At 38.0% G+C, this 288,358-nt stretch overlaps 10 protein-coding genes across 18 annotated transcripts; 2 read left to right on the top strand and 8 right to left on the bottom strand.

Moving 5' to 3' along the window:
* Positions 1-51,343: 51,343 nt before the first annotated feature.
* Positions 51,344-61,987, bottom strand: LOC311088414 (UPF0524 protein C3orf70 homolog B). The gene is made up of 3 exons (XM_084122485.1): positions 61,617-61,987; positions 61,137-61,325; positions 51,344-52,074 (listed from the first exon to the last, which is right to left on the bottom strand). The coding sequence occupies exons 2-3, from the start codon at positions 61,318-61,320 to the stop codon at positions 51,485-51,487; spliced, it is 774 nt and encodes a 257-aa protein (XP_083978611.1). The 5' UTR covers positions 61,321-61,325; positions 61,617-61,987; the 3' UTR covers positions 51,344-51,484.
* Positions 61,988-65,691: 3,704 nt separating this feature from the next.
* On the bottom strand, positions 65,692-76,024 carry ehhadh (enoyl-CoA, hydratase/3-hydroxyacyl CoA dehydrogenase). Its single transcript, XM_084122484.1, has 7 exons — positions 75,676-76,024; positions 75,252-75,355; positions 74,926-75,095; positions 74,615-74,726; positions 71,887-71,991; positions 68,215-68,556; positions 65,692-67,031 (listed from the first exon to the last, which is right to left on the bottom strand). The coding sequence occupies exons 1-7, from the start codon at positions 75,747-75,749 to the stop codon at positions 65,779-65,781; spliced, it is 2,160 nt and encodes a 719-aa protein (XP_083978610.1). The 5' UTR covers positions 75,750-76,024; the 3' UTR covers positions 65,692-65,778.
* A 387-nt stretch (positions 76,025-76,411) lies between these two features.
* Positions 76,412-82,527, top strand: tmem41aa (transmembrane protein 41aa). The gene is made up of 5 exons (XM_084122483.1): positions 76,412-76,634; positions 80,323-80,473; positions 81,283-81,444; positions 81,546-81,684; positions 81,762-82,527. The coding sequence occupies exons 1-5, from the start codon at positions 76,462-76,464 to the stop codon at positions 81,980-81,982; spliced, it is 846 nt and encodes a 281-aa protein (XP_083978609.1). The 5' UTR covers positions 76,412-76,461; the 3' UTR covers positions 81,983-82,527.
* A 654-nt stretch (positions 82,528-83,181) lies between these two features.
* On the bottom strand, positions 83,182-154,200 carry igf2bp2a (insulin-like growth factor 2 mRNA binding protein 2a). Its single transcript, XM_084122482.1, has 16 exons — positions 153,775-154,200; positions 152,672-152,732; positions 121,452-121,500; positions 120,281-120,332; positions 112,612-112,675; positions 111,582-111,869; positions 110,099-110,233; positions 109,885-110,007; positions 106,304-106,439; positions 105,181-105,315; positions 101,467-101,535; positions 99,755-99,871; positions 98,716-98,790; positions 97,696-97,827; positions 89,360-89,473; positions 83,182-87,224 (listed from the first exon to the last, which is right to left on the bottom strand). The coding sequence occupies exons 1-16, from the start codon at positions 153,947-153,949 to the stop codon at positions 87,129-87,131; spliced, it is 1,821 nt and encodes a 606-aa protein (XP_083978608.1). The 5' UTR covers positions 153,950-154,200; the 3' UTR covers positions 83,182-87,128.
* Positions 154,201-155,719: 1,519 nt separating this feature from the next.
* On the bottom strand, positions 155,720-162,073 carry tra2b (transformer 2 beta homolog). 9 transcript variants are annotated; one of them, XM_084122136.1, is made up of 9 exons: positions 161,865-162,043; positions 160,839-161,098; positions 160,354-160,499; positions 157,693-157,861; positions 157,400-157,588; positions 156,908-157,023; positions 156,541-156,660; positions 156,228-156,304; positions 155,720-156,063 (listed from the first exon to the last, which is right to left on the bottom strand). In XM_084122136.1, the coding sequence occupies exons 4-9, from the start codon at positions 157,723-157,725 to the stop codon at positions 156,053-156,055; spliced, it is 546 nt and encodes a 181-aa protein (XP_083978262.1). In that variant the 5' UTR covers positions 157,726-157,861; positions 160,354-160,499; positions 160,839-161,098; positions 161,865-162,043; the 3' UTR covers positions 155,720-156,052. The 9 variants fall into 9 exon arrangements, with proteins under 9 accessions (XP_083978262.1, XP_083978264.1, XP_083978261.1 ...); XM_084122138.1 differs by having other exon boundaries at positions 156,550-156,660; XM_084122135.1 differs by having other exon boundaries at positions 160,839-162,073.
* Positions 162,074-163,670: 1,597 nt separating this feature from the next.
* On the bottom strand, positions 163,671-176,591 carry tspearb (thrombospondin-type laminin G domain and EAR repeats b). The gene is made up of 12 exons (XM_084123261.1): positions 176,419-176,591; positions 173,986-174,206; positions 173,621-173,847; positions 173,382-173,472; positions 173,129-173,285; positions 170,126-170,257; positions 169,460-169,692; positions 167,780-167,969; positions 167,009-167,241; positions 166,248-166,426; positions 166,051-166,152; positions 163,671-164,411 (listed from the first exon to the last, which is right to left on the bottom strand). The coding sequence occupies exons 1-12, from the start codon at positions 176,498-176,500 to the stop codon at positions 164,258-164,260; spliced, it is 2,001 nt and encodes a 666-aa protein (XP_083979387.1). The 5' UTR covers positions 176,501-176,591; the 3' UTR covers positions 163,671-164,257.
* An 11,963-nt stretch (positions 176,592-188,554) lies between these two features.
* sumo3b (small ubiquitin like modifier 3b) lies at positions 188,555-190,838 on the bottom strand. Its single transcript, XM_084121176.1, has 4 exons — positions 190,715-190,838; positions 189,931-190,059; positions 189,754-189,825; positions 188,555-189,441 (listed from the first exon to the last, which is right to left on the bottom strand). The coding sequence occupies exons 1-4, from the start codon at positions 190,733-190,735 to the stop codon at positions 189,379-189,381; spliced, it is 285 nt and encodes a 94-aa protein (XP_083977302.1). The 5' UTR covers positions 190,736-190,838; the 3' UTR covers positions 188,555-189,378.
* A 675-nt stretch (positions 190,839-191,513) lies between these two features.
* Positions 191,514-198,041, bottom strand: pttg1ipb (PTTG1 interacting protein b). The gene is made up of 7 exons (XM_084123403.1): positions 197,844-198,041; positions 197,076-197,128; positions 196,808-196,916; positions 195,440-195,542; positions 193,452-193,517; positions 192,196-192,242; positions 191,514-192,075 (listed from the first exon to the last, which is right to left on the bottom strand). The coding sequence occupies exons 1-7, from the start codon at positions 197,932-197,934 to the stop codon at positions 192,032-192,034; spliced, it is 513 nt and encodes a 170-aa protein (XP_083979529.1). The 5' UTR covers positions 197,935-198,041; the 3' UTR covers positions 191,514-192,031.
* A 2,174-nt stretch (positions 198,042-200,215) lies between these two features.
* myo10l3 (myosin X, like 3) lies at positions 200,216-279,702 on the bottom strand. Its single transcript, XM_084122786.1, has 40 exons — positions 279,381-279,702; positions 258,095-258,193; positions 250,862-251,020; positions 249,766-249,953; positions 248,368-248,502; positions 248,097-248,235; positions 247,908-247,992; positions 247,706-247,812; positions 247,084-247,213; positions 246,441-246,559; positions 244,598-244,744; positions 244,404-244,504; positions 242,573-242,639; positions 241,278-241,370; positions 240,893-240,961; positions 239,439-239,521; positions 232,898-233,006; positions 231,360-231,440; positions 227,653-227,777; positions 227,286-227,400; positions 219,948-220,054; positions 218,376-218,807; positions 218,214-218,247; positions 216,129-216,977; positions 213,231-213,354; positions 212,840-213,083; positions 212,584-212,679; positions 212,309-212,402; positions 212,172-212,227; positions 211,559-211,701; positions 210,464-210,658; positions 210,224-210,381; positions 208,690-208,813; positions 207,293-207,590; positions 206,296-206,503; positions 205,844-205,980; positions 205,513-205,633; positions 204,092-204,550; positions 202,839-203,030; positions 200,216-202,190 (listed from the first exon to the last, which is right to left on the bottom strand). The coding sequence occupies exons 1-40, from the start codon at positions 279,399-279,401 to the stop codon at positions 202,086-202,088; spliced, it is 6,348 nt and encodes a 2,115-aa protein (XP_083978912.1). The 5' UTR covers positions 279,402-279,702; the 3' UTR covers positions 200,216-202,085.
* Positions 262,575-263,530, top strand: LOC311088410 (gamma-crystallin M2-like). Its single transcript, XM_084122481.1, has 3 exons — positions 262,575-262,658; positions 262,771-263,013; positions 263,216-263,530. Exons 1-3 carry the CDS (start codon positions 262,653-262,655, stop codon positions 263,486-263,488), a joined length of 522 nt encoding a protein of 173 aa, XP_083978607.1. The 5' UTR covers positions 262,575-262,652; the 3' UTR covers positions 263,489-263,530.
* Positions 279,703-288,358: the final 8,656 nt, after the last annotated feature.

Genomic DNA, 288,358 nt, shown 5'->3' with positions numbered 1-288,358 from the left:
GTGTTGCTCTGAAGTTGATTCTGCTTTGAATTCTTTTGAAACTATAAAAAAAATTAAAAACCTGTCTAGAGAGATTTGACTATCATGCCTCAGTGAGTGGAAAATATGTGATGGACCCTGAGTGTTAATATAATTAAACCTTGGCTGTTACAGCTCAGCTCAGATATGCTCCAATTTCACAAGTCTAGTGAATATTAATGTTTTATTAGAGACTAAATCTAATATAATGATATTAGATTATTGTTTTTCCTCTAACCTAATGACATATGATTCCAATGTTACTGCCTTATCCTTCAAATACTATATTCCAGAACAAACAACATTCAGTATGCAGCTCTGCACATATCCAGGATATGATATGATATTATATCCTGAATTATGTTAGATAATTTCATACATCATAAACACTGTCTGCACACACTGGCTCAGTTATAAATTGTATATGAAAAGCTCAGACGGGTCACTGTCCCTGGATTTGTTGATTTGTTTTGGTAGATTATGTTGCAGTGGTTGCAGTGCAGTGCATACAATGGTTTTTGTTAGCAATACGTATTGTGCATCCCATTGGAATAACCTGATAGCTTTCTCTAAAATGAAATATAGCATTATCTATAATGCATTTCCCCTCTCACAAATTCCATTCTTTTAAAGGCAATGCTGGAAACACAGAGGCCAGAACTACAGTAGGTGTTCCATAATTGATTATTACTTTTAAAATGTGATCTTGCATAAATTAAAATGAAATGTTAAAATCTAACCTTCAAGAGAAAGTTCACCCAAAGATGAAACTTTTATATTTTACTCATGCTCATGATTTTCTAAACCTATCTGACTTTCATTCTTCTGCAGAATATAAAGATATTTTGATCGAAGTTAGTAAACCGAACAGTTTTGGGTACCATTAATTTTCATTGGATGAACAAAAAAAGCACTGAGAAATTTCTCAAAATATATTTTTTTATGTTCAGTTCATGTTTTGGGACAACATGAGGGTGAGAAAAGGCTGACCGAATTGTCATTTTCAGGTAAACTAACCCTGCAACAGATGAGAATGTCCGCTTTTGAATGCACATCACCTTTTGACAGATCCAAATAATGCTAAAATATTTGTTCAAAAAACATATATATTTTGCATTGTTGCAGAACCTCTTTCCCAGTCTGTCAGTCTCTGTTATGTTCCTGTAAAGCCCCTTCTTCAAAAAAGCGCAATGAGCTCTGATCGGTTGACTGGACCAGTGTGTTGTGATTGGTCAACCTTTTCGAGCATGTTTTGGAAATGTCACGCCCTTACCATAAGCGCAAGTTTCAAAACACCAACGCAACTCAGCCAGGCCTTGCCATTATTTTGTGTATGCCTTGTATATATCATGATATATTATGATGTATATCTTGTGAAGTATGCTGGCAGAAAACTCAAGACTACAATCGAGGCCTTACAGGGAGTTCAGAAACAGTGCACACTGATATAGAGAATAACTCCATTTGGAGTGCTTTGTAACTTTGCAGACCCTTTTCTTGCATAACCAGCAACATTACACACTAAAGAAAGTTGAAATTGTAAAAAAGTAAAATAGGACCCTTTTAATGATGAGGTTGCATTGCTCTCAACGAGATACCATTCTTAGATATAAATGAAAAGGAAACTGCAGTTTTATTTTATTACTGACACACCCTTTCATCTTGAAATATTACTAAATTCGTGCACTGGATTTAAGCTGACTAAAAAAAGGATAACTCAGGGTGCTTGACATCACAATGTTTCCTGATATACTGACTCGTCACAACACTGCAAAAGAGAAGATGTGACTTCAGCACTATAACATTCTCCCTTAAAGGGTAAACCTTTCTAATCTTGGATTTACCATCTACAGTATTCATTTTTTAATAGAGGTCAGTGATTTTGATAGGGAATGTTTTTCTCTGCCATTTCTTTAGAGACCCCATACAGATGTCTTTACACTGATTAAGTTATGAGTAATGTGTAGATGCTGGAAATACCACAGGGGTTTCCTTCGGCTGGTAGCCCAGATTTCAAAGATCAGCTCAGCTGCACAGTCAGAGGTGCGATAATGAGACCTCCTCCTGTAATATGTTTGTTAACGAGGGTACAATTGGCTTGCTGGCTGAGTGGGCTGATTTTCGGGCTTGCTCCTGTGGTGACCACTAGTGATGGTAATATAGCTTCCCACTAATAAGTAGTGGTCTGATGTTTGTCATAATTGCTCTATTTATGTAATACGAAAGTGTTTGAATCTCTTATTGGGTAATAGACTGTTGGCATACAAGGATTTTGTGAATTTAGCAAGCTTGAAATTGACCATTCGCTCACCCTCATGTTGTTCAAACCTGTATGAATTCTTCTACAGAGCACAACAGCAGATGTTTGGCAGTGTGTTCATGCATCCCTTTTCCATAAAATGAAAGTGAATGGAATGGTGAGTGAAATACAAGGTTTATGTGAGGAAAATTAAGTATCTCATTACCTGCGATAATACCTGACATGACACATGTATATTTGAATATTAAAGTCGACATGAAACGGAAGTTGCGGTAGTCTTTTCTTCCTTATAGTGACGTAGGCTATATCTGAGTGAAATGGCTTCTCGAATAAGAGCAAATGTAGAGCGGGACATGATTTTGTATGTTGGGAATTGATTGATTTGTTTGATTGTGGTTTGCTATAGAATATAGTCAGGGTAGAGCCATATTTAATTTTTGACAGGAATGAAAACAAGACTGTGAGAGATAGAATACAGTGCATTCAATGGATTGTACTGTTATTTAACAACAATCTGATTGTTTAGCTGATGAAACGTCTTTCCGGAAAAAAAAAAAATTAAGTAGACAAAACTTACATAAAACTGTTTTAACAGTTGTTAGTTGTGAAAATTACGTGATCTAGGACTTTTATACAGTGCGTGCCATTGTAAAGACTGTCCCAGCCAACATGACAATGTGGGTCCCAAATGGCTTTTATCTGGGGTATATGGGCATCATCTGGGCATGGGGACAGAGTGGGCACTTTAAAGGGCTGAATGTGGGACCCAGCTTGGTTAAAGTTGTGGGCCCCAGTTAGGTTGCCAATTATTGTTTATTTTTAGGGGCCCATATGGTTCACATTTGGGCTATATTAGGCTATATAATTACTCTTATCTATAATTCACATTATACCACCAACTCCGACAAATCACCAACTTCCTGCCTTCATTCTCCATGTAAGACAGAACTGACACCCATGAAGCCGGGGTTTTCAACTCTAAAACCTGACTGAATGAACCATGCAGTACAATATCCGATATATACACTTCACTTGTGCCAATATTTCCACTGTGAAACAAGTAATTTCATCTGCTGATTGAAGCAAATAGTATAGTTTAAGCAATAAATGGCAGGCCCTGGTGTCTCAATCCAGAGTAATCTGTTTCTAGTTTTTATGCAGATTCATTTAAAAGCACTGACAATGAAAGGGTAAAACAAAAATATAATGAACTTTTATATTTGTAAAATCAGTGTACCTACAGCATTCATTGAGTGTTTAAGGTAATAATGATGAAATCCCACATTCAAAGCCATTGCTTACAATCACACTATGTGTGTAAATAACACTCTATTCTTGGATAAACCAAGGTAAATTTGTATGTGTATGGCCCATTAACAGCAGATGGCATTCACTCACATGACTGCCCAGTGATCAGTCCCTGTCTAACCACTTCAGGGCAAAGTCACCTCCCTGCCCACATAGCTAGTAAAGTTAAATTTACTGAATAAAGTACAGCTTTGGAAGCTGTCAGGCCCAATGTTGCCAAGGAGATATAATAACTGGAGAATGCTATCATTTAGCATTCCCAAACATTCCTTTGGTAGCAACTATCCTGAGCCATGATGTGAAAGGCAGCAGACAAGTACAATTTAGTCTATTTTTAATCATTCTGTAATTATTAATATAATTTAGATTAATAATAATTCAAATTATTATTATAAATTATTATTATTATTAAACAATTCAACAAATGTAAGACTGGGGAGGGACATCGATGAATTAATAGAAATGATGGGTGAATTTATTACAAAATATTTACTTGGTTGTTTAGAGCTTTCCTGTGTTCTCCTGTGTTTCTTGAATATTGTGATTAAAGACTTATTCTAGTAATTCTACTGAGTTGTGTGATTTGTGGAACCAAGCGTGACAGAACACAAACCTTAAAGAAAAATAATGGACTTACCAGCTGTCCGCCTGCTCTGTATGGAGCAGGGGCAACGAAATCTCAAGGACTTCTTAGGCGTGCCTTACCAACTTCCCTGACCGCTCCCTGTATGTGTTTTTTCGGACAAGCATAAATTAGCTGTGTAAGGCACATCTGCCCGGTGATGGTCTTTAGGGACATTCACCTCATTAGTGGAGAGGTTGCTGATGAACAATGGGTCCACGTTCACCATGTCCTGAGGAGGACATCACCAGCCCCAAACCAGCCCCAAAAGCCAGCCAGTCACCTCCCACGCCTCTAACAGAAGAAACGTCTGAGCCCACCGCAGACGCGGTGCCTGAACCTGCCGCAATGCCAGCGACAGATCAGACTGAGGTGATCATCACCCAGGAGCCCGAGCCAGACAAAGTGTCTGACCAGTTGTGAGAGCCGGAAACATTGTCAGTACCAGTGGGTGTGCTAGTTGAGTACGAGGGAATGGAGGTAAGCCCCGCCCACAATCCGCCACTGAGGGTGAGCTACTGCTGGCCTTTGCAGGCTATTATGAGAAAATGGAAGAGGATATTTCCCTGGGTCTACCATCCCCACTGGTCCCACCCAGCTCCAAGTCACCTGTGTCTCCAAGGATCCTGCCCAGCCTCCATCTCTCACCTCCTCTGCCCATAACAGCCAGTTCCTCAGCCCCTTCTCCACTGGTTCTCTTCAGTCCCTCAGATCCTCTTCTGACTCCACTCTGCTGTGTGGATCTGCCTCGGGTCTCCCGGTCTCCAGCTCCGACTTTTTTTAAGAGGATCACCCGGCTTCGCCTCAGCCACCGAGCCCATCACTCCACCTCAGCTCGTCGACCTGTCAGCTCCACCTTGGCTCCTCCCTCCCTCGGCTGCACCTGGGACCATCGTCCTTACAGCTCCATTGGGCTCCCTCGTCCCTCCGGCTTCACCTTGGTCAGACGTTGCTCTGCCTGAGTTACGGACTTGCGGGCATTCAGCTGCACTTCGTCCCTCCACCCCTTTGGCTCTGTCGGGCTCCGCCTTCCCTCCAACTCCGCCTTGGTCCTCAGTCCCACTGGCTCCACCTCAGTCCTCTGATATCCTGGCTCCACCTCGGACATTCATCACTGCAACTCCGCCTTGGTCCTCAGTCCCACTGGCTCCACCTCAGTCCTCTGATATCCTGGCTCCACCTCGGACGTTCATCACTGCAACTCCGCCTTGGTCTCCAGATCCATCTGTGTCGTGTGGTCTCTATGGCTTTGTCTCTGCCTGGGTCTATACCTCCATTGGCTCCGGCTCTGTCTGTCGTCCCCCCTGGTTCTGCCTGCCTCCCCCATGGCTCTTTCCTCCCTCGACTCTGCCATGGGCCTTCATCCTGGCTATGCTCTGGTTTACCACCAGGCTCCTCCTGCTCTCGTTCTTCCCTGGCTCTTCTCACCATCATCGCCACCCTGGTTTCTCGCACCATAACCTCTTGTTTACTGCCATTTGTCAACCTCTCATCCTCCTCTAAAGTCCCCTCCCTCCCTTCTCAGTTGGAATCATTACAGCGCGAGGACGTGCCTTCCGGGAGGGGGAGCTACTGTAATGATTTCATTCTGTTTTGGTTTCGTTTTCAGTCTGTTCCCTGTGCTACTTTCCTGAGTTCTGTTTGCTAGTTGGTGTCTATGGTTTCGGATTGGATTTCATTCACCTGTTGTTTATTTGCCTTGTAATCTCTGTGTATTTATACCCTTAGGCCATGTCCACACTAATACATTTTCGTTTGAAAACGCATTTTCTTTTTCTCTCCATTTTTTGCCTTCCGTCCACACTGAGACAGCGTTTTTTTGAAAGCGCTGTTTTCGCGTTGTAGTGTGGACTGTCAAAATGGAGATATTTAAAAACGATGACGTAAGTTTAGTCATGTGACGCATATTGTACTAATGAATATTCATGTTTATACCATTTATTCACTGTTGAACCTCACAATAAGACCTGAATAGCACAAATTCACTTACACACAGTTGCTAAAATATGTTACTTTGCACTTGCACACTCTTAATATCACTGTCCTGCAAAGATGACAGAACATTTCCTCACATTTGCTGTCCTGCGACAATACATGAGAGCAGTTGCGTTTTAAACCAAACATATGGTGTGTCAGGGCAACCTGGACGCATCAGTGAATGAGATATTTTGCTAAATAAAATGATCCTGTCAGAAGAATTGCGCAATAACTTTATTATTTATTTTTCCATCTGTATCATCTCAGTGAGCTTTTGTGAGGTTTTACGCATGCACAGTAAGGTGAATTTAGCATTTTCCAAAAGTTTCTCATCCACACTGAAACGTCGGAAAACGCCTGAAAGCGCTAGTGTGGACGGAGAGCATTTTTAAACAAAAAAGGATTAAAAAAAATCCAGATTAATGTAGAGGTAGCTTTAGCTCCCTTTGTTTTTTGTTCTGTGTCCTCTTAGATTTACGTTTGATTATTCAAAAGAAAGTGAAAATATTATGTTTGTTTGTTTTGCTGGCAAAATAGTATGTGGGCTATACCAGCAGCAAAACAAACAAACATAATTATTTCCAAAAATCAAATCCTTTGACCAGCACATTAAGCACCTCACCAATAGACCAAACTGTAATTTGTACAGCTACCTTTTCACCTATGACCTTAGATCAAATTTGTTTATTTCTGGGTTATTCCCACATTTTGGTGGATTTTGGATTGAGCAGATTTGTTGAAAATAAAATGTAAAAATTTTAGGGCTGTCAAAAGATTAATTCGCGATTAATCGCATCCAAAATAAAAGTTTGTGTTTAAATAATATATGTGTGTGTACTGTGTATAATTATTTTGTATATATAAATACACACACATGCATGTATATATTTAAGAAATATTTGCATACATATACTGTATATATTTATATATAATTTATATTATATATAAATATAATTTTTTATATATAAATAACACATTTTTCTTAAATATATACATGCATGTGTGTGTATTTCTAGATACAAATTTAATTATACACAGTACACTCACATTATATTATTTAAACACAAACTTTTATTTTGGATGCGATTAATCGCGATTAATCTTTTGACAGCCCTAAAAAATGTATTATTTAAGTCTCATGATTCCAGTGTAGGGTTACTCAACATGAGCATCTTCTAACACTCATTTGCTGCTGCTCTTCAGATGCTGGAGAAATGTTTGAAGACATGACGTCCATTTTGCCGACAATGTTTTAACAATGTTTAAAACATTTCTGCTGTGACATTCAGATGGTAGGGTCAGATTTTGTGAAACAACATGAAAGCATGGATTAATCCTGCCTTGTATCAATAGTTCAGGCTGGTGCTGGTGGTGGTCTATTGGTGTGGGGAATATTTTCTTAGCACACTTTGGGTCCCGATGCAATTGAGCATCATTTAAATGCCACAGTATTGTTGCTGACCTTGTCCATTCCTTTATGACCACAGTGTACCCATCTTCTGATGGCTACTTCCAGCAGGAAAACGCACCATGTCACAAAGCTCAAATCATCTCAAACTGGTTTCTTGAACATGCCAATGAATTCACTATACTTAAATGGCCTCCACAGTCACCAGATCTCAATCCAGTAGAGCACCTGTGGTGGAGCAGGGGATTCCCATCTTGGATGTGCAACCTACAAATCTGCAGCAACTTGGTGATGCTATCATGTCAATATGGACCAATATCTCTGACAAATATTTCAAGCATCTTGTTGAATCTATGCCACAAAGAATTAAGGCAGTTCTGAAGGCAAACTGAGGTCCAACAATGAGTAGGCCGACATACCTAATAAAGTGATCAGGGTGTGTATATTTCCTTTGAAAGTGAACTACACTTTATTCTTTATAAAATTCTATATTAAAAATTGTTTTATTAAATTCTAATTTAGTAATTGACAGATCTGCAGGTAGTATAGTATGTAACTTTAATAAACAATCAAAGAGCCAGTAGCATCAATTGTAATTAAACAATGAAGTACACTGATTTAACATTCACACCAAGAATGTTAACTAACAAAACCAGTTTTAAAGTTTAAAAAGGTAACCTTTTGTCAACCTCCTTTCTTTTTTCTTTAGTCTGGGTATGCTGAGAAGAGATTGCTGTATTGTTGTTGCTGCGAAGACATCCAGCTTGCGACCATGTCATAAAATTATATCACTGGTGTGATGAAACATATTGACACATCTTAATTTCTGGAATATGTGCATCCCTGCGTGACCTTGTTTGATTTAATCTCACAAAACGGAGGTCATCTGTCTGGAAGAGTAGTAAAAGGCATAATGCTACAATAAGGCACACTAGCAGCTCAGCAATGTGTTTACAACAGTGTCCTCAAATGACCTCACAGTATAAACTTCCTGATCAACATGGACACCATGCAGCTACTATTCAATTATTATTTAACGATTTATTACATATAGAAATATTTATTTAATGATTTAATTTTGCGAAATTGTGCCCTCCATACAAGTGAGGGCAGGGCGAAAGCTTAAAAAAAAAGAGAGAAAAAAGTCCAGTTCACTCAAAATCACTTAAAAGCTATATCTAGCCTTTTAAGCTTCCCTAGAGTCTCTCTAAAGGAAAGCACCATTAGGTATAAGGCTGATATTAAGGGCACATATATTTAACATGACATGACTAAAAGCTGTTCTCCTCACATGATAGGGAAGGTTCTCTGTCTTCATCCTATGAATATGCTTCTATGTCACTGAAAGGAACAGACTCTGAAACTGTGCTCCAGGTGTGCTGTGCCTATGGACTAAAAATCAAAATAAGATCTAATCGCCCTATTTGCTACAGTTTGCTGCTCTCCCATATCCTATTTCACAGTTCAGTGAAATCCGCCGTGGCTCCAATTTCAACCTAGAGGATTACAGAGGGATATGCTTAAAAGTCCACATGTCTTCAGATCACACATTTATCTTAGCTGTGGGTCAAGAGATGTATTAAATTGCAGAATATGATATAGAACTAATAAAACATATAAAAAGTGTAAATGTTATAAAACTACCTCTTGTCATATCATCTGGTCTCGATTTGGTCTTAAAATTATTTATCATCATTAGACTCTCTGGGTTAACTTGCATAATGGAGAAGAGTTGGAGGGAATTGAAGTGCTTCTGTGCCGGCGGACCCTCTTAAAGGAAGGAAAAAAATTACTGGACCACAAATCTGCCCCCTCAGGAGAGCCACTGCTCAGCTAAAACTACCCGATGTAAGCAACATCAAAATTTTAAAATAAACACACATACTTAGACACATGTTTTTATCCAGGCAAATAGTATGTTATATTGTAGACACAATGCTGTTACTTTGTCTATTTTTGCTCCATGCACCAAAGGAAGCCACTGAAGAATTAGCCATTGCATCTCCAAACAATAAAGAATTGTTGATTCTTTACTGACCGAATTTGTTGAGTGAAGGATTCAATTACTCACTCATAAAGACAGTGGCTGCATCGGAAATCGCATACTTCCCTAATATATAGTGAAAAACAGTATGTGACAAAAGAAGTATGTCCGAATTCACAGTATATCTTTTTTTTTTTTTTTGATTTATTTATTTAAAAGGGACAACGCACATTAATCAACATGAGGACAAAGTCCAAAATGTAAATGTGCCAGATTTAGCCATACAGGCTAATTTTCATCTGCAGTCCCTAGCAGGTTGATGGTTAAGAGAACAATAAATATACTACAACAATACAATAAATACATATCAATAAGAAAGCCTTAGATAAAAATAAGTAAGAATAACACTACTATTCGCGATCTGGACAACTGGCAGGTTAATCAAAAAACAGAAAAAACAAAACAAAACAAAAACAAAACAAAACAAAGACAAGTATCATACACAGTAGACACAGATCAAAGTGTATAGACACACATTTAAATACATCAACAACATATATGCACACACAGAGACACCACTATAATGATGAATGCAAATATATTATTCTGTATTATGGCAGCATATTTGATTTGACAATAACCAATGTTTTATGGATTTGGAGAATGATTTAATAGATGTGTTGTTCCTTAGTTCTGTGGGTATGGTATTCCATGTATGAGCTGCTCGAAAAGAGAAAGCTGACTGTCCAAAACTACTTTTTCTACATGGTATTTTACAATCCCCTCTTGTAGACGCTCTAGTGGATGCGTTTAGATTTTGTTGGATGAATTTATTGAGCGGAGGGGGGGCCATACCATGAAAAATTGTATATACAAGTAAGATATCAGCTAACTTAATCATGTTTTCCCAATTTAACAGATCATATTTAATTAAAATTTTACAATGGTGATATGAATTTAACTTTTTATCCAACGTTTTCAAGGCTCGTTTATAAAGTATTTCAACTGGTCGTAATGTGGTTCGACCTGTCTGTGTCCAACTGGTAAGACAGTAATTCATATGTGATAAAATCATAGCATTAATGTATAACTTTGAGGCCTCTGTAGTTAAATTGCTTTTATCTACGCGTAAAAGAGTAGGCAAAAAGTACCCGGATGGCCTACTTCTTCCGGCGAGATTCTGAAGTGTGCATACAATGGACACTATACTATCCCATGAGGCCATGGAAAAGGATTTATGAACGGCAGTTAAGCAACGTAACTTATGCTGGTAGGTCACATGATAATAACAACAAGGCGAATGTAATATGTCTAGATTACATTAGAACATACTTTTTTAGCTGTCATGAAGTAATTACTCATGAGAGTATGCGATTTTGGACGCAGCCAGTCACTTGAATTATTCAAGGTTTTTGAACAAATAGTTTGAGTCAATGATTCAATGATTCACTTATAAACAGTAACTTGTCGCCACCTACTGTCGTACTGATGTAACCTATAGAAAGACTATTGTTAAGAAATTATAGTAATAATAGTAGTAATAATACTAATTGTTGTTATTGTTTTATTTAAATTTTTTGCACCTTATTTAAACCATCATTAAAGATGCTAACTAGAAGTATTGGATATTTTGTCAACCAAAAAGCAGATGCTTGTCTACTAGTCTGGTTAATTGTTCAGAAGTCAAAATTGATTAAATAGATATAGGGTTTAAGGTATAAATAGTGGTTCAATTTACCTAAACTCGCACAGCAATCTGTGAGGACTTATATTCTCAAACTATTGTTGTTGTGATCTCTTTTTCCCCCATTTCACCATCAGTCATTCACACTGTGAACAAACCATCATTTTTCACTGACCTGATATTCTAAGGCAATAAAAAAAAATGTAACCATACAAAATCTAGTCCCAGGGCATGATGTGGATAAAAGCTGCTCTTAATGCTGGGAATCTTAAAGAAGGATTAGAGCTGGTGTGGAGGTGCATTTGACAGATAAGAACATGTGGTCCCTCTCAGTGGGGAATACTGAAGTCATTTAGAATGAAAGGGCAAATAACGACCAGTACATTTTATAGTTAATTTTTTTTTTAATCACACGTAAAACACTAAGACAACAAGAGTAGTTGACCTAATAAAAAAAGACAATTTATTACGCATGGTTCTTTGCATCCAATTTCTTGTAAAGACATTACTTTGAAGTAAGGTAAGGTTGCAGTCTGATTGCATCGCCTCTCCTCTCTGAAAACACTTCTATTTTTCTGAATTCTGCAGATCAGTCATTATCTCACAGCCGATTACTTGGGCACATGCCTATTTAGTGATAATGGAGTTTGCTGAGAAGTAAACTTTGTGACAGTTATTGGTGCTCTCTAACCCAGCGACTGCATCCCAAACAGTTGCTCTCATTACTCAGTGAGCTTCTGCTTTGCCCATTATCCTCTTCAATACAAGAGTGGCTAAAAACTTCTTAGTCAAGTAATTCCCTCCAATTCAGCATCATCTCTGCACAAAGCAACACAGCAACTCAGTACTTTTGACTTTTGTCATTGTCATTTTTCCAAAAAAAAAAAAAAAAAAACTGAAACCATGCAGCCAACAGAAGATATAGGCTTAAAGACACCTAAAGTGTGACCCATTTTATTTTACGTTTACTTCTGTTGGGTCACCACATACAGTAAGCAAGGTAAACCCTGGGTACTCAAAACCTCTTGAGAATAAATGAGTTAGAGGAAATCCTTGAATGTGATGATTTCTGAGCTAAATACTGTTTGAATCACCTCCATGTTTGCCAGGGAATCCCAACAGGCAGCTGTGACTGGGCTAATGACAGCAATCAATGATTATACACATACACACACACATACACACTTATTCACAGTCTCAGGCATTATCCATCACCAAGGAAACAAAGTATCATGGGAAAGTCCTTGATTGTTGTCTGAAAATAAAGTTAATCAAAACTAATGGATCTATTATCATCATGGATAGACTGCAAGTGATGCTATTCTTTTTATGAAATGCAACATATTGCCAAGCTCTATCCTTCTGATAGCGTCTCTAATTATTTTCCCCAATAAATTTGAACTCAAACTGTTTTTTTGTTTGTTTTTTGTTTTTTTCATGAATTAAAGTCAGAAATCAGCACCACCTAAATGATGTAACCAGATGAAACCTAACAGTTATGCTGATGTCATTTTCAACTGCTCTTGTGTATGGTGTTACGATGAAGGATAAAGATGACAGGAGAGGCGAGAATCCAAATGAAAAAAACTGTTTAATGAACAAACAATTCACATTTTCAATTCACATTTATTTGTATAGTGCTTTTCACAATACATATTGTTTCAAAGCAGCTTTAAAGAAAATGCATATGTCTACATTACAATTTAGAGTGATCTGTCAGAGAACATAATACAGATCAAGAAGTTAGCTAACAATGTATTAATTTAGGGCAGAAACAACAAGCTCATTTAAGTCATTATTACAACTTGTGAACAATGATTACAATATATAGAAATTTAGCATTGGTGTATGTTGATTTGGAGTTGGCACCATCTCTTCACAGGTGTTTGGGCATCTTAAGTCTTCGTAAGGGGCTAAATCCAAACTGGAGTTGACGTATTCTAGTTACCTCAGGATGGGCATCTCAAAATAAAACAGAAAAGCAAATGGAAAATAGTTAGCATTGCTGCTGTTCATAACATTAAGCAAAGATAGGCTAATCAAGTGCATCTAATCTGATATAACTGGAGTACAAGGTAATGAGATGCATTATTTTAAACAAAATGAAAACAAAGGACTGGGAGAAACAGAACACTGGAACCATGAGGGTGATCCAACACATCCAACCATATCAAAACAGGCCAAAACAACAGCTGACAAAGAACAGGAGAAACACAAGGGCTATATATAGCTACACACAAGAGGCTAACAAGGAAACACGAAACACCTGTAGAAATAATCAAGGAACAAATCAAGGAGAAAAACTATGGGACATGAGACAGGAAGTGAAACAAAAGTCCAAAAACAAACACAGAGATCACGACATTTGCTGGAATGTTGAAATGCTTCCCACTGGGTGTCTGTAAAACATGAGCATTGAGGACTTATGGACATGTTTTAAGATGGCAGTGGTCATCTAAACCGCTTTAAAAATGCCTGAAGGATGAGATGATGACTCTGGTGCACATTGACATGACAACCACCACATTCAGCACTACATGAGACTAACGGCACATGGCTGAGCTGAAAAACAAGCCAAAAGTGCATAACATCAGCATGATGCTCAGGCCCTGTGTTTGTTAATTCACCATCATTATTTCAGCTGAGCTTTGTTTGATGTGCTTGAAACAGCTGCATTCCTGTTTCTTTCAGAATAACACTTCATCGCCTAATGTCAAAGTTACCATCAGCAGTTCGGCCCTGGTGCGATGAAAAGTGGAGAGTAGATGGAAAACTTACAGATGCAGGTGTCTGGGTTTGGATTTCACAAATTCCTCAATGGTTGTAATTGCAAACATGCATTGAAATAAGAAGACTGTTATTTGTTTCATCATTGAGCTTCTCCTAAAAACTGAAAGATTAAAAAGCGTTAAAGCCATACGGATGAAATTCATATATTCACTCACACTATTCTCTGCTGTGCTTTGACAAGGTTTCTATGCAGAATGTTATTCAAAACCTGAAAGGTACTTTTTCAGTATTCGTAATAACCTCTGATCTCAACAATAGATCAAGCTAGCCAGTGCAAGGTTATTTCCTTGTCACTGCACTTTGGGTTGAATGATGAATGGCTCTAGGATTTCTACATCCATTGAGATAATTCACCAGTACAATCATACAGGCAACTAAAGAGTGGTAAAATGAGCAGTGGCTACTTGCATTGCATGGAAGTATTTAACACATTTTATATTATATTAAAATATATTAACTTAATCATAAACAAATTTCACGATTTGTTTATGAATCTTTCTTTACACTCTCTCTTCACATTATATATTTGTTAAATGGCATATTTTTTATTAAGTACTAATGAAGGTGGATCACAGACATCAGCACTGATACCTCTATATATTTTTTTCAACTTCAGGGAAGTTATTACTAGTATAATGCATAAAGGCATTAAAAATCGTTTAACTTTTACTTTAAAGTTAAACTTTAAGCAAAGAATATTCACATAAACCCCATTATAATGAATATCGCATTTAGTGTTGCCTTGTGTGTTTACTGCTGTCTGTCAATCAGCTCTCTCTGGCGGTTTATTTTTATTTTGTGCATTATTTTCATGATAAAGTAATAATACAATTACTGGTAAAACATTGTATCTATATTTTTATGTGAGGTTTGATCCTCACAATAGTCAGTATCACGGATAATTTCTTGAGTAAACCTGCAATGTCCCTCCTTCTGATTTACATAAAAAAAATTAAAAAAAATCCAACAGTGATTCTAACTAACAATTTTTAGTTAACTTTACTTAATGTCTTAAATTAATTGTAAAAATCTAGTAATCTGTATTATTCACATGCTTTGTTTACTCAGAAAACCCAAGTAAAGATTAACTGATTGGTTTGAATTTGATTTTTGAGGCAGTTACATTCTTAATGGACTTTTCACTAATTTCCTCCACTTCTGCAGTTATTTTTCTCTGTTTGCATTCACTCATTTCCCAAAGTCATCTTGAATGTTGAATTGTCAATACAACTGAAAAATTTAAGAGAACATATAAATTGATGTTGATTTTCCTAAAATGTTATAATGTCACCATTATGGCGATTAGCTTTACCTTTGGTTGGGCACTTGGAACTTCATTTATTTTATTGTAATTCTCTTGATTGGTGCAGCGATGCAACAAGAAGTCAGTTAATTGGTTTCAAAGGAAGATAAGTAATATATGAAGACTTCAGATGCAAAAGCCTCTAAGTGCCATCTGAAATTTTCTTCTAAAATGAGTATTTTTATCAAGCTTGTAAGTTCAGTAATTTCACTTTAATGACAATTAATAGGTAATTTTCATTGCCATTAAAGTGAAATAAATGAACACAAACATACAAGCTTGATAAAAATGATCATTCTAGAATGAAATTTCAGATGGCACTTAGAGGCTTTTGCATCTGAAGTCTTCATATATATCAATCGGTTTGCATGCTTTTTTTAAGTAAGTCTAACTAATTCGATTTTACAGTGTGGACAGTCACTGTCATCTTTACCCTTTGCTTTTTTTTAAAACTGCTAGTTAGACATCTCTAGTTAATCATATTCCCATCAGTCTATTGGGGCCGTTCTTACCTGTCAGATTACATCCTGCCGTGATTCACAAATGACTGCAGATTCTACTCAAAGTGAAGGAAACCAAGCAGAGAGCTTACAAGTTCTGCATGCCTCAGCCCAGAAACACAATCACTTATCATAACAGCTGCAAGTATGCACAGCATGACCCCAGACTGCCTTGATTGGAACTTCCACAAGCCAAAGACCATGAGCATTCGCACATTAAATGTTATTCACAGAATGTCATTTTTACCAGCTGGATTCTGATCCTGACTGAAAAAGACCTGAGGCTAATCATCACTATGTGCCTGTATTGAGACACGTGCCCTTGGTTGCGGTGGTTTCCTGCAGTGGTTCTCAACTGGTGGTTTGCGACCCAAAAAATGACTGCACTTCAATTCAATTTTCACTTTATTGCTGGAATCTCTTCCAAAACATTTCTCGCATCCCATGCACAGTATTTACTGTCTCACATCAGTTCACATCAATACATATCCACACCAAGTAATAAAACACAATATAATAAACACCACTTGATACAAAAACAACATATAATTATGTAAATACACAACCAGCTGCAGTGCATTGATTTATTCCTTCTATTTTTTTTTTCCAGAACCCTGAGGCCTACTTAGACCCACAATTCTTGATTTATTAATTTTACAGACTGATGATTTCCATAATCTGTTTATTCTAGCATATGCTACTCTAAATCTTCTGTTTGATGAAAAAAAGTTGATAATGATATTCCTCATACAAAATATGAGAAGGGTCAGACATAATTTTACCTGTAAGGGGACAACTTTTATTTTTTCATATACAACTCATGAAAATTTGGCTCAAGCAATTGGCCCACAATCTTAGAGCAAACAGCAGATAGCAGCCACATGGACATATCCCATCCCATATTGCCTTGTTAATAATTTTTACATATTATTTGGCTTATGAAGTTAATAGTAATATGAATACATTAAATAAATTTAGTTATTTAATTCATTTAATTTAGTTGTTTTAGTATCACTGATATACTTTTATAGTTTTTTTATATATATATTTTGAATCTGTTTTTATTTTTGTATTTTCTGTTTTCAATTTAATTTTAAAAAATCATTTAAAAAAGTTATTATGTAGTGTTCTTGTAATTTGTTGTTATGGTTTTGTAAAATAGGTCTATGTACTGCTTTTAATTGTAGTTGTCTACAATTTTTATTTCAGTTTTAGACTTAATGAAAATAAAAACTGTTTTGCTTTGGTAAAAAGCTCAAATAAAATAAGGTTATTTTATTTCAGTTTGTTTTTGATGGTTTTAGATTTAGTTAACTATAACCCTACTTGATGCTTGACTTTAATAGTACTTGATTAACATCATGTTGTCTAAGCCTCGGCAATACAAACAAACATTAGGTGAAGGCTGCCATTCATTCATCAAGTGCTTTAAAATGTTTTGAAATCAGATGCATCTGCATACCTGACCAAAGACATATTTGTTAATACGTTTAATGAATCTTTTGTTATTAGAAAAGTCCCAAGGGAAATAGTGGTCTCTAGCTGTAGTGCTTCTCATAAAAAAACGTTGCCAGGGTGACGGCCAAGGCTAATCATATGCATCAGCACTAAAACTGCCTCTAAAAGCATCATTTAATTTTCTCCACATGGCCCTCATCTCCCAGGACATTTAACAGTATCTCGCCGATAAGCCCGAGCAAATCCGCAGTCAGTTTTGCATAAGTATATTTCTTTTATGTACCCAAACAGGGACGCTGTTAAGCTCCTTGCATTGCTGTCAGCTCCCGAGACATTTGACTTTGAAGTCAACATCAGTTTGGCTGACAATTATAGCATGCCATCAGATTCATTCAAAATAGTTTGGTTTGTTTACAGTTTCAATAACCTTAAGAATAAAATATGGACCATATGGAATTTGATATTGTAGATGAGGCTTCTTTCTCATTACACACTAAAAGACTTTCCTCAGAAATATCATTCCAACATTTTCTGCTTTCCTTAACCATCTAGACAGAATATCCGCACTTCTGTACCACCGCAGCACTGTACCATGACCCTACAGAAATTGTTTTCAATTAAATGTCTCTTTTTTATTGCCATTCATCCAAGCCCATGATTATTGTGCGTGTCTCTGATAAACAAAACAGCATCCAGCAGCAGCGTTGAAGATTAAATACTTAACTCTATTCATTTTTTCCCCTTGCCCTTCGGCATTAAAAATGCATCCAGTTTTTTTTTTTTTTTTTATAAAAGCTTATTACGCAAGACTCTAAATATACAGTTCAGGGACTGCTTGTTCTCTGTCTTCAGCATGTCCGCTGTGGCAACTGCAGTTTTTTTTTTTTTTTTTTCTTTAACAGGGACTTGAGTAGCTTTTAGTAGCTGAAATGACCCATCTGCTCTCTGCAGCCATCAACGTTGTTGGTCAAAAAGCATTCAGCTCTGCCTGGCCCTTCATGCAGAATAAAAGATCATTAAAATAATAATATCTGTGGATAAAGGGAAAACAGGCACATACTTCTGAACTCGTGCACATTTCAGTTTGTTGGAAAGCAGTAAAAAATACATTGTAAGAAAAAAAGCTATTGGTGGAATTAAATCTTTGAAATATACTCAAGTGTACAGTATCTCTGAATATCACAGAAGTAGCTAAATAGAACACCATTAAATGTAATCTCTGTATAGTTTCATGAGTTATGCTTGTAAAATATTATTTTCAATATACTGTATCTATTGCTATTGGATGCACTGACACTATTGGATGAGAACCGAACTTGAACGATGATGACACCATTGTTTTCTATAGAGCTGCTTTAAAGCTGATTCACCCGTTTCATAATTGACAAATTTTGCAACATTGACACTGTTATTGAACTTTGAATCAACATTGAACTGAATTGAGCTGAATAACGACACGGTTGTTTTCTGTAGAGTTGATTATAGCTGAATTCAACTCATTTCATAATTGATTAACTTTAAACAGTTATTGAACTGAACTGAACTGAACTGAATCAACACTGAACTGACTTCAGCTGCAAAATGACACCGTTGTCTTCTGTAGAGCTTTACAGCAGAATTTGTATTTGTCTCATGTTTGATGAAGTTTGCATCGTTATTTTCCTGTTTATTACTATGAAGTTGCAACAATCTGTAGGCTACTGTATAAAGTGCTATAGAAATAAAGGTGAATTGGCTTGATGTTATGGGTCAATGACATATAAGATAAAATAAAATAAAAATCTAGTTATGTGTGCTGAGATCTTAGAATTGTACTCTTTGTATTCATGTTGGTTTTATGTGGTTTTGGAAAAAATTGTATACCGTTTTCAAGAAGAGTTTTCATTTAATAACTAATGTCATGGTGTAGCCACAAAGTAAAAAAGGAATATTGTATTTCCCTAACAATTTAAGTGTAGACCTGTCACAATTATGTTCTGTCTTGTCTGCACCTGTTCTTGTTAATCCCTGATTAGTTAATCTTCCTCCACCTGTGTCTAGTTAGTTTCCTCCCTGTTCTGTTCAGTCCCTTGTCGGTTCTCGTTAATGTTAGATGTGGTTGTGTATGTCCTGCCTGAACTCATCAAGTAAAGTTTTTGTTTAACCCGGATCTTCGTCTTGTGCCTTCAACTACCACCATTACCAGACTGCTTAATCATCATTTAAAAAATAAATAAAAGTGGTTAAATATATTATACAGTAGTCTACAGATTGTTGCAGCTTCATAGTAATAAACAGGAAAATAACGATCAAATAGTAAAAAGTACAAATATTAGTATTTTCCACACTATAGATCCACACTGTCATGAGGGTCTTCAGACGTTCTCCCTATAACGTATTTTCCTGTATCATGTTTCTGCATGTTCTTTTTTCTTCATTATGATGTCAGGACAATTGTATCACCCTGACCCCCAAATTGAATTTAACTTATGAAATAAAAACGTGCAGATCACAGAAAACGTAGGCCTATATTTGATTAATTATATGTTTGAATTGCATTAATAGATCCGTTAATGCCACTTTATGCCATTTAGTTAAAGAACTGGCCACATGAGACATGGGCTGCACACTGCAGAAATACAGATCTACAAAAGACCAACAAAGATACAACTCCCATATATGCATCCCGCAGGTGACAAATAAAGATGAAAACGCAAATTTAACTGTTTTATAACACCCGTTTCAGGCCGTTAAGAACTTCGCTGTCAGTGTTGTGCATTCGCCATGGTTACTGCCAAAAAGTCATTATAGGAACACAACACGATGCCATGCTTGACTGATTGATATATGAGTAAAGCATTCAGTCACAGCAGGGCAGGGTTTAAGGGGTCTCTCTGTGCTGTCGGTCTTTTTCTTTCCTTAGTCTTTTTCAGAGCAGAATTGCCTCCAGTCACATCGCTTGCTGCCCTTGCCGTCCTATTAGATGAAAAGCTGCAGTAATTGCCTGTCATCACATACACAGCCCTTGACCAAATGTGACCGAAAAATAAAAGCCCTCCTCTCGTTGAAGCAGGGATCCATATTTTAGGAAGAAAAAAGCAAATGAGCGCTTCTGTTTCATTATTGTTATTTTGTTGAAAAACTATTTTAAGTATGTTTAAGTAAAATAAAAAAATATATATTTTATTATTAAATTATTCCAGTTCAAAGCAACAGTTCCCAACAGAACCCAGTTTTTTTTTTTTTATTATATCATGATTTACTCACCCTCACATTTTTCCAAACTTGTATACCTTTCTTACTGCTGTGGAGCTCAAAAGGATATAGTGGATGTGAATGTAAGTGACACATTGATGTTATGGTGTAATATTAACATGGGTCTAGATTCAGGGAATGCACAAAATGTATAACCTCAATGCAAACTGTTTGGAAACAGTCATTAATTTTTCAATTCCCTTTGGTGCCATTTGTAGAGCAGAAGCAACACAGCTCACCTTTAAACTCACCAGTGGTTTTGTTATGTAGTGTGTGATAAATGGCAATGTCAGGTACTGTAGTCACAGGAGGTTTATGTGACATAAAATAAAGCATGAAAATGCACTAACATCAGCCATGAATTGAAATATGTGTATGACCTTTGCATCATTAAGAGGCTTGAATGTGTAGTCTCTTCATTAAGCAAATGAGTGATTGTATGCTAATTACCAAGCAAAATCCAATTTAACATGGGGATCCGTCTCAATTTAATTGAGCTTGGAAAGACCCGGAGAGCAGCTGCGCTGTCATGTGTAATTCTATGCTCTTGTCACAGAGAGAAATGCAAATGCACAAATATTCTCACCCTTTGGATCTCTCTCTCTCTCTCTCTCTCTCTCTCTCTTTTTTTACTTCTTTCTATCTAAATGAGGATATACCATTGAACTATTTTCTGGAATCTAAAGCGAACATTTATAAAGTATGTCCCTATACATTATAAATAGATGCTGAAGCTGCAGCTGAAATTGGTCACTTGTTCACACATGTACTGTTTTCTAAATGGTGAATGGCACAGTGCACTATTTAGGGTATAAGGAACTATTCAGACAGTGTATATGCTTTTCATTTGGGCGAATGAAGTCTGGTTTCACGTTAGAGTCACGCGACGTGAACTGCCGCAGCGCACTCACAGTCTGCTCCGGTCAAGAGACACGATAACACAGAGCGGATCATGCAGGAGTCGGCGCAGACCACAAAACGTATCAGATCTTTTGAATTCTGCACAGAACGCTATATAGAAACAGTTAGAGATCAGGAGGAAACTGCGGCTTTACCAAGCTCAACAGCTTTGGGCGAGCTGTGATAGAAACTAAACGCTATTGGCATTTTAAAATGTATGGAGTCCTGTTCTATTGAAATTGCAATGCGTGTGATAGCTCTGTTATTAAGTTCTATGAGGTTGAGTGTTGGTAGACCTATAACTTTCGCAGCAATATTAAACACCTTTGTAAGTTTGGTCCGGTTTTTAACAGAAAGCATGCTAAAAAACAGACAGAACAATACAATACAATCAGGGTGGGAATTATGTAATTTTAGGGGCAAGGCCATTTGGCCTCCACCTTTTTTTTTTTTTTAGGGGCACCAAGGCCATATGACAGGGCACAAAGGCCATCATACAATTCGATGGTTTTCCCATTCAGATTGATAGCATAACATCCTAATTTGGAATAAGACATGGATTATGACTTTTTTAATAAAAAAAAAAACATTTTTTAATGAGAGAGAGAGAGAGCGCCATTACATCCAGAAGGTATACACCCTCACACAACAATAGAAACAACATAAATGCCAATAAAAGCATTCAGAAACACCACAAATGCCAATAAAAGCATTCAGAAACAACACAAATGCCAATAAAAGCATTCAGAAACAACACAAATGCCAATAAATTAATAATTTCCTGCATTGTCGAACGCTCTTCTTCATGTGTTTCAAATATGGACTATAATGTTCAGTAGAGCGCCCTCAGGCTGCTGGTATGAATTGAAAACACAGCACATCAGTATACAGCGCTCATAATGATTACATCGACGCATTTGGCTATAAATTCAATAAAATATTATTCCTGTCAATAGAAATATGATGTAAACTGAGAATATATCAATATTTCTCCAAATCTGCACACTTTTGAGCTAAAAGCCGTGAGGGACGTTGTTTTGTGAATCGCTTTCATGACAACAGCACAGGAGTTTTTTATGAATGGGAGCGTCTGACGCTCATAATTCATATTAAAGGTATCGACTCATTTTTGCATTTCATAACTCCTGACACAAATTAAGACATAACTGTCAATATAAATTTCTCAGAATACAATAGTGGTCAAATACTGAAACGTGAGTCTTATATCTTTTTAATGATGTAAGTTATAGTTTGTCAAGGTAATAACATTAAATCTTATAGTAACTTTGAACTATTAAAAAAAAAAACGCTTCAGCCGACGCCGTTACCTCTGGAACCTTGCATAGGGCCCTTTTCTGAAAAGGGCACTTATCTACTAGCAAATAGATTTTGATATTTTTAGGTCAAACCGTTCTTGTCTGTCAGTCATATAATGCAGGTCTATGGTCACGGTCTCAAAGAGCATCCACAGAGTCCAAATTAAAACAATTCCCCATCGTCCAAATTAAACAATTCCCCATCGTAAGTACACATTGATGGCCTAAGACACGAAACGAACGGTTTGTGTGAGAAAACGAACAGTATTTATATCGTTTTTACCTCTTGTAACACAGCGACGTCCAAGTGATCTGAGGGCGCCCGCGCTTCCTGCTGTGTGACGTGTGCGCAGACTGGTGCATAGATAGACATATAGATTTCGCCTTGGCTACGGCAGTTCATGAACGAATGCCGTAGCCAAGGCGAAATCTAGTGTATATATCTATGCACCAGTGTCGACAACAGAGTGTCGTTCTTCTGTTGGTGCTGACGTTACATGCTTCTTGCACTGCTGTTTTGATGCGTGAGATCATCAATGTGATTATGACACTGCACCTGCGCGAATCCACAAACTAATTGAAGTTCAGAGACTACTTGGGTGGAACTTGGACAGGGCCAGGGCACACAGGCCACTGTGGCCGTACGATGATTTTTTTTTCACGGGGCATGAAGGCCAAACTGTAGGGCAACGGCGGCCATGGCCGCGTGGCCGCGGTATAATTACCACCCTGAATACAATACAACACAATAGAATTAGCTGAACGATGCTTTGATAAAGTAGCAATAATAATCGAGGAGCAACGTTAAGTCCTTTGAGTTTTCAAATGACTGACATACTTTGGTGACTTCTTTTCTGAATGTCCATAATATGCTGATCAAAGGAAAGTGTGTTGTCCAGTGTTACTCCAAGATATTTGAAACTGTCCACTATTTCAACTGTTTGATTATGAATAACAATAGGATGCTGGGGTGAAGGGGGACTGACTATCAGCTCTTTTGTCTTGCTATTAAGATTCAGGTGGTTATCCTCACACCACTGGGCACAGTTCAGACAGTGGTATGAGAATCCATAATGGAGTTGTTATATTTGAGCAGGGCAAGAATGGCTGTGTCATCTGAATATTTTAAATATTTTATGCTGGATAATGGACTGATGTTGTCGTTTGTGTAAAGTGTATACAAAAAAGATTGATGATGAAAGCAGAAGATGTAATTGAGGCCATCCATACAACCTGCTGCCTGCTGCTAAGGAAATTGTGTATAAGATGAATCAGCCGAATGGAGATATTGAGGTGATACAACTTCTGAATCATCAGATGTCTTTGGATGGAATGAAAAGCAGAGCTGAAGTCCACAAAAAGTATCCAGGCAAAGTTGCCAGGGGAATCCAGGTGCTGAAGGAGGAGATGCAGCAAACAGGCAACCGCGTCCTCTGTGCCCCTTTTAGCCTTATAGGCAAATTGAAGGAGTTCCAGTTGTGGATTAACAGCTGGCAAGATGGTTTTCAGCAACAGCCTCTCCAGGCATTTCACAATTATAGATGTAAGAGCAACAGGTCGGTAGTGGTTAAGCTCCGTGGGCCGTGGGGTTTTGGGGACAGGGATTATAATGGACATTTTCCATATGGAAGGCAGTGGCAGTGAAATAAGCCTTACTGAAAAGTAAGTAAAAAATAGATGAGAGCTCCTGAGCGCAATTCTTCAGCACCTGTGCCGAGATGCCATTGGGACCCGGGGCCTTGCCCAGCTTACATCTTATGATACAAAGTATCACAAGTTACATAATCAGATTACTTTTTGCAAGTATTATGTAATGCATTACTTTTAAATTTACAAAAAAAATCTGAGTTATTTTTCAAATAAGTAATAAGAAAGTTACTTTGTTTTCCCATTTGTTAACTGACACCTTTCCTGTACCCAAATTCAGTTAAACATCACATATGTGTTTCTTTCTTTTTCTTTTTTCTTTTTTGCTGAAGTAAGACTGTTGAACTTTATTTCGATAGTCCACTTTAGACATTATTTTAACTATCAGTAACTTTGCAACTGATAGTAGACTGTCTGCTTAATATCTGGTAACACTTTATTTTGATGGTCCCACAACAGAAATTCTACTGACTATAATGAACTTGGCAACAACAAGTCAACTTATTCTACTAACCCGAACCCTAACACCTAACCATAACCTAACAGTCTACAACAGTCTACTAATACTCTAATGAGAGTTAATTGACATGTAGTTGCAAAGTTACTTATAGTTAGTAGAATGTCTAAAGTGGACCATCGAAATAAAGTGGAACCGAACTTTCTTCTCCTGTCTCATTTCAATTTTGGATGTAATGGGCCTTGACATTTGCCAAAACAACAACTTTTGATTTTTGTTATTAAAAACAAACAAGCAAGCCCATCCCATCTGAAAAGTAAAGCAAACGTATCATTATGCATACTTTCCATGAAAAGTAACGCAATTAGTTACTTTTTTAGGGATTAATGCAATATTGTAATGTATTACTTTTAAAAGTAACTTTCCCCAAAACAGTAAGAATCACACATACATATTTAACATTTAAGACAGGCAAAGAAGCAGGCTGGGAAGAGGATCCACGTGCAGGGTTAGATTTATAAAAGTCCGAACACAAAGTAACTGATGAAAACACGGAACAGGAGGGAACACACTAAACCAGGGAATGTCCATTCAACAACTGACAGAGATCAAGTGAAACAAAGGGCTATATATTGTTGTAAAGTTTTCTTTCATCGAAGCAGAGACCAGTGAGACAGTTGGGATCGCGTTCAACGGAAGTTATTCTTTATTGAGAACTCCGCTGTACGTTGCTGTAGAACTTCCAACATGATCTAACTCTAATACAGTATGCATTGTAGTTATATACATTCCAAGGGGGAGGGATTACATAGAGGTGGAGATTCTGAACAAAGCATGCAAATTAAGTATACAGGTTAAGGTAACACCCTAGACTGAGGGTCTGGCCCATCCTAATTCAATCAGCATAAGGCTCCAAGAGCCATTTGGGTCCGAAAACCATTTGCAGAACAAAAGGTGAGATTCTCAGTGAATCATTCGTGTGCTAATCCCATCAGTCTGACAATAAGGAGAGAACAGAAAATGCAACTTTGCTGAGATCTTAACCTTAAAAGATTAAAAGACCTCTTTACCATGATGTTATGTACAGAAGCATATTTGAAATATATTCTTAAATTTGTAACCCTTCAGTCCCCCATTTGAGAGTTCTTAAAAACTCTCACAAAAATACAAATTTATACACTTAAAAGTTCATTCTTGTAACTTGAAAAAGTTACAGGCACAAGCATGATCTGTGTTGTTCATCTGTAATTGCATGCTGACACAGAAACAAAACATGCAATTTAGGGTCCGTGAATTTTCTGCGTTGTGTATTTTTAATTTTCTTTTGTGATAGTTCGTTCAGCAGTGGGTCTGGTTGTCTTCTTGAGGTTGGGGCTTCATACGCAGATGAGACAGTCGTTGCATATGGATCTCGGAAAAGCCATCAAGTTTTATCTGCACACTGTAAGACAGAAAATAGAAAAACAGAGAGCAGTATTTCTTCAAAACACTACGGTTGTAGCAGTTTAAACACTATGGTTCTATCGTTTTCAGAGTCTACTGTTGTCGCTTCATTCTTTCCCTATTTCTTAATTTATTTGACACCTATGGACCAGTGAGGTAAGGATGGACTAAATCGGGAAAGGCCTATGAGGTAGTGTCTTCACCCTGGGTTCACCCCCGAAGCCTGTTGCGTTCAGTTCTTCCCAGGGCACCTCACTTGTTTGTGTCCTATTCTGTCCCTGTGTTGTGTACACACTGTAGAGTGTGTGAGAAAATTGGCACATTTCCATTCTCCAGTGAAACATCAGTCCTAGTAGACATCATTAACAGAGGATGGTTGTCTGACTGCAATATTCTGTGGCATAACATTTAAGGCTGTGAGTATACTGAATGTCCCCCAAACAAAGGCTGAGACAGTCACTTTCCTTTTGTTCTATTAAACAAAAATAAGTCTTTCATCTTTGTTGTAAGTTACTGGGGAAATTAAGCACTCACAGCCTAAATGGTTAACACCGTATCAAGTTGCCCCACGAGTTTAACGAGGAGGGGAGGGGCTGCTTCAGAATATCAAGCAGGCTTAGCAGAAGCTGATTAACCTTGTTAACTTCTTTAAAGTTATTTTTGTTTTTCCTACATTCTTTTCCAAAATGTCCGTGCTTGCCACAGTAAGAACAACTGGCTTCTCTAGGACTTTTGCGTTTCTTTGGCTTCTCTGAGTTGACCTTAACAGAAACTGCTGCAATTCTTACTCTCTCTTTGACATCAGAATCTCTTTCCCAAATAGCTAAACTGTCCAAGTTGTCTTCCAGGGTTCTCGTACACCATGTGATGTTTAAGTAATGCAACGCCTTTCTGTGTTCTGGCAAAAGACAATGAAACCATGTGCGAACCAAAGGGCCATTATCACCTAACACCTTCTCTGGCGTGTCTGCAATTCCACTGTACACTGCAGCTGACTGACAGAATCGTTCTGTGTACTCACAAACAGTTTCACCCTTCTTTTGCACACAATTAGTAATTTTCGACCAATCGATTTTGGGTCCTAAGATATTCTTTAGGATTTTCAAAACACCTTCTCTCAAATCGCCTTTACTGACATGTTGCAGTTCGGAAGTAACAGCAGACTCAAAACTGTTGAATTCAGATTCAGTTAGAATTTGTGATATCAGCTGTGTAACTTCTGCCAACGACATGTCATAAAGACGCATTTTACTGATCAATGCTTTCCTAAATTGAGAAAAATTTGTGCGTGCTGAGGGTAAACTCTGGGAGAGGTTATCTATATCCTTAGGACCTAAAGATGTTTTGGCAACAGTTTGTATTTGGACAACAGAAGAGTTGTGAGTAACACTTTCAGTTCCCTGAGATCTTCTCCTAGCCCCACAAACCTGCACTGAATCTACAGGCTCATCAGTTACTGATTGGACGGCTACATCTGTTTCAAAGAAAGTTTTTAAGTCAGGATAATTGTTATCAGGCTGACTAACTTCTTCCACATCAGTTTTTTCTGCATCTTTGTTGCGGTTTACTTTCTTAGTCACAGAAGATAATCTAGTACGGAGCTTGATCTGTTTCTCTAGCTCTGAGTTGCGCTTAGACTGTTCTGTAGCTAGTGTTAAACCAAATTATCTGTGACAACAGATAATACCTTTCACATTGTTCTTGCGAATACTTTCTCCTAGTACCTTCTTACAATCTTCAACTGACCATACTTTGTCTGGATCAGTGCCAAATTTCTTTGTTAAATTCAATCTGACTGGCTCAGTCACGATGGAGTCCATGTGCTCTGATAACAAAGACTTGAATTCACTATCTGTCCAAAAAGGTGTAATCTGTCTAGTACTTTTCCTAAACATTTTGTGAATTTCTGTTACCACAAACAAACACTAAAAAAAATTTCTCTCTACTGTCTTACAAACAGAGGGTACAATCTTATTAGCACATGACGCTAAATTTCTCTAGCTTACAGATAGGTCTTCTCTAGCAAGAGCATACACACAATATTAACATGTAACTGTTAATCTTCCCTGCCAACAACAGGGGATAAATTTCATCTCTAAAAGAAAAACTTTTTTTAGAGGCTTATCTTTAGTTAACCAAACTCTACATCTGTTTGTTAACTTCTTCTCTGAACGGCGCAGAGTAAAAACAAATTTGTACTGGTCTGCATTGGTTCTTTGAATGGAGTGAAACTCACCGAATCGTTGGTTGTACAGAAAAATTTCGTCTGGAACTCAGTCAGCTTTGTTGAGATCTTTGGGCTTGAAGTTTCAAGATTCAGTCTGGAACACAGTCAGGCATTGAGATCTTTTTGGAGCTTGAAGTTTTCAATCTGGAGGAAGCTGGAAAGATTCAGTCTGGCAATCTTTGTCAGATCTTTTGTTGAGCTTGAAGTTTCAAGATTCAGTTCTTTGAGCTTAAAATTCTTTGAGTTTCCTTTGTCTCCATCCGGGTCACGGCACCATCTGTTGTAAAGTTTTCTTTCATCGAAGCAGAGACCAGTGAGACAGTTGGGATCGCGTTCAATGGAAGTTATTCTTTATTGAGAACTCCGCTGTACGTTGCTGTAGAACTTCCAACATGATCTAACTCTAATACAGTATGCATTGTAGTTATATACATTCCAAGGGGGAGGGATTACATAGAGGTGGAGATTCTGAACAAAGCATGCAAATTAAGTATACAGGTTAAGGTAACACCCTAGACTGAGGGTCTGGCCCATCCTAATTCAATCAGCATAAGGCTCCAAGAGCCATTTGGGTCCGAAAGCCATTTGCAGAACAAAAGGTGAGATTCTCAGTGAATCATTCGTGTGCTAATCCCATCAGTCTGACAATAAGGAGAGAACAGAAAATGCAACTTTGCTGAGATCTTAACCTTAAAAGATTCTTTACCATGATGTTATGTACAGAAGCATATTTGAAATATATTCTTAAATTTGTAACCAGGGACGTCGTAAGGCCTATTTTAGGGGGGCTGAATAATTATCATTATTATCTAAATGATAATAAGAACAACAATAACAGTTTGATTTATCAATAACCATATCCTCATTCATATTTATCTCACGCATTCACCGTGAGACACACGCAATTGACACTTTTCACACGCTCTCATGCCACACATCCATTTTCTCACGCACAGAAAAATCGCGAAGCAAAGAGACACGGAGACCAACAGACTAGACAGAGCAGGTTACTTTATGATATAAAAGAATCTCAACTCTCAGATTCTGTAAATTTTATTACGAAATTCAAACAATAAATACCGTTTTGGCGTTTGTAAATTTTACGTGACAGATCCCATAGCGCATATGACCCGATCATCTCTACTAGCTAAGAGTAAAAAAACACGAACACTGTTGAAAGATACAGTAACGTTAGTAGGCTACAACTTACCTAAATGTATATTCCTCATACATAATAGCCTATCGATCATATCAGTGTTTTTCATCAGCGTGAAGAGGTCAATAACACAGCTGGAGAACATGCACATTTACCTCAGGAAAGCCATACGTTAGTTGTCGAGAAAACAAGAGCTAGTATTTTGCTAAATACGTGTTCTATAATACTTATTATATTTTTACTTAAATCATTAAATAAAGTTGTTATTATAATAAAAAAACGCATTATATTTAATTTGAGTTATTTTTAACCTTAATACTACCAGTTGATAGGGCTCTCTGTATGTTTACAGCATTAGGTGAGTTGTTTTTTTCTTGAGAAAAATGAATGCCTATCTTGAGTAGCCTACCTAATATTTATCCAAATGAGTCAATATTAAATCAAATCACAATAATTGAATTGAATTGAAATAATAAAAAAAGCGTAGCTTACCAGAAATTGTACATGCACCATAAAATTGACATATAATTTTACACTTATGTTATTCTAAGCCTGCATGAAATGGGCACTTTTTGTGACAGCAACCCTATCATTTTTGATCAAAGATGTGGCTTAACTTCAGAATTTGAATTAATATCAGTATTCTTATGATTGCTCTGAACATTTCTGACTAAGTTCAACAAACATTAAATGACTTATTCATAAACTTAAAAAAAATTATTAATAAAAATCTAGGTGTGACAGGGTTAAGACTATAGGGTAACAGGGTTGAAGATGGTAACGGGGTTAAAGAGACAAATACAGCTAAACATATACATAGTTGTTTTTTATTCAAACTCACTGTAAGATTTTCTATAAACGCAAGTTACAAATACCCTGGGGGCTAAGCCCCCCCTTTCTTCCAATCCTAGTGACGTCCCTGTTTGTAACCCTTCAATATACACACACAGGCAGACAAGCTTAACAAGATATCAAGGGGGCGAGGCTAATAAGGAACACCTGGGGAGACTAATCAACGTTAAACCTACAGAGAAATGCAAAACATGGAGCAAGACAGGAAATAACATAAAAGTCCAGGAACATACAAGACGGGAACACAGGTTAGAATCATAACAACATAATTCTTTAGTAATCTGCTCCTGTTGTAATCATAATTTGTGTGAAAAGGATTTTTCCATCTGTCCTCAAATGGAGGTTTTGTCTACTTTATCTAACTTCTGGAGACAAAATTGTCCCAAAAGTATAACTTAGTAAACGCACACACACGCACATGCACTACAAGAGACAGATAAATAGAGCAAAAAGCCATCTGCCTGACCATTTAGAAGGGATGCGACTTGGTTGAATCTCAACAAATCTCACAAGATGGAGAATATCATCAAAAGAACATGCAGAGATGAGAGCCCATCTGCTTCAGTCTCACAGCTCCAGAAATGGCCTCTCCTGCCAGCTATCTCTCTCTCTCTCTCTCTCTCTCTCTCTCTCTCTCTCTCTCTCTCTGTAGCCTTTAGCTGTTCTTCATTGAGCTCATTATACAATGTATCATCAGAAAAGACGCTGATAGACTCAACTCACAAAGGTGTTGAACAGGTGAGGTGCTGAAACACTCTTATAGCTAAGAAACACATTGGAAATATTCTTTCTAAGTGTGTGTGTGTCTTTATCGAGTGTGAGGCTTTCATGGCAGTGTGCCTGGGGCAGAGGGGAGCAGGTGTAACAATTTTTGTTGAATGCTTCCTGAATGAAGCTAAAACAGACTGGCTTTTCATATACAACATGAAAAGATTGTATCAAGCTATAGAAACAAAATGTGTTACATAATGTGTTATATAAGTATACAGAGGCCTTACAAACAATACAAATTGTTCTTATACCACATTGAACAAACGTTCCATTAGAAGCACTTTGGGGATATTTCTAAGTCCAGCGCACAAGCTTTTCCCATTGATTAGCTGAGAAGGGCTCATAAAAGACTAAAGATCATGAACCAAATGCTTCCAAGTGTGGTTAAAAGGATGCTGCAGGGTTTAGCCATGGAAGGTCATGCTCGTCATTCATTTCTGTCGTTTACCTGTATCCAGGTCAGTGTCAGCATTGATTTGTCAGGAAAAAACAAACAAACAGAATGTTCCTCTTTATGCCACCACTGCTCACCCACTGTGAAACTGAGAGCTTTGGGTTCACTTCTTTGTTCACTTTTGTGAAAATGTCCTTTCTGCAGCACAACAGCCCTCTTAGATGTCTTCATGCTGCTTCATTGGTCTGCTCTCCTCCCCATGGGTCTCATTTGGGGAAGCTGCCTGCAATTGGAAAGATGTGTGCAACAGAACCGTTTGATAGGGTTGAACTAGCAGGGATCCAGTGGTCCTCTGGGCTTTCATCTGCCAAATAACATCCGGCCCACAATACTTTAACAACCAGCGTGAGCCTTTATTTCCTCTCACACTTGCATGTAAAACTGCTGTTCTGAGCTTTGGTGACTTTTAATGACTTAAGAATCTCAGTAGCACCCAAAACACCAGATGTCTGCTATTTTTGTGATGTGTCTGCCAAGTGAATATTGGGTCTCATCGAATTTAGCATGAACAAATTCTGTTTTTATTAGTTTAAAACTTTATTTCTGAATGTCCAAGTATATATCAATTTAATGCACTTTTGTTAACCCAGGCACGTCTGATTTTGTTGATCCTGGAACAACATTCCTGTCTGAAAATTTAATCATAACCATATCTCTACCCCTAAACCTAACCCTACCCATAAGTTATCCCTAGAATCAGAGGGAAACGATAGGTGAATAACACTGATATAGTGATATAAACCTTAACTTGACGTAAACTGTAAACTTCAAATTTAATTCGCTGTCGTTCAACTCCCCTAAAGAACTATGAAATATGTTCTCTCTGGACACACAGTTAGAGCAAGCAAAACATGTTTTATTCCCTAAATTACTGACTGAATTAAGGTTATGCTGAAACAGATGTCCATGCAGATGTCAAGCTGAAGTTTGAACAAATTATATGAATTATGTGTGCCAATAAAAGGACGTTTTATAGCATATCTTGAATGGGCATTTTGTGTTTCAATAAACACATAAAAAATCCCAATTCATTCATTTACAGCTCATATCTAGTGCGTACTGTGGATGTGCAAAAGCCATTTTTAGCTAAGCCCCATTTTGAACAGATTAAGAGAGGAGAGAAATCTCTCTTTCTTTAAAGATGAAGTGTGTAATTTTGGAGGTGTTAGAATTGTTTTTCCTATCTTAATATGCATAAGTAAGTCAGCTGTAGGTTGACATCCCCAAACATTGCTGTGTTTGTTTGAGCATCAGTCCGAACTTTGTATCTTTGTATTAACCGAGTGCAACAATGCTCACCCACTTTTTCAGTGTCCTTGGTTTCAGAAAGAATTCCTTTCTATCCATTTTTCCGATAGGGTTTTTTTTTTTTTAAAGTCTTGGTTAACAAGTTATAAGCCATGAACCAAACAAAGCTAAGGTAAATCACAACATTACAAACTTAGATTTGAAGCAAAAAAGCATTTGAAAATCTGACCAAAAACAAAGGTGCATCGCTGTGTACTCAACGGCTTTATTCAGAGAAAGAATGGCAAAATATCTGATTACTTAACTGAATTAAAAACAAAGGAGAAATAGCAAACTATTGATTTACAGATGTTAAGTGTAATCCAGAAACAACATATTTTAAGTTTTTGCAAAATATGCATGTGTATATACAGTATATATGCAAATATTTAAGTGTATTGGAAAACTGATTCTATGTCATTTACAGGGCATCATTGGAATTGGTGGCTGCTAAAGAGTTTTATTGACGTGATTTGCCTGTTTCGATTATTTGATGGATGGAGATGTCTTTGCAGAATCATGGGTAATGTAGTTTTTCACTATGAATTCTGCTATCAAAGATTATTTAAAAAATAAGTTGAAATAATGAATGGCTTCAACAAAAGTATATACCATCGATTAACAATATCATAGCTCACAGTAAGGCTGTCTTTAAAGGTTTATAATTTATAAGAAAAATCAATTCCCCCATGGAGAAAATGAATGGGATTTTTACTTCCGTAACCCGACTGTTGCACTCTAGTATGTGTTTGGAGGCAGATTATCTGTTTGACAGACCAATGGCAGACAGGAGGAGTCTTCAGGAAAGCGGTCTGGCACAGTTAATGGTGCAGAAATTGCACATTTCATTTAAAAAGAGTTCAAATTAATATTTTAAAAATGCTTCATGCTGGCATCTAAAAGATTTACAGTGTCCTAACATCTTCCTTATTACAACTTGACATGCAGTTTTGTTCTAGTAAGTCCTTCATACTGATATATCAATAAAAGAAAGGCAAAAATTTGAGAGAATCAAATAAAAACTCTTGAAAATCCATTTCCTTTTGAGTATGAGCTAAAAATCAGCCTCACTACAGCCTGACACGCAGTTTTGTTCGGTTAAAGTAATAACTCTCTCCTAAATCTCTCTGATCCTCCAGAGTCTAACCAGCACAGCGACATCCATCTGGAATCTGTGAAGCGCAAACAGTCGACACAACATCAGAATATCTCAGCGAGATTACAGTGATTATATTCAGAAATAGATCAGACTTTCTGATTGGTGATAATCTCCTGCTTCTGACATAGAATTTGATGATAAATGAGATTGTGTAACAATGTGTGAATAGCCAGTGATGGGGAGTTAAATTAGTAAATGCAAAGTTGAAGTATAACCCTAATACTACTTGGATGCTTACAGGGACTCATCAAATCATGCATTTAACAGTTTTTGCTGAAATTATGAAAAAAAAGATCAGTCAAGAATAGAAAATTATTAAAAATATTCAAATCAGGAATGCCAGAATCAGAAGGAGTTTTGGCATAAAAAAATGTCCGTCAAAACCAAACCATGTTGAATGATGTACACTAACCCGGCAAAGTTTTTCAATTTAACTGGCGTTTATTCTCCTTAGCATGCAGTGTGAAGTATTTCATTCAGGTCCCTGATCATTCCGATTCAATTCCAGTGAGTAAAGAACACATTTATACTCGCATGCATTATGTATTACGTACATTAGCGTTTCTGACAGACAGCATGTTGAAGCCCCTTAGGCAGCCATTTTCTCCCTCTTCTCGGAAAGCGATAACACATTAAAAACATCCGGTAGTGGGTTTTCAAATATATTTGAGTTGTACTTCAAATGTCTCACAGAAATGGATCATGCAGTTATATGCACCATTTGGGACGTTTTTGGGAGAATTTGACAAGAAACACTGCTTGATGTAGTGGATACTTTATCAACTGCATATTAAACAGTCTAATCACCAATTATATGAACATACACAGTAATGAAATACCATTTCAACAAGTTGATAATTTGATGAGGTAAATTTATCTATGTCATGCGATACCCCAAGGTTCAGCATTGTTAATTGACATTCCATTACTCAACATGCAAATTTAATGTCACTTCATATAAACTAAATGTTAAACTTTTAGGAGAAGGAGCGGATAACTTAACAGAGACTTAACAATTTTCTAGATCCAAGACAGTGGAAAAATGCAAGCAAGCAGTTTGGTCTTAATTAGATGTACTTCTACAGATCTGACACACAGCAAAATACCATGCTTAGACAACAGAACATAATGGAGAATGAATGTTGTTAAATACTGTGTGGAAAGACGGCATTTTTTAAGACCTAGTCAAACAACAAAGATAAGAGAAACCCTGACAAAAAGAGCTGAAAGGACACAAAAAAAGTTATGAAAGCAAATTCTTTAGCCTTTATCATTCCCTCCATTATTTAGGTTGTCCAAGCATCTTGTAACAAGAATTAAACATCTTTCACTCTCACATTTAACATTTTTAAGAAGCCTGTTTCTTTTTCCCCAAAGATTCTTCATTTTGAAAATTATGATAATTCATCTCTTCTCTTCTGTATTCAGCCCTCCACACTCACTCACACATAAACGTCATATATTCTCCCGTTTACTTTCTAAATGATTAGTTAGGTGGGCCGGGATTTGGGTGTGAAGGGAGCAGAGGGGAAATGTAGTGCCAAGCACTGTGTCATGAGTTTTATTGCACATCCATCTCATTAAATTCACTCAACTGACCTGCAACTTCAGCTATCTGTGCTGAAAACACACATCTTCTTTCCTCAAACAGGCTTTCCAAAACCTAACCAGATCTCTCTTCAGCATCAAACCCACAATTGCTGACAAACAAGAAACCATATGAAAATTTCAATAAGCAGTCAGGCTTATTTAGCATGCAAGCGATGTTCACCCAAGTGGTCCAACCTTCAAAGTGGCTGCTGATTATAAAAGAGAGAGATTTACATCAAATATGATAAATATTCAGACAACACCAAAGTGCTGAGTGATAGAGCTGAACTGCAGTCTGTTATTGGAGTATGAATTTCAAATATGCATGATGTACAGTGGTGGTCAAAAGTTTTGAATAATTAAGATTTGTTTCATGTTTATGAAAGAAGTCTCTCATGCTCACCAAGGCTGCATTTATTTGATCAAAAACAGCAAAAACTATAATATTGTGAAATATTATTCAAATTTAATATAACATTTTTCTATTTGAATACATTTTAGAATGCATTCCTGTGATGGTAAAGCTGAATTTTCAGAATCATTACTCCAGTCTTCAGTGTCACATGATTCTTCAGAAATCATTCTAATATGCTGATTTGATGCTCAAGAAACATTTATGATTATCAATGTTGAAAAATAGAAATTAATACTTTTATTCAACAAGGATGCATTAAATTGATTCAAGTGACAATGCAGACATTTATAATGTCACAAAAGATTTCTATTTTACATAAATGCTGTTCGTTTGATCTTTATATTCATCAAAGAATCCAGAAATTTTACAGTTTCCACAAAAAATATTAAGCAGCAAAAACTGTTTTCAACATTGATAATAATAAGAACCATTAATAATTGAGCACCAATAATAATTGATAATAATTAGAATGATTTCTGAAGGATCATGTGACTGAAGACTGGAGTAATGATGCTGAAAATTCAGCTCTGACATCACAGGAATAAATTACATTTTAAAATATATTAAAACAGAAAACAGTTATTCTAAATTGTAATAATATTTCACAATATTGCTCTTTTGATCAAATAAATGCAGCCTCGGTGAGAACAGATAAGCACATTTAAGGTGCCTGGACGAACATTTTGGGGTTCTTCACTTTGCCACACCGGCGTAACTGTCTGTAGATCCTCTAAGCACCATTTCAAAAGGGGCGGTTCTCTGAGGATCCACCCAGGTTTCCTGAGGAACTCTTATATGAAGCACTGTGTGGACCTGCTTTGGGTGCCATAACACTTTTCTCCTGCTTCTTCTTCTTATTGTTGTTGTTTAAGGTTTAAATGAATCTATAAAATATGGGTTACTGAATAAATGTAAGCCTATGTATATGGAATCAAACTTAAAGGGTTAGTTCACCCAAAAATGAAAATTCTGTCAGTAATTACTCACCCTCATGTTGTTCCAAGCCCGTAAGATTTTTGTTCATCTTCGGAACACAAATGAAGATATTTTTGATGAAATCTGAGAGCTGGCTCACTCCTTCATAGGCTGCTAGGTAATTTCATCTGCCGGCCCAGAAATTTAGTAAAGACCATGTTTAAAATAGTCCAAGTGACTACAGTGGCTCAACCTTAAGTTTATCAAATGACAAAAATACTTTTTGCGCGCAAAATAAAATAAAAAGTCTTTATTCAACTATTCATTTTCTTCTGTGTGGGCCTCTGACGTGAGTTCACGAGACGCATGCGAGAGAACTGAGAAGATAACACTCACGATCATTTGATGGGAAAGTGTGAAAGGTAAGCCATTCATTTTGCTGCACTGGTAAGGCACTTTTACGTTTTCTCGTTGGTTTCTCACGATTCGGACATCCAGGAAATGCACACTTTAGAACCATTTTAAACACTTCATCGAGACCCATCTGCATCATCTTCTCAGTTCTCGCGCATGCGCCGTGGCTCCCTCGTGAACTCACGTCAGAGGCCCATAAGAAGAAAATGAATAGTTAAATAAAGTTGTTATTTTTGTTTCTTTTGCGCACAAAAAGTATTCTCGTCGCTTGATAAACTTGAGGTTGAGCCACTGTAGTCACTTGGATTATTTTAACGATGTCTTTACTAACTTTTCTGGGCTGGCTTTTATGAAAGGATGCTGGCTTTTATGAAAGGGATCTTCCAGGAACCACTTAAAATATTTACAGATCTTACAATAACCCTTTTATAGAATTTGAGTTCCTTAAAATTCCCCCAAAGCACTTAAAGTTCTTATGGTAATGAAATGGTGACTTCAGAACCACAGAACTGAATACAAATTGCTTAAAGGATCCCATAAGTTCCTGTAAGAACCGCAACAACTGTCATTGGTTCCACTGGTCACCCTAGGGCACTTAAAATACATTTTGAAGTTCCGTGAGTATATCTGAGGCAACTTTAGTTTTACAAGTACAATGTACAGTCAAATGGTTTTACGCTTCAAATATCTAATTAGTGAGACTTCATCTAAATATGATCTGAGCAAATTTTGTTAAAAACTGGGCGTAACTCAAATTTGTTTAAAAAACAATTGCAGAATGACAAAACCAGGTGTGCTTAGGGTATGGTTACATGACAAATGGCTAATGACAAAAAGTTATTTCATTAAGTAATAGCATTATGAATAAACACGCCTTCCTGTCTGTATGGCATTCTTGCCATCAGTTTCAATGATGCATGCCATCATCCACTAAATGCAAATGGTGATGCTAGAGTGTTTGAGAGACCAAAACTGGCACTAGAAATATTGAGACTGAGTATAATCAGTCTTTTTATTGCCCTAGAAGAATAAAAAACTTTTTTATTGCCCTAGAGGGATATAAAACTAACAAAGATTATAGGAGCCTAACACATCTAAGCATCAGAGGTAATGGCTCCTTAATACATTAAAATGTTCAGAGGGCTGGCATGAGCTACTTGAGCTTCTGAACAGATGAACTTATGAACTGTTGTCTGTTTATAAAGTTATTATTCAGGGTCTAAGGAGACAGGCTGAGGCAGAAATGAGAGAGGAGAGATAGAGAGGTAGACAGTGATCATCCATCACTCACTTTCAGTGTTGATTAGGATTCTTCCTGAAACAGCGGGATTAACAGTGACGGTTCAAATAGGCTTGTGTCCGCTGACTCTGGAGCTTTGCAGATGTTTGACAGGATTCAAGAGAGCAATTTGTCTCTGTCCCATGGGATGGTTTACTGATTAGAGTTGGATTTACCAACGCTCAGAGAGAATAAAACAAATTTTCTGATGCAAAACGGCAAGGCAATGAGTCTGGACAGTTATGCTGCAATATATATATATATATATATATATATATATTTTTTTTTTTTTTTGTCATGCAATAGATATGCAAAATGTATAATAAATTATAGAATTATTTACACAATAATGATATTTCAATAAATATTTCATATATTTTACTATTATTTTTCACAGGTTTATAATAATTTTAAAATTATAATAATTTTATTTACTAGATACAAATAGATCTGTTTTTTTTTTTTTTAGGTATTTAACAGAAATGATGCCATTGTAATACCAAATTGTAAACACTAATAAGTCATGGTGCATTATTTATTTATTTATTTTTGTCATTTGCATGCAACATGTATGCAATTTTTTTAAATATTTTTTTTTCATACTTAAATATCTATTATACTGTATTGTACTATTTTGTTAAACAACAACAATAGTAAAAAAATAAAAAATAAAAAAAAAGCAACACCGAATATGGTTCAAATTTTTTTTCCATGGGCTTTATTTCTCATGTTTTCTGGAGGGAAAATGGTGAAAATTAAGAGTGGAGAGAACTGCTGAGATGCTGAAAAATGGTTGGACTAAAATAACTGCTCATTGTAAAAGCTCACAGAGCTTCACTGCTTTCTATTGATAAACCTTTCTCTGAAGAAAAAAAAAAACAACAAAAAAACCTTTTGCTGGCCTGTACATTGATAAAATGCTTGGCATTTAAGAACAACAGCATAGATTGAGCCCACATCAGACAATCTATAAAAACACACAAACCAAATCACCAAAACAAGTACTTAGCACATCTGTCATTAAACATAATCCAGCCACAATGGCCTTCCACTTATCATCACAAAGCCCATCAGTATTCACCGCCAGCGAGCATGCTGCTCTTTCTCATGATAATAGACTGGGGGTGGAGAGGTGATGAGAGGGGAAAACCGCCAGCGTGCCGTATTCCAGGTCAACGTGGCACACGTCCCTGTGATGTGGAAAACCATCTGCTGAGCCCCCATCTGCACAGTCTACAGCCCCATTTACATGGCACTTCATCAGCAGAGTTGTGTTTGCCAGCCCAGCCCTTCCCTCACGGTTTCCCCACTGCACTCGGCCATTCAAACACAAATGAGTCTGCCATATTCAACTCCCTCGAGAATTTGACGACGGCCGCCGGGTTTTGTTACCATTTCATTTCCATATATTGAATGGAGGAGAAAATTGCTCAGTTTTGGATATGAGAGGAAATGAGAGGGGGAGAGGGAGTCCAGATGTACTTGTGAAATAGGCTGCTCTACATTAGCATACTTTATGGCTGGCTCTACCTTTAACGGTTTGGTGTGCAGCTTCGAAGAGTATTTGCAACGTGTTTTTACGAATACATGAACTATAAGTATATGCACAGAATTGGGAAGACCTGAGGGTTGTTCCATAAAACAAGATTAGAATACAAGCCAGGCTTATATTGGTTAGTCAGACTTATTGTCGGTGGATTCTGTTTCATAAAGCAAACTTAAAATAGTTCAAACTCAGTTACCCTGGCAACTTATGCTGGGAAACTAGCCTGGTCTAGGGCAGGCTAACTGCCAGGCTAAGCCTCAGCTGTTACACAGATCCTCTAACACTGACCGACAAGAACACAATGATATTACCACTGACACTCTCTCATACCATTATTGGACTTTATTAACCACTATTAGTCCAAAAATAAATACACAGTATACAGAAAATCAACTTAAATAAGGCTACAATGATAAATTAGACAATATAGACCTATATATATATATATATATATATATATATATATATATATATAGGCCTAAATAATATATATACTACAGGTTTTCTTTTTTTACTGGCTGAATGTTTTGTGCCCAAGATTTAATTAGATTGTTTTAAAGATTTATGAATACATTTCTCTCTGGTTTTGTTTGGCAGCTGTAGTACATATTTATGATTATTAGAAGAACATTAGAACACAATATAAGCTTTGTAATGTGTAATGCAGTACGTGTATTTTATTAAAAATAAATAATTACAAAAGCACAGTATAAATTTTAACTGGTAAGATGAATCTGAGCTTAGTAATTGACAGTATATTAGCCTACATTTGATTTACCCCATTACAATAGTCCCTTTACAGTTATTGCTATCATAAAAATACACTTATAGGTTTAAAATTCTAAATAAGGCACATCTAATGTCCAAATAACAAATATTTTTGCATATATATATATATATATATAATGTACTTTATTGTGTCTTTCAATTCAAACACATTTAACACAATTATACAAATTGACAGTTCATCAATACATCATATTTTCCCCCAATAAATATTCCTTATTTTTCCTTCTACTTTTTTTCTTTTGTGATAATACCCACCAACACACATGATTAGAACAATAACCAAAAAGTACATAGTTAGACACTTTTACATATGATTTAAGGGGTAAAAGACAAAAAAATAAAAATAAATATGAATAAAAATTTAACATTCACATATTTATATCAAACTCTTATAATGACACATAATTCCTAATAGTTATTCAAGTAATATTATTTGAATATCAAATATTCAATATTAAATAAGTAAATAAATAAAATAACAAATAACTAGAAATAAAAGGGAGGGAGGGTTATATAAAAATGTAGTTAATGTACGCTAATATATATTCCTTTATTTTATGGAATATTCTTTGATTTTAGAGTTGCACATATCTTTTCAAAATGTATACATTTGCTCTTAATTTCATGTTATCCTCTCCATAATGTACTTTAGAAACTAAATCTACTCATTTAAAACTGGGGATTCTTGCTTTCTCCAAAAAAATTATTGCATTAAAAGCTGTAATTCTCAGCATTCTAAATAAGTATACATCATCTTTATTAAGTAGCATAGGTCCTATACCCAAAACTATATTTTGTATACTTTCTTAAAAAAAAAAATCTTCCCTGAATTAGGCTACTTCTGTTCACTGAAGTACTTCTGTTCGTTTACGGCAACTTATCCAACATCCTAAAGATAAATTATTATAATTAGAAGATATTTCTAGTGTTATAAAATATCGCATATTAATTTTCCAAGCAAAATGTATATTTCAGTCAGAATTATTGCGCTCCTATTTGGCGCGCATGCGCGCAGCAGCGCTTGTTCAATATGAAGATTAGCAGCAAAATGGATACATTTGCATGACTTTCTAACATTTACAGATGGAGAATATAACTGTAAAATGTAAGTTTTGCACTGAGGGGGGAAAAAAACATGTCACAAAGGCATAAAACAGCACAAAATATGATCCACGATCGATTTGATCCACGATCGACCTCTAGGGCTGCTTCAGAAACGCGTGCACATGCAATTATCTAGAATTGATAAACCTGGATCAAATTAGTGAGATTGCGTGAACTTCAATTACCTTTTATGGAACCACTTTAGCCCCAACTTATTTGTTAGGCTCATTCAAGTCCGGTTTTGGAGTTTAATCCCCGCTTTTCTAAGCGTCTTTTATGGAACAACCCTCTGGGATTGTCAGTGAAGTCAATAACAGCTTTATCTTAACAGTAAGGATTTGAGCCAAACACCAATTACACCTTGTTTAAAACCCTCTTAAATTAGAATTTTTTTTTTAAGAATTAAATAAAATTACAAATAAATGTTGGTTAGATAAGTGAACACAATGAAACCACACTGGTATGGCACACATTTAAAACATTTTTATTTTTTTAATTTTTAGGGCCCAAGCCCTGAAAGGGCGGAGGCCCTATTGTTTTCGTAAGGATTTTTTTTTTTTTTTTTTTTTTTTTTCATTATTTATTTTTTTTTTTTTGCCACTTTTGGGGCCCTTAACATGCTCAAAAACTCTTGAAACTTTGCACTCAGGTCAGAACCCGCGGCCATCAGGGCCGGACTGAAGCTCGTACCCGGGCGTGGCAGGGGGGCTCGACAGCGCCCCCTGGAATGGGGTCCGAAATCTTGGTCCATATATCAAACACGCTTGCATGTAATAATATGAAACTCAGTACACATATAGATCTCATCGGGCCGCACAACTTTCGTGCTCTAAGTTTTACAAAAGCCCAACAGGAAGTCGGTTATTATACGTTGTTTGGAAAACGCATACAATGGAATGTGAAATACTCCTCCTAGGGAATTCATCTGATCGCCGCCAAACTCGGTGTGAATGAAGTCAAGACATTGAGGATGAATTCTTGCGAACAGATTTTTGATATCTCGAACGGTTTGGCCGTGGCGAGGAAACGAATTTATGGCGAATAATGGGACACAGGAAGTGTGTTATAACTTCAGCATACATTATCTGATCTTGCTGAAACTTCAGCAGTGTATTCGTTGTAAGAGGCCGAACACAAGGATGTGACCTTTGTGAGTCAAAGTTATAGCGCCACCAACTGGCAACAGGAAGTGTGTCACTTTCAAAATGCTTTGAAATCACTTTCTTATTTTTACCCGATTTGCTTAAAACTTTATGTGTATAATGTAGACACACGGCAGATGTAGACCTGTGAAAGGATTATTGATATCTTAGATACTGTTGCCGTGGCAACGCATCAAACTTAAATATTCTTTTCGGATGCTTTTGAGACTCTTCACATGCTTGAAAATGCATGAAACTCGACAGACACATCACATTTATTATCCAGTAGACATGTGCAAAGTTTCAGAAACGGGCGTGGTGGAATGGCTCAGTAGCGCCACCTTTAGTCAAAAATGGGGGCTTAGTTTTTCCTAGAATCACAAAACTTGGTAGGTGTATTGTTCTCATCAAGCAGGACACCTTTCTAATTTACAGTCATAACCTCAGACCCACAGGAAGTCAGATATTTTGGTTTGAATGTGGATTTTCTGGAGAATTTTCTCTCTCTCTCTGTGTGTCTGTGTGTGTGTGGGGGGGGGGGGATTTGTCTATTCCATTTAATCTTTGTTTTTCAAGGTTTCAGGGGCTTTTGGTGCCCTTAACGTGCTCAAAAACTCTTGAAACTTTCCACACAGGTCAGAACCCACGGTCATCAGAGCCGGGCTGAAGCTGGTACCCGGGCGTGGCAGGGGGGCTCAACAGCGCCCCCTTGGACACGGTCTGAAAACTTGGTCCATATATCAAACACGCTTGCATGAATTAATATGAAACTCGGTACACATATAGATCTCATCGGGCCGAACAACTTCCGCACTCTAAGTTATTAGCTCCGCCCAACAGGAAGTCGGCTATTGTGGGTTGTTTGAAAAACGCATGCTGTGGAATTTAATGTACTCATCCTAGAGAATTCATCCAATCACCTCCAAATTCGGTCAGCATGAAGTCAAGACATTGAGGATGATAAATTCCGGACGGATTTTTAATATCTCGAACGGTTTGGCCGTGGCGAGGAAACAATGGCGAGAAAAGAGAAACACGAAGTAATATAACTTCTGCATACGTTAACTGATCTTGATGAAACTTCAGCAGTGTGTTCGTGGTAAGAGGCCGATCAGATGGATGTAACTATTGTGAGTCAAAGTTATAGCGCCACCAACTGGCATATATATATATATATATATATATATATATATATATATATATATATATATATATATAAATATAGCTGCGAGCAGCGATGGAGGGCCCAAGCCGGTGACACCGCCACCCCGGTGGCTTTAGTGTAACTAAAGGCACCAGGGTGGCGGTGCCACCGGCTTGGGCCCGCAATCGCTGCTCGCAGCTATATTTTTACTTTTGTGTTTAAATGTAGCTGAAAAGTCAATAATAGGTTGTGTAATTGGCAGGTTCCATTGTGACAAATCACTCCATATAGAGGGAACACAAAAAGTGTACGTGTTCAATTATCTTTTTTTCCTGGGCAGTAGCCTTCTAAACACATACTGCTCAAACTTTTGGAAAATATACAATCACAGCAACATACATGTATACGACTTTCTAAGTGTGACTACACCAAGTGAAGACTGCACAATGACAGTAAACACTACATATGTTCTCCTATAATGCAATATGTACTACGTGCAAGAGATGGTTTCTAGAAATAAAAGCATACTGAAAACATTTTGCCCCATATTTGAGCAGATAGACTGCGTATGTCTGCCTTGCCCAATATTTATCCTACTTTTAGCACTCTTTTTTGGGTATCATTTTGTTTAAGCATTTAGAACAATGACAATCTGAAAAGCTGCTATTGTGCTATTCTCTCATAGATTGAGTGGCTCATTTGTCACAAGTGCTTCACTAAAATGGAATAAAACACTTGTGCTATAATTTGTATATAGACTGATTACAGATTTTGTCAGGAAAAAACACTCATGAATATGAATTATTCATATTTTCATGAATAATTAATAAGCACTTCATAATAATGAGTATAAGTTACAAGTGAGAATAATAACCAAAATAATTTGCCCCATTTAAGAACCTTTGGGCATGAATGCCGATGCTTTAGCTGTTTATAAATAAATAAAATTTAGTTTTGAAAGGAATTATGTGTAGCCTAGTCTCATTTTTTATTTTTGTTTTAAAAAAAAAATTGCAGTATGTAAGTGCATTCAGTAAGTATTCTGAATGTTAAAACCGTTGGAGATAAAAGCATCAGTAAGATAGTTAGATGATCTTTCCTTTCACAGCCGGTTATCTAATGCTTCAGGGTCAGAAGTCTTCAGACTTCAATGAACAGAGAGACACTTCAAAACTATTACATTAATCAGATTCATAGTCTCATCTGACCGCTGAAATCATTTTCAAGAAGACACCGACACTATTATGAATGTATTCTTACCCGGGAGGGCTAATAACACACTCAGAACAATAAACATCTGTGCTACTGTCAATTCATAAGGTATAAATGAATTTGACCCTGCCTCATCAGCATTGGTTTTCCTTGAAAAATCTCTGTTTGTGCACGGTTAGTGTAGTGAATGTTTGAATAGACTGCGGACTGTGGAGTCAGGGCCATGTTGAAGAAAAACAACAACCCCCAAAAAAACAATCTTTGAGGAGAAGAGAAAAGCAATGAATATTTTACAGGGGGAGTGCAACTGAGGGCTCGGCGGGTGACTCAGAGACATTTATGGAGCTTATCAAACCCAGATCTCCCACAGAGGTCTGCATACGGAACACAGACTGTGGCAGCTGTTTATCAGGTGAACTATTGGTGAGTTCCCGATCTAGTAGTGGCTTGATTTACCTCAATCAGAGGGAAATTATTCCTGCAATGAAGGAGAGAAAAAAGATTGTCCTGAAAATAAGAATGTTCTGTGGGGGGTGGGGGGATGTTCTCTCTGCCCATGAGATTGCACATCATTCGGCACATGCGTTTGCGTGTGTGTGATTTCATTGAGCTGACTCAGTGTGTGTGTGCTCAGTCTGGTGTGGGCTTATGTATTAAAATATTCATAATTTTAGAGGAATATGTCATCTCTGAAAAGGACACATGCAAAGTGATGTTGGAAAACCAAAAGGATGAACCTGCCATTTGATGTTCTGATTTTTTTAAATTCTTTATGCAGCATGCATTTATAATGGGGGCAATAAATGTCAAATTATAATTAAGATTGCTTGTGTTTTCTCTGTGTAATTAAAAGGATAATTCACCCTCAAATGTAAATGTTTTCATTATTTACTCGCCTTCATGTCGTTTTAGACCTGAATGACTTTCTTTCCTACATGGAACACAAAAGGAAACGTTTTTAAGGTGCAAGAAGTGACTGGTGACTATATGCTTTTGTTGTATGGAAAAGAGCAGCATTAATATTCTTCAAAATATCTCCTTTTGTGTTCCACTGGAAAAAGGGGTTTGGAAAAATTAAAGGAACCGTATGTAAGAAATGTATTTCAATTAATCATAAAATGGCCCTGATATGTCACTATACATTAAGAAATCATGTTAATTTCAAATACTTATATCACTGACAACAGTAGTCTTAATATTGTCATTTAAAAGTGAAGTTGCAGCCCTCAACTGATGTTGATGTTGTCATGTTGTGTTTTGGCCTGATGCTCCACCCTCCACCTATCTACTAATCACGAAGTCAGTAGTGTTTCGGCATCCGGGTTGCCAGCTCTGCTCTTGTTACCACAGCTGCAGCTACAAACGTGTCGGATAAAAAATGTCTAACGTTACGAAGCCTAAAAGACCTCGTTATGAATCCGAAATACGCAAAACATCTCTCATGAAGCATAAACATAATTAACAGAAAAAAAAACGTACTGTGTAGGACTCGTCACTTGCCATTGGAAGCTCCTTGTAGGAGTCTACGTTCCTGCTGGATCCTGCAGCCTAACTGGCAACCTCGAGTCAGGGGGAAGGGGGGGGGGATACACCGCTCTACAGTAATTTGAAAGTGATTGCAGTACCAGTTTTGGCCACAATCTTACATACGGTTCCTTTAAGATAGAGTTTTCATTTTGGGGGATAACTGTGCCTTTAATGTCATTCTGTTTGCAACTATTACAGTACTTAAAGGAACTATTCGTTTATAAAAACAAAAGATGGTCAAACAAGGGCAGACATAGTAAGTGCTGTATTAAAATGCAGTGTAAGAGACAGTGTGCCAACAAATATGACACCACACAGAGAAGAAATCAATCAGTATCTACTGCAGGTGATGTTTGCATCCGGCCAGCCACTGAAGAATGACTAAAGCACATTGCATGCTCTGTTTTTGATATAGCAGCCTGCATGCAGTGCAGTATGACTGTTGCTTGTGAGGTTTTTGCATACCTACAAACCTGTTTCTGATGGTGACTTCGGAAAGAATTGTAAGAATTTGATAATTTGATAATATTAAGGCAAATATCACTATTATCACTCGTACTAATCTGTAACTCTAACCCTTTCTGTGACATTTTGCCAGCAAAAAAGGTCCATTCTCTATTATTAATAGTATAGCAATGTAAGAGGCATAGCTCACACAGAAGTCCCTTTGAAACCAAGCAGTTTTCTGTTGCTTAATGTGGTAAATTTGTGTGACCAGATTGAACCCGTTGCGAAATCTGCATTTGGAAATCTTTCGACTTCACCTGGTTCACATGGATTCCTATTGAAATGACTGGATTTTGCACATTAAAATTTGCTGAACAATGGTAAAATGCACCTTAAGTAATAACTTCAGCACATACCTCATCCTGTTTGTGATTTGAATATGAATGATTCCTCAAATGAAAAAAAATGTGTGCTATTACTTTTCACAATCACATTTAGAGGAAAATAACCACCCATCAATGCCTTAGCAACCAGCTCAACCAAATGTGCTTGATGCGCGAGAACAAACCAGGTTCTTGTTGAAGCTCAAACGTGCTACGTAACACAAGAATAAATCTCATTGGTTTTCGGAAGCTCAAATGTGCTGCGTAACACGCGAATGAACATCATTGGTTCTTGCCGAAGCTCAAATGTGCTGCGTAACACAAGAATGAATGTGGTTCTCGCACATCAAGCAAACATGCTTGAGCTTCCGTTTCCAACATGTGAATAAAAGCATAAATTTCCATCTGTTCATCATATAAAGTGATTGTGTCTCTTCAGAAAATTTGGACTAAACCATTAGTCCAATGGAATCCAACCATATGGATTAGTTTTATGATCTCTTTATGAACTTTTTGAAGCGTCAAAATTGCGTAGCTCTTAATGGAGGTTAAAAATCATATAAAAAAAGATCTTAATTTGTGTTACGAAGATGAGCGTAAGTCTTAGAGATTTGGAAAGATATGAGGGCGAGTAATATGAAAGAATTTTCATTTTTGGGTGAACTATCCCTTTAAGGATTTTTTTTTCATCATCCACTGATAGACTCAAATAGCACTTCATTTTAAGACAACATTTTTGGGGAAAGATATTTTTTTCAAGCAGGCTAAGCTGATTTGCTAGATGCACTAAAATATCATGACCTTTGCAAATTTCATCAGATTTGACATGTCCATTGTTTGATCTGACCTCAGGAAATACTGACCAATCAAACTGAGAGTGAACATAAACATAATCTCCTGACTCTGTTTAGACTATAGTTGAATGCAGTGTGCCATCTGGCTGGTATCTTAATCTGGGCACCTTTTTTATTTTATTATTATTATTTCATAAAGGCTGTATCCTAAAACAGAGAATGTGAATCTAAAGGTTTTCTGTGGATTTAAAGGACATTTTACATATAAAGGCTATGACATCTTAAAATGACTAAGGCAAAAGAAAAACATTTTAGGTGTGTAATCATGAAAATTACAATAATAAGACCTTAGAAAAAGCTTCTCAGTGAGTGAGCACCATAATATTAAAGATAATGACTCTAGAACTAGAAGAAACCTTTATATCAAAAGACACCTGCACCCTTTTGTTAGACCAAGAGAACTGACGGAAAGGATTTGACGCTCATGGCCATGATTGCTGGGAACATTTATGACTAATATCAATTATAATGGCAAGAATATAATTTGCACCCAATGTTCACAATGTGCCCTATTCATGTTCTGTGTATTGGAATAGGATTAACCGTGATGAAAATGCATTATGTCAGCACTGCAGAGGGCTTTGATTGGTCTTGCATAAGTCATTTGAAAAGCCAGTCATCGTCAGCACTTAGAGTTAGACTGTTAAATTATCAAATACCAACAAACCCTTTTCCTCTCCCAAACTATTAGGAATGGTGAACCTGATAAAGAAATGCCAATATGTCTTAATTGCACCTGCCACCTGTACAGTAGTTCCTCTGCTTGCATGGGGTGCTAACAACACCGTTTGATTTCAGGGAACACACATAATGGATAAATAAACGTTATACCTTGCCTGTTACTCTGCCCTTTTAGAAAAAACATGAACAATGACATCTAAAGCACTGACCTCTTCGATGATGGTTGTCGAGATGCCAGCTTCATCACTTCTATACTCTAAACTCATGAAAACAGCACTCCTTCAGTGAAAATGAAATATCCACAGAGAAGGGTCCAAGATGGCAGATATTTCACATTGAACTCCATATGCTGGTCAACTGGTTACAATCTGTTATAATGTGGTTAAACAGTTTTAAGAGCAGAGGTGTCATTTATTTGTTATTTTTCTTAAAGCTGCACTACAAAACATTGGCCTCTCTATCGCCATCAGTGGTGGAAAGAAAGTTGCAAGTTACTAAAAGAGTTATTAGGTGTGTTCGACTTGAAGCAGCGCTGTGCAGACCGACCGATGTATGACATCAAAGTGACGAAAGAGCGATTCGAAAGCATACAGAACCGCCTGCTCTCGAATCCCTCTCACAGTACGTTGAAGTTATACTCTGATTGGTCTGTGCAGTGCCGCTTCAAGTAGAACACACTATCTTTTTATGTTGGTGGTGAGTCAACACTGCTCTTCTGTGCAAATTAATCTGATGGTTTGAAGTTGCATGGTTGCATGTGATCACCATATCTTACTAGCTACACCACAATTTACTAATAGTAAAAAGAAAGTCCAAAAAGATGAAAATATGTCATTTGAGCAAGTAACATGTCTGCCACAACAGTAGCCCAACCATCTTTGCTTGGTTTACTGACATGACTTAAAAATGGAAGGACGAATGACATAAAAATATCCCACAAAAACCTGTCCACTCAAAAAAATAATCCATTTTGAATGAATTACCCCATGTTCCCCAATTCATTTTGAATGAATTGCTAAACTACAAAGTTATGTCATGATATAGATGGTGCAGGCTAATAGGTCCATATCTCAGTCTGCTTGCAATCACACCATTCTCTATAGGGCACAGCTGATTGGTTCCTGCTGTATCAGTAGCCAATGAGCTCAAGTGCTCAACCTTCAAATACTTGGTTAACATTTGCCTTAGCATTGCAAAGCGCTTTAAGAAACCCTCCAACTTCGCCAGCTCCACCTGTATAGATACGCTATGGTTAATTTGTACGCTATATTGTACAGCAACAGCATGTCCTACTTGCCTACAGCAGCGTGTCGTGTGTATGTATTGGCAGTAGCAAGTCCTGTTCTTGCTCTGCAGCAGCAGAAATACCCAGCAGCAGCAGCAGCAGCGTAGCACATCTATTCCGCCAAGACCAAATATATCAACATTGTCATACCCATTACCATGCCAACACTCAGAGAGTTGTCATGACAGAACTATAATTCACCATGGCTTAGTGAATTGGGGTAAGGCAAGAACCCAATTCTGGAAAGTGTTTTTTTTTATGTACTCACTCAATAATGGTATTTGGTTCATTATTTTTTTTAGTCTTTCGTAGTGCAGATTTAAAATCAAGAACTGAGCTGTTAAACTTCAAACATAGGATCATATGACAATGAGAACAGAAATATAGATTAGAGACGAATGTAAAGTGTAGCAAAGTCTTTATGGGTGTAGTATTTTCCTCTACATACAATATTTATTTTAACACAATTAGTTAATCTTGTCAGACAAAGAGAGAGAGAGATGTGAAAAGAACAGAAAAAGAAAATATGCAGTCTGGAAATATCACACAGTAGTTTCGATATTTTCAATAATCTCCACAATGGATTTGGAAGGGGACAGTAGGGTGCATTCATCCTGGTCCCATAGGCTTCCCGGACTAGAGTGTCCATCCATGCTAAGTTCGTCCTCTTCCTCAGACTCTTCCTCATAGGACTCCAGATAGTGACCTCCCAATGCATTGATTCCCGAGTCCTCAGAGCTGGAGGGCGAAGAGCAGTGGCCCATTTTTGGTCCTTTAACGGTCTCCTCAATTGTCTGCTTGTCTTCAGTGTGCTGTTTCTGTGCTACCAGACAAGCAGGGTTTATCTGAGGTGGGCTAAGAGGAGCCTCCGTGTGAACTGGGGGCCGCTGAACATAGCACATCTTGCCGTTGATGCGTTTGACAATGTAGTCATCGATAAACAGTTCGGCAATGTTGCAGTATTTCGGGGACTCGGGGCAAGGCGGTGGCAGGAAACAGGGGGAGATGCGGAGGAAGCGTTCAGTCAGAGAGATGGACAGATCAATGGTGTTGGTACAGTCAGATGGAGCGACCGGCACAGGTGTGCTGGGTAGCTGAGCCACATTGGTCATGGGTTGGTACACATATTTACCTGCACAGACAGAGTAAAAGGAGATCATTACCTGAATATCTATCAGAAAGCACATACTAATTTGTGTACTAAAATTGTATTACCTCAACAAGACTGAAGCAAGCAGTAAATTCAAACTAAGGCTTTGAGAATATTTAGCTAGCAAAACTTTAAGTGTAACTAAAACAAAAAAGGAGATATGCATTGCATTAAAACTCACAGGATGCTTCATTATGTATAATCTCTTGCAGTGCACTGCAGTATTAATGAAAGTCATCATCATTTACAAATACATTTATTTTTGTTTTCATTAAAGCATAATACATCAATATCTCACATGGAGACAGTTATCCAAAAACCTGTGGCGTCTATTTACATGCTAATGAAAACTACTGCAGCACACCAGTTTAGTTCATCTTTGGACTTGCTGTCAGAAAAGAGAGATCAAAATCTAAAATAGTCAAGTGTAATTCATTGAAACATATTTCATTACATAATAATAATTTAATAATAAATAAAAATGGTTGTATTACAGTGCAGCAACACTACTTTCACAGAATGAATTAATGCTTATTCTACACATTGCAGCATTTCTTTTTTCTTTTCTTTTTTGCATAGTCTATGTTAAGGTCAATGTTTCTTGCCCCCAAAAGAGTTTTACATGATCATTTTCCACCCTTCCTTTGTTACTGTAGATTTAAACGTCTATGTATACTGTAAATGACCTCTGTTTTGATTGGTTATGAAATGAGTAATAGTGCCAAGATGCTGAATGTTAAATAGGGTTTGATATGTACATCTGGGCCCGTATTCATAAAGATTCTAAGAATCCTCTCAGAAAACTCTTAATTTAGCTTAAAAACTTTTACGTAGGAGTCTTAGCTTAAGAGCAATTCGGGACCGATCTGAGAGTAACTCTGAGTAAGGAAAAGACAAAAACTTTTATCTTAGTAAGGAGGCGGGGTTGACCCCGTTGCTATGTATGACACTATCTTTTGACGACTGTGATTGGTTGGTTGACCAAGAAGGAAAAAAAGAGTGATTTTAAGTATAGGGTCTATTCTAAGCCTTCACTTTGAAATTACATGCGTAATTTTTCCTATTTGACCGTTCTCTCACACACACACACACACACACACACACACACACACACACACACACACACACACACACACACACACACACACACACACATTATATATGTGTATATAAATCCTTTTTATTTTATTTACCATGCTGTTAATTTCCTATAAGGTATTTGATTGGCTTAGAATGATAAAAATTGTTCCACTCTTTCCAGTTACACTGATTACTGGCATGTCTATTTAAGTGGTGGTTTGAATGTTGGTTTTAATGTATCAAACATGGAATTTTCCCAGTTGCCAAATATCGTAATGTAGTGATTACTTTCATTTCTGGCGCTATGGCATTTCTGCGCTGTGTCGGAGATGTTAGCGTGTCTCTAATAAGATCAGTCACAAACATGATCCCTGCACGATCTAATATAGCTTCTTATTAACTCACTGTCATCCATTGTCTGCAACACATTTCTTCTCCTTCTTCGTCTTTCTGTCATTTTCTCCTCTGCTAAAGAAACTCTTAAGCCTCTTAAAAGTCCTCATCCGTGCTCCTAACAATTTTGAACTTAAGACCTCTTTTAAGGGTTAAGATGCTTTCTGAATTACTTTTTTCTTTACTAGGATTTTTTCTTCAATTTTAAGAGTAAACGCCCACATTTCTAAGAATTTTCTTAGAATTTTGTCACTAGGAGCTACTCTTTGCATTAAGATTCTTTATGAATACGGGCCCCGGTTGTTTCTTATTTACTTTTTAATTAAGGGCCATTCACGTCAAATACTTCAAATGATCAAATATGTGAAATAAATAGACTAATTCATCTGTTGGCTGTTAATTATAAAATCAAATCAACATGAAATACAAAAATAGCAGTAAATACAAATGTACATATATCATATCATATAATAGAATAAACACTCTTTTACTAATTGGACTGCCTCTTATTATATTATATTACATTATATTATATTATATTATATTATATTATATTATATTATATTATATTATATTATATTATATTATATTATATTATATTATATTATATTATATTATAGCTTTCTATTGTTTACCATCACAGTACATTTTAAATGGAATCTTTGTTCCAAACTTTAGATTTGGAAGTGTTTTCTTCACATTTTAAGAGCTGATTTGAAAAAATCACCAAAAACTACTTTTTATTAGCAACACATTTAACAACATTCACTGTAATACAGATCTAATCTGACAGCTAATAGGTCACTGTGGTGTCTGCAGACTGTAAACCCATACTAAACCAGCTTGGCCTAGAATAGAATATAATAAACTGAAACCACATGTGAGATATCAAATAAAAACATGTTTTAAAGGTTGTACTGATTACAAGATAGACATTTTATCTTTTATTTTATGTTTAAATAAAATTCACCACATGGGCATTTTTGACTCCATGTTTAAAAAATATGAAGCAGTTTTTTTTTTTATGCCATTTTATTCCTGTGTCCCACGTGAATCCATGCAAGTCCACCGCGTGAATGTGCTTATGGTTTTGGTGTCAATAATATGATGATTTCTGATCTAACTCTTCTTTGCAGCTTTGTTAAAATAGGCTACTATCTCCCGATTTCACAGACAAAGCTAAAACGTATTCCCAGACTAAAATGCATGATTGAGTTGTCATAACTGAAAGCAACTTACACTGAGATATCTTAAAAATTGTCACTGGCATTGTTTTGTCTCAAGATGGACACCAGTAATGTTTTTTTTTTTTTTTTTTTTACTTTTATAAAAGCTACTTACATTTCCTAATTGAACTAAGGCCTAATCCTGGCTTAATCTAAGCCCTGTCTGTGAGACCTATATTTCAACATAAAAAAAGAAAATTTTGTTTAGTTTGATCAAGGAGGATTTTTTTGTCCCATTTGTCTTTGTCTTTGTGTGTGTGTGTGTGTGTGTGTGTGTAACTGCACCATACAGTTAATTTCCGTTTCGTTCCACATACATACAGTCAAAAATTTCAAGTGACCGATAACATCTAAATTTTTCAATTAGTCTGACGTATTATTTCTCATTGAGCCAATGGTAACAGACTATTGCAACAAGAATTTCACTTGGGCCAATTGAAAAATTTAGATGTTATCGGTCACTTGAAATTTTTGATTTGGGAGGGTTAAAAATTTTTTACAGTGTATCTGCAGAATCCAGCCGGGGTGTGATCAGGACATCTATGACAACACTAATCCCCTGTTATCTAAGGCCCAGATCCACTCACTCGCTCATGGCCTTTGACAGTAAGTCTCTTGTCTCATATCTCTCTGTCTAAAGGTCTTTCTCACATGCACACCCTCTGTCTTTCTCTTTCTCGAAAGCATCCCCCTGAATTATACAGGAGTCAGCTCTACAGAGATAAAATATGACAGTAGCCCCATCCATCCCCTTCACTTCCCCAAAACGGATTTATACAGGTCACTTAAAGGGGACATATCATGCTAAATCCACTTTTTTAGCCCTTAAATGCATTTAGTTGTATATTTGGAGTGTCTAGAAGTACAGAAAATTTGAAATTATTCTCTTCAGATGCTTCGTTGATATCTTTATATTCTGTTTTGGTCCTATTTTTCAACCTGTTCCGATTTTTCTGTTCTCTATGACGTTTTTTGAACTATTACGTCACAGTATTTGCAGCGGAACTGCCAAATAAGGACATTGACTTCCGACCCACCACTTCGAGCAATCCGCCATTTTTATTTCTCGCTGCAATTTTGTAGTCCAAGCTAAAGGATGCAGAAGTTACGAGAGGGTAAGTTAAAATGTTCGGTTGTTGGATGTAGTAACCCACACGCTTCATTACACCGTCTAATGTAGATGAACTGCCGCGCTTGTGACAGGGCCATAGACTGTAAAAAATAGGACAGGACGCATGTTTAACTGAAAGAACGAGCAGAGAGAGAGACCCGGTCGCGCGCGCGCGCACTCTCTCTCTTCGGAGCCAGGCGAAAGTGTAAACAAGACTTCACCGTCTCCAAACTAGACGCTGTCTTGCTCTCTCTCCCTCGCACATATTAATCAAAATAAATCGACACGGTGGTAAAAAGTTTCATGTGTAAATACAGTAACACACCATTGCGATACATCCATATGAAGACGTTGTTCTGCAGGTTCGTCGTCTTCATTTTTATCTCGCTCCGGCTCCGACTCTGGCTCGAACATGTAAGGCTGGCTGGACAAGTCTTCCGTTGTTGACATTTTGTTAATAACGTGTGAATAAAACGTTTCTGTGCCGCTAGATAATCGTATCTCTGCTATCAAACTACAAAAATGGCCGAACGGGGTGGAGTTGAACCGAGTGTGGGCGGGGTATGAAGTGTCTCAATTGTATTTAAAGAGACCGCACCAAAACGAGTTGCTCTCAGACGCACATCAGAAAAGGGGTAGAAAAGGGGCCTGTGGAGCTATAATAATGAGGAATTCAGACCCAAGCATTGCAGTTCCGCTTTATATAGACTACAAATGTATGATTTATATGTAAAAAGGAACGATTTAAAAGCATGATATGTCTCCTTTAAGAATGCATTAGACAGCAACTGTCAAATATCTTGTGTTTGGTGCTGTAAACAGATGACTATTGTATAACTAACTAAAAGTAGTGACACTACTAACTAAACTACATTTCAAATGGGAGTAGTTTTTCAAGTAAAAAGTGTAATGAGTCTCTCATATCAAGCACTACAGGGAGTTCGATTAATTTTAGTGGATGGATATTCATTCAGATTCAAAACGTTCAAAAACAAAATTGTCAATTTATTTGTGCTGCATTTTACATCCTCTTTTTGTACTGATATACAAAATAATAATGAATACTGCAATAATTTAATGAAATCATACAATATCTGGGTAGTGTAATGAAACAGATACTACTAATACTAATACAGTATATTATTAATAAATGGCATTTAAATGTTGAAAGTAATAGTAGTTCTAGCAAACAATTCCTGCAGCCCCGAGATTTGATATGATTTCATCAAATTCATGAGAGGAACTTAATAAACATATCTGGCCAAGAAAAGCAAAGACAACAAAAGAAACACAAAAGCAAAACAAACTCATTACATTCTAATGAGATTCCAAAATGCACGGGGGTGCCGACTATCTCAACTGAGCGGAACACAATTATTTCACCGCACTTTTCTTATGTGCAATCAACAATAGAGGTTCCACTTGTACAGTTTGGCATTCATTTACAGACTTCTGTCGGTTCTTTGTTTTATAAATCTGTTGGACAAGGACCGGATCTCCAAGCTCAGAGAGGAAATCAATGTTTGACAGCTGCAGCTGCAGGCACAGAGCCAGAAACAGGAGGCTTCCTTCTTGACGTTTTACACATGGCCACATAACATCACTAAGCAGCACGTACACGCCTGGAGCGCAGACGCCACTCTCACAGCTTCTGCTCTCTCACCACAGCCCTGGATTTGCTCAGAGGATGACTGGGTACTGTCAAACCCAAACACAGCACAGCGAACCTGTCGTTATCATGTGCGGTGCTGTGCAAGAGCAATGTTAATAAATCATCACAATGTACACCATAACACAGCAGTGTCCCATTGGGGCACTCGTTGCACCCTAAGAACAGTCAAGACAACAACACAATAAAGACTGTTTGTCTAGAATGGAAGCAGAAATGCATTAGAAAGAATTTTGGGGATTTTTTATTATTATTTAGCAGTGCCCATTCAGTGGGGTCAGTAAGATTTTTTTTAAATGTTTTTACAAGAAATCTCTGATGCTCACCGAGGCTGAATGTATTTGATAAAAATATAGTAAAAACTAAAATATTGTGAAAAATTATTACAATTCAAAATAAAGGTGATCTAAAGGTGAAACTTTTTTCATATTCTTTTGATAAATAGAAATTTCAAAAGAATAGTATTGGTAACTTTATTTTAAGATGACGTAGTTACACATTACTACATTTACGTACTATAGTAATAACAGTAAATTATGCATACTTATTACAAGTAACTAACCCTAAACTAAACCCTAACACTAACCATATATCTATAGTAATTACATACTAAGCACAATGTAACTACGTCACAGTAAAGTGTAACCACAGTATTTACTTGAAATAGATTCAAAATAGTCTTTACTGATGCATCCTTGCTGAATAAAAGTGTTCATTACTTTCTTTCTTTCTTTCTTTCTTTCTTCTCTCCCCCTCAAAAGAAGATATTTTGAAGAATATGGGTAATCAAACAGTTGATGGGCTCCATTGACTTCCATATTTGAAAAAAAATAAAAAATAAAATACAATGAAAGTCATCACCTGTTTGTCCATCAACATTCTTCAAAATATCTTCTTTTGTGTTCAGCAGAAGAAAGAAATGCATACAGGTTTGGAACAACTTGAGGGTTAGTAAATGATTGACTGATGACAAAATCTTAATTTTTGGGTGAACTATCCCTTTAAGTGTACATCTCCACTAAACCAAAAGATCTGTAGATCTGTCATAAAATGAAAAGTGCTTCCCCTGATGATAAGCCACGCATGGAATCGTGAATAAGCAGTCACCAATTGTGCAAGGTGTCATTTCAAAAGACTTAGTTTCTACAGTTACGCAACAAAGCTCCAGGATTTCCAGCCATGAATTATTTAACAGATCCGGCATACTAAACAATACATATCAGGGTGAGCTTGTTGTGTTTGTAATTTTATGCTACATTTAATGCTTTTCACAATGGCACAATCAGAATTTCTCACAGGGCAAGTGTGCCGGCTGATAAACCACGAGCACACATTAACATAATGCTCTGTCTCTCTTGCAATAATGGCAGATTACAGCTGTCATCATGTCATCAACTGATAAAGGAAATACACACACAAAAAAAAGTGTGTCTACCCCATCCTACAATCCAAATTCATTATTTTGCAACCTCATATCTCACACTGTGGATGTATGCGACCATACAAAATGATAAAACTGCATGCAAACAATGAAGACCAGTATTACATTAGAATTTATGTTGATTACAGACATGCTTTTATTGATCAGATAATTAAATAAATAGAGTAACCTTATCTGTGTTGTAAAAGTAATCACAAACATAGGACTGGCCAGTAGCCTAATTAAATATATAGAGGAAAATATAGAGGAAATCAAAAAACTACTGTGATGGCCGTTGAGGATAATAATCTTATATTATTTGATGGCTGAACTTAATAAAGTTCAGCTCCCTTGGCAGAAGTGTCATGAGAGGGTATTAAATTCGGTTTGATCTGTTCGCACAGTTCTAAAGGGCTCGTACTGACATTTACCTCCCTTAAAACTCAATGAAAGCTTTTCCAATCACTCGGGACCTGAACTCAGTCAGAGCGACGTGAACTAGAGGAAGTGAACATCCTGCTTTAGGATCCGAGCAGACGCTTTCCTGTGTGTATTCGCTCATGACTGGTGGATTCAGGGTCATGTCCAGCTAACGACTGGAAAATACAGAGGTGACGCCAAGGTTCAGGAAGCTCTGATAAAGTCAGCTATAGAGGTTTGAACTCTCACGATGGATTTGCTTCTGAGATATGTCTGGGGAGATCTACACATCTTGCTTACTAAGAAATTGTCAAGCTTGCGCTCAGGCACAGCTGAGGACATATAATGCTGAAGACATATAATGCTGAAAAAGCATCCGTGTGCAGTTACTGATGACATCACAAGCTCATAAGTGTTCCCAAAACAGGTTGCGTGATCATAGATGCAATGCATAGTGTTGTTCAAATAAATGTCATATTTGAAACACTACGCTCAATTGGGTTAATTGATCCTTAAGGTTCTTGACTCAATTTTAAAGAACCCTTTGTGCCCAAAAGGTTCTAAGGAGAAATGTTTTAAAAGCTTGCGCAATAATTTCATGTTTAATGGGTTATTAAAAAAATTCTAGTCATGAAGTATGTTTACGAGTTGTTTACATTTACATTTACATTTAGTCATTTGGCAGACGCTTTTATCCAAAGCGACTTACAAAGCAGGACTAGATTAAGCGAATCATCATGAAGAGGCAAAAACCAAAGCTACGCAAGGAGTGCTCAAGATACAAAGTTCAGGCATTATTCAGAGTAGCATAAGCCCGATAAGTGAGGTTTTTAGAGGGAAAGGGGAGGGTTTTTTTTTTTTTTTTTTTTTTTTTTTTTTTTTTTTTATGTGGTTAAGTGCTCACGGAAGAGATGGGTTTTCAGATGCTTTTTGAAGGTTGTCAGGGATTCAGCATTCCGGATGAGGGAGGGGAGAGTGTTCCACCAGCATGGAACTGTGAATGAGAATGTTCTGGAAAGTGATTTTGTGGCTCTCTGCGATGGAACCACGAGACGTCGCTCGTTGACTGATCGTAGGCGTCTGGTAGGGATGTAGACTCGTAGGAATGAGTTAAAGTAGGAGGGAGCTGAGCCTGTGATAGATCGGTAAGCAAGCGTCAATGCCTTGAACTTGATGCGAGCAGCGAGAGTTAATGTTAATGAGAGTTAATGCGAGCAGCGAGAATTAATGTTAATTCATAACATTTAATTAAAATTAAAATTAAAAAATGAATTAAAATTAAATCAATAAAATCCATCATGGGATCATTTCATGGATTTAGTTTTAATTCATTTTGTTTTTAATTGTAATTCAATTTTATGAATTAAACAACTTGTAAACATACTAAGGGAATACATGAAGCGCCTGACAGAACGCTTTAAGGTTTTATAGAACCTTTTCTTATAAGAGAGGAGATTCATATAAATAGTAAAAGAAAATGGAAAATGATGTATTTACTACATAACCTATTTTTTCTGCAAGATGATGGACAGTAGATTTCTTTCTGCTATATAGAATATTTGGGTAGTGATCTTTTATCATACTATCAGCTGCATTATTGTGTGAAGTGAATGATATTTTGTACCACTTTTAATTTTAGAACAGTGCACACTTACTAGTGTATCATAATGTATTTAGAATAGAATAGAATAGAATGTATATGCATGTCAGAAGTTGGCCACTTACAGTGACACCAGCCTAAATGGCAGCACCAGTGCAGTTTGAAACACTTTCCATGGCTGTGTGTCGCGCAGATGGACAGTCCATCACAGGGAAGAAAGTCTGGTCTGCCTGCACAGCTTTTGGCCAGAGCTTGAGCTTCATCTAACTTATCACTCTTCAAAGCCTTCTGCACTCCGATGTAAGCCATGGTTACTGTAAGAGAAGAGACATGCAATGAAGATACACTGTCAAACAGTGGGTCACCTACTGATTTAAGATACATTACAAAAAGGAAGGTTTTAGTCTAAAATAATAAGAACTGCTATAGAGGAATGAAATGTATTTATGTCAGACTTTACGGTATATGACACGTTTATTAATTATTGATTGTATTATATAATTATCATGTAATACACGTAGGCTACTATAATTTGTGTTATGTCAAATATTACTGTATTAAAAACAAATGATCAAATAACACGAACTATAAAAGTATTTGCTTACCTCATTCACTTACAGCTGATGATATCCTACATCACACAACATCTGCATTAAACTTCCCACAACATCAGCATTTACATCCCTGTAGCCGTACTGAATATGAAGAATTATTTTTTTCCATATTAAACTGAAATGGCTTTCGATGAGGATAATCCTTCATAGATTTCCAGAGAATTATCAGCTGAGTTAAAATAACGTAACTATCTGCCAGATCCGTACTGAGGAACAATCATGCATGTAAAAGGTCCTGGAGAGCTCGCTATTTAAGGAGAGAGAGAGCGAGAAAAGCTCAGCAAAGCAGCGCAGATTGAAACTTATGTTTCACATGAGCTCCTCGTGTTGCAGTCGCAGTGGACGCTGCTGCGGGACTGACTGAGCGCTGATCGCACACTGACGGGAAATATACTGCACGCACACAGCTGCAGTGACAACACTTGACCAGAAGACGGCGCTCAGAGTCACTACAAAGGTTTTCTCATTCACATGATTTTATTGTATAGATAAGGAAAGACGGTTACACTTTATTGTTACAGTGTAATTATATATTTAAGTACTGAGTAATATTAATTAACTACATCATATGTACTTACTCTAGGGTTAGAGTAGGATTAGGATTTGGTTGAGGTTTAGTTGCATGTAATTGCACAATTTACTTTTATTGCTATGGTAAGTACATGTAACATATTAATGTTTTATTATTGCTATTATTAATAATTGTCTTAATTTGACTACCAATCTTTAATTATTGCAGTGGGAAAAAGCAAAAGACGTTAAAAAAGGGAAAATGTGAAAAAGACATTGATTATTTGACTAATCACTATAAATACATTTTGAATTAAAAATTCATATTTGAGTTTAAACATTAAACGAACATTTAAAAGATTTTTGAATCTGAGTAGGCTACTAATGTTTCATGAGGACTTTCCATAGCCTAGACATAATTTTTTTTTCATATTTTACAAACTTTATATTCCGTACTACGGTGGCCCAGTAGTGCACAACACAACGAAATTTAAAAAGCAAACATAAGTTCACAACACAACGAAATGAATCCACAACACAAAGGAAATGAGCCACAACACAACGGAAAATGTAGGCTACAACACAACGGAAATGAGCCACAACGGAAAATGTAGGCTACAACACAACAGAAATGAGCCACAACGGAAAATGTAGGCTACAGCACAATGGAAATAAGCCACAACACAATGGAAAATGTAGAACAGTGCATGGCATGGAAAACTAACTCGCGCTCCGAGAGCCCTCTAGTGGTCGGGGAGCATTTCCGTTGTGTTGCCGCTTTATTTAGTTGTGTTGTACATTTTCCGTTGTGTTGTACATTTTCCGTTGTGTTGTGGCTCATTTCCGTTGTGCTGTACATTTTCCGTTGTGTTGCGGCTTTATTTCATTGTGTTGTACATTTTCCATTGTGTTGTAGCTCATTTCCGTTGTGTTAGACATTTTCCGTTGTGTTGCGGCTTTATTTCCTTGTGTTGTACATTTTCCGTTGTGTTGTGGCTCATTTCCGTTGTGTTGTGGATTCATTTTGTTGTGTTGTGAACTTATGTTTGCTTTTTACATGTTGTAGTGTTGTGCACTACTGGGCCACCATACTACCCCTACTCTAACCCTACCCCTAAACCTACCCATCACAGAAAATTTTCTGTATTTTTACATTTTCAAAGAACATCACTTAGTATGAATTGTAGCCTACGCTGTTTTCCTCATGGCGACCAAAATATGTCCCCACAAGGACAAGGAATTTGGAAATTTTTCCCCATAGGGTTTACCAGGCCACACACACACACACACACACACACACACACACACACACACACACACACACACACACACACACACAGCAGAGAAGCAATAGCAATTAACTTATCCCTTGCAGCTAAGCACAAATCACATCATACACATAACACCTAACAAACCAACTATTCCACATAGATCATCAAGAGCCAAATTAATTAAAAGTTTTCCTTAAACTGAATGCACAGCCATAAATAGGCCTAATAAAAAACATTCAAACAGGTAATTCATTGAATTTATCAAAAGTTACAGATATTTCTTTTCATCAAATAATCCTAAAAACATTGATCATGGTTCCACAAAAATATTAAGCCATTTTAATATATTGATAAAAAATGTTTCTTGAGCACCAAATCAGCATATTATAATGATTTCTGAAGGATCATGTGACACTAAAGACTGGAGTAATGGCACCAATGGGCATGAGACCAGTGCTGTGCAAAAAATGAACCAAGGTAATAAACCACATTACTAACAGGAATTTACAACCACAGTCCTTTCTGCCAAAACTACATATATATATATATATATATATATATATATATATATATATATATATACAGTGGGGAGAACAAGTATTTTGATACACTGCTGATTTTGCAGATTTTCCTACTTAAAAAGCATGTAGAGGTCTGTAATTTTTATCATAGGTACATTTCAAATGTGAGAGACGGAATCTAGAACAAAAATCCAGAAAATCACATTGTATGATTTTTAAAAAATTAATTTGCATTTTATTGCATGACATAAGTATTTGATCACCTACCAACCAGTAAGAATTCCGGCTCTCACAGACCTGTTCATTTTTCTTTAAGAAGCTCCCCTGTTCTCCACTCATTACCTGTATTAATGTACCTGTTTGAACTTGTTACCTGTATAAAATATACCTGTCCACACACTCAATCAAACAGACTCCAACCTCTCCACAATGGCCAAGACCAGAGAGCTGTGTAAGGACATCAGGGATAAAATTGTAGACCTGCACAAGGCTGGGATGGGCTACAGGACAATAGGCAAGCAGCTTGGTTAGAAGGCAACAACTGTTGGCGCAATTATTAGAAAATGGAAGAAGTTCAAGATGACGGTCAATCTCCCTCAGTCTGGGGCACCATGCAAGATCTCACCTCGTGGGGCATCAATGATCATGAGGAAGGTGAGGGATCAGCCCAGAACTACACGGCAGGACCTGGTCAATGACCTGAAGAGAGCTGGGACCACAGTCTCAAAGAAAACCATTAGTAACACACTACGCCGTCATGGATTAAAATCCTGCAGCGCACACAAGGTCCCCCTGCTCAAGCCAGCGCATGTCCAGGCCCGTCTGAAGTTTGCCAATGACCATCTGGATGATCCAGAGGAGGAATGGGAGAAGGTCATGTGGTCAGATGAGACAAAAATAGAGCTTTTTGGTCTAAACTCCACTCACTGTGTTTGGAGGAAGAAGAAGGATGAGTACAACCCCAAGAACACCATCCCAACCGTGAAGCATGGAGGAGGAAACATCATTCTTTGGGGATGCTTTTCTGCAAAGGGGACAGGACGACTGCACCGTATTGAGGGGAGGATGGATGAGGCCATGTATCGCGAGATCTTGGCCAACAACCTCCTTCCCTCAGTAAGAGCATTGAAGATGGGTCGTGGCTGGGTCTTCCAGCATGACAACGACCCGAAACACACAGCCAGGGCAACTAAGGAGTGGCTCCATAAGAAGCATCTCAAGGTCCTGGAGTGGCCTAGCCAGTCTCCAGACCTGAACCCAATAGAAAATCTTTGGAGGGAGCTGAAAGTCCGTATTGCCCAGCGACAACCCCGAAACCTGAAGGATCTGGAGAAGGTCTGTATGGAGGAGTGTGCCAAAATCCCTGCTGCAGTGTGTGCAAACCTGGTCAAGAACTACAGGAAACGTATGATCTCTGTAATTGCAAACAAAGGTTTCTGTACCAAATATTAAGTTCTGCTTTTCTGATGTATCAAATACTTATGTCATGCAATAAAATGCAAATTAATTACTTAAAAATCATACAATGTGATTTTCTGGATTTTTGTTTTAGATTCCGTCACTCACAGTTGAAGAGTACCTATGATAAAAATTACAGACTTCTACATGCTGAAAACTTCTACAAGTGGGAAAACCTGCAAAATCGGCAGTGTATCAAATACTTGATCTCCCCACTGTATATCTGCTTCTAAGAAATGCAAAAATACACAGACACAGGACATTAAAACCTATTCATGGTGAAATAATAAGCCAATACGACATAGATAAGAGTTGAGAAAGTTGATTTTTTATTAATTACCGGCTTTATGTAGAGTTTTAAACTTAACATATAGCATGTTGTTCATGGCGCTCTTAGAGATGGCTGTGCATTGTTTTGATATGCTCTCTCCATTTTTGGATAGGAGGACTGCCACAAGCCACAAGTTTTTTCAGAAGAGGACTAGGCTCAAAATGAGACACATCAGGATGGGCTTGGTGGTAATGCTCCAACCTCTCCAGGACTCTTTCCAGGCCCACCATGCTGGCGTAGAACATGGGCCCACCTCGGTGCCTTGGAAAGCCATAACCGAACTGATAGATGACATCAATATCCTCCGGTCGGGCAGCTATGCCATCCTCCAGAATACGAAAGCCCTCGTTGGCCAGGGCGAAAAGGCATCGCTCGATTATTTCCTGATCTGTAATATTGCGCGGTTTAATGCCATACCTGCTCCTGTACGTCTCAAGGAGGTTCTGGATCAGTGGGTCAGGCTTTGCGTTTGTGCCCCCAGGTTTGTCGTACATGTACCAGCCACGACCGGTCTTCTGGCCAAACCTGCCTTGCTCACAGACCATGTCTGGAATGGGACAGTACTTACGCCCTTGGCGCCTACGTGGGGGATTTTTCGGGTCAACATCAGGCCCGGTCAACCCGGATTCCTTCCGGACTCTCCAACCAACATCAAGACCTGCAAGGTCAGACATCCTAAAGACACCCATCGCGAAACCAAAGTCCTCCAGAACCTTGTCGATTTGTTCAGGTGTGGCCCCCTCCTCCAGCAGGAAGGTGGCTTGATCCGAGTAAGGCTTCAGCATACGGTTTCCGACAAAACCAGGGCAGTTTCCAACAGCAACACTCACCTTTCCCATCCTCTTCCCAAGGCTCATCGCTGTAGCGATGGTTTCACTTGAGGAGCGAGGCCCACAGACAACTTCTAAGAGCTTCATGACATGTGCCGGTGAGAAGAAGTGCATCCCAATCACCAGCTGTGGTCTATCCGTCACACCGGCCAGCGCATCCACATCCAGACCAGAGGTGTTGGAGCAGAGTAGAGTGGTTGGTCTACACACCTTGGACAATTCTTGGAAAACACGCTTCTTAAGTGCCATGTCTTCAAAGACTGCTTCAATAACAAGGTCCACATCCTTCAGGTCCTGTAAGCTGAGGGTGAATTTGAGGAGATTGAGAGAGGCACTCACTCCCCGTCTTTTGGCATCTCTCTCCAGCATGCCTATTACCATCTGCCTGCCAGTCTCCATGAGTTTCTTGTCTGACTCTACAGCAATGACAGAAATTCCCACACGTGCCAGAGACACAGCAATGCCCCTTCCCATAGTGCCCAGACCTAAAAGGGTGACAAATTAATGGTCAATATGGAGTAAAACAAAACCACCAATTTAAAACAACATAGGCACAATTAGACTTGTTAATTGGCAGATGGTGAAACTGATCAGAGCACAAAACTGTGCCATATTTCTATGCATGAGGGTTTGTACACTGCCAGCATTCTTCCTCTATGATAACAGAACGTCTCTGCTTGTCTCAAACGTATAGCAAACAGATGTTTCAACACTTCTGTAAAACAACATTGGCACACTAACAACCTATACGTGTGCATAAATCTGTCCAAAATAAGAATATTGAACAGAAACAAGTTTTTTTTTAAATGTATTTTTACAATTTCAAATGTATGGTTTAAGTCGCTTGGGTTTAATAAATGGAAGTACATATAAAAAATAATTAATGTAAAAAATACATTAATGTTTTTTTTTCTTCTTCTTTGGAATATTAAAGGGATACAGATCCCTACATTCCAAATCTGTACTTTTTTCTTTTGTGGAACATAAAAGAAAATATTTTGAAAAATACATTTTTTTGTCCATTCAATGAAAGTCAATGGGGTCCAATGTTGTTCTTCTCTATTTCAAAATATCTTCTTTTGTGTTGCACAGAAGAAGGAAAGTCATATATGTTTGAAACATCATGAGGGTGAGTAAAGTATATACCATTATAGTTTTTATTTAATTAGCTTTTATGTTTTTATTATGATTTCATAGTTATTTTACTAGAATTTTTAGTGAATGTGTTCAGTAAATGTGTTATATGCTTTTGTCATTTTTACACGTTTTTTTTTTTATGTTACTTTTTTTACTAAACTTATTAAGATTTAGTTTTTATTTATTTCCATTTAGTAATTTTGAGTGCTTCGACTTATTTCATTTAGTTGCCAAGGCAACATTTCTAATTTTTGTTTAGTTTCAAACAGCTCAAACAGGAGAGCACGACTCTAGCAATGCTAAGGTCATAAGTTTGATTCCTATGGAAAGCAAAAACTGTAAATGTGCATCTTGAATGCAATGCAAACCGCTTTGGATAAAAGTGTCTGCCAAATTCCTAAATGTAATACTTATAATTATTTTATTTTTTTATTCAATTCACAAAAATGTTTAATAGTTTTAGTTAACCAAATAACCCTGCTACCATCCCCAGGTCTAGTTCATGCACATAAAGACATTCTCTTTTGGTACCTATAACGGCTGCACTCCGGATCTCTCTGGGTTTAGTGTCATTCCATTGCGCTCCACTAGGTAGAGTCCATTTCCCAGCAGTCCTCTCAGCAAAGAAACAGTACTGAAGAGCACGGGCCTGGCCAGAGTTGAAGAGAGTGGCCATCAGTTCACTCTCCCGCTTTATTCCCTGGCTGTAAGGCATTGTAGCGGCTGCCCGCAATGCCTGAACACAAGCCAAAGGTGCAATCACTCCCCGAGCCTTCTTCTGAATCTGCATAGTGACCGCTTCTAATAGGGCATCCAGATCTGGAGGGCAGGGCACGGTCAGAGCGCTCAGTCTTCGGGAAGACAGCGGTTTGGCTGTGAAATATATAATGGATATGATATCAAAATATAACCTAATGTGATAAACAAAGGCAATGCTAAGAGGATAGTATTGAACCTCGTGTGGTATTTATGGTCATTTTATAACAAACATTGCAATTACTCTGAATCAGTTGAAATGGAACGGTCAAGAAGAAATTCCAAAATACTTATGGTAATCAGTTTCTAAAATATGTTAGATTCTGAAAGTGTGTAATCGTAGCATTCAAAATACACAAACACAAACACTAGACCTGACTTGAGTCATCAGCCTATCTCTTGGCACGCACGCACACACACACACGTTGTGTTTTCATGTTTTATGTGGACTCTACACAGACATAATGATTTTTATATTCTATCCTAGCCATCACAGAAAACTTTCTGCATTTGTAGTTTTGTACATTTTCAAAAAAAAAATCATTTAGTATGATTTATAAGCTGTTTTACTCATGGGGACCAAAAAATGTCCCCACAAGGACAAGGATTTCGGATTTCATCATAATTAACCTAATTATAACCAAGTCTTGATCCTCAAATAGGCCTTTAAAGGGGTGTCAGAAAGTGAGGACCGGCCAAAACGTCCTCACTCCGATGGTCTAAAACTCAAACCAGTCCAAAAAAAAAATAAAAAATAGACACACACACATAACACAACAGCCCATCAAAACTGCATTTTTCCACTATCTTTTTTTGACTTCCTGCCTCACTAAAAGGATTACGCAGGGCGGTACCTGATTCAATATAGCTTTTAACTGCATTAGATTCATCTTTCTCTCTGGAATCTGGGTCACTCTGATGAGCCTTAAAGGGCCATCGGGACCAGAAACCAACAGTATTGTCTGTTTTCTGCTCTGTCCTGTTTTGAGCAATCAATAGAAAGTATATTGATATGAATTAGCATTTCAAAACAGTGTTGTTCCTTTCAAGTAACACATAGAAGCATGTGTCCAGTTTGATGTCTAGTGTGCTATGCTATAGTGCACAATACAGATGTTGCTGTGGTTAATCTGTGGTGCTGTGGGAAGGACTTGAATCACTAATGCTGTGATTTATTGTAAGTAGGGCTGGGTCAGATCCTGATAGGTGCATGTGGCAGATGTTTCAGCGACTGGAAAACAAGATAAATCTCTGTAGCTATGAGTGCCGAGAGAAAGATTCTACAAAAAGTGTTGAGGGAATATGAGCGTGGCACTTTTTGATTACTTTTTACATGGTTTTCTGTTAAATAAGTAAATTAATAAAACAGAGCAAACAAAGCAATCTTGGTTCAGAGTATTTTTCCCATTCATTGTAAAAAATGATTTGAAACAAATTCTTCAGGTAAAGAGTTGTAATCCAAGAACTAAACGAACCAGCTACAAGATTAATCACACCATTTCAACATTTGATTTTAGGCAACAACAAAAAAGACATTAATGATGAGTAAATAAACTGCTCATCCCATGAAGCACTGTGAAAGATGTTACTGAAGTGAAATCAATGATACAATATAAAATGATTGACTTACAGTATAGTAATTATGAAGTAAGAATGCCATTAAAAAGTGTGGAGTCAGTAAAGCTGCATTTATTTAATCAATAACAGTAAAAACAGTAATATTATGAAATATCATAAATTTAAAACAACTTGATTCTGTTTTAATATATTTTAAAATGTAATTTACATGATCCTGCATACATCATTCTAATACATTGATTTGCTGTTCAAGAAACACTTTTTACACTTATTATTAATAATGCTGAAAAAATATTTTGTGGAAACTGTGATAAGAACAGCGTATATTCATATATTCACATGTGATTATAGGTTTCACATGGGAATTTTACATTTGTTTCACATGTAATCACATGTGTTTCACATCTGTAAATGTTCCAAAAGCACACATTTCCCATGTGCAAAACACGTTTCACATGTGATCCACATATTTCACATGTGCTTTTAACATGTTTTTACATGTTAAATTTCATATGTGCAAAAATCACATGTGAGTTTTTGCACATGTGAAGTTCATGTGTTTTTTCTGTAAGGGATACTTGAAATTGAAATCTTTTGAAACAATGTAAAAGTCTCTGTAACTGTTGAATAATACATATGCGCTGAAATGCTTTATTGGAGTGGGAGGTCTCTGCTGAGCTCTATCAATGGAGAAAATTAATGGGATTTCTTACCTCTGGGACTCCACTGTCTCACAATAGATATTAAGATCTATCACACACATGAGATTTATCATCCAGGCTAATTCTCAGCCATTGTCTTCAAACAAATTCTGTGTGGCCACAATTTGAGATGGAATCAACCCGTTTACATTCGGACAATTTGCAATTTACCATTAGTCAGTAAATCAGGCACATTTGGCAGTTGTCCACCATACCTGTGCCACGTTTGCTCCTGCTCCTCAATTCCATTTAGTTGACTGTTGCAAGGATTTTGCCGGGTTGATCTTCGCTCAGCGTGTGATTACAGTGAGAGCATTAGCTTTTGTGGCCAATCTTTAATCTTCCTCCACAGCTTATCCTGACTCTAGATGAACCCTGATCTCTCCGTAAGAGTGTCACTCACAACATTCACATTACAAGCGATCTGGCTCCCTCACTCTCTGTAGAGCATAATAAACAGCTGCACTTACTGTAGACCTAGAAAAGCCGAATAATTTGACAGAAATACTTCAGAGAGCCCGGCAATCGTTTCAATGATTTAATTGCTCTCATGTGATTTTTCATTACTGGAGGAAATGGGGGTCAAGCAGGAGGTGAAGAATTGGCATTCATTTTTCAGAAGCTGCAGAGAATCTCTAATTATTTTTCAGAGAGAGAACAATTTAACACGCTCCAAGCGACAGTATAAACAAAGATTTTTGACTTCACTTGCCCCGTATATAGTCAAGACGGCTGTACTGAAAGTCAGTACAAATTTAACCATTAACATTTTGCATGTTTTTAAACCAGTTCGAGGGGATTTAAAGACCATCTTATCATCAAAAGCGAATAAAAGACCTGTAATAATGAGAGCTGTTTTTACAAATAAAATAAAAAAATATAAAAAAAACATGCCATTTGTTTAAATTGTTTTCCAGTGCTCAGAAGGGTCACAATTAATATTCTAATAATGTCTGTTCCTTTTCACTTCTTGAAAAATAGATCAAAAGCACAGAACGACTCTGAAACTCGTTGACAAGGATATGAAACATTAATTCCATTTGCTGTGACAAAGGATTTATCTGGAACCCTGACTCTGAAAGCCTGCCAAAGACTCGGCTTCGCTTTACTGTTCAGTCTTTTAATATCCGCATTTCTGCTTTGCAAGCTCATGCTCATGCTGACATACCTACAGCTCTCAGGGCAAACTCCACAGCCACCTCACAAGCATTCTGCTCTGTGACCTGGTCAACGATGCCCAGCTTCAGAGCCTCCTGGGAAGAGACATGGCGGCCTGCAATATGAAACAATAATTTTCATATTTAGAAACTGAGCGATGTGGGGGTGCTTGACGTGATTTTATTTTTTTTGCTTTATACATTATGACAATGGGTGAGGAAAATCCCATCATAACCATAAAACAACTGAAATCTCACTGCACATTTTTAAAGGATTAGTTCACCCAGAAATGAAATTACTCACCCTCACAGCGTTTCAATCCCATATGCTGTTATTTTACCAGTGGAAAACAAATAAGACGTTTTAAATAATGTTCTTTACAGCTCTTAAAAAAAGAAGATATACAGTGAGGAAAATAAGTATTTGAACACCCTGCTATTTTGCAAGTTCTCCCACTTGGAAATCATGGAGGGGTCTGAAATTGTCATCGTAGGTGCATGTCCACTGTGAGAGACATAATCTAAAAAAAAAAATCCAGAAATCACAATATATGATTATACTTTACTATTTATTTGTATGATACAGCTGCAAATAAGTATTTGAACACCTGTCTATCAGCTAGAATTCTGACCCTCAAAGACCTGTTAGTCTGCCTTTAAAATGTCCACCTCCACTCCATTTATTATCCTAAATTAGATGCACCTGTTTGAGGTCGTTAGCTGCATAAAGACACCTGTCCACCCCATACAATCAGTAAGAATCCAACTACTAACATGGCCAAGACCAAAGAGCTGTCCAAAGACACTAGAGACAAAATTGTACACCTCCACAAGGCTGGAAAGGGCTACGGGGAAATTGCCAAGCAGCTTGGTGAAAAAAGGTCCACTGTTGGAGCAATCATTAGAAAATGGAAGAAGCTAAACATGACTGTCAATCTCCCTCGGACTGGGGCTCCATGCAAGATCTCACCTCGTGGGGTCTCAATGATCCTAAGAAAGGTGAGAAATCAGCCCAGAACTACACGGGAGGAGCTGGTCAATGACCTGAAAAGAGCTGGGACCACCGTTTCCAAGGTTACTGTTGGTAATACACTAAGACGTCATGGTTTGAAATCATGCATGGCACGGAAGGTTCCCCTGCTTAAACCAGCACATGTCAAGGCCCGTCTTAAGTTTGCCAATGACCATTTGGATGATCCAGAGGAGTCATGGGAGAAAGTCATGTGGTCAGATGAGACCAAAATAGAACTTTTTGGTCATAATTCCACTAAACGTGTTTGGAGGAAGAAGAATGATGAGTACCATCCCAAGAACACCATCCCTACTGTGAAGCATGGGGGTGGTAGCATCATGCTTTGGGGGGGGGTTTCTGCACATGGGACAGGGCGACTGCACTGTATTAAGGAGAGGATGACCGGTGCCATGTATTGCGATATTTTGGGGAACAACCTCCTTCCCTCAGTTAGAGCATTGAAGATGGGTCGAGGCTGGGTCTTCCAACATGACAATGACCCGAAGCACACAGCCAGGATAACCAAGGAGTGGCTCTGTAAGAAGCATATCAAGGTTCTGGCATGACCTAGCCAGGCTCCAGACCTAAACCCAATAGAGAATCTTTGGAGGGAGCTCAAACTCTGTGTTTCTCAGCGACAGCCCAGAAACCTGACTGATCTAGAGAAGATCTGTGTGGAGGAGTGGGCCAAAATCCCTCCTGCAGTGTGTGCAAACCTGGTGAAAAACTACAGGAAACGTTTGACCTCTGTAATTGCAAACAAAGGCTACTGTACCAAATATTAACATTGATTTTCTCAGGTGTTCAAATACTTATTTGCAGCTGTATCATACAAATAAATAGTTAAAAAATCATACATTGTGATTTCTGGATTTTTTTTTTAGATTATGTCTCTCACAGTGGACATACACCTACGATGACAATTTCAGACCCCTCCATGATTTCTAAGTGGGAGAACTTGCAAAATAGCAGGGTGTTCAAATACTTATTTTCCTCACTATATGTGGTTATCATGAAATGTACAGAAAAAAAGCACTGAAAAATTCTTTCATTTCCTCTTTTTGCATTCCACCAAAATAATAATAATAATAACAATTATAATACATACATTTGGAATGACATGAGGATGTGTAAATAATGACACAATTTTCATTTTTGGATGAACTGTTGCTGACACGATTTTCTTTTTAGAGGTGTTTTACAGCAGAACTGAACACTGTTTGCATCATTGAATCATTATTTTCCTGTTTATCCCTGTAAAGCTGCTTTGAAACAATCTGCATTGTATAAAGTGCTATATAAATCTGTATTGGATAAAGCGCTCTATAAATAAAGGTGAGTGGATTTGACTTGTTGCTATATAAGCCATAAAGCAAATCAATCAGAAACAGTGCGCAATGCTGACACCTGGTGGGAAAAGTTTGATTTATTACTGAAAACAAAATGTAGTCCCCTACTGTTTTCATTTTTATCATAAAGTGCATTGGATGATCAGATTATCTGTAGCACTTCTTACAGTGAAGAATTAGTGAATTATTAATTTTGAGCCAATCAGGAAATTCAGAAACAATCTCTTCAGGACATATTTCAGTCACTTGACTTTGACTGTTATGTTTTTTTGCGGAGCTGGGATTTACAGACTAGGGCATGTGGTTGAAATTAGCAAAGAAGCTGAAATCTGTTGGGGTGAATTGTGGGTGTGCCAATAGGCTAAGTGTATGATTTACCCGTGGTGATTAGTTCTAGGGCAGCAGGAATGCCAATGAGCCTGGGAAGACGCTGAGTCCCCCCAGCAGCTGGCAGAAGGCCCAAAGTCACCTCTGGAAGTCCAAGACGTGCCTGGAATGCATAATGCATTATAATACATAACATACTTTCATTACATACAAACCTTTCCTTCTCTTAATAAACTTCAAATATTGATATCAAAGTTCAACCAGCTAACTTACAACATAGCAGCACTAGACAGTATTGCACAATATTCAAGCATGTAAGCATGCATGTTCATAAGAATACACAGCAGTATAAAATGGTTTACCTTAGAGTGTGCAATACGGTAGTGACACACGAGGGCTAATTCAAGGCCCCCACCTAGAGCCACCCCCTCTATGGCAGCAACCACAGGCTTCTCTCCGGCCTCTATGGAATCCAACAAGGGTAGCAGAGGAGGTCCTCTCAAAGGCCCAGCAAACTCACGGATGTCTGCACCTGGAGAAAATTGCATTATCATCAGATGGTCTTCTTACATAACTCAGCCAGAACAAGCAAATCAGTGAAAGACTTGTGCAACATACACGTGCCAGCATGTTTAACCTGAAAATGTCATTTTTATTTTTGGTGGATGTTTGACTGTGATATTCTAACCTCCACAGAATCTTCCATTCTCTCCACAGATCACCACGGCCGTGACCTTCGGGTCACTCAGGGCTCGATCCATGGTCTTTGCAATGCCATGACGCACAGCAGAACTAAGGAAAAAGAGCAGATGGGCATGTTATCACTATTCACTAAATCACTATTGTTCATTGACTTAATTGGGTTTGTATTAATGCACTTGAAAACACTTTCAAGGACACTTTGTCTTTATCTATGTGGAAGATCATGTGTAACAATCTTATTTATAAAAGTTTTTTTTAACTACTTTTTTAACTAATGTAGTACATAACAATAGGAAAATATATGCAAGATTTAAAAAAAATACTATACTTTGGTCTTGCTTTAATAAGAACAAGTACAAATGGATTGGAAAATATGTAAATGCATTATTTTTCAGTAGGTTTTTACTCACCTTAAGGAATTGACTGGTGGGTTGGTAAGAGTGATCAGAGCAACTGATCGTTTAACAAGTTCATATCGGGCCATTGTGTTGAGCTGAAATGTGTTGTGTTGTGTTTTGAGTTGAACGAACTGCAGGACTTTGGAACTTGTGACCAGCAAACTCAGTGCGTCAATGCAATCACACCCACTCCGATTTATTATTTGACACGTCACATCTCCTAAGTGTCTTCCGTGACGATTAATTTTTAATGCGATAGTATAAACACATTGCTTTTCCAAAAAAGTTAACGTTATTCAAATCACATCTGGTCACCGCAGGAGTCGGCTTCCATTCCCGGAAGTGAATTTATAAATTCTACTATGGTCAAGGACTGACAGAATATTAATCAAACGTCACATAAGTTTTGGACACACACACACATTTTAAATATAATTTTTATACTTTAAATAATACGGTATTTTTTTTTATGTATAAAAGCTTTTTGAACACAAAATATTAAATTTTTCATGTATTTGTTTTATTACACTGTGGCATCTTTTTATTTTCAAAAAGGCAATGTTGATAATGTCTGCTTGGTAAACTGGCGAATCAACGAATTCCACTAAAGCGAGGAACTTATGAATATTAAATAGATCGCGTGGCCATGCACGCCAAGAAATTTACCAATCAGCGGTCACATAGACTAATTAATATTCATAAGTATGGCCTTCGCCTACGTAGGATTCGTACTTTCGCTCCCGGAAGTTATCCGCAGTGAATTTACATGCAGTATCTGCGCTCTCTAGTGACTTCGTCATGCGCTCGCTTGCTGGACTGATCGCTGTAATAGTAACGGCTACATTTTACCTTTATTTACTCTCCTCTTATCTCCCCCCTGGACCCCAGCTGCCAAAACAGGACCATGAAGGAGACACGGCAAAATCTAATGGTGAAGACAACCAAAATGAAATGGAGACTGCAGCCTCCAGGTGTGCCTCTCTAATGTTTGTGTGATGATCTACGGTCTGTCTTTCGCTATAACGATAGCTCTCGCAGCTGGAATTGTGATTTACCAGTCTTATGCAAAACATTCTGAGGATGTAGCTTGCATAGTGTAGAAAACGTAATCATTATTAAAATGGATGCTCTCTACTTGTCCTTGTCTCCAGCTGTCATTTGTCCTTCTGCAGTGAAATTAGATCTGTTCTGTTGCTGCCATGTTCATAATGCAGAAGTTTACTCGTGACCATCCACTACTATTATCTGCAATACTCTACCTATTCATATTAGTATATTAATTTATCTATTATCTTGACATATTTCTAGGATAGCTTTTATTTGCTTTTTCCTCTCTTTATGTTTTTATTTTTATCTTACTGGTTTTTTTCTATGCAAGCATAGAGAATCTTGCTGGGTGTTCTACGCACCACCGTTTCCGTTCCATACTTATTCCGTTTCTGTTTCACCTTTGTACACCTGCACGAACAAATGGCATTTCAGCCTGCTAAAATGGGCAGGGCCATTCGCCTATATATAAGCCGGCTAAGAATACCATTTTTCTCAGAATCTTTTGACTGAAGAGCGGCAAGCAACAACTTTTGTGCAGGCGCGGTAGCCCGGCCAGCTACGCAATGCTTATTCCTGTTATCTCAAGGAACCAAGGTTACACTAGTAACTGAGACGTTCCCTTTTGATATGGTTCACTCACATTGCATTAGTTGCTAACGCGATGGGATCGCAATCCAATAGCGCCGTGCTACTAGCGCAGAACGAAGAAAACCATCCTGCAAGCCCAGCCTATAAGCACTCAAAAATGAAGGTCCTAGATAAACTGCAAAAAGGCCTTACCTGGGGCAGGATTGCCTAGGGACAAAGCCATCTGAACAATCTGCAACGAACTGGAGCAAGTAACCTTATCTGATCATCTTCAGGACCCATCCTGACACTCGCACTGGGGCGGGGAGCCAGCGCTCGTGTTTTTGCAAGTGTGAAGAGGAAAAGTGCTCTTTTTGTGAAGGTGTTTGTGTTTTATTTTTTGGCTCGCTATAACATTGGTGAACTGCCTGGATGCGTGCACGCATTTTTTGTGGGTCAGACAGACCCGTTACTGACAACAAACACATCGTCGCCAGCGGCCAGAACTGAACAAGGTTGGGAGGCGGGAACAAATTCTCTTGGGAGGTGGTCTGGCCTCGGCGGGACCTTGCCTTCACCTTTTTATGGCAAACGCATCAGAGCTGCTTCATCTTTGGCTCAGTGTCCAGCGCTATATTCGGGCAGGGACCCTGGTATTTAGGAAGGGGGTAGCACTTGCAGCTACAGGGGTCTGACCTGTCTGACCTCAGGCTCTGGTTGAGGCTGGGCAGGTGTCGGGCTGGTTTGGTTGGCTGCCGGGTTGACAAAGGTTTTTGGCAACCAAGCACAGCCAAACTGGACCGCTTCAGCAGGAAGTGGCGGATGGCTTGCGATGATTTCTGGGCCGCAGTAAAGCGGAGTTTGGCCTTAAAGGCCTGGAGGACCGCCGTTGTATGTAGAACAGATTCAGTTTGGCCAGCCGCAGAGTAGGCTCTGGCCGCTACGGTGGACGTGGTCCTGCACGGCTTGGAGGGATGAACAGCCTTGACTTTCCAAATCAGTGCTGTAGATGGGCAGAGATGCACGGCGACAGCTTCCTCGAAAATGTTCTAGAGAGTGATTTTGTGCCTCTCTGTGATGGTACCACCAGCCGCCGCTCATTTACCGACCATAGGCCGTTCTGGTAGGGATGTAGACTCATCATCAAGGGACGCTTCATTCTTGCCGCAGGACCTCCAGGCGCGCGTAATCGCGTCTTTACATTGACTTAACATGGAAATCACTCGCGCCAGACGCTCTATTCGCGTTTGGTGTGAACGCAGCATAACTGAGTGGAAGTAGGAGGGTTCTGAGCCTGTGGTAAATCTGTAAGCAAGCGTCAATACCTTGAATTTGATGCGAGCAGCAAGTGGTAGTCAGTGCAAAGAGACGAAGAGAGGTGTGACGTGGGCCCTTTGGGTTTGTTGAAGACAAGACGTGCTGCAGCATTCTGAATCATTTGTAGAGGTTTGATTGCAGTAATTTGCATTGTAGTATTGTATGCATTGTAGTAATCAAGCCTGGAAATGACCAGGGCCTGGATGAGAAGTTGTGTTTCATGCTCAGTTAGGAAAGGCCTGATCTTCCTGATGTTATGCATTAATGAGCTGTCTTTACAATGTGGTCTTTGAAGGTCCTCAAAGATTATTCCAAGATTTCTGGTCGACCTTGAAGGGGTAATTGATGATGAACCTAGCTGGATGATGAAATCGTGCTGTAGAGTCAGATTGGCAGAGAAGATGAGAAGCTCAGTCTTTGCCAGGTTGTGGCACAAGTGAAGCACTCACTGTGCTCGCCCCAAGGTGTATAGGGCACTCGTGGCTCGACATTTTGAACTAAATGCCGCTGAAATTTGCTCTTTCAGACATGAAATTTGCTCTCAAGATTCGCTGGATGGCAGCAGGGGAGCTGCAGAGCTCATCGGTGCTGGTTAATCCGCTTCTTTTCTTCGCAGTCGTCTTCAGAGTCAGCGAGGAGATGATCTTCGCACTGAAGGAGAAAAGATTATGAGGAAAACAGCATACTGAGCCGACTTATATAGGCCAATGGCCCCGCCTGTTTTGCCAGGCTGAAATGCCATTTGTTCATGCAGGTGCACAAACGTGATTCAATCAGGCTTCAGTATTTCGGAGAAACTGAGTTTCCCCATAGCGTTTTCAAGTAACGCAATGCGAGTGAACAATATCAGAAGGGAACCACATATGATTTATTTTCCTCATCTCTGATGAGGTTTAAAGGGTTAGTTCACCCAAAAACTTAATTTCTGTCATTAATTACTCACCCTCATTATTTACCCTCATTAATTACTCACCCCTTCGTTCATCTTCGAAACACAAATTAAGATATTTTTTTATGAAATCCTAGAGGTTTCTGAACCAGCCAGCAATGTCATTGCAACTTTCAAGGCCCAGAAAGGTAGTAAAGACATTGTTAAAATAGTTGATGTAGTCAACACAGTGCAGTGCTTCCATGTTCTACATCAGAATGCCGGCTCACCACCGTGGTGCTCATGTGAACAGCATCGGCCAATAATGAGCCGGCGTTCTGACTTAGAACCCGGAATCGCTGCACTGTCTTTATTACGTCAACAGCGTAGAAGACGGACACAGAAGAGAAGAAATTGTTGAATAAAGTTGTTATTTTTGTTTGTTTTTTTGCACACAAAAAGTATTATTGTTGCTTCATAACATTAAGGTTGAACCACTGTAGTCACATGGACTATTTTAACAATGTCTTTACTACCTTTCTGGGCCTTGAAAGTTGCAATGACGTTGCTGCCTATGGCTGGTTCAGAAACCTCTCGGATTTCATCAAAAATATCTTAATTTGTGTTCAAAAGATGAACGAAGGTCTTAAGAGTTTGGAACGACATGAGGGTGTAATTAATGACAGAAATTTAATTTTTGGGTTAACCCACCCTTTAAGGCTGGTAACCAATGGGCTGTAAACATTGCAAAAGGACGATACTTGAGGTATTACCATAACGTATTTGAACCAGATAGATTATGTCCAGATTCTGTCCTTGCAAGTTTACCAATGTCATGTGACTTTATTTTGGTCCAGGTTGAAGTTCCCATCAGACCTGGATGAGCTGAAAGAGATGGCAGAGCTGTTGCAGTTTTATAAAACAGAGTACACAGGATATGTGCTGTTACTCTTTTGCAGTGCCTACCTCTACAAGCAGGCTTTTGCCATACCCGGTTCCTCTTTTTTAGTAAGAGCACAACTTTTACACAAAAACATCATACTTGAATGTACACATTTATCCTTCCTATTGTGTTGCGGGTGAATTTAACCCGCATTCTGGTTAAACTGTTAATTTCTTCTGGAACTGTTTCTTATATAGAGTTATGAATGTGCATTCAAAGTTTCTATGCAGATATGTTTTGGAATGGCTGTACAAATTTTGGTGACAACAATCAAAATGACCCTCACTGGTTTCCATGTGATTTGTCAAAAATCAACAAGAAGTCAGGCAAAAAACAGAAAATGTTTAATGTAGCTTGCCAAAGACTTAAATGTGAAATACATGAGAACTTAAGAAGTTAAATCAAAGACTCATCTTCTGAATCATCCAAGAATTCTGTTTCTTCATCTACTTGAGTTTTCAGTCACAGTTGTAAGTTTTTTGGATCTTAAATACTAGACTTGCAGCACTAACAGGAAATTTTACCCTGAGAAACCCATTTTTTCCCTCTGAGAACCAGACATAACAAAGAGGCAGAGGCTATTTATTTACACCAAGTATAAATAGCAATAAATTCAATTTACACAAAGCACAAATAATGTTAGATGCTATTTATGCTTAGTTGTAAAAAAATTCACCTCCTGCAAATAGTCACTGCAAGTAGTCATAACTAAAACTTTTTTGTTTTTGTTTGTTAGCGAATTGCATGGGGTTAATTCGACCCCCCACACTAACGGTGTTCCCATATTATGGACACAGCTGGAGGGTTATGTACAACATGCACCTTCATATCCTTTGATCTTGACTTCTACATTAAATTACTTTATCCTCCCCAGAACATCTTGGCTGGGGCCTTGTTTGGGACGTGGTATGGTCTTCTTCTCGCCTGTGTCCTCACCACAGTAGGTGCCACTCTCTGTTTCCTCCTGTCCCAGGCGTTTGGCAAGGAGCACATTGTGAGACTGTTCCCTGACAAGGTGGCCATGCTGCAGAAGAAGGTACATCTAGTATCTTGTCTTCTAAGAAGTTTGAAAGCACAAAGTATGCTAATCATCACTGAATTTCATTTATAACTTTCCTAATTTTTACTTTTTTCCAGGTCGAGGAAAACCGAAGTAGCTTGTTCTTTTTTCTACTGTTCCTGAGATTCTTTCCCATGAGTCCAAACTGGTTCTTAAACATGACCTCCCCAATACTTAATATTCCTGTCACTCTTTTCTTCATGGCTGTCTTCATTGGTAAACACTGTTAAATGAAGGAACATTTCCCTTAATATGTGTAGCATTTATTTGAAACATGTTTGTTTGTCTTTAAGGCCTGATGCCATACAACTTCATCTGTGTCCAGACGGGATCAATGCTGTCTCATATCTCCTCTCTGGATGACTTGTTCTCCTGGAGTGTGTTGTTGAAACTGCTCCTTATTGCTTGTGTCGCCCTGCTGCCTGGAGCTCTGATTCGTAAATACAGCACTCGGCATCTCCACCTGGACGGCCTTGAAACAAATGGACTCAGGCAAGACAAGAAGAACAGATAAGGGACAGTGTGGGGTCAGTGATCTGATCCTACTAAGTCACTTTGTGGGTGGCTACTATTTGTATTCAAAGTGTGTTTTTGTTTTTTGTGGCCTAGCATTTTTTTTAAAATGGAAGTGCAATTTTTACATATTCTTTAATTGGAAAGCTGCTGTGTCTTTTTCGGCACATGTTGTAAAGTTTTTGAGAGAAAATACCTTTTTGGTGCCATTTGGGATGTTCTGTTGGGTTTATTTGTAATTATGTTGGTCTTGAATTCTGAATCCTGCTTTAAAAGTTTAAAATACATACTGTGCATTTATTCCAATTCAGCTGTCTTCAAGTCTTTTGTGGTTTAAAAGACATGGAATCTTGCAGCAATGTATGTATTTGATGTATTTAATGCAGACTGTAATATGGATATTGTGGATTTTGGTTGTGGGTTACTGTTGTGAAAATTTCACATTAGCCTTAAAAAGTGAACTACCTCACTGAGTGGGAAAGTATTTAATATTTTAACATGTTGGAGTACTTGTAAATATTAAAATGGAACATCAAGCTGTAAATATTCACTATGGGTTTTTTTCTATTTGGAAAGGCAGAAATTCAATATGTGAAGTCATGCCTGGTCACTGAAAGCCCATCCAACATGGTAGTGTTTAAATGGTATGTGCCAGTGCCATTAGCAACGCTGTGAGCAGAATGCAGTATTTTCATTCACCAAACACCCCATTCATGTGAGTAAAGCTGTTTATGATGTGATCAATCATCTGACAATAAACTCATTCCATTAGCTTCCGTCAGAACATTTAAACACACCTGCATGGTGTTCATTCCAAGCAAGCATTCATGTGCACAATTGAGGAATATAATGAATGCTGCTTTAAAATTAAAGGGAAAATTTCATCGCATTATGATTAGTGCATTTGTTTGACCCAATCATTCATACCCAATAACAGGGGTGTCCAATCCTGCTCCAGCAGGGCCATTGTCCTGCAAAATTAAGCTCCGGCCTGCCCCAACACCCTTGCCTGGAATTTTCTAGGGCTGTGTCCGAAACAGTCACCCCTTTTATAGTTCTAGGGCTACATGATTTTGGGAAAGAGTCTCGCAAGTTCAGTTGTGTCTAATTAAGACTGAAGCTAAACTCTGCAGGACAGTGGCCCTCCAAGAGAAGGACTGTACACCCCTGGCCAACAAAGATGAGCTTCGGACACAAGAATTGTATAAAGAATTTTATTGCTCAAATCCATGTTGATCAGCAGTACAGTTCGCCTACATTTCAAAACAACATGGTTGTTAGCAAAAAAAACAAAAAAAAGATCAGCTCTCAGTTCCCCTCCCTCCCCCCACTACCCACAATCCAGCTAAGGGGAGACGGCAGGCAGTGCAGCAAGCCCAGTCTCTGTTTCACATCGCTCGAAATGAACTAACGTGAGAAGCTAGAGAGCTGCGTAGGAATGGATCTGCCGTGGAAAAGGCGCAAAGAAGTTTTCACAGCCTATGATTTGCGTTGATTTCTCATGCATCACTCTGATTTCCTGCTCTCATCCCAAGTTAAACGCAACTAGAACGGTGTCTTCATACTGTGAGCAACTATAGCTGTGTTTGTGGTCTATTCTAATATCATTCGAATATCAAAAAAACATAGAACAGCACCTACTTTAAGTCTCCGTTGACCCTAAAAGGGTGGCCCAAAAGCAAACAACAATGAAATTTCATGCCAAGACTACAAACAACAGCTACCCCTAAACTGACCTGATTCGTTCGACTTATATTAGCTATGACTTATGGCCTAAAGATAATGCAAAGACCTCAATTATCCCTAGCGTTATGTTACAGGATATCGTAATGGATAGCGAGACAGCGTGATTACCAGATTACAGAGACAATAAAACAGTGTGATGTTAGTTAATGCATGTATCGACTAATGCTTCTGTAAAGTTAAATACTGATGCACGACTGATGCACACCTGACAAAGCTTCGAAATACAAACTCTTTAAGAAAAGTTAAGAACCACTGTAGAACGTTAGATAGGTGTCTACCGACAGCGTGGCGCGTTACAGTTACAATAACACTTAAAAGTGAACCGAGTTACCATACTGCTACACAACCTGAACTCCATCAATGAGCAAACACCTGAGATTAAGCAGAAAGTCAATAATTCAGGGGAAATAACGCCCTCATTTGGCTACGAGCCTTCACAGAGACAAGAACCGTAAGAACCATGTTCAGCTTCTCAAGTGAAAACTTGTTAGAAGTCACTTGATCTACCAGAAGCCTCAAGCCTTTACAAACAGAAACAGCATCGGCACCTGGCATCTGTGCTACTCTTTGTGGATAAGTGTGGACAAGTTACTTCAGTGGGTATAAAACAATTTACACAAGTCTACGGTAACACACCCCTTCCGAAAACGGTTACTAAAACTATGGAGCGGGACTTCTTGCAGTTCAGTCCACAGACAAATCATGTGAATTACTGTATGAATGCAAACCAGCTTTGCGAGTACAAACACTTGGACCTGACCGTGTAACTGTCTTCCATCTCGATTTGACATAGGCCTCGGTCTTTGAGAGATAACACGCATGTACAGTAGACCAGCAACAGATCCACTGCAGTCAGAGCAGATCTGAGGCGACAAAAATACCTGCATTTGTGATTTCTGTGTGATTACAACAAACAAACACAGTGACTCTGTGATTATTATATCAAGTTAACAGAGCTGTTTGATTTTTTTGATTTTTTTCTATTTTTCTTCATATCAAACCAGGTTTGTTTTGTGAAAGGCCCTGATAGAAAAACCTCAATTAAAAAAATTGGTCTTACGGTAATTCCTGAATTTGGACTCATTTTTTTAGAAAATGAAAGCTGGCTTACGCTTCAGACAACGTAACTACTCCAGGAGAATGCTTTGAATTAAGCCATTCTACTTGATATTCATAGTCTTTTTCAACCATTTGTCATTGATCTAGACATCAGTACACAATATCCACATTTAGAATCCCTTTCGGGCAGCTAAGTACACCTCAGTTACACATTCTATAAATCACGAGGTTGCGATCGGTAAAAGAACGCAGTAAATTCAGATACAGTTTTGAAAGCTTTAAGATCCATTCTTCTTTGTCAGATGGACCTGAAGACGTCAGACTAGTCTTTTTCTTGAACTTTTATGATTATCATAAAAAAAGAAAACGTTCAAAACTTTCAGTTTACAAGGCATACAAAATGTTGGGAGAAAAAAAGGGAAATTAAGATTGGACTGAGGTACCCTGACGCCTGAGGTAGATCACAATACTGACATGCGCGCCAATCACATTCTGATCAAAGTGTTGCGTTGATTCATTACTGTTCTTACTGTTAGTATACTACCAATATTCATAGTCTACTTCCAAGAAAATAAACATTTCCCTTCAGAATAACATGGCAGTGTTCCACCAAAAAAAAAGAGACCTTTTCTGTTTGTTTCTGATTAATAGCTCTCGTCACAAAATAGGAAAAAAATAGATTCATAAATATTTCTCTCTCTTTATATATATATCTATATACACACACGCATACACACAAATGGAAGCTGTGCGTATTGGCATAAACCTTGCGTCTGGAAGATGAGGCTTAGCTCTCATTGAGCGAGGGAGCTGTCTGTGATGTCATAGACTGGTGACGTTAAGGCCACGAGCTTCCATAGTCAAAAAGAAGAAGAAAATAAAGCACAAAGTGATATCCATCCTGTCGATCAGTTTCCCAAGAACAGCCCGAGTATTGTAAAAAAAGAAGAAGATAAAATCAAAACAAAAACAATATCGCTGACCAACCAGCTCAATGAACATGACAGGGAGGTGCTCTCTCTAAAAGGCTGCTTATTGTACATTCACAGCTGTCATGCCGTTTAGAAAGCTCCCTGACAAAGAGATTTAAAGCCAAACGCGGTCGTGTGTGTGTACCACAGGTGCCTCCTCGTCCCACAATCAACCTGACCCTCCATCACATTTTGAGTCACCCATCTTTTCGTTTGCTTTCAGCATAGATTAAGGCAGAGTTCTTGGTGCACATTCGATTTCGCTTCTGCCCAATGCCAAGCCAGTAAAGATGCGCTGTCTTTCAGGCGCTGGTGCTTGCTTCAGATTTTTTTCATACCCCCTAAAGCAAACAAGGGGTGGTGACTCCCAATCCACATCTACTACATACCTACTTCGTCTCGTAACGACTGCCGCCACAAGAGTGTGGCAGTGATGAAATAAAATGCAGAGGCTGCAAAAACACTGGCGTTAAAATAAAAATGGAGTGTAAGAGCTGGATAGAAATAAGAATAAACGAAAAGCTAAAAAATGAAAGATATGCACAGTAAGAAATGTTTCAATGTTTGCATCCGTTGGCACACACAGGCTTAAGTAACAAGGATCCGTTGCGTTGGATGATGTGTCCTGAAATGCAAACAGGCTAAGATATGAGTAAACGTTCTGTCCTTTACATTTCCAAACATTCTCATCCCATCATCGCAGAAATTAGAAAAACATAATGTTATGCGTACGCAACCGCGCATGTGCACTAATCGCCCGCTTGCTGGCTTGTGCAAAACAAGAAGAATTATACTTCTGCTTCAAAAAACAGTATATTTGTTCTAGTGTACTGGTGACAATACTGCTGAGGATCACTGAAATCGTAATCTGAGCATAAAAAAAAAAAAAATCGGTCGCCAACTGCCAACTAGTGCACACCCACACTTACCAACCCAAAAAAACAGCAACACAACTCAGTCAAAATGCATCAGTGTACACGTGTTAATGGAGCGTCTTATCTTTGTTAACCCTATGTTAAGCCTAAATTAAGAAGTTTCTAAAGAAATTGTTACTTGGGGCGACCGTGATGTGTCCCGTCCTGATAGCAGACGCCCCATACCTATTCGTCTCTCAGTCAGGGTGTGTTTGAACAATAAAAGGAACACTTGTCTTCCTTGCACTTCCTTCCTTCCCCCCCCTCCCTCCCCAAGCTGGCAGTGCACTCAGAGCCCTTCTGCCTGTGGCTCCTTCATCTCCCCTAGAAAGAAGTTCTTTGGTTTTGATCCCGCGGCTGCTGGTCTGCCCGGCCGGTCCCCTGCATCCGGTCTGGTCTGATTCCAGTTGGGAGGGCTACATTCATTGGCAGGTGCCCGCTGGGGCTGCCCTGATGGTCACTTGGAGCGGTGTGTCACGGGGGTGCCTTGCTGGTGCTTCTGTTCCTGTTGTTTCACCTGCTGGATGATCTCCCTGATTTTCCTCTGTGCAGTCTGTGGGACCAGAGGAGAGCATGTTTATTGAGCTAAATGTTTGGTTCCACTTCGGTTTCAATAGGAGAGAGGCGACTGCTTGAAGGTGGCACCATAAGACATCATGATTTCATGTTTTTGTTTTTTTATTTACACCCAATTCAACAGCGTTTAGCTTTTACATGGTCAAGGAACAAAATTAAGTAAAATACACTAACATTCAAAAGTTTGGGGTCGGTAAGATTTTTTCTGAAGTCTCTTCTGATCACCAAGGCTGCATTTATTTGATCAAAAATTAAAATAAAAATCAAAGTAAAATTGTGAAATATTATTACAATTTATACTACAGGGCCGTTGAATGCTTGAATCTGATTGGTTGACGAACGTTCTAAGGTGTGCATTATTTTCAGGGAAACGCACGGCTAAAGTAGTTCCAGGCAGGTCTTGACCGCATTACAGTTCCATATCACTTCGCCTAGTTAACGGTAATAACGGAAAATAGGATACAATTCATAACAAGAAAAAGCATTTAGCCGCATGCGCTTGATCTGCAATTTTCAATGTCTAGCTTCACACAATCAATGGAAACATGCAGTTTAATTTTAATAAATAAAGTATAAAGTCCTGTCTATATTATAATCAATAGAAAATTAAACTGAATATAGGCTAAATAAATGGATAGTCCTGCAGTACGGATTTTTATTGCAGATAATAATAAATAAATAATTATTTATAGGCCCACTTGTTAAAAGGGCTTTGTGTTTCATTTATTTGGCTATAGTCTACTGTCATCTGTCAATGAAAAAAAAAAAAAAAAAAGAATGAACGAATTAATTAAAACGAATTAAATTAATAAATAAATAGGCTAATAATACTGACGCACATGCTTTTCTGTCTCATTATTGCAACATCTCTCTCTATAACTGCTGCATTAATAACTGCATAAAGCCGGGGACACACTTTAAGGCCGGTTATGAATGCAATTTGATACTTATGACTGATCATGCCCAAACGCGTGTTCAGCGCGTTCAGTCTGTGTTCAAAGTCGGTGTTTAAAATCTGCTGCAGTCGATGAAAACAGTCAGAGAATGTGTCAGCTAGTCGTGTGTCCCAGCTTTAGTCTGCTATCAGTGGCTCAAACCTCCGTTACTAACTCTAAAATGACGTTTTGGAATTAGCAACGGAGGCATTGGACTAGATGCGTAAGAAATTAGTCCTACATACAAGAGCGTTTTAATGACAAAAACTTTACAAACGTCTTGAAATACATAATCTGAACAATGTTTCGAGGTGTGGTAACTGTAGTATAAGCGGAATAATTGACTTCAGGCCGTTGAATTATTAGAAAAATAATGCACACCCGAGGTGAACGGCCACTCCGCTTCGCGTCGTGACCGCATTACCACCTCGGGTGTGCATTATTTTTCTAATAATTCAACGGCCTGTCGTCAATTATTCCTTACTTATATAAACTGTTATCTATTTTAATATATTTTAAAATGTAATTTATTCCTGTGATGGCAAAGCTGAATTTTCAGCATCAATACTCCAGTCTTCAGTGCCACATGATCCTTCAGATATGCTGAACTGCTGCTCAAGAAACAGTTCTTATTATTATCAATGATGAAAGCAGTTGTGCAGATTAATATTTTTATGGAAACTGAGCTAAAAAAAATTCAGGACTCTTTTATGAATATAAAGAAGCCTTTATTTTAAATTAAAATGTTTGTAATAATTAAAAATGTGTTTACTCTGACTTTTAATAAATTTAATCTGTCCTTGATGAATAAAATTTTAACCCCAAACATTTGAATGTTAGTGTATAACACTTGATGTTGCAAATTTTAATTCAATGTTGAAATGAAATGTTGTGCACAGTTAAGGTGAGCATTATTGTGTAGACGGGGCCACCCAGCTTGAAATAAATAAAGCCATTCATCCACGTTTCTTTAAGCAGTCCTGCACTACACGGATATATTTACATACAGATAAATCTCTATTGATTGACACAGTCATATCGCTAACATTCTCTCATGCCCCACACTTGTTTTCAGATTTAAGATCCATTACTAAAGCAGTACATACTAAAGCTGTAAATTTCAGTCCTTAAGAACAAACCAACACAAGGTTTCTGAGAAATATCATGTATAATTTACCTGGCTGGCAAAGAAATGCCCACTGATTTTGACAAAGACCTCATCGTTCTCGTCTGGCGTTTGGTCCCGTGGCACTATGACCTCTGCACTGGTTAGGTTCTGCAGCTCGTTAACCTGAAAGAGGTTCAGAGAAACAAGCTGATGACATCACTACCTAACAGTCATAATGCCAGTTGGGTCAAAGTGTGCCAATGTTATGTGTCAATCAGATTTATAAAAGAACAAGCAGCACATATCCAGTTGCTCATAGGTACATGACATACATCAAGACCAATCTGCTGTTATACCCTTGCCTTGGGTACCAATTGCAACATCTATCTACTCTACAAATGATGCCCCGGTGGCTGGAGCCCCCATGAATAGAGACAAATATTTACAAGAAGCAAATCGTACAGTTCCTTAAACACATAACCTTGACTGAAACAGGTCACAGTGATTTGGATCAGCCTGCTCTCTTCAAAGCTTTAGACCGAAACGTAACAGTTATATAACATAATAACCAAACTTAATCAAGTTTTTTTTTTTTCTTTAAATAGCTTGAAAAAAGCTTTCACAGACTTTTTCAGTCCTTTTGCACAGCAAATTACATGGAAAAATCAGTCAGGCACATATAAAACAATTATCAAAAACAATAACATATTCAAAATTTGCTCTGGTGGCGTATATGAGCTCTCTCAGGAACTATTCACACCACATTAACTTTGATTAATCAACAATGTTCCCATTCTTTAACAGTGAACATTTCATTGTTTTTGGGAAAGCTATTTTAAATGTTTCATGGATTCTCAGAATCACTGTTTACTACTGCAAACACATTTTGACTCAATCATTTATAATGGTGCATAATGAAAGGAATATTGACTAGTGATGAGCAAACGGGTGTGATGGTATGTGCTACACAACAACTTGTTTGAAACGATGTAAACATTTTATTGTGAATCAGAATCCTATGTTAGGTCTGGCAAATTACTCAAGCTCAGAGTGAATAGGGCATTCAGACTCTATTGACATAAACCCTCTAATAAATAAACCCTATTGAACACTCTGTTTCCCCCATTGTAATTTAAAAAAAATATATATAATTCCACACTGAGGGCTGATGCCACATCGTCTGTGTTTGTTCACCCTGTCACAAAAATGGATGGCTGTACTAAGATGAAGGAGATCAGCAAAAACCAGGGAGGGAGGAGCCAGATGATGTCCCAGGCCACAGCCAGTGGGGTTTTCCAAGGCAGAGTCACAGGAGGGAGGAGCCATGGTGGAGGCCTGTGCGATGGAAATAGGGATGTGATCTCCTGTGACGGAGCCGGCTATGGTGGAGACCCAGACGGAGCCGAGGAGACACGGAGCCAGGGGGCCAAGGTGGAGCTGATGGCTCATGGGGCCGAGGTGGAAGCGGGAATCCAGAAGACCGCAGTGGAGCCAGTGCGACCGAGGACAAAGGTGGAGCCGACGGGAAGGCAGAGCCCAGTGGAGCCAAAGGGATGGAGGGCAGAAGTGCAACCAAGATCCAGGAACCCTGCGGTGGAGCCAGGGTGACGTCTGACCAAGGTGAAGATCCATACCTTCAAGTTACCCAAGCATTCCCTCAGGGATGGGCTTTGCTGCAGTCTCGCGCACCTGTCAGACGTGTCGTGGGGCTCAGGCTCCGGGGCAGAATAAGACTCAGTAGGGCTCACTGGCACGGCTCAGAATGGCGATGTAAAAAACGCAGGGCGAGCAGTCTGGATAGTGATTTAGGCATGCCAACTCCAAAAAGTCCCTGGTGTGTGACTCCACCCACAAATGGCAAACTGCAAAGTCCATGATGATAGGAGGAAGGGGGAAAATAGGGTGTAAAAAAAAACCACCTAAATAAACTATCGATTCTGCACGAAGATGAAGGAGATCAGCAAAAACAGTCTTTAATCCAATAAATTCAACAGGCAAGGAAACTCGGGAAATAATAGTACAACCACGTAAAACACTGATGAGACAGGACCAAAAACTGAACAAAACAGAATATATATATATCAGACTAAATGAGGGAACACCAGGGGCCGGTTGCATAAACAGTTAAGACTTACTTAGTCATCACATTTTTTTCATTAAGACTGTTCATAACTGTTTCAAGTCAGTTATTGTCAAGTGTCTTTTCTAACTGTGCACTTTCCCACACTTGAAAAATATAGGTTCTCACTATATGAAGATGTAAACTGGATTCCACTCAATGTGAATTATTGTGAATTATTTCCATCCATTTATTTATTATACCATTCATGTAGGTGAAAAACCTTTAAAGAAATAAACATACATACATACATAGTGTTAATCAACAGCAAACCCAGTAAAGTGCATAAATTGGCAGGTTTAACATGACTTAATTTTAACTTTTGCACAGAACTACATCAAATACATCAGTACCTTAAGTTAATGAACCATTTAAAACATGAATATTTCACCAAACCTAAAATATATTTCACATAGGTCTGAGTTGGTAATTACACATTGAATATTGTGAATATTGTGAATATGTGAATATTACACATTTCAGTTAAAGCTGGTAGGTATTATACAGCCCAATAACAATAAATTACATACACAATTTATTTTACATTTAAAGTACAAAATAAATGCATTTTAATAGCTTTTACACATTTGTATAGTTTAATTGACTGGATTTTAACCACAAAGGCTATGAAACAACCTATGCTTTTAACCATATTTATAAATGAATTGCTATATTAATAATTGACTATACTTAATACTTTTTTCCAGTCATCTCAATGGCAAAAAGTGTCCAAATCAACCTGAATTCACCCTATTGTATGCATCCCTCCCGGCTCTGAACTCTTGCATCAATGGGACGTTCGTTTGCAAGATTGGCTGCTAGTTGAAGTGCTGTTAAGAACTCGCTGAAAGTGAGGTCTGACCCTTTTCCAAGATTTGGAGAGCTCTCTTTGTAACACGCACTACAGCTTCCGCAGCTCCATTTCGGTGTGGTGAATCGGCTGGATGCACTCTCCAGTCAAACTGTGTTCCATTCTTAACTGCATACTACTCCATGGTTCCATTATCTTGACTTTCCAGGAAAGTATTCAGATCCTTCAGTACAGGTTTTGCACCAATGAAATTGGTTCCTGGGTCTGACCAGACCTGTCCGGATGACCTCTAACTGCAGTAAACCTCTGGTATGCCAATAGGAAGCTCTCTGTAGAAAGAGTGTTGGCCAGCTCTGCATGAATAGCTCTACTTGCCATACAGCAAAAGACTCCCCAAACTTTCATTGACGCTCTTCTCTTGACATTGTCCTTTACTTGGTAGGGTCCGAACAGATCGATGGTGGTGAACTCAAATGGTGCAGCAGGAGATGCATAGGTCAACGACTTTTTGAGAAACTCTTCTTCCTCCTTAAACCCATGCTTTCCTTCTCATCCTCAACAAGGTCCCCGCCACTCCATCATGTCCCTCGTCATGAGCTTCACAAGCTAACAAGGTTGCGATCCAGGAATCAAAGGGCAAGAGGGGAACAGTTTTGAGGTCCTCATGAAAGACTTGAACTCTGCCACCACACCAAAAGTCCAGTTGCCATGTCTCTGTAGCCAACCAGTCGATCTATTGTGGTGTTTGAGAAGATCACACCTTTTTGCACTGCTAAGCAGAGGTCTCTGAATGCATCTTCTCTTTCTTTGAGAGTGATAATACCAGCTGATGATACCACCTCCCACTTTAGTTTGTCCATTGTCTTGACTTGAATTAACTTTTTTGCAGCTCTCCAGACCAATGCCGCTGTGTTAGACTGCTGAATCTCTTCACATTAATTAGCTCTTGAACTGCTCTTCCACCAGGTGGTCTACTTGGTCCCATCTGGGTTGAACTCCGATTTTCTTCCGCCTCTTGTTTCTTCAACTGAGCTCTGATAAGTGTGGCGACAAACGCTTTTTTCTGGATCTTGGTGATGTTTTCTCTGGCTGCAGCAGCAACATCTTTAGCAGATTTAATTGGCCACTCATTCACTGGTAGACTGAGGAACTTGACTACCACTCAGAGTCTTCATCCAAATCTTTCGGGCCAGCTCCTCTTATGATGATGTCTGCAATGTGCATTTGCCCTGGAACCCACCATCAATCCTGGACGTTGGTGCTGCTTTGAATCTCTCCAATTCGATTCGCAAAGAAAGTTTGGTAGCCATAACTTTCACGCTGTACTGCTCCTAAGACAGTCTGACTGTCAACGAGATGATACCACTTCTCAATTTGGACCCTGCAATGTCTTTGGAAGTACTTTTTTAACCGGGCAGCAAAGACACACCGTCCACTTTTACGGCATCGCCCTTATGGTCGAGGAGGGTCAGTTTGGCCTTGGATTCAACAAGCCTCACCGTAATGCCTTGACTGCAGCTCCAATGCAGATACAACACTGCTCTGTACGCATGTTCACTGCCATCAGAGAAGGTGACATCAACAGTTTCGACGGCAGAATCTGGGGGTGTCAGGGGTCTGATGAATTTTACTTGTCCCAGCTCAACATACTCTTCCAGAAGATTGATTGCATCCTCCCGGAGCCCTTCCAACAAAGCTGCATCCCAGGTATTCTCGGTTGGGCCGTAGTTAACTTTGGCCTCTTGGAAGGCAAAAACCTAGTGTCACCAGACCTAGTGGATCATACAGCCCTGAGACTTGACTTAGAAGTTCTCTTCTGGTGAGTGGATTTGAGTACTTTGAAAAATTTACAGAAATCATGACATGGAGTTTGTCATCTTGTACCGTGTATCCAAGGCCAAGGGCTTTATTATCATCTTTTGTCAGCTGATTTGGTAAGATCATAGTCTTTGGCCCAGTCTTCATCTTGTCTCTGGACTCTTTCCTCCCACTTTGATCTGAGTAGACCCAGGGCTTTATGTGGAATCTGCCAGCTTTTAGGATCTGCTCAACATTCGATGTGATGACATTCAGTTGACCCATGCTGTTCCAGGAAGTCTCGCTTGAGGGCTGCGGTGGTAGATTGAGCAGCAGGATACACAGGAGACTGACAAGTAGCTGGACTTTTACAGGTGAATTCTTCGTACTTGACTGCCGCAGTCCTCTTTGAGTGTGCAAAATGAGTTTTTGACATATGTCTGTCTCCACAGACAATACAACCTGCTGAGTCACTGCTCAATTTGGTGGCTCTTGTTCTGGCATGCCTTGGGTCAGACCTGGCCTCCTTCCTGCTGGGTTCATCTTCTCTTAACTGTTCCAGCTGCTCATTGTCATGATTCTGCCATCTAGTCCTTGTCATTCTTTAATTCTTGAGGCAGGATCATGACAGACCCATGTTTTGTGTGCAAGCACATGGCCTTTTGTTTGGGCCATGTGCTTGTGTTGTCTCGTTCTCTTGCCCCGCCCCCTTGTTATCCTTGTTTTGTCATTATTGCTTTACCTGTGTCACCTGTTGTGTTTTCATTAGTCTCCCTATTTAATCCCCTTGTGTTTGCTGTCTTGTGCCGGTTCATTGTTACATGCTATCATTCATTGTGAGACTTTGTCCATCTCTGTGAGTTCCCTGTCAAGAGTGTCGTCAAGAGAAAGTTCTGTTTCTGTTTGTTTGTAGTCTAGTTATGTCAAGTCATAGTCTAGTTTAGTCACTCGTTGTTCTGTCCGTATTTTGCCCCCTTGTGGGTTGTTTTCCCCATTCTTTGTCATCAATAAACCTTGTGTGTAGTGCATTCTGTCTGCGCTTGGGTTCATCTCTGTATCCACATAACACTCATATATTGCCTCCTGCTCTTTGAGGAATTCGAGGAGCTTGTCAAAACGAGTTTGTGGTACAACAGCATTTTTCTCATCAGCAATATAAACCAGCCATTCCTTCTTCAGTGACTCTGGGAGTTTGCTCTCAATGGATTGTCTCCAAGCTCACCTAGGTCGTACAGGGCTTTGCCAATCGTTTGAATCAGCTCCACTATTTTCCTGGCTTGGTGACCTCTTACTGCCGGCATTGCTTGCAACTTCCACAATTTCAAGGGCAATAGCAGCTCCATTCCCAATGCAATTCTCCAGGACACGGAATATTTCTTCTGCTGTATTATAAGCTGTAAGTCAAAACTCTCTTTATCATCGAGACTATCCAGCAGCTGAAATTTCTTCACCTCTTTTGATCCGGTTGGTTTGCCTTGCTTCTGCAGAGCTTCCCACTCCTTTCTCCAGCGATGAAAATCATGTTTACTTCCAGCAAACTTGGGAAGGGAAGTAGGCTTCAACTTGATAGCTGGCCTTGAAGAACTATGGGCTGTAACTGCTCTCTCAGAATCCTGCTCGATTTTTGCTTGAATAAATTCAGCCTTTCTGGAAATCAGCTTGGGGAGACAGATCTCAAGCTCCCTCAGATGGCTTTCAAAGTCTTTTTGCTCAGCAGAATGGGCCCAACGATTCCACCGGACATCTAGCTTCTCTAGCAGCTTTAACCAATCCTCCAAGGTGGCTCAGCATGAAGTTGTATGCTTCCAGGTTCGCACAAGGTTGAACAGAAAAGACTTAATGCTGGCACGTCCTCTGCATCCAGCTCAGCCTCAACCTCTGCGATGAAAGCAGCCTCCAAGTCCTCATTGGCTTCCATGACTTTTGTGGCTTGTAGTGAAATATTTTTGAAGCTTTCTTTGAGCTCTTCCTCACACATATCCCTATGGGTCCTAGAAACGGAATTGGTGAGCTGAGAAAAGAGTCTTTTTGCGCTGGTTCTTTCAGCTCTAAGCTGCTCCAACGACTTTGTCTCCGCCATACCCTCTGGTTGGAACAACGGAATAATAATGCACTCTTTGGGATGACACCACGGCAGTCTACCTTTCTTCTTCCAGGCCTCCAGGTGAGTTTCAAGGTCCTCCAATCCTCGCTGCGGTTTTTCACTGTCAAGTGTCTTTTCTAACTGTGCGCTTTCCCACACTTGAAAAAGATAGGTTCTCACTATTTGAAGATGTAAACTGGATTCCACTCAATGATTAGGCCTTGTGAATTATTTCCATCCATTTATTTATTATAGCATTCATGTAGGTGAAAAACCTTTAAAGAAATAAACATACATACATACATACAGTGTTAATCACCAGCAAACCCAATAAAGTGCATAAATTGGCAGGTTTAACATGACTTAATTTGAACTTTTGCACAGAACTACATCAAATACATCAGTACCTTAAGTTAATGAACCATTTAAAACATGAATATTTCACCAAGCCTAAAATATATTTCACATAGGTCTGAGTTGGTAAATATTACACATTCAGTTAAAGCTGGTAGGTATTATACAGCCCAATAACAATAAATTATTTTACATTTAAAGTACAAAATAAATGCATTTTAATAGCTTTTACACATCTGTATAGTTTAATTGACTGGCTTTTAACCATATTTATAAATGAATTGCTATTTTAATAATTAAACAATCTATATTTAATTATATAGTCAAATTTATATCAAACAGGTTTTAAGCAGTATATTTCATAGTATTTGAAGTATTTAAACAGCTGTCCAAATCATGAGTTACCAAATTAAACCAAGCAAATTAGGCAAACTAAGTAAATTAAATTTAAATAAATGTTAAAAACTCTGTTAAAAAATTGTTAAACGAAGTATAAACTTATATACGAGTAGGCATATTTCAACACACTACACCAATAAACACCTTATAAGTTAAAAATACGCTACTTAAGAACAATGGCGCGATTTACAGAACACCATTGAACACTATATTCACATGCTGGTAACAGCAACTAGCAAGCATGACAAACAAAGTAATATGTTCTTAACCAGCAGAGCTTCAGAGCTTACCGGCTGTCACTTCAGAGTTCTTTGGTGAGTACCCGATCCCGCACAGTGTTTAAAACAGACATCAAGCTCTAATACTCGAACCAGCGCTGCTGTCTGCCGTAGCGTCAGCTCCCGGTGCACACAAACAATAGCAACGGTGCGTTGCCTTATCCGGCCTGGGCACACGCAACGGATTGCAGATTAGTTTCACCTGGTACTAATGAGGGAATGCGGGGTGACGGGAGGTTTGCCGCAACAGTTATATAAAAACTTAGATTGGTCTAATTTGATACTATAAAGTAAGACTGATTGCCCGTTGACTCAACACTTGTTGGTCATACTAGTATTTAAGACACAGTCAACATAAGGGCTATTTATATTTATACAACCGGCCCCAGGTGAACAGAATGAAACTGACACAGACTGAGAAACTAGGTCACAGGAAAACAGATCTAAAACACACTGAACAGAACACAATCCTGATACATGAAGGAGTCCTACTATGTTATGTATGGCGCATCACTGAAAGTTTCTGATCTTACTTAATACCTTTATATTTCACTGTATTCTCACCGTTTTGCCGCCTTTCCCAATGACCCTCCCAGCTGCTGAAGAGGGCACTTTTATATGTGTCTCCAGCTTCACTTCCTCTTTTGCAGTAAAGAAATTCTCTTCTTTCAGCTTCCCAAATATCCTGCCCTGGGCCTGAAATTCAGAAGCAAAGACACTGTTAATTTTTCAGGGGCATGATAAGATACAACAGTGCTAAAGGCCTTTACATTTTCTTATCAACCATCATATACTTTTGGGACAAAACTCACATTTTCAATTAGGGATGGCGAAACCTAAAAAAATTCGGAGGACAAATGACTCCTTAGTTTCAAAATGGTTTGGGTACAAGGTGATCGCGTTGAGAATAAAGGCGTTTGTCTAGCGTTAGTAGCTCATTTGAAACATTGCCACGGCTCATTTAAGAAAATGACAGCTCCGAAGAGACGCCGCTTTAGTTTGAGGTAGTGCTAACAATAATAAAGAAAGATGATGATCATCAGGTGTTGCGTTTTCAGGTGATACATCATAGATGATGTGCTACTACTGTATTTAAGCACTGTATCACACAAGTTGCAACTTACATCTGTGTCATTCTTTTTGGTGAAATGGTCCCACACACTACTTTTCTTTGCACGCTTCATCCTGTCGTCTGCCCTGGCTCTAACCTCGAGTGTTTTAGCCTGTAGCCTTTACTTTTCGCAAACCTTGTGAGCGCGAACCCAAACGCTGTGACCTCGCGCCAAATGTTTTTATTGGTTTATTAAGTACAAACAGGCGAGTTATGAAAAATTGAGTGTGAGGTATTTGTTCACTTCACACAAAAATATCTTGGAATGAGATGGCTAACTGTAGTAGCGTTTAGTCCACTGTCTATAATAGCCTAATTTAGAGATCACTTTTTTTTTTTAACCGACTACCGACAACTTTGATCGGTTAACGTTGATACGGTCAACCATCGGTCAAACGGTCATCAGTTAACATCCCTATTTTCAATCATTCATTCATTCCATTGGTTTTTAAGTGTGTATTATATTCCTTTACCTTAAACTGAGCTTCTGGTGGGCCAGTGATGATGACCATCCTCTGAGTGACGTCAGGACTCTCTGCAGGTGCGATCTGAACATGAACAACAACAGGAACAAGAACAACATACCTTCAACAGATGAGCTCAGAGGAGAGTTCCACTATGAGTGTATTTCTGTACACACGTTTTTGTTCAAGATATGAATTCAAGATATGAACTAACACTATTTTCTGAGATAATCAACAACTTGCCACAAATGCTGTTGACATATTCCTTTTATTTCTAGAGCTACATCTGGAGTGTGAACCATTCATTCAGCTCTCTCTTGAATTCACATCACACAACCACCAGAGGGATCTTTTCCAGATTAATAGAGGTATAACAGTTTCAATTTATCCATGCTCAGTTTGTATTATGACTCTGTGGTCAAGAATTCAGTTTGGTAAAATATTTGATGTCATTAAACCATATGCTGCAGTAAAATGCACCACACTGTAAAATTACAACAATTCACACTTTGTGAAAAGTCAGCATTTATTGAAATATATAGGAAACATCTATAAACAGTTCTGTTGCTACTGTCAAAGGTCACTGACAGTGTACAGTGTACACTGTTTCAATGATATTAAGAATTACTGTAAGTATTGTTGATCAAATTAATGCAGCCTTGGTGAGCATAAGAGACTTCTTTCAAACTTTTTTTTTTTAAATCTTACCAACCCCAAACTTTAGAACGGTAGTGTAATAGTTTACATGCCATTCGACATGAAATGAACCGAGGCACAAACACATACTGAAATATGGGTTGCGGAACCCTACTGATTACCCAGCAACCTACAGGACTGGCTGAATCAACAGTGAGGAGGTTACAGATGATTGGCTCACCCACACTAGGCACTAGGCCAAATCTTGTTAGATTCAAATCAAGGATCTCAGCAATGGGACACAGAAAACTAGATGGATAATTGTGCTTTGCGTAACAAAAACATACAAGGAACCTTCATTTTACAGATGTGACTTGACAGCGCAGGCATTTTAGTAGGCAGGAACTCCTACCTTAATAGAGGCTCCTGCGAATCGTGCCAGTTGTTTAATATGTTGACCCTTCTTGCCAATAATAGCACCGACAGCCTGAGTTGGGATAAAGAGGTAGACCACCTCCTGTTCAGGAGCCTGCAGTGGAGAGGGCAGAAGAAACATGCAAAATATTACACCTCTAATTCAATTTGATGCTGTAAATCAGGGATTCCTCTAAAATCCACCCGAGGATGTGATCCTTTTACAAAAGTGGTTCGTAAAAATGTCCATGTGTCTGTTTACTCCATAGTTACTGAACTGTACCTGATACTGCTCAGTTCAGCACAGGCTGGAGGTTGAGCTCTGAATTCTCCATTTATCACGAAAGTGAGAACACAAACCACGTATCTGTTTCTAAGGCCCTTTTTACACCTGGAATTAAGATGTGTTTTGGTCGATCGGATCACAAGTGGACAACTCTAAATATAGGTGTAAACAGGGTCTAAAACATTTTGAGCTTGTTCACTTTCGACCACTTCCAGAGGTAGTCGAAAAAGCATTTGACCGGATTGAGTAGAGTAAACACTCTTGTGGTCGAACAGCCACAAAAGACCACCTACTCTCCGCCTACTGACCTGATGCATAAACATTATGGGAAGAGCACTAGCCAGACAGACAGGATTCAAACTTTGTCGCCTGAAGACCTAACTTCAGTTTGATGACGAAAAACGTACCAAGCAATGTTCTCTCGACATTCCTGATTACTAACACACACTCACCGCGTTCAGCATGGTCTTGCGATTGTCAGTGCAGAAACGGAAGCTGCTCTCCGTTTGTTTTTCTGTCGTCTCTGGCCGCGTTCAAATATAAATTGCGTGAGCTAATTTCGTCCATTAGATCGAAAGATCTGAAAAAAACCCATATATTTACCCGCCCATAGACCCTCTCCTAGAAGAAATCAGGACAGAAGTGGTGAAAGTGGACAAAAAAGATGGATTAAAACACCGGGTGTAAATGGGAGAGTGTCCCTCGTCTACTTGTGATCCGATCAACCAAAACGCATCTTAATACCAGGTGTAAACATGGCCTAAAGGACCTGACCTGCCTGGCACCCCAGTGTGAACCGTAGGAAACCGATGACTCTTTGTTCAGACTCTCAGCATGGGTTACAGTGATACATTGAAGAGGTCTCAGAGATTTTTCATTCATAAGTTAACAGCATTAGCTTGTGGTGCTTAGTACTGTCGGATGGAGAAAGAGGTTGTTATCTGGTGAATAACTACCAAGTTATTTATTCAAATGACATGAGACATTGCTGTTGAACTGGATCACAGTAAAGCTGATAACTCTGTCCATTGTTCAATTGGTTCACTAACAGATTTAGTCACTCCATTTTGTGTCAGTTAATGAATCTACTAACACACTGTCAATGGATAGGAAACATTTTCTGTGTTTAAGCATTTTGGAGAATTTTGAGTATATATTGATAGGTGTTTATTTAAATGATAATTTAAATCATTTTGGGGACATCATATTTGCCATCATTAAATTGTATTGCACATAAAATGCAATATATATCTGCATTATATATCAGCACTATATTGGCCACCCCACTCTCTAGATACAGTATCAATATATGCAATTATAAAAACAAAATTGGTTGGCAGTATTTTTTTGTGGCTGTAACACCATCCACCAATTATAATCTAGAAGCATCTTTTTTACGGGACAGTTTCAGTTCCAGTACTCACTGTGTGCTGGTGAGAGACGGCACTAGCAGGCGGAACACCGTACAGCCCACCCAGCTGTGATGAGTGACCCTGGAACGGATGAGATGGGTCAATTTACAAATGGTTTATATCTCAAGAATATTTCACTGGCTCTCCTTTATTACACATGTAAATACTGAAATACTAAGAAGTTAATAAGTCACTCTTAGTAAGTTTTTTTTGTTGCTCTCAACTTTACATGATTAGATTACCATGAATTGTCATGCAAACAAACTGGAAAAAAAAGAACTGCTAACACTCATTCAGAAACCTGAATGATTAATAAACAAAAGAAAATTCACCAGCCATACTTTGAATGATACATTTATAAGTTATATCTTTAAAAAAGACATTGGCCCTTTTAATAGCTGCAACCTACAGTGACCTTCACAAATATTGGCACCCTTGGTCAAAATAAGCAAAACTGACTGTGAAAGTTTGTTTTTGCAATTTCTCCTCTTGGTCTTTCATTCAAGATTTTCACAAAAACCTAACCTTTAATTAAAGTCAAATAGTTGAAAGAAAAAAAGTCTTACCATATTTGTTTTCTGAAATGTATGTATACCACAATTGGCACCCCTAACTAATGAGTAAGAATCTAACTGAAGTTCACCTCAGTGATCAGGAACACTTAAATGATAAGTCATCATGACTTCCTGTTTCACTTGGCTCTAAATATGACGTGACACACAGGCCAAATTCCTATAGTCATCCATCACAAAGGGAAAGACCTGAGAATACAGTAATGATGTGTGACAAGAAGGTTGTTGAGCTGCACAATTCATGAAATGGCTATAACATAACAGTTTAATTGTTATAAGAATACTCAATTGTCACTATCTGGGCAATAATTAAGAAGTTTAAATCAACTGGTGATGGTAACAATCTACCTAGAAGAGGTTTTGTAACAAATTGTAAAGATTTGGAGAATTTCTAGTTGAGTCTTGGGGTCAGAAAGTCTTCAAAACTATGATCAGACCTCACCTATTTAAAGGGTTAGTTCACCCAAAAATGAAAATTCTGTCAGTAATTACTCACCCTCATGTTGTTCCAACCGCGTAAGACCTTCGTTCATCTTCGGAACATAAATTAAGATATTTTTGATGAAATCTGAGTGCTGGATCACTTCTCCATAGGCTGCTAGGTGACCGAAACTTGCTGGCCCAGAAAAGTTATTAAAGAGATCGTTAATATAGTCCAAGTGACTACAGTGGCTCAATCTTAAGTATATCAAGCGACGAGAATACTTTTTGTGCGCAAAAACAAACAAAAATAACGACTTTATTCCACTATTCATTTCCTTCTCTCTGGGCCTCGTAGTGTTTATGCGCTGCGCGTCTGTGTTGCACGTCAACACGCATCACACACATGACCAGCGTCGGCCAATAGTGAGCCTACGTGGTGACGTGTAACACAGACGCGCTGCGCAAAAACACTACGTGAACCAACTAGAGGCCCAGAGAGAAGGAAATGAATAGTGGAATAAAGTCGTTAGTTTTGTTTGTTTTTGCGCACAAAAAGTATTCTCGTCGCTTGATATACTTAAGATTGAGCCACTGTAGTCACTTGGACTATATTAACGATCTCTTTAATAACTTTTCTGGGCCAGCAAGCTTCGGTCACCTAGCAGCCTATGGAGAAGTGATCCAGCACTCAGATTTCATCAAAAATATCTTAATTTGTGTTCCGAAGATGAACGAAGGTCTTACGCGGTTGGAACAACATGAGGGTGAGTAATTACTGACAGAATTTTCATTTTTGGGTGAACTAACCCTTTAACCACAACTTGTTTGGGGAGGTTAAAATAAAATAAAAAACACTAGAAGTGGGTTTGACATAGACAGAAGCATAGCCATTTATAAAAGTACCTCATCCCCACTGTGAAGTATAGTGGGGAATCTTTAATGCTAATTTCGTTCCAAAGACCCTGGACAACTTGTTAGGATACACGGTATCATAAACTCCATCAAGTACCAGCAGATATTAAATCAACACCTTATCGACCCTGTCAAGAAGCTTAAACTGGGCTGTGGTTGGATCTTCCAGCATGATCCACAGCACAACTCAAATCCAAACCCCATAAAAAACCTGTGGGATGAGCTGAAGAAAAGAGTCCACAAGCATGGACCTCTGATTCTGAAGGATCTGGAGAGATTCTGTATGGAGGAATGGTCTCAGATCTCTCGTCATATGTTCATCAACCTTATTAAGCATTATAGGAAAAGATCCAGAGCTGTTATCTTGGCAAAGGGAGGCTGCACAAAGTATTAAATGAAGGGGTGCCAATAATTGTGGAAAAATCTATTTTATGATAAGAATTGTTTTCTTACAACATTGTTTTCTTAATCTTTAATTAAAATATTACATTGAATAAAAGACTAAGAGGAGAAATTGCAAAAACTAATTTTCATAGTCAGTTTTTCTCATATTTACCAAGGGTGCTAATATTTGTGGAGCCCACTGTATTTAGTATTTTATATTTTTTTTGTATCATTAAAATACTCTTATAGTTTTCATTAATATCTAATTTTGAATGAGATGTTTTGTTAATATTTTACATTTCCATTTTAATTTCAGTTGGTAATGAAGGTTTAAGAGAAGCTGGCTGACCAGCTGGCTTACTAGCATAACCAGTAACTAGCTGGCTGATGAGGATACTAGCATTCTACTAGCATTTGATTTTCAACAACAGTTTGCAAGCAAGCTTTGTTACTTATTGACAGTAAATGCCAAAGTTTGTAATATTATGTAGAGAGCTTGATTTACCGTAAGCAAAGAACTGCACCAAAAAAAAAAAACTGTTGTAATAATCAAGTTTTACAATCCTACTGAGGATGATAAAAACCAGCTAACACTCATTCAATGAGTGCCTTCTCACACACCCACAGACTCATTCTACCTTCATTAGTTCATCCGTGAGCCATAAGCTGTCCTGTCTGACTCATCACTAAATATAAAAGGGAATCCTGCAGCACGCTAACCGAACGGAAGGATTACACAACTCAACAATGAGTAGATGCGTTCTAAGGTGAGTACTCACTGAGAAAGAGACGATGTGTACAATGTGATCGGGAGGCTAAATGTCAGGATAGTTCACCATTTAGATTAGAATTCTGTTTAAAGTCCCATTTAATTGCTGAAATTGAACTGAGGTAGAAAACATGATGTAGTCCTTAAAATTTGAGAATGTTAATGGACTGAAATTCATTGTTTCTGCAAGGATAGTTTTTAAAAATGCAATTTTTCAGTATAAATTCCCCATTAAAAATGTTATTATACACAACATAAGGGTATTTCCAGAAATTCATGAGATGTATAACAACTGTTTTAAAGTGTAACTACACAAATTTGTATTGATTTAAAATCTGTTTTGATGTTTGATCCATTTTGATAATTTAACTTAATGAGTGTCTAATTACTTAAATAATTAGTACAAATTAATGATATAATTATTTAAATTTTGTTACAAAATGCGTGTTGGAATAATGAAATTCCTTGTGTGGCTACATTGCATTTCTGTGAATTACAATTCAGTACATTTTTCTTGTTATTCCCATTCAAATTTAATTTTGAACATTCTGTGGTGTGAGTCCAATTGTTAAAATCTGAATTTTGCCAAGCTAAATGTAACGCATTCCTGAGGCTGAAACATCCAAATATGTTGTAGTTATAAAACTGTGGTTTGTTTGCACTCACAAGAAAAGGGTTGTAGCCAGTTGGGGGTATGGGTGGGACGCCTCTGGGCCCAGCAGCTGGTGGCAATACTGACAGACCGGTTGAAAAGATGCCCAGTGCACTCAGGCTTAACCCGGGGATAAGGTTGGTTTGTTGCTGCAAGACAGAGAAATAACATAATGGATTATAAATGATTACTCAGTTCATGAACACAAGCTATCATGTTTGTCTTGATAATAACTCTAATTTGAGATTAGATTTCTCAGTTTCCATGTATTTCTGAGCTGTATGAACAGTCTTAACAGTGTGAATATTTGTTATAACATCTTGTAATATCGTTCCTGTCACGCTAGGTGGCTCCATCGACCCGGTGCATCATTTTATGTGGTAAGCGCTTTTAGATAAGTTTGTATGCTGTTTAGTCTTGACAAAGATATACTTGATTTTTCATTTTCTGTCTGATTCATCTGCTGTGCCTCTTTCATTCAAAACGGAATTAAGTTTACACGTTTCAACTAACAGACAGTAACACATAAAACTGTCGCAAAAACACTTGATCCAAGCATGAATAATTTACCGTATGCCTGACTGAGGACTGACTAATGTGTGACTATAAATGAAACTGCATTAATTTGATCTGTGTAGTTGATATAGGCCTCTACCGCAAAATAAATGACTCACTAAAGATGAAAGGAATCCTCGGATAATGCGACGGTGTAAACTAGAACGATGATGCTATTGTTACAGTATTTGCTCTGTCTATGGCTTCACCTCCCTCAGGCACAGGCAGTGACGTCATGTGTGTAAACAGGGAGAATGGTGTACATGTGCGTGCATGTCTGCGTGAATGGCTGTTGACAGGATGCGTTCTTATGCACGGCAGGGGATGAACTGACTCAAGGCTGTTTCCTATAAACACAGTCAATAACTGAATACAAGCAAACAGTCTAAAAGCCTTGTTGTCTACAGGACTCTGACTCAAGGCTGACCATGTTTGACACATTATAAACAGCATTTTTATGTAGAACAGAACATATCAGTTTCTTTAAGTTAAATCTGAAAAATGTCATATTGATTACAACAACAAAGACAGTGGATTAAAATGAAGTGTGAAAATGCTGTCATCAACACCGCAAACACTTACGTTAATAGCAGCAATGTCATTCTCATAGGCTTCCCTCAGCTTCCTCGTGATCTCCACTTCAGCCCTACAACAGGCCTCGATACTCCCTTTCACTATAATGGTTCTCTCTGGATTATAAATAGTTAAATCCTGTAAACTGTGGGAAGAATGGACCAAGAAAGAGAAAAAGCAGAGTAAAATTACTGGTACATATTTAAGAAACACACAAATTCCTCCTGTCAGATTGGAGCAGTGTTTGAATTGAGGGCATTTTTAATGATTAATTATTATATTGTGCATATGATGTGACCATATTTCTATTGATTAATATTAGAATGTTTAAAAAAATATTACTTCAGTCTGAATGTGTCAATATCTTTTCTATTATTATTATTATTATTATTATTATTATTATTATTATGGTAACATTTTACAATAAGGTTTCATTTGTTACCATTAGTAAACTACATTATTTAATATGAACTAACAATGAAAAATACTTCTAAAGCATTTCTTAATCTTAATTTCTGCATTTACTAATACATTTTTAGAATTAAATCGTATCTTAACATTAGTTAATGAACTGAAAAACAAACAATGAACAATTGTATTTTTAATCATTAACATTTACAAAGGTTAATAAATGCTGTAAAAATATATTGCTCATGTCACAGTTATGCTCAGTTAGTTTCTGTTTTCATGGACTTTTGGTTTATTTTCAGTCACGTGTTCATCATCATTACCCTCATTTACTTTGTATTTAGTTGCAGTCTTTTCAGTTCCCTGGTGTCCGGTCACGTCTATGTTAGAGGTTGTGTTATGGTCGCCTGTCTGTTTGTATTACCCATTAAGTGGATTATTAAAGAGTTTTGAAACTTGATCATCGTCATCTTCTTGTTCTTCCTTCAACCTTGTGTAACAGATGACCAGACCACAACTAAATATGGACTATGTAGCTCAATTCACTGCTTTAGCCTGCCGAAGCCTTCATTTTTTGGACTTTTCAGTGACTTTTGTCGTCTTGCCATCACCTGCCCTTGCGACAACGAAACCCTTAAGTCATTGTTCTGGATCGGGGCATATTACCACCATCCAGTAGACCTGGAGAGTGTCTACTCCCGATCCGGAACACAGCAGGAACCACGGTCCGATTCACCACCTTCGACCGCGGAGAATTTGTGTGAGCCCCCCGCAGACGGAGATCTACCGTGGTGAGTGAGCCAGAGCCGGAGGAAAGGAGGACAGCGCTGACCATCAACCCAGAACAGGAGCCCCAGAGTGAGTCTGACCAGGGGTGTGAGCCCCAACACCAGCGGCTAAGGGAATGCCAGGAAAAGTGGACTCTGAGGACTGCCTGATCGTTCTTAGTACGGAGGTATTGCTTCCAAACCTATCCCACCCGGTATTGTACTCTACATCATCGCTGCCTAAAGACATTGAGATCGTTATGGACTGTAATTTATCTGTTTTTTCTTTATCATTGCTGTTTAAAGACAGCATTGAGAATTGAATGGACTGTGTCTTACCTACATTGATCCCGTCAAGTTTCCTGTTATCACTATCACCGCAGAGCTCAGCCAGTCCTCCAGCCCCGCTTCTGCTGGATACTTGCAGCCCTTCGACTTCTCTGGATACACCTTACTGTGACTTGAAGCCTCAGGTCGTGCAAACACCAGCCTCGCCTGAGCGAGGGTCTCTGGGGAGGGTCTCCGTCCCCCAGATGTTGTCCTCCCTTCCTCGACTCCACAGTGGGCTGTCGTCACTGCCAGGCTCTGGGTCCGCACCATTGACCTATCACCATCATCGCCGCCAGGGGATCGTTGTCTTCCACACATCACCATTCATTCGTCGCCATTTCCTGTCACCATCCCTTCACTGCCGCCTTCCCGGTGGGGGCTGTACTATCACAGTTATATTCAGTTAGTTTCTGTTTTCATGGACTTTTGGTTTATTTTCAGTCACGTGTTTCTTTGTTCAGTTTCCCGCCACTCTTTAGTTGTCATGGAGATTGATTTGATCAGCACAGATGTTAATCATCATTACCCTCATTTGCTTTGTATTTAGTTGCAGTCTTTTCAGTTCCCTGGTGTCCGGTCAACGACTGTTTAACGACTCCGCCATTGTCCTCGAGCGCTCCGGCTCCACTGCGGTTTCGGGGTCCCTGCCTCTGCTCGCTCCCATGAGCCGTCAGCTCCACCTTGGCCCTCCAGACCTGCGGTGTCACCCTGACTCCGTGTCTCCTCGGCTCCATCTAGGTCTCCACCACAACCGGCTCTGTCACAGGAGCTTGCATCACTGGTTCCTCCTCCCAGGCCTCCACCATGGCTCCTCTCTCCTGTGACTCCGCATTGGATCATTGTGCTGGCTGTTTCCTGGGTCCATGCCTGGCTACTCCTGCTCCTGGCTCCTCCCACCCTTCCACTCCCCCATGGACTATATTGACTGTCTCTGTTTGTTTACACCCCTCTCCAGCTCCACGTCCTCCACCAGAGCCCCCCCTCCTCCTCCTCCTCCTCCTCCTCCTCCTCCTCAGATGGACCTTTTTACTGCGCGAGGATGTGTTTTGATTTTGTTCCTGTTTGCCTGCATGTCCTGTCATTTGACCTAGTTTCCCAGTGTCTTTGATTAATGATTCTGTTCACCTGATCTTTTAATTATCTTATTAGCTCTCCATGTTATCTAAGCCCTGTGTTTCCAGAGTTCATTGTTTGGTGACCCACTACTTGATTTAAAAAATGGGGAAATATTAAACTTCTAATAATATTTATTATTATCATTATTATTACCGTATCAACATCATGTCAATAGCAACATAAAAAGAAACAAAATTTTACCCTGCTACTTAAAAAAGTAAGTTGCTGCTTATTTAAAAAAATATTATTATTAATATTATTACATTTTCCATTTAATTTCAATTGATTGTGTATAATTTATTATACAGAGGTATAACGTCTGATCTCGCTGAATGCACAATGTAAGCACAACAACCACATCTTCAAAATATGGTAAGGACTCTAACCATAAAGCATGAGTTAACTGGAGCACAGAATATGAGAGATCTGCGCCATGTCATAGAATTTGATGTCATGTCACAATGCATAGATGTTTGCACTGTATCGTTGCTGTGTTGTTCTTGTGCTGAATATTCTATTGCATTCTTCTCTGATTCCACCTGGAAGGAAGTGGGACTCTATGTAGAGAGCAAGTTATTTGAATCTGTATTGATGAGCATTAGTAAATAAGGCTGTTTTTAGAGGGACAGCTAAGCAATGACGTCATGAGTGCTGGTTAGGGTTTAATTGGGTGACTCACTTCCTAAGCGATCTTATTTCTGGGAAATACTTAAAACCACCTGTGCACTGATGCTCTGCACCACATCCTAGCACTCAGCAGCCCATTACAAGGTCACATCACATGTTCAGGTCATGTTATGATAAATATCTTGACAACAAAACAGCATTACCTATCAAAACAAGAGCTACAGCTTTAATTTAAAAAGACAAAACATACTAGATTTAAAAATATCAGCCACAAAAGCAAAATAATTATGAGCTTCCATTGTTTTCACCTGCTGAAAGCCATCAAACGTAACAGACACTCACGAGGAGATGGTTATCTTGGTCTCGGTCTCTTCTTCAATCTTCTTCAGGTTTCTGCCCTCCTTCCCGATCAGTCTTCCAACCAGACTGTTGTGGGCCAGGATCTTCATAGGAATATCCTCAGTTCTACAGAAGCAAAAACACAAGTTAACAATTACATAGATGCATTTAAAGAACACCGCAAAATAAAAACAGGCTTCGGAAGAATCAGACTTACACTTTTGTGTCATCAGCCTCTTTCTGCATGATGTCCATGATCATACGGCACGCGGCGGAGCAGCCCTCAGGAGTTGAGTGGATGGTGATGGGCTTCTCTGCCGCTCCCGCGTTCTCCTTACGATGGATGTCCACCCTAACAGGACGGGAACGTGACCGTTTAGCAGCGATCAAACTAAGCTTTGTGAAAAGTTGTCACTGTAAATCAAGCAGGTATTTATAATCAATGTGAATTGATGGTCACAGCCAGATTTGATTAATAAATGTGACATTTTCAGGATATTTCATGTCCAAAATATACCGATGATCTTATCAATGGATAGTACACATATCATATATTATGTAAATTTGTATTTAAGCAATTCTATGTACAGTTTGAAAAAAATTAAGGGCTAGATTTACTAACAGCTTGCGCCAGCGCAAACACTTTTGGCGTTAAAAAAATAATACTGTCAGGATTTACTAAAGACAAGCAGTGAAAAAATGTCGCTAAAAAGGCGTGGACAGTCATTTTTGCGTATCGTATATGCATTTGTAGGAGTTTCCCTTTCAGACACAAAATTTATGAGAGGAGAGTATTTAAATGAATCACGCAAGGTGATTTACTAAGGTTTACGCTAGTCAATTTACTGGTATTTGCAACATTTTCTATCGCTCAAAAAAAGCATGTCTTAACCCATTTTGCACCCGTGTTGTTAGTACTTCACCCGTAGTACTTCATAGTACTTGCTTGTTTGCGACTCTACGCTAATTTGAGCTGCTCTTGGTAAATTGCGTTAGTCATTAGGGAAATGATCCAGCTGCGTCTGTGTTCTGTAATTTGTGTGTCATAAGTAGATCACGCGCAGAACTTTCCACTCCCATCAGCGCTTTTATGTAATTGCGCTCTCATGCTAATTGCCCTGTTTAGTAAATTTGGCCCAAATACTTTTATAAATCCAAGAAGCATTAAACTGATGCTCACAAATGTGAGAGTAACAGCATTTATTTGAAATAGAAATCTTTTGTAACTTTATAAATTAAGTTCTTTTTAACTTAATATTCACCAAACATTCCTGGAAAAAAAAAATCCACAAAAATATTAAGCAGCAAAACGGTTTTCAACATGGATAATAAGAAATGCTTCTTTAGCGGCAAACCAGCATATTAGAATGATTTCTGAAGGATCATGTGACACTAAAGACTAGAGTAATGATGCTGAAAATTCATTTGCCATCACAGGAATAAATTACACTTTAAAATAAAAAACAGTTCAATTAAATTGTAAAATTTTTCACTGTTTTAGGTCAAATAAATGCAGCCTTGGAGGCTCCTATCAAAAATATACTGTATATATAAAAAAACAATAGTACCGAACCCAAACTTGTGAACGGTAGTGTAATTAATAAATGTATTATATAATTATAAAAATAATAATTGTATTTATCTTAATTGAGGTCCACAAAATGAACTCTTATTAACCACATCAATTACATCACACTCACTTAGACTGTGTCTGTTTGGTGATGTTTTTGATTGTGAGACCCTCCTTGCCAATGATGGCTCCCACAAACTGTGTGGGCACCAGCATGCGCAGGGGGAAGTCTGGCTGTTTCTGTCGGAGCCCCAGGGAGCCTCCAGAGGTCCCGGGCTGGGAGTCCTGTTCTCGTGATGTCCTTCCACCCCGGCGATTCCGGGTTGCAGGCAGTGGTGGAGCAGCATCCATATCCAAAATATAAGACACTTTAAAGGAGTAATCCTCAAACGTCTGTCCTGTTAACTTCTCTACAGCGCTGAAGACAAGGACAGAGTGGAATACAATGACAGTGTAAATCAGGGCTGGCTGGCAGTGTGATAGTAAATACCCAGTGACAGTTGTGTCAACCAGTGGAGGTTCTGCAGAAGATGAGGTTCAATGCAGACAACTTCACTGCATCAATATCAGCTGATATGCATGTATATTTAGCTGCTATTTCAAAAATGGCTCATCATTTATAATCACAATTTTGAGTGTTTTAAACTCATGTTACATAATGTATAGCAGTTTTTTCGCAAAAAACAAACAAACAAAAGAAAACAGATGAAGTCTCTTTAATTTTAGTATAAATGCCACAAAATTAATTGATTATGTAATATATAAAACATTTTGGGATAACTTTTTTTTAGGAAAAAAGTTTATATATACACCATTAATGTGACTAAATATTTAATTTTGAGTAATTTTATATCACAATGGTGGTGTATGTTATGAGGATATAGTTATTTTGCTGAGTACTTTACGTTCCTTAAATATGTCCATTAAATTAAGATGACATTAATATGTGTTTAAGCTTGAAATTTATACAATTATAAATATTTTATATTAAAAATATTTCATATTTAAATATTATTAAACAAAATTAGCAAATATTACAACATAAGGTTTTTGACATACCATTACCATGATAAATTTATTTATGCTCTTACATATGATTTTGGTCATATCCCTATCAATAATAAATAAAGAACTAGAAAACTTTATTCTTAAATTCTTACATTTTAGCCTCCTCTTTTGTTGAGTACGTCACATTCACCACTGCTGTTTCTGTATCAGTGTTAACTGCAAAAAGAAATGAAATCAGGTGAGAGAGGGAGTGAGAAGTCAATATTTAGAAACAAAGAGCTCGGTCATATCCATAAGCATATGAGACTGCAAGCTTTTGTATGAGATGCATACACACAAACAAATGCAGTTTTACATTAGTGCTGTGAAGAGCCACTTGTGTGTGTCTGTCTGCATATTAAATGAGGATTACTGTGCCATGGCCACATGTGTACTTCACAAGAGAAGCACAAAGCAACCCTGACGTCCATGGATCAAAGCTCTGTGCATCATCTAAATACAGACACAATGAGGGCAAGACCCTACACTTCAAGAGTGTATGCTGCTATACACGTTCAACTGCCAACTATAGCACGTACAACTCAGTCAGGACCTTATGATCCTGATGAATAGAATGAGCATCATACCTGCATGCAAATCCTTCCCAGCTAACACACTAAGTACAAGTTATGTAATTGACTGGTACTTTCTGGTAATTTCATGACTTACTAATTGACAACGTAACTACGACATTGCATGCTCGTAATTTCTTTTGCTCTTTATATACAGTGAAGTGATATAAAGCGCACACCGCGAGGTCCCGGCTCACTGACCTTTCCCAATCCCGTCCCTCTCTCTCTCCCACCTCACTTCCTGTCCACACAATACTATCTTATCATAATAAAGGCAAAAATCGCCAAAATGAAATCTTAAGTCTTGATTCAGGAAAAACATGTTGTTGTTTCTTTGACTGCACACTCTGCGACCCACCAGTTGAGAAACGCTGTGTTAAAAGGTCAAGCTGTATTATACTTTCTGAAGACTGTGAAATGGGACTAAATGAAAGCTGTTCCACATTACAAGAATTCTTCTTAGGTCATTGCAATAATTACAGACAGAAGCCACTGCAGAGACAATGTGTATGTGTATGTGTATGTGTATGGTATTTTTAAGAGGAAAGCCTGCCTCTTTATTGATTAGATGGAGTTGTGTGTCTAGAGAACTAGACAGTCTGTCTGAAGGAAGTGGGCTGGCTGGGCAGAAATCCAGAGCTTCACACATGAAGAGAACCACAAAGCCTCACTATAATAGAGCTCAAGCGATCAATCTCAGAACCAATGAGTGTCACGAATGAAGACACATCAATGGGCCCTGAGAAAGAATGACGAGAACTATGTGTCCCCATGTTATGCCGACATCATATTCATTTTATAAGATGAGATTTCCTTTTCTAAACAATGCTGGAGTTACAATTATTATTTAGGATAATGACAAAATCATTATTTTAGATCTATTGACATTCAAAAATACTGGAAAAAAAATAGAATAGCTTGAATATACCTCTTCTATTACAAGCATTTTTAATTTCTGACTTAGAAATTAATTTTTATATTTTTTAAGGGCATAGAGTATAAGATATAAGAAGGATAAACTCTCCTGATATTTACTGCTTATTAATATTTGATTATTATATAAAATATGACAAACTCTCAGATCATTTAACTTTTTACTAGGCAAAATTAGTTCAGTTGTAACATATCCCCAAAAACATAATATTATTTTTGAATTAGTAATTAAAGATTTTAGTAAAAATGTCATTCACATGTATTCAATGTTTTAGGATAAGATTTGTACTTGACTGTTACACCCCATGACAGTCATTAAAATATAATATAAATATAAACTTTAACTTGAAAACCATTCAAAACTATTGAAACCAACATAAATACAAAGAGTGCATTTCTAAGAACTCTGGACATGTGTTTTAAACTAGATTTTAAAAATATTTCTCTTTTCTTTATTGTGGACTCTCATTCTGGATATCACTGACACATTTCCTAAGATGAGAGAGATATTGTCTTGATCATGAACTACATAAAAGGTGTAAACAGAGTCCAAAACATTGCTCAGTGAACATTTGAAGTGAACAGAAACTTCTGAGAGCCCTTTGCATTTGGACAGGTGTCTGCATCTGATATCAACATAATATGACAGATCATGTAAAGCACCACTGTACCAACATTAAGTTAACACACTGATAAAGTAAGTGATGTGTGTCATGAATTACAAGAGGTCACAGGAGACGCATGTTAAAACCAGGTGTGAACGCAATCGGTCTCAGCTGAGAGAGAGAGAGAGAGAGAGAGAGAGACAGAGAGAGAGAGAGAGAGAGAGAGAGAGAGAGAGAGAGAGAGAGAGAGAGAGAGAGAGAGAGAGAGAGAGAGAGACCACAGGCGCCTACATTTACCTCCCTACTACCATGCTGCTCCTCCCTGAAAACCAGAGGTGTCAAAAGTATTCACATTCATTACTCAAGTAGAAGTATAGATACAAGGTTTTAAAAAGACTTCTGTAGAAGTTGAAGTATCAACTCAAGCTTTTTACTCAAGTAAAAGTATAAAAGTACTGGTTTCAAAACTACTTAAAGTATAAAAGTAAAAGTAATGTAAGGAAAAAAATGCCATTAAGGACAAAAGCTTAGGCCGCACCACAGGGGCCTATATAGTGCACTACCCCAGCTCCTCAGAAAAACACATTTCTAAAGGCCATAATTGACTAATTATATTAAAATGTTGATGTTGAAAAATTTGGGATGATGCACTAGGCTACCTGTTTCAGCCGTATATATGCCCATAGAACATTAATTTTCTAAATAAATAAGCTAAATAAGCGGAGGAATCAGGAAATTAATAGTGTAATGTAATACTGTTTTAAGTCTATATTGACCTTAACAATAAGTAAATTATTTAATTCTGTAATGTTACAAATAACTAATAAAGACATGGTGGCAGTTTAACAGAGACTTAACTTTACTCCGCTCATAGTGCAATGCAATAGTGCAATACTGTGTTGTTCCTTGCTTTTTGAAGAAGCCAAACACATGTCTGCATCTTTCATTAAAGGGATATAGTTCACCTAAAACTGAAAATCATTTACTCACCCTAAAACTGTTTCAATCCTGTATGAATTTCTTTGTTCTGCTGAACACAAAAGAAGATTTTTTGAATATTGTCGATAACCAGACAGTGGATGGACCCCATTGACTTCCATAGTAAGAAAAAAAAATACAAAGAAAGTCAATGGCTACCATCAACTGTCTGGTTATCGACATTCTTCAAAATATCTTCTTTTGTGTTCAGCAGAGGAAAGAAACTGGTTTGAAACAACTTGAGAGTGAGTAAATGATGACAGAATTTTCATTTTTAACAAAGTGAACTAATCATTTAACAGAAATTAACTGTTGGCATATGTTTCACATCAATACTGTCCAGTTTGTCCTGTTGGACACGACACACAGCAATACTGTCAAGTGTCACTTGTGACCATTGCTCTGAGCCATGTTTTCAGTGTCCTAAGAGCACTGAAATTGCTTGGTCTGTTGAAGGCTGGTCTTGTTGATCGTTTCAACAAGACCAGCCTTCAACAGACCAAGCAATGTTATTTTTTCATGTTTTATGGGGACTTTCCATAGACATAATGATTTTTATACTGTACAAACAAACTGTGTATTCTACCCCCCTATAGACTAACCTTACCTATCACAGAAAACTGTCTGCATTTTTACATGCCTCTTTCTCACACACACACACTAACGATTATGTTAGTGTTATGTTACAATTGTCATTATAGTGTAAAAACGTCTGTCCCCAAATCAATATTTGACGCGATTTGCCCCATATTCTTGAGCACAGAACTGTTGATTTCTCTCTCGCTTACCGCATCTAGGTTTCCTTGGGACTTGGAGGAGTTTTGGCGCTTCGCACAACCAAATGTGACTACAGCCTACAGACTACAGCCTCTAACAAGTTAGAAAGAAAACACAAAGCCAATCAGTTTAGCGATGTGTGTTCAGGAGACGGGACTCAGATCTATTAACCGTTTGTGTAATTGGCCAATTTTTTTTTTAACGACAACAAGCCGGAATGAAAACAAGCCAAAATGAACTAGGAGTAACGAGGCTATTTTTAAAATGTAAGGAGTAGAAAGTACAGATAATTGCGTGAAAATGTAAGGAGTAGAAGTAAAAAGTCGTCTGAAAATTAATTACTCCAGTAAAGTATAGATACCCAAAATTTCTACTTAAGTAATGTAACAAAGTATTTGTACTTCGTTACTTGACACCTCTGCTGAAAACACACACATTACAGCTGGAGCCTCGCCACACTCTCCCACTTCAATCCACACACTGCTGCGCCATCACACTGCTCATTTCAGCCATAGTGTTCATCCCTCTCTCATGCACTGTCTGTCTGAGACTTCCTCTCATTCACACTCAGTCTCAGGAGCAACCCCCCCCCCCCCCCCCTCCTCCCCCCTCTCTTTTGGGAAAGACATTTACAGAACCTCACAACTGAGACGTCTCCACTGGCAGCATGTGTTGATGGGATTTAAGTTTGGATAATGTGTGATCTAAATGCACACATTGTCTCTGTAGTCCATAGTCTGTTAGCAATTTAAATTCATCCACAAACGGGTACATTAGCAAATGTGCTATTTGACAAAGTCCCCAATAGAAAAGACTACACATATATATATACAGTGAGGAAAATAAGTATTTGAACACCCTGCTATTTTGCAAGTTCTCCCACTTGGAAATCATGGAGGGGTCTGAAATTGTCATCGTAGGTGCATGTCCACTGTGAGAGACAATCTAAAAAAAAAAATCCAGAAATCACAATATATGATTTTTTAACTATTTATTTGTATGATACAGCTGCAAATAAGTATTTGAACACCTGTCTATCAGCTAGAATTCTGACCCTCAAAGACCTGTTAGTCTGCCTTTAAAATGTCCACCTCCACTCCATTTATTATCCTAAATTAGATGCACCTGTTTGAGGTCGTTAGCTGCATAAAGACACCTGTCCACCCCATACAATCATTAAGAATCCAACTACTAACATGGCCAAGACCAAAGAGCTGTCCAAAGACACTAGAGACAAAATTGTACACCTCCACAAGGCTGGAAAGGGCTACGGGGAAATTGCCAAGCAGCTTGGTGAAAAAAGGTCCACTGTTGGAGCAATCATTAGAAAATGGAAGAAGCTAAACATGACTGTCAATCTCCCTCGGACTGGGGCTCCATGCAAGATCTCACCTCGTGGGGTCTCAATGATCCTAAGAAAGGTGAGAAATCAGCCCAGAACTACACGGGAGGAGCTGGTCAATGACCTGAAAAGAGCTGGGACCACCGTTTCCAAGGTTACTGTTGGTAATAGACTAAGACGTCATGGTTTGAAATCATGCATGGCAGGGAAGGTTCCCCTGCTTAAACCAGCACATGTCAAGGCCCGTCTTAAGTTTGCCAATGACCATTTGGATGATCCAGAGGAGTCATGGGAGAAAATCATGTGGTCAGATGAGACCAAAATAGAACTTTTTGGTCATAATTCCACTAAACGTGTTTGGAGGAAGAAGAATGATGAGTACCATCCCAAGAACACCATCCCTACTGTGAAGCATGGGGGTGGTAGCATCATGCTTTGGGGGTGTTTTTCTGCACATGGGACAGGGCGACTGCACTGTATTAAGGAGAGGATCGGGGCCATGTATTGCGAGATTTTGTGGAACAACCTCCTTCCCTCAGTTAGAGCATTGAAGATGGGTCGAGGCTGGGTCTTCCAACATGACAATGACCCGAAGCACACAGCCAGGATAACCAAGGAGTGGCTCTGTAAGAAGCATATCAAGGTTCTGGCGTGGCCTAGCCAGTCTCCAGACCTAAACCCAATAGAGAATCTTTGGAGGGAGCTCAAGCTCCGTGTTTCTCAGCGACAGCCCAGAAACCTGACTGATCTAGAGAAGATCTGTGTGGAGGAGTGGGCCAAAATCCCTCCTGCAGTGTGTGCAAACCTGGTGAAAAACTACAGGAAACGTTTGACCTCTGTAATTGCAAACAAAGGCTACTGTACCAAATATTAACATTGATTTTCTCAGGTGTTCAAATACTTATTTGCAGCTGTATCATACAAATAAATAGTTAAAAAATCATACATTGTGATTTCTGGATTTTATTTTTTTTAGATTATGTCTCTCACAGTGGACATGCACCTACAATGACAATTTCAGACCCCTCCATGATTTCTAAGTGGGAGAACTTTCAAAATAGCAGGGTGTTCAAATACTTATTTTCCTCACTGTATATATATATGTGTTTATATATATATATATATGTATAAAGGCTAATGTTTTATGAGCAGGGAAGAGTGTCTTAGCATTTGTCGTCTAGTCATAGCCAACGCAGTCCTAAATAGCCTGTGAATAGCACTTCATCATTTTGTCCAAATGACAGAAAAAACTGAGCGCTTACACAACTACAATAAACTTTATAACTGTTGCACTTACTGGTTCAGATGCGGCCGTTCTAATGACAGACAAAACATGTATGTCCAAATTCTCCGAAATTTGCTGGTCAAAAATGTAAACTTGTAACCTCACAATTTGAACTTGATTTTGGTAAAATGTGACCCTGGACCACAAAACCAGTCACATGGGTCAATTTTTTCCACTGATGTATGGTTTGTTAAGATAGGACAATATTTGGCAGAGATACAACTATTTGAAAATCTGGAAACTGTGGGTGCAAAAAAATCGAAACATTGAGAAAATCGGCTTTAAAGTTGTCCATATATGTTCGCGATTGTGCTGCATTCACTCTAAAAAAAATTAACGTTTTTTAATATTTACGGTAGGAAATTTACAAAATATCTACATGGAACATGATCTTTACTTAATAGCCTAATGATTTTTGGCATAAAAGAAAAATCGATAATTTTGACCCACACAATGTATTGTTGGCTGTTGCCACAAATATACCCGTGCTACTTCTGGCTGGTTTTGTGATCCAGGGTCACAAATTTTAATAAAATAATGAAACATGCAAATGTCTGTCTGACCATATACAAAGCCACAATATAAAATTTGACAACACAGTCTTTAATTATTTTATTTTTTTAAAGTGTTTTTTTCCTGAAAAGTAATGGGTTTGAACATATCAGGTTTCCGCTCAACAACTATGATATGAATGTATAAAATAAAGTGCATTTTTATATGCTGTAACTAGTTAGTAGGGATGTCAAAAGTCAATACTTAATAAAATAATTTGTGTGCATGCTCTGCTTATGCTTCATGGTAATGCAGCTTTTCAAATTCACCTTTTTTTGAGTGACTGTAAGTAAATGAACAGACCTGCCATTTTCTATTATCGAAAATATGAATCAAACAAAATACTCACATATTTTATATTAATAAAACAAATCACTGTTTTAATGAAATATTTACATTAATATTAAATAATTATGGGAACGTGTTCAATTGCATAATATATCAAATTTGACAACCTTAATAGTCTCCATTTTCTTTCCTAAGTTCTTCACTATTTTTTAAAAACTATTTTGTCTTCACTAGTTCATTTAAATGGTCCTGCAGTGTGATAGATAAAAAAATATTTAATTTGCAAAAATTTAATGCAGTCTTTCAATTAATAGTAGATCATACAAGCAGCAAGCATTGTAATTACAAAATAATTTAAATATTTTTTAAGTGGAATATAGCATGTCATACCATGAGGCACTGCTTGAAATGTCAACTAACCAAATAGAAAATACCATGGCAAGTCTTTACCTTGTTCCACATTTTCTACAGTACCATACTGTGCTAACAGGCTGTCCAAAACCTGCAACGAGAAGAGCACAATAAGTTAAACACAATCAGCAAAACATATAAACACATAAACTGTTTTTAGATAGAATATTAGAAAATAGGAGAGTTGGAAAATAAAAGGAACGCTTCACCCCAAAATTAAAATATTCACTATTATGTCAAATATCAAAATCTGTTAGCTTTTAATTAAGAATACCTGTCCTGTACATAGACTGCTGTCCAATGCTGTATTTATTTGATCAACAACAACAAGGTGAAATTAAATAAAAAATAACTTTTCTGTTTTAATATATTTTAAAAATGTATTCCTGTAAAGGTAAATTTGAATTTGCAGATTCATTACTCATCTTAAACATTTCTTATTATTATCAATGTTGAAATCAGTTATAAATCATGCTTAATATTTTTGTGGAACCCATGATACATCTTCTTTTTTTTTTTTTTTCGTTGATGAATATAAAGTTAAAAAGGACAGCATTTATTTGAAACAGAAATGTTTTGTATCATTATCAATTTCTTTATTGTCACTTTTGTTTCATTTAATGCATCCTTGCTGAATAAAAGTATTTAAAAAAAACTTACTGAACCCAAGCTTGGTAATTAATGGTAACTACCAAAAAATGGTAATGTAGCTCTTGCCATTTCATAGTTTTGTTTGAGAAAAAGACTGAATTTTTATTATTCACTGATATTCTGCAGTTCTACCAAAGCTTGTCCAGATTCAAAAGAGGTGTGCAAATGTCACAAAAAAATGGCTTTGTTATAGAGTGAACACATCGTTTTTACACAGTGAGCCACTAAACTCAAGAAAGCAATGCAGAATACAGAGGCACAGTGTCCAAATACACAAACGAAGTGTGTGAGAGCGTGTAAGTGGGCCAGAGCTCACTGTGATGATGTCATCAGGATTTACAATCGGGTCACCAGGGCTGAACACTCTCCAGACAGATTCACACGGACTGAAGAGGAAGTGTATTTGTGTGTATGGGCGGAGCTTCTCTAATGCATCGTCAGTTAGAGAAAGAAAGCGCTGCAGTCCAGAGAAGACAGACAGAGTCCTGACCACACACACACACACACACACACACACACACACACACTATTCTCTCTGCCTGAGCAGTTACACACTCACCTCCCACTGGAGATGAGGAGGAATGTTCCGGATCTGAATCTTCCGACTCCTGCAGACACAGAAAGAAAGCGAGAGAGACAATGAGACAAAAAAGAAAGTGAAAGAGAGAAAGGAGAAATCAGAAAACAGAAGCTCAGCTATATTCAGCGTATGAGTGCTACAGTGTTAAAACATACAGGCTTGCTAATCAGATCCAACAGGGACTAAAGAAACAGAGTGAAACAAAACACTTATAAAGCTCGAGCATCAAAGTGATGCCAATGAAAATCACGATCATCTCTAAAGTGGTGTGTGCATCGACAGAGATTTACAACTAAAGCAAGCAGAAGTCATTCCTTTTCAGTTGTCCACTTATTGCAACATGAGCAACAGTAACCATATTCTTGAAATATTTTTCGATCTTACTAGCAATGTAAAATTGAAAAATATTGTGAATATGCAAAGGATTTTACTGTCATAGTTTGAAAAGTCTATTTTGCTCACAAATGCTTCATTTATGTAATAGCCTATTCTAAAATATTATTACAAATTAAAATAACAGTTTTCTATTTTAATATATTTTAAAATGTAATTTATTCCTGTGACGGCAAAGCTGAATTTTCAGCATCATTACTCCAGTCTTCAGTGTCACATGATCCTTCAGAAATCTTTTTAATATGCTGATTTGATGCTAAAGAAACATTTATTATTATCAATGTTGAAAACTGTTTTTGTTGCTTAACATTTTTGCAAGATGGTGATACCTTTTTCAGGATTCTTTGATGAATAGAAAGTTCAATGAACAGCATTTCTTTGCATTTATTAAAATCATTTAATAAATTTAGTAAAGCATTCATTAAATAGAAAGCTTTTGTAACATTATAAATGTTTTCACTGTCAATTTTGATCAATTTATTGCATCCTTGATGAATAAAAGCATTTTTTGCTCTTTTTTAAATCTTAACACAAATATTTGAATGGTATCATTGTTTCCACAAAAATGTTAAGCAGCAAAAACTGCTTAAAAAACTTCAGATCAGATCATCATATTAGAATAATTTCTGAAGGATCTTGTGACACTGAAGACTGGAGTAATGATGCTGAAAATTAATTTGCCATCACAGGAATAAATTACATTTTTAAATGTATTAAAATAGAAAAAAAAAATATTTTGAATTGTAATATTTCACAATATTACTTATTTTACTGTATTGTTGATGAAAGAAATGCAGCCTTGGTGAGCATTTCAAAAACATTACAAATTGTAATGTTTCCAAACTTTTGACAGGTACTGTATATAAAACAAAAAAAAAAAAAACCTGGCCCATATCGATACCGATATGTCACCGATATATTGTGCATCCCTTTCGGAGCATTTTTTATTTGTATTTTTTTGGGAGCATTTTTAATATAGATTGCAGTATTTTGATACATATGAAGTCATTACCAAAGTCTTTCTGCACCAACGTAAAATTGGCTCAAATCAAAAGCTCTATGATTCATTGCGGGCAACTGTCCAATGACACATACTCAGAAGAGAGAGAGACAGAGAGAGAAAGAGGGAGAGAGAGAGATAGAGAGAGAGAGAGAGAGAGAGAGAGAAATGGCTTAGTTAAGAGTGAGCAGGTCCCTCATTCACAACTTTGCACTCGTCTGTGTCTGTGCTCCATCATTCGTCGAGTCCGACGCTACCCAACAACTTCTGAGAGTTCTGTACCGACACCAAAGCCACACAAACCGCTCCACCACAAGCTGTTAACAACTACATTAAAATGAGTGGAATCGAGCTAGCCAGAGGAAAGAGATTTAAAAGAGCAGTGAGAGAGAGGCAGAACGAGATCTGCAGAGGCACTTTCACACTCCGTTCATTAGGGCTCTTCTGCAGGTAGACTTTGATAAGACAAACGGATAACAGTGAAACGCAAGAGGCTTACAAAGATGTGCCGAGCATCATCTTTCACCGTGCCCGAAAGTAAAAGAGATTAATCTCATTCATCAGAGTGCACTGAATACACAGTAAAGCTGCCCTGGCTGTTTTTACACATTTGCCCAGCACACTTTGCAATACTCTAGTGAGAGAGCTGTGCTCTGTGGAATCGAACACACACACCCAGCTCTCTAAACCGTGACACTTCCTCCACGCCCCTCAAACCTCCTAACTGCCTCAGTCTTAGCGCATCCCTTCGGCTTCGGCTAATGCTGTGGCCTGCTAACTGTCAATCCCTCTATGCTTCCTGAGAAGGGGCAATTTCCTATTTCAGCATGGCAGTTCAGCTAGCTCAAACCTACACCTCCCCATCCTGACCCTCAAATTAGAGGGTTCAACAGTAACACCGTCTCTACAGTGGACATGAGCAGCACCTCTTGATAAGCTAAATTGCTCTCATTATACTCAATGGAAGAGTCCACTGTAGCAAGTTGTGACACCTTCAATTGGCAGACGTGCTGTTTCCATTCACGATGCACTTGTAAGGGCTACTCCAGTCACACTATTATCCCCGTCTGTCTACAAATAAACAGCTTTTACTTAGTTACATATATTGTTTTCATGATTTTTTTTTGCCATAAATTGTTGGTCTCTAGTAAATATTGTCTGATCCTGATCAATTTTAAGCAAATCTCAAATATTGTCCACCCCTAATGCATAATTATTCATGAACTGTATACCTAATGTATAAAAATGAATATTCTGTCATAATTTATTCCCTTTCATATCGTTCCTACCCCTGTATGATGGATCTCGATTCAAACACCCACGCGTTTTTATTCCTAAATGACAACGATTCGTCTGTGACTATTAAACCTCTGACGAAATCACAGCGAACATTCAGATCTGCGTTGGCGCTGCCACTGAGCCAGACAGCAGTTGTCATGTTTAGGTATGAAACACCTTCACAAACAGTCTTAGTATCATTATTTAATTTATAAAAGTTTATAGTTTGAATATAAAACACAGATGTCTAGTGATCCAAATAAAATAAATCAACTTTTGAAAGTAAATTGGCACTTCAAATAAAGATTGTATCAATTAAATCGTTACACCAGTAGGTGGCGACAAGAGACTTAAAAAAAAATTCCGAATCGTGATCTCAATTTATTCCGAATCGTGCATCTCTACTGTATGACTTTCTTTCTTCTGTGGAACATAAAGAAGATATTTAGAGAAATGGTTAAATGTTTTTTGCCCATACAGTGGAAGTCAATTGTAACCAAAGCTGTTTGGTTACCAACATTCTTCAAAGTATCTTCTTTTGTGCTTCAGAGAGCAAATAAAGTCATACAGGTTCGGAAATGAATAAGGGTAAATAAAGAATGGCAGAATTTTTATTTTTGGGTAAACTATCCCTTTGATGGTTCATTTACTTTAGGCACATAGAACTGTTTCTAATACCAAAAGATGGAAGGTAGATTTGTTTAGGTCTGTGAGTTATGAAGGGGAAAAAAACGGTCAGCTGTCCCCCCTAGTACAAAAAATGAGAAAGCTGGATCAGAGGAAAGGAAAGAATAGCAGCAACTGTTAATTTCTCTGTCATGCCTTGTGTTGAGGTTCAAATGCCGACGACACAACAAGTGGACGACGGCTTCTTTTTTTCTGTCTGCTCACTCTCTCTCTCTTTCTAACCACCATAACCATCCATGTTCTTTCCCTCTCTTTTCCTCCATCTCTCCATCTTTCCTCCACCCTGCTGGGGTGGAAAAAGTGACAGTGCTCTCCACAACTCTTCAGGGGCTCCTCATTTTCAGCATGCCTGTGGCAGCACTGGATTACTGAGCCCTTCCTGGACGTGCACGGGCTCAGATGCACACGCCCTGCCCATCACAGGAGGATCATGGCAAACCTCAGCATGAGCATCTCTCTGCCCATCTTCTACGCATTCACACTCACAAAAGACATGTACATAAGGACTTTAAGCTGTCCACTTTGTTTGCATGCGCTCAGTCTCTTGCACAGTGGTGCTTATATGATCAATAAGTTATGAGAACATATGTTTTTACAGTTTAATGTTATTTAAGTTGAAATGACTTAAACATCAGTTGATTGTACTTAAAAATTTAAGGCAGCAACTTTTTTTTATAGTAAACAAGTTTGAGTCCAACTTGCATCATCATCCCGTTTCCAAATTTATTTATTTTCTCACCGTTCCTATGAATAATGTGCCAAAAATGAGACCCCAAAAAATTGGTTATCTGGCAAATTTTTAGAAATGTTTTTTAATGTTTCAGTATCATAGAGTAGATACTTAGCTGTGCATGCTCATTTCGCATAGTTTGATTTGACTAACAAAATGCATTTTATTTTTTCACACTGTACATTATATGTTTTGATGCCCAAATTCGTAGCATTTGTTGCATTTAAAATTATGTTTTAATGTTTTAAGCTATGAAACTTGAAGGATGTTTTAATGGTACAAATTACCTCTTATATGTGACCCTGGACCACAAAACCAGTCACAAGTCGCAAGAGTATATTTGTGGCGATAGCCAACAATACATTGTATGGGTCAAAATGATCGTTTTTTCTTTTATATCAAAAATCATTAGGATCTTAAGTAAAGATCATGTTCCATGAAGATATTTTGTAAATTTCCTACCGTAAATATATAAAGAAAAATATTTTTGTGAGTGCATGCAGCAAAATCGCGAACATAAACTTTAAAAAACTTTACAGGCGATTTTCTCAATGTTTAGATTTATTTGCACCCTCAGATTCCAGATTTTCAAATAGTTGTATCTCGGCCAAATATTATTCTATCCTAACAAGCTTCAGCTTTCAGACGATGTATACATCTCAAATTCTTTTTTGTGGTCCAGGGTCACATATGTCAAAAATTTGATTTCACATGTCATTACCCCTTTAAACTATTTATCGGTTATCGGCCATAACATGAAAAAATGATCAGTTTATCAATATCAGTCCAAATTTTTTACATTGGTGCATCCCTAAAAAAACACTGAAAATACACATGCACAGGGAAACAAAACTCTAAGTTCACACACAAACACCGAGAGGCAGGATCTGGATCTCTAAGGATTAATTTATGATGTGCCATCAGGAGGGGGCAGGTTTATTAGCTTGTTATTTTCGAATCTCTTCAGTGAGTATTTGTTTATATTTATGTGTAATGGAGCTGAACCCAATGCACTTTTGAAATCGGTCTCACAGACCCCTTCACCCCAGTCCAAAACCACCAGCACTAGAAGATGCAGACTGAATGCACTGCTTACCGTATGTTTGTTGAACGTAACCAAGTTGTCTGCTGCTGGTTTAGAAAAGGGTGCCAGACAACTAAATAAAAAAACACGCTTCTCAATTTCTGCCTTTGAATATCTGAGGGTGGCCACGTTCAGTTGAAAAGCTAATATTTACAGCAGCCAGATGCAGCGCACAAGCTAGAAAACCATGTTGGCATACAGATCCTCACATCCGCGTGGATGGTGCGAAGGAACGTTCGCCACTGGAAGCGGCGTGCAGCAGACGGGTCAGAATAGGACCATTCACCTTGGGCCAGGACCTCTCAGACCTGCTAACGACCACCATCTGATCATCCCTGTCAGCCAGACGAAATGTTATTCACCATACATAAATCACTCAGCCACAACGCGGGCACGTGAGCAGGGGCGGATAATTGGGAGTCACACGTGTGCAAACAAAGAACAAACATTCAGGCGTTCCTCATTGGAGAATGAGAAAGAGGTGGACCTCACTTCTCTCTAATGCCCTGGCCGTGGTGGACACAACAAAGACAGGAAGCGGACTCTTATCTGGATCAATGCACAGGAAATGAGCACAGAAAGTCAATCAAAAAGTGACTGACACTTTGGTTACAATGTCATGTTATGAATTCACAGTTTTGATTAAAAAAAAGCTAATAACTGACTTAGGTCAATTTTAACCTTTAATGTTATTGTAGTGTTTGTAAGGTTTACAGCTTTAGTTGAGAGAGACATGAACTGTACCTGATATATCCAAATGAATGAAACTGAAATAAAATCAAAATCGAATCAAATTTGTATCAATACCCAGCCCCACCATTTATTGTGGCATCTTTTAAACTAAACATACTAGTCTCATGAAAGGAGCAAACGTTATGATGTGTAACATCCACAGGAACAAAAAATGCACTCATGCAGAGATGAGACATAGTGGCTCCACTCCATATGGGTGGCAGGACACATAGACTCACACACTCATGAGGGTGTGCAGAACTGACACCAGGCGGCAGCTCGCAAGCCACAGACAGCCAATGTTCCATGTCTGTCCTATACGTCCCACAGTGTGGCCTCATAAAGAGTCAAAGAAGAAGAGCTAAGTTAACAGTTTTAGGAATGGTCTGCTCCCTCCTCGGATGCATGAAATGCAATCCTACTTCAAATGTCTTGTCTTGGGCTGTGAATCGACCCAGACACTCCACATTCCTGGCTTTAATAGTTTTGGATGCACAGGAACTTTAAAAGCCACAATGGGTTTCCCTCAGTCTCAGGAGCCCTGTGATAAATAAGCATCTATGCTTGCGAATGTCCTGGATTCTGAGAATTTCACAGATTCATAGAGGGTATTTTGGAAATGTCAGGACGAATGTGGAATTTATTTTACTTTAATTTAGTTCTTGAAAGTCACATGACAGGAATATCAGAGCTCACTTTGCTCTTCTTGATGAAAATGTCAGTGTATGGAAGTGCTCACTTCTACAACTGAAATGCTGCATGATGGTGTGGTGACGTGATTAAAGATTTGGGTGGGTTACTGGTTTGTAGGAAATTACAGTAGTCTGTTCTGAGAATAAACAAAATAAATGCAACAAAAATGGCTGTTTTATCAAAGTGTCAAACAGTCCATATTTTTAGGGGAATAAAAATTCCCATATTCAAAAACAACATAACACAAATTTCTTTGGAAACACAGTCTCCTAAACCAGCTGTGTTCAACCATGAAGTTGCAAGAGATTGCTATGGGGTTTGCATTTTTTCAAATTAATTAAAAAAAATAGTTTTTTAGTAACTTTTAGTGAGTTTTAGTCAATTTTAGTGAGTATTTTACCATATTTTTGATCAAATAATTCAAGAGACTTAACTCAAAAACATATTACTGACTCCAAACTTTTGAAGGGTAGTGTACATCTAACAGATGGGAAGAAAAAAGATAATAGAGAGTGCCACACTATCTCCACCTGGTCACCGTGATTTTACCAAGTAAGACATGTTCCAGGATAAACATATTTTGTTGATCCTGGAGACCAACATTCCAGTCTGAAAATTTAGCCCTAACCTGTCCCTACCCTTAAACCTAACCCTATCCATAACATATTAGCCCTAAAATCAGAGGCAAATGATACAGAGGCAATTGCCTTGCCTTGGTTGTACGCCTAAACTTGACATAGACTGTTAACTTGTTCCTCAAATCTGATTGGTGTATTGGAATGTTGTTCCTGGATCAATAAAGATGTGAAATCAGGTTCACCATCTCCCCCTCACCAAAGTCAAATACACAGAATCAGCTAAAATTGGACAGTAATACTATAACACTATCAGAATTCAGGGCGCACTAAAAACTGAGGTTAACACCTAAACTAGAGGGTTAAGTCTTCTTGTCAGATAAGTTACTGAAGATGGTGCTGTGAGAACTTTTGCACAAATTGTTTTGTCTGTCTTGCTATCAACACAAATAACTTCCGCTGTTACAACTGACTGAGCTTTCAGTGTTTCCTGAAGTCACTACAGAACTTCTCACGACAGGAACTAAAACTCGGAACTGTCCAAGTGTCACTGGAACACTCTGTACTTCCCTAACGGCAACAGAACAGACACTTGTAAAAAAGAAAAGAAGATCATGCCACCTTGAAAATGTTTCCTCTCATAGTCACTGTATTTCACGAATAAATTCAAACACATTTGTTTTGTAGTTACTAGTCATCTTTTTAGTATAAAAACAATTTACATTTTAAAATCCCAGAAGAAGAAATGTGTCAATACTCAGTCTCAGGGTGTAAGGAGGCAACCAGACGAGAGACAACAGATCTCCCGCCAAATAAACATCACAGGGAAAGGCAGTGTTTTATACAATGTGCTCAAACGACACCAAAGAAATTCAACATGATGAATGTGCCACATGTGACAGTGACGTATATAGCTAATGCTCAGGGATTCATCAGTGCAGAAACCATCTAACCATACTGATCTGCCTTCTGTGCTCTGCCTTAGACATACAAAGACCTTAGAAGAACAACACCACCATATACACACTTTCCCTCTCTCTCTCTTTCTCTCTCTCTTTCTCTCTCTCTCTCTCTCTCTCTCTCCCTTGTTTGCTGTCGCTCTCACTCTCAGGGCGAAGGCTAATGAGAATGCAGAGTGTTCACCTGCCTGGCTGAGATCCTGCAGAAGGGAGAAGCTCCTCACGGGTAAATGGAGGCAGCAGTTCTCTGACAGGCCCTCTGCTGCTGTCAGTATTCACTCACTGAAACCAGTAGTCACTAGTCAGAGAGTCGTGCTCTTAAGAGCCACTCATGAACTCCCAAACTTAGAACTATAGTTCTAAGAAAGAGAACTATATGCAGTTAGGAATCCTTAGTTCTATGACTTAAAGTTTTGAGGAAGTAAAAAAACGTATTACGTCAGAAAAGGGGTTTTATTTAAGAATTAAAGAAAGGGTAAGAATTATTCATAAGCTGCCGTTTTCAATTAAAAACAGAAATTTCCGGAAAAAAGTCTATTAGTTAGCATCACTGAATATTACATGTCGTCCTTAACATTTCTATCGTAAAACAATTGTCAGATATTTAGCTACTTACATCTTATTCCACTCTTTCACAATTAAAACTGAAGTGTTAGGCTACTGTAATTCACGATCTTTAATTGGCATCTCAATCATCTCCACAGATACATGTGCTGACCGACAGATAGATAGCCTACTTGTGCTGCAGTGTAACGTGTTTGAGATGTTGTGCTTTCCACAGTGCATAACCTACATTTCACATGTATTCTTCATCTGTAAATGTTAGAAACTCGTGCAAATATTTCCATATTTCCATTTCCACTCCGGTCAGGAGTGAATCTTCGCCAAACTCCATAGATTTCCGTGAACGAGCGCCGCCGCGCGCATGCGCAAAAAACATACGGAGTGCAATAATTCTGATTAAAATATACATATTGCTAAAATATTTTTTGTTGAACAATAAATGTGCCATATGTAGAATTTTAAACTAAACAAGTAAGTGTATTTTTATGACAGCAGTAAATGTAAAGTGACTATTGTAATAGGGTAGACCTAATCAAATGTAGGTTAATTAGTTTGTGCTTTTGTTTGTATTTATTTGAATTTTTAGTTTAGTAAATTTAAAAATAAAATCTTTATTTTTGTTTTTAGATTATAATGTTACAATGTTAGAATGTAATGTGATTTTAACCCATTTTTGCACATAATATACTATTTGTAATTTGTACTTATTTTAATACTGACTGTCTTTAACAATATTTAAAATTTATGAGTTAGGCTAGTAATTTTTGGTGTCATAACCTTATTTATTAAGGTTACATGGATCAAAAACAACTAAAACAATAACTAAGCCTGTTTTATTTTATTTTATTTTATTTATTTATTACTTTTTGTGTTGGGGCCAGTGAAAATTTTGGCAGGGCAAGTAAAAATTTCAACCCCTGGCCCAAACGGGCCAGTAGAAAAAATCCTTAACATTGAGCCCTGAACAGAGTGGTGCGTAATGAAGTGCACCACAGACTGTAAAAAAAGATGTCTCCACTTCCTTCCACTGTAGAAAAATGAAGCCAAAATATCCCAAAAATGGTCATTTCCAATTATGTCATTAGGAGCCCAGTCTGCTCAGTAGTGCTCCTGAGGTGGAGCCGTGGCATTATGGTCCCGCCCATACCCAGACTCAATTGTACAACACAGCTGTCAATCATTGTTACGCCCTGTTTGTATAGCATCAAATGACAAACTAAAACCAAACTTGCTGGAAAAAAACGAACACTTCAACATACGTCAGTGTGATAAGAACTACATGAAATGACAGAAAGCATCTTCGGAAAAAAAATTATTTGAAGTGCAATTTTGCAATTCTCAAATTTTGTTGAGAGGGCGGGGTTTATGACCTATATTGCAGCCAGCCACCAGGAGGCGGTTGAAATGTTTTTGCTTAATTTTTCAGGAATGTTTTTTTAAATGTTTGTATATTTGTAGATTTAGTGATTGTGAAGTTGTTTAAAAGATTGCCTTTCTAATAGTGTTTTTATTAATTACCATCTCCCCCATTTATAGTCCTCCCTGCAGGCAAAACTGACACTCAGCAATTAAATAAATTAATATAATACGTAGCAAGTAGCAGCAGTAACAGATGACACTGGCAGTGTATCTTTACAGTATACATGTATCTGTATACCCAACAGGTTTGCAGAAATTATTAATATTAATACACATAACATATCTCTCATAAAATGCATCTAGCTACACTCAACCACAGAGAAGCGAGACAGATCTCTGTGAGCAGTATATTCACTACAATTACAATCCTATGCGTCTAATCATGCTCTTTGCAGCTAGCTAATACAACTGAAGTGTTTTAAAAAGAGGGGTAAAAAACAGCAGATACAAACATATAGGGCCCTATTTTAACGATCTAAGCACATGGTCTAAAGCGCACGGTGCAGGTGCACTTAGGACGTGTCTGAATCCACTTTTGCTAGTTTAACGACGGGAAAAATGGCCGGCGCTCCCAGCGCATGGTCTAAAAGGGTTGTCCCTATTCTCTTAATGAGTAATGGGTGTGTTTTGGGCTTAACGTGCAAATAAACCAATCAGAGTCTCATCTCCCATTCCCTTTAAAAGCCGTGGCGGAATTTTATAGTGGAAAGACTGAACACGTCTTCAGAGAGGAAACAGATCTGCTCGTGCGCGAGGTTAAAGCGCGTGAGCAGACCATCTACGGGACAAGCCGGATTCCACCATACCTTTATGTACACGATGATAATCTCTTAAATTGTAATCCTTTTATTTTTAATATTTGGCTAGTTTGTGTGCTGCTGCGTATCCCTTTTTATGTAATAAGTAGAGTGTACGTGCGTTGTGGGCCCGCCTATAGGCTCATATTACTAACGCTCAAAATAGCAACGCTCCAACAATGCGCCTGAACACACCTCGTTTTCAGACCAGCACGCCCATGGGCGCACAAATCAATAGTGTCTGGCTGCATCAGACTTGCACTCTTAGTCACCTGCGCTTCCTCTGCAAGTGACGTCACAATACTATAGGATTAGGGTAGGATTAGGATTTGGTTTAGGGTAGGATTAGGATTTGGTTTAGGGTTAGTTGCATGTAATTATGCATAATTTACTGTTATTGCTATGGTAAGTACATGTTATTATGTAGTCTGAGAGTGCAAGTCTGAGAGTGCAAGTGCAACCCTTTTCACACAAATGGGCGCAAATGCATTTGCTATTAAACAACGTTGGCGCAGGACGTGAAAATGATAACTGCGTCGGGCTGAAACTAGTAAAAAACACTTGCGCCGCGCCTGGCGCCGCATTGCGCCGGATATATGATAGGGCCCTTAAGGTAAACAATTCAGTCAGACAATCGTGCTACTGCTTTACATATATACACAAGATTATGTTGTGTATATACTACAATTTACAATGCAGTGCTCACTGCTGCAGGCGTAACTACCACTCGAGCAGCTGCACTGCAGCTCACTAACACACGCACACACACAGAGATCACACAGCAGCACTCTCTGAGAAAGCCCCGCCCCCTGACCGGCACAGCCTATCAGAGAGCACTACACTCTCATCCAATGAGGCAAAACAGTGACCAGAGAACTGAGGGAATTACTAAACTGAAGCATATTATTCTACACAAGATTTTGTAACACACAAACTCGCTACTTTTTAGTAGTGTTTCTAACAACTTCTTTATTTGTGAAAAATACTAGGATGTTTCTATATAAAGTATAAATTAAGCCAGGAAGCAAGAGAGAAATTACTACTGCACCATGCTACATAACAGAACACTGTACCCTGCAGGTACATTGAGTTCACTGTTTGCTTAAATGTTCAGCTGAAGAGATCACAGGATTTGGAGGAGGGCACTGTTAGTCCACTGATGCATTAAGTAATCAGCATGCTGGGAGTTTGCTTTCAAAGCATGGTGTAGAGTTGTTGTTTGGTAAATAAAGGTACAGTCTGCCAGCTGTTTCCAGTCCTGCTCCATTTTATGGGTCAGCCACACACACACACACACACACAAAACACGTCAACACGAATCTGCAAGTATTTATCAGTTATTTTGTGCTTTCATCTCCCATGGGCGACAGTGAGCTGCTTGTTTTACTCTTTGAGAAATACATGCTCTAAACAGCAGCCCCATTAGAGAAACACAGAGTACTTCTGGTAAGGAGCTTGTCCACTTTGCTTCAGGATATTAATGGTTGAGACAGCAAGAGACAGGAAGGAGTGTTTACATGAGGATTCCTCACTGCATCTCTAAAACTGCTAATAGAGTCCTTCCCAAAGCTTTGGTTAGAGCTTGAACAACACACGTTTATTATTTTTCAGTCTACATTACAGCTCTAAAAGTATTAAAATGTTTTAGCTGAATTAATTGCACAATATGCCTCAAGTCAAAATTAATAAAATTAACCCCAAATGAACATCCTTTTAGTATTAAGTAATTTTTATTTATAATAAAGTCAAAATTAATAAAATTAACCCAAATGAACATCCTTTTAGTATTAAGTCATTTTTATTAAATAATAAGAATTATTTATAATTTAAGCACAAAACTGTCCAGAGCAAGCGTTACAATGTGCTTTAATTACATCCAAAATATGAAAAGAGAAATCAAACATTCAAAAGTCATAATGTTGCAGACAAAAAAAAAAAATCAATGCATAGACGTTATGAAAAGTGAGTTTAGAAGTAAATTGATCCCTTCTGAAGAAAAACTGCTTAAGCTAGCCTAATCGGATTTGCTGGTCTTAGCTTGTCAGACCTGTCTGTTGGCCGGTTTTAAACTGGTTTTGGGTAGGCTGGGAGACCAGCTGGCTAACCACCATCTAAAACAGCTAAAACTAACTGCAGATTCACAAAAACAAAGTTGGTACTTCAAGTTTCAAGTTAGCTGTTTCAATGTTCACTAAACACGTTAAATTGACAGCCCTAGTTTAGCCTATGTGTTTTTATGTCTCTTTAGTACTCATCCAGCAAAAGGAAGCAGCCTAGAATCAAACAGGCCTGTGGAAAATCCTAAATCAATTTCTGTTATGGTTTACATTAATGTGACTTCATGTAACGAGTTCATGAGGTTGAGTTACCTAATGTAATGAGTAAGCCAGTGCCTTAGACTCTTATTGCTTACAAGAAGCATGTATTATTCTTCAGGAAGATGTATTTTCTATTGGGTTTGATAGGAGTGTAAATAAAACTCAGAATCAAGCATCACCGAAACAAAATTAATCTTATGCAGCTTTTCACACATTTAATGAATTATATACACCACAACATTCATTTATATACTAATTTACACCATTTATACTATGAAGGACTAAAAATGACAGAACGAAAAATAAATAAATAAATAAATAAATAAATAAATAAAAGTGAAAATAAATACATGTTGGTAATATAAATGGCTATTTCTGTATTTTTACATGCATTTATTTATTTATTTATGCATTTTTATATGTATTTATTTCTGTATTTATACATTTATTTATATATTTATGTATTTATATATTTATATATGTATTTATTTATACATTTATTTATTCCTACATTTATTTATTTCTGTATTTCCACATTTCTCCATTTATTTATTTCTGTATTTCCACATTTCTACATTTATTTTTCCCTGTGCATGTATGCTAATAAACATTGTGCTTTTGTCAAACTGTAAACTCTTGTCAAACTGTAACCTACAACTGTCACCCAACCAAAATCACACACACACGCTGTTTAAAAGCCAAAATGACAAGAAAAAACATAAAAACGAATGAAAACTGATAACCGCAATGCATTGCAATGGACGAGGAAGCAGAGAATGGGTTAGCTATGCGTACTGTGATTGGCTCATCGCGTTTGGGGGCGTGGCTTAGCCATTGGTCAATTAGCATATATGCGCAGGGAAAAATAAATGTAGAAATGTGGAAATACAGAAATAAATAAATGTAGAAATGTGGAAATACATAAATAAATAAATGTAGGAATAAATAAATGTATAAATAAATAAATATATAAATAAATAAATATATAAATACATAAATAAATACATATAAAAATGCATAAATAAATAAATAAATACATGTAAAAATACAGAAATAGCCATTTATATTACCAAAATGTATTTATTTTCACTATTATTTCTGCATTTATTTATTTCTTTCTACTTTTATTTATTTATTTATTTTTCGTTCTGTCATTTTTAGTCCTTCATATTATACAGCTGTATTTCATTACAAATCTGACTTAGGGAATCCTCTGATTTAATACTACAAGTCTACAGCACATGATGTATAATGGCAAAAATCATTAATGTTGATTGTTTTTCCTGATACTGTAATTATCAATATTTTGATGAATAGAATTTACATAAAATTAAGTGCAAACAACAGACATGTCTGTGATTGTTTACAAAGCTCAACCACTGACAAAAAACACACTGCCAACAGTGAATGATGATGCAATGGGAGTAGACCTAAATGCAATACTGTACTCTGTAGTCAACATATTTCACAATAATAACCTTGATTATTTATTTGAATAATTATGCAGCTCTAGTCAAAAGGCCAACAGCAAAAGAAATAGAACCAAACGGCAGCTGAGAACATCAACAGTATTTTAATAAGACAACAAGGAAGTTGTAGAGGACATTTTAAAATGTTAGTGTTAACAAAACAGGGATGTGTGAGAGAGACTGTATCTCATCTGAAACCCAGTTGGCTCAGTCAACGGGCTGATGATAGCATGAACTGGCCTTGGCAGGCTAGTGTTTTTTCTGAGCCTGCTCTGGCACACAGAGACCAGTTTCTCCACTCCATGAAGTGACGTCCATTACAATCCACCTGTGCACAGAGAGTTACAGGCCTCTGAATTCGAAAAATAAATCTCTCTGAATACCATATAACAGTTTGACAGCCTGCAAAAGGAGGGAAAGTCCTGGATTGTTATGAGCAGTTACAGAAAATACCTAGTTCTACAACGTACACACACTCCAATGTTTACAATTCAAAGCTCTACCCAGCCTATGGAATATAAGCTCAGACTGAAACACTGTTATGATGCCAGAACTACCAGCACATTAACCAGAAGCGGCTCCTGGCCATAAATGTAGGCTGGGCAGATTCTGGGTCTTCTCAGTTTATGATAAACATTTTGTAAGCTTTAAATACTAATCGCTGATCACATGCAGACACACTTTGGGCAGAGGTTTAACGTCCTTGCATTATTCAGCCTGAGGGTGTCGGTCTAATGTTGATTGACAGGCGTACACACAACACACCCATAGAACGCTATCTTAGTATTGCCTTAATGTAGTATTTATTGCCTCAGAGAATGTTGTTTTAGAATGTTACAAGTTGCGAGTTCTATTCTCAGAACAAACATCAATCAAACACAACAGAACTATATAAAGGCTATTCACTAGGCTATTGATAGGAAGAACAGACATGTCAACTAGTTACTGACCTGATGCGCTTAAGCGGATTGATATCGTCTTGGTTTGCAGCGAGGTTTACATTAGGTAAACTGCCTCAATGGCTCTCAATTAGAGTGCACTACAGTTCCATTTTTCACCATAGTTTTACATTGAAAAATTGCAAACCTGCCCTTGCAGATGAGGGCTGACATGAACATACAGTGGGGAGAACAAGTATTTGATACACTGCCGATTTTGCAGGTTTTCCCACTTACAAAGCATGTAGAAGTCTGTAATTTTTATCATAGGTACTCTTCAACTGTGAGTGACAAAACAAAAATCCAGAAAATCACATTGTATGATTTTTAAATCATTAATTTGTCCAGGCCCGTCTGAAGTTTGCCAATGAGTCATGACCATCTGGATGATCCAGAGGAGGAATGGGAGAAGGTCATGTGGTCTGATGAGACAAAAATAGAGCTTTTTGGTCTAAACTCCACTCGCCGTGTTTGGAGGAAGAAGAAGGATGAGTACAACCCCAAGAACACCATCCCAACCGTGAAGCATGGAGGAGGAAACATCATTCTTTGGGGATGCTTTTCTGCCATGTATTTAGAGATCTTGGCCAACAACCTCCTTCCCTCAGTAAGAGCATTGAAGATAGGTCGTGGCTGGGTCTTCCAGCATGACAACGACCCGAAACACACAGCCAGGGCAACTAAGGAGTGGCTCCGACCGTAAGAAGCATCTCAAGGTCCTGGAGTGGCCTAGCCAGTCTCCAGACCTGAACCCAATAGAAAATCTTTGGAGGGAGCTGAAAGTCCGTATTGCCCAGCGACAGCCCCGAAACCTGAAGGATCTGGAGAAGGTCTGTATGGAGGATTGTGCCAAAATCCCTGCTGCAGTGTGTGCAAACCTGGTCAAGAACTACAGGAAACGTATGATCTCTGTAATTGCAAACAAAGGTTTCTGTACCAAATATTAAGTTCTGCTTTTCTGATGTATCAAATACTTATGTCATGCAATAAAATGCAAATTAATTACTTAAAAATCATACAATGTGATTTTCTGGATTTTTGTTTTAGATTCCGTCACTCACAGTTGAAGAGTACCTATGATAAAAATTACAGACTTCTACATGCTTTGTAAGTGGGAAAACCTGCTAAATCGGCAGTGTATCAAATACTGGTTTTCCCCACTGTATGCCTGCCTACATTTATTTATGAACAGCAATTGACCCTTCACTATGCTTCGCTCCCTTGGATTATTACAAGCTTTTTTTAAGAACATCCCATAGGACTGAATAACAGTGTTATTCAGTAAAAAGACAAAATAATAAATGGATAATATTCATGGAATGAAGCAACAAAATGAAAAGTCTTTTTATATGTTGTTTTCATAATTAATAACCTTACAACATGTTTTATTCCATCAAATATTAATAGATAAATTCAGGCATTAGGAGAACATCACTGAAATACTGATTCACAAACTTCAGCCTGTGAAAAGCACCAAAAATCTTCATATTCAATCACTCACTGCACTATAAGCTGACACATCATAAGTGACAGAAGAACAGACCTCAATATGACACTACAGATACATCTGCATGATACTCTATTTCTCAAGAAAACATGCCAGGAAATGTGTCAACATTTAACAATAGGAGTAATGACACATCTACGGTAAGAAAACTATTTTCAACTCAAGGAGGAACAGTGTTAAAAAATCCTTCGATTTTTAGACTAAACTGATGAAGATGTACCTACCCTTTAAAGTAAGATAATTTCCTGAATTACACATGCACATCTGAATCCATCACATCACGATATGGCAGCACCAACTGCTATTCAAACAGTCTGTTTTGAGTTTTACTTTCATTTTCACCTAGAATATTCCAGAATTTAACAAAATTCTGGATTCTGTTAGATTCACTGATGTATTATCCTCTCATTTGAGCTAAAAGCTTTTGTTAAAATTAAACTTCAGTAATTTTAGTTTTTATTATTTTTCACTTTCAGTGCAAATTCAGTTTATAATTAAACAAATAATTAAAAAAATTACATAAAATAATGTTCAAATATTTTGTATTTCTTTTACAAAAAGAAGCTTAAAGAGATTTTTTTTAATTAAGATTTAGGTTCAAAGCTTATGTTTAGTTTATATAGTTTTATATAGCTAATATACTTTTTTATTATTATTTGAAATATATTAAACATTAACAATTCTAATGCTTGACATGGAGGCAAAGAACCACCCGACACGAAGCACAGCTAGTTGTGGATCATCCCGCTTTTACCATGGTCATTTGCCAGGTTTGACAAGTTAAAGCTGTTATTGATGTTTGAGGCAAAATTTGGCCTCAAGGGTAAAAATGACGGTTCGTTTTGTTGGTTAAGATTCGTTGGATCTAGCATTCTGCCAGCTTTAAATCAGTTGTAGTGGGAAGTTCGGATCATTTTACTGACTTGGATCTTTGAATCTCGTTCATCGAAATGAACAAATCTTCGAGTCATTTCGTTCATTTCAGCAGAATGTATATAAAAACACATTAAAAAAAAATTGCAATGCAAGGAAAAGGCCAAATTATGAGAAAAATAATCGATTTATTAATTTATCTGGGTCTTAAGGCTATGCAGTCTGTTAGTTAACCTCACCTCCTGAAGCTGTTCGTTCATCCCGCGACATCCTCATAAACATTATAGTTTAAGTAGAAAAAAATATTTATGTAAAGAGATATAGTAAAATAAAAAGTGCTTACATTCTCCCCCCCACCCCACCCTTTTTCTGAGCCTGCTCTGCCACACAGAAACCAGTTTCTCCACTCCATAAAGTGACATCCATCACAATCCACCTGTGCACAGAAAGTTACAGGCCTCCAAATTCAAAAAATAAATCTCTCTGAATACCATATAACAGTTCGACAGCCTGCAAAAGGAGGGAAAGTAATACCTAGTTCTACAACGTACACACACTCCAATGTTTACAATTCAAAGCTCTACCCAGCCTATGGAATATAAGCTCAGACTGAAACACTGTTATGATGCCAGAACTACCAGCACATTAACCAGAAGCGGCTCCTGGCCATAAATGTAGGTTGGGCAGATTCTGGGTCTTAGCGCTAGTTTATGATAAACATTTTGTAAGCTTTAAATTCTAATCGCTGATCACATGCAGACACACTTTGGGCTGCGGTTTAAAGGGTTAGTTCACCCAAAAATGAAAATTCTGTCAGTAATTACTCACCCTCATGTTGTTCCATCCCCGTAAGACTTTCATTCATCTTCGGAACACAAATTAAGATGTTTTTGATTAAATCTGAGAGCTGTCTCACTTCTCCATAGGCTTCTATGTTATTGAAACTTGCCGGCCCAGAAAGTTAGTAAAGACGATGTTTAAAATAGTCCAAGTGACTACAGTGGCTCAACCATAAGTTTATCAAGCGAAGAGAATACTTTTTGTGTGCAAAAATAACGACTTTATTCAACTATTAATTTTCTTCTGTGTGGGTCTCTGACGTGAGTTCACATAGTATAACAGCGCTTCTGGGTTGCACCACACACATCACACACATGACCAGCGTCGGCCAATAGTAAGCCTACGTTCTGACGTACAACAAAGAAGCGCTGCGCTGTTACACTACGTGAACTCACTCAGAGGCTTTATAAAAACCTATTTAAAAAATATTTATTTATTTATATATATTTTGTGGAGTACAAAATGTCCAAATGTGGAGTTAAAACATTAATAAACTGAGTAAAATTACTTTTTGTACAGTTACCCAACTGTAAACCGCAAACGAACAGCGCACAAGGGTTTAAGTGGTGGAACATAGTGCAGAACAAAGTGCAGCCATACCAGAAAAAAGTTAAAGGAAATTAAATAAAAATAAATAGAATGAAGAAAAAATTACATCTATATAACAAAAAAATTAAATAAACAAAAAATAACTATACAGTAGAGATGTCATTTAAAGGGTTAAGTTATGTTTATGCTCTAAACAAGACCAATAACCTTGATTTATTTTTCCTATTAACACAGTATACCCAATTTTCCCATGATATATGTACTTACAAGGCATTTGCCCACCGGGCAACTATAGTTGCCGCTTGGACTTTTGACTAAGTATACAAAAAACTATAGATCTCTTGTAAGATTTGTTTTGTTTGGATGATTCTAGAGACCTGATTATGATTATGTAGATATATATATATATATATATATATGTCAACAAAAAATACTTATTAGTAACATGAAAATGACCTTTCTTTGGGAGGGTTTGCCTTCGCCATGCTTCCTGGAAGTAGGGGTAGGAAGTTGACAGTCTCATGTGACAGGAAGGTAGTGAATACTGTATCTTTTTTTCTTTTTCTTGAAAGCCTTTATTTGGTTGTTTGCTTGCATGTCATTGAGATATAAAACATGGATAACATCTAGAAAAACACTTACAAAAGGAAAATGACAACTATACACTGCGGCAACTGTAGTTGCTGGTGGGCTTAAATGGGTTAACTCATACTCCAGTACATCAAGCTTGACTTGGACTTCATATTAAAGACCTGTGAACATCTCTGGAAAGCTTTCAGGTGTCAAATCTCATCGTGAGATAAAACATTCAAAATACTGTGTCATCTTAGGAAAGGTTATGTTCCTTTGATAAGTAAGGAAAGAGAAGAAAAGAGAGTGGCACATTGAAACTGTTTTGCTGTCTGTCACATTTACAGGAAGTGACAAACAAATGTCTTATAAAATGTCCTATTATAGTAAACAAGAAGTGAAAGATGGCAGCAAATATTGCATTTCTTTCTAAATACGCTTTCAGTAAGTTTGAAAGACACAAACCACTCACCATGGTCATATTCAAAGCACTGATACTCAGTACCAACTGAAGTAATTTTGTATCCTAGCAACATGTCTGTTAGTGAACAATATCGCTGAGACAGCGCCGTTTGCACCATCAAAAAAGAGGCTTTAACAAACGTACAAATGGGTAAAATAAAACTAAATGTCTTTTCAGATTTCAGTTTCAACAAATTCACTTCTTCAGTCTGTCCTCAAGGCCATCACACAAGTCCACAAACTATTTTTTCCTCAGGGAACTGAGTCAACATCATAACCCAATATATTCCGATGAGCTACAAGTCAGTACAGGGGAATTTCAGAGGAATTCTTTGACAACGTTTGTGGCTAATATTTTAATATTTCATTATAATATGCTGATGTGATCCTCAAGTATCATGTATTATTATTATCAATGTTGAAAACAGTTGTGCTCCTTAATATTTTTGTGGAAACCATGATAAAAAAAAAATCGGGATTCTTTAATATTTAGTTCAAAAGAACAGCATTTATTTGAAATATAAATATTTCTGTTACATTAAAAAATGTCTTTACTGTCACTTTTGATCAATTTAATGCATCTTTGTAAGTATTAAAACCTTACTGACCCAAAACATTTGAAGTGTACCTAACATGGGTAGTGTACCTAACATGGGTTAAAAACAAGACTCAAAATACTAAAGCTAACATAAAAGGGGTAATTATTAATCAAAATTCTGTTTGGATGAGTCACATTTGAAGCTGTTGAAAAATATCCAATATATGCACCTGTGTCAACACACCACAAAAATTCTATATTAGTGAAACAAGTTTGTGATGTTGCTCATCATAAACTAAAATTGTTTCCTGCTGTTGCAAACACCGCTTCGTAACACGTTATTCCTCATTTTGACTTGTTTGGGACACGTCCCTCCTTACTGTTGCATACATGTTTCTAAATGTAGTAAATAAGAGCAGTTCTGCCCACAGCCGCACAAATAAAGCTACCTACAAATGTTATGTAACCCTAACCCAATGCCTTTACCATGGTTCGATATACCACCAGCATATGTCCTGTCCCTTCTCAAAGTACTAAAGATGGAGAGTGACGTCTAGCATTTTTGAAAAAGACACAAGCTCTTTACCTTAAACACACTGGGTTTGTTCTGTTCAAAGGCAGCACATCAACCCCTAATAACAGGTATATTTCGGCAGACATAGTTAGGGCCCTATGATTTCTGCAATGTGGTAAACACAGATGGAATCGCTGAATCCAATCCAGTCACAGAAATGGAATTTACTGTATATCGTGGAATGTCACGGAATTTGACAAACATTTGGATGAATAAATCAAAAGTAAGGCTGCACAGGTAACCTATTATTGTTTAATTATTAATATTTAATTAAACTATTAAAACCGGATTTGGGGGAAAATCTGACGGATTCTTTCAGTGAAAGGTAGTTGGGATGATGAGTCTGTTTAAAGAAGATTTATGATGAGCCTGTTCAACCAATGATCGCAAACTGCCTCTCGCTAGCATGATGATTTCAAGGGGTTCTTTCTCTGTGCCTGGCCTGCAGAGTCTGTGTCAAACAGGCTAAATATTTATCAGGGAGAGTTTCATTCAATGTACTCATTCACCGATTCCCACAATGAAGGCTGAGGCAGAGGCGTTTCCCTCAGTAAGAGGGTGACAAAGACACACTGTCCAAAAACGGTGCAAGTGAAAGACGTGGCTGACATTGTTTCGTCCGTTGTCAAACTGCATCCACAACAGACTATCTATAAGTAGACCACAGGGCATAGAGGCCTTCTGTGCACTTGACTGAGCTTCTTGGCTCACTAATGCCTTTACGTATGCCACAAGCCCATACTGTAGCAGGTAGACTGTTTGTCACCTCTGAAACACTGCCCTCTGTCAGCGACTCTCAGAGACCCGTAGACAACAGCGAATGGTTCTCCTAATATGACTCAATGAATTTTTACATCAACAGCAGTGAATAAATATCACTTTTCATTTTGTAGGGAACAAAATGTTGACATCAATTGACTAGTACCAAGTGTGAGGTTGTATGATGATGCCTAACATTTGATAACACTTTTTGTTGCCATATTCCTAACAATAATATGCAAAGAGCAGACTTCTGCTTCATTACAGCATATTTATAATATCTACCTGCTGTAACAGAAGAGCCTTTCTTTATACAATGCAACATGTTTTTCATTTAATAACTTTTAATCAATAAAAATCTGTTTGTTATAATTAGTATATTTGGGTTTAATCGTTTTATTCCGAAAGGGCACATTAAATTGATCAAGAGTGACAGTAAAGACATTTACGTTTCAAACAGATTTATATTTCAAATAGAAATCTTTCCATTCATCAAATAATCCTAAAAAAGCACAACATTGTTCATAATTATAAATGTTTCTTGAGCATCAAATCATCGTATTAGAATGATTTCTGAAGGATCATGTCACTGAAGACTGGAGTAATGATGCTGAAAATTCAGCTTTGCCGTCACAGGAATAAATTACATTTTAAAATATATGAAAATAGATAACAATATTGCTTTCTAAAAACAGTTAGAAAACAATAGATAATAAAACTGTAATAATGTTTCACAATGCATTACATTTACAAACTCCGACCCCAAACCTTTTAACGGTAGGCTAGCATATAACATTTACATTACTTTTACATTATATGTAAAATAACTGCCACTGAGATGAATGGACACGCAAACAGATTTCTCAAGGTGTAACAAACCCTCTTTGGTAGATATATCCCCAAAATGTTTCTCTAACAGCAGCGTATATACATTATGTATAAAAGAAATTCCAGGACCATAAAGCACCCATTTCACAGACGCGCTGAATTAATCATTCAAATTCCATCAAAACTCATTAGTAATGTTCTCAAGGCCTGTGGATGGATGTGATCCCTCCATCCTTCTAGTCCACTGACACAGGACATTCATAACTAATCAAACTGAGCAAAACAATACTCAGAGTTGTGCACAGGGAGCTGGTGGGTGCTCAGAGGTTTCTGAGGACATGTTGTTGATGCCCTCTCAATCATACATATGGAGAGACAAAATGTAAATGGCCGATGCACGAGTGGGATTCATGAATAAAAATCTCACTGGCAAAGTTTCACAGTTACGTAGGGGAAGATCCCACAAACACCAGACACATTGTGCTTTAAATGCCAAATGCAGATGGATCATGAGAGATGGACAGCGACAATATTAGCAAGTTTTAAAAGGATGAAAACGCATCATAAAATTTAACAAGTGGTTATACAAAAACCACAATCTTTCTGAATAATAGAATTTATAACACTGGCAAGACAGATCACAAATAACATCCATGTAATAATACAACTGTTTCTCCTAGAGAGCAATGAGATTAAATGAAGAGCAAATGGAGACAGTATATGTGTAAGTATACTATATATGTGTAAGATTATCTTTTTCTCAGAAGAAAAGAGAAATAGAATGTGTAAGTATAAGTATACTTAGACATTCTATTTCTCTTTTCTTCTGAGAAAAAGATAATCTCAACCAAGTCTTTTAAAAAAGATCTCAATAATGTCACAAACTGTGCTCAGATTTGCCAATTATTTAAGATGTGTTTTCTACATTCATTTGGGGTCAATGGCATATAAGAGTGTCCAAGTGAAAGTCTTAAAAATCGAGTTAAGCATGTGAGAAGTTCATGTTGGTTTCAAATAATAATAAAAATAAATTCAACAAGTTTAAATTTAATGACTCTAAAAATGTCATGTGGTGGGACCATAAAGTAAACTTGTTTCCTTTGAATGCCTTCAATACATGACATGTGAAGTTGCACATCTTTTTCTTTATTTTCAACACATGACTTCGATTTGGCGGGCAATGTTGCGGCGAAGCAGTTTAATTAAAATATTTCTTTCTGAAAAATAATAAAAGATTATGCCAAACAATTTGGCTCATTTAATGAGCCTTTTTTTCATTATGATCTCCGGACAGTTGTATCACTCTAACTTTTGTTGAGTTTATGCCAAACAAATATCTAAATGAATTTATTTCAAAACTAAAACAAACATGCTCAGTACAGAAGACAGAAATGAGCAGATGTGGACAAAATTTGTCATTTTATTTGCATTGTACATGTATTACATTGCATTCAAGGCACACATTTTATCGGTCCATGCATTCCCTGGGAATCAAACCCATGACTTTGAATTGAAATTCTATACTCTTATTTGTCAACAGTTGTCTTATTTGTCTGTTTTGATTCCTCCTAGGGAGTTTTAGCAGAACCATGAGACAAAAAGATGATATTTAAATAAAACATAACTGAACAACCTCTGAGCAATAAAATTTCCTTCGGGCACTTTTACAAAATGCAATGCATAATGCAGGATCTGATCCATCCATCTTTGACCTCTCAAGAAAAAAGAAAGAAATATTATTCGGTTGCCATAGTAACCATAGGATTATTCTCACTGTTGGGAGAACAAAACAAATGCAGTACCATCTATTATCAGTTGGAGAACTGATAATATTTGCAAACACCGCTGGGTAAGGAAAAGCTCCCTTTAAGGGTATGGCGAACACTCTTCTGTTCTGAATGCTGTAAGACGAGGCAGCGTGCCCTTGATGCAGCTGCAATGAAATATTTACAGCTCCTTCTATATTACACATATTTCTTGTGACAGTTGCACAGAAGGACAAGATAAATGCCATCGAGTTCAGCAGACTGGCATCGCCAGAGGACAACAAATGAAGCCTCGTAGTGGCACAACCATGAATGGAGATTAGAAGAAGAGGTTGTACTGGACAGATGGTACTGACCAAGCCTGACACTGGGGGCGAACAACTGCTCCAACACACACACTCACAGAGTGAGCAAAGTGCAAGACGTGGCACCTGCTGGGATCTCAGCTGCCCGTTTCCCCCGCCTGCCATGCCACCCAAGAGCATGACAAACCCCAAAGCAGTGCCACTGCGCCATGTATGAACGCTCACGCTGCGGCCGCTCAGCGGCACCCTGCTCAGCTGAGATATCCCACAGTCCTCTTCTGCAAAGGTAGGCTTCCCTTAAGCCAAGGCTACAGTCGATGTGCATCTAATGGAGAAATATTAGTGGATATAAAACGAGACATCCGAATTTAGATCCAAGATTTTTGTAAATAATGTAACAGAAACAGTATTAGTTTACGCATGCTTGACAACAACAAACAGCCTTATGATCATTTTATATTTGTACTGGTAATTGTTTACATTATCAGAAAAGATAGGGAACATCTAACCACAATTTGTGTTAGAATTTCCGTTTGGGTTTTTTTGAGTGTGAATACAGGATAAAGAAGCAGATCTAATGGACAGATCTTGTTTCATTGTGGTGTACATCTAAGTGAAGACACATTATCGAAAAAGAAAATGTCGGGCAGGGACTTGGTTCTTCTATCCATCAGTTGTTGATTGAATGGAGGCAGATCTGAATGCAAGCTGTAGTTGATTGTAAGAAAGAGACAGAGTTTAAAAAGACTAAATGATAGGAGAAGTCTGGCATGCATCAGCAGAGAGAAGTCTGTCATTTCACCAGAAGATTGAGTTATTATGATATTTTTATTAAACATTACAAGGTCAAATATCTTTTTAAATATATCGTTCACAATAATGTGCTTTTAGAAAATAGACTTTAAATCTTAATTCATACAAATTCATAGCAGGAAATGATTGTAATTTCTTTCAATCGTGCCCATTTCATACTAACCCCATCAGACTTGAGCCTTTTTCCTCATCGCAGTGAAACAAGATTAATCTGAAGATTAAGTGTACATACTGGAACAGAGTCGGAGTACAGTTTGAGATTATAGTCCCACACCTTTCATGTACTTCCTGTCACCATATGGACAATTACACACAATAATCCGCTACAGTAAACATACAAATGACAACAAATAAGCCAGCTAGCAAATGAGCAACAAAACCATTAACTTTCAGCCCTTTGCCACTTGAAGGACAGAATCCTCTCCACTGAACAAAATAAAACATTACACCTGCTTACAGGTTCAACAACGGCACAAACTCAAAACTGGCCCTCTCTTTAATAATACTTAACAAATGAGAAACATCATCATTAGCCCACTAGTCTACAAACAAACACTTGATAAGAGCGAGTGAAGAGAGCAGCCAAAGCTGCTTCAGAGGAGATTACAGCATAAAAGCTTCTACGACAATCTTTCTCACATTCTTTATGATAAAATCCCTCTCTTTCCTCTGCCCCCTTTATAACGATAAAGGGATTAACAAACGAGGAAATATGCGTTACAGTATTTTAATCTCAAGGGAGGCGAGGTTACAGAGCGCTTAGAAGACAACAAAGTACAGTAACAGTTCAATAACAAACAATGAATGGTAAAATAGATTTGCTGAGCTCCATGAAAGGAGCTGCACATCACATAACATCCACAATAGGGAAACCTCTTTTTCTATAATATCTTGTTTAGGCTTAAAAGATTTAGAGTAACAAAATGAATAATTCCCGGTTGCTTTCGTGAGGTAAGAACGTACTGACAAACGAATATGGGGATTTTGAAGTGCCTGTTGCAAACCTCTGCAAATTGAAATTCAAATACTGAGTTCAGAACAAATCATTTGATATTCTATTTGAGCACGTTCTTACAGACACATCTTGAACGTGTGAAAGAAGACGAGGCAATGAATTCACAGAGAGTTTAAAAATGATTACTGGTGCGTTTATGAAAACAAATGTCAGGACTGATGCCTTGAACCTAAAAGGACCTAAAGTATTCATTCAAAACTGAAATGAATATGATTTTTAGTATAACATTTGTTGCATACTCTTAGAAAAGAAACAAGCAAGCAAGCATGAGTCGTTTTAATGATATTTTATGATTTTGCACAAATACTCCTGTATTACAGGTCATTTGTTTGCAATATAAAGCGACAATAAATGAACCTGTGATGGGGGGGGGGGGGGGATCCATCTCTGAGATCCTAATGTCCCTGGGCTTTGTGACTAGTTCTCTACTGAGAGTTCAACTTCATAACCCACTTTTCCAGCTTCCACTTTACAGTTCTGTTCTTAGCCTTCATCATCTCAATCTCTTCAACTCATGAACAAATGGAGAAAAATCATTTGAACTGGATGGATCATTTTTAGCCATCCAGATATACCCATCAAATCTACAGTCTATCCTTTTACAGACATTCTGAGATAAATGTGAGATAACTAAATATTTAAACTGAAAACAGATAAGCATGGTTATTGGGAATTAAAGAATAGGGGGTAACAAGTTTTAATTTAAACTGCCTTTCAAACCAATAAAATCTAAAACACTTACAGAACAAATTATTTGATTGTAAGAACTATAATCATTGAAAACTTACAGAGCATCAGTATAATAAAGTAACAATTTCACTCAATTTAAAAACCATTAACAACTAAATTAAATGCATTATTATTTTTAATTTAACCATGTTTTCTATAATCAATTTGTGTCTGTTAAATAATACACTAGAATTTAAATATGAATGTTTGTACTGCCAGATTTAAACTCATTTGGCTAAATAACAACTTATCAGATCAATAAAAAAAATAAAAAATCATTCCTAACAAACTAGATAATTAAAACATCAGACTTGCCACCACACAAGCACAGCATCGAAATATGACAAATGAAAATAGGAAATATGTCTAAACCTTCCTTGGTGGTTGAAAAACCAGATTGTTTAATACATTTACAAAAACAGACACTTCAATAACAAGAGCATGAATTAAAGATATCTGGTTAATTACTGTTAGCTAACAACTAATTGCACAGCTATAAAACAAGCTATACATTTATAGTTAAACTGTGAGCACATTGATGTGGATCTATATATTTTGGACACATTTCAGATTATTTTAAAACATTATCAATGCACTGTAAAATGTGTCATTTAAAACAGATTCAAATGACATACAAAAACAATATTTTAGTAGCCTTGGAGGAACATTTGAACTTTTTACAGCATTAAATTTGATCTGTTGCATAAGTGCAGCTCTGCTCTTCCCTATATCTTCTCATGCTTCCACTCCCTTACTGCAAATACAGGACTCCACTCCAAAATAAAACATCACAGGAAAACAGGGAGAATCCTGAAAGCACTGCTTACTGCAAGCCACAAATTTAACAATCCAAAAGTAACATACATCAATGGAAAGCACAGCTGCTATTCCAAAAGATTTTGTAAACCAACAAAACCACTGCAATAGATCTTTCACAAAATACACAGGAAAAAAAATTACTGGAACATTTCTGATCTAAATAGATATCCAAAACCAATTCCCAAAAATATCATTTTTAATTAATTCTATCTTACAAATACTCATTCTGATTATTCAAGTTGTACAATTGTGCAAACTGAGAAAATAAACTGATAATTGTCACAAATCTATTTTGTTAGATTGAATTATTAAAATTATATATAATGTTTAGAGAAAGCTGACTCAACATTCAGGTAAAAAGATAAAAGTTAAAATCCTGGTCTGACTTGTTTTACAGCTTGATTCGTGAAAAAAATAAAAAAGCAATGGGCCACTGAAAACAGTGGATCACTGGTATACAATCAAACAATAGTTAGTCACTGACAGATCAATATGGCAATATGGCAAAAACAATACTCACTTAAAATGTAATTTGTCTATCTATTTCACCATATGCTACGTGAAAATATTTTAACATTGCTGTACATGCTATATTAAATTGCACATACATGTAATATAATTTAATTTAAAAAACAGACATAATATAACTACTTAAAATATTTCACAAAGAATTCAACCCTGTAAAAAGCATGTTTACTTTTAATTATTCCTGTAAATTGTAAAGTCTGTTCAGCAAATGCAATATACCATAATAAACAAATCCAATTGCAATGTTCATTTATTTAGGCTAATGTAGACTCTTTGATTTAGTTTTATCATTTTAGTCTCTTCTAAGAGAAGCCAGTTCAGTAAACAAAAAAATAATTTTGTGTATATCTTTTTTGTAAAATCTTCCAGAAAAAAAGCACCCCAATGTAAAACAATTGCCAAACAACAAAACTAGTTATTAAGCCAACAATTATGTAAACAAGCAAGTCAGGGTATGAAAACTCTGAATAATAATAATAATGTTTAGGCCTATGTAAAATATTGACTCATATTCCAAAATGCCACTTTCTTTAGGCCTAATGAAAAATTCCACTGACATGAAAACTCACTCATAATAAAATGTACTTTTAACAAGTAGGCTATCATAAGGTATTTAACCAGAGTATGAATATAAAAATGATACATGTATATTAAAACAACATCACATTTTTCAGTTTAATATTGATATCACACGTCTCATTATTACACTATCCAAGTTAATACAAATCACAATAGCAACAGCAAACGTATGTGCTGCTCCACTGGATAACTACGTCACGTGCGTAATGTATTTATTAGCATTACTCAATACGTACGAACTAAAATGAACACTGACGTAAATAATAACTGAAATACACTGGGCATGGGACACTAATGAACCTAAAACGCACATGCGCCTTGTGTGTGAGGATTATATCCCGACATAAATATGTCCAGATATCGCTCATATGTAACTTGAGCTGCCCCAGTTCGCTTCAGACTACGCCTCGGATTCTAGAAGCACTCTAGAACTGCGTGAAACGTTTCAGAACGAGCTTCACACACACACACACACACACACACACACACGTACGTTCTGCTCGTGCATGCTGCTTTCAGTCATGTTAGGTTGAGTCTAGCTGCAGCATGGCCGACTCTTCCAAATCAAAGACTGTGCATCTTGACTGCGCACTTTATGCAACACACACCCCGAATTTACATGCCTATGAAGCGCCAGATACCAGTATGATTGTGGTTTACGAAATAAGTTAATTCACTCACACCTTTACAGCTATACTTATTTTTAGATTTAAACGTTGTGTTTGACGACTTGTCTGACGAGAAAACGCCGCAACAAGCGTGCATTTGATGTAAACTTAAAGTCTGTAGGCTACATGTAATTTTACGTAAACCCTTAAATCTCAAAGTTGTGGGCTGTTCTAGCCATTTCTATGCCGCCCTCCCGTGGAACACACACGCAGGGCCTATAGGGGAAATCACGTGGGCCACGGAAGGGCCTAAACACGCGCCATGAGGTCATGCACAATGATCTTGCTATAGTACAATGCAAGCAGCAAGGAAAAGGGCGTAATTTCTGATTTCAGTTATGTGTTGGTTATAACTTCATTGCCATGTTTGCATTCTCCCCCTGGATCTATCGCACATAGCCTAAAACACTGTGTTTTTAAGCTTTTTGTGAGGGGAAAAATGATAGCAGTCTGTGCTAGATAATGCAAAGAAACACCCAATATCAATATTCCTTTTTTTATGCCTGACATACATTCAGAGAGTGCTTTACAGTTAAAGCACTTAAAGACAGCGTATATTGTTTGAGTCAAGTGATAGTCACAACTAGTGCTAAAAATGAAATGCAAAAAAAAATCACGAGCTCATTAACCCTGCCAAGAAATATATTAATTAAGATAATATGAACAGGCAAGAAAAAATAGTATTAAATAAGTTACTTGAGGAGAAAATATAGCCTACAAAAAGCATCTCAAATTAAATTTCAATTTCGCCATACACATCACAGCTTCACCACCAACTTCCAAATATAGCAGACTTCATGCTTTGCATTGCAAAAGAATATAAATAAAGTCAAATTATTACCTTAGTTTTTTAGGAACTGAGTAGTCGACCTCGATCACTTTCCCATGTAATTCAACTTTCCCTGCGAGCAAAAAAAAAAAAAAGAACGAATGATCACAATTACAATCCTCCAGTGCATTATCGACACAGCTGATATATTTCAGCTTTTTTGTTATATTTGTAAAACAAACAACCGTGCGTGAAACGTAAATACGTGGGATACAATCACACGTGCAAGTGCTTAAATGTACGTCGGCGACGTAAGTGAGTTTTATCATGTCTACATGTAAGGTGTAATGTCTTAACCACATTTCCTACTATGCCTGATGATATTAATGCGAAATGCTTGATGAGCCGATACGATATAAAGAAGGGGCAGCCATGCTTTCCACTCCCACTAACCACATACAAGCAAAGAGGAGAGTTTGAAGAATGGGAGGTTTAAGGATAAGACTTTTCTGCCTAAATTTGTCCTGTTTCTTCAAGTAGGTTTGGATGTGTACTTTTATGTTGCATTCACGAAGACTCTCGAGCGTGCAAAGAGAATATAGAGGTGTTGTGCATCTGTTAGTGGCCTGGCGCAGCACAAAAATTGGCATCTCACCTCCGTCCCCCCCAGCTACCTGTTTATTAGCACTTTCCTCCAGACCCCCATCACCCACCTTCAAGACACCTCGTAAAAACATACCTGGACACCATAGGAACATGCATGTGACGCCTTCTCCTCGCTCAGTTCGCTCGCTTCTTTTCAATAAAATCAAGATAAAAAATAACTGAAAAATAATTATGTCTACCACCCGAGCATCAGACCCATCCGATACATTCCTATGGGCCGATGGCTGAGAAATAGCCCGCGTTTAGTACCCCGGCTTGTCGAAACGAGCGTTCTTTTTTAAGAATTATATCATGAATCCAACTTGTATCGCATATTGGAAGCGCGCGCGAGTGTGATTGAGCTCGCGGGCGTTCATTCGCGCACTGGTCCGCTCGCGTGAAGAACTGGGAGCAGCGCGCGGCTGATGCGCGAGCGATAGTTTTTCTTTTCTCTTCCAAGAAAGTATTTTACGGTGTCAGTCCCAGATATATATAACCGTGACTTTCGGCGATGTGAAAAACGCACTTACCGGACAGAGTCTCGATGGCTTTAATCGCCCAGTTCTGGTCGGGGAAATCCACGAAGGCATAGCCGGATTTGAGCAGGACCTGGTCGGTCACGGGAAGCTTCCTCTCGCCGAAGAGCTGCTTCAGGTCCTCCACGGTCACCGAAGGACTCAGATTCCCCACATAGAGTTTGTTCATGGTCTATACGAAAATATTAACGTCCAAATATATCGGCGTGTGCGGGCGTGCAATGGATTGCTCGAAGTAAGGAAAACAAGGATTAAATAAAATAGAAAAAAAATAAAATAAATGTGCTGAAAATCAGCAGTCACCCCCCAGATGCAGCCGGACCCCCCTGCTACATATACACAACTATGTTCCTGCTCAAACTCTTTTACAGGGATTGAAAAAAAAGTGTCGTTGCGACGTTACTCTGTTGGCAACAAGCGCCGCCTCTAAATAAAACCGCTCTTAAATATCACAAAATTACTTTTGAGGTGTTTATTGACTTTCTAGTGTTCAATTTGCCAGCATAAATCACTGGATAAGGCATAAAGATGAGACTCAATGAGCAACACAGGATGGTTTGGTCAATTTACATCCACTTACAGAAAGAGAATATCTCTTCAAGTCAGTAAGTATTTGTAGTGACAAGTACTATACAGCCCTTAAGCTTGTGTTAATAAACGAATGCGTAGCCTATGTGTATTATTCTCAGAGGCTGCTTTCATTTACAGTCTTGATTGACAGCTTGATTGATTGACATCTTTAGGGTGTTGTGGATTGATGGGCGTTTTCCTGGGTCCCTTGAGAGAATAACTCGTTTGTTAAATATTGCTTTACACTTTTCGATTTTGATTCTAAATTTCATCTACGATTAATAATTAGGGCTGTAAAACCGTAAGCACAGACTCCAAAGAGAATAGCAGCTGGAAAATGGGAACGCCCACGTCAATGGAAAAGAAACAGGAATGTGAAGAAACCTTATGGAATTATGTTTTAGGAGGAGCATGCTCGTTATATATGAAAGCAATGCATTGATTCCGCTTATGTAGACTTTGGTAAACGCCTATCAGAAATGATTCTAATATTTGAGCAAAATCTTTTCATCATGCCATACCCGTGTGTGTGTGTGTGTGTGTATACATACACCCAAAGATAACCATTTAATATGCAATATCTAGATTTCATTCATTAAAAGGGTTTAAAGTCAATCTGGCAATGTTGAATTGAATTGTTGTTAGCCCTGTATATTTTTGCTGATTTCTGTATGTCTATACATCAGCGATCAGTGTTTCATACAACACTTAATAGATCTCCAAATCAGACCCTGCAACAATATAATTGTGACCAAATGCAGCAGTGCCATATAGCAAGTGTTTTAGAGCAGCTTTATCTTTACTAATACTGTAGCATAATCTATAACCAAATTGACAAGTTACTGAGTTTGTTGTGCTTAAAAAACAGAGTTTGTTAGTGACACTGACTCCAGATCTTCAGAAAGACGATTCAAATCCCTCCAACAGCCAGGTACAGTAAAGGAAGGGAATCCCAGATTTGTCAGCTAATGCAGTGTCCAAATTAATGCTAAATCCATAAGTACTCCAAACTAATTTTTTTACACATGCTGGAGAAGTATTTCAGTTGATACTATTATTAACAATATATTCTCTGAGGTAACTAGACTTAAATTGGAACAGTGCTCTTTCAGGCACTGGTGTTCTAGCGTTCCTATTCAATAAACCTATTCATTTCTCAACAGTTTAAGGTAAACGCCTCAAGAGAATATTTGTATGCATTACATAAATATGCTGTCCATAACTCCGCAATGAAATCACCTCACTTTTCTGATTCTGAACTCCAAGACAATGGCTTGTAGCTTTTCTCAAGAATTTAAATCCAATCCTTTAAGTATAAAATCACACATATTTCATGTTTTCAGTGATTCAAGCATAAACTCACACCAGGTGGGAGGTATAAAGCATTTTATTGCAAGACCACCGCTAATCTTAAAATGCATAAAAACAAGGAGGTGTGAGCCGGACACTATCATATTATAAAATAAACATAAATTCTGCATCAGATCAGAAATGAAAGAAAAAAACAACACTGCAAAAATATTCATCAAACTATTGAAACGTCCAGACCGGTCAAAGTCACATGAAACCTTTAGGCAAGAAATCGAAGGGATTGAGTTTAAAGTACATCCAAACTCATGCCACCAGAAATAAACATCTACGTCATCAACAATGTCATTGTCATCATAGTCTTCGGGAAGGGTGAAAAGAGTTGAACTTCACTTCAGTAATGACCTGTAAAAACAAATATAAAGGATTTGTTTGCCTTCACATGCATCACAAATCACTAGAGCACTTACACTGCTTTAAGATTAAACACTCTCAAAACATAAAGCCAGGTAGACAATACAAAGGACTTTCATTCAGGTTTATTGTGGTTGGCTTTGTGCAGTACTTACGAGGAGAGTAGGAACGAGAGCGTGACCGTGACCTGTATGGTCCTCCTCGGCTGTAGTATGGAGAAGGGGATCTTCTCCTGTGAACAGAAAGCTGGGATTTAATGAAAACACCAGCATTTACAGCTCATAACAAAGAGGTGACATTCAAACTGTAGCATAATGAACCATTTATAGTAGTAGAACAAGTGACAATATCAGCCGGGTAAGCACAAATCTGAGCTACTGGGCCAGCAGAGAGGAAATCTCAGTGTTGTACCATGAAGAATGGTCGTTACAAACACGTCACACAAATAGCTGAAATGTAGGGGATCACCTGTATGACCTGTTGTTGTTGTTGTTGTTGTAGTAGTCACGGTCATCGTAACGATCATATCCACGCTCGTAGCCTCGATCATAGGAATCACGGCGACGACTTACACTCGGGCCTCCGCCACTGCACATGAGGATAAAAGTTATTTGGGCTCAACATTGATTAAATCTTCATGAGAGAGAGATCAATTGATATTCACAACAATCAGTGTTTATCATCTAGAACAGTAGTGCAAAACTCAGTTCCCAGAAGGCCACAGTCCTGCAGAGTTTTGCACCCCTGATCTACAACATTCAGATGAATCATTTGACAAGAGTGAGATTAAACGGACAGTAAGGAATCAGAATCACAGAACTGAAATCAGACTCACTATGTTGGTCTGCCCATATATATTCCAGGAGTAGGTGTGTGAGGCCTCTTTGTAATCGAGTAGTCGACTCGAATTCTGCGGCCGTCTAGTTCCATGCCATTTGCACGCTCTTTAGCCTAGAACCAAAACAGACCAGAATAACCCACACTGAGCATTCAATATTCCTTCTGCTTAAGGCCATTAATCCCAGGTGTCTGTATTGCTGGCCATGAAATAGCTGGAGGAAACAGTACATTCTGTACAGTACTTCAATAAAATAAACTGCATAATGCAATTTCACTACTGACAAACCACAGTATTGTCAAATATGCAGCATACTAGAATCAATACACAGGAAATTACAAATAACTTAACCTTCGGAATCAAACAATTTGGAAAAACATGCATAAAATTGTCAATATGCAATTTCAGTAAAGGTGGCATTTCTTGTATAAACAAAACAGCCTTTCACTTCAAGTAAATCCATACAATCCATTCAGCTGGAGAATTCACCTCTTTCGAATCTTCTCTGTTCTCAAAGTAGACGAAAGCAAACCCCCTGGAGCGCCGAGACTGCTGGTCATACACGATGGAGACATCACTCAGAGGGCCATACTTGGAGAAGACCTCCCTCAGGTCTCGCTCTGTGGTGTACAGGCTCAGCCCAAACACTCCCAGGCAGCAGTTTGGGTCTGGGTTAGCCTAAAGGTAAATAAAACAATACAGATTAGAAGACAGCAGTACAAAAAACCTCATGCAAAAAATGTAAAAAAATTGGCACGTATGGAACTGACTCTTTGTCTCACCCGGTCACCAACATGTCGCCTACGGTTGGACATGGGAGAGTGACTGTGACTACTGCGGCGGCGTTGGTATTCGCTGCTGTATGAACGGCTGCGTGAACGTCTACGGCGAGAATGGGAGCGTGAACGGGAACGACTGTAATGTCTGCGAGAGCTCCGATGGGAACGAGACCTGTGTAAGGATGGAGTTGAGTGAAAAAGAGCAACAGACATACAATCTATCAAGTTACCAACTGATAAGTCCTGTCTTAAACTCCTTAGACAGACCAGAACCTCCAGCTTCAATTTCATTATATATCAAGTTGCTACCAACATGTCAAATGATCAACTGCAGAGTGCATAAAATCTAAATCTAGAAAATCTAAAAAAAAACATTTTTAATCTGGCCCAAATATCATTTCAACTTGTAACTGGAAAGCAGCAGGTGTGACAGTGTACTGTGAATTCCAGTTGCAGATGAGTCACATGGCCATTTCAACAGTTTTAAATGACATGCAATTTTGGAAACAACACTGCATCCTCATCACAAAAAAACTTTCCATTAACAAACAAACAAATCCATTAACATTAAAATAAAGAATTGCTTTCATGAATTATTTTTAACCCTCTGGTGCTCCTCATTCACAAGTCACACTCGTAATCCTTCCAGTCAAAAGTGGCCATTTTTCAGTAAAATCAATGTAATATATTTTTGTTCAATAATGTTTTTTTATTTAATATTTTGATGGAATTGTATGGTATCAAGCATGGATGGGCATTTTGTCAGTTTTTCATTTGCGAGCACTGACTGGTCTCAAAAAACGAGTACTCGCGAGTCGTGGGCGGGGTATAATATTTTAATTGAATCACTGTTATGAAAATTAATGTTGACAAATAAGAATATGACATTAACATTATGTCTATCAAAATATGAAAATATATGACTAGAAAAATAACACTGCTACATTATCAATAATGCATCGGTTTTCGAAAAAGAGACATCTAAAAGAAATAGGTGCATGCAATGAAGCTGAAGAGTGAATGAACACCCATTCTATGACATATCCTATGAGATTAATCAGATATCCGTACAAACACAAAGAGCGCAACATTACAACTAGCATCAGCAAAAAAGGACAAAATGCAAGTGAACTTAAATTAAGTTACATTCTACTAGCCAGAATCTGTTACTCCTGTTGTGGATGTGCTCTTCCAGTGAAATGCGCTGAAACACGGGCATCTAAAGCCAGCAGCCATATCACCCTGTAGCCCAAGACTGGTTGCCCACTGAAGCTAAGCAGGGCTGAGCCTGGTTAGTATCTGGATGGGAGACCTCCTAGGAAAACCAGGTTGCTGATGGAAGAGGTGTTAGAGAGTTGGGTGCTCACCCTGTGGTCTGTGTGGGTCCTAACACCCCAATATAGTGACGGGGACACTATACTGTCAAAGAGCACCATCCTTCGGATGAGACGTTAAACCGAGGTCCTGACTCTCTGTGGCCACAAAAAAAATCCCAGGATGTCTTTCGATAGAGTAGGGGTTTCGATAGAGTAACCCCCAGCATCCTGGCCAAATTTGCCCAGAGGCCTCTGTCCATCATGGCCTCCTAATCATCCCTATATACTCATTGGCTTCATCACTCTGTGTCTCCTCTCCACCAGTAAGCTGGTGTGTGGTGGGCGTTCTGGCGCAATATGGCTGCCGTCGCATCATCCAGGTGGATGCAGCACATTGGTGGTGGTTGAGGTATATATATAAAAAATATATATTTTCACAGTGATCATCCTTATATATATATATATCATGACTGATATTCGCTGTCATATCCAAGTACTCGTGCACATCCCTAATACCAAGTAATATTTATAAAATTGTGGAAACAAATGGATCATAATTATTGTAACATTTATTGATCATTTTTTAAGCTGATTTATAGACCTTATGTAGCCCCGCCCCTTTTCAGTGCTGCGCTCGTTGTCTTTTGACTTCCGGTCAGTATTTTCACAGCGATCTTGCGTATTTATGAATGAACGGCTCGTTTTAAAATCTTCCCGGTCTACTGACATTTGTTGAGACATCTGCTTTAAACATTACAATCCTTATGATAACTTTCGTTAACTTTACATTAAGTAAAAATTACTCCTGAACAGCAATGCCATAGAAATATACAGAGCGACTTCAAAAACGGAAGTTCAAAGACAATATTCTAAAGATGGCGGCGCCCTCGTTTCTCTGGTGCATAAGGTCTATAGATTGTACCCACACAAAAAAAATCAGCATTTTAGTTTTTTTCACATTAATTTCAATGTTAGCCATTTTTGACTGCGAGGAGTAAAAGTGACTTTAAAGGGGGGGGGGGGAAATTCACTGGGAAAAAAATTCATTCTGAAGTAAAAAAAAAAAAAATCTAATGCAAGTAATAGAAAAGATTCTGTCAAAAGTGACTGAAGCGCAGCAGAGGGCTAATAATTAATTCCATAATTTGTATATACAGTACAAACCCTTTTTATGTTATTATGATTATGGCATTTTTCCTTTTCATTCATGTGAATTACTTGTCACTTATGTAAATGCTTTTTTTATTGTAAAACACTGCTTTCCTTGTATGATAGATTCAAATAAAGTTTGCTCTCTCTTGACCTACCAATAGAAAACAGAATACCTCAAAAGACAAGAAATACTCACCGAGTCTTGGACCTGGAGCGAGAACGAGACTTGGAGCGAGTGTGGTGGGACCCCTCTTTTGACTGAGCAGGTGAACGATCCGGTGAGTGACTGGCCGACTTAGCAGATCCTCTAGGACTTGCGCTCCTAGAGGCCGAACGGGACTCCTAAACCAACCACATCCAAATCACGTTAAGAGCCAGAGAACATGGTCATACTAAGAATGTTAAACTAATAATTGTGTATATATAGAAATGAGTTTGAGACCAATCTAGACTAGGATAATATGCAGCGATGATGGCCTTTTCACCGCAGGCATATGAACTAGTGTAAAAGCAATTTACTTTAATACACATACAATGTAAGAATTTGTAGTTTGACATGTAATGCATCAAATTATGTATGAAAATAACTAGTTGTAAATCTCTCATGCTACAGGACAATAGTTATTACTGCAATACAAAATGAACAGAATATTTATGCATGCACGCATGGGACAAACATACTAAGAGTTACTTAGCGCTGCGATCTTATCCCAGATAACTTCTGATCTTAACTTCATTACACATCTTTTCTTCTTTCTTCTGTTTCAATTTCATTTCTGACTTCATTCCTCTTCCCCCATTTCTCTCACTGCCCATAAATGCTATATGGGAACTTCTTTTGCTCCGCAATATTAGCATGCACTGAAAATTCAGCTTCAAATTATTCGCATTAACAACTTGACATTTGACTTCGTCCAGATTTCTCTTCTTCCAACCTTAACCTTAACAAAAAAGAAAAGGATGAAGAATGTGTAAACACTGGACATTACAACCAAGAATCCTATTGATATATTAGTGTGGGAAAAACATTATAGATGAACCAACAGAAATGTAAAGTGAGCTTTAATTTCCATTATGACAAACAATTAGATTCTTTCAGATGCATCCTGAGCCTTATTCATGCAAAAACAAATGTACATATTTGCATTTCTTGTAATATTACAAGAACATTTACAATTACAATATACATTGCTAGCCTACTGTTAAATAAAAATGCACGTGATTTTGAATCTAACTTGCATTTGTTTTTGCTTTAAGGCTCAGGATGACCTTCTATCATGTATTAGCATAAAAATATTACTCATACAAGTTATATTTGTTTAATTAAACATGCAATGAGAAAACAACACTTAGTAAGGATTTTAAAACATTTGGCTTACTAGAGAAAAGCGAACACTGAAAAGCAGATAAATGCATTTATAGTATGAAAGCACGTTGTCTGTCTGCTAGCACTGAAGGTGGCTAACGTTAACGTTAACTGGACACTTGGATTTCAGTACAAATCCATGTTACGTCATTTTACAGAGTTATTTTTAGAAATGTTAAGGAGTAAATGCGATCGAGTCATTGCATTTGTACATAACCGGCTTTAAAATAAAATTAAAAAATGAATGAAGCCTGTCTGGCTGGCTAACATACAATATGGAGGCCATTTCTAGAAGAAACATGGCGCGTGCAAAAAGAGAAAACGGTAAAAACACTACATACCCGCTTCACGAATTCCTTCTCGGCGTCACTCATTGTTGCTTAATATATATTACGCTGCAATTGTAACACTATGTTTGAAATTGCAGATAACACAATACAAATGGAGCGCCCAAAACACACACAAAAAAACGGACCTCTGTTAATGAACGCCTGTCTCGGTCGTAGAGGCTTTATTTAGAAACTAGCGTTTCCACTCCCAACCAACATCCGCAAGAGGGCGTCAAAAATACTACTCACAGATAAATGCTTTTTGGCAAAGCATGTACACTATGTATACGTTTATAGTAGACGTACACAAACAAACTTTTATAAATTAATCTTGATTACATAGCAATTTAGTGCAAAGGTTATCCAAAACACGGAGTGGCTGTTTTTCTTATAGAAAGATTCTTTACTACTCAGTAAGCAAAGTGCTGATTGGTCGATAAATAATGGCTGTTATCTTGTGCAAGACAGCAATTGGACGGCGCTGATAGTGATTCTACCCAAGTTCACACTCGAAAATATGAATGGGAGATACTGCCGCATAGCAGAGTTTAAATTGTATTTCCGCGATTTTCTTCACTAGACTTTGTTTTGAGATGAGATACAATGAACAATTAATCACTTATTTTTTTTCTCGTATTTAAATGCCAGTTTTGTTGCATTTGTATTGTTTTGTTTGAAGCCAACAGAGCACAAGTAGCTACATTTGACAAGTAGAAGTGCGCGTAGCCTATAGATAATACAAATAATGCCTTGTAATTTGATTTCCACTGGATAATAGGGATGATGAGAATAATGTATAATTTCTTCTCTGCAACCCTAACCTTCTAACCCTGCCTGAAGAACGCAATACACAACATGCACACACAGATTATGAAAACTGTACTGAAACCACAGATTAAGAAACCCCTACTGAGCAAAAAAAATTTGAGGTGAGCAAAAAAACTGAGCAAATTCAGGTAAACTGGTCAACTTTTTGCAGTTAATCTCAAAAGTGACCCAATTTACCTGAATTCACTGTTTTTCACCCAGTCCAGTTTTGTCATACCACAGAAGTTCCAGTAGATGGCGCCTATGCGATACAAAATTGCATTTTTCAAAGTGGTGCTCACTGCAGAGCCAAATGACGTCCAGGTCCCTTCTCTGGACGTCATGGGTGGAGCTTTACATTGTCCAGCAGGGTAAGGTTAGGGTTAGCTCCACCCATTACGCCCAGATTACATTCAGAGAGGGGGAGCTGCATGTCATGCTCCACCCATTACCTCTGCAGTGAGAAGCCTCTCCATTTTTGTGTAATTCATTGCAATGAGTGACATTTATGTCATCCCCTTAACATTATTGTAGATTTAAACATCTTCTAAAGACTTTCCACTCAGAAATATCCAATAACACAATAAATAAACACATGTGGTCTATAAACTATACCAGCAACAACACATCAATGTATTGTAGCACAAGACAAATTATTTTGATTTGACAATCATTTCCCCTTCAGCCTTTGCTTCCAAGACAAGATGAATATGGCCTGCAGTTCATTACAAACTCAAAAGGCGAAAAACGTACTAAAATTAAAATAAAAAATGTTTAATTCAACCAAAATTATGCTGTGCTGGAACAACAGTAAATGACTAATAATCACTAGTCACTAATATATCAATATAATAGCTTAAATGGCACAGCTGGTTTATAATTATGGCAGAGAATCAAAACAAAACAGATAACACATTGTTCATAAGATGACCAACAACACAATTAAGTTCTAAAATAAGTTATAGTTGTAATATAAAAAGAAAATAGTCTGTGTATTTTTCATTATTATTTATCTATTATAAATATTATGAAGATTTTATTTATTAATTGCATATACTTGAACATACTTCAATTTCATGTAAAGGCCTTCTAATAAAACAGTGTAAATCAGTAGCTTACAAACAGTACAGTACAGTTAAATAGTGTCTTTGATGGCAGATAAAAGCTATTTTTCCAGTCGTTCATAAATTGTGGTAGTAGAATAGTTAGCTGCCTTCATGTGCAGAGTAATGATGCATAACCAAAGGACATAATGACATTTTAATCAACAAAGCATGTTGATGAAGTGTGTGCAAGTAAGTGCAGGTTTGTGTCTTCAGAAATATGTTATTTTGCATGTTGGGAACATCTTGTTGTGCTGTTGTCGTTCAGGAGGTCAGTGGACTCATTTGAGTGTTAGTGTGGAGATTCATCCTTCAGCGGGTTTCAAGACATTAAGTGGATTTCGATTTTGGATTCAACTTCAAAATCGAACTTCAAAGAATATCTCATTTTAGGGGTTCATTTGTTTTTCAGTTAATGATTTGAGTTATCGTTTTGGTTAACTAGTCTCCCTCCCAGCAGATCTGTCCCATATACAGTCCATATGTCCAGTGTCACTATATGGTCCTTAATTTAAGGACTTTAGAGAGAGCAGCTCTAGCACTGGAGTAGATGAGGTAGGAGCCATCAGTTGTGTTAAAAAATTCCCAGTCTCGGCAGCCATTGGTGCGGAGTCTGTGCACAGGGACAAAGCCCTCATAACCCTGCCACCTGCAAAATACACATTTATGAAGTTATTTAAACATTTTCAAGAATGCATTGCATTGTCAGATCATCAATTTACTCTTACGACGATTTTTCATATAATATTGCAGTATTTACTACTTATACTAGTATCTTCTCGTCTCTGATGATGTGTCTACTGGCGCAAAGGCACGACAACTTGTCACTCACGTGACATCACAGCAGTACCAAACCACAACCATCCAATCAATTTCCAATGGACAAAATCAAGCCCCACCCTACATTTTTCTTGTTCGATAACCCATTTTACTTTACGTTAGATTCACACGGGTCGTCGGCGTCAATGTTTGACGGAGGGCGTGTCTGAAGCTTGGTGCTGATGCAACCGTCATAGTGACAACAGCCAATCACATTACATTCCGGTGTTGCATGAACGAAATTGGCTAGCATCTACGCTAGGCTATTTGCATAAGGCGATCAGATTGGCTGACGCCTGCATTGGCGATTGAAAAGTTGAAAATTTGTCAACTTCTGTTGCAAGCATCGCCAGTGACGCGACGCAATGGAACCCACAATTCAGTTCGGCAATGCATGACGTCACCCATTCAAAGTAAATGAGAAGCATTAATGCCTGATGTGCTGTGATGTCATGTTCGATCGAACAAGCCTTTTGATAAGTGCCACAATAGGAAAGAAAAGACTATCGCAACTACCCCAGTTTTTGCTCACCCTCAAAAAGGGACAATTTTAACATGCTATAAAAAATGATCTGTGGGGTATTTTGAGCTAAAACTTCACATTCACATATACATACTCGTAAAAAGGGGCATTATACCGCCCCTTTAAAGCTACAGTGTGTAATTTCAGGCACACAAGTGGTAACAAACAGAATTGCAATCGGGCTGTTTGGTGCAGGACTATCTGTTTAGGAAACCTTTGACTTTGCGTCTTTAACCATGTCTGACAGAAAGACATTTACATTAGTTTATTCTCTGTAGAATCATCCAAATCAACCAAAGATGATATAAGAGGTTGTTTCTTTTGACCATTTTTATAATGAAACTCTAGTACAAATTAAAGACTTTGAGAATGACATTTTGAAATAATATATGGCATATTTTAATGTCTTTTAAGAAATGTCTATGACTCCTGGCATCTTAATGGGGTCTGCAGACCCACAGTTGAAAACACTGGTGATCTCCTTTTGTGTTCCGTTGGTGAATGGAAGTGAAAATTACATGCAAGTTGTCATTTTTGTCAGCTTCATTTTATCTCTTCTCTTTTTAAGACAGCAACAAAACCTATTTTCTTTGCACTAAGTGTTAGATTCTGCTATTTATACTAAGCGCAAATAGTGGGAGATACTATTTGCACCTCAGTGTATTGTAGTATACTGTACAATAAAACAGTATGCAATAATAACAACATATTCAGTGCATATGATTATATTTATTAAAAACACACTAACCCTTACTGAAAATGAAAAAGCCGACACCACCCATCTTACTCTCCACATCATTGCTCCTGTTATCAGCGGGATGTCTTTTGTAATTTTGACTGGCTCGATCAGACAACGATGGACGGAGTAACTGTAAATAGCCTTTGCCAACAAGGCGGGCTATTTGCACTTGGTGTTATTTTAGTGTATACTAGATGAGAGCTGTACCTGTATATAACACTGTTAAGAGAGTATGAGGTCCCATCATAGGAGTTGGCGACCACCAGGAATTTGTCATCTCCCACAGTAAAATACTCCCAGTCCAAAGCACTGAAAGATCCAGACCACAAAGTGTCCCTTAAATAAAAATGTGACAGCTAGAAAGTAAGAGGTTTTTTTCTTATGACGGCCAGTTCACAATTCACCTGTTCGTTTCGATATCCTGAAACTTGATGAAGGTCTGAGATGCCATGCTGAGCTCATAGATGGTGGAGTTGATGAAGTACTGAATCTTGCCTTCTTCCGTTAGCATCTGACTGTTGGCAACAGCCAGGAACACCCTGTTTTCAATCTGGAACATCTCCCAGTCTATTGCCCCAAATGTCTGAAAGGACAATGAGAGAATTAAATGGCAAACCCCAGAATTCTTTGTAGACATGCTAATCATGTCCCACACATACACTATACATTATCATTCAAAAGTTTGGGGACAATAAGATAAAAAAATAAGTCACTCACCAAGGCTGCATTTATTTGATCAAAAACTTAGTAAAAACAGTAATATAATGTGAAATATTATTGCAATTTAAATGAACCTTTTTCTATTTTAATCTGTTATATACTATCTGAAAATGTAATTTATTTATGTGATGGTAAAGCTGATTTTTTAGCATCATTACTCCAGTCTCCAGTGTCACATGATCATTCAGAAATCATTCTATGCTGATTTGCTGCTCAATATATATATATTAATATTATAAATGTTTAAAACAGTTGAGCTGCTTAAAATTTAATACAAAAGAGACTTCTTTCAAAAACATTAAAAATCTTACCGACCCCAAACTTTTGAACGTAAGCGTATGTCAATCAGGAAAAGGTTTGTGAATGTGGACAGTATGTGCCCTTTTTTTTTAAATTGTGATCATGATCATGATGAGAGAATATACAATAACATAATTTCACTCACTGTAATGGACTGATAAGACTGAAACATCCCTCCCAGCCAGATATAGATTGTAGAATCAATGACTGTTGATCTTCCATTGAAAGTATTTGCGACTACGAGGAAGTGATATGGGCCGATGGTGAAAAACTCCCAATCATAAGCACCAGCGGTCGGGATTGTCTGATTGACCTCAAATAACTGGGTAACTGGGTTCCACTTATAGATCACACTGTCAATATTATGGTTTCTCTCCCCTTTGGACAAACAAAAAACAAAACATATAAAACCTTAAAACAAATTTTCAGTCATATAGCCCATTGTAACACAGAAATCCACATGGACTGGCATGGCTCAGTTTGGATGTATTCCAACAGATGCAGGTGTATAGATGGGGCCTGTATGGTTATAAAGTGCTATGAAAGGTTACTTTTATGCTTGTGTTTCCGCTTTGATCAATGCCAGAGGCACACGTAAGAACTTCACACGAACGGATGAACACACACTCATAAGCAAATAGAAATTAAATGCAGAATCAAAGTGAACCACAAACAAGGAGACCTTTTAGCCTTAAAAAGATCTCCTTGGTGGTCTTTTTATTCAGATAGTGTGCCTCAAAGACCACAGATTTGTATGAGATTTGTATGGAATTCAATTTTAACCTTCTTTTAGAAATCGTATAAATGAACTTCCTCCCGTTATTGTTAAACAGACAAAAGCTGTGGAGTTACACAGGACAACAAAAGTGCCACATGAGATGACAGACATGCATTGAGCTGTTCTGATAAACATTACCTTGCCTATGATTGGCCACGGCGAGGAAAGTTTCGTCTTGAATGTTGAAAGCCTCCCAGTCACGTGCGCTGTGTGTGTTCAGAGTCTGATAGTGAATGAATTTCAGCTTCCTTGAGCTCCATTTATATATGATCGACTGCTCCTGGTCCCCTGCATCCTTACTTCTGCAGTTAGCAACAACCAGGAACTTCTGTTACAGGAAATGGTGGTAAGAAATCATAACAGTAGCTTCAGTTAGTTAAAGGGTACTGTGATGAAAAACAAAATTAAATTGTAATGAGTTTTGCGCTTCATAATTTTCGGTAGTTTCTGCATCTTCACAAGCCTTTAATTATCCAGGCTGGATTTCAAAGACAGAGGAAAAGGGCTGTGCTGATGGGAGTATTTTAATGAATTGCCTCCACCTCAAAACTTCAGTTTAATGGTGCATTGATTTATCTTTTAATAACTGGTCACTGGTGCAATTACAAAGGCTTCCTCCCTCTATCTCACTTTAAATTTAATATGAATCATATTATCTTAGACTTTCAAGAAGAAAAACATATGGTTAATTGCACTGCAGGTATGAACAGAGTCCCATACGGCTTTTCCAACTCTTGACTGTAATTATGCAGTAGGTTACGGTGAAAGAGAAGCAGGAGGTGTCTGCTGTAAATTTTGGATAAAGCATCAGACAAAATTAATTTCTGTTATTATGCCCATGTGATTTACAACATTAAAACTTGAGAGCCAGGTCTCCATCCCTTCTCCCACTTCAAAACCACATCAAAAATCACTCTAATGTGTAAAGAACAGCTGGGGATGCACCCCATTCAGAGTAAACAGACGTTTAGTACACCCCTCCATCTTTTGATAGTGCAAGCAGCTGTTCCAATTGACAGCTCAATCAATATCACAGGTTTTCATTTATACAACAGTTAGTTCCAGTCCTCAAATGTTATATGTCAGTCCAACAGCACTGACTGTTTGTATCACTCCTCTTGTTTCAGATATACTGTCAGACTGTGTATTAGTGTTGGGGATTTTTCACTATTTCTTTCATTTTAATGAGTGAATCATTTACTAAACCAATTAAAACACACAATGAGTCATTGAATCATTCACTTAACCGACTCATGTAAAAACACTTATTCATCCAGAACACTACTATGTTATTTGAGGACGGTTGATTGTGCTGTGAATTCATTTGGGACTGTTTTTGTTGGAGGAGCAAAAATAGACAAAGTAACCGGTCCAGCAATATTTTTTTCTAAAATGCAAGTTACTTGTTATTTGACTGTTGTATAAAAGCAATAACCCAGCTAAAAGGGAACATTCTCAGAATGCTCTGGCAAGGTTCTTTCAAAGTTATGAACAAATATTCTTCCAGTAACGTTAATAGAATGTTCATTTAAATAGATCTGCTATTTAATAATGTTCTCAAAAAAACTTTTTGTCTAATTATTTAAATGTTACTACTTGTTTCAGAATGTTCAGAGAACATGAAAATTCAAAGGAAACATTGCTATAATGTTTGAAGAATGATACAATGGAATGTTCCCTTAATGTTTTTATAACCAAAAACATTAACTAACATAACTAACGTTACATAACTAAATGGGAATGTTAGCTAAAAGTTCTTAGAACATATTTGTGTTAGCTGGGATCACATTCTGTTGGTAGCATAAAGTCCACACACACCTTTTTGCCCACTGTGAAGTATTGCCATGCTTGTGCATCGTACGTGCTGATGTTTTGATATCGTTCAAACTTCCCATCTGTCCATTTGTATATTCCTGAACCGAGGTTGGAATCACGGTTGGCGGTCGCAATGAAAAGCCCTACAGAAGGGATGTGGAAAACTTCGATGTCAAATGTCTCAGAACTGGTGAATAAATCCTGGTGATCCTCCACGTAATCCAGCTTCTCTTTCACTGCAGAGATGCAATGTGATAGTCAGATACCATACAGTGAAAAGTGAAAGTGACATGACTCGGAATTTGTCCTCTGCATTTAACCCGTCCAAGTTAGTTTACACACCTTAGGAGTAGTGAGTGGTGAACACACACACACACACACTGCAAACCGTGGAGCAGTGGACAGCCATTCACACCGGCACCCGGGGAGCGATTGGGGGTTAGGTGCCTTGCTCAAGGGAACCTCAGTCATTTCCCGTATTGAGAATCAAACCCGCAACCTTCGGGTACAAGTCTGACTCTCTAACCACTAAGCCATGACTGCCCCATTAAAAAAATTCAATACCTAATAATAATAATAAATCATAAAGACTGAAAATACCTATTTCAAACTATAAATAGTAGCTGTACTGATACAAACTGCAGTTGCAAATTACTGTTAGAAAATCACCTTGCAGCATAGTGAGCCACACAATGCCATCACAGAGAAACAGTCCTTTCTTCAGTGTGCTGAACCACAGCTGGCCCTCCTCAGAGTGTCCACAGGGAGGACTCACACCCGCAGTCACTCGAACCTCTGCCTCTGTGCAAAATAAACAGAGATGTTCAGTTTAAGAAATTATATCATCTGAATAAATAATGTCGATGACAAATATATTAACACCTTCCACAGATGGATGGCATAGGGAGCTTAGTTTTCACCATTTATTGCATGTAATTCTTAGATGAATTAGCCTATCCTTCTAGTTAGTTTTTATATTATATGATTGTAATATATAACCTGTAATCAAAATGAAAAAATGAAAGGAAAAAAAACACATTTTTAAAAACAGTTTTAATATCCAATAAATAATAGGCCTAGTAAGGTGGTTGTTACACTATATGTTCCCTGTGTCTTGTCAGGACTTTTGTTGTACTTCCCGTTTCTAGTGCCATGTACTGTAAGTCTTTTGTAGTCTTCCCTGTAGATTAGTCTTATTGTTCCCTGGTGTGTTTTGATAGTTTATAATCCCCTGTGTATAGCCTTTGTGTTTCCCTTGTTTTTGTCAGTCGTTGTTTGCTGTAAGTTGTAGATGGCTGTTCCCTATGTTCCTTGGGTTTACTGGTTCTCGTTTATGTATATGTTTGTTTAATAAAACAGATGATTCTCTAGATCTTCTTTAGATCTGTTTCTCACCTGTCATCTCTTCAGCTCCCTCGTTTTACTGTGGTTGAGTAGCTACTGACATGTAGTCTTTATATATACAGTGGGGAGAACAAGTATTTGATACACTGCCGATTTTGCAGGTTGTCCCGCTTACAAAGCATGTAGAAGTCTGTAATTTTTATCATAGGTACTCTTCAACTGTGAGTGACGGAATCTAAAACAAAAATCCAGAAAATCACATTGTATGATTTTTAAGTAATTCATTTTCATTTTATTACATGACATAAGTATTTGATACATCAGAAAAGCAGAACTTAATATTTGGTACAGAAACCTTTGTTTGCAATTACAGAGATCATACGTTTCCTGTAGTTCTTGACCAGGTTTGCACACACAGCAGCAGGGATTTTGGCCCACTCCTCCATACAGACCTTCTCCAGATCCTTCAGGTTTCGGGGCTGTTGCTGGGCAACACGGACTTTCAGCTCCCTCCAAAGATTTTCTATTGGGTTCAGGTCTGGAGACTGGCTAGGCCACTCCAGGACCTTGAGATGCTTCTTACGGAGCCACTCCTTAGTTGCCCTCGCTGTGTGTTTCGGGTCGTTGTCATGCTGGAAGACCCAGCCACGACCCATCTTCAATGCTCTTACTGAGGGAAGGAGGTTGTTGGCCAAGATCTCGCAATACATGGCCCCATCCATCCTCCCCTCAATACGGTGCAGTCGTCCTTTCCCCTTTGCAGAAAAGCATCCCCAAAGAATGATGTTTCCACCTCCATGCTTCACGTTTGGGATGGTGTTCTTGGGGTTGTACTCATCCTTCTTCCTCCAAACACGGCGAGTGGAGTTTAGACCAAAAAGCTCTATTTTTGTCTCATCAGACCACATGACCTTCTCCCATTCCTCCTCTGGATCATCCAGATGGTCATTGGCAAACTTCAGACGGGCCTGGACATGCGTGCGCTGCAGGATTTTAATCCATGACGGCGTAGTGTGCTACTAATGGTTTTCTTTGAGACTGTGGTCCCAGCTCTCTTCAGGTCATTGACCAGGTCCTGCCGTGTAGTTCTGGGCTGATCCCTCACCTTCCTCATGATCATTGATGCCCCACGAGGTGAGATCTTGCATGGTGCCCCAGACCAAGGGAGATTGACCGTCATCTTGAACTTCTTCCATTTTCTAATAATTGCACCAACAGTTGTTGCCTTCTCACCAAGCTGCTTGCCTATTGTCCTGTAGCCCATCCCAGCCTTGTGCAGGTCTACAATTTTATCCCTGATGTCCTTACACAGCTCTCTGGTCTTGGCCATTGTGGAGAGGTTGGAGTCTGTTTGATTGAGTGTGTGGACAGGTGTCTTTTATACAGGTATATATTCAAACAGGTGCAGTTAATACAGGTAATGAGTGGAGAACAGGGGAGCTTCTTAAAGAAAAACTAACAGGTCTGTGAGAGCCGGAATTCTTACTGGTTGGTAGGTGATCAAATACTTATGTCATGCAATAAAATGCAAATTAATTATTTAAAAATCATACAATGTGATTTTCTGGATTTTTGTTTTAGATTCCGTCTCTCACAGTTGAAGTGTACCTATGATAAAAATTACAGACCTCTACATGCTTTGTAAGTAGGAAAACCTGCAAAATCGGCAGTGTATCAAATACTTGTTCTCCCCACTGTGTGTGTGTGTGTATATATATATATATATATATATATATATATATATATACACATTAGATAGATAGATAGATAGATAGATATCCCAGCCTAAATCTATCTGTAGACTGCATTACATAAGGGGAGATAAAGCAAACATGGCCTCTCACTGCCCTGTGACATGTCTCTCAACAGGCCCACAGTATGCAGTATAACAGTGATCTCTGCACAACTACACCCTGCTTTCAAACACCAGCACTTCATCTGAGCCAGAGAGAAACTCAAAGCACAAGGCTGTCAGTCAATGTCAGCGGATCAGTAACAGACCTGTGAGATAGAGTTACTCACATCCCCATACAATCACAGACCTGTGTTTACAGCTAAAACACACCGCATTCCTGTAGGACTTCAAGATAGTACATAGTGGACATTATAAACCAACTATACTACCTGCATCTCTTCAATATTAGCTTACATTTAGTCGTTAGTCATCTTCAAGCTACTGAGCAAAGACTTGATGAAATATGATAGTGTCTTTCTAAATACTCAAAATATGTAATTTTCCATCACCAGCGAAGTATATACTTTTAGTGATTAGAATGCATATTGACATGCAGCCGATGATAGTAGTGTTGATGTTTTTAGCAGTCTTACCATAAGGGTGAAGGGGAAGGTCAGTGGATGATGGTTTGATTGGCAGGTGTAAGAGAGCCTGAGGAACAGAGAGTGCAGACAGCCGGGGCTCAGATGAGGGACATATTCGTGAGGTAGCATCTGAACCAGGTAACAGAACTAGCTGCCGAATCAAACCCTGTCAAAAAAAAACAAACAGCGGAATGAACCATTACATTTAGACTTCTAAGTATATTTAAAATATTAATAAAGAGCATTGAAATGAGATACGTACAGAAAATAAGCCATTCCATCTCCGTCTGCTAGCAATGAAGAATGTGGAACCAGTTGTATCGAGATCATCGGTGAAGGGGCTTTCAAGCACTCTGTTTGAGACCAAACAGAATCATTTATAAGTTTATGCAACTAAATGATATATTTGAACACATAAACACAGATTTCATTGCCATTTTGGATCATATATCATTTAAAATGATACAACCTGACATCTACAGTATTCCCAAAGAGTCTTACAGCTCGAGGGGTCTGCCACAGTCTACAGTGAGAATTGTGTAGTGTCCCGTCACTGCCAAGATCACAGTGTGCCAACGGTTATCATCCAGTCCTACTTCCTTGAAAGTGGTGCGCTTCTTGCGACCATGGCCCTTCTGCAGGAAGTGAAGATTGTTTTGGGAAAGTCGCAGGCCGAGGAGCAGCTCATCTGAATCTCCATCCAACAGCGTGAAGATGTATTCACTCTTCTGCACATCAAAGAGTAAACAGCGATCGCTATCACTATTCAGAAATGTAAAACATATTCTAAAGGAAAAGGCTTCTGAAGAATCTTTGATGTTTTCAAACTCAAGCTATACAATATCGTGATCTTTTTTTGTTCTCACCTCAGGAGTAATTTGTGGGATTTTCAATGTGACAACGATGGAGAACTCGGCGGGAAAGAAGTTACAATTAACGAAGAGCTGAGAAGCAGGGAAACTGAACAGCTGTGGAGATCCAGAAAACTGGAATCCTCGAGAACCTCTGGACTGGACAATATGTATCCCGTCTTGCGCCGTGACGGTCCCAGGAAGCACCCGAGACAGCAAGTCCAGTTGTAACAGATCTGTAAAAGAAATTCACATAAATTCATCATAAACATGTGCATGTTTTATAATGCTTTATATGTAAGGAATTATGTACTGTCAGCTGCAATAAAATACCAAATTAATAATTAAATGGGAATGAAATATTGTTTTGAGCTGAAATTATTTAATCATGTGAGAAGAGACTGTAGAGAGAGAGATTACAGACAATACAACTATACAATTTGAGACAATTATTCTAATATTATATATTTTATTATATTATATCAATTATATCTAGTTGATATTCTAGTATTCTAGAGAGCCACATAATAATGGCTTTATGATAAATGAAGACTTCAGTAATCCTATCCTGATCAGCCCTAAAGTAAAAATTTAAAATAGAAAATCACTATACGTAACAGAATTTTAAGACAAAGCCATGAATATTGTAAAAATTTGACTTTTATCACACTTTGATGACAGCAAAATTATATGAAACCACTCAGTGAAAGAGTCACATAAAAGATAAATTAAGGTAAACCACATCTTGGATAGATATACTCTGCCGTTCAAAAGTTTGGGCTCACTAAATTGTTTCAAAGATTTTTTTTTTTATAATAATTTTTAACAATTTAATGAATGAATGAATGAGGCATTTATATAGCACTTTCCTTGCTTGCCTTTTTAATGCATCCTTGCTGAAGATTTCTATTTCAAATAAATGCTGTTCTTTTGAACTGTTCATTCATCAAAGAAACGTGAACAAAAATGTATCATGTTTCCAGAAAATATTAAGCAGCGCAACAGTTTTCAACATTGACAATAATAAGAAATGTTTCTTGAGCAGCAAATCAGCATATTAAAATGATTTCTGAAGGATCATGTGACACTGAAGACTGGAGTAATGATGCTGAAAATCAGCTTTGCACAGGAATATTAGTGCAATAGAAATGTTTTTTTTATATATATTTATAGTATTAAATTAAATATGAATGAAACATTCAAAGGGCAAGTGCTCTTGTTTTGTTTTGACCCACTTCAGTGCATCAAAGAGGGAAATGGTTAGAGTGAAGAACACTTTATGGATCATATTTCAAAGACTTCAGCAAAGCAAAAGACACATTTTGGAGAGCAAACAAAATATCTCACATTCACATATACAGCTGTGTTCTGGTAGACTACACCTGAGATTCAATGGGCCTGTAATGCTTCATAATAAAACGTGTATATAGGTATATGACTCTCATAACTCTTATTTCTATATTAATTAAAATTCTGCATGATGTTCCGCTTAAAGAATTTTTAGGATAAAGAGGATCACATCTTAAGTCAGATTGTGCAAAAAGCTGTCAAAATCTTTGCCATTTATTATTCTTCAGCATATTCAGTGGGATAAAATAACATATAATTCTATTTAAATATATATTTAAATAGATCTGTTAATTGATCTGCATCTACATGTTAGCAGACTTAGTTTGCCCAGTGGGACACTAAATCTATTCCTGTTCCATTATAAGCCCCTTTATGTTCTCAAAGAGTTTATACAAATAAAACATGCAAGACGGTGATGAACGGTAGTAAACATGTCCCATTTTCACAGAGTGTCACTAACAAGTGAAATTTTAATTCAAGCAACAGTTGCTACAAACAGTGAGCAGATATACATGGTATGGAATTGCTCCCTAATTGTCATTCTATGGTGCATGACGTCTTTCAGATGAAACCACTGTGCAACACCAGAGGTTTTCATAGAGTGGTTTACATCAGCACCTGGCAACCACATCTAATCGGTGTCTTCTTATACACCTGATTCCCCTGGAAACCGAGATATTCAGAGCGGCTTATCCTGACCGAGTAAATAAACCAAAAACAGGCTGACTTCTGACAATATAGTAATGTGACAATTACAATTGATTGACATTTGTGTCTGGATTTTTCATTCTTCTGAATGATCACGAACATCTGCCTTTAATTATTTTTTCCTAAATGGTTTACTGAACATAAAGCCCATAATCCAATGGCAATTCAGTAGAAAGTCTGCAATAATTACTAAGGATAACATGACTCAGATAGTGTCTTTAACAACTAGGACAAGTTGTGACTGAGACTGGGCTTTTTCCCAAATCAAATCTGATTTAAAAAAAAAAAAAAGCTCATTTTAAATGATTCCCACTGATTATTCTTTCATCAAATGCTGCTAGAATGTGTCTGTTTATAGCTGCAAATGTGAAATCAGCGAGTAGGTCTGACCTGTGCATGGTCTCCATGGTTCAGACTGGCAGGTGATGATCCAGGAGAGGAGCGCACAGGCCAGCAGCAGCAGCTCCGACATCAGGCTCTCCACTCGCTCAGCTCCATTCACACACGGACAGACTGAAACAAACCCATTCTCAAAGCCCAAAGACCATCCTTACATCCGCACGGCTCACAGAGCTTAAAACACAACAAATCAATGTTGAGGATGAGAAGAGTGTCACTCCTAATTAAACTGGCATCTCATTTCCTCTTGTAGAGGCTGCGGTCCTCTGATGTCCTGTTTTAATCTTAATAAGCGTTGCAATCTTAATATATGATCAAACAAAATAAAATACAATGCACTTTTATCACAAAATACATTTTCAAAAATCCAAACTTCTCTTGAGAGTCTATCAAAACTCCCTAACTGTGAAGAACGTCCTCCTTAAACGGTGTCCGGCTGAGGTCGCTCTGCTTTGCTGTACATGTCAGTGTGCTGTGAAGGGGAGTGTAAACTCCACCTGTGAGTTATGAGCAGGGAGAGGTGTTTTACCCCGCAGACATTTAAATGAGAATAAGTCAGCTGTAGAAAGGAGGGGTTGACGTTAAAGAGAGAGAAAGGTGGGGCGAATGAAGCACACAGGAGAGGGAGGCTTTTTCCAGCTCTTATCTCATGTCTTAAAGGTTCTTGAGGAATTCCCCACTGTTGTACATGTGTGTGTCAGGTTGCTCTTGTTCTAAACTGCATGGCTCTTTTCGATCGGTGTGATGAGCACGATACCCCGAGGACTCTTTGTCGAGGAAATCTCCCTTCAATCAATCGTTTCCTCACCTGCATCTCAACCCATCAACCCATGCCTTGAAAAACACCCCATGTGACTGGCTGGAGGGGAAACAACATTTACAAATGTTTAGAAGAAGAAAAAAACGTAACTCTTCTAATTTGACAAATAAAGCTCTGGTCATCGTTAATAATAGTTGATTAATGGTGCAATAGTGTTGGTATAAAGTTCAGCAGCACTGGGACTCTTATGTAATGTTCATATCACTCTGTGTGTGAGTAAAAGGGGAGTTGTGTAATTTTGCCTGAAGCAAGAAGTGGATATTTTGTTAGTCAGAAAATAAAAACTGTAAAATAACATATAAATACTCTACATTAACTCAATAATTTTTTACATTATCCTTCATTCATAACTCTCAGACTACTTAAAATAAAATCTACCTACCATCTTTTGATATAAGAGATGTATTAACATGTCAGCAGTATCATAAAAACACTGACATTGACAAAGAGTTTATCATATTTAATGTAATATATGAAGTTATACTGTCACAATAACTGCATTGGAACCTTTATTTATTTGTTGCCAATTTGCCATTATATGGTGATAATTCTTTTGTCAGGAATAATGTGTTGTAAAGCTAATGGCTGAATAAGTATTTAGCCTACTTTGCGAGCCTTAAAAAACTATGGCCCTGTCCCAAATGGCGCACTTCATGCGGACTTTCGGTCTCGTGGACTTGAATTGCGCGTGCTCGCTGAGTCTACGAGTCCGTAGGCCGTCCCATTCAGCATTTTACCGCTCTGAAGTGTGCTCAGCAGCGCCCCCTTTGTACCCTTGAAGCGGTCTTCCGCGAAGCCCGCATAGAAGCAGGCTCCACGCACTTTAACTACCCAGGAATCCTTGCGAAAGGCCAATCAGACAACAGATGGGAGGAGATTTCACTGACGGATAATTGTTGACATGGCTGAGAAGAAAATATTAGGCCTACGGTTTTTATGACCTAAATGTACATTTTCCAGTTGTTACCTACAGTTTATACAAACATTATGGTCATCGACCAGTGGTTGATGTCTCAAACATAATAATAGCGCGTTTAATAATACGATCGCATTATGATTCATTAAATAAATAGAACCGAATGTCAGGGCTTTACTGAGTCATAAACATAGTATGAATATTGTAACCTGTAAATTGAAAAAATTATGTTTAAATTATGTTTTAAAATTGTAATCTTACTTCAAATGGAACATTATGTAGCCTATTATTATGTACAACTGTATACATCATTTAAATAAGCATGATTTATCTATTGTTTAATGCCCAGTTGATATGCACAATATCAAAATATAGAACTGTAAAATTAGGATGTGTAGTTGACATGCAGATAAGACGTCGGAGCGCAAAAATGTGATTTCTCCTGTCCAACAACAACCAGGCCGTTATTTCCGGCGTGCCGATCGAGTCTGTCCCAAAAATACCTCTCAATGCGCCCTCGTGGACTCGCGCCAAGGGCCCTATAGGTCTGCACTACATGACGTCACCAAAGTGTGGACTCTGAGGAAGTCCACAAGTCCGGAGTGTGCCATTTGGGACAGGGCCTATGTTCTACTACATTCGCCATGTTGTCATTATCATGTGACCTACCAGCGCCAGCGTCACAGCGCTTCACTGCCGTTCATAAATCCTCTCCCGTGGCCTCATGGGATAGTAAAGTGTCCATCGTATGCACACTTCAGAATCTCGCCGGAGAGTAGGAGAGAAGTATGCGATTTCGGATGCAGCCACTGTCTAAGTGGGACATAATTATCTTATAATTATTAATGTTTAATGTGTCAAATCATTTTTTTCTAAAATATACTCATCCGAGTATATTAAACTAATTAAGTCTTACATGAATTTAATAAAATAATGTTCACCATGCATTTCAACCTTTCAATTAATTCAAACGATTTAATTTTGACAATAAAAACGATTAAAAAAAAATGTAGGCTACATCAAAGAACTGAGGCAATAATAAGAACATACTCTGTGCTTTTCACATATTTTGTCTTCAATTTCCTTCATCAAAGCTGCTCCAGCTTATCTGAAAATCTGTCATGGATTCTGAAGGTGTGAAGAAAAAAAACATAGATTACACTTTAAGGAAACAAGAGGAGAGCCAGTGGTTGGAATGACAAAATATTACATAAAACAAAACTGCAAGATATCGAAGACATTGTCAAATGTTTGGTTGTGTTCAAATTTGACTACGTTTAAAGGAGAATAAAATAGAAACTACAACACGAGGAGAAATGATATTTCAAGATCGACATTTATCTGTTCTCTCTGCTCAAAATCCTCACTGATTTTGTGCAGCGATGCCAAAGATAATTTCAGTTAAATCCAGCATAATGGATGAAACTCTGCCATGTAAACAGATGTCAAATAGTGTTCAGCCACAGCAGTTAAACCCTAATTTCTTCCTGACAGGAGACTAAAAACATAAGAGACTACAAAAAAAGCAGCAGTATTGAAGCTCATTTCTTATTTTCTATGGAAGTAGCGGCTCTTACGTTTCTGTTTTTGTTTCATTATCAGCTTGAGGAAGAATCCTGGCGTGTTTGGGCAGGAGAATATCCGATCACTGCATGTGAGAAATGACAGCTACTGTTTGCATGTGAAGTAACCTACAACTGTGACATCCACAATATAAACCCATCATTTTATTCATATTTACACAGATTGGCCTGTTACATTTTAACTCTATGAGATTCCCATACCTGATTAAAATGTGTCATGTGGGAAATGTGATAGAAACCAGTCAACAGATTTGGTATTGACACACATTCTAAAAACTGTCCTGTATAAAATAAAATAAATGTGTCTCTTTCAAGCAGTCAAAAAAAAAAAAAAAACCTTCCAACCAATGTTCAAGAATACATTTTCAGAACTTTAGATGACGCTCTGACAAGGTTCTCTCAAAGTTAGGAACGAACGTTCTTCCAGTAAGGTTAACATAGCGTTCTTTCAATGTTATCTGGAATTTAGTTTGTAGGCTACGTAACGTTCATCTAATGTGTGTGTTTTTTTTATTTTTATGTTATGCTTTTACAGTGTTTATGCAAAGAAAAATATATGGGGGAGGACTTGTGACAAGCTAACAAAAATATGTTGCCATCAAGTTATAAAAATGTTATTTGTTATCTGAAATGTTCCCATAATGTTTGCAAAATAATAAAAAGGAATGTTCCTTAACGTTTGCATAAAAACATTTTTTTTTTTTTTTAAATGGACGTTTAAAACGTTCAGAGAACATTCAAGCATAACATGATGGGAACTTTAGTTAAACATAGTTAGTTACAAGTACATTTTTCTTTGCAGTGACAAAACTATTAAAAGCAAACATCTGTGTTTATTGTTCAGCCTGAGGGCTGTGTGAGGTCAGGTGGCTGTGATATTTCACTCTAATACATTGTAAAGGGGCAGCTAATAGTTGGGCGGCTACATTGACGCTTGCAGTAAGCCTGTAATCAGGAAGGGAAGCAGCCCCAGTCATTACTGAGGGACGTGCTCCTCATAGCTCTCTGCCTCAATCACTGCATCTCACCTACTCATTAACCCTCCAACTGACCACCTGACCTCAGGAGCTCCACACGCAACTACCCGAGCCTGACCCCATCACTACATGATGATGTCATGAGACACGGCAGATCTAATGACAGCAGAGAAACATTTATATTCATGTGCATGATATTCTTTCTATACCAGTACAGATAGACAGACAGACAGACATACAGATAGATAGATAGATAGATAGATAGATAGATAGATAGATAGATAGATAGATAGATAGATAGATAGATAGATAGATAGATAGATAGATAGATAGATAGATAGATAGATAGATAGATAGATAGATAGATAGATAGATAGATAGATAGATAGGATGGCATCGGTTTTACCGTATATCAATTCGAGCCCAAGGAAGTGCATGCAAAGTTGGTTTGACTTTGCAGTGCATAAAACAGCATCTTTTCAACATGACAATATGTACAACATGAACCAAACTTTTTTATATTTCAAAATTATAGGAAGGTCAAAGTAGATGTTGTTCGCAGGTAGATGTTGTTCAATAATCCACAAAAAGTCAAGGTTTACAGTGATTTCAGAACAGCTAAGGGGCTCAAAAGGGAGCGGGGTCTAATAAAATGGAAGTTGGATTTTTTTTTACAGTGAGAGATAGATTTTAGGCATTGCAATAATGTGCATAGTTATTTAACTATTATTTAAAATGAGAACACATGACATTAGACTTTACAAAAGTTAAGTCACTTCTAGTTTAACTCTTCAACTAAAATTTATTTTTTGGCACAAGGTGTGTCTTTTGTCTATAACATACATATTCACATATAGTATTCAGTAGATGGAGGGAAATGTATCATATATATCACAACATCTCGGTCAGTGGCTTCATTGTGTGATCAGTTCTTTTGTTATTCTGAGCTTAAGTGTCATCTGATCCAAAGAGCCATGAACAATCACAAACTATCAGCAATATGGCCCAAAGCCTTAGTAGAGATAAAGATAGATAAGTAGCGTAAATAGTTTTACCATTTTTTGCACTTTGTTACTCTTTTAGTTATTTACCTATAGCGGCTAATGAATCAAAAGTCTTACACATTCTCACAAAGTAGCTTACTTGGGCACTGAAAAATAAGGTGGATAATGTAACATCAATATAATTTTAATCACCAAATACGTGATGTAAAATGTTCTCATATGCCTTGTAACCAAACTCAACACAGGCTCACGCAAGCATGAATGAGACTGAGAGCCAGCAGACATGTCACCCTGTAGCCCAAGACTGGTTGCACACTGAAGCTAAGCAGGGTTGAGCCTAGTCAGTACCTGGATGGGAGATCTCCTGGAAGACTACTTTTTGTTGGCTAAAACCCAGAAACAAGTCTACAAGTCTAAGCACTTCCGGTTCCAATGTCAATGGGTTTTGGTTAAATGCCTGAAATAAGGTCTGCGTTTAACACAAGCTCAAGATGTTTTCATGTTTTATTCTACGACATCAGTAATACCTTGTGATTTTATTAAAGCTTTTACTTGGTGGTTGCTAGTAGCAAGTGGCTAAATGGGAATGACATTAATCATCATCACACTGAACAGGTAACCTAATCTACTCACTAGTCCGCTTTCACAGCCTTGTTGTGTTTATGATCGCACTCTTGCAAACTATTCTAACTCAAACTTTCAAGCAAAATGTTTGCTGTTGCAAAAGAGTTGATGGAAGCTTGGTGTTGGTTGGTTGAAGCCTATGTTTAGCTTTTGGCTTCTGCCGATTGTATTTAGGCTTCAAAATTCATAAAAGATGTGATCATTTGTGAAGATTATCATGATGAAAAAAACAACGTGTAAGCATCAGAGCTTATTTTCTGCAATAATCCAAAAGTCTATTGGATTTTTGTTGAGGGAACCAGGTGATGCTAACTTCAGGGTCGAATCATACCATATTCTCTACTTCTACGCAAGTCAAAGATCCAAATCCATTCAGACACAAACCTACGTCAGGACATTTCAAAGCCTCTACATACCCATAGACTGCAGTTATACCATAGATGCTATCTGCCACTCCAGTGCCCAGGCTCTGAATCTATAGAGGCTGAGACACAGACTGAGGCTATCTGATAACTCCTCCAGCTCTCTGTGTCAGAGCCAACAGGGCAGATAATGCGCTCCACTCAGGAAACACTTTATCAGACTCACCGTTTCCCTGATCCCACAGCTCTTCACATCGCAAGGGCCCCTCAGCGCATGGAAGCCAAAGAGTTACAGTAGCAGATAACCACCAGCAGCTCCGTGATGCTCTATCAAAGCCCTGAGGTGTTTTGGGCAGAACATGAAGCGCATGGGGGACATGATTGGCTGGTATAATCGCTGGAATGATACATGTGTATAATGAAGTGTTGCATAATGCTGAATGAGGTCTGAGACTGTATAGACACCAAAGAAAGCTGCTTTTCCACTGTCGGGCCGAATGGTTCCAGTTATATTTCCACTTGAGCCTGGTACGGCATGGCACGGCACATGAATGCTGCATCCCAATTCAGAGGCTGCATCCTTCGAAGGGTGCATTCAAAGCGTCACCGCAGAACAACGAAGGTCCCAATTCGAAGGTTCCTTCAAATACGGCCTCCAAAAGAATCCTTAATTTCCCTTGAAATTAAGGATACAACAGATGGATCCTTCCCTACCTTGTCTATCCCAGTATTCATTGCGCGTCACAGATGACATTTCAAAGAATGGGGGATTTCGTTCGCTGTTCGCGCATTCGTTTGACTACAATAGTGGCCAATCGCTCTTCTGTTTACAGCAGCGGCTAATCGTGTGACTGCAGCGGGTCAACAATGCAAGGATTCTGCATCTCTATGGCTGCATCTGAAATCACATACATGAAATCTATACTACAAAATAGAAAAATGTTATTTAAAATTTTAATACTCTGTTTTTACTCTGTTGTGCCTTGCTGAGCATAAAAGACTTATTTCGAAAGAAATTCAAAAATATTAAAGCATCTTACCGACAACAGAAGGGAGTGAACTTAAGTGTAATGTGTTTACAAAATCATTTTTAATATGTAATGTTATTATAAATATAATTTTTGTAATCATAGACCTGTCTCTGCTTATTTGTTTTATACATATATGTAGCAAATAAGAGCCAGTGATACTTTTACCGACTGCACCGTTAAATCATTAAATCATAAAAAAATGATGAAATGTGTATGCCTATACTTTAAGCTTATTCGTTCACAAGAAATTCCCACTAAAGCATTTCTTCGAATCTGTAATCGCCTCACTGTTCTCACCCCTCATCCAAGAAAATGTTTTAAAGACATTCAAAACAGAATTCGTTTTTTAAACTCAATAAAAACGCAGTTATTCAAGTTGGTTTCAGTCTCGCACAAAGCACGTCCATACACTGCTGTTTTCTCACACTTGTCTTGTCTCAAATGTCTTGCTGAATGCATGACACAATAGCTGAAATAAGGTCAGCGTGTTTATGTCTGTGTCCAGACTGATGGTTGTCTACCTGACACGAGAGAAACATCAGAGCGGCGGGATCCTTTAATCAGACCAACCAACCGCTCATCAGCTCACACAACAGCATTCCCCTGTGAGATCAGACCGTGAGGTACTCTTCAATTTACAGCAGCAGCAGCACCAGAGACTCTGGGGGACGGTGCTGGTGGTGAGGGCATTCCTTTAGAGAACCAAACACACACGGACAGTGACAACCCTGTAATCATATCCATCCGTACAGTCAATAATGTGTGAAGAGAGAACGGTTTAAGCAACGTTCTCGGACGTTTAAGAATTCGATTTGAATCCATTGCAAGAATTCTGTTTACGCTAGCTGATGCTTTGCACAAGACCAGCATGTATCATTAAAGTTTTAATCTTTGTAAGTGTAACAAACACCTGCGCATATCAAATAACACCATCATTCAGATGAAGGGATAAAGAATGCCGTGGCATTTTCCAACACGCTCTTCAGCCCTTTAATGTGAGTCAATATCCTATTAGGCCTTGATGTGGGCTGTAAGAGGTTTGCAGCCCTTCACCTGCTGCCATTGAAGACAACTTTTATCTAATGCGGTTCATCACATGGCCTTTGTAAGAAGCCAGCAGACAGCACGAAGACTGAAAGACCTCAGAGTATGTGAACAGATTTGAACTCTGATCTCAAATCCAAGGAAATAGAAACAACAGGGACTGACCTTGTGACAATTAAAGGGACAGTTCACCCAGAAATTTAAATTCTCTTATCGTTTACCTTCCCTCATGCTTGATGTATATGACTATCTTTCTTCAGATAAACACAAACAAATTTTTTTTGTAAAATAATCCTTTTTGAGTCAATATAATGCCATTGAATGGGTCGGTTGATGCTTGAAAAGCCACACATGGCGAATTGGGGATCATGACGTTAATCCATACGACCCCAGTGGATGAACCATTGTCTCCTGAAGTGAAATGACAGGTGTGTAAGAAAAGTACTAAATCATTGCTTCCGGTCTACTGTCATACGAGCGTTCATGAGAGGGATATTGTGACACGTGACGTAAGTGCGTTGTGAAGCTTGCTCGGTCCATATGCTTCCGTGCGCACTTTACAACGCACTTACATTTATGTCAAGCTGAACTAGTACAGCAAGCCGTAAGTGATTGTTTATAGTTAAAAGAGTTTAAAATATTTGTATTTTTCTCTCACACACCTATCATTTAAATTCAGGAGACATTGATTCATCTACTAGGGTCGTATGGATTGCCGCTACGATCGCTGTGTGTGGTTTTTCAAGCGCCAACCGAGCGGCAGCCATTCACTTGCTCCTAAAAATCTTAATTTGTGTTTATCTGAAGAAAGAAAGTCATGTAGGAATGAGGGTGAGTAAATGATGAGAGAATTTTCAGTTTTGGGTGAACTATCCCTTTAAGGGCAAAGAAGGAAAAGTCCTTTGAAGCAAGTATTTGGTTTGGAATAAGAATGGAACAATTTGTCTCCAGCTAGCTAAAAATCTAAAACAAATTTTGTAATATCGTAGGGATTTCACTGTCATACTGCTACAACAGACAGACAATGAAAGTGACTTTGTGTACTTCATTGTAACCCAAATAGTCATTTTATCCATCACCATTACTGTTAGCCGTCATGTTGTGGATCAAGAGTGGGATTGAGAAACAATCATGTAGGCAAAATGTCAACATGGGATTGTGGAGACACAATGAAGATGGAAAATTTTTGAGTAGGGATTATTATGAAAAATCTTCGCTTTACAATGTTTGTGAAATCTTTCAATAAAAGAAATGCGTGATGTTTCCAAACCACGACATTCCCACTGAATGTTTGGGATGGTAAATGTCCCTTTGTACCCTCATTGACTCTCCACATGTACGGGCAGGTCAGGAGGTAATTCATCTGCCTTTAGAGGGGATTACTGAGTGCTTCAAGTTAAACGCTTGGGATAAACACACTTCTCTGCTCCCGCTCTCTGATCTCTCTGTTGCAAAATGTGTTGCAGTGTACGAGGGAGGTATTTTGCAGCATGCTGTGAACTCACTCATTAGCACAGTGGGACTTCTCTGTTTGAATCCCCACACAGACCGAATGTAAACACACTGATACCAATAAACAAATGGAGCTTTGGTATTAAAGTGCCATCCAGAAGATCAGTGCAAATTGAAATACAAATATATTAGTTCACAGCCGAACCATGTTAATTGTGTGGTTATGACATTATTTAATTGATGAATTATAAAATCAGGCCATGCAAAGCTGCTATTCTGTTTTTCACAAAGGGAGAGAAACATGCTGATGGAAATAATCCCTCCTATCTTATTTCCTTAACAGTGTTATCAATCTTCCTTATTTCTCAGTCAGGTTTCAATGCTTAAACAAATTCATATCTGATATACAAAATGTAAACACTTTCACCTCGAGGGCTGAAAATGACAGTCTGTAACTCAACCAGTTATATCTCACTTGTTTCATAATAATGCTTCCGGGGTCCGACTCATAATGAAGACATAAAGATCTCTTTATATAGATCTTTTCATTCTGGGCTGTTATTTCCTTAGTCAAACATATACAAAACTGTAATTTAGCCTCATCATTTTCTATGCAGATTCTCAGAGCACTTTTCTCAAGCACAATCTGAAGACTTCAGAAAGTCAGAACTAGAGTTAGACATCAAACAGATGTAAACATTACAGCAAAAGTGCTGAAAACAGTTTTAAAGTATTGTGGTGCCCTTTGCAACACTGGTATTTCTTTCTAGAGATACAATACAATCTCAGCAAAAAAGGTTCCTCTTTTCAGGATACTGAATTTTAAAGATAATTTAGTAAAATCCATATAAGCTTTACAGATCTTTATTGGGAAGAGTTTAAACAATGTTTTCCACACTTTGATATTGGTGTCCCTTTGTTTAAAGGCTCATTATTTCATTTATGTTCATCAAATGTCTGTATAACTTGTTCAGTTTGTATCATTACTTAAATCTTTTTATGTTCATTCAGATGTTTACACTTTAAGATATTTGCTGGAAATAAAAGCAGTTGAAAGTGAGAGGGTGATTCTTTTTTAGCTTATATTAAGAAACCTATAGACAATACTGAGTGGATGCAACCAAAAAGACTGCCATCTCACCTCATCTGGATTCAGTGACTGATGTAAGAAAACATCATTCATAACTACTGGAACTAGTTTAATTTCATCCCATACTTATGGACTTTTAAATTAAGATTAGGCTACATATGTCATTACACATAACCCATAATTTGATGTTAGTTTGTGCATTAACTAATATTAACGATGAGCAATACATTTGTTACAACATTTAATGATCTTTGTTAACATTAAGGGGATAGTTCACCCAAAAATGAAAATTCTGTCATTAATTAGCTACTCACCCTCATGTCGTTTCAAACCCGTAAGACTTTCGTTCATCTTCGGAACACAAATGAAGATCTTTTTTTTTTATGACATCTGACTTAAAGCTTTCTGTCCCTCCATTGACAGCCAATGCAACTACCACTTTCAAGCCCCAGAAAGCTAGTAAAGACATAAAAGTAATCCATGTGACTCCAGGGGTTTAACCTAAATTTAAGTGACCTAAGTGACGCAATTGTTTGCGCAAAAAAAACAAAACATAATTTACTACTTTATTTACAAAATGATAATCTCCCATGCTTGTTCACGAGAACACCACGCATGCGTGTTCTGTTGACGCGTGGTGACTGAGGTTAAACCACTGGAGTCACATGGATTAATGAATGATGCATCTACCTTTCTGGGGCTTGAAAGTTGTAGTTGCGTAGGCTGTCACTGGAGGGACAGAAATCTCGCAGATTTCATTAAAAAGATCTTCATCTGTGCTCCGAAGATGAACGAAAGTCTCACGGGTTTGAAACGACATGAGGGTGAGTCATTAATGACAGAATTTTCATTTTTGGGTGAACAACTTTTCAATAAAAACACCAGTTAAATTTTTAGTGCATGTTAGCCTAGGTCCTTTAAATAATATCAACAGTTAAATAACTTTATTTTAATTATGTATCAATAAATGTTAAATGCTTTTTATAAGTATATTTCATTGTTAGTTTGTAGTTTCCTGTAAACAAATGGAAACTTATCTTAAGAAAATCTTCAGCACATGTCGATATGCTTGACTCCTTCAGACATTGAAGCATTATCAGAACTATTTTCTGACAAGCCAGTTTTACAACCTATTCTAGAACTGCATTCAATCTTTTTGCAGTTGCTCCATCTAGTGGCAACCAATTTTATTTTCACTATACACCCGGAAGAACAAGACACGGATCAGTATCAAACTAGATTTATTATATACAGTAGTAAATGGCCAACACAGGATCCTCTGCTCTCCCGAACACCACTGCCATTCCCATTACATTTCTCACACATGTTGAGTTGACTGTGAAGCTGCCATTTCACCAGGATAGTGTTCAATACTCTTGATATGCCAGAAAGGCTAAATGAGAGGGATGTTCCAATATGATGCATTTGTAAAGGGCAAAAAGTATGACAATAAAAACAAGGGGAACACTTCATTTGTATATCATGAAATCCAAACTTAGCAGACAGCAAACTTTTAAAGACATACTCAAAGCTTTTAAAATTAAAAAATGTCTACTGGAATACGATCCACAATCTAGCTTTATCAAACCTGAGGTGTCAGAAACACAATGCTGCAATGTCGACATTTGAAATTGTCCATAAAAAGGGAGTCTTAAAGTAGTTTACTGCGATCAAAGAAAATCTGAGACCATACAAAGCAGTCACAAATATCCTTTCACAAAACTTCCCTCCTTGTATATAAAAATAGATGGGGGAGGCGCAACATACGTACATAATACAAAAACGTATATAATAGGCATACAATAAACTCTAAAGGTGGGGGGGGGGAATGACATTAGTAACTCATTTCCAATTCGGTTCAGGGAGAACATTGCAAAAATGGAAATGAGGTCTTTGGATGATTAAAAAGAGAGAGAGAGAAAAAAGAAAGAAAAAAAACTATTAACTTAAACATTAGATTTCCAAAACCTTTTCCATTTCAGCCCTGAACGGCGCTGGAAGTGAAGAGGAGCACAAAAACAAAACCATCATCCACATGTGCTCCATCTTTAGCACGTTCCTCCCGTCTGCTGCTGGAATACATCGATAGTGTCTTCATCTTCCATTTCCAGCTGAAAATTCACATGACACGAAAAGATGGAAACATTTTAATCTGAGGCCTGATAATGGAGCTTATTTGCGCCTGAGCTCTAGGTTTTCAAATACACTTTATATGACAAAAACATCTTAAATGTTTGGTTGATTGTATGAATTGATTACACTTGTTTTACAGATATTGCATCCTCAAAGACATTTGAAATCAATTAATACAACTGAACTAGAAAGTCACCATAGCAAGAGAGCATACATTTGTTTATTAACCAGTTACCGCTTTCATACGGATCTGCTCACAACTGTAACAAATGCAACGATAAAGGACAAACCTGTGCAGGTGTGTCTGTCTCATTGATTGGCTGACCATCAAACCTGAACCGTATTTGCCTTATGGATAAACCCTGAAAAAAAAAAAAAAAAAAAAAAAAAAATCCAAGTTATAGTCCTGCTCATCAATGTACAAAGCTTCACGAGTGCAGACCTGAAAGCTCAAGCTGATGTCTCACCTGTCTTTCGCAGTATGCCTTCATCAGTTTGCTGAGGGGGGTGTGCCTTTTGATTTTGAACTGGACCACAGATCCATCCTGACCTGCCACTTTCAAATTGATATGGTCATTTTCAGTCTTCACGCCCTCCTGAAATGAAATATGCAGAGCAAAATATACAGATAAAAGATATTAATAAACATGCAGGGTATTGTTTTAATCACACGTAAGGGTCTACACACACACACATCGTTAGAGTCATTTGCGCTAATGCCACATTGTCCATCACATGCAGCCGCTGTATTAAACATTAGATGTTCCTGACCTGTAATACGGAATAACATGCTTTGAGGGGTTATTAACGCGATAAACAGCAATACTTGAGTCTATAATATCTGTATTAGTTCAAACACTACTAAAAAAGAGCTACAACCTGAACAACTGCGCGAGAATTCAGACAGTGTTACCCTTTCAGTGCAACTGCGTTTGGCGCAAAGTTGAATCAACTATCCGCCATGAAAGAAAGCCAATCTGAGCATCTTGTTGATGCTGAAATGAAGCTAAACACTGCAGGTTTGATTGCTAGCGACGACATATGTAATGGTTGTCCATGTAATTGGACGGATGGCTGAGTTAAATGGCCACATGCGGAAAATGCGCAAAATCTTTGTTGAAAACCTCTTTGTTTCCCTTCTAACCACATATAAAGTGCAGGACCAAGACAATCTACATTCATGCATTATAATCACATCAAAACATTCCTCTCCATGCTACCAGAGCTCAGAACACAGAGACATGCATGTACCTTTGGTTTCTCTTCTGACATTTTTGTAGAAATGTAAGGATTTTCCTGATAATGTGGATGTGACGGTAACACAACAGCGCTACTACCCGCTTCTGTCCTCCCCGCGCTCAGCAAGAACGCGCAAACTGAATTCGCCCATTTGATTGGACCGGGTAAAACCACGTGATTCCCAGCAGGCAGCTCTGGCCCGAGAACGCGCAAAATCAACTCGTCTATTTGATTGGACAGTATGAAACCACGTGACCAATCCTCATGTTCCGCTTGAGGTCTTGAGGTCAAAAACAAGTGACTTAATTATACACAACATTTAAATAATAGTGTTTTCATTACTTTTACATTACTTCATTTCATTACTTCATTACGCATTACTTTTGCTTAATGAAAAATATTACATTATTATTTTTGGGGTGTCAGGTATAAAAACTGAAAACATTGTTAAGCATATATATATATATATATATATATATTAATAAATTAATAAAATCACATATACATAATCACATATAATCTTCAATCTTCCAATATAAAATCTTCAATAAACTTTCACAACCACAAAACATGAAAAAAGTTTTTTTTTGTGCAAATAAAAGTACAAAAAAAGATTGTGCCACTTGGAAAATTACTCTAGTCATGATTTAGGTCAAATCTATACTTTCAAAATTAAATATGAATGACCTTATTGCAAAAAAAGCATTTAGTTTCAAAGCTGAAACTTGCTATAACTTAAATTAATAATAAAAAAAATATTATTTGTCTAACAACTGATCAGTACTTCCTAATAATCTACAATAAACAGTAACAAATGTAAAATATTCACTTTTATTCATATTTCTCCCAGTTTATTTGGCTTTGTAAATTGCACTGATAAATCAAACTTTTGGTAAATACAGTAAGCTAGTGATTAAAACGTTGACAAACACATAACCCAGTTATATTGAAATATCAATTTACCATTTATGCAAGACAAGTCCTAGTTTAATCTGATTATAAAGATACAGCAGTAAACGACATGTACTGCCAACAAAAAAGACTCAATTATCAACACGTCTTGCTGAATTTATGTTGTTGCTTATTTGGATTTGCAAAAAGTCATCAAGGTACTACATTTACAAAACTTTTTTTAAATACAATGTCTAAATTGTGGTTTGCGTGCAGATTTGTTAAAAATCCAGGTATGAATAAATCAAATTTCAAGCAAATGGCAAGGATGTATGCTTGTGTGGCCAGCTGGCAACTAGTACAATCAAATAAAAATGGAGTGTTGGATAGGCAAGGAAATGTGCAAAAAGTCAACAGCGGAGCATCATCACAAGTTGCTTAGCTGTTCTCAAATCTGGAGTACTGGTTATCCTTTGTCAAACCTGAAAGAGAGTGAGTAAAGTTCAAACTCTGAAACACAGTGTAACTAACATTTATAAGTTAACTATAAAGGATACTTCTATGTATTTTATACATAATTTATGATGAAAGGAAAATCTTACCATATTTCAGTCGCATTTCATCATGTCTCTGCCTCATCTCTGCTTTCCTGCAACAAATATGTGTAAGGAATAATTGACGACAGGCCGTTGAATTATTAGAAAAATAATGCACACCCGAGGTGGTAATGCGGTCACGACGCGAAGCGGAGTGGCCGTTACACTTCGGTGTGCATTATTTTTCTAATAATTCAACGGCCTGAAGTCAATTATTCCGCTTATACTACAGTTACCACACCTCGAAACATTGTTCAGATTATGTATTTCAAGACGTTTGTAAAGTTTTGTCATTAAAACGCTCTTGTATGTAGGACTAATTTCTTACGCATCTAGTCCAATGCCTCCGTTGCTAATTCCAAAACGTCATTTTAGAGTTAGTAACGGAGGTTTGAGCCACTGATAGCAGACTAAAGCTGGGGACACACGACTAGCTGACACATTCTCTGACTGTTTTCATCGCAGCAGCAGATTTTAAACACGACTTTGAACACAGACTGAACGCGCTGAACACGCGTTTGGACATGATCAGTCATAAGTATCAAATTACATAACCGGCCTTAGTGTGTCCCCGGCTTTATGCAGTTATTAATGCAGCAGTTATAGAGAGAGATGTTGCAATAATGAGACAGAAAAGCATTTGCGTCAATATTATTATTTATTTATTAATTTAATTCGTTTTAATTAATTCGTTCATTCTTCTTTTTTTTTCATTGACAGATGGCAGTAGACTATAGCCAAATAAATGAAACACAAAGCCCAAGTGGGCCTATCAATAATTATTTATTTGTTATTATCTGCAATAAAAATCCGTACTGCAGGACTATCCATTTATTTAGCCTATATTCAGTTTAATTTTCTATAATATAGATAGGACTATATACTTTATTTATTAAAATTAAACTGCATGTTTCTATTGATTGTGAAGCTAGACATTGAAAATTGCAGATCAAGCGCATGGGGCTGCATGTTTTTTTCTTGTTATGAATTGTATCCTATTTTCCGTTATTACAGTTGACTACGCGAAGTGATATGGAACTGTAATGCGGTCAAGACCTGCCTGGAACTACTTTAGCTGTGCGTTTCCCTGAAAATAATGCACACCTTAGAACGTTTGTCAACCAATCAGATTCAAGCATTCAACGGCCCTGTAGTATAAATTTTTTTAATTAACACTATTTCATCAAGACAAGACTCAATGGTCTCCACATTTAATAACAAAATCAAATGTGTGGAATTAAATTTTCTCCAAAAAATCATACCTCTCCTCTTTGCGCAAACTTTTCAGATGAGCTTGTCTCTCCATTCGCTCATCATTCCTCTTAGACCTTTCAGATTAGGAGAAATTTTTTAGTCATTTCTTATGTGCTCAAATGTGATAGCCATTATTTACAGTGAGGAAAATAAGTATTTGAACACCCTGCTATTTTGCAAGTTCTCCCACTTAGAAATCATGGAGGGGTCTGAAATTGTCATCGTAGGTGCATGTCCACTGTGAGAGACATAATCTAAAAAAAATAATCCATAAATCACAATGTATGATTTTTTAACTATTTATTTGTATGATACAGCTGCCAATAAGTATTTGAACACCTGAGAAAATCAATGTTAATATTTGGTACAGTAGCCTTGGTTTGCAATTACAGAGGTCAAACGTTTCCTGTAGTTTTTCACCAGGTTTGCACACACTGCAGGAGGGATTTTGGCCCACTCCTCCACACAGATCTTCTCTAGATCAGTCAGGTTTCTGGGCTGTCGCTGAGAAACACGGAGCTTGAGCTCCCTCCAAAGATTCTCTATTGGGTTTAGGTCTGGAGACTGGCTAGGCCACGCCAGAACCTTGATATGCTTCTTACAGAGCCACTCCTTGGTTATCCTGGCTGTGTGCTTCGGGTCATTGTCATGTTGGAAGACCCAGCCTCGACCCATCTTCAATGCTCTAACTGAGGGAAGGAGGTTGTTCCCCAAAATCTCGCAATACATGGCCCCGGTCATCCTCTCCTTAATACAGTGCAGTCGCCCTGTCCCATGTGCAGAAAAACACCCCCAAAGCATGATGCTACCACCCCCATGCTTCACAGTAGGGATGGTGTTCTTGGGATGGTACTCATCATTCTTCTTCCTCCAAACACGTTTAGTGGAATTATGACCAAAAAGTTCTATTTTGGTCTCATCTGACCACATGACTTTCTCCCATGACTCCTCTGGATCATCCAAATGGTCATTGGCAAACTTAAGACGGGCCTTGACATGTGCTGGTTTAAGCAGGGGAACCTTCCGTGCCATGCATGATTTCAAACCATGACGTCTTAGTGTATTACCAACAGTAACCTTGGAAACGGTGGTTCCAGCTCTTTTCAGGTCATTGACCAGCTCCTCCCGTGTAGTTCTGGGCTGATTTCTCACCTTTCTTAGGATCATTGAGACCCCACGAGGTGAGATCTTGCATGGAGCCCCAGTCCGAGGGAGATTGACAGTCATGTTTAGCTTCTTCCATTTTCTAATGATTGCTCCAACAGTGGACCTTTTTTCACCAAGCTGCTTGGCAATTTCCCCGTAGCCCTTTCCAGCCTTGTGGAGGTGTACAATTTTGTCTCTAGTGTCTTTGGACAGCTCTTTGGTCTTGGCCATGTTAGTAGTTGGATTCTTACTGATTGTATGGGGTGGACAGGTGTCTTTATGCAGCTAACGACCTCAAACAGGTGCATCTAATTTAGGATAATAAATGGAGTGGAGGTGGACATTTTAAAGGCAGACTAACAGGTCTTTGAGGGTCAGAATTCTAGCTGATAGACAGGTGTTCAAATACTTATTTGCAGCTGTATCATACAAATAAATAGTTTAAAAAATCATATATTGTGATTTCTGGATTTTTTTTTTTAGATTATGTCTCTCACAGTGGACATGCACCTACGATGACAATTTCAGACCCCTCCATGATTTCCAAGTGGGAGAACTTGCAAAATAGCAGGGTGTTCAAATACTTATTTTCCTCACTGTATTAATAATTAATAGAAGTAAAGTATATTTTATATATATATATATATATATATATATATATATATATATATATATATACACACACATATATATACATATACATACAGCCACATGTATCTAATCAGCCAATCACATGACAGCAACTCACTGTTTGTATTTAACCCTTGTGCATTGTTCAAAAGTTTAAAATTTAAATTAAATTGTCCATAATATTAAAAACTTTAATCACAAGCGCTGGTTTTCATCTTACCCAATGTTTTCACATTTACAGCAGCAGAAGCAGCAGACGAATATGGCGATGATGATCAACCCGGCGATCACAGAGATGGTAATGATTAGAGTCTGGAAATTCACTGTGATTCATACAACACAGAATTGATGTGATCATTCATGTCCACAACTTGTACTCCAAAACAGGAAGTATATGCAGAAGGTTAAACTTCCCTTGACTCATTTTACAAGAGTTTAAATGGAGTTCAAAGTAATAAAGTGAATGAAGTTAAAGCTACTGTGAACTATGGACTGAGAATAAAGTTCTAGTTTTAACAGTTCAGCATACAAGTTTATATTCCCCATGCAGAATGGAAGATCATTATTTACTTATGTTTTATGTAAGAGGACTAAAATAATTTGAAGCTATTTGACAACAGGTATACATTCAACAAGACACAATATTAAATACATTTACACAAATTATACTGTTCAAACCTGTTCCTTATTTAAAGGGATACTCCACTTTTTTTGGAAATAGGCTCATTTTACAACTCCCCCAGAGTTAAACAGTTGAGTTTTACCGTTTTCGAATCCATTGAGCTGATCTCCGGGTCTGGCAGTACCACTTTTAGCATTGCTTAGCATAGATCATTGAATCGGACAGGACCATTAGCATCTCTCTCAAAAAAATGACCAAAGAGTTTCAATATTTTTCCTATTTAAAACTTGACTCTTCTGTAGTTACATCGTGTACTAAGACCGACGGAAAATGTAAAGTTGCGATTTTCTAAGCTGATATGGCTAGGAACTATACTCTCATTCCTGCGTAATAATCAAGAAACTTTGCTTTGACTAAGTTTGAGTGACTAACCTATTAGACCTATTTTCAGGCGCTGCGTCATATCATTACGCCTGCTGGACTCATGGTACGGCAGCAAAGTTTCTTGATTATTATGCAGGAATGAGAGTATAGTTCCTAGGCTAGCCATATCAGCCTAGAAAATCGCAACTTTTCATTTTCCGTCGGTCTTAGTACACGATGTTTTAAATAGGAAAAATATCAAAACTCTTTGGTAATTTTTTTGAGAGAGATGCTAATGGTCCTGTCCGATTCAATGATCTATGCTAAGCTATGCTAAAAGTGGTACCGCCAGACCTGGAGTTCGGCTGAATGGATTCGAAAACGGTAAAACTCAACTGTTTAACTTTGGGGGAGTTGTAAAATGAGCCTATTTCCAAAAAAAGTGGAGTATCCCTTTAAAACACAAAGGGAATGTAAACCGATGAGAAATGGGAAACGTAAACTGTGCATGTTCATGATTAAAAAAATGCACACAATACATCTATTAAGACAGTAAACAAATGACAAGATGTTTCCCGCTGCGCGTGTTATTATCAGTCTTACTCCAGCACATTCCCCATCGTGCATCTGAGAGAGGACAGACACTGTGAGACGGTAGAATGCTCTTCACTGGATAGTCAATGCATTTCTGGCTTGAGATGCACCACAAACACTGAACAAAAGATAACATACATAACCATTATGTACATTTATGTCACAGAACAATTGTGTATGATTTTTCACCAATTATTGCTGTCTGTATAACAAATACTATGGGGTTTGGAAGTGTTATCAGTGAATAACAAATTATATGCACACTGACAAATCCTACCGAAACAATCTTCAGACATTCTTCACAAGTTGTATTGGATTTGATAGTGCAGTCTGTGAAAAGAAGGCAGTTGACATCAATGTTACAGCTGATTTCAACCACAGTTTAATAAATTAAATCTAAAACATACGGCATTGCTCAGAATTCTATTTTGAATGAAAATAAAACATATTCTCTACAAGCATAAAATATTCTCTCTGACCTCTTAAAACTCCTTTGTTAAGTTTTCTATCATGTGATTTAAAAATTCCCAATTTCCCAAGGTTACGGTTTAAAATTGACCATAAAAGCATCAACAAAACACGTTTTGAACCAATTTAGTCGTTTACGCTAAAAGTCTTTCAATAAGTAAAACTGTCTACGCTTGGTCCCGATGTTTTACTGAGCCTGAGTCATATGATCAGCTGCTAGGCACATTTGCAAACGGTTATACGTGACTTATTAAGACGTTACCATTTCCAAGAAAATAGACTATGTAGAACGAATAATTCGGGAAAGTGTGCTTGGTAACGTTAGATAAACGAACTGCAAAAACATAGTCTTCGTTTGAAAACCCTACAAGTTGCCTGTAACATCATTTTGGGCATGTGCGCACGCGAATCTGAAAGCTGTTGTCAACTATATATATATATATATATATATATATATATATATATATATATATATATATATATGTATGTATGTATTGAAGTAGCCATTGTTGTTTTACCGTTTCTACGGTTAAAAAGCTTGTTAAACAAACAGCACTGTGGCCGAAACTAAACTTACTTGTTACTGGACTTGTCGTCTGAGCAAAAACAACAGAAAAACTGAAGACAAAGACAACAAAAGACAGTAAAAAAGTCCGAGTTTGGATCATGTTGGCAAACGCAGCGGATCTGTGTTGGTTTCAGCCCTGGTTGGTCATGTGTTTTCTGGAAGAAAGGATTGAACCTCGTCTTTTCAAGAACCTCCCAGTTTCGAAATAGTGGTTTATGGTTAAGCAGGATTTATTTGAGGCACTGATTTACAAGTTTATTTTCTTTCAAATTACTGACTATTTTCTGACTGTTTATTTATTTATTTATTTTTAAAAAAAAGACATGTTGGCTTCTTAAACTTGTTTAGACAATATTATATAATACCTAAAAACATCAATTATTATTTATTAAAATAAAAATATGTATACACATTCTGATCTGTTAGTATTTTTTAATGGCTAACGTTTGTAAAAAAAAGAAGAAAAAAAAGAAAACATAAAATAATAATAATATTAATAATAATAAATAAATAAACAAAATATCTGCCTGTCTCTCTTCTAAATTCAAATTCAAATTTGCTTTATTGGCCTGACTGTAAATAATACAATATTGCCAAAGCTCGGAATACATAGAATAATAAAAAACATCAAAATAATAAAATATTATAACATAACTTAAATTTAAATAAACAGTGTATCAAATCAGAACGTGTGAACATTTGATACCACAGTGTTTTAACACACACACACATTCTTGTACATCTATCTTTATGAGGACATTCATTGACACAATGCAATCTCTAGCCGCTTACCCTAACCTTACCCATCACAACTAAGTGCCTAACCCGAACCCTTACCCTAAACCTAATTATAACCTTATCCCTAAAACCAAGTCTTGACCCTCAAACAGGCCTTTAAAGGGGTCTCAGAAAGTGAGGACCGGCCAAAATGTCCTCACTTTACTCTCTTTGTCCTTACTCCAATGGTCTAAAACTCAAACTGATCCTCACAAAGATAGTTGTACAAGTACACACACACACACACAGTGGGTGACAGCAGCACCAGGTCATCTGCATACAGCTTGATGCTTATGTCCTGTACAGGGCCTGTAGACTCACTGTTCCAACTGCACCGCTAATTCATAATGTAAATGTTGAACAGTGTTGGACTCAGGCTACAGCCCTGCCACACTCCTCTTTTCTGGATGAGGAATTCTGTATGTTTGTTACCAATTTGTGTTGCACATTTGTTATTCGAATACATGATTTTATAATGTCATAAACCTTACCCCCTACACCACTTCGTAAAAGTTTGTAATATAATTGTGCCAAATAGAATCAAATGCTTTTTTGAAATCGACAAAGCATGCAAATATTTTTCCATTTTTGGTCTGTTTTACGTGTTTATTGATTAAGGTGTGAAGGGTGTAAATGTGGTCAGTAGTTCTGTGGTTTGGAAGGAAGCCAATCTGACTCGGACTCAGGGCATTGTGTTCGCTAAGGAAGCTTACGATTCTATTGTTTAAAATACTGCTTAATAACTTCCCCAGATTACTGCTCACACAAATTCCTCTGAAATTATTAGGGTCCAATTTATTTCCATTTTTATGAATTGTGGTAATAAGTCCTTTGCTCCAGATGTCAGGAAAACAGCCTGAACAAAGAACATTGTTGAATAATTTGAGCACAGCCGTCTGCAGCTCAGGTGTGTTTGAGTATTTCACCTAGAATGCTGTCAGGACCACAAGATTTCTTACATTTTTGGCTTTTAAGTTTGTATGTCAATTCACAATATATTTGTGGCGATAGCCAACAATACATTGTGTGGGTCAAAATTATCGATTTTTCTTTTATGCCAAAAATCATTAGGATATTAAGTAAAGATCATGTTCCATTAAGATATTTTGTAAATTTCCTACCGTAAATATATAAAACATTTATTTTAGTGAGTGAATGCAGCACAATCGCGAACATAAATGAACAACTTTAAAGGCGATTATCTCAATGTTTCGAGTTTTTGGCACACTCAGATTCCAGATTTTCATTTTGTATCTCGGCCAAATGTTGTCATATCCTAACAAACCATACATCAATGGAAAGCTTATTTACTCAGCTTTTAGATGATGTATACATATCAATTTTTAAAAAATTGACCCATGTGACTGGTTTTGTGGTCCAGGGTCACCTATTATATTATAACAGATATATTATAACAGATACTAACAGATATGAACTAAAACAAACTCAAAAAATCTCAAAAATATTGTTATTACAAGGGAATTTTGAGAAAAGGGATGATTATGTCATTATTATTTTGTATCACACCCATTAGATTGTGGAAAAGCGAAGAACAAAGGAAAATGTAAGGTAATTCGATAACATTTAAATAATCCACACCATATCTGGAACTGAAATCATTTATTAAGCATTTTGTAAATCCAGTTACAAAAAAAAAAAAAACAACAACAACTTGATTTTCATCCTCTACACAAGCTGAAATATTTTGACTCTAAACTAATGGTGATGACTCTGGAATTGAACTGACCAGCAGCTCATCAGATTTATTAATGGAGCAATAATGAACAGAACTTTGAATGAGGTCGTGGTACCACACAAATGAGCCTCTGATACCACAGTGTCATCCTTCATTCATACTATCACTGTGTGTTACATCACTGATGTAGTCTGTACACGACATGCCATCGACATCCATACAACAACACTAACACTGAATAAATACCCAACCCACCCATAATTATTCACTCTCTTTTAGGCACACAAAATCATCCTTCAGTTATAAGTATGCAGGCTTCCTTTAAAACATTCTTAACTATCTTAGATGATGTCTTAAAAAAGGTTTGATGTATGAACTAAAATGGATTTTCTTTTCTTGAAAGAATAGATTTACAACTGACCTATGTGAAATACTGTGTGAAAAACTGTTTGTTTTGTTGTTGTTTTTACAGCTTTTCTGCAAAATAAATATCAGTACAGTGGTATTCCACATATTTCCTGTCAAATCTCATTGCTATAACACCCAGAACACTCCACTGAAATGTTGAGATATTGCTTGTCTTTATACTGTACCTGAGCTTAACCCAGAAGGGGCCATTCACACAGAATACGTTCTTCTATTGTTTTGTAAAAATGCACAAGACGGAAGGGTTTGACCGTTGGACGTGTCTGACCATGAAAACGGTACATTAAAAGCGGGCTCAATTTTTGTGATAGCAGATTATTGCAGAAGTGGAAGCACTTCAACTCACAAAATTGGTGAGTGTCTTCTTTAAAAACAGACCAAACTTAGGTTGGTATGAACCTAAAACCATCATGAACTACAACCATTTCTTTTCACATCTGGGCTCAAAAAGGTGGATGACAGTTTCATTTTGAAGCTTTAAATAAATCTCTAGTCTAGACCTTGCATTGCCCTGCGTATTGCGTGTTTTAAACGCAAAGGGCCAAGCACATTGATCTAGTGTGTTTACAATGGAAAAGCAGCTCAGTGGAATGCAAAAACACATTTTTTGTGAATGGTCCCTTATGCACAATACATAAGAAAACACATAGATGAAAATGGCAAGACATAAAGGCAGAAAACCTTTTCCTCATTCTTTGAACCTGAGTTACTGAGTGAAGGATCAGTAACAGATAAGCAGTAACACAGAAAGCGATCTAAATGACGCAAATCTGCACAGACCAGCCCTTGTGCGGAGTAAGGCAAATGGACAAGTTTTAACATGGCTGTTGACGCTTTCGATCTGTGCAATCACTTCAGGCTATGAGTCTTTGAGAGCTCTCAACAAAACACTGTTTTGTTTGTAACATTTAAGACCCTGTTTGGATCGTTTCACTTCAAAGAGTGTTCAAAACTGAAAATGGCCAAAATCAGAAAACCAGAAAGGAGCATGTTAAAGCATTCAGAACTTTGAGGTATTGGCGATGAACATTTGCTGGTTAACTAAGCATTGCACCATGTACTAACCAGACGTGACGGGATAAAGGAACAAGTGCTGATTTACAGGACATTCTCTTGAAATCTCATTGGTCCAAAATCCCACTCCACATAACTGTATATTAATCATTAAATGTGATACGTTGTTAGAGGGCTGGTTGTCTACACATATGCAGATTTTTAAATGATGTTTGTCTTCTCACTGGTTCCTGTATCATCATCTTATATTCGCCAATCCGCATCTCCGCTGTTGAGCTCTTTTTTCCATCAATGAGAAGGAACTCTCTAGCGTCTTGACTGTGACTGGTCAGCACTCATCACCTGATCCAGTTGCTCCCAAAGCTGGCCACTGATCTGACGCTGCATCGCTTCTTAACTATCATGTTGATGTAGGCTTTCATTATTTTGGTGATCTCTCCAACCTGAAACAAGCCACAGTTTATACACAGTGAACACTTCTATTCAATTATATGTTGATTATGTATTTTTACAGGGATAGGTCACCCAAAAATGAAAATTCTGTCATCATTATTTGCGCCAAAACTCATAAGACTTATCTTTGAAAACCCAGCTTTGAAGATTCAAAAAGCTCATGAAGAGACCATAAACGCAATTATTATGAATTGATTGGTTTAATCCAAGTACATGCATACAGCACATTAAATATGGTAACAGGAAGTTCAAACACACTGCATAACAGGCAAAAACAAACCTCATTGGTTCTCGTGCATCAAGCAAGTACATTTGAGATTCTGTTTACCATATTTGATGTGTTGATCAATGTTTATATGTGAATTAAAGTCTACATTAAAGCTGTTCATACAGTAATTGTGTCTGTTCAGAAGACATGGATTAAAATGCTCGATATGTAGTTTACTATGTCTTTGTGAACTTTATGAAGGAACAACGTTTTGGTGTAATGAACTTTTATGAACAATTTTCTCAGGTTTCATTAAAAATATCTTCCTTTGTGTTTTGAAGATGAAGTCTTATGGGTTTGGAATGATATGTGGATGAGTAAATGATGACATCTTTGGGTGAACTATCCATTTAAAATCACATTTGATTACCTGAGGTGTCTCAAAAAACATGTCTCTCCCATCCACTGTGATCTTGTATGTGCTGGCAAGAGGAGCTCCGAAGAAGACAATGTGTTCGTAGGGGAAAGTCTCCAGAGGTTTGGCCTCTCCTCTCTTATACACAGACACGTTCTCGGCACTCACGCTCAGCCAGAGGTCATGAGGGAAACCCCCTTCTTTACACTGCACACAGAATCACAGCAAATGTCAGATTAGACTATACAAAAATTATCCAGATACTATCTGGGTGTGAGTCAGTAAAGCAGCTACCCAGAACATCCAAAGAATACCTTCGCAAATGCATAACACACCATTCACCGTTCACACACCAATACATTTTTCCTCAAAAAAGCACTAATCTATTTGATAAAGTTACGTGATGTGAAGGCCAATGGTAACTCATACTCGGAATTTGTCCTCTGAATTTAACCCATCCAAGTTAGCGCACACACATTAGAAGTGAGCAGTGAACAAACACTCATACACACTCTCAAACCATTAGGCCACGACTGCCAATGAGAAATGGATAGCTTGATGAGGAGTTTTAAACCATTTCACTAAATGTAATCATCCAACCCAAAACAAGCAAAATGATATTGCGCTGCTTTTTTCATGTTTTGTGGCACTTTCAAAGTGAAATGTCCAATCAATGTGAAATTACTGGTGCTAAAAGCACATCCAGTTTTACTCAAAACAGATGAATGCGAATTTAATCAGAAATTAAATGTCTGGTGATTGGCGCTAAAAGGTTAATGCTCTATCGCATTTGAAAATAATGTTCCATCTACTACATTAAACCCTACCCTAAACCCAACTGATAGAGGTAATATAAGCAAACGATAAGATAAAAATGCATTTGCTGAAGCAACCATGCCAATTAAGCTTGCTTCTGTAAGTCTATCGGCTCTTTTATCGTGACTCGTGTTTCATGGGTACCCGAGAACTTTGCATTACGAGTGCAAGGCTGATTCAGGGGAGCTACCGAGCAAGTTAACTAGAAAAAGTCAATATGGAATGTCAAAATGTACAGATGTTAAAAGTGGGTCATAGCATAGTATTGTGCAAGGAATCATGCAAAAATAAGTCTTTATTAATCAATAGTCTAATTATTTGTGTGAAAAGGAATAAAAGTTGTTGGTGCTTTACTGGCACGAGGGAATTTTATGTATAGTTACGTTTTGCATTTCAAGATTTTCTATCGAACCCATGTTGTAGTCATCTTTTGTTTCATCCTAAGTGCTTACCTCCACATCAAACAGCGTAGATCCATACCCAGGCCATTCTTTAATGATGTTCATATATTTGAGCATGGCTTGGTGTTGATCCAGACCATGCAGTCGACTCCATTTCTCCATAACACTGGCCCTGGTGGCTGAGGTCTCTTCCTTGATCCACATTTCCAGCATTTGTTCCTCCTGCATGCTGCGCTGTTTCTTCATAGTGCCCGTCTTGAGTCCACGCCTCAGCGTGCCGTCCAGGAAGCTCGTCCTCCTCCTTTCTAGGGTCTGTCCCGGTCCAGCTGCTCCTCCTACTTTGGTGAACTGAAGTATGCGGTTGCGCAGACGGCCAGTGGGGTAGACGTTGTCCAAGCTCCAGTTCACCCGAGACACATCCCCAGACAGGTACTGCAGACGTAAAGCAGCCAGGTGCTGAAGGGTGTCCTCATGGGCAGGAAAGTGACCGCTTATTAAACTTTCATGAGCCTGGAGAGATGAATGAGAACAAAACTCACATCTGACTTCCTCTGAACATTGCAAAAAAACCTTTTTTGAAAAATGTATTACAAAATGGGTTGGGTTTGTGCTTCAGAAAAAGAAAAAGATATCTGCCAATGGATTATTTAAAGTTACGGCTTAATTTTAACTATTTTTTACAGTGCTGGGTAGTAACTGATTACATGTAATCTGGATTACATAATCAGATTCCAAAAATGAAGTACTTTTAAATTAAACTCACAACCTCCCTGCAGTTCCATCACAAACCCCAGTCTGGGAAACCCTGATGTAATGTAATATTTAATGCTCTTCATGTTGTTGACAACAAAGAATGGAATATATTTTCTTTCTCTTTTTATTTTTATATCAATATGGTACAAGATTATCCTATTCAGATCAATGTGATAAACGAGTTTGGTCAAAAGTAATCTAAAAGTAATCAAAAAAAGTCAGATTATATTAAATTAAATGTGTAATTTAATAGATTACATCCCTTACGACAATTTTTTTCGTGTAATTTGGAATCAGTAAACAACTACAATTTGTAAGTAATCTACCCAGCTCTGGTTGTTTTAAACACAAACTTTTTACCATTTTTTTAAGAAAACAAGACTTAATATCATATGTAAATTGCTTCTCAATTTAATATATCTTGATTTAGGAATGTTTTTATTTCAGGAAAGCTCAAATAAAAATAAAATAAATACTAGACTTTCTATAAATATTAGATAATCTTAATAAAGCTATTTATAAATATATATTATTTTAAATAATAAAAATGACAATAACAAAATTGAAACTAAAATAAAAACTGAAAACATAAATATAAAATATAAATCGCCTTTGAGATGAATGGTCAACATTTGTTAGTTTAGATAGTTTCTCCAGGTATTATACACCTCCTCAATTGGGTTGAACAGAGGCAATAAATGAAACTATAAATAACTGACCTGCTCAAACATGAAGACAAACTCCACTCCTTCCTTGGGCATGCTCTCCACATCTAAGAAACAATACAGTTTGAAGTACAGCTTCCATTGGCCGTCTTCCTCCACCTCACTTCCTGCCAGCCTGAGAAACAACCACCACACCAAAGATTCATTTCTGTGTGCTACTCATTAAATACATTTATTTCACATTGTTTTTAAAGGTTTTATGGATGTTCTAAATGCATTACTGCTTTAATAACCAAGTGATGACACATACGCTTGGCAGTGTTTTGTAGGAACGGAGTTTAATTTCTGAGAGAATAGGTGCAGCAAATTTGAAGTGTAATTTTACCTCTCAAACTTGGCCAGCACATCGGCCACAATCACCCTGCTCTCCACGGCCCGGTCGATCGTGCTGTTGTGCTCGAACAAAGCAAACATGTTCCTGCTGTCCTCCATAGCCAAGCCTCGGATCAGTTTCTCCACCACCTACACACAGAAAAGAAATGAAACACTTCACCATCAGAATATTACACCATAAAGTTCCACACGCAATCCTGATTAAGAGGAATATTTGTTCATCCACACTGTTTTCAGTTCGGTGTAAGGCACAGGAAGACTTTTCCCCAGAGCCAAAAATGTTTTAATGTTATATAATTGCATGATTTTTGTGATTACTTGTGTGGGTACAGTGTTTAATTCTGAATCAACTAATATCTAATTACTCTCTTAAAACACTAGGTTATTGCATCGCATTGTTTTTGCAGTTTGGCTTGTGCTTTGCAGGCTGTTAGCATCCCTCACCTCTCCTGCTGTAGTGTGAGAGTTGATAGAAATCTTGCAGGAACCTCCACCATGGCAGTAAACGGTCGTCGTCATCTCCCGTCTGTTCAGGAGGGCGATGATCTCGTCTTGTGAAGGCACAAACTCCCGCGCTTTCGTCTTCTTCAGCGACTCGCCAATGAATACAGCGAACATTTCGATTTCTGTTCCAGGGAACAGCTCCTTTATCCTAAGAAGTGATCGATATCAGAAAATATTAATGTCACCAAATACAAAATATGATGTGGTCAGAATAAGTGTTGTTATCGTTAACTGAAATAAAATAAAACCTAAATATTAGACTTAAACAAAAATTAGAAATGTTTCCTTGGAAACTAACTGAAATACTTAAGATGAAGTTGAAGAACTAAAATGACTACAGTTAAATGGAAATAAAATGAAATCAATATAGAAATTTATTTTAAAAAGAAAATAATAAAATTGACAAAAGCACAACAAAATTGCTAAAACTTAAACTGAAATTAAAATAAACTGAAAAAATAAATAAATGAATAAATACTGTAACAGTATATAAATTACACTAAAGTTATACTGCTCAAAAATGTCCTTAAGGTAAAAAACACAATTTTTGTGATCCTTTCGTTATTAAACAGATAAACCAAATAGCAAGTAGTGATCCAAACACACTGGCCTACAGCAAAATTTGAATATGTTGTATCCAAAATATGTCATTTACATAATTCATGCAGATCCAGATTTTACAAACGATTAAACTGTCAAAATAAGACCACCCAAGACAAAGCCAGGATGGACCAAGTCAGGATGCAATGAATTAGATTATTTTGGCTGAGGTACAAATGCTTAGGCCAGGATGTTATTTCTACCATTTCCTCAATTTTCTTCTCAAAGTGCACCACAAACCTTAATATATATATTAGAAGACTAAATTTCATTGGAAAATGGCATCTATTATTTAACAGTATGAAAGTATGTCATATTCAAGGAGTAGCTACAACACCTTTTCAGGTGGAATCTGAGGTATCTGAGGATGCCACGGCTGGGCAGGAAGGTGCAGCTCATGCAGGTGAGCAGATGCCAGTGTGACCGGTTGGCGAGGCTGTTGGGCTGAGGCACGTGATTGGTTTGTTTGATCAGCTGACAGTAGACTTCGTCTCTGAGCGGCCGCAGATCTTGACATGTCTGTAAGATGCCTTGAATGATGGGCATTGGGTCCGACACAGCTTCCATCTCCTGTAATGAGTTAAAGATCTTGACCGCCTCATCTTGCAGGCTGGTGTAGCCTTTCTCCTTTTGCACTGCAGGAAGTAGGACAGGAAGAGGAGACAGATGGAGAAAGAGACACAGACAAAGGGATTAAATCCATCATCCCACCAATCCAAAGTTCAAATGGTAAAAATGTGCGTCACTGAACAAATTAATCAACAACAATTCAACAATAGGGTCAAAATATATGAACCGTGTGTACAGGTTTGAATCGAATATTTAAGGGGTCTAGGTTTTAATAAATGTCTATTAAATGGCCTGTTGTCAGTTCCCACAGAAAATACTTGTTTCTATCAGTTTGTAAAACATGCAATGATATAATAATAATAATAATAATAATAAAAAAAACATTTTAAACATTTTTCTAAATTCTTGGATAAGTATTATACATGCAGCTTTTATGCCCTTCAATGAAAAACTTGCAATTTATTTAATTAAAAAAATACATTAAAAAAATATCAAAAATTACTTTTTTAATATTTGCCATTTTAATATTTTAAAATTAAAAGGTCACACTGTAGAATTTGTATTTGTATATATTAATGTAAGTGTTTTAAAACAGTCTTTTGCTTTTACAAAATATTTATGAATTAATCAACAAAAAAAAGAAATTATGTGGTAATCAACAACATGTCACAAATTGTATAAAAGCCAGAACATGAATATAACAATATTGTTAGCAATACTAACAATAGAAATAGTACTGTCTACTGTCTACAGTGTTGTTTTAAAACTATTTATATACTATTATAGTATATAATAATTTTAGTTTTAAGTTATAGTAATTTTATTATCTCTTTTGTCTTTTTTAAATATTTCTATAAGTTTTAACCTATTTTTATGTCAGTTTTAGTAATTGTAATACTTTTTTAAAGTTAGCTGACAAGACATCCATTTCTAAATTTTTTTTTTATTTTGTTTGACCTTTATTTCATTTACGAAAACATTTTCAAATTTAAACTTGCATTTATACATTTTGCAGATGCTTTAATTAGTTTATGAGCTACAGCAGCTCAAACAGCAATAGTTTTAGTTTGAGTTAACAATAACACAGACTGTCTGCAGCTAAAGACCTTTAATAAAATAAAAACAGGAAACACAGGAATGGATCAGTGTAAAGGAAAGACTCACAGTTGACATTGACCTCTCCGTACGGTAGAGGCAGCAGCGGCGAGTGCAGCGGGTGCTGTGTGTATCTCAGGATGGGGTTCCTCCAGTACATCTGCTCCACAGCCTCCACATTAAGACTGCTCTCCTGCACCACCATCAAATACAACAATGGCATTAGGGCTTTTATGTACTCATATAACACAATGTACATTCACAGATCACTGCAGGTGGAAACACAGCACACAAAAGTGACACAAAAGGTTTTTGAGCTTTGCTGTTTTTGCCATGCTTGATAAACTAGGTCATACCAGTCAAAGACGGTAAACCAATTCAAGCTTAAATTACAACCTCAACGTAATTAACCACCTCAGGTCGACTAGCTGAAAAGGTGGATCTCAACTAGCTAGCAGTCCATCTAACCAGATGACATGTAAAACTAGTTATCAAAATCTGGTGATAATAATAATAATTCATTACATTTATATAGCGCTTTTCTCGGCACTCAAAGTGCTTTACAAAGAAGGGGGAATCTCCTCAACCACCACCAATGTGCAGCATCCACCTGGATGATACAAAAAGGCAGCCATATTGCACCAGAACGCCCACCACACACCAGCTTACTGGTGGAGAGGAGACAGAGTGATGAAGCCAATGAGTATATAGGGATGATTAGGAGGCCATGATGGACAGAGGCCACTGGGCAAATTTGGCCAGGATGCCAGGGGTTACACCCCTACTCTATCGAAAGACATCCTGGGATTTTTAATGACCACAGAGAGTCAGGACCTCGGTTTAACGTCTCATCCGAAGGACGGTGCTCTTTGAAAGTATAGTGTCCCCGTTACTATACTGGGGCGTTAGGACCCACACAGACCACAGGGTGAGCGCCCCCTGCTGGCCTCACTAACACCTCTTCCAGCAGAAACCTGGTTTTCTCAGGAGGTCTAACCAGGTACTAACCAGGCTCAGCCCTGCTTAGCTTCAGTGGGCAACCAGTCTTGGGCTACAGGGTGACATGGCTGCTGGCCATCTGGTTATCTGGATTTCTAGCAGAATAAAGCTGCACTCAACTGAATGCTACTCACTTTATAACCGAGATTCACCTGTCACTGTACACTTTTTCTCAAGAAATAAATGAATCATCATAACTGCCATTGAATAACACACTTTTACAATGGCACTGGTAACTGAACATTTCTTGTGAGCCTCCACGCCACTAGGTGTCAGTATGGCATCCAGCATAAACCAAAATGACTGAGTACACCGTTAACAATTCAAAATCACTCTAGGAAAATATCCTGCATAGATGTAGAACGAAAGCACTCAGAAATAATCAAACAAAAACAGAAAGAAGTTAGAAAAAACAAGAGAAAAGTCTGAGTGAACAGCACACAGAGCACTCATCCGTGTACCTCACTTAACACTACAGTTTTTGACCCTGAGGGATTGCCGGGGCTTGAGAGGTATCGGCTTCCACAACTGAAACATGATTGTTAATAAGATGAAAAACCTCACTCTACAAGGGACCATGAATTCAATTAGATATTTTATGTACCTTGATATCTCGGATGAGTTGCTGGGTAGGTGTTTCTATGGGAACTTTGTTGTCGATGGCCACCTGAATGGCTGAAGCCCATCTCATGGCTTCGTTCAGTAGTTTGGTGTAGAGACGGTAAGAATGCTTTCTCCCATGGATTATTATGTTCCAGTAACCTGTGGACAACCGGAGGCATTGGAAATTGTCTAGCGAAATTCAAAGAAATCAATCAATCAATCAGAAACCTTGTTCTCTCACCTGTCTCCTTGTAGACTTTCTCATCAGGCTGAACAACCGAGCAAAGGCTGTTGAGCACCAGCGTTCCCAGTTTGGAGGCACTGCGCTCTGATGATTTATAATAATCCAGTGAGTTGTTGGTCAGAACAAACCAACGTTTCTTCAGCTTGAGAGACGTGCTCTTCCCACTGGACTTCATCTCTTTATGCAGCCAACCTTATGGAAAAATTGAGGGAGGAAGAAATTACAATCACTTAGAGTATGAGAAGATTAAGATTAAAAGTGTGTATTATAGTGACTATAAAATATATTATTATTTCAAAAAAAGGAAAATATAATGGTAACAGATTTGACATTAATTTTATTAGGTATTTTAATAATATAACAACTGAAATCTACAAATCTAAAGATATCTATAGTATATTACAAAAATAGAGAGAATTAAGACAAAATGCAATTTTCATTTATACATGTACTGCATATTTATAACAAATAAATTTAAAAGGTGGATTTTTTGCTGATGCATTTTGAAAAAGTAAAAAAAAAAAAAAAATTTACAGAAATGTATAGTATACACTACCATTCAAACATTTGGTCAGTAAGATTTTTTGGTTTTAGAAAGCTGCATTTTGCATGTTGGCTGTATTTATTTGATCAAAAATAAATGTATTTTATAATGCATTTAAAATGTATTTTATCCCTGTGATGTCAAAACTGAATTTTCAGCATCATTCCTCCAGTCTTCAGTATCACATGATCCTTCAGAAATCATTCTAATATGCTGATTTACTGCTTTAAAATAATTTCTTATTATTATCAATGTTGAGAAAAGAAACCGTGATAGATGTTTGATGTACAAAAAGTTCAAAAGAACAGTATATATATATATATTTTTTTTTAAAGGCATTCATATTGTTGAAAAAGATGTTTGTCACTTTGGATCCTTCTTTCAAAAATTTTAAGTGATCCCAATGTTTTAAACAGTAGTCTATGAATGACACAAATCTGACCTGCAAATCTGCATCTGTTTTGTTGAATGATTCATCATGACCATGATGATGTAGCAAGTACAGTGCTGGTAAATCTTTGTATCATGTACAGACCGGTCTGACTCACCCCTCACTATGAACTCTTGGCCGTCTATTTTCGAGTCTCCTTTAGGCTTCTGGAGGAGGCCGATCCAGTGGTGCATTTCCTCTGGTGTGTCAGTGTTGCAATGGATCACGCGATTAGCAGTGATTATAACAAATGAGTTTGGCCTGAGGGAAAAAAATCTTATGAGTACAGCACTGTACAACCATTATCACAAATACTATTTAAAACAAAATGAAATGTTCCAAATAAATACATTAAATGCATGCAATATGGAAGATATAAAAAATATGGTCACACTTTATATTAGGTGTCTTAAACTACTATGTACTTACATAAAATACATTGTTAGGTACACTTTTGCTGCTATTGAGGTGGGATACGGGTAAGGTTAGGGACAGGTTTGATGGTATGGTTACGTTTAAGGGTGGGTTAAGGGGTAAGGGAAGGGTGCAATGCAATGTAAAAACAGTACAATGTAAAAACATGTGTATGTACACAATAAGTCCATTGCATCAAATGATTAATCTAAATGTTAGTTCATAGTAGTTAAAGACCCTTAATATAAAGTTGGACTGAAAATATTCTGTTTCTGGAATAATGCTATATGCTCAACACTCGTGATATCATGCATTACCTGTCTGGATTGTCGGAAGCACATACAGAGTCGATAAGCCCGACATCAAGTGTTCCCTGAGGATGAAATATCATAAAAATGACATATTCAATGACACATAAAGGTGCTGAAAGTGTTAGATTAGTGTGAACACTCACAACTGCGTTCTTGGGGTTGGCCTGCTCGTGCTGCATCTGCAGAAGCTGTTCTGGACTGGCACTGTGGACGCGGCTCAGCACGTTGAACCAGCCACTGCAACACAAGCATGCAGACAGGACGCATTAGACCATGTTAGGTATTAGACGACAGTATGAAATGAGTTATATTACACCACAAGGGGGCACAACAGATGAATATGAAAGTTAACACGCACTGAAGAAACTCAATTAGTCAGGCACACTGGCCTAAAATAAATACAGATTTTGAAATGTACCTTGCATCCTCGGGGGATTCTGCATAGATCTGGTAAGTCCTGTCCTCGGTCACGATATTCAGCGCATTCTCCTTCTCATGGTTGTCCACAATCTCCCTGCGTGAAACACCACAGACCGTCAGTCTATGAACATTAAAACTTACAAATGCAACAGTAGTGGTGGACACTGGACTGGGTCAATTGGTCTTTTGCTTGTAAACACTAGCCAGTTGCAGCAGTTACGTATCGTCATTTACATTGCGCACTGAGTTCTTACTTGGCAGCTCTGATGTCGATGGTTCCCTTCAGTTTCTCCTCACTGTCGTTCTCGAAATACATGAGTTTAGAGTCTCGAAGGACGAACCAGCGCATCTTCCAGTTCCTGCGGGACAGAGTGGACATCCCTCCACCTTTCTTGTACAGCCAGCCTGACTTGAGAGAGTCCTGCTTTGCCCTGAACCACATGAAGGTCTCGTCTTTTAAAACACACCAGCGCCTGCGCCACGGGATCATCAGCCCACCTTAAAGATGAAAAATAAGAAACAGAACAACGAAATATTAATCTTTCACTACAGTCTATCCATTAAAAATGTTTAGTTTGAGGAATATTACTCAATGGTATAGACATAAGCTAAACAATAAGCAAGTAAATGGTAAGAAACACTCACTTTTCATGTACAGGTAGCTGTGGAAATAAAGAGGTCCACTTCCATTAAGCAGATGCACTCTACCGTTTGACACCTCCTCATCTGTGTCCACATATCCATCGTTCTCATCATTGCTGTCCATGAACTGAGGGGAAAATAAAAAAGAGTGTGAATGTCAATAAAGGGCTTTCAGATGTACCGTACTGCAGTTCAAAAGTTTGTGGTCCGTTTTTTGAAGCGAAAGAAATTACTTTAATTCAGAAAGGGTGGATTAAATTAATAAAAGTGACAGTAAGGCATTTATAATGTTACAAAATATTGCTATTTCAAATACAAGCTGTTCTTTTCTATACATTAAAAAATCTTGAAATGGTTCCACAAAATATATAAAGCAGCATAACTAATAATAATATTGATAACTTTACATTGATAATACTAAGATAGTATTATTATCAACATCGATTTCTGAAGGATCATGTGACACTGAAGACTGGAGTGATGATGCTGAAAATTCAGTCTTGCCATCAGGAATAAATGCCATTTTAAAATATACTAAAATAGAAAACAGTTGGTATTAAATATTTCACAATATTACTATATTTTGCTTAACTAAATGCAGCTTTCTGGAGCATAAGTGACTTCTTTTAAAAACGTTTGCATGTTTTTACTAAAATGTCTCTTCTTTACTCTGTAACCGAGCACTTTGTGTGTTTGCTGTGGTAGCATTTCACTGTCTAATCCTACTAGTTAATACAAACAAAAAGAGCATGACATCAGTAAATGTGCTTCCGTTGTTAACTGTCATGTCAAGCTTCATATTACACCCAAACATAACCCGAATCAAGTTTCTGTGCTCAAATATTCACTGAGAGTCAACAATCAAGCTGTTGCAGGACTGTGTTCGGAGCAGGTGTGACAGGCATTGGCTAATAGCTGCACATTCTGGGAATACCCTGAGGGACAAAGACTTAATAAATATAACACATCATATGCATGTGTATATATTTATTACCCCCCCCCCCCCCCCCTGCTTTAGCAAATAAAACATGAGTATACAAGAAATCCAGAGCAATAAAGCATTTTGCAAGAGCAAATGCATTCATTATTGCATTATAACAAGTTAAAAAGAATTAGGGCAACAGGGTTTCTGTTTTGCTCTAAGCAATACCGGATCTCACTACCCTGACACTGAACTGTACAGTATAAACATGACGAAATGCATATTCCTTTTCTGCCAAATTCCTTACAAGGCGTTCACACTTGGCAGTGAAAATTAAACTGGAAGTCGCTCATTTTAAATGACAGGCGACGTGAGTGACAGTGACCGCTGGCGATGCCACAAAGATTAGCAAACTTTATGCAAATGTTTGGTGACTGTTAATGGAAGTATACAGTGGAACTCACATGTTGACCAGCTAAAACAACAACTGAGGAGAAACACTACAACAAACAACGGATGGGTCTATAGGTCAACTAGATGTCCATACTGGTTAAGATCCATATTTTTTAGCAGCAGTCCTTTAAATGGGATGAATTAATAGATGTGAATTCTCCAAAAGGGTTGTGATGTGCTCACAATGTGATGAAACTGTAAACATGCTGAGATGTTGTCTCTAAAGTCATGCCCTTTACAGCACCGCCTCTATGGCAACCCAAGCAGTGACTTTGTAATAAAGTAGACAGACTCAACATCAAAGAGAACTTGTTAATTAGTTAACTGACCTTACAATATACGGCTAAAAGCAATAAAAGGTTTAACATTATACATTTAGTAATTTTACAGTAAAATGGTGTCAAATATATGGTTTTCGCAAGTAAAAAGTCTAAATTACCATGTAAATTACAACGAGGACATTCTCAGAACACGTATGACAAATTTTTTTATAAATAGTTTGCTGCTTCTTATTTTTGTTGTTGGTAACTAAATAACAGGAAATGAAACACAAAATGCCCTAATGTTACATTTTCTGTTATTAGTTTATGTTTGTTGCATTGTTTTAGTGTCATGTGCGTTACCCTGATGGTGTTTTGTCTGTGTGTATGACCCTGTGCAACGTCTATATACATGAGCATTGGCCATGTTTTATGGACAGGCCACTTACTATGGATTCTGATTCATCTTGTGTTTTTTGTTTTATCACTTGTATTATTATGGTGTTCATCAGTACATTTTAAGGCAAATTGGTAAATTAAAATTATATCACTTACACATATACATAAATAAAATATGAGGTAAATGAAATTTATAGTTATAAGTTATGAAATATACATGTAGCAATACACCATCCCGCAATACCAAAACATTGTCATCGCATTTATTACGCTGAATTTCAACCAACTGCTGTTTGTACCGTAAATTTTGAGATATTTTTTACAGTGTAGGTCTTCATTCATTGTGAGAACAATGACCATTTTGTGATATAAAATGCTTAAAACGCAGATTTTTTTATTTTTTTATGTTAGCCATGAACAGCCCATATGAAACTCATCTAATCTGGTCATGATCCTCAATCAGCCTAATTATTCAAGACCTCAAGATCAACTAGTTGATTAGTTTTTCAGACAATCCATTGACTAGTTAGTTCACCCAATCATTTAATCACCATTATCCAATTCCAGACCTGTATGACTTACTGTCTTCTGAGGAACCTAAAAGAAGATATTTTGAAGAATGTCGGTAACACATTTTGGTTCCTATAGACGTCCATGGTATTGTTTGTCCAGTCAATGGGAACCAAAACGTTAAGTTACCATTATTCTTCAAAATATCTTCTTTTATGTTCCACAGAAGCAAGCAATTCATACAGCTTTAGAACGACATGAGGGTGATTAAATTATGACAGAATTTTCATTTTTGGGAGGGCTATCCCTTTAAAATTGTGTGTGATTTCTGTTTAAGTGTGAAAAGACTGAACTCACTGAGTCTGAGCTTCCCCTAAAGGAGTCTGTGCTGTTGTAGGTACAGGAAGATTTGCGTAGCACTTCCTCGTCAGTGAGGTGTCCATCATTTGTACTTCCTGCATCCCCACAGCTCCCCAATGCCTCCTCAAACTCCTCTTGGTCATAGTCTGACTCCGTGTCGGGCAGAATACTGAAGCTGGTCTCCTCCACCGGCAGCACAATCTCTGTTAACATCTTCCTGCTTTTATACACCAATCCATAGTCTTCTTTGGTTGGTGCCGGTACAAGCGGGGGAGGGGGTGGAGCTAAAGGTGGAGGTGGGGGTGGAGCTGAAGATGGAGGCGGGGGAATGTCTGAAAGTCTGTTTTGTTTGATGGAGGAATTGGATTTCGGCCGCTCCATCCGCGCAGGTGAGGAAGTGGCCATAAGACCTTCGGCAAAGGCGGGCGGTGGAGGCGGAAGACTGGAGAGAATCTCTTTGTCCTGAGGCACGGCGGCCGGGGGAGGGAAGTCACGGAGGGGAATACACTCGTCGTCCGCGTGGAAGCCTTCGTCCACCTCCTCCTCGGCCAGAGGCGCGGTTGTCTCAGAGGGGTCGTGAAGGTTCTCCTCGCTGGAGAGCGACTGCTCCAAGCCTCCGAAGTCCAGCATCTCCAGGAACTCCGTAGCCACACGTGAAGCCTCTTTCTCCAGGCGGTAGATCTCGGCGTCCCTCTTCTGCCGCAGATCGTCTCTGGAGCCGTCGTTCAGCAAGGACACCCCTTCGTCTCTCTGTCTCTGCAGCCGCTCAATCTCTCGCTCCAACCGCAGAATCTCCTCCATCTGACGACTCTCCTCTTCAGATGAGTACTGACACAGGCTGTCCTTCTGGAATATGGAGGGATAGTGATGATACATACCAATAATAGTCCAGTCATTTTATGAAAAAAGGTTGAACAAATTGCAACAGAAGCAAACTCAACTGATTTTGTATCCTCAATATGTCCTGAGTAAGGAAAAAAAAGCCCCGAAGAATCCCAATCCCAGACATTTCACCTGGCTATACCCAATGTTTAGATCAGTTGTGGTATTTATGCAAATTAGCATGCACCGTCTGTCCATGTTAACAAACAATTTCAAAAAACTTGTAATACATTTTTTGTTTGTCTTGATGTAAGTAATCAACTCAGTAATTTTCATGGTGATATCTAAAGGTTAAAATTTTTACTCTATTCACGTATGAAAAATAATGAATAGGCGTATGAATAGGCTATATTTGGGTCTTTTTCGAAACTTCCCCTAATGGGATTCTTCGGGGCTTTTTTTTCCTTACTCAGGACATATTGAGGATACAAAATCAGTTGAGTTTGCTTCTGTTGCAATTTGTTCAAGGTTGACCCCCATTTTGGCTTAAAATGACTGGACTATAATATACAGTTCATTCTGTCAATTCAGCATTTTTATTCCATGGAACTCATTTTGACATTATGTAAACATCACGGTACATGAATATGGTAAGCATTCTGGTATATGGGTCAATGACATATAAGAGTGTTCATGATAAGCTATAAAAAATATTAAAAAAATCAAGTTTAAAACAAGTTTGAAACACTTGTTTCAATTTAATGTCATGTAGTGTGACTATCATTTTTTCCCTTACATGTTACACACATGCTGGTGTAGACATCTTTATTATTTTCAAAAAGTTTTAAAATATATTTTTCAAGGTAAAAATATTTTTTTATTTTTTTTACCCATAAATATCAGTAACTAACTTCGCAATCTCCTAAAAATGTCACATTATCTGATATTTTGTTTGTGAATATGGTGTTAAATATAATTTATAACAAAATAAATATACTGTATAATATAATTATTATAAATATAAATGGTTTTAATATTATAAATATGAATAAGCAGTGAAGCATTTTAGTTAAACTATGGTTACAACCTACTTAAGGTTTTCAAGAGGCCTTTTTGACCCATATAGAACAGTACCATGTAATTGCCAAAGACTTTCTGTAAGTGAAGACAGAGGATTAGGCCAAATACAAGAGATGTATCCTTTCCAGATTTGAAATCTCTCCCATAGGAATATAAAATCAAATCCAACAGAAATAATACCTTGTGGTTGTGATGATTTTTCCCCACTAAACTCCTAATATGAGAAAAAAAACAGGAGAGAATCCTTTTAGACAGAGTAGATTAAGAGCACAGTCCATCAGCCAACACAGATTTTAGTTGACCTAAATTAAAATTCAAACATTTGCCCAGATTGTGTTTTACCTGCTGTGCCCTGCCTCTCTTTCCTGCAGTATCTGTTTGCTCTTGAGCTCTTCCTGCCTCCTGTTCAACTCTTCCTCTTCCTGCTGTATCCGTAAAGCCTCCCGTTCCTCCTCTTCTCGAAGCCTCTGTCTCTCCTCCTCCTCCTCCTCTCTCTTCCTTTCCTCCTCTTGTCTTCGTCTCTCTTCCTCAAGTCTCCTCAGCTCCTCTTGACGTCTCCTCTCTTCTTCCTCTCTTCTGATTCTCTCCTCCTCTTCTCTCCTCTGTTTTTCCTCCAAGAGCTGGCGACAGAGTTGCCGAGCGATCTGTCCGCGGAGGTGTTTCTGGAGGACCACGGCAGAAGAGCGGAAGCGCAGGAAAGCTTGTCTCCAGAAGTGAGCGCGGTAGTTCTTTTGGATTGTGATGGTGCTGGTCCGGACTTTTTTAAAGTGTTTTCTGTGAGAAGAAGAATTACAACATCAGAGAGCAAGCCCTCAAGGATTTTCAATAATGATTAGTTTCCAGGGATATTATAATAATTATGAGTATATTATAGCAATTGCTCTATATAATAACTCTGTCATTAATACATCAGTAACTCATTTAAAAAGCAATTAGCCACACAATTAAAAATATTCCGAGTTTCAATCACAAATATGAAAGACGGTTATTAATATAAAACACTCTGGCTATTTAGTTGTCTGTCATAATTAAAGATCTGTGTTTGATCTGTTTGAGTAGCTGTGCCACAGTTCTCATACATTTAGACCAGGCCACCTAAATCAGAAAAATCTCATATCTGACCTGCAATGCTGGATTGAGAGTGTGTGTTTATGTGCGAATTTGTGGGTGTTGAACTTTTATGCAAAATTAAGGCGAAACAGAGACTTCATCAAACCCATAAATAACATCAGTACAGAAGTGTATATGAACACTAATCACCCCAGGAAAGAAAATAGTGTCTCAACAGACACTTTACACAAAACAGATGTTGATATTTTGACGTCTGTCATGTTTGATTTACAATGGCATCAGAGTACACTCTTAAAAAAAGGTTCTTTATAGAACCCTAGGGTTTTTTGACTCAATTTTATGCCAAAGAGGTTCTATAGAAGGAGAACTGTCTTGAATGACTGCATATTACTTTCATGTTTAACGGGTTATTTATTTATTTTTCAACAGATGACGTACAATAAACCAACATAAAATCCCTGATCATGCTAACAGCTCTCAAAACTGGTCAAAACCTGACTGATTTATGAATAAACAGCATGTAAATTTATTTACCTGTGTGTGTAGTGCTTATTGTTCAGTATTTGCAGTGAAAACGTTTCATGGTATAACCCTCAGTAGTTTCCCTGCACTTTTCATAATGAATCTAACCCACTTGGTTTTGCACTCAATGCACTGATTCACACAGCTCTGGTAAATCATTCCGTGATGCAACTTTCAACTCATTCACATATTCGATTATGGCAATCCATCCACTCAACTCAATAAAAAGTAACATAAGTCACAACGACAGTTTTTGGCAACTCGCACGGCCCCATTTAACAAAGTGTGGTAATGCACAAACACACACAAAGCTGCACTAACCTTGCCACATAACTTAGTATGTGGGCCCGGATCACCATACCAGCCGCTGTGCGCACCTCCTCTCTTTCCTTCTCCAGCCTCTGCTCCAGAGCTTCCTTCAGGAACACCTGCACGGCACCAAAGAAGAAAGACAAGGAGGGGGAGAGGGAAGAGGGCAGGTTTAGGTAAACTGACTGTTAATTCTCTCCAGACGGTGTGAGCACGTCTCCAAGTGTTCTCAGCAGGCTACAGGCTACAGGGAGCTGAGCTGTGGAGCTCTGCCATTGTGCTGAAACCACAGCGCTCTGATTTCCTGTTACTGCTGCTTCTCGGACTATTCCAGACAGACTGACGTGCATGGACAGAGAGAGAGAGAGAGAGAGAGAGAGAGAGAGAGAGAGAGAGAGAGGAGGGGGAAAGAGTGGCTCTCGGCCAAAGAGCAGGCCACACCCTCTCTCTCTCTCTAAAAGACAAGAGACATGAAGGCTTAACCCTTTACTCACAGATGTTGACTCATAGAAGAGAAACCTCAGGAACACAGTTGAAGAAAAGGTGAAGTTCTGCATAATAAATGGCATCAATATATCTATAAATTATGTAAAAGAACAAACTACAGTGTTATACCAAAAGTAATGGACTAGCCCCTTGACTGAGCCTGGTTCCTCCAAAGATTTTTTTCTTTCTCAATTTCTGTCATCTGATGGAGTTTGGGTTCCTTGCCACTGTCGCCTGCGTCTCGCTTAGTTGTGGTTTAGAAGACACTTAGTATTCTGTAATGTTATTTATGCGACTGCACTGACACTATTGGATAGGGACAAACATCTCACAGAATTGAGCTGAATGATGACACTTGTGTTCTGTACAGCTGTCTTACATCAGAATCAAATTCATTTCAAAATTTATGATTTTTGCAGCATTGACAGTGTTATTGAACTGAACTGAATCAACACTGAACTGAATTGTGTTTTTAGAGCTGCTTTACAGCACCATTTAAATTAGTCCCATATTTGCCATATTTGATCATTTTCTTGTTTATTACTGTGGAGCTGTTTTAAAACAATCTGTATTGAATAAATCAGGGGAGCCAAATCTTGTTTCTGGAGATCCACCTACCTGCAGAGTTCAGATCCAACACACCTGTCTATAATTAACACGGTTCGGTTGTGTTTGATCAGGGTTGGAGCTGAACTTTGCAAGAAGGTAGATCTCCAGGAACAGGATTGGGCACTCCTGGTATAAATAAAGGTGACTTGACCTGACATTAAAAGGTGCATTCAATGCTTTGATGCTAATTTAAAAGTTTTACACATTATGAAATAAATAGTTTTTTAGTAAAGAGTCATCTGTCACACAACAAGACGACTGTAACGTGTTTTGTATGGTGTGGGTTGCCCTCCTCAATGTATTTCACCATGTTCAAATGATGTGGCCCTAGTTTTAACTCAACCTGTCTACCAGACTACAGATGCAGATGTAGCATTGTGTTGTTTGGTGATGTGAAGAGCAAAAATTAGACAATGAAACACACTTAATACAATGTTTTGCCAGCCGAGACAACAGAAGAATCAGTACCTGCACGGATAAAGAACCGAAATGAACTGAAACCAGAAGACCGAAAGACCAACAAAGAAAGAAAAAAATGAGCGTAAACATTGATACAGCCCACAAGATTGAAATATTTGATAATGGAGAAAATTCTACTAAAGGCCAAGTTGCTTCTTTTTTTGTTGTTGTACAGGTAAGGGGATTAATTATTGTGTAAACGCTCTCTAAAACTCACTAGTATCAGTGTAATTTCCATAAACTCAAAGACAATCATGCTGATCCATGTCAACAGATGGCAGAGCAGCATCTAACACCATTGTGTTATCAGTACTTAAAGTGCACAAAGAACAGCCATGCTAATGCTAGCTAAACAAATACTGACTGCATCTTTAAAGAAATATAAAACACACTAAGCAAAACATTCTACAAAAAATATGACAGACAGATACATTTACAAAATAGATATATTGCTTAAAACAAAAACTGCTTCCAAATCTGTGTACCGTTAAATACTGTATTTGATGAGTAACTTATCGACTATAGTGTTAATGTATGTATTATGAAAACAAACCGGATGTACTTTATCCTCCATGTTGGCACTGTCATATGACCTACAGTGTCAGTCGCTGTTCTCCGCCATTTATGAATATGACAACTCCTCTCTTGGTATAGTAAAGTGTCTAACCTCCTGTTAAAACGTATGGGGTCGGTAAGATTGTTTTAATGTTTTTGAAAGAAGTTTCTTATCCTCAACAGAGTTGCAAATATTTGATCAAAAATAGAGTAAAAACACTAATATTGTGAAATATTATTGCAATTTAAATTAACTGTTTTCTTTTGGAATATATTTTAAAACGTAATTTATTCCTGTGATGGCAAAGCTGAATTTTCAGCATCATTACTCCAGTCTTCAGTGTCACATGATCCAATACTGAAAACAGTTGTGCTGCTTAATATTTTTATGGAAACTATGATTATACCAACATGAATTTCCATGCTACTATCTGTATTGATAAAGCTTAAAACTTGAGCTGAGATTTAGCTGGTCAACTAGCATGGTGGTGGAGCTGGCTGCCCAAGGACATCATACTTAAGTTAGTAAAGAAGACTATTGGGAACACCAGCAAAGCAGCATCCAATATACATCATATGCTGATACTAGTCTGTATAGCCTATGCTTGTATTACCATAAACAGAATCAGGTCCTTTCAATTAACATCAACACTTACACACAGTGTCACGTCTGGCCTCCCACAGATTTAAGCCCATTGTGAGATTTCCTGGAACCGACGACCCAGATGTTCCTGTAATCGCGACGCACAGCTGCAGACGCACACACAGGAGGAAGTTTCCTCGTCCACATCCTTCCCCCATCCCACACAAAAAAAAAACCTGAGCCCCGATTCTAGGGATCACACTTCCTCAACACACAATCAGCATGGATATAATTACACACAAGTTGTTTTGTTTCGAGCAAGGAAACACAATCCCAGACCCCTTTCTTGATCTTGCACCCCTCCCCTCACCTCCACCTCAAATCTGACACTCACAAAAACACCACAAACAAAAGCCAGCTCCAGCGCTCGAGAGGACCTGTATTGAACATGCATTCTCTACTGATCACAATCCCTCCTGAATGAAATCATAAAACAAAACAGACCCTGAGCCATGATAACAACCATAGTGGACCGCCAAACACGTACAGCAACGGCGGACACAGTCAAAGGTCATTGTCTGGAGATTTGACTGCCGACTTAATCTATCATCAAGAATTCATGGAATACATTAAACTGTTTTTTTAATAGAGACTGTATTTATATAGCTACATGGAAAGCATGTGTGGAACATATGGGTAAACACTGATCAAACAACCTCCATATGCACTGCCTAATGTCTGATCTTCCTCTCCCAGCTGCTAATAATACTCCATGTTGCACTACAACGACATTGGTCCAGAGTCCTGACTGTGGTTTTTCTGTAGATTCCTGAGTGATGAAGACAAAAAGGACACAAAGTAACCTATTCCCAACATTAAAGGATAAAACAAGCAGGATCTTCAAGATGGTTCTCTCTCATATAACCACTGCTATAAACTTAATTGCCACACATTATTAGGTTACAAAGAATAAAATTGTTAGTTTCCATAATCTTTATTGAAAATGGAATAATTTGCTCTGCCTCTCTGCTAATGTCACTTATGCAATGTGGCGAATTGGATGATTTTAACCAATCGCCAAATAGAAGGCAAACTCCCATAGATCAGGCTATTTTGGTAAACATCTGCTTTTTAACATTTACTTAATTCCCAGCAGATACAAAACAGGTCCTGCCTTTCTAGTTGAATATCTTATTTCACTTGAAAATATGTTTAATTATGGAAGCAAAATGAGTTGTGAATGGTAATTCATGTTGACATTAGGTATGATAGGTATGATATCTTGTGTGGACACTAGAAACCCAGCATCCAAAACAAAACATATGCTGGCAGCCAACTACACTGCGCCGCGTCCGAAATCGCATACTGTCTGAGTGGGTATAACATTTAAATTTGAGGGTTAAAACCGTTTTAACCGTTAAAAAAGTATGTTCTATATAATATGAATATGGGTAGTATGAGTGAAATTCGGACGTTCACGTGACCTATCAGCGTTACAGTAACACTGTCATTCACTGCCATTCATAAATCTTCTTCCAGTACTTTTCGCCAAATGTTTTTCGAATACTATGAATTTGGACATACTGCTCTTTTTTCCACATACTATGTATTAGCGAAGTATTTCGGATGCAGCACTGGTCATTTCAGAAAGAGTTAAACATAACCGATTGGTGATGGTGGGGGACAAATACATGTATTGCTTTTGTGGAGGACAGTGTTGGGTTGCATTTTGGGATAAGATCCGCATAGAGGGGTCAATCAGCGCAGCTTCTGTCATGAGGACGTTAGCTTTCCGTGGGTGCATTAGGGCAACAGGCTATTTAACAAGTATGATCGTGGAGTCTGGTAGAGCAGTGAAAGCTGTAGGAGTAGCTGACCTTGAGTACATTGGATCTCTGACGTGCTGAGAACAAATTGGAGCCGTCCAGCCGTGACTCCACCACAGAACAATGAGGCTATTTTACAGCAAAACAATTTGTAAAGCATGACTCTATTCAGCAGGGAGCGAGTCTGCGTGTCCAGTGTGTGTATCTGAATTCATTTGTTTCAGTGTCTTTATGCATGTGTGTGTGTGAGACAGAAAGCAACATTCTAAAGGAGAAGTACTGCATTACATTCAATCGTCTATTGAGGCCGTGATGAATTCAGAGGTATTGTGATGCATGGCACATACCATCTGAAATGGTTTTTAATTTCTATTAAATTTAAGTATTTTGATGACTATTAAATATAATCAATTACACTACTATATATGTGTATGTATGCCATATAACTGAATTATCATAGAAACAATCTCAGATGTTATGTTCCGTGCAATGCAAAATGCCTTTTATCTAAATATAAAAAATTTGGGGCCTTTAAGATTAATTTAATGTTTTTGAAAGAAGTCTCTTGTGCTCATCAAGGCTGCATTTATTTAATATAAAAATACTGTACAAACTGTTTTCTATTTTGATATACATTAAAATGTTATTCATTCCTGTGATGGCAAAGCTGAATTTTCAGCATCATTACTCCATGATCCTTCAGAAATCATTCTAATATGAGAATTTGATGCTCAATAAACATTTCTTACTATTATTGTTGAAAAGTTGTGCTGCTAAATATTTTTGTGGAAATGGTGACTCTCATGATTATTTGATGAATAGAAAGTTCAAAAGAACAGCATTTATTTGAAAAAGAAATCTTTTGTAACATTATAAATATCTTTACTGTCACTTTTGATCAATTGAATGTGTCCTTGCTGAATAAAACTATTAATAATTAATATAATCTGCTCACCCCAAAATTTTGAATGGGAGTGTGTGTAAAATATATTGCACATCCATTGAATGATTGACTGATAAACTCAAATCAGTACTTCATGTCCTTTTATTTTTTCTTTTATAGTAATTTATTTGATATGTATCCTAATGAGCGCAATAATATACAATCATGCACTATGTAGTGATCTTGATGACCATGTCCAGGTTAATTTTGCGATATATATAGCCTGTGTACTGAAGTCATCTAATCGTTTAGTTCCAATTGGCTTTCTTTCATAATTACCCACTCATGACCGCAAGGAGCACTGACAGGTCATCACCATATTATTAAATCAAGTTATTTGATTTATGAGATAATTTATCTGCTTCAAATCAAACCCAAACACAAGTAATCACAGCAACACCGCATTAAGGCACCATCGAGCTAACAATGTGACCCCCTGATAAAGAGATACCCAAACTAGCTCTCAGGAAAGCCAGAAACCACAAGACCCCAAAGGAAATAACACAGAGCACGCTGGATTCAATTAATTTAAAGAAAAGTGGTCTGAATCAAAGGACACAAGAATGCCTTTTATTTACAGTGCCTTCCTGTTCCTCAGAAACCTCAGAGCTCCTCTTACTGTAAAAACAGCCTGACTGAACCGCCGTACTTAATGTGTGGCAGAGAATGACCAAGGAGAGAGAGAATAATTGACTGATTACAAGATAAGAATGAATAGACACTGTTGAACAGAGAACAGAAAGTGTTCTTTTCAGAGCTGCTGTGCTCCTGTTGCCAAACGCCCTTAAAGTGCTGTGCTCTTCTTTCACGCTGACTAGATCGAGATGAGTCATTTCAGCAAAGTGAGGGAGCGCAAAACTTTTTAGGGGGGTGAGAGCAGAGGAAGTATGAGGAAGAAAGAGGAAAGAATGAAGAGAGAAGAGAGGGAAAAAACCACCAGACAGAAAAAAAATCCCCTATAAGTGTTGCAAAACCTTAGCACGAAAATGGCACCATGCATCTTTTGACACTTCCATAATGTTAATATCGAGGTATTATATGTGTTATACTACAAAAAAGTCCCTAAGAGTACCATAGTGGCAAGAATACATTTGTGAACCCTTCGAAAATATCTGGATTTCTGCTTGAATTACTTCATCTAAGTCACAATTGCAGACAAACACAATCTGACTAAATTAATAACACACAAACAGCTGTACTTTTCACAAGTTTATTGAAGACAATGGGTGATCATTTACAGTGCAGTGTAGAAAAAGTAAGTGAATATCTAATTGGAGTAAGTTAAAGGGATAGTTCACCCAAAAATGAAAATTCTGTCATCATTTACTCACCCCTCAAGTTGTTCCATATCTACATGAATTCCTTTCTTCTGCTGAGCACAAAAGAAGATATTTTGAAGAATTTCAGTAACCATTGACTTCCAGGACCCATTAACTGTTTGGTTCCCCATCTTACTTTCTTCAAAATATCTTCTTTTGTGTTCACAAAGCTAGAAGAGGCTACAAAAGCACTTCTAAAGACCTGGATGTTCATCGAGATAAGACACCCTGTCTACAAATGTAGAAAATTCAGGACTGTTGTCTATAACTGTGACTTCAATGAAAGATTTCAGAGATCGGGAATTTTAAAGTGTTCACAAACTTATTCTTGTGACTGTAAATGCTGTAAATGCCCCCTTTTTACATTTTAGATTTAAATTCAAATATACGACTCTCTCAACACTACAAGGTATGAATATCAGGGATCAACCCACAGACTACATAAAAGGTTAAGTAGTTCAAACTGAGAAAGAAAGAGCTCTTATACAAAGTCATTGTACTCTTGCACAGATTATTTATATTGCTACTTTAAACTATGTGTGTGAACATGTGTTGGCCATGCAACCGCACCTTAGTCTTTCCCAGCTGCCACTCTTTCTTTGTGACGTCATACTTCGTAAGCAGATCGGCACATTTCCTCCTCTCGTCCGCCATGTGGTTTTTGTCCCTCAGGATCATTGTGTATCTGCACAGGAAGTGGGCACAACTTAAACACATACAAACACATTCCACCTCACTCATTTCACTGTAAGGGAACAATGCCCTGATCAAACGTTAACAGATTCAGAAAAACTTCCCTGGCACTGTTCATTATGGTTTCAAGGACTTTAACTAACTTTCCAAAAAAAACAGGCATCTGGAACAGATTTTGTGCTTCAAACTTTATTTTGATGGACTGTCAGTGGTTTTGTGACAGTTTCTTGGCCACGTGTCTCACCTGCTGAGGAAGTCTTGGAAGGCTCTCCGTACAGGAAAGCCTGCTCTACGGATCTTCACTGTCTCCAGCATTCCAGAGTAACGTAGCTGATTCAGAACCACATCTGCATCAAATTTATTTGCATTCTGGAAGAAGATAGAATGAGATGTCCTTCAGCACGGATATCAACTGACTATGCCCAATTTTGGTCACAAGTCAATAAGAAACAGCATTCATAATCTCTCTCTCTCTAATATTATTTTATGAAGTATATTATATATAAGTATTTTTAGTATCAGTACTTTTGTCTTATTTTCTGTTAAAATATATAAACATCCTTAAAAGCAAGATAAAAAACTTTGGGAAACACTTTATTTCAATGGTCTCCTTTAGACATTCTGTTGACTATAATTAGCGTTGCAGCTACATGTCAACTAACTCTCATTGGAGTATATGTATTAGTAGACTGTCTGCTTAATATCTGATAACACTTTATGTTGATGGTCCCCAAAAGACATTATACTGACTATAAGTACTGTACATGTCCACTTATTCTACTAAACCTAACTCCTTATTCTACTAACCCTAACAGTCTACTAATACTTAACTAATACTCTAATGAGAGTTAGTTGACATGTAGGTGCAATGTTACTTATATTTAACAGAAAGTCTAAAGGGCACCATCAAAATAATGATTTATAATCAGAGAATATATTAAATTAAGTTTTTCTTTTTCAGCTTACTTTTCTTTCCCAATTGGTAAACAATGTTTTTGTTTTTTTCAATGCAGAAATGTTGTGAGGTTATATGCTTAAAAACAGTATACTGTTACTGTTATATATATATTCATCACTATCAAGTAGTAGTGTCTCTATATTATTGTTAAATCATAAAAAAGTGAGAGAAAATAGACAAACAACAAAAAAATTGTTTCTAATGGTGTATGATACATAAACTTAATATATATTCTCTTATAAATAATCTTAATATGGTTTAAAAAAAAAAAAAAAAAATGTTTTAAAGAAAGTTTAATATTTTTAAACCAGACCAAAATACTGAAATAAAAAACTGAAGAAACTGATTTTTGCCGTGTATGACATATCAGTTGTTGATGAAGGATTGCGAAGACAAACATTTTATCTTAGGAATAACATAAACCAGATGAAACGTGCAATGAGATTAGGAATCTTTATAGGGCCTGTTTTGATTTGACTTTAACCGTAACCTAGGGGGAGATAATATAGATGCTTGTTTTGATCTATCACATAAAAAAACAAAAGACGTCTGTGGGCAGAAAAAGGGGTGAAACCCCAACGCCAGTCATGAAGCTTTCAACTGGGATTGATTATGTCTATTGTGTGAAGTGTTACGTCATGCTCAGTGGCGATCTGTAGCTGGATCAGTAACGTCAGTGCCTGGTGTTCAGCTGCTCCCGCACAGTCCAGTCCCATCAGGCCGTTTGATGACTATGTTAAGGAGCGGGGCTCATTGTTGGTGGCCTGGACATCTGGTGCAGCTTAACTGCTCCACTATTGACTTTTGCCTTGTCCTTCATTTCAATCAGCAGAATCTCAACCAAAATGATCATGTCAGGCTAATGTGACAGGACACTGAGGTGTATTTCTGATCTCCCTGATTAATTTGGGCATTCAACTTGGGTTAGACATGAAGTATGCAGCATTACAATTGTCCATAAAGGGGCCTAAAGTGGGGTGAGATGAGCGAGGGATCACTGTTGTGTGGCATAAACGATAGAAGAAAAGGTGTGGAATGACAGAGGGAGCCAGGCAGATTGCCAGACAAGACCACAGATCTCCTCCCTGAGGATAGTTATCACAATACAACAACCCCAAAAGAAGCGCCAACCCGATCCTCTGCCCGCTGAAACAAGAGTCCTTGATAAATCAATACAATCATAATAATTCCGGTAAAATGGGAGCTCAAATGAGCACTTTTACAGCTCGACCGTATCATATAATGAAGGGTAGAGACTGCCTCTGGCTCTGTGTGATTTGCTGGCCATTATCTCTACATTCCTCTGCTGCAGGTCAGGAGTATGATTCTCCTCTCTGAAGCAGAGAGCCGTGACCTCTGACCCCAGCACAGGCGGGTTTGGGCTGTAGGAATGTGCTGGCAGTGGGGATGGGCCGTTCCGTTCTGAGCAGATCAGCACAAAGAGACTCTATGTACAGAGCAGAACAGGACAGACTCAGAGCACTTGCTGGTTGTACAGCTTCTCACATGGAGATGATGCCAGAATGTTCTGTGATGCAAGGGAAATTTTACTTTAACATGAGCAGAGACTCATCTGCTAATAATGGTCACACTTTAGATTAGGGTCCAATTCTCACTATTAACTTATTATTAACTATGACTTTTGCCTCAATAAACTCCAAATTACTTCTTATTAATAGTTAGTAAGGTAGTTGTTAAGTTTAGGTATTGGGTAGGATTAAAGGATGTAGAATAGGGTCATGCAGAATAAGGCATTAATATGTGCTTTATAAGTACTAATGAACAGCCAATATCCAAGTAATATACATACTAATAAGCAACTAGTTAATAGTGAGAATTGGACCCTAAACTAAAGTGTAACCATGATTTATTAATGAGTTTTTCATGTTTTCCTGTAAAATATCATGTAAAAAGTACCCTTAAAACTAGGTAAATTTATTGTTTATTAAAATGTATTATTAAAAAATGTATCAATGAATTGTATTTCTTATATTTGTCTAAGCTTAAATTTGAACCTTTTATACATTTAATGCACAGGCTAAGTAGCTGACCAGGTTAACATTTCACTGCAAGTTATATTTTGTATATAACTGTTTATGTGGTGAATAAAAATCTTGAATCTTAACTTTAAAAGCAACATTACATACTTAAAAAAATAGTACAAGACAAAATACTCTTGTATTAAAAGATATAAAACAAGTCTTAATAACTTGTGCAGTGTTGCTTCAAAAATGTATCTTGTTTCAAAACAGTGACCAGTGGGTGTTCAAGGATCAAAGTCTTTATCTCATTGCCTTTGAAACTCATTTGCATTTCTGCATATTCAAATTTGGTGCATCGATATTTGGTTACGAGACAAACAGGAACCAGCGCTGCTTGACGTTACTGACTTCATATGTTGCACAACACATCTTGATGGGCATGCTTGTATATGATTCACAATCTACAGTGAAAGGTAAAGTTATTGGTGAATAACTCAAACTTGGGTAGGTTCCGTAAACAAAGCTACTATAAATTTTGCAGGCTGAAAAGGTCCATTGCCCATAGTGTAGTGATGCATCAAGCATAGCTCACACACAAAAAACACTTTGAATCGAAGTAGCTTTCTGCTGATCAGTGAGAATCACACGGCCAACTTTAACGTGAGCTAAATGTGTGTGGGGCACATTTCAGCCCTTAAGTGAAACTCCCGATCACAGATTCTGACCGAAATTACTGGATTTCACCCGCAAAATATTGCTGAACAAGAATAAATTAGGCTGCACCTTAAGACTTAAGAAAACTTTAAATGTTTAATTTGTATGGACTACTTTAAGGTGCTTTTGGTCATTTTTGACAGGCTTTTGACAGACTTTTATTTTGGGGTGAACTATTCCTTTGAAAGTGACACTGAAGCTTTTGGAAAATTGGTTTTATTGTCTGTTTGACTCAATAAGGAAAGTAAATATGGTTTGATTGTGATATGGACGGTACAAAAAATGTGTCGATCCTACCTTCTCCATGTTAGGTTTGATGCAGCGCACAAAGAAAGGGTTGGAGGCACTTAAAGTGGCCATCAGTGCATGAAGAGAGTCCTGAAAGACAGTTACAATAACAGTAAATTACACCCCAGCACAGGAAAGTAACAGCACCAAAAGGGCAGTTCAGCAACCAGAGCTGCTATTTGCTTGTCCGTCCCACATCTCCTGTTGAAGAGGGCAAACACAGGCAGTGACAGGGCCCATATTTACCTAGACACACCAAGGACCCTTCAACATGGCACTCTGTCCCACAGTCTCAGACTGAGAGGCTCCAGGCTGGCTTTAATGACAGGGGAACAGGGGAACATGCACAGACCCTGTCAAACCCTTGTGCCCGGTTTGTGGGTAATCCCCTGGCTTTAAGAGCCACAGTACAAGGGCAGCTGCCAAATCCCCTGCACGGCAGTTATGACATGCAAAGCCCCGTAACACCGCAAACCAGCAGATATACAGGGACTTAGACAAAGGGGACAAAACACACACATGCAAGGTACACACACAGTCACACAAGTGCAGAAAAATAAACAAAATTTCTGCTAGGTTTGCATTCATAACCTTGAATGTCCACCCAAAATAGACAAGAGCACAGGAGCTCCGTTTCAAAACTTACTGAACTGCTTTGCTGATTACTGGCTACACAGGCAGCTTTCTTTCAAGAGAGCATCCTAAATATCATGAAACCCATTAAGTGGCTGATTTGGAATGTTCTACATAGGCAGCAATTCTGTGTGTCACACAAAAAGGACTTGATGATTCGATGATTGATTTCAAAAGAGTGCAACAGTATCTGCCCACTTTTTCAGCGGCCTTGGATCCAGCAGTTTTCCATTGGTTTTTCCCATTAGGATTATAAAAAAAAGTATTCTAAGCCATGAACCAAACCAACCAGCTATGAGGTGAATCAAAACATTACAAACTTTGATTTGAAGCAAAAAAGAATTTGAAAATCTGAAAAAGACAAGACTGTGAAAGAACTAAAATCTAAAAAAAAAAAGCTTTAAGGACTCGCAGAGCTACATCATTCGCAGTGCTTTATGGAAGTTGCCATAATTTGCCATGATTTGATTGTCAGGATTCTCAGATTTGGTGGAGATTTCTTTGCAGAATCAACCAGGAATTGGGATGATAAACACAATTATTTACAAGAAAATACGTTAAAATGACGGCTTCAACAAAAAGAAAATACCATCATTTAACATATCTTACAGTAGTGAATAAAATATATACGTTTTTGAACATTCTTCTTGCTTCGTCAGCCATCTTGGATTTTTTTTTTATAAAGAATTTGTCGCAATACATTCTTTTTATGTGAAGGATGTGAACCTGCCCAAGAGTTTAGTAAAAACAAGGTATTTTAGCACATCTGCAATGCCTTATTTGCCTACATAGGCAGCTCACTAGGTTTTGGAACAGAGCACGTGTCTCACAATCTTATCATCCTGTTTCTCTCAAAATGTAGTTTCACATAGTTACATCACATGGCATATTCAGATCATTGATCTGTGTCTTACCCTGAACTGAGAGCTGACGGTGGGTTTGCGGCGGGCAGTGCCCATCTTCAAAGTCTCGTCTCCACTCCTGCTACCAACACGCTCAAACAGGTCGTAGATGAAGTCAAGTCTGAAAAACACACAATAGAGATAATATCACCCACAGACATCATTCATATCAGCAGAAATATAGATCAGCAACAACTGCGTCAAGGCAGTTTTTAGAAGTATAAATATTCCAAGTAGTCTCTTAGTTAGTATAAGCTCATAAACGCGGAATAAAGTAATGCTTTTAGATACAGTTTAGTATCAAAAGACGTGATATAATATATATAAATATCATAAGACAAGATACACATATATTTTTTTGGCGTAACACTTTAAAATAAGGTTGCATTTGTTAACAATAGTTAACTACATTAGTTAACATGAAATAAGAATGAACAAAACAGTTTTTATTATTCTTAGTTATTCTTAGTCTGTTATTTTTAACATTTACGAATACATTATTTAAAAGGTTAGTTTAAGGGTTAGCTCAAACATCCTGCGTAACACGCGTATGAACCTCAATGGTTCTTGCGGAAGCTCAAACGTGCTGTGTAACACACGATAATGAACCTCATTGGTTCTTGCAGAAGCTCAACTTGCTGCGTAACACGAGAATGAACCTCATTGGTTCTTGCAGGAGCTAAAACTTGCTGCGTAACATGAGAATGAACCTCATTGGTTCTTGCGGAAGCTTAAAAGTGCTGCGTAACACGAGAATGAACCTCATTGGTTCTTGCAGAAGCTCAAACGTGCTGCGTAACACGAGAATGAACCTCATTGGTTCTTGCGGAAGCTCAAATGCGCTGCGTAACACGAGAATGAACCTCATTGGTTCTCGCAGGAGCTAAAACTTGCTGCGTAACACGAGAATGACCCTCATTGGTTCTCGCGGAAGCTCAAACGTGCTGCGTAACACGAGAATGAACCTCATTGGTTCTCGCGGAAGCTCAAACGTGCTGCGTAACACGAGAATGAACCTCATTGGTTCTCGCGGAAGCTCAAACGTGCTGCGTAACACGAGAATGAACCTCATTGGTTCTCGCGGAAGCTCAAACGTGCTGCGTAACACGAGAATGAACCTCATTGGTTCTCGCGGAAGCTCAAACGTGCTGCGTAACACGAGAATGAACCTCATTGGTTCTCGCGGAAGCTCAAACGTGCTGCGTAACACGAGAATGAACCTCATTGGTTCTCGCGGAAGCTCAAACGTGCTGCGTAACACGCAAATGAACTTCATTGGTTCTTGCGGAAGCTCAAACGTGCTGCGTAACACGAGAATGAACCTCGTTGGTTCTTGCGGAAGCTCAAACGTGCTGTGTAACACGAGAATGAACCTCGTTGGTTCTTGCGGAAGCTCAAACGTGCTGCGTAACACGAGAATGAACTTCGTTGGTTCTCACGGAAGCTCAAACGTGCTGCGTAACACGCGAATGAACTTCTTTGGTTCTCACGGAAGCTCAAACGTGCTGCGTAACACGCGAATGAACTTCTTTGGTTCTCGCGGAAGCTCAAACGTGCTGCGTAACACGAGAATGAACTTCTTTGGTTCTTGCGGAAGCTCAAACGTGCTGCGTAACACGAGAGTGAACCTCATTGGTTCTTGCGGAAGCTCAAACGTGCTGCGTAACACGAGAGTGAACCTCATTGGTTCTTGCGGAAGCTCAAACGTGCTGCGTAACACGAGAATGAACCTCATTGGTTCTTGCGGAAGCTCAAACGTGCTGCGTAACACGAGAATGAACTTCATTGGTTCTTGCGGAAGCTCAAACGTGCTGCGTAACACGAGAATGAACTTCACTGGTTCTCACGGAAGCTCAAACGTGCTGCGTAACACGCGAATGAACTTCATTGGTTCTTCCGGAAGCTCAAACGTGCTGCGTAACACGAGAATGAACTTCATTGGTTCTTGCGGAAGCTCAAACGTGCTGCGTAACACGAGAATGAACTTCATTGGATCTTGCGGAAGCTCAAACGTGCTGCGTAACACGCGAATGAACTTCATTGGTTCTTGCGGAAGCTCAAACGTGCTGCGTAACATGAGAATGAACCTCATTGGTTCTTGCAGAAGCTCAAATGTGTTGCGTAACACGCAAATGAACTTCATTGGTTCTTGCGGAAGCTCAAACATGCTGCGTAACACGAGAATGAACCTCATTGGTTCTTAAAGAAGCTCAAATGTGTTGCGTAACACGAGAATGAACTTCATTGGTTCTCGCAGAAGCTCAAACGTGCTGCGTAACACGAGAATGAACCTCATTGGTTCTTGCGGAAGCTCGAACGTGCTGCGTAACACGAGAATGAACCTCATTGGTTCTTGCGGAAGCTTAAACGTGCTGCGTAACACGAGAATGAACCTCATTGGTTCTTGCGGAAGCTTAAACGTGCTGCGTAAGATGCGAATGAACCTCATTGGTTCTTGCGGAAGCTCAAACGTGCTGCGTAACACGAGAATGAACCTCATTGGTTCTTGCGGAAGCTCAAACGTGCTGAATAACACGAGAATGAACTTCATTGGTTCTCGCGGAAGCTCAAACGTGCTGCGTAACACGAGAATGAACCTCATTGGTTCTCGCGGAAGCTCAAACGTGCTGCGTAACACGAGAATGAACCTCATTGGTTCTCGCGGAAGCTCAAACGTGCTGCGTAACACGAGAATGAACCTCATTGGTTCTCGCGGAAGCTCAAACGTGCTGCGTAACACGAGAATGAACCTCATTGGTTCTCGCGGAAGCTCAAACGTGCTGCGTAACACGCAAATGAACTTCATTGGTTCTTGCGGAAGCTCAAACGTGCTGCGTAACACGAGAATGAACCTCGTTGGTTCTTGCGGAAGCTCAAACGTGCTGTGTAACACGAGAATGAACCTCGTTGGTTCTTGCGGAAGCTCAAACGTGCTGCGTAACACGAGAATGAACTTCGTTGGTTCTCACGGAAGCTCAAACGTGCTGCGTAACACGCGAATGAACTTCTTTGGTTCTCACGGAAGCTCAAACGTGCTGCGTAACACGCGAATGAACTTCTTTGGTTCTCGCGGAAGCTCAAACGTGCTGCGTAACACGAGAATGAACTTCTTTGGTTCTTGCGGAAGCTCAAACGTGCTGCGTAACACGAGAGTGAACCTCATTGGTTCTTGCGGAAGCTCAAACGTGCTGCGTAACACGAGAGTGAACCTCATTGGTTCTTGCGGAAGCTCAAACGTGCTGCGTAACACGAGAATGAACCTCATTGGTTCTTGCGGAAGCTCAAACGTGCTGCGTAACACGAGAATGAACTTCATTGGTTCTTGCGGAAGCTCAAACGTGCTGCGTAACACGAGAATGAACTTCACTGGTTCTCACGGAAGCTCAAACGTGCTGCGTAACACGCGAATGAACCTCATTGGTTCTTCCGGAAGCTCAAACGTGCTGCGTAACACGAGAATGAACTTCATTGGTTCTTGCGGAAGCTCAAACGTGCTGCGTAACACGAGAATGAACTTCATTGGATCTTGCGGAAGCTCAAACGTGCTGCGTAACACGCGAATGAACTTCATTGGTTCTTGCGGAAGCTCAAACGTGCTGCGTAACATGAGAATGAACCTCATTGGTTCTTGCAGAAGCTCAAATGTGTTGCGTAACACGCAAATGAACTTCATTGGTTCTTGCGGAAGCTCAAACATGCTGCGTAACACGAGAATGAACCTCATTGGTTCTTAAAGAAGCTCAAATGTGTTGCGTAACACGAGAATGAACTTCATTGGTTCTCGCAGAAGCTCAAACGTGCTGCGTAACACGAGAATGAACCTCATTGGTTCTTGCGGAAGCTCGAACGTGCTGCGTAACACGAGAATGAACCTCATTGGTTCTTGCGGAAGCTTAAACGTGCTGCGTAACACGAGAATGAACCTCATTGGTTCTTGCGGAAGCTTAAACGTGCTGCGTAAGATGCGAATGAACCTCATTGGTTCTTGCGGAAGCTCAAACGTGCTGCGTAACACGAGAATGAACCTCATTGGTTCTTGCGGAAGCTCAAACGTGCTGAATAACACGAGAATGAACTTCATTGGTTCTCGCGGAAGCTCAAACGTGCTGCGTAACACGAGAATGAACCTCATTGGTTCTCGCGGAAGCTCAAACGTGCTGCGTAACACGAGAATGAACCTCATTGGTTCTCGCGGAAGCTCAAACGTGCTGCGTAACACGAGAATGAACCTCATTGGTTCTCGCGGAAGCTCAAACGTGCTGCGTAACACGAGAATGAACCTCATTGGTTCTCGCGGAAGCTCAAACGTGCTGCGTAACACGAGAATGAACCTCATTGGTTCTCGCGGAAGCTCAAACGTGCTGCGTAACACGAGAATGAACCTCATTGGTTCTCGCGGAAGCTCAAACGTGCTGCGTAACACGCAAATGAACTTCATTGGTTCTTGCGGAAGCTCAAACGTGCTGCGTAACACGAGAATGAACCTCGTTGGCTCTTGCGGAAGCTCAAACGTGCTGTGTAACACGAGAATGAACCTCGTTGGTTCTTGCGGAAGCTCAAACGTGCTGCGTAACACGAGAATGAACTTCGTTGGTTCTCACGGAAGCTCAAACGTGCTGCGTAACACGCGAATGAACTTCTTTGGTTCTCACGGAAGCTCAAACGTGCTGCGTAACACGCGAATGAACTTCTTTGGTTCTCGCGGAAGCTCAAACGTGCTGCGTAACACGAGAATGAACTTCTTTGGTTCTTGTGGAAGCTCAAACGTGCTGCGTAACACGAGAGTGAACCTCATTGGTTCTTGCGGAAGCTCAAACGTGCTGCGTAACACGAGAGTGAACCTCATTGGTTCTTGCGGAAGCTCAAACGTGCTGCGTAACACGAGAATGAACCTCATTGGTTCTTGCGGAAGCTCAAACGTGCTGCGTAACACGAGAATGAACTTCATTGGTTCTTGCGGAAGCTCAAACGTGCTGCGTAACACGAGAATGAACTTCACTGGTTCTCACGGAAGCTCAAACGTGCTGCGTAACACGCGAATGAACCTCATTGGTTCTTCCGGAAGCTCAAACGTGCTGCGTAACACAAGAATGAACTTCATTGGTTCTTGCGGAAGCTCAAACGTGCTGCGTAACACGAGAATGAACTTCATTGGATCTTGCGGAAGCTCAAACGTGCTGCGTAACACGCGAATGAACTTCATTGGTTCTTGCGGAAGCTCAAACGTGCTGCGTAACATGAGAATGAACCTCATTGGTTCTTGCAGAAGCTCAAATGTGTTGCGTAACACGCAAATGAACTTCATTGGTTCTTGCGGAAGCTCAAACATGCTGCGTAACACGAGAATGAACCTCATTGGTTCTTAAAGAAGCTCAAATGTGTTGCGTAACACGAGAATGAACTTCATTGGTTCTCGCAGAAGCTCAAACGTGCTGCGTAACACGAGAATGAACCTCATTGGTTCTTGCGGAAGCTCGAACGTGCTGCGTAACACGAGAATGAACCTCATTGGTTCTTGCGGAAGCTTAAACGTGCTGCGTAACACGAGAATGAACCTCATTGGTTCTTGCGGAAGCTTAAACGTGCTGCGTAAGATGCGAATGAACCTCATTGGTTCTTGCGGAAGCTTAAACGTGCTGCGTAAGATGCGAATGAACCTCATTGGTTCTTGCGGAAGCTTAAACATGCTGCGTAACACGAGAATGAACCTCATTGGTTCTTGCGGAAGCTTAAACGTGCTGCGTAAGAAGCGAATGAACCTCATTGGTTCTTGCGGAAGCTTAAACGTGCTGCGTAACACGAAAATGATCCTCATTGCTTCTTGCAGAAGCTCAAACGTGCTGAATAACACGAGAATGAACTTCATTGGTTCTCACGGAAGCTCAAACGTGCTGCGTATCATGAGAATGACCCTCATTGGTTCTCGCACGTCAAGCAAATGTGTGAGTTGAGGAATGTTTATGAATAAAAGCCTAAATTCAATCTGTTCATCATATAAAGCGATCGAGTCTCTTCAGAAAATTTGGACTAAACCACTAAATTCATATGGATTAGTTTTATGATCTTTTTATGAACATTTTAAAGCGTCAAAGTGGTAGTTGCGTGGACTGTTGGAAGGACAGAAAGTTCTCAGATTTCATCAAAAAGATCTTCATTTGAGTTCCAAAGATGAACGAAGGTCTTACGGGTTTGGAAAGACATGAGGGCGAGTAAATTATGACATTTTCATTTTTGGGTGAACTATCCCTTTAAATCAAAAGTTGTATTTGTTAACATTGTTAACAAACAATGAATAATTATATTTTTACTACCTAACATTAACAAAGATTAATAAATGCTTTAAAAAAATAAATTGCTTGTGTTTAGTTAGCTAATGCATTTACTAATGTAAACAAATGAGACCTTATTGTACACTGTTACCATTTTTTTTCAGTATGAGAAGTATAACTTACAGTATATGCATCACTGATCTCATGACAAGCTGGAAAAACTTCGGATCATAGGATCCACAGCATTGTTTAAAATTTCAGAAATGAAGTGAATGATTTGTCACCTGCTGTCCTTCAGCATGTTGAGAATATCATCCCTGAATGTGTCTCTGTTCTTCTCTAGAATGCCACGCACATCATACAATACCTGACACACACACAAAGAAAAGTTACAAAATACATGTACAGTGACTAAAATGCTAATTGATCTATTTATTAATAGATTTTTTTTTTTTTTACATAACTCCTTTATGTAAACCTACTGCATACATAGCCTACTTCATGTGTTTGCCCCAACATTTCTAACTGAACTGAACTGAATTGTGCACGTGAAGAAAATACAAAGTCTCTGATTCCTGCATTGTACTTTCAGCCAATTGATGAGAGACCAAAGAGAGAGTTTGTTCGAGCTGGTGCTGCCGAAGTTTAATGCAGTCACCTGTTGAGTATTACTCAGTCGTGACTTTCGTGGCGACAGATTCCTCAACAGGTCTTAACACCATGAAATAAACTCCTGATCTGTAGAGTATGCAGCATCCAAAACACATGCTGTGGGTATTTATATCACCAACTTGATAATTACAATCTCTCATTTAAACAGATAATTCATCCAAAGCTCATAGTCCGATCTTTCATTTGTTTTGGCCAAGAGAGCAGATGCTAAAGATTCTGCATCTGAAAGCATTTGAAAGACTGGATTGATATTGTGGAAACATGTCAGACATTTTGCATGCAACTTGCATATCTCAGAAAGTGGTAAAAATCAGTATCTTTGGCTACTGTAAAGTAAAAAATATATACATAAAATGTATAAAAACAAGATATATTTACCTGAGAAGCATGCAACCTGACGCAATGTTGCTTCTCAGGAAAATGCATCTGTGTAGATGTTTTTTGCTGGTAAACGACTAAAATACGGATTCTTTTTTGAAGTAAAAAAAGTAAAAGCAAGTGAAAAGCAAGTAGAAGTGTGAAAGAAAACTGTCAGAAAAAAAAAAAATTGCAACTAGAGAAGGAGCTGGACAGCATGCCAAATGCTTCTCATGGGAATGCATGTTAGCCGTGTGGTTTCCAGCACATTAAACTGTGAAGGCTTCGTGTAGTGCCCATGGTGAAAGGGCAAACCAACTCTTAACTTTCCATCTCTCTGTACTTTTTTCAGCATACTGAACTGACTGCTTTCTCTTACTCTCCTACCGAAACTGACACTGACAGATGATGAGAGAGAGTGAAAGACTGGGGAAGTCCAGAGCTCATTTCCTCTTGGCAGTCACACCTGTGATATATATAGTGATAGACCGGTATATCGGTCAATATTTTAGATTATACTGTAGGTATCAACAGAAATGGTCATTCCACCTGCTGTTGGTTTCAAAACGTAGCAACATGCAGCAACAAATGAAGTCTGATGTCAATGTAAAGCATTTCAACTTTTGGCAGACCTTATAAAATCTTTCCAACCTCACAAATAACAGTATATAAGTAATACTAAAATAACACTGTGTGTTGATGTAATTACCTCTCCTGCATAATGTTTAATACCAAACTGGTGATCTGCCACTCTTGGTTTCACATAGTATGGGTTTGTCTGCAGAGGCGGAAACACATAACACATTACTTCACATTGATTATATTTTGCAGCGTGCACCCTCAAAGACACTTCAGTCGAGGCAGACTGTATGTGGGTTCTCCGAGGACACACTCATTGTTCCCGGGGCCTGAGGAAAGCCTGCTCACGTTACCGTATTGTGCATGTGCGTGTGAGAGGCTGTGGGGGTGTGACTATCGGCTCAGCGCTGGTCTTTATCAGTGAGTTTAAAGAAGCATTAACTCTCTGTGATCTGAAATGAGACGAGGAGAAGAAAGCGCATATGTCTGTGAGTGTTTTGAAAAGGAGGACTTACGGCATGCCGGCTGTGTAGTTTCTCCAGCAGGGTGTAGTCCGTGCCTTTAGGGAATCTGCTCTCTTCATTGATAAGAGCCAACATGCCCAGTTTCTGAGAAAAGAGAACACTGATCTAAGCACACGCTCTCTGGCTCTCCACACACAAAATGTATTATTATTAACCACAGGGGTCTCGTTCATAGTCATGCATTTGCATTTATGTGAGATTTTGGCCAAAGGTTATTTTAAGAAGTTGATATTTTTCCGTGACAATGCAGGAAGAGGACTAAGATTGAAGATGCAAATTATTTCGGTAACACTTTAATTGACAGTGTCCTTGTTACGTTACATGTACTTACTCTAGTAATAACAGTAAATTCTGCATAATTACAAGCAACTAACCCTAAACCAAACCCTATTCCTTACCCTATAGTAAGTACAGTACGTAAATGTATAATTACACTGTAACAAGGACACATTAAAATAAAGTGTAACCATTATTTCTTTTTTCATATTACCCTTTTTAGCCACTTGATATGGATGGTCTGATAGTATATTTGGCAAGGAGACATGGAACATGTCATTTTTACTGTAAAATAACATGCAATAATTTGCAATCTCTAAGTCTAAAACATTCCCTGTTGAATGTTAGAAAAACAGTTATGTATGCAAATTCACATTAGTATGTTTAGCAGATAATGTACAAAACAATTACATTGTGAAATGTTCCAGACCTCTTAGAGACGTACACTACTGTTCAAAAGTTTGCGGTCAGCGAGTCTCTTATGCTCACCAAGGCTGCATTTATTTGATCAAAACTACAGTCAAAACAGTAATATTGTGAAATTTAAAATAACAGTTTATATTTTAACATATTCTAAAATGTCATTTATTCCTGTGAATTTTCAGCATCATTACTCCAGTCTTCAGTGTCACGTTTTTATGGAAAAAGGATTCTTCGATGAATAGAAAGTTCAAAAGAACAGCATTTATTTGAAATGGAAATCTTTTGTAACCTTATAAATGACTTTACTGTCACTATTGATCAATTTAACGTGTCCTTGCTGAATAAAAGCATTAATAAAAATAAATATCTTATTGACCCTGCACTTAGGAGGGCAATGTTAATGATGAAGAGGGTAGGAAATGATGCAGAGAAGAGACAGGTACATCACCTGTATGAGCCCCTATTTACTTTTGGTAGACCGTCTAATCAGCCAATCTTTCTGAAAATGACTACTTATCGACAATTAAACAGTTTATAATGAGCACTGTGGGGTCCCAGTGAGAGCTGAGTAAAGGTTAAAAGGCCACCTTTTCGATCAGATCCAAACACTCAGCGTTGTCCATCCAATCGATGGCCTCCCAGTGTATCCCTTCCCTGTGTGGAGACAAAAGAGAACCTCTTGAGCAACAGATACACACATCACAACACCACAAGTACACAAAGGTGGTATTATCCTCAGTGTTCATGTGATGAAATGAGCTGTGACCGGGCTCTGCTGACCCCCCCCCCTCAGCCATCACATTTCAACACAAAAACACAACTGTGTGGGAAAGAGGAGACCCATTCACACATCTGGCAGAGTGCCTCCATAGTGCCTACAGTAAGAAGAGGCAGAGAAACCCTTTCCCTTAGTTAATCTGCTATCTCTCCATCACTCTGCCCTAAAAGACAGTCCATGTCATGTACATCATGTCACATACACCTCTGGGACACGTCGCGCCTCCTTCCTTCTATACGATTTCACCCTGTTGTGACCTGAGCTCTCTGTGACACCTGATAGATTGAAGCTACGTGTCTACAGAGCAGTCTGTGTCGGACTCTTAGGTTTTCCACAGCGGTTTCATGTCCTGATGATGATGTAATCTACGCACGTGAATGCTTAGTCAATGCATTACAGGTGTGCAGTCCAGTTGTATACACTTATTTATTTTTACATTCTGAACACACTTCAGAAGTCAAGAGGATGATAGAGCTTATTTTACATGTCTGAGTATGTGTTGTTGTTTGCTAAAACTAATACCTGAAACACACTGTTCACAAGTATGTGAGGCAAACACCTCTAGCTCAGAGGTGCAGTGAAATGTCTTAGCGTAAACATTAGCCTAAAGTGGTCGGTTTTCTTGCGTACATTAGCACAAAACAGCCCAGTAATGGACTCTCATTTCTCACATGGTTCATTTTCTCACTATAGCAGACATTAACATTAGTCATACACATATATACAGTCATTTCAGGTGAAGTACTGTCATGGTAGAGCAACAGTTTGAAATGACAAGCTAGTTAAAGGTATATTTTTATAGCTAGCTGAATAATAGAACATCCAGTTTATCTGCACAGATATTTGATAACCGCATGTGGCAATATTCAGTTAACAAGCAATAAGCATGTATGATTCTCTAAGATTCTCAAGGCCTGAAAAATACGTTGAAATGTGTCAGAGTGCAATTCATAATGCGAAACAATCATGCATTGCATTCTTAGAGTGACCACAAAGGGTGTCCCAGTAAGCACTGCTGTTTTCTACAGTCAATTTTCTCTTTCAAGTAACTATGCATGAGCAGTTTGAAAACAATCTTGATCAATCTGAGTATGTTAGTTACTAACTTAAGTATCACCCCTTTGAGTACAAAAGTCTGTTATCATCACCATAATGCAAGACCTCATGTGCTGAATATGCCTATGCACACTTCACTAGTAGACAAAAACCAGTCCGAATGAATAGTATTTGAAAAATAGTAGACGAAAAGTATCCAGATGACCTAATACTTATGCAGAGATTCTGAAGTGTGCATCCAATGGATACTTTACAATCCCATGAGGCCACGGGATAGGATTTATGGAAGGGGGGAAAGCAATGCAAGTGACGTGTCAATGCATATTTATGTAGTATGTCCAGTTTGCATTTATACGACACACATGCATACTTTGCGACGATTGGAAAAGCATGTTCTATATAAGTTTTTCATCAAATGTGTGTGATTTCAGTACACGTCTGGTATGGTATGGTGTGGTATGGCTTTATGGCCTAATTTTTTCATCTATCTAGTTAAATGAAGGATGAAAGACAGTGTAGAACTATCTAAGCTGGTTTCTAGAGCAAAATTATGTAAAAATCTAAGAATCACTGGCAGGACCCACCTGTTATATTCAAGCTGCTCCAGGGAGAAGATGTGCTTGTTGAAGTACTCCTGGAGCTTCTCATTGGCATAGTTAATGTTGAACTGCTCAAACCGGTTCACCTGGAGGGGGGAAAAAAAGTCATAAAAACATGACAACATGCCATCGGCAGGTTGTCTGTCTGGAACGTTTCACCTCAACTCACGAACTCTCACCTCGAAGTTCTCAAAGCCAAAGATATCCAAAATGCCAATGGACTTGAAGTTGTCCTTTCCTTTGATTTTCTGGTTGATTCTGGTGATGATCCAAGAAAAACACTGGGAATACAACGCCATGGCCACAGAGTCCCTGGAATCAATTGCCTTTGGAAAGCAGGGCAGAGACAAATATTAATCCAGAGACATTTTCCCTTTAGTTAGCCTCCAACAGTGCAATTTAAAACCATAAAATCAACAAGCAATGTCTCTGGAGATTATTACAAAACACTAAAATGTGTATTTGCATTTCAACATCATAAAAAGAAACTAAGGTTTTGTTGGATTGAATTTGCAGGGTTGTTACTCTCAATAATTGTGCGTGTCTTTAAACGTTTGAAAACAATGCATGTCTTTCCTGATTTATAGCTGAGATTGGATCAAATACACAGTGGCCCCAATAAGTATGTGGACACTTAGGCCATATTTAAACCACCCTATTTTTTTCAAATTATACTGAAAGGAAGAAAAAAATAATTTCTGGTTGTCAAACAGTAGTGGAACATGTTGATCTTAATGTGATGAACTACACCGGTGCTAGGATACAGATACACACAGTGAGAACTGATTTATACAGTACATCCACTAAAACTGACCGACCAGTTCATTTTATAAAAGTGATGAAAAGTGAGGAAGCTCTTGAGAAATATCTGTTTCTGGAATTTCAGTTCAATTTCAACTCATAAACCCAGCAATAACCCTGAGCTGCTATTACTGGATTACAGAAGGAGAGAAAGTTAATAACCACAAATTAGCCTCTGCTATTCCTAAGAACACTAAACTCCCGTCTATTGTTTCAGCAACACTATAATTCATCAGTCAGAGACACTTCTGCCTGATTCTGAACTGTGTGTTGGCTCCATCAGAAAGACCTGAAAGAATGGCTGTTTGTGCAGGATACGGCCAATGGCAGCTGTTGAGGTCCTGGCCACTGTGTTAGTGCATTATGAGAAAAAGAGGAGGAGGAATAAGGGCCTCCATTAAGACGTGGCCCTGCTTTATGACCGCTAACACAGGCTGGAGTTAGTGGCCATTGTCTTTGTTCATGAAAAGATTGCTTGTGTGTCGGTCACAAAGGCCAGGGCCCTTAGTACATGCTGGATGAGATTTATGGGATAATGTGGGTTGGGGTCTCTTTATTCCTCGCATGCACACACTTTCATCCCCTAGCTCCATTTTCATTGGTCTAGCTCCCTTTTTCCAACCAGTTTCCAAAAGCAAGCCTTTGATTTTCATTCACTTGACCATGAACTTGCATTGCGGGACAGAAGAATTCTCAAGAGTAAGTTTTGAAAGCTCTGCTCTAGCGCTAAACTGACTGTCTCTTGTGTTTACCGTGCATATTTGTGTGGTAGGCTGCCCCCATTAGGCGGCTGCTAACCGCCGTCTCCACACTCTGCCTCTATTGTGTTTTTTCTCATGAGATCTTTATCACCGAGTTATTATAGCAGGAATCCGAGGGGACAAAAAAACAGGAAATGGTACCAAGTCACGCAAAGACACTTTTTACACAGGCGTATGGGTGTGAGCATGTTCTTTTAAATGACAGTCTGTCAGTAAATCTGGGGTGAGTGGGGATGCAGGGAAAGGAACTTGTCTCTGAACACACTGAGGGCACAGCACAGACATGTCACGACATGATACAACATGAAGGGTAAAATAAACAAAAAAAATCTGTAGCAGAAATATAAAACTTTTTGAAACCATTGCCCAAACTTATTCCAAAATGTAAATAAACAATTATTCCTAAACATGCCAGTGTACTAAAACATCATAAAAATGGACGCATGTCCTGGTTCCTTACCTGTTCCACAGTGAGGGGCGAGCAGATTTCTTCTCCTCTGAGGATCATGGACCGCTGTGTCAGAACCTCAGACAGCTGAAAGGAGTCGAGTCCCAGCAGATCACTGACGACACTGACCACTGTCATTCAAATAAACACACTGCATAAGCCTTCACAACTGTGGAAAGTGCGATTATTCATTATTATTAGGTCAGTGTTAAACATCCATTAATATCTTATCCTGAGATAATATTTATTATTTTGTCAATATTCATAGAGCAAATTGAATCTTCAATTTCATGCATGTCTTCAGCATATTTTTGAAAATAATTATGAAATGTTCCAAAAAACCTAATTGGATCAATTTGTGACCCGTAAAGATTCAAGTTTGAACCAAACCTACAACAATTCAAAAGTTTGGGTTCAGTAAGTTTTTGTTTTAACGAAATTAATACTTTTACTCAAAAAGGATGCATAAATGTACCAAAAGTAAAAACATTTATAATGTTACAAATAGATTCTATTCATTAAATAATCCTTAGAAAGAAAGCAGTATAACTGTTTTCAACATTAATAAGAATAAGAAATGTTTCTTCAGCGCCAAATTAGAATGATTTCTGAAGGATCATGTGACACTGAAGACAAACGCTGATCCGTATCGAACCTCCTTTAGTGGTGATCTGAGCACCCCCTGCAGTCATGAACTCAATGTTGCCGATCTGTAAGACCCCAGACAGCAGCTTGAAGACATCCCGGATCTCTTCCTCTGTGAATACCATCACTTTCAAAGCTTCCTACAGTCATTAAATAAAATAAAACCATGAACATGTCTTTTTCCCCTCATAATACAGATTACAGAATAAAAACATAATAAAAGCCTAAATCTGCTCATTATATAAAGCGATCAAGTCTCTTCAGAAAATTAGGGCTAAACCGCTCAATTCATATGGATTAGTTTTACAATCTGTTTATGAACTATGTTGGACTGTCAAATTTCTCAGATTTCTTTAACTACTGTACATTTGTGGTTCCGAAGATGAACATAGTCTCACGGGCTTTGAACAACATGAGGGTGAGTAAATGATGACAGAATTTTCATTTTCGGGTGAACTAACCCTATACTTTGTGTTGAACAGTTTACAGAAAAGAGATGATGTGGTGCCCTCTAGTGGAACATTCATTAAAGCCCAATTGCATGGCATTAACCTCTGTATGTTCATGAGACAAGTAACTGTCTAAGAGTCAAGAACACTGTCAAACACAGACCATGCAAAATATTGACTGACCATCACACTATCATAGAGGTGTTTGTCATTCAAGCTTCTGTCTTTCACACAGCCAGACTGGTTGAGGTAATGATACGCCTCGGGAGAATCAGCCAGCATGTACATTTCTGAGGATGAGAACACGGAGTAATATAAAAACAATGGCCAGAGAGAAAGATTCAGCTTATTTAAAGTTGAAGTGTATAAAAAGCTAAAATCTCACCTCTGTGCTCATGCTTAGCACCTGACAACAATGCATAGAAAATGTGATAGTTCCTCTCTCCCGGATTCTGCCGCACAACTCGATTCTGGAATGTTACGACATTTTTAAAGCAAAAAGCATTTAATAGGCCTACAGCTGCACATCTGCAGGTCTATAAATGGCTAAAAAGAAAAAGTAAATAAAAGATACCTTTTCAAGTAAATAATCAATAATACAGCCGCCCTGAATATTTCCACTCTGAGAGAAGTGAAGCTGAATGAACTTGCCAAAGCGACTGGAGTTGTTGTTGTAAACGGTTTTTGCATTCCCAAACGCTTCCATTATTGGACTGGAGTGGAAGAGAAGGAACAGGTGTTAAAACGGAAAGAGATACAACTGTGCATGTGTGTGTGTGTGTGTGTGTGTGTGTGTGTGTGTGTGTGTGTGTGTGTGTGTGTGTGTGTGTGTGTGTGTGTATGACCTGCTCTGTACAATGGCCTGCTCCACCCTGGTGGTCCTCTCTGACAGCGGAGAGCCTGTGGAGTTCTGACTCATGACAGACAGGAACTTCAGCAGCAGTTTGGTGCTTTCTGTCTTCCCAGCACCACTCTCTCCACTGAGAACACACACACATGAAGAAGCACACAGTAAACACACAAGCACACCTTTGTCTGTAGTTTTATAGGTTTGCATATTGTAACATACTTACTTAAGTAAAAATATCACAATCGTTAAAAAGTTTGGGGTTGGTAAGATTTTTAAATGTTTTTGAAATTAGTCTCTTATACTCACCAAATCTAAACGGTAATAAAAAAAACTTTACTATCTTTAAAAATGTAATTTATTCATGTGATGTCAAAGCTGAATTTTCAGCATCATTACTCCAGTCTTCAGTGTCACATGATCCTTCAGAAATCATTCTAATATGCTGACTTGCGGCTCAAGAAACATTTCTTATTATTATAAATGTTGAAAGCAGTTCATTTATTAATATTTTTGTGATACCGTCACACATTCTTTGATGAAGTTCGGCATTTATTTTGAACAGAAATCTTCTGAAACATTATAAATGTATTTACTGTCATTTTTCATTAATTTAATGCATCCTTGCTCAATAAAAGTATTAATTTCTTTTTAAAAAAAACTGGTGTATATTTAAACTGTAACACTCATCATAGCCGAAACCCCTACATTTAATAATATCTGCTCCTGAATGGTGAATGAAGGTGAATTCCCTGAATTCCTTTTCACCACATTTATTTTAGCCAAACTTTGTGAGGTACAGAGTAAGGGCACTATGACTAGTGGGTAAAATTCCCTCTCCATGTCCAGTGAAGTGATTTATTGTTTAACACTTGTTCTGTTTGTAGTTTGTGGTGCCCTTAGAACTGTGCATACTCTCACAATGCTGTTAACTCCCTACAATTTGAAATGTTTTATTAAGATGGCCGAATACCATATAAAGACTTTGCACAAACACCTAATTACTCCAAGCTGCCACTCAGGGTAAAGTTCACACTACAGGACCTGAAATGCTGTGGTGCTCACACTACACAACAAGGTCCCTTGTCATCTGTAGTCGTGTTGTTATAGCAGCGCGAATACTACACAACATTACGCTGATGAGGTACACAAACTTCAGGATATTTGGTCAAGAGGCAATCCCAACCAACAGCGGGGGGAAAAAAACCCTCTTCTAACAAAAATTCACGCTAGAAATTCCCACAAGTGATTACGTGTGCATTTGAAAACCACAAATCACCAAAAGCTGTCTGGTGAGCTTTACATCAAGAGGATCTGATTAATAGTATTTCATTCCTTTAAACTAGAATAATACTCAGTGTGATGTGATGCCTTTAAGAGCAGCAGCATGTGTTACCTGATGAGCACACACTGACTGTCGTGTCTCTTCCACAGGCAGCGGTAACACTCGTTGGCCACAGCAAAGATGTGTGGAGGTAGTTCACCCAGGTGATGTCTGCTGTACACATCCACTGCCTCGGCGTCATACAGCCCTGAAATCTGCTTATAAGGGTTCACGGCCGCTAGGATGGAGCCAATGTTAGTCTGCAAGAATGAACAACAAGAACATACAGGTTTGAGCGTACACTGTTTACATTTTTGATGCTGAACAAAGTATGTATCGAAATGGAGATTTTGTTAAAACTCCAGGGACATTTGAACTTTTCCAGCCCAATAGACAATTGAACTAACCTTGACTCTAACACCATTCACCTGGGAAAAATAATCCATGACAGTATTTTGTATTGTATCATTTATGGTTCTAAAAGTTTCCAAGTGCTGATGAATGTAATAATATCTACGATCTACAAAACATCGTAATAGTATGTTTTCTCATAGATTGACACTCAAATGAAATCTTTGCACTACAGATTTCCAATCGTGTGTTTATTTTTTAATTATTGTTGGTTCATCTAATAATCTACAATATACCCGTTATGTTTGTAAGATTGTATATTGTGATATATATTGTGGTATATGTTAAAATTCACTTTGACAGTTAAATAAAAGTAAAATGATAACATACATGTTAATGAAAAAAAATCATAAAGCATGAATGGTAAGTAGTTTCAGACTTATCAAACTATCATCAGAGGTAATAGAAATTAAAAGACAATGTATCCACAGAAAAACTGTGATTAAAATTTTTGTTTTGAAATTTTTGTAAAACCAGTCGTCATATTTCTTGGGATCAATTTTTGCTGCATTTATTTCATGCTTATTGTTGATACATGGACATTTTTGCACAGCGTTAAGCTCAGATTAAACCCCATTAAAGCTTCACAGAACAAAGTTCTGTTGAGGCAAAAGACTTCTCAAAGTACAGATTGTTCCCTTGTGTACATGAAAACACTGCAATCAAAGTGTGTGTGTGTGTGAGTGTGTGTGTGTGTATGTGTGTGCGTGCGTGCGTGCGTGCGTGCGTGTGTGCGTTTTGCAAAAATAACACTTACATAAATAAGGTCCTTCTGGTAGCGAAGAAAGAGGTTGTGCATGATGGCGGCCTCATGTAACTCGGCCAGAGTGGACATGTCCTCCACTCCACTGATGCTGGTGGGATGCATTGGGAAAACCTTTAGCCTGTTCACCTCACCATGATCCAGAGTTATCACCTTCAACACACAAAAACACACAACCATGTCATTATCAACACAAACTATAAAGGGCTGTCATCAGAGGAGCAACTGGGACATTAGTTTTAGTGCTCTCAGATTAACCAGTACACCAGAGTAAGAGATCTGTGATTTATGCTGCTATGAAGCAACAGTGCACAAGACAGGGCTCATTTACATGTGGGCCGGAAGCTTGTTTTACTAATTTGTCCGGGCCTGCTCGATCTTTCTGCCAAGTTGTTTCACATTCCTGAAACCATACCCACCCATGACATCTTCACAGTGATCCTCTCACTTTCATTGTCCTGAGCACTTCCTCCACGACTTGTCCTCAGAAATCCTTGGACATGCTGCATTATGCTGAATCACAAGGCTGACGTCTTCATTGCACACTGCATTTGAACCGGTTCTCTTTAATCTACTTAACTGACATTGAGGATTCCTTGAGATGTGTTTGCTGAATCATACAGACATACATCCTACACAAATCTTCAAGTAAATGTCCGAATAATTGTTCATATTATATTAGAAGAGAGATCATTTCTGAGCAGATCAGTAAACATTCACTGTAAAAAAAAAAAAAAAAAAGTTGCTTCCTTAAATTTTTCAGTAGGATCAACTAGGATTTTTAAGTCATTTCAACTTAAATTACATTAAAGTGACTTAAACAATTAGTTGAATCTTGTATAACATAAAAAAAAGTACTTATTTTGAGTTAAAGCAACAGAAAAACATATGTTGTATTGTTTACAGTGTTGGGTTAAACTACAGACATAGAGACAATGTTACTTATCTTCTTATCCACCTTTTTCCTAACGAGATACTGCGTTTTAAATTACGAGAGGAACTTTGGGGAAGTTCCACTCAAAAAGACTAACAAATCATTTCAAATCATAAATTTGATCAACAAAGAATCCTTATTCCTCAGCATCCTTTTGTTTAATGTTCGATGGTTGAAGGGTGAGTAGAATAATGCATCTGATTGTACCCAGTTTTTGAAAATGCTTATTATTGTGTTCATAGAGTGAACCTTTCGCTGATTGTTTACAATTTAACGGAAGTTACTCCCATAATGCGCTCAAAGCGTAGGAAGAATGTGGATAAAAGAACACATTTAAACAGGCTTTAGACAGCCAAAGTCTATATATGCAGACAACGTTTAATTAGTTGTGCTTGCTAAGGTGTTGTTCATTAAATTTTACAGTTAGGACTTTGAACAAAACGAAAATTGCCTAACCTACCTTTAACCAGTAGACGATAAAACCAGCGAAGGAAAACAATCACTCAAAACACTTTAGCAACTCATTTGGAACACCCTGGCTAAGAACTCTAGTTAAATAAATTCCTTAAAATTGTGTTGAATGTTTCTTTCAAAGCGTGTAGGTCATAGTTATTCTTGTAACTGAGATCGATGACAAATCCATAAGCAAAAAGTGCCACTAAAATTGAATGATGTCATACAATAATGATCTTATCATTGTGGCTCGTCAGGCCTGCCTCCAGACAGATGAGATTCATTGATCAGACAAGACAGAAAGGAAACAGCACTTTGGCAAGAATCTCAGCCCCCACCTGAGATAATGTGATCTATATGGAGATACGAGACACAAAACCCATGTGTAGTAACACCTGAGGCTCTGTTTATCAGATTAAGGTTTTGGGTGTGAAGCAGTCTGAGTTTATTCTAGGGGGCGCTATGACTTTATCATGGTTCATTCATGTATAATGAGGTCATTGTTGCTTCATATCTGTGTTAATGTGTTTCATAGTAGTTATCGTTGTGTGACGCCTCATCTTTCACCAGACCAGGAATTTGCTCTCTATGGGTCATTTCTCAACACAGAAGGACGCCAGACGCACTTTGGGTCAAAGTTCATGCACAAAATACATGAGCTCCAGCCACATGATTCATCCGCAAACATCCAGTAAAAAAGTCAAGGATGTTTAATTGAAACATTCCTGTTGATCTGGAGACAAATTCCCCAAATTCCTATTCGTAAGATGCTGGCTCCCACCACTAAGGACAAACAAACAGCCTGGAGGTTGAAACAACACTCGGTACATGCGAAGTGGGAGGTTTAAAATGACAATAAATGTGTCTAAATCAAACATTCACAGGATGTGGTAAGAGGCAGGGCTTCATTACGTGGGGATGACCAGGAAAATGTCCCTTAGGTTGGTCCGAGTGTATGCCTGGGTCCATAAACATCCACAAAAAGGGTGTCTTGTACCCTGTGAATTCAAGCAACGGCCCTGAGGTCTCTTAAAAGATGAATCCACTTAAATGAATGTCACCACAAAAAAACTATAAAGAAAACTCAATTAAAATATTTTCATTAACAGATCAAATAAAAAGAGAATATATATATATAAAAATAAAATAAAATAAAACTAACAAAAATAAAATTTAAATAAAGAAAAGCTAAAAATAAAATGGAATTATAAAAACTTTAAAAAACTATAATAACCCCGAATTTAAATTATTAAGTTAATATGTACACCACCGTTTGAAAGTTTGGGGCCAACAATTTTTTTTCTAAAATAAATTAACACTTTTATTTTGATTGGATGCATTAAACTGATCAAAAGAGACAAAGAAGACATTTTAATGATACAAAATATTTATATTTTAAATAAATGCTGTGCTTTTGAACTTTGAAATATGAAGCAGCACAACTGTTTTCAACACTGATAATAATAAGAAATGCTTCTTGAACAGCAAATCAGCATATTAGAATGATTTCTGAAGGATCATATGACACTGAAGACTGGAGTAATGATGCTGAAAATTCAGTTTTGCCATCAAAGGAAAAAATTACATTTTGAAAACATATTCAAATAGAAAATATTTTAAGTAGTAATAATATTTTACAACATTCCTGTGTTTATACTGTATTTTTAATCAAATAAGTGCAGCCTTGGTAAACATGAGATTACTTTAAAAAATATTTTAATAAACCTTACCAAACCCAAACTTTTGACCTAATATAATTATAACTTGAGCTGGTTTCATAAAATGAGACAATTTTTGTCTGATAATCTGACTCTCTGACATATGCCTCATCTGATTGTCCTCTGCCGTTGTGTGGCTGTGAACTCACTTATGTCAGACAATATGTAACACAATTAGAGGAATATGACAACTGAGCATCATGATGGCTACAAAGTAAATACTGGACAAGGGTTTTCTACAGCAACATTTAAAATCTGATGCAATCTATCATAACTACTGTCATTTTGTACTCAGTTCATGCTGACTGCAAACAAATTGTCATAAATTTTGTGAAAATAAGAGTGTATTTAACATGATCATATGTGCCCCAGGTTATAGTGTCCTGCTGTGCTCTGCAAATTGACATATGGCAGGGAGTCAGCTTGTCATAGCGCCATTAGCACATTACAGGCGTTCAGACAGACAATGGGTGTCAGTGTTGACAGTGTGCCAGAAAACGGGAACCTCTGGTTGCTAAGCAATGGACCATTCCTGGGAGAACTGGGAATCCTGATGATGAGATCATCAATAAAAAATGAGAAAAAACAACCAGTGCAGTCAGTTTGAAAAAATGATGCTCTAGTGTGAGATGAATAAATGGAATTTCCTGGAATTTGTAGGAGTTATTATTTGTGTTCCAGTTTGCTATCAATATAAGATACCAAATTTCCACTTGTTTAGCGGAACTGTCCATTGTCCATGTAGGTTTATCTGTCTTCCACAGAAGCAAGACTTCCTCATCATGCACGAAGTGATTAAGCATTAGGAATTGTTGTTAATCTTCATTTAAGTTTGCATGACTTGCATGAGAAATGGCATATTCCTGTAAGTATTAGCATTCAATAAATGCTTTCATGGTCTTCCAAACAGTAAGTACACACACAACATCAATGCACTTGCATGACAACCAACACACTCCCCTAAACGTGCGTGTGCATGTGAAACCTTCTGCTAAATCCATTGATCCAGAGTTATAAAGTGCACAATCAATGTTTTCCTAATGTGGCGTTTTCACCGAGGGCAGGGCCGCTGACTGATGCACCAAAACAAGGTCCAAAAAGTATGTTTAAATATTAAACTACGCAGTATCATTTTAGGACTGTATTTAAACAAAAGATTGTTTATTCAAGCAAAGATCATTTTATGCTATACACATATTAGCAAAATATTTTGTAATGACTACAAGACATCACATCAAGGCATGTCTGCCATCTGTGTCATTAAAATACTATCATTGCCTTGTATACGCAATAAAATTCAAATTAATTTCATCAAGTTTGTTGTATACTGTATCAGCTTATTAAAAGTAAATAATCTAAATGATTAATTGTCTAGTGACTGAAGGTTTGTAATTAAAAGAGATACTGGCATCTTCTGTACAAGAGCCCTGCATGAGGCTTTGTGTTTGAAAGACCACACCCTGCTGTATTATAGAGCACAGACTATATGAATATGCATGAGGTGGGTGGGGCCTGATCAATAGGGACGACCCAGCAGTGAGCAGACACATGGAGGCCAGCTGAAATGGCTCTACTCTTCACAGGAAGCGTTCTTCTCTCAACCCATCCGCTGTACCAGCGCTGAGTCACACCCTGCTCAAAGCAATCCCAGAAAAACACAGGGTTTGCTTTACAAAACACTATCCATAGACTTAGTGAAAGCCAAGAGTCTATTAAATACTGCTGATAATGGTGTTAAAAGCATTTCAAGTCAAAAATGGTTACAAAAATAGGCTTATTATACAGTATTAATACATCAGTTACAATCCAGCTTTAAATAAAAATACAGATAATTTACTTTTTTGCACCAAAGACCAAATGAGACAAACAGACAGATAGAGTGAACTGACAGACAGACAGTTACATACATAGATACATACATACTGTACATAGACAGACAGAGCTCTGGCAATAGGAAGTCACTCTTCTGAATGAGCTCGAGCTCAAGCTTCACCCCAGGACAGTGTGTCAGTGGAGTGTCAGTCTCTTCACACCTCACTGAACTCACACACAGCCTCCTGATCTCTGTTGGGGCATGGATGCCACAGTAAGCTCCCTAAATAAAACATGTGACGGGGTCCCATGCACTTACACTTTACTATGCAGTTTTATGAGCCAGACACTGCACTGCATGCCGGGAGTCTAACTGTCGGTTTGGGGTGTTAACAGTTTGAAATGAGAGTTTCATTTCATTTTTCATTATCTTTATTTGGTATAGTCTCTGAATACTTCTCTATGGTCACATACTGTGCTTGGTTGAAATTGGCCTAAACACAAATTGATCACCACCACATTGGAAGTCATTTATGTTAAAATGCCCTTATTATGTTTTTTCGAATATTCCCTTTCATGCAGTGTGTGTTCTGCAAAGTTGTAAAGTCGAAAGTGCATGATAAATAAAGTAATTGTCTTCCAAAATAAAATAATCAACTCAGAACCCAGTTTATTTGGACCAGCTTGCTCCTCAGAATCACAACCTGTAAGCATGAATAATTATTAATGTATATATTTTCTACCGGGTGTTCAGAATACGTAGTTTTGTGTTTTAGATTATTATTATTATTACGTTATTACTGTCTTACTGAAATACATCTGCTAAGCTGCTGTGGGCCACTATTACATAAAACGGTGTCTATTAATGCAGATTGTCTGTCATTCTTACTACTTTGAGTATAGATAAAGGATGGAGCAAGATTTGTTTTTACAAACGTGTATGTTACATCAGTCATTCACGTAAGTGCTTGGTAAAATTGACGTCATCATTACTGTCTTGACAATGTGTACATACGCTGAGGACTGAGGAAGCCTCCAGAGCTGAAATTCAGTTATGGTAATAATAACTGATAATAACCAATCACAACAGACTGGGCCATCTGGCCAATCAGAGCAGAGCAGGCTCAAGGAAAGGAGAAATTTAGAAAGACTGAATCATCTGACGAGTCATTTGAGAATTATTAAAAAATGTGGTGATGTGCAATGTATATTATGAGAAAATTAAAGTGCTTTTTGTTTTTTTTGTTTTTTTACATTTGATGCATGTAAACCTGTTGTAGGAGACCTCCAAAACAAAATTGGGGAACTTTAAAAAAGCATAATAGGGGCACTTTAATGCATGTAGAATATAAGAATTGCAGAGTCTGCATTAAATCTGGAGTTGAAAAACTGCCGGTTTAAGCAATTATGGAAATACTCAAGTATTAATCTATGGAAATAGTAATCAGTCTGAGGTGATTTAAATGTGGAATAGGAATAGTAAGAAAGAAATCAATTTGTGCTGTATGTTCAGAATGACACACACGATCACTAATACGATTACAGATTTGTATAGCAGCTTTCCTGTCGCAAGATAGTCCATACTGTATGTTCTGTTAATCATATAAAGAATCCAATTTTCTGGAGATTTAATGGAGATTAAAAATTGATCATACAAAGTCTGCAAGAGATATTTAAACATATGAGCTGAACTGTACATTATATATCACATTCCTAAATTATGTAGGACCAGAACAAAGCACACAGGCTACATGTTGACACACATCTGATAAATATATTCTGACCTGCATTCTTATTGTGCTTTGAGAACAGGATTTCCTCCAGACACAAAGCTTTAACAGAGGGCCATACTGATTAAACGCAGTGGCTAAACTTGGCTTCCTTATGGACATTCCTGCTATTCATATCAAAAGGTCTAACTGTAGTAGTGAGAAACTGGAATTAATTCAAACCGTACTTTACCTGCAGGACCTCACACAATTGAAGACATTAACAGTGAAACGTTTATCTCTCTCAGACAGATGGCCATCCGATTTATTAAGAATGAAATTCCAAAAACAATGGCACAAATAAAGGTGAAAGCTCTTAAAGAGAGAAAGTTCTGTCATCATTTATTCACACTCTTTAATATAAAAGGAGAAATTAGAAAGAATATTCAAACTTTTTTTAATACAATGAAAGCACATAGTGACCAACATCATCTTTTGGGTCCCACGGATGGAAGTCATAGGTTTGGAACTACATGAGGGTGAGTAATTTTTTTTTTCTTTTTTGTTAAAATAAAAGTTCACAGCAGGCGGTCTCTCTTACCTCTCCATAGTCTGTGGTAAGGATGAGAGTCCGGTCATCACAGCAGCTGACAATGGAGGGATAGAGCTGCTCCTTATCCCGCACCCACACACGAGCTCCCTAAAAGACAGACAGACCATATGAGACATTAAATACAACAAACCAATCAAGAACAGCACAAAAAAGACAAGCTCATTAAAGATCCGACCTAAGAAGACAGAGATTTCCTTACTATTGCGGCTGGTACATAAATTAAATATGCATGTATATGGAGGAGACAATATTATGTGCTTCTAAAAAGAGCTGAGAACAGAACAAGATGATACAAAGAGGATATCAGTCAGCAATTTCAATTGATCTCAACCACAGCCCAACCCTTAAACCCCATCATGGTCTTTCCATCATCATCATTAAAGCACCACAGCCATTCCGTCTCGCTACGTTTTCATTTTGTAGTCATACAATGGTGCATTTGACTGGTAGAAAGATCCCTCCCAATGGGTTTAAACACACATTGTGGGCACACAGGCAGCACAGAACACTATTCATGCCAACAGCACATGCTGCAAACCAAAGTAAAGCCCTTTTGACAGCACCAAACCCTGTACTTTAAAAAGAGGTGGTTGTTTCTCATGTCAGTTTTATGAAGGGGCCTTTGCTTGTGCACTCGCCTCCATGATAGGGTTTTTGATGAGATGCCAAAGCGTTGCTAAGTGGCTGCTAGGGCATTCTGGGTGGTTGCTTACTGCCTCCAAATCAATAGAATCAAGTCCCAAGATCAGTCTGAATTGTAAAAAGCAAACCCTCACCTTCAAGTCGTTCTAAACCTGTATGACTTTCTTTCGCCTGTGGAACATAAAATAAGATATTGTGAAGAATGGTTAACTGTTTGTTCATATAATTATAGTTAATGGGGTCCAAAACAACATTGGACCCCATTAACTTTCAATGTATGGACATTTTCAATTTTTTGGATCTGCTTTTGTGTTCTGCAGAAGAAAGAAAGTCATAGATACAGGTTTGGAACGACATGAGCGTGAGTTTCCATTTTTGGATGACCTATGCCTTTAAGTGTATGCGTTTGCTCAAATCTCTAATGATGAAAACAGCTGCAATGAAAGGGTGGTCTAGCAATGCTTTTGTCTAATTGTGTGGCATCCTTTAAACAAAGCCGCCAACTTCCATGTTTTCAATCGGAAGGCCAAGAATGCAGAAATGGAGATGCAAAAACAGGAAAACAAAAGTCTGGCTGCTAAGACCACTAGTCATTTCCTGCTGTTGTGAACTGTAACACTGTCTTAATGGCCGTTCACACCAAGGATGATAACTATAACCATAAAGTTTTTATAACTGTTGTATATTCTATGAGAATAGGGAAGTCCACACCACAACTGTAACAATAACCAAACAATATTGTTGGAATCACTTTGAGAAGGATTCTTTTCAGCTGATGAAGGAAAAAACAATGACAGCCAATCAGAATCGATCCTGCTTTAAAGATCTCTAGCTTTAAAGTGGCAGATGAAAAAAGTGCAACGTTTATTTATTAATACAATTGAACTATACTCCACAGTGATTAATCCAAAAAACAAGCTATAAACTGCATTGGCATAGCAATACCAGTGTTTCTCACAGGATTTTTGGTAAATCTGTGGTGGGTGAACCTTGGGCCTTCTAGGGGGGTTCGGGGGCATGCCCCCCCTTAAGAAAAATTTGTGCATTTTAATGTTAAATTCATCAATCTGGTGCACTTTGAGAGTTCAAAATTAAAAGCTCCAACCCATATTCAGTGTGCAAATTAAACAAAGAAAAATTCAAACCTCTTTTAGTTGTGTCTGTCTACATTACACTACTACATAATAATAGTTATAATATTAATCACATGACAGTATAATAGCCATATATTGTAAAACAAATGCACTGAAAAATAAAGGACGGTCATTAAAGCGGTAATGTTTGCACTTAGGTTTTATTACTCATTTAGGAGAGTGTTGCAAGAAGCTGCTTACATTAACCTTACTTTCGAAAAATAAATAAATACAATCATGATTTTTCATGAAAAATTATGTTAGAATTGTAGGCCTAAAATACCTTGGTATCGGCTTGTTTTCATCAATGGTATAATTAATACAATTACAATTAATTTGGTTTGTCGTGATTCATTTGTGTTCATAATCAGAAAAAAATAAATAATAATCTTCTAACAAGAATAAACACATATATGAACAATTAAATTATTATTGTATTATTAATTATTTTTATATCTTGAAACTACCCAAGTAGCGTTTCGCGCTCAGATGTAATGGCGGAATGAATACATTACCAAAATGTGATTGCAGAATATATTTAAATTATCCATCAAATTGTCATTTTCTCCTTACTGTCTTGCAAGTTAACAATAATGCCTGACCAGAAATTACTTGGTGAACAAAGAAAACATTTTGGCATTAGGGATTGGAATTAGTTAATGCCTAAAAATGTAAAAGTTTTACCTTATAAATAGAATTTAGTTTAATTAATTTTAAAATTCGTCGCCAGAGTGGACATGATTTATTGAAAATATATGAAAAAATATAAATGTTTCTTAAGTCAATACTTTTTAATGGCTTGTCAACTTTCCATTCCTCCACTGCGTGATTCTAGTCAGCGCTGGATTCTAGGCACCACCGGATTGTTGTCAGCGCCAAACACATTTTTGAGCATGTGAATGCCGATTCTTGTCAGCGCTGGATTCTAGTCAGTGCTTGAGCGTTGGTCTATGACTGGAAAAATAATAGAGTCGTTGCAAAAGTAACGATACATAGCTTAGGCTACATGTCGCATTAAACTGGAAGAATTTAGAATGTTAGGCATTCTAAACTTTTGAATAAGAAATAATATCAAGTCGTCAAAATACAACTCGTCAAAACTCCGCGAATCACAACAAGCGTATCGGTGAGAACACAGCATATACAGGTGCTGGCAATTAGAATATCATCAAAAAGTTGATTTATTTCAAGAATTCAACTTAACAGGTGAAACTAATATATTATATAGACTCATTACATGCAAAGTGAGATATTTCAAGCCTTTATTTGTTATAATTCTGATGATTATGGCTTACAGCTTATGAAACCCACAAAATCAAAATCCCAGAAAATTTGAATATTACATGAAATCACACAGTAATTACACAGTAATACCATGGTCATTGAACCAGGTTTTGGTTATTTTGGCAGTGTGGGCAGGTTCCAGAAGGAAAATGAAAATGACACGTTCTCAAATGAATTTCTCTCAAATTACAGTTGGACTAAAAATGGATCCATCATGGTCCAAATCTTGTGTATTAGAATAAAAAAATAAAAAAAATGAAACAAGATTATGAAACAAGACAAAACAATGGAACCTCCTTGTTTAAAGGTCCCGTATTATGCCCCTTTTCACAAGATGTAAAATAAGTCTCTGATGTCCCCAGAGTGTGTATGTGAAGTTTCAGCTCAAAATACCCAACAGATCATTTTTTACAGCATGTTTAAATTGTCATTTTTTGGGGCTCAGAAAAACGCGCTGTTTTAGTGTGTGCCCTTTAAATGCAAATAAGCTGCTGCTGGACGACCCAGGGGGCGGAGCTTCATGAGCTTGCGCTCAGTCTCTCAGGACAATTTCATCTCACGGAATGATGATAATATCAGAAACTCTCAGTAACGGTGTTCATTTCGAGTCGGACAATAATGCCTACAGAGTCAGAGTGCTGTATAGAGATGGAACAGGTATAGTTTAGTAGTTTAATTACGGTTATTATAACGTATTTGTCATCTGCTTGTATGTATCCATTATTTATTAATAGCCTACAACTCTGCTGTTTCGGACCAGGTCCGAATGATGATCAAACATATACTGATGAGTTTAATAAAGTTTATTGTACATCACACAAAAGATGAAGCGTCAGTTTTACTTCAGAAAATCACCGTAAGAGCTGAGTAAACACAGTAAGTTATAAGAAGTGCGCAAGTACATAAACGAATTTCGGTAGAGTTGAGGGAGCATTCCTGTGGGCGGAGGTTAGTCAAAAAACTGTTCTACTGATGTCATTAAAGAAGGAAGTAGAGGGATGTAGTCCAAACGGGCCGTTTGCTGTAGGCGACTTCTGTTAAATAAAATATCTCGCTTGGCATTGAACTTTGAGCTTTATAATTTTACAGATATTATTTACACTCTAACCACAACATTACACACTAACTAAAGTTTGAAACATGGGATCACGAAGAACGGGACCTTTAAATCTTTGCTTAGTGTTCCGCATTTTAATTTTTTTCATTTTAGCAAATTAGAAACTTTTAGAAAAAAAACCCTACATTTAGAAACTCAAGAAATGCTAGATTCCTGAAAATGAAAGGACTAAGATCTACATACCAAGCTTTATCTAGAATGGCCTCTATTCCAACTTGCACAGTCAGGAATTGACTAACAATAGGTGCTGTGTAGTCTTTAGTCTTGGTCTAGTATAAAGGTACGGGTGACAGTAGCCAGTCAACAACCAGAACCAGCTTCAGCTTCAGCTTCTCCTTTGTGGAACTACTGAGGATCAGACAGCGCAACCATGAAGGTAAACTTTATTACAGCTCCCAATCCATACAATTTCACTCAAATTACTTTAATGTGCTATTTTCCTCCCTTAAAACCACTAAGAGATTAACTAGGCCTAAATAAAATTTCAGGTCACCTTTTATGAAGAAAGAAATTTCCAGGGTCGCTCTTACGATTGTACCGGCGACTGTGGTGACTTCTCCTCCTACATGAGCCACTGCCACTCTTGTAGAGTGCACAGCGGATGCTGGATGATGTATGATCATCCCAACTACATGGGAAATCAGTATTTCTTTAGAAGGGGCGAGTACTCTGATTGCATGTCCATGTTTGGAATGAGCAACTGCATCAGGTCCTGCCGCATGATCTCTATGGTGAGCTCCATGAACCTCTTGACGTATTTATTAAATGACATTAGACAACAGTCCTAAATTTATTTTAACCATTTATTTTGAAATCAGAATGGTAAACTGTGTGAGATAGACCTAGATTTTTGTTGAAGTTAGACTTATGACTACATGTGATAATGGTTCTTCCTAATTAATCTATACATAACTGACTTCTCTTCCACAACAGCACAGAGGATCCTACAGAATGAGGATCTACGAGAGGGAGAACTTCATGGGTCAGATGTATGAGATGATGGATGACTGTGACAACATCATGGACCGTTACCGCATGTCTCACTGCCAGTCCTGTCATGTGATGGAGGGCCACTGGCTCATGTATGAGCAGCCCCACTACAGAGGCAAGATGACCTACTTCAGGCCTGGAGAGTACAGGAACTTCAGCAATATGGGTGGCATGAGATTCATGAGCATGAGGCGTATCATGGACTCCTGGTACTAGTGTTCAGATGTTTCAATAAAATGATAACTCTACAACATAAAACTTGTCTGAATAATCATTATTGCCAATATTTACATGTGTAATCCACCAAAAAAAACACATTTCATGTAGTGTGTAACATAGCTCTAAGTGAATGAAAGCATCCTGCAAAGTTTTAAATCTGAAAGTGCACCGTATATAAAGTTATTGTTTTTCAAAAGTAAGAGTCGACTCTGAGTCAATTAAATTAATAGTTTTTAAAATGAAACCTAAGCCGTTTCGTTGTGACGTCAAGATGAAACATTAGCATATTGCCCACCCACTTATTGCGCACACAGACACCAGAGAAAACTACGCTAATATGGTAAAAGTTATAGTTACGGTTATTGGTGTGAACGGGCCTTTAGTGTGTATGGTGTGCCAGGTTCTGATCTCTCACACTTACACACTGACAGCCATAAATCTTCACAGCGCGGCCATTCAGACGGCCAATGGAGTGTTGAGAGAGTAGTTTGTCCAACAGCACATGAGAACCAAAGGATCAATGGGAGAGGCTTCCACCGGGAAACCCAATCCCCAAGGTCAGAGCATGAGGATATCAATCCTCATTAACTTTTAATAATGACCTGACATGTGCAACAGCATTGGGTCCCGTAGGCAACATGTGCAGGCATTCACACAATATACATCCACTCTTTCCAAAACACGCTGTATGAAGATGATCATAGACACATGATACACTGCAATGGAGACGTGGAATATAATGAGGCCAGACACATTCCACATTCAAGATTTCAAGTGGAGGTAATCGTTAAAGGGATAGTTCACCTATAAATTAAAATTCTGACATTATTTACTCACATTCTTGATGTTTCAAGACTTTTGGGTAGCACATTATTTTAGTCAAGTCAAGTCACCTTTATTTATATAGCACTTTATACAATACAGATTGTTTTGATGCAGCTTTACAGTGATAACAGGAAAATGTTCAGCTGAAGTCAGTTCAGTGTTGATTCAGTTCCATTGTAAAGATAATCAATTATTAAATTAGTTCATTTCATCTATAAAGCAGTTCTGCAATAAAGGACGTCATCGTCCAGCTCAGTTCAGTTCTCATACAACAGCGTCAGTGCAGTCAGATCAATAATATTGTTGAATATTAAGTGTCCCCAACTAAGCAAGCCAGAGGCGACAGCGGCAAGGAACCCGAATTCCATCGGGGACAGAATGGAGAAAAAAACCTTGGGAGAAACCAGGCTCAGTCAGGGGGCCAGTTCTCTTCTGGCCAACGAACGAACACGGTGTCATTATGATTCAGGCTGCATCACAAGTCAGAATTCAAATCAGGATCATTATAGCATTCAAATATTCATCCAGTTCCTTTTGCTTGAAGATCAATTCATCACGCCGGTATGGATCTGAAGCTGGTCATAGGGTCTATGCGGAGGACCTGTCTGGTTCTTGTAGTCTCTGCTGAAGATCTGTGCCGATGGCTGTCATGTCGACGAGGCCTTCAAAGGGGATTGTCTAGAAGACACGCTCTCAGCAAACATTCAGGGCTGCGTTTTGGTCGCATCTAGGTGCAGGTCCACCATCTGATCTGATCACACTGCTATAATAAAAGTGGATTGTGACCAAAGGCTGTCAAGAGCCAAAATGGCCATTGAAGTATCATAAAAGTGGTCAAATGATTTCAGTTTGTTCATCACAAAGCTATCTTAAGACTTCATATGACTTAGAATACACTGTACAAGTTGTGTATGGACCACTTTTATGAGACTTTAGTGGTGCTTTTGTGTCATTTTTGGAGCTTGACAGCACCTGATCACTATTCACTTCAAGGACGCTTTTCACAGGCTGCGATGATGCAATTCCACAGTTATAAACATTGTAAGTCTAGCAACATTATTTATTTTCGCTTGTACATTTATAGCACAGTACTTTGTGCTATTTTACCTTGGTATTAAAATACAGAAAACTAACAGAAAATGAACACTGCTGAATAGGTGTTTCAAATATAGTGGAAAGAGTGAATGAGTGACAGAAACTTTGACATCTTTCTTTTTTCCTCTTTTGGAAACTCATAGAAATGCTATCGTATTTTTTTTTCTTTTGCTATTGGAGCTATTGGAAGCACAAAAATGATATGTGTTGTAGACTCCTGTCTTTTAATAACCTATATGACTTCTGCTTCTGAGAACCATGGAAATGTGAAAAGTGTCAACTGTATGAACAAAAGCAGCTCAGACATTCTGCTAAATGTCTTCTCTTGCGAAAGAAAGAAAAGCATGCACGTATGGATCAACATGACAGGACAAATGACAAAAAAATTTCGATAAACTTATTAAAACTTAAAAATAGCCACATGTTTGAATCCCAGATAGGTAAATCTTAAAAAAAGAATTATTCCCAGGTAGAATAAGATCTTCAGATTTTTAGCAAATATTATTTAATCATTTATTTAAACTTGGAATATGCCATCTTTGAGAGCATCTTTCCCTAAACACAATCAGCTCCAAACGCAATACCTATATTTACAAGAAATATGATTAAAGCATCATTTTATTGAGCTGAAATCATGGATAAGATGAGAGAGATCAGCCAGGTCTGTAACTGGCACGGGAAGAAAATTACTCAAGCACAGAGCTTGGAAAAGCCGTTTCACGTGACCTGACTGAACTGAATTACATCTGAAGCAGGGTCTATGGATTTAAGAAGATCAGATGCCATTGTTACATAATTCTCATTTCCAGCATTCGCGCTTTATGACACATGATGTCATTGAATTACTTGTGTTTAATCTCATAGATTAAAGGAAGTAAACATAAGTCGCTCTCAGTCTCTCTCAGTCTCTCTCTCTCTCATAACTGCATTTATAACTGCATTAGTCTGCTCAAGTCTCCGTTAGCTCTATCAAATGACGTTTGGAATGGAGAACGGAGGCGTAGGATTAGATGCGTGAGAAATTAGTCCTACACACACGAGCGTTTTAAGGACAAAAACCTGACAAATGTCTTGAAATCCATCATCTGAACAATGTTTGAAGTGTGGTAACTGTAGTATAAGCAGAATAATTGACTCGGGTACATTGAATTATCAGAAAATAATGCACTTGCTTCGCATCGTGGCCGCATTACCATCTCAGGTGTGCATTATTTTCTAATAATTCAATGGCCTGTCGTCAATTATTCCTTACTGAATGAATGGGTATTGTTGCTGGGCACTTTAATGATTAATACATAGAAATTATAAAATGCTGGCATGGGCAGAACCAATGTATTAACTTATTCATGATGCAGATAACTGTGGCTCAGTTTGCTGACATCTATCACTATGGTGTAAGAATGAGGGTAAGCTTTCCTAGAATATTCAAGGATAAGTTTAATGTTTCCCCAAGGAATGCTCAAATAATTAGTGCTAGGCATTTTGTAAAACCAACAAAATATTAAACTTCAGCATGTAAGTTGTGCTGCATGGTCAAAAATAATACCTCAAATCATGTGGCTTGTTGAGGGGTATGCAATTACTTTTCAAAGCAATCAGACTTTTTTTGCCTAGTGGATGATAAACATTGTAATATATTCCATATCCCAAGCCGTATCGACAACCACCCTAGAAATTGATCTTTCAAGTGAACAGAGAAATGCAGCCAGAAAACAGATGTTCTGCACTCAAGGACACTCAATGTCAAGTAGAACCATAGAAAAACATGTGACTTTTCCCCTAAAGTAAAGCCAGAATGGACAGAAATAAATTACAGTTATAGCATCTTGGCAAGTAAAGCTATTGTGCTCAGCTTCTCATATTTTTCCCAAAATGTCTTTCCAAACATCTGCATTACCATGTAATCTTTTTTTAAATCATGCTGAAACAGCAACGATGGGTTCCTCCCTAAGATCCTATATTTCAGATTTATTTTCAGAGAACTCAAAGAAGAGAAGAATTCTGAAAGTCTTATAACATCCCCACTATAATGACAACGTTTAAGACCAGACATGTTTCCACTGGCACTGCTGGAAACCGCCGTATGATGTCATCAATTATGTGGTGAGGTTAACAGATTTTCCAGAAGCAAGCTCCATGATGCCTCTGAAAGACAGCAGTGTAAACCTGCTTTGTGCACGGGGTGAATTGTATAGGCAACAGATGGCCACAAAAACACAAACCTCCTCCTCCTCCTTCCATTCTCTCCTCCACTTACATCATTTCATCCTCTCCTTCCCCCACCTTTCCATCACCTCGGCAGTCTCAAAGCAGAATGGTCATGCTCTGGTCCCAGAGGGCAACCGGGCGGAAATCCCTCAACAAAGGCCAGCTGGGCAACTCTGAGGCAGGGTTTTGTCTGTCAAACTGCAGCACACGTGCAAACAAAATAACTCCTTCGTATTACATCGTATTATACTCTGAGACATGAATCAGCTCCTTTTAGCCGGAACACCAGTGAATCAATAGTAGAAATCGAAATTTTGTGGACAAAAAAAGGTCCATTGTGGGTTGTCAATAGTGTAGAGATGTATGAAGAATAGCGCACACAGAAGTAACTTTCACAACAAGCAGCTTTCTGTTGGTCAGCATCGCAAATTCGCATAACCAACTTGAACGAGCGAAATCTGCAATCGGACTCCTATGACTGTATTTTGCCCATGAAATTCATGAAACGGTAAATGTGTCTGCACCTTTACTCAAATTTCAGTTTGGAATAGTGGACAACATGGAACCAAGATGCTCATATGGGAAATGCTAATTTAAGTCGGGCTCGTGTCATTTGTCACTCCCCCTTCATCTTCCCAACAATTTCTCTTATTTCTACACTATTACTTTCAACAGAATTGGCAAAAAGCCTAAAAACTGAATACAATTTTGGTAAATGTGTAAATAAAAAAAGTCGGCATGAAATGGAAATTCACTCAATAAAAATATCTCTTTACTAAATGCACCTTAATGCTCTTATTGTGAACCATTTTTGTAAAACTTTTTAGACCTTGTAATTTTTAACTATAATGCCTCGATCTTCCAATGAAATGCTTCTCTATGGTTGGTGACTGCTGGATTCCTCCAGCATCATTTAGTCTGCTTAAACCCTGTCCCTTTCTTATCGACTCAATCGACTGCAAGCTAACGTTCAGACCTGCTTCTATCCAATCAACAACAACAATGGATCGAACCAAATGCCCGTCCAATATTTTCTTCTTTTGCAATGATCTGTTTCACTTAGAAGTACATCACAATATGGAAGAAATGATCTGTTGCTACTGTACTTCCATTACATTGCAACTTCAATCTAGTTCTGGTTTTTAAAAAGCTTTTTGTTAAGTTTGATGAAGGATCTTAACACTAACTGTTAACCGGTAACACGGATGAGTGGAAAAAAAGTCCCGTGCCCTTTAAAACAGAAAGCCCAACTTAAAACGCTCAGTCACTCTGAACCCTCAAAAAGGGCTACCATTACCTCTGTGTGTTTAACGGTGCCAAATTTGGAGGAGATTTGCTAATTAATGAGACTGAAACATTAATGAGACTACACAGCGCAAGGTGGCGTGTCTCTTTCTCCTTGTGGCAGGAAGCCCAAGACCAAGAGTATCGAGTGATCCAATCAACTCAACAAAAGAAAACTAATCAACTTCCACAAAATTAGATGTTATTTGGCAATTAGTCCAACGCTAATTTTCTTTTTCCGATCACACTGGCTGCATTATTTGGCATGAGATGTCAAAAAAAGAGAGATAGAGAACTCAGTACTAGACATTTTGTTTGAAAAAAAAAAAAAACTTGTTTAAGAAGAACTCCTGTGGACTTTGCAAATATCATAAAGATTACTCCAAAGCAGCTGCTCACACTCTTTTTCAATGAGATTCCTGCACACTATTTAGATCTCAAACATTGACACTTATTCAGATTATCATAACAATACTGACACCTCCGCTGACCCCTGGCTCTCCTTCAGTGCAGCTGTGCAGATGTGAAGAGCTCTTCACATTACAGAGGGCCTCAGATATTGAAGAGCAAACTGACTGGGCAACTCAATACTGACTGACTTTAGACTGCAAAATGAGACACACACACATACATACACATACAGCTCAATGAGTCTTGGTTTAATCTGTGCATTGCATAAGACTATGCTATATTTCTTGTAACTATCTTAAGAGAGAAACAGAGCAAAAAGCACGTTTTCCAACAGTCGTGTATTTAACAGAAAGATCTCTTTGAACTCAATCCAGCAAAAATGTCCTCCATCGTTAGGACTGGTCCAACTGCTCATTTATTGTGCAATGGTAGATGATGGTTCAAAGCTAACAGAAAACTGTTGTTCTATGAAACCAGTCGATGCTTTGAGTTATTGCAATGTGACCAGGATCAAGGGTTTGAACTGCAGAATATTGAGGACGGAAATTAGGAATTGGTCAAGAAATGAGGTTGGTGTTTGATTAGATTGATTGAAATTACTGCTGACATTACAGGCTCAAGTTTAAAGTCGTCCAGAGATCTACATATGTCCTTTGAACAGTGCTAACATAACCTGTAGGATGGGTCAGGACAGTCAATCTAGTGAGATTATCAAGATTTTTTAGCTTTCATATTCCATCGAAGTGCTTGAAATTGGGTGAATTTAGAGCTAAAACTACAACTTTTTCTGTAACAAATTCACTAAATGATAATACATAAGTAATACATAATTATGCATATATATAAGTGTTCAAATGTTTTTGAAAGAAATATTATATGCTCACCAAGGCTGCATTTATTTGATAAAAAATAAAACAGTAAAAACAGAAATATTGTGAAATATTATTAGAATTTAAAATAAATGTTTTATATTATAATATATTTTTAAATGTAATTTATTCCTGTTGTCTAAAGCTGAATTTTAGACATTTTTTTCTTCATTGTCACATGATCCTCCAGAAATCATTCTTATATGCTGATTTGCTGCTCAAGAAACATTTATTATTATTATCAAATTTGAAAACAGTTGTGCTGCTTAATATCTTTGTAGAAACCATGATACATTTTTCAGGATTCCAAAAGAACATTTATTTGAAGTAGAAATCTTTGGTAACATTATAAATGTCTTTACTGTCACTTTTGGATAATTGAATGTGTCCTTGCTGAATAAAAGTATTACATTTCAAAAAAGAAAGGAAAAAATCGTACTGAAGAGCTATAATCTTACTAACCCCTAATTCACAATCAAACAAAAGACTGAACATAATCTAAAAAAGGCTTTTTAACAACTCTGTGTTCAATTAAAATACATGACAAGAGCAACTGAATCACACAAAAGACCAGTCTAGTGTGAGAGGGGAAACTGTACCTTAGGATGCCTACTGTATGTCGCAAGCTACCGCCAAGTGAAACCAAGACAGCTCTCTCCCACCCTATGTCCTCAACTTCCCCAGACCTGCATGACATCAGCCAAGCCAATGAGAGGTTTGCCTCACCTCAAATCAGGGTCACAACCGAAATGAATGTTTAGCATCTTGTAGAATAAAATTCCTGAAGATGAGCTCAAACATTCTTTAACTCTAGGACACATTTCAGGAATTATTTGCAAAAAGCGCCCTTTTGTACGGTCCAAGCGATACATTTACAACATTAACAATTCAGAACATGTAAATTCACAGTTGAATTGACAATAGAGAGTGAGGCAGAGAAGGAGCAGTGTTTTGTACAGGATCCGATAAACAGCCTTGGCGCTCCGTCACTAGGCTGACAGCAGTATGAATAAATGATGGAAGGTGCAGCTGATCAGAAATTAGCTAATGGAGAGATTGTGGCCCCTGGGGAAGGACACTTCCCAGACTTCCCCCATATCAGACAATAGAGAGAGAGAGTGCTAATAGCATTGAGAGATTGTGACACTTAATAGTATTAACCTTACAACTGAGATGTTCGACTGATTAGCATAAAGCATAGTCTGGAGACGGTGATTAACGGTCATGGCAGGTTGTAATGTATTCTAAATGAATGTGTGCAGATTTCAGACAGCAAAAAAAAAGGAAATATATAATGGGAATGTGACATCCAACTTTTCTCTTAAAAACCCCCCATCAAATTCCAAAATAATCATTTTCCAGGTTTAGGCCTACAAAAATACATCATCCTTGGAACACCATATAGCACAAATACAGACAAGGAGGAAACTTGCAGGTGTGCATGTGTCAAACACCAATGTTTGCACACGCTATTAAATGGAGTATACTCTGAAAGGCTACGTGTTGGGCTTATGCTAAGCGTTCGCATCAAAACTGTAGTATAATTTGGGCTTAAGTGGTGGTGAAGACTGGTGACTGTAAGTTGGACAAATCATGTGCACAAACAACCTTTCCCACTGCTGTAAACCTTTAGCCAAGCCAAATACTGAAGTGAAGTGCATTCAGATAAACAACAATCTAAAATGAATCATAGTATTTAGAATAAAACTGTAGCCCTCAATAGTAGAAAGATCCCAACCTGGGGAAGGACAGGGGCGGGACGGGGTTATTACTGATGTGGCAGCTCTTCTCGGTTGTGGCATTCAACAAAGACACGACAGCCGTTCAGATAAAATTGGCCTTTTTATAAGAGATCAGCCTTCATCTGACAAAACACATAAGAAACGCTTCTCCAGCACCAAAACATGTCAATGAGGAAATGAAGGAGACATACAGTTCTGTCCACAGTTATTAGCATCTCAGAAGCCTTTGAGCGGCCTGATGCCACTACACTGCATCTTCATCTCACAAACTGTACAACAGCTGTTTTTGAGGAGTCAGATTACAGCCATCTTACACTGATTCATTCTAATGTGGAGAGCCAGCAAAACAACTAAATGTGCAAAGGCTTTACCTCAGTCTAATAAAATATATGACAGTACAATTTAATTCTGCCACCATTTAATTCTGTTAAAAAAAACTTTAAACTTTTCCAACATCCCTTATGCATCAGCAAATAAGCGATAATGCCACACAGGTTGTGATCCGCACTGAAAACATAATGAGAAATGTATTTATCTGATGGAAGAGTTGGTTGGGGTTCTGAAGCCTTAAGCTAAATCTGCTTTGCCACATCCTGTAATGCACAGAGCTATAGCTTGTTGATCATCTAATGCTGACAATAACCAATTTAAACACCATTTACAGACACAAATTACAGTTATTTCAACATAATATGTTTCCCAACAATACATAAGGACTCAATTAGGGTAGTATTCTAAGGTTGCAGTTTAAGGGGATGGCAGAATGCTTGAACTCATTTTTTAACCCATGACTGTATGCCACATCACGTCACAGATGTCCCTCCATGATGTCTTAATCACAGGGAAAACCTTGTACTAAAATAGGAAACATGCCATCTGGGCTGGCTAAACAATTACATGCTGCGTTTTTTACTCTAGAGCTCTTGGTTTCTAAGTAATTGAGGCTTATGGATATTACGTTCCTGGCTGCTACTTAAGGGATATTTCACCTGAAATTCTGTTAAAAAAAATCAATTACTCACCCTCGTTCCAAACCCATAAGACTTTGGTTCATCTTCAGAACAAAAATGAATAGATTTCTGTCCCTTTACTTCTTCAAAATGTTCATAAAAACATTGTAAAAGTAATTCACATGAATAGAGCAGGTTAACCGAAGTCATCTGAAGAGATACAGTCACTTTATATGATGAACAGATTTAATTTAGTCTATGTAATTATCATCTATAAACACTGATCAATGAGCACAACGTACAGTAAATGTAAGCACAAACATGCTTGCTTAATCCATGAAAATCAATGGGTTTTGTTCCTGCATCTACAAATTGCATTCGCATGTATAAGTCCTATATATACCAACAACATTAATTTTTCAAAACCATCTTAAACATATCAGCCATGGAGATGAGGAGTCCAGGTCAAGTTGCAGGTGGTGTGCTAGAATTAACATGCAGTATTATTCAAGATAACTATTATGAAACAAATCATTTTGAGGTCATAGCAGGTTTGACATTAAACAAGCTTAAATTGAAGGACGATATTGCATGTCAGCTGTGCAACAGCTTAATCTCCTTACTAAGAGTGAAATACCCAAGCAAACAATGTAAAAAATTCAATAAATAAAATGTAAATGAAATGTTCTGTACAATTAACCATTCCCAGTAGTTCCTCTGTTATTTGGTGTGTACCTGTGTGTCTAGCCCACAGTGAAAATGAGGCCTTCCACGGCCCCCTGTAAATCTTTCGGGGCTCCAGTCAGGGGTCCGTCTCTTGTGAACAGATTACAGCACAAGAACTGATTGTGTTAATCAGAGCCTTTAAAGCCTGTCTGCTACACCCGTCTGCTCTCAGTGCCCCGAGCTACAGCTGCTGACAGGGGCACATAAATAATGCTGCACCGTCACCAGAAGGACAGGAAGGATGGGATGGTACAGATATTATGAAAAGGTGGGTCCAACTGACTAATTTATTGGCCCCGAGAGGGTGATAATTGTACAGATGCTCTATTATGCCAAAACATTCATGAATCTTTTGCACTGAAATAGTGTTTCTCAAGTCACTGGGCTTCCTCTATAAGAGTTGTAAAAAATTATACGTTTTTATTTTCATGAATAATCACAGGTCTAAACAGCGAAAAGTGATCTCACATGCTCAATAAAGGTGGAGAAAATCTGTTAAATATAGTTTACTATCAAAGATCCTGTGAAAATTAAAGCATGACTACTCAGAGAACAAATGACAGTCTACAATCAGATGGCCATAATGAAGTTAAGCCCCTATGATCACATTTTGGAATTAGCATAATGACTATTTTCATTTGAAGGTGAAGAAGATAATCTGAATTAAATACATTATTGTAACAAAAAAAAAAAGACCAACACAAACACTATCCACCAAAAAATCTCTCAACCAGACAACCTTCAGTCCTCGAGCTGCCTGAATGGTATATTGGCACAAACTGGTATCTCCTTCCACACAATTTGCCCCTTAGGCAAAACAAAAGCTTTTCAATAGCACCGTTTGGTGTTGATGGCGAGGATCCATGGCTGCTGTATCTCAGCAGGGGGGCTGGAGCGGTGGCAGATGGAGACACAACTGAATGCAGAGGTACAGTATTAAGAAATGAAGGGGGAAGGGGTGCAGTGCACACACAGGCCTCAGAGGAGATGATAGAGGAAGCGCTATTTACATGCGCCGCGCCCTTTAAAAGACACTGTAAAGTGCCGCTAAAGAGAATGAGTCCCGTACACTGCCGTAGCTTAAATAGTGTAGTTAAAATAGCAACATTTTGATTAAAAAATGGCTCTAAAAAGTGATTTTAAGAAAAAAAATGCAATAGAAAATCGTGATTTTTTTACAAAACAGCGAATTACATTTCATAATACATATTGTGTCTAACATGAATGTATTACAGATCTTTCTAGTGCCTAATCCCAACAAAAATAACAATATTGCATTCAGTAGCTCAAAATTTCTGCCATTTTCAAAAGAAATAAACTCCATTTATAGCACACCAAAAGGGATGTGGTCTTCCTGAGTCACGCTCAAGACTTTTAAGGTCATAGTCATTGTGGTTTACTGTACAACCTGTCCAAAATCGGCTCCAAAACCGCCATCCTGTGATGAGAACATCTGAGAGTCTATTTCTATGAGTTTTCTAATTAAAAAAAAAGAAGGAATGGCATTAGGGTACTCCATAACTAACAAGCCAATAAACAACAGATTGGCCTCACAAGACTAATTAAACCCACAAAGTGAACAAAGAGTAACTGAATTGGGGTGAATCCATCTGGCTTTGTGTCCAGATGCACACTCCAGCCCAATAATCATGTACAAAAACAAAAAAAAAGTCAGAGTAAATCCTGTCAACCCACATACAAAACCTGTATATGACAGAGAAGCTTTAATAAACGCATCAGTCCTGAGAAAAAGCGATCCTTGCTAACATCCAGACTGCTATGAGAGAGATTAATATGACCTTATGGGATTGCCGCTGTACTCATGTAGCCCCAACACTGGATCAGCTAGCAATCCGGTTTGAACTGAAATAACTCCTGCACGTGTGAGAAGACAATTCATAATTCCTCATACCAACCTGCAGCATGTCGAAAGCACTTACTGAGTACCTACAGTCAGTCTTATGACTGATTAGTCATAATAAGAGATTATGACAATGCAACTAGGCCCCTGGAACCTTAGAACAGCCCTATTATTGACAATAAACATGCAAATTCCCCAAAAAAGTTCTGGCGGGGAACAGGAACACATAATCTATTTATTGTTTTGTTCTTCCTGTCTAGTGCACCCAACAGAGTAAGGAGGAAGAGCTATGATTTCAGTCGCCATCAACATGAGAGGTTGCCTAAGGAAGTCAAAGCCAGACGGAGAAGAATAGTGTGAAACCCAAACCAGAGGAACTTCAAATCCAAGAGCTATGGGGCGACCAAGAGGCATGGCTTGGAATCTCGGGTCAGGGTTACAGAGACTGAGATCCTCTGGACAGGAATGTGTCTGGAATAGGAATCTGTTGCTGGATTCGAGACACTGTTTCGAGAGACACTTTAAAAGCAGGAATTCCATTTTTAAAGCGCATCAGCTGTTGTTCCAGGCGACATGATCACTTCATCGATCCTTTTTTTAGACTGCTCTTCTGAAGTGGATGTTGTGGGTATTTTTATCATAGCTGACACTGGACTGAGCCGGAAATGTATTTGTGGTTCTGTGATTAATTAATGGACGCATGTGCTGCTTGAGGAATAAGCTGAATTCTTCTGGTCAGTATGCGAGCGAGAAACATAAACATTCCTTCATGCTAAGGATGGACACGAGTGCATGGGTAAATTACTTTGAACAATAATAATTAGGTGACGCAACTTCAAAATAATGAGACAGGTCAAAATGGGGCCTCATTTTTGCAATTTTGCGTTTAGTTACGGCTGTATTTTAGGGTCCAATTCGTGTCAACATTATCACAGAGACTTTCCCTCCAGTGAATTAGAGGTTGTTCACACAGGACACAAACATCCATTAAAAAAAAAAATTGTGAGAGAATTAGTGAGGGTTTAGGTTTTTTAGTGGTGCATTAAAAAATGGACATAGATACAATAAAGGCAGAACTTCCTCAAGTGTGATGTAAAAAAATGTACATAGCGGAATGCAAACTTACACAATATATACATTGGAGGGAAAATCTAAAATTAGTAATACAATACTGAAATAGTTTTCGACATCTGAAATGATTGACCAAAGCACTTCTCCGATAATGCGTTTTGACTGTTAGCATCTATTTTGTGCCAAATCTGCACACAACATGGATAAGCTTGCTAACATCAAAACATGTCAGCAGTGTGGATGCAATTCACTGTCTACTAAAACAACTAAATATGATTCTAGAATAGCAATATAAAATATGTTCAGTGAAAATATCGAGCGTCTTGTTGACATAGAACCAATTATTTGATCACCTGTGAACACGACACCTTGAACAGCTGAGTTCAGTTAACCAATTATGCAAAGTAAATTACCAAAACTTTATACTTCAGTTTTTGGGTAAATGAAAACTTTTGCTTTTGTCGTTTCTGTAAAAAATATGTTGATGCATCACTATTAACTTTTTTATGGCTTTCAAAGGCTTCTAACACACTATATATACCGTTTCTTGGGAAACTCAGGGTTAACTCATACTTTAAAGCAGTGATGAGTCTATCACAGGTGGGAATGTTGAGCAGAATGGGAATCCCATGCTTCATAAATCTCTCCATGGGAGGATGAATCGACTAGTTTGTCTGGTAACTACCACACTTAGTCATTAGGATCAATAGGCATGGACAGGTAAGCTCCAGCAGAATGATCTAAATGACACACTCTGAGTATTCAGTAGTTTAGTGACTCAGCAGCTGGCAGAGGAAGGATGAGGGCTTGTCTGAGGGAGAACACAGCCTGGAGGGGAAGCTAGGGATTTGGCAATATTAGTACGCCTTGTCCTAAGATGGGAAGGGAGGCAATGCTTTGACATATCAGTGAAGCATAACAGTGGTCATGTTAGTTTAACCCTGAATTACAAATCATACAAGCAAAGTGAAGAATCTTTAAGTCAAAGTTTACAACAATCTATCCCGACTATCAGACATATTGTTTTAACCATACTTTTGATTCATGCTTCAATAATTTCATTAGTCTCAGCTTTAAATCTGAATTCAAATGCTTTTAATGCTTCAGATTAATTAAAGCCACAGTGACCGCCGTGTGGGCCAACGAATGGGAACTTCCTCCTGACAGTGGCCCATGTCTATAAATAATCTTGGAATGTTTGCGTTGTTACTTCTAAGCCTCATCATTCAGGCTCTTAATCTTAGATGTGTCTCAGACCCGTTCTGTCCTCCATCCACCCCAAACAGATGTTTAATTACTCTTCCCATTTAGACCTTATGTGGTCCTCCAAATGCTCTACTATGAAAGCCTGACTTTATATGCGACTTCATATCTCACAATACAAAGTATTGTACTCTGTATATAGTGTTTTGTGGGAAAGCCTGTTTAATGGGGTAAAAATAAGTATTCTTTAAAGGATTAGTTCACTCCAGAATTAAAGCTTCCTGATAATTTACTCACCTCCATGTCATCCGACCCAGTGTGGAGAAGGAGGTCTTTCCAACTTCAAAAGCGTCCGACATTGCTGTTTTACCTATTTTTGTGAAGGGCGTTTGACTTCGTTCGCTTTGTAAACGGTGGGTCGGTACTTCCGCCTACATCACATGTGACCTTTCCAACGTCCGTAATGCAAGAAGTCATGGACATGCTAGTGCAAGAAGAGCATTTTTTTTTTTTTTTTTGAAAATGACTGATCGTTTCGCTAGATAAGACCCTTATTCCTCAGCTGGGATCGTGTAGAGCCCTTTGAAGCTGCCTTGAAACTGCAATTTGGACCTTTAACTCGTTGGTCCCCGTTGAAGTCATGAAAGAAAGACATGAACATCTTGGATGGCATGGGGGTGAGTAAATTATCAGGAAATTTTAATTCTGGAGTGAACTAATCCTTTAATTAGACTCTTCAAAACCTTTAGACCACCAAAATTAGGATAATTTTAAAAACAAAATAATTGCAGCGCAGAAAAAAACAACTGGTTATAACAGGCTTTTCTAACTAACTCTAACAAAAAGTGTATTTCTTTTGTGTCTACTTCAGCACTGAACCCTACATACTCTTTGGTGGTCTGAAACATTGGAAGTGGAGAGGGGGTTTACAAGGCCATCTGAATGCTATACATTAGTATCTAGTTAATACTGCTGCAGTGGGTCAGTGCGTTGTGTGTGAGGTCTGAGCTTTCATTGCCAGCAGGTTTGTTCTCATGCTGACACAGAGACTGAACAGCAAAGCCGACAGAGGGAGGCATGACACGCATCCTGGGGGTCTCCACTGAGGCATTTATGATCATTTTACTCCAGATCAAGATGCTATTTTGTTCACTGCTGTTCTGCAAGCACTAGTGATCTTCAAAGACAGTGAAGTGGTGTTAAATAACCTTTGAACTTGTAATGAATGTGAGAGGGACTCCCCAGTTTTCCTCACCTGGAGGGACAGAGGGTCCTAGCAGAATTAACACCTATAATGAACCATGACAAGTGCCTTTAGACTTTATAGACCATGTTTTTATAGTTAAATAGACCTGATTTAGCAAAAAAGAAAGAACAATGGACAAAATTAATTTTGTAATATAGTCTAGACACAGAGACATAAAAATAGACATACATTGCCAACATAGGTTATTATTCTGGTTTAAATGTTTAAATTATGGTAAAATATTAATGTATTAGACGCCGTTAGTTACAGTAAAACGATAACATGTCAGTTGTGATCAAAACTTGGAACAAGCTCAGCAACATCCTTTTAAAGGCAGCACCATCACAAAGGAAACAGGGAGAGACTGTTCCAGTGAAGTGTTCAAGTTTTCCACCTACCTCAACAAAGAAGGTATCCATCTGTATTATGGTCCTGTCCGGTGTTTGGTGATCAGGGTACCACTGACTCCGTGCACTGTATAGATGCTCTGCATTCACGCGCTTAAAGATAAAGCTGAAGTTCCCATCGTACAGTCCATACAGTAATTCCTCTGATTAAGCTTAAAGTTTATTTTAAAAGCTCTTGGCAAACTCATTCAGAAACCGCTTTGACGGGAATGTGTCTGTTGTGTGTAGTAGAAGAAGCTCGTGTTTGTCCCAGCAGCAGTCCCGCTCGTCTCGCGCGGCGTGCGCTTGTGTATCTTTGTGTAGAGAAAACACTGAGGAGGACACCGGCTCATTTGCGTATGACTGCCGGGGGCGGGGCTTAGGAATAAGACTCCGCCCACTAGACACACCCGTGTGAGAGCATTAGAGCTGCATCATGGCACAGCACTCCGTATGAGGAAATTTCTTATAATTAAATGAAATGGTCTGGCCATTGGCCTTTTTTTTATCTCATAAATAACTGCAAAAGCAAAATATTATATTGTGGTTATCTAATTATGCTGTTCAGAGTTGTTATTGTTTTTGTTTTTTATATATAAATCTTATTGCGATGATAGAACAAAGGAAATTATTAATTTGTGATTTCAATTTTTTAATGGCAAAACAGAAGTTTTGTAAATGTCCTCAGAATTTGCTCAGACTTATTCTACTCATTTCATGGAGAAAAATAAATTAAAAACTGTTTAAGGAGCCCATTACTCATTACATGATTTTTGGCATTCCATGAGAGAGAGAGAGAGAGAGAGAGAGAGAGAAATATCCAGGGAATTCTGGAATGGCTTTGACCCACTTAGTGTCTGGATTGTCCTCTTAGGAAAGTCACCCAAATTCAGACTAAGTCCCTGTATATCGGTCGTCACTTAAAAAAAAGAAGATTTTTTTTATTTTTTATTAACATATTTTAATTAAATAGCTCTACGCATAATATCAAATCAATTTGAATGAAATGTTATAGCTAACACAATCAGGGTGAGTCCACTCCCTCAAATTCTGGCAGTATCATTAACAAGAGCCACTATCTCAGCATGTTTGACCCTTACAATGGGGTTAATTATATTCAAGTGAGCTCCTATGAATCTCTGTTTGATTCAAAGACTGAGGGAGGTCTGTCTGTATGGGTGTGCTACAGCTGCTCTTGCTGTAGGCACAGTGTTGTGACCTCTCTTTTAGGTCAGCTTTCTATCAGTCTGAGTTGCAAGGACAGAGAAAGGCCTGGTAAACTATAGTTTTAAACCACTCATGGTACATGGTATTCAGCAAATGTATTGATTTGGCTGTACTGACACTGTTGGATGAGAACTGAACTAAATGATGGCATCGCTGTTTTCTACAGAACTGCTTTATAGCTTAATTTAACTAATTTCATATTTTGATGATATTTCAGTTATCGAACAGAACTAAATCAACACTGAACTGACCTCACAATGACACTTTTTTCTTTTTAATGCTGCTTCGTTTGCATCATTGCCTTTAAAGCTGCTTTGAAACAATCTGTATTGTATAAAGTGCTACATAAATAAAGGTGACTTGACAAACTGAACACATGTGTTAAAAAAAATGTGCAAGTAAAGTTTCTCGTCAGAGTTTTGCTCTGGGACTTGGGACATGCAGGCATAAACGTTTTAAAATGACTTGGATCCCCAAACTACGAGTCTTACAGTAGTTCAAAAGTTGTAAAATGTAAAAGTGCATCATGTCTCCTTGAAAAAAAAAAAGTCCTATACACTTTTTAAGATTTAATATTAGATTTGCTTAGATAAAGATCAATAGTAATGGAGTCAAGTTCTTTGGGGAATAAAATAATGTCCTCACCGAAACTCCATTCTCTGTTCCATAGCTTTATATTCAAAGCACTCTGTCATAAAAGTGGTCCGCATTACTGGGGAGGACATTAATCTTTAGTTAAGTGGCTTGTGAAAGATGTAGAAGCCTAAAAGATGCCGTTTTAGTGGCATTGCTCAGATTCAATTGTGCGTTTTAAGAGCAAAGTGAATACAACTTATATAGCAAGCCTAATAACATTTCTTGTAAACAAGTGTGACAACCGTGCACATCTTTATAGTTATGTACTTATAAATTTAAAGAATAAATTCTAAGGCTTTTAACAAATGTGTCTTGCTTCAAAGATTGCCAGAGAGGAAGTAGACCCTGCTTCTGATCAAAGTCGATACAGAATATTTAGCTCCGTCTGTGATGACAGACCTGCCCGCATAAGCACTTACAGAGATGCTTTACGATCATAAGAGCTGCATACCAGAGTTAACTCTCAAAATGATCAGCTATATAGTAAATTGTGTATGTTTCAGAACAGATCACCCACTGTCGTGTAAACTAAAGAGAAAATGATCTGTTCCCTGCAGTCCAGAGCTGTTTTTGGTTATTCTCTTGTATTTCTGAGCCAGGTTTAACCTAACTGGTTCTTATGCTTTAATCCGATAGTAGCCCATGTCATTAACTGTATGTAATGAAGCTCATTACCTAGCCTCATGCCTAGCTCTATTCAGCTTTATTCTGTGCAGATTTCAAATCACTCTTGCATCAATCCAAAACAGTGCTATAAACAGCCTTCAACTTTGTGTTTGCTTAAGGCTGAGGCATGTGGCTGGTATGAGAATGGCATCAGGTGCAGATGACAGATCCCAGCAGAAGGAGATCTGTTAAAAGACAATTTTGTGCTATGTTGCTGATCAGATCAGTGCGATTCTGTCACTGAACAATATTGCTTTATGCTATAATTTACCCCTGGTTTATAATGACTGCTCTTTCTATATTAGCCTATAGTTCAGATGACAAATTATTCTTCAAGAAAATGTGAATGATCAGTTTCTACTGAAGTGGGTTATTATACACAGTCAAGGACCCTGTACATTGTCTGCTTGGATGGGTGAGTGTTGTGTTAAAGTGGTGCACCAACCCCCACTCATTTAAGCAAACACAAAAGAAAGTGTATTTGTAATTAGTCTCGCATCATTTGAAACAATTTAACCTGGTTCAACTGTGTGGTGTGCTTAGTGGGATGCAGCAACAAAATCGCAGGTTCCCAAATAGATGAAGTCTTGTGCAATACCTGAGGTCAGACAAAGAGCTCAGACAAAGGCAGGCAGTGGGGTGGCTGCCACTGGCTAATCAGAGCGGCCCATGAGGAAATGGGGGAGGGGAACAGACTGAGACAACCTGGCAGTGTTTCTGTATCCCAAGAGAATTTCTTCATTAACCAGGATCAACGCGATACATGCAGTCATTTTTTCATTTCAAACTCAGCTGTCAGACTAGCGTGTTTAAGTGATGGTGTTTGTCAATACAATCTGTGATTTACAACAATTTTCTGCTTCATTCATGTTGTTTTTGTTGTGAAAATGATAACCTGATTTTTGAGCCAAGTGGAATTTGAGTATAGAGTATATATTATCTTTGATAATAAATAATTAGTAACGAGTCCAAATGATCAGATCATTTGTTGTAAATAAAAATGATGTCATCATGTGTCACTCCATTGGAAATTTGCTGTTTCATTCTGTTTTCAGAAATTATTAGATTAATCATGGTTTATTTTACTGTTGTCACAGAGCGGTTTCAGCAAAAATGAGTTGAGGCAGGATCTAGATGCAGCAGTGAACTTTAATTAACAATAAATCAAAGTAACAAACAAGTATATACACAGACTAAACGAGTGAATTAACAAGGGGCAGGTGGACATAATATGTTGTTATGGTAACTAATGGGCACACTCTTTGAAACTAAGGGTACGTTTACAAGACAATGATGTGCTAAAAACTCAACGTTTTTTCTTTGTACAGATGCCAACGTTATTAAAACGATCCCCGTTGGAAAACAACTAATAATGCTGTATTATGCATGCAAGTAGTTGGTGATTTCACCTGCGCACATACGCATTATTTTACTACAGTGCACTCGAGCCGAACGCACATGCCTGAAGTGGAGCCATAAGGATGACTGTCCCAGGTGGAGCCGAGGGAGGGAGGAGCCGACTGGTTGATGGGCCGAGGTGGAGTGACGGGCTCAATGGCTCGAGGCGGCGACTGGGGATCCCCTTCTCAAGTTGGAGCTGGAGACCGGAAGACCCGAAGCAGATCAGAACACCAGTTCTGTGATGGTCTTGGGCAAGGACATCAAAACTGGATAGACATGTTTCAAACAGTGTAAAATAGCTATAGTCCAAAGTCCAGTGGGCTATAATAGTTAGCTCTCAGCCAGTAAATAGATTTTAGGGTTGTATCATCCAGACCGGAACGCTGGGCCAACACAGAACCGAGCAGAGTATTTCAATAATGGGAGATTTTCACAGGTGAAGACTATTAAGAGTGCTGCTTTATCCTTTTTTTTGGGATCCGTTCTTCTATAATGTGCAGTCAGCACGCACGAAGATGAAGAAGAAACAAAGAGACGGCCTTTATTAACAATAGCCTGGAAATCCAGACCTAAAGATTAATGGTCTGGCGTTGACTAATGAAAATCGGCAAGCTCGAGGGGCGGCACCAAGCATGCATTTGAAAATCTCACTGCACGCAATTGGTTAACACTACGACCAATCACAACAATAAACCCCATACGCTTAGCTACCAGCGGAGCTAACTGGTAGATTATACTCTTACCGTATCCGGTCGGCAAAACAGCAAAAATGTCCTTCATTCGAGCGCCGTCTTCTGTTCCTGTTTTAGATAAAAAGCCAAGTCTAACTCGTTCATTGTAGAGGCCAAAGCGGTTTCAAACAACTGGTGTTCATCCATAGCCATCTTGCAATGTTTACTAATGACTTCGACGTCACAGCGCTGTCGTCATCTGTTTAGCTCGCCTCTGGCCCGCCTATATCAGATAACCCGATGTGATTGGTGCAGCTCAGATCGAGGGGCATATTTAATTAGCATCATTACTCGACACCAGAGTAACTCGCTGAGCAAATTCAACTTGTGCTCTCGTGAGAACTCTGGATTACCAGGGTATATTAACAATGCAAAATACTCCAAATCATTAAAACACAGAAACAATGTAGGAGAAACGCTAACATAGATCATAAACGAGAACCGACAAGGAACTGAACATAACAGGGAGTGTAAATACAAGGCGAACATAATGAAAGACAGGTGCAAACCATTAGTAGCCATAGAAATAAACAAGGACATAATCAGTAACCCAGGAAACTGAAACTAAACATAGCAGGAAAACAATATCATATCTGTATCCGTGACAACTGTATAGACAGCCCTAACTTTTAATAGTTTAATCATTTGTTTTTATTTAAAAGGTTTATACATCTATTATTCTAATAGTGGGTAGACAAATATAGACAAAATATGCTGTTAATAAATGTGTTCCAGATAATATTTTAATACTTTGCTTTAGCACAATGTCAAAAAAAATAATAAAAAATTGCATATATATTATGATGCTTTATATTTTTCTCACATAGTGGGTCAATTGGTCTTGACTATTTATACATTAAAAATATACATATTTTAGGAAGGTCATCATATCTGGTGGTCTGGGCATCAGAAAGTTTGAAAACTCCTGACCTAGGGCACAAAGTAAGCCAGTACTGGGATGCCTTCCAAAAAAAGGTGCATGACGCTCCTGATCTAGCATACCATCTCTGTGAGAAAACCAGAACAAAGCTGCTACCCGTTGAGCTGTCAGAAGATCCACTACAGGACCTGAATAGCCCTTCTGTGTGTCAGACAACAGAGTAACTCTTCCCTCCTTCTCTCTCTCTCTCTGACACACACACACACACGCACACACACACACACACACACACACAGAGAGAGAGAGAGAATTAGTGCACAGAATATACTTCAGACATTTAAAGATAGAAACTGTGTATAGTTCATAACAATAGTTCTCTCATAGGTATTTTGAAACTCATGTTCTGATTCTAGATCAGCTGTTCTGCTCTGGCATGCCATACAAATACCAGTTCTATAGTCAATTCTGTCTGTCTGAGAGCTTGTTTGGCTCACATTCAGTCTCCTGACCCTGAGTCAGTTTACTTGCTGCCAAAATTGTAGACACAGCATCTGCAAACACATAAATGTATTATTCTCTGTATTTTGACAGTGATTTCTTGTGGATTAATGGCAGTCTTTGTAACAGTCTGACCCTCAATCAGGCCCAAGGCAAGGTCAATTAGCCCTCGGCTGAAAGCATCAGATCCCAGTTAAAGGGGGGAATAGAGAGGATGTTAGATAAAGAGTTTTTCTAATGACTCTCAGTTGTAGTGCAATCACTACATTATCACATGAGCAGGCTTGTGGTGATTATGTAAAAACATCCAAACAGAATGGCACTAACGCTTTGATGCAGCAGCTGATCAACAACACATGTATTGAGCTAATGTCACAACCAATGAAAGATCAGATAAGAGCATACACAGTCTGCCTCCCCAAAGATAAAATCATATTAAAGAGGACACACAGCTCCACTCTCAGTCAACAGCATTGTTGTATCTATCACCATCCTTGTATACTTTTTCATATTTTTATTGTTTTCACTACAGCCTTTACAACTGATATAAACGTCAAACAAACTGTTACAAAATGTTCTATGCATTTATACAGACATGTCCAGTTAATCATCTAGGTTAGTAAAAAAAAAAAAAAAGCATAATATAGCAGTACACAAGCAAGCAGACCAGAGGCCATTTTTTATTTGGATGTCAATGGAGAGGATTCATAGTCCAGGCGTTTTAAGCCAAAATGGGGGTCAACCGTGAACAAATTGCAACAGAATCAAACTCAGCTGATTTTGTATCCTCCATATGTCCTGAGTAAGGGAAAAAAAAGCCCCGAAGAATCCCATTAGGGGAAAGTTCAGAAAAAGACCCAAATATATCCTATTCATACGCCTATTCATTATTTTTCATTAATACATAGAGGCAGTTTGTCCTGCCTCTATGTATTAATGCTCATGGGTAGCCTAAATGGGTCCCATTCAAACCTTAACATTAAGTATTTTACTGTTATATGTCAACAAGATTCAACAAGACATTTTCACCTGGCTAGACCCAATGTTTAGATCTGTTGTGGTATTTATGCAAATTAGCACATCTGTAATTAGATTATGCACCGTTTGTCCATGTTAACAAACAATTTCAAAAAACTTGTAATACATTTTTTGTTTGTCTTGATATAAGTAATCAACTCAGTAATTTTCATGGTGATATCTAAAGGTTAAATTTTTTACCCTATTCATGTGAGAAAAATAATAAATAGGCGTATGAATAGGATATATTTGGGTCTTTTCCGGAACTTTCCCATAATGGGATTCTTCGGGGCTTTTTTTTCCTTACTCAGGACATATGGAGGATACAAAATCAGTTGAGTTTGATTCTGTTGCAATTTGTTCACCCTTTTTTCCTAAAACGCCTGTACTATCAGTAGGCTATACTGAATAAACTGCTTTTGTGTTGAAATAGCTTATCACGTAATGAATCGACAGCCTGTCTGCTAATCCTCAACATGTTTGCCATTAAATGTACTGGATTGATCTATTTTAAGAGTTTTCAATAAAAGAAGTCACAGACAATTTTACGACAGGTAGGATTCATTTTACGGCGCTACTCATTTATTTCTATGGTATCTGCAAACAGCGATTGAATGTCGCACAACTTTGGGCTGTGAAGGCTGTGAAGGCTGTGTTGTGATCAAGGCACATGTGATCCAAGTTGGCCGTTACACATTCTCCAATGGTGGAGCCCTGGACCTTGGTATCCCCCAAAAATTAGACCATGGGTACCCAATCCTGCTTCTGGAGATCTACGTACCTGCAGAGTTCAGATCCAACCCTGATTCAAGGCCTGTCTGTAATTATCAAGAGCTCCTGAAGATCTTAGCTAGCTGGTTCAGTTGTGTTTGGAGCTGAATTTTAATCAAAACACACATAAAAACATTGTGAACCACATAAGAGTCAGTCTGTCACAATGCAAGCAAACAGTATCTGAGTGAGCAGTAATCTAGATGATCTCACTCACTTATTGCTCTTAGTCATCATCTATTTACTGGGAAAGACTCTTAGAGAACACTAATGCTGAGTTAATTAACTAATGTAATTAAACTCTCTAAATTGGGTTATGCTATCTGATAAGTGACATAAAGTGCAATAAAAAATGTATAGAGCTATGTGGCATCATTCTAGATTCCTCATTTTAAACAAAATCTAAAACAGCACTGCACAAATCCATTGAGTGGAAAGCAATGGCGAAATGTTGTGTGAGTGTGGTTTGTCGAGCTGTAGCTTACACTGTAAAAAGTGGTTGCAATTGTTACCATAAAGAATGTTATTTAACGCATGAAACTAGTTTTATTTGTATAAATTAATGTATTTAGGTTTATTCAGTTAAATAATATTTTGACTTTGACTTACTTTTGACTTTGAGATTTTACCATTTTTTAGGTTACCATTTTTTTCAGTGCATGCAGAGCATTCAAATCAGTCAGTTATGAGGTTGATGATTAGGATCCTGCCTTAGAAGACAGCTGTCTATGTAGGCAGTAGACAGCGAGGCAACTCACTGGATTCTGGAATAGCTATTGTGCTTTATACTTACTAATATAATCAGGGTGGAAGGCCAAAGGGGAGTTTAGGAGGGGACAGGTTTGTTTGTGGAACCATCATCCTGCAGTGCATGAGAAACAAAGGTGTGGAATGCAAAAGATCGTGGGGGGCAACAGAGGGGGGGCTTTAAATGACCACACAGTTAACTGTTGGAAGATAAGGAGGAATCCTGCTGTAGACCAAGCAGTTCCAGAAGATGCCTGAAAAGGTCAACATATTTTGAGTTCTGTTCATTCATGAATGTCAGGAAACTTGGGTTCAATACCCTTGAGAGACCATCACTAATGTTTGTTGTAACATGATGCTGACTCCAGCCATCTATCTCGCATCAACACACACTATAAAAAGAGGCACATCAACCA

Source organism: Abramis brama (assembly GCF_963993115.1).
Source record: "Abramis brama genome assembly, chromosome: 8".
In the NCBI taxonomy this organism is placed as follows: domain Eukaryota; kingdom Metazoa; phylum Chordata; class Actinopteri; order Cypriniformes; family Leuciscidae; genus Abramis; species Abramis brama.
Note: the sequence above shows the minus strand (reverse complement) of the source record. Positions and strands in the feature narration are given on the sequence as shown.

What these genes read in the sequence shown, in the direction of transcription:
- LOC311088414 (XM_084122485.1), bottom strand. Translation starts at nt 61,320, where the DNA reads ATGGCTTACATCGGAGTGCAGAAGGCTTTGAAGAGTGATAAGTTAGAT. An exon ending in CCATTTAGGCTGGTGTCACT is followed by an intron (nt 52,075 to 61,136) that starts GTAAGTGGCCAA and finishes CTGTCTGTGCAG; the next exon opens with GTAAATATGTGTACCAACCC.
- pttg1ipb (XM_084123403.1), bottom strand. Translation starts at nt 197,934, where the DNA reads ATGATCCAAACTCGGACTTTTTTACTGTCTTTTGTTGTCTTTGTCTTC. An exon ending in ACGATGGGGAATGTGCTGGA is followed by an intron (nt 195,543 to 196,807) that starts GTAAGACTGATA and finishes TATGAATCACAG; the next exon opens with TGAATTTCCAGACTCTAATC. An exon ending in AGTTTGCGCAAAGAGGAGAG is followed by an intron (nt 192,243 to 193,451) that starts GTATGATTTTTT and finishes TATTTGTTGCAG; the next exon opens with GAAAGCAGAGATGAGGCAGA.
- igf2bp2a (XM_084122482.1), bottom strand. Translation starts at nt 153,949, where the DNA reads ATGAACAAACTCTATGTGGGGAATCTGAGTCCTTCGGTGACCGTGGAG. An exon ending in TGTAGAAAATGTGGAACAAG is followed by an intron (nt 112,676 to 120,280) that starts GTAAAGACTTGC and finishes TTCTTTTTGCAG; the next exon opens with TTAACACTGATACAGAAACA. An exon ending in GGCATTTCTTTGCCAGCCAG is followed by an intron (nt 87,225 to 89,359) that starts GTAAATTATACA and finishes CTGGTCCCACAG; the next exon opens with ACTGCACAGAGGAAAATCAG.
- LOC311088410 (XM_084122481.1), top strand. An exon ending in CCTGCCGCATGATCTCTATG is followed by an intron (nt 263,014 to 263,215) that starts GTGAGCTCCATG and finishes CTTCCACAACAG; the next exon opens with CACAGAGGATCCTACAGAAT.
- ehhadh (XM_084122484.1), bottom strand. Translation starts at nt 75,749, where the DNA reads ATGGCCCGATATGAACTTGTTAAACGATCAGTTGCTCTGATCACTCTT. An exon ending in ACCGTATTGCACACTCTAAG is followed by an intron (nt 74,727 to 74,925) that starts GTAAACCATTTT and finishes TATGCATTCCAG; the next exon opens with GCACGTCTTGGACTTCCAGA. An exon ending in CCTAGAACTAATCACCACGG is followed by an intron (nt 71,992 to 74,614) that starts GTAAATCATACA and finishes TTCATATTGCAG; the next exon opens with GCCGCCATGTCTCTTCCCAG.
- tra2b (XM_084122130.1), bottom strand. Translation starts at nt 161,897, where the DNA reads ATGAGTGACGCCGAGAAGGAATTCGTGAAGCGG. An exon ending in AGAAGGAATTCGTGAAGCGG is followed by an intron (nt 160,500 to 161,864) that starts GTATGTAGTGTT and finishes TGGTTGGTTTAG; the next exon opens with GAGTCCCGTTCGGCCTCTAG. An exon ending in ACAGAGAAGATTCGAAAGAG is followed by an intron (nt 157,024 to 157,399) that starts GTGAATTCTCCA and finishes TTTTGGTTCTAG; the next exon opens with GCTAAAGAGCGTGCAAATGG.
- tspearb (XM_084123261.1), bottom strand. Translation starts at nt 176,500, where the DNA reads ATGTCGGAGCTGCTGCTGCTGGCCTGTGCGCTCCTCTCCTGGATCATC. An exon ending in GTGGCTCACTATGCTGCAAG is followed by an intron (nt 169,693 to 170,125) that starts GTGATTTTCTAA and finishes GCATCTCTGCAG; the next exon opens with TGAAAGAGAAGCTGGATTAC. An exon ending in CTTAACAGTGTTATATACAG is followed by an intron (nt 164,412 to 166,050) that starts GTACAGCTCTCA and finishes TGTATTTTGCAG; the next exon opens with GTGGCAGGGTTATGAGGGCT.
- myo10l3 (XM_084122786.1), bottom strand. Translation starts at nt 279,401, where the DNA reads ATGGATACCTTCTTTGTTGAG. An exon ending in GTTTGGATCTGATCGAAAAG is followed by an intron (nt 241,371 to 242,572) that starts GTGGCCTTTTAA and finishes CTCTTTTCTCAG; the next exon opens with AAACTGGGCATGTTGGCTCT. An exon ending in CAGCTACCTGTACATGAAAA is followed by an intron (nt 213,084 to 213,230) that starts GTGAGTGTTTCT and finishes TTCATCTTTAAG; the next exon opens with GTGGGCTGATGATCCCGTGG.
- tmem41aa (XM_084122483.1), top strand. Translation starts at nt 76,462, where the DNA reads ATGCGCTCGCTTGCTGGACTGATCGCTGTAATAGTAACGGCTACATTT. An exon ending in ATGGAGACTGCAGCCTCCAG is followed by an intron (nt 76,635 to 80,322) that starts GTGTGCCTCTCT and finishes ATTTTGGTCCAG; the next exon opens with GTTGAAGTTCCCATCAGACC. An exon ending in CTTCATGGCTGTCTTCATTG is followed by an intron (nt 81,685 to 81,761) that starts GTAAACACTGTT and finishes TTTGTCTTTAAG; the next exon opens with GCCTGATGCCATACAACTTC.
- sumo3b (XM_084121176.1), bottom strand. Translation starts at nt 190,735, where the DNA reads ATGTCAGAAGAGAAACCAAAG. An exon ending in TGTCAGAAGAGAAACCAAAG is followed by an intron (nt 190,060 to 190,714) that starts GTACATGCATGT and finishes ATTTCATTTCAG; the next exon opens with GAGGGCGTGAAGACTGAAAA. An exon ending in AGACAGACACACCTGCACAG is followed by an intron (nt 189,442 to 189,753) that starts GTTTGTCCTTTA and finishes GTGAATTTTCAG; the next exon opens with CTGGAAATGGAAGATGAAGA.